The sequence below is a fragment of the Harmonia axyridis genome, chromosome 5, assembly GCF_914767665.1.
Source record: "Harmonia axyridis chromosome 5, icHarAxyr1.1, whole genome shotgun sequence".
Taxonomy (NCBI): Eukaryota; Metazoa; Arthropoda; class Insecta; order Coleoptera; family Coccinellidae; genus Harmonia; species Harmonia axyridis.
In genome coordinates this window covers 24,209,221-24,497,578 of record NC_059505.1, presented here as the reverse complement: position 1 = coordinate 24,497,578, position 288,358 = coordinate 24,209,221, and the positions used below count along the sequence as shown (strand labels likewise).

Here is a 288,358-nt window from a genome sequence, read left to right as displayed (position 1 = left end):
AGATTGTTATTGTTTCTTCATAAAAACGAACAATATATTCAACACTTTGAGAATAGCAACGCCAATCGTAGGATGAATGATTTTTTTCCCATTCACAAATACTCAATCACTAAAGAACTCACCTTGTATATGTGTATAAAATTATTGAACTACTTACCGAGAATGATAAGGACTATAAATGATTTCAGATTTTTCAAAAAATCAATTTTTCGATTATAGCTAAGATTAAAAGTTACTGTGAAACATTGTTGTACTGAAGTTTCTATTATAATAAGAAATTATCTCATAGTGTTAATATTGTGTGTTTTATAATTTTGAGTTGTTTCCTCTTCTTTGTATTTTGCTATATTTTAACTATCAAGTAGGTATTTAGAAAATGAATTCATATTCTATTCTATAGTTTATAGGAAGCCCTTCTGATATTTTTTAAGTGTAAGGCAATATTTTTAGGAGGCCCTTCTGACCCTTGATAAATAAGAGAATTCTTTTTCAATTATTTCAACCACTGCAGAAATTTTAATTTTAAATATACGTTTGACATTGAGTGAATTGTTTTATTGCTACTCTCTACCAGACGCTCGTTATCAATTTCTACATAATTTTAAAAGAACTTTCTTACATCTTTACTGAGTGAATTCACGAGCCGAAATTTAGCCTAGTGACCTTGTTTACTTAAGCTATATAACAAACGATCTAAATCTAGAGCGACTTATGTTTTTTGGTCCAGCAAGATTGTTTTTAAAAACTTTTATATTACAATTGAAATTACCAGTGAATTCTACGATAGAATTTTATTGAAATCAAATACAAGTGTTCGTATTAGATGTTTATTACAGACTAAGATAAGATAAAGCGTCCGTGTCGCTGGTAAGAATTGCGGACTTAGCCATCTTCCACGAAACGGGCCATCTTCCACGAAGCGGTCAGGTTACACATGTCTTCTCTTCCTTAGTCTGCTTATTTTGTTGCTATGGTCTTAGAACGAGATATATAACTCCTCCATCCTCAGAGTGTCGTCTACGGGATGATGAATGTCCTTGGGCTGTTGGTGTCTTCAGCTGAGGTGGATCTATTGGTAGCCCTTCGATTGCACAAATTTAGTCTTGTCAATTTTTTCACAATAAAATAGAAACATAATGGGATAATTAGTAAATAGATGATAAGGATCCAATATTTTGTTGATTTTGTTTCTTGAAATTTTGGTATTAGGGGTTTTATCTGCTCCTGTTGTTTTTGAAGTTCATGTACTTTGTCTAAGCGAATTTTGTGTAGATGTATCCTGGTGTATTGGGGTGTAGAGTTCTTCAATTCTGAAATTATTTGTGGCAGGAACATTGGTTGATTCTTAATCATATGTTTATCATTTCTGTATCGATTGTTTTCAGTTTCGAATAGGCATCCGGAGGGAATGTCTACTAAGAAGGTACCTTTCAGAGTAGCAAAATCGGTTCTTTCACAGGTTGTTAGAATTTTCATTTCTTTTGGTGCTACTACAATGTATTTCGAGTTGTCTACTTGTTCGATGAAACTTTCTGATAATGATATAGGGATGTGTTGACAATCCTTGTAGGTATCTTGGAGTTGCAGTAATTGGAATGTGCAATCTGGATGTTTCGTACCATCGGTGAGTTTGTTTTGGGTACAATAGTATCCTGGGTGCAGATCTATGCATGGTGTTGGAGTGTATTGAAAATACTTCTCGTTCATTGTCAGATATGAGTTGGCAGGAATTATGGTTGTATTTTTTTTTGTTGGTATCGAATAAAGGTGGTAATGTGAAAATTTTGTGGGATATATTATTGGAAAATATAGGATGAAAACAATTCTGTTGCCAGAAATATATGCATCTACGTCTATAACATTATAATATTTGTGAATCTCTGCTTCCTCAACGAAAAGGAGGTTTTCTGGTTTATTATGTTTTAGAACGAATTTCGTAATCGTGTGTAGCTCTGATGGTTTTATTATGCTATGGTGAAGTATTCTTTGCTTTGCAAAGTTTATAGCGTTTTCGATATCATTAAGTAATTGTAATATTATATTTAAACATACATTTATTTGATCTAAGACGTTTCTTGCTTGGAGGTAGTTAAAGAAGTTGAAATTTAGTTCTTTTAATTGGAATACTGTCTGAGAAAGTGCAGATTTAATTTCTTCCTGATTTTGTTTTAAGAATGAAACTGTATTATTGAAATTTTTGATTATTTCGGTGGTTATTGAAATTTCGGTATTTAATTTAGTGACAATCTCCTGTTGGTTATTTTTTAAATCATCAAGAATTTGGTCGTAGTGAACTGCATCATTTGCATCTAAATTGCCTGAAATGCCTTTAATTACTGTGCCTAAACCGTTAATGAGACCACGTCTGACTCTTGTTTTCGGAAAAATTATGTTTAATTTTTGTTCTGCCATGTTTAATTGGTAACTCAAAGCTCTGTCGAAATTTTGCAATTCGAAATAATATGGGTTCTTTTTATTATTTAGAATTGTTTCAGTAATTTTGTCGAAATGACTTCTTATCATATTCAACTCAGTGTGTATGGGTAGGAGATTGTAATAGTGGATGAAATTGTGGGATTTCAATTTTACTTTGGCGTTGCCTAGGTCAATTGGAAGAATTCCTGGGTTGTCTTTGAGGTTAGTTATTGTTATCTTCTGATCTGCTGTCGTCGCTATTGCGATTAGGCTCGTCCTGTAAAGATTCATTTTGTTTAGTCTTTGGTCTTCTTAAGTTCTGTTTGTGGAGGGTTTTTCGATGGGTCGTGATTTTAATTTTTCTGTTTTGGATTACTTGATCTTTTGAGAACTTTGGTGTTAGTTTATTTCGATTGTTAGATGTAATTTTGCGATAAATTGTAGTTCCGGGTTTGTATGTCAATGGTTCGTGTCGTTTTTCGTTGTGTTTCTCGATTGTAGCTTGTTTTTTCTTGGCCAAATTTTCATTTAGGTTTTTGTATATTTCGAGTGTTTTATCACGATGATTTTCGATGTAGTTGTTTATGAATTTTTCGTTGATATCAATATTAAGGGGGTCTTTTGTGTTTAAGTGTCCGTTGATTACGTCTATTGGTTTCTGCTTTGTCGCGGAATGAATAGAGTTGTTGTAACTTAATATAGCGTAAGGCATTTGGTTTAGAATGTTGGTTGAATTTTTGTCTTTTTCTTTTATGATACGAAGTAGTTCTATTAAAGTTGAATGAAGTCTTTCGATTGATCCGTTTGATTGACTATTGTTCACAGTAATGTAATGGGGATGAATTTGATGGAGTTTTAAAAATTCTTGAACAACCGAATTTTTCAATTCGCTTCCGTTATCCATTACAATGGTAGTCGGTGCTCCATGATGGGTCATAAAAGTCAATAGAGATCGGACAACTTCAATACCTGATAGAGAAATTAATGGATATGCTTGTGCGTATTTGGAAAATGTATCTATCAAAGTAAGGAATTTTTGTCCTTGTGTCTGGAAAGTATCGATGTGGATTATTTCAAAAGGTTTGATTGGGGTCGGTGTTAGCATTAATTTCTGTTTTGGAGGGTTTCTGTCGTATTTATTGACTTGGCAAATGTCGCAAAAATTTATGTAGTTACTTACGTCGGTTTTGATTCCTGGCCAATAATATGTTTGTTTTATACGGTTTTCTGTTTCTAATATTCCTCTATGATTGGTTTTTGTTTCATGGAGAAATTTAATGAGTTCTTGTTGTCTTTCTTTATCTTCTACATCTTTTAAAACGGTATTACATTTGATCAATTTGAATGCAGAGTTTTTGAACGTATTTCTCAAGAATTCGCAAATTTTTGGGACATACTCATCATTTTTGAAATTTATCGCATATATTGTGTTTGGTTTTATGTAATTTTCGAATAATTTTATGGTATCACTTTCTAAGTTGTTCACGGAGAGTTGACAATAAATTCTACGCTTTGTTGAAAAGAGATTTTCTATTTTTGTTTTTGCTGGTGAGTGGTAAACGAAATCTAGGATAATTTGATGTTTGAAAATGTTAAGTGCTTTTTCTGTTATTGGGATTCCTTGTATTGGTTCTTCAGAACTTGAATGAACTGTATCGCCATCATCGGAATCTGGAAGATTGTCTGATGGGTGAGATGGGCTTGCCGTCGCATCCTCCCCTTCGAGAGGTCGAGATACCGATGGACCTGCTTCGGGTTCCGGTATTTCGTTAACATTCGGTGTTTCGCTTACGTTCGCTAACATGGAAAAATTGTCGTTGTCTTTATCATTATCGTTCGATTTTGAAAATGATTCATTAAATTTTTGCATATATTCAAAAAGTTCTTTATTGTGTAGTTCGACTCGAGAAAGTGCGTCAGCATTACTGTTTGAGCTGCCTTTCTTGTATAGAATTTCGAATTGGAATTCTGATAGTTTTAATCTCCATCTTAAGAGTTTGCTGTTTGGTTCCTTCAGTGACATTACCCACTGAAGTGGACGATGATCGGATAATATTTTAAATTTTCTACCGAATAAATAGGGGCGGAAATATTTAGTTGCCCAGACTATGGCTAAAAGCTCCCTCTCTATTGTGCTATAGTTTCGTTCGCTATCGTTTAGTGTTCTCGATGCGTATGCAACTGGTCTATCGGATCCAATGGGGCCTTGTGAAAGTACGGCTCCTATGGCAACATTACTTGCATCGGTTATAAGAAGAAATTCTTTTTCGAAGTCGGGATATTGAAGAATGGGGTCGTTTGTAAGGAGATTTTTGCAGTATTCGAAACATTCTATAAATTGTGGTGTGTGTTCGATTTTTGAACCTTTTTTTAGACATTGAGTAAGGGGTTTAGTAATTTTAGCAAATTCTTTGATAAATTTTCGATAGTATCCGAGAAGTCCTAAGAAGCCTTTTATTTCTTTAGGTGTTCTAGGGATTGGGTATTTTTTGATAGCTTTGATTTTATCTGGATTAGGTTTGACGCCGTCAGGGGTGACGATATGACCTAAGTAAGCTACTTCTTTTCTTAAAAATTCTGACTTGTCGAGTTGAATTTTGAAATTAGTTTCGCGGAGTCTCTGAAAAACTTTTTCAAGATTGACGATATGCTCTTGGAGTGATGTTGAATAGACGATTATGTCATCGAGATATACAAGACATATTTCGTTTTGTAATCCCCTAAGCATATTATCCATTACTCGTTGAAAGGTTGCACTGGCACTTTTCAATCCGAAGGGCATTCTGAGATATTCGTAATGACCGTTCTCGACGCTAAATGCGGTTTTAGGAATGTCATCAGGGTTCATTTCAATTTGGTGATAACCACTGGCTAAATCGATGGTTGAAAAATAGTTGCATTTTCCGAGTTTATCGAGAACATCGGTGATGTTTGGGAGAGGATATTTGTCATCAATACTTTTTTCGTTTAGTTTCCGAAAGTCTACCACGATTCTAAATTTTTTCTTTAGGGATGAGTCGTTCTTTTTGGGTACGATCCAAATTGGAGAAGACCAGGGTGAATTACTTGGCCTAATTATGCCTTGTTCTAGCATGGAATTAATTTGTCGCCTTACTTCGTCTTTGTGTACAAATGGATACCTATAGGATCTAGTATAAATAGGAATTTCGTCTTTTGTTTTTATTGAATGTTTGATCTGATTTGTGAAGGTGAGACGTTGGCCTTCGATGTGGAAAATATCGGAATATTTATTGCATAATTTTAGGATATGGGATTTTTCTTCTTCGTTCATGTGCGAGGTTCTGATTAATTTTTCTGCGTTGAATTTAGTACTGCCGGTTTTTTGTGAGTCTAAGTGATAAAATTCGTAGTTGCTTTCTATAAACGGGAATGAGTTAATTGATTGTGTTAAATTCATAATGATATCTTCGTCTGTTTTGTTAGAGATTTGAATTTTTGCAAAACCGTTTTGAGCTTTCGAAAGTGTTGCCGGTATTTCGCATTTTTGAATAATCTGATGTGGTACAAGAACATCGCCGTTGTTTTGTTTTACGGGTACATTCGCAATAATTTGGGTATGAGGATTAATTCTTAATTTGAAAATTTGGTTTACTTGGCTTGGTTGATATTTAATGGGAATAGTAGTTACAGGGGTAATTAATTTGGAGTTTATTAAGTCGATTTGAGCGTTCAATAATTTTAGGTTATCTAATCCTATGAGTCCGTCAAAAATATTATGAAATTTGAAAAGGTAAAATTTAAGGTTGACATTTTGTTTGAATTCTGGAAAGATTGGGATGTCGGCACAATGTTGATGTGTTTCTGATTGAAAAACTGTAGAAACTGTGAATGGTTCTAGTAAAATTTGATTTGGATAATTTTCGTGAGCGATTTTTGGGTTAATGAAAGATTTTGTTGATCCAGTGTCTATTAGTAGTTTCAAAGGAGGGTTTTTTATCTGAATATACGGTAGTTCTCTTTTATCCGATGATATATATGTTTCAATTAAGTCTCTTGTTCCGAGAAAGCGTCCGTCTGAAAATTTTCGGGGTAATCATAATTTGGGAAATCTTCTTCGGGGTTGTCAATTTCAATGTTTTCGTCGAATTCTATGTTTTCTTGTCCGTTATCGTAATGTTCAGTATTGAAAAGTTCTTCGCTAATAAAATCTGGTTTTTGAGAGGTATTTTGGAAGGATGTATTTTGGAAATTTCTTTGAGTTCGCTGCTTACTATTAAGGGAACTGCTAATGCTCATTGGTGTAGGTTTATTCTGTTGATAATTTTGGGATCGTTTGAATACTTGGGAGTTGGTTGGGAATCGTTGCGGAACGAAATTTGGATTCCTCTGGAGATTTATGGGGACACTAGGAAATTGCTGGTATTTGAAGCTAGAATTATTTTGTGAATTTGCTTGGCTGTTTTGGGGATGAATGTATTGTTGTTGGGTCAGAATTGGTCTATTTTGTGATCGATAAAATTGCTGATGTGTCGAAAAATTTTGTGGATTCGGTTTTCTCAAATTTTGAAAATTATTTGGACTTTGATAATGTTTTATATTATCTTCTTCAATGATGAATTGAAGTGCCTGAGCTAAACTATTAGGTCTCATAGCGCGTATCATTGGTCCTAGTGGATCTCTTAATCCAGCTAAAAATGTTTTGAGAGCTTGTTTGGTGAAAAATTCTCTCTTGGCTTTACGTTCTGTTTCTTCGCATTTAAGGTCAATGTAGTTGCAAATGGTGTTAAGAAGGGTTAAAACTTTTTCATGAAACTTTTGGGGAGATTCTCCGGGTCTTTGTCTCAAGTTAACTAAATCTTGATTCAAACAGTTTTCATCTCGTTGATCGCCAAAATTTAGAATAAGAGAATTTTTTATTTCTTCCCAACTATTAGTTGCGCCGTGAATAGCTACTACTTCTTCGGCTTTGCCTTGAAGTTTATTCAAAATTCCATTAATCAGTAAGGTATTTTGAAAGTTATTAGGGTTATTAACATCAAAATAGTGAAGTAAAAGCGATTCAGAAGCTTTTACGAATCTGTGTAGTTTATTTGGGTTACCGTCAAATTCCGGTACGATACAAAGATTCTTTGTGTCAAAATTGGGCGTTACTGCCATATTTACTGTATTACTTTCTTCAGTAATGTTTAAATTATCAAATGTGTTAATTAAATCAAGAATTGTCTCTAACTCAATAGAATTGTTTTCGGAAATTGAATCAATAGGATTGGAATCAGAGGAGTCTGACATAAACAATGGTAATATTCAATTCACTTACAGGATCCAGTTGAACATCAAAATCTTCATGCCTCGCTGCGTGATTGTATCCTCGATGGAACTTCACGGTTGCACCAAGTCTTTTTGATGGGTTCGTTTTTTCGCTTAATGAGTTGAAACTCAAAAGTCCTTCACAATGAAAACTCGCGAAAACTCCGTCGACTGCGCCACTTATGTTTTTTGGTCCAGCAAGATTGTTTTTAAAAACTTTTATATTACAATTGAAATTACCAGTGAATTCTACGATAGAATTTTATTGAAATCAAATACAAGTGTTCGTATTAGATGTTTATTACAGACTAAGATAAGATAAAGCGTCCGTGTCGCTGGTAAGAATTGCGGACTTAGCCATCTTCCACGAAACGGGCCATCTTCCACGAAGCGGTCAGGTTACACATGTCTTCTCTTCCTTAGTCTGCTTATTTTGTTGCTATGGTCTTAGAACGAGATATATAACTAGCGCCGGAGGACAAGATCGTATATGGAGCGGCAACAACTGAGAACAGTAATAATGGCGCAACTTCTGCCAACGTATTGATGATGATCCAACGGCCTCTAGACTACATAAGGCCCTTTCAATAGACCACAGCAACGGATTAGGACAGCTAAGGATGGTGGACCGCGTTGAAAACTCCACCAGTTCACCACCCTATCGATGTCTCTATCAAATGAAATCCCCTGAATGATACCTCGCAAGAAAAGCAACAAGGATAATGAGCAAACTCCCCAGAAAATGACTAACAGGTGAGCTGATTGATGAAAATGCCGGAATCACGACGATGTTGAACAAACAATAGATTTTCAGTGCTGAGGGCAAAAACAAAATCCCCGGTCGGTTATATTTTGCGGGACCTTTACTCTCAACAATGCAGATTACGATCTTAGTTTGAAGAAGTGAAATTATCTGAATGAACAAATTTAACTACTTCATGGCGACAGTACCGTATCTAGGGCGTGACAAAGGTGGCACTTGCCACGGGCGCAAGATCTGCAGGGGCACCCAAAAATATCAAGAGAAAAAAATATTGGAGCACCAGACATAGGTAATAATTAATAATTCGAAAGATCACAACTCGGTTTTCATGTATACGCCTCGCAACGCGCAATGCCGAGGAATCTGGAAACCAGGGGGGTTCTCGAAAAAAAAAATTATAACAACGTTTACTCATATCTGTAATGTGAGAAAAAGAGGTTTGATAACGAAGTTGAGACTTAATTACCCTTTTTTTTTATCAATTCGATTGTTCTCACCTTATACTGGGTTTTCTTGAAACAGAGTTACGAAGGAATATATTCCTTGGATAATTTTAAGACAAAAAAGTCCCATAAACATGAGCCCGCAAACTCTTTGTTTTCGAGATACAGGGTGTTTCTTGTATAGCCATACTTTTTAGTGATGCTTATATTTATTAGTTCATCGAATCTTTATTAATCTTCGCTACAGAATTTGTTTATAAGTACCATTTGTTCTCGCATTTGTTATAATTAATTTATTCAGCATAGCTTTCTAACTGGATTTTTATAATAATTTGGATCTTCCTGAGGATTACCAGAGAGCTGGTTGAATTTTTTTTTCGAAATCGATAGCTAATACGACAAAACTACAACAAACCAAAAAGTGTTGTACTAGACCAGAGTTTCTTTTCACATTTTTCTATAGAACCAGTGCTTCACCAAAAAATAGTTCTGGTGGAAAGAAGCAGGTACCCTTCCAGAAAAAATATCACCCTGTTGATTTGCATACAAAATAAGCATATCACAAGATGATTACTTTAAATCGGAAGATCTATGCCAATTCAAGTTAAATATCTTGTGAAGGGAAGGTCCTATGAGAAAAAAAACTTTAACACCGGTATCTCAAAACCAAAGCGTTTGCAGATTCATGTTTTACGACTTTTTCTCAAAATGATCCGAGAAATATGTCATTTTCATTTGTACACATTATAGGAACACCGTTAAGATATAATCAATTCAAAACTGATACCTGCACAATTAAATTGCAATTTAAATGAATCAAAATAAATTGAATAACACGGCCCAGACAATTTTTCGATGCGAATTACTCAGTGCAGTACTTTGATAACTACAGTATTGAAATTTTGTGTCGAGAATGAAACAAAAAACCGAAAACAACGAGTAAGTGCATACCGATTACGAATGCGAAAGTTACAGATGGCAAATAAGGGGCGACACCGACAAAGCGGATAGATAAGGGAAAATAATAAACCTCGGACATAGATGTGCTCGTAGTGCAGTAAAAGTACTCATCTTGAAAGCGATAATAAACTCATAAACCGTAAAAGGGTCCGATTTTGTACTCCGTGTCGATTTCAGAGGAAAGTAAAATGATTATTGGTTCTTTTTATGGAAAAAATTTTGTTTTTCGTCTTCGCGAGAATTCTGAAATTTCATATTTTGGAAATATTGGGGGGGGGGGATAATTACCACCCATTTCTACGCCCTTGTTGAAAACATTTGAAAATATTGCTAGCCTTCCCTAGAATTTGCGTACCAAGCATAAAATAATCAGAAAATATATGACTTGAGTTATGATCACAAAAATACAATAAGAAAATATAATCGATGAAAAAAATCTTCGAAAATGGGGGGCGCTGTCTAAGATATTGCCACAGGCGCAATAGTGCCTAGATACGGCTCTGCACGGCGAAACAATTCTCTCGGAGAATTTTTCTCTGAATGTTGGCCCAAGAATCCAATTCAAGGCTATAAACGCTTGATTTCCAATTTCACTCTTCCTAAATCCCTTTAATTCACTCTGAATAATAATATTCTTGACTAAATCTCAAACTTGAAACTTTAATGAATATCTGAATCTAAATTACAACTACTTCTTTAATAATCATCTACTACGTCCTAAATCTGAATGCCGATTTTCGGCCGGTTACACCCTTTTATAACCTCGGTGGGGGGGACGGTAAAAGAATCCAGTCCACGTGACTTCTCATGTCGACAAAAACCTCGTTTTCGAGAAAATTCTCTCGACGGAACACAATTTAACATCTGGAAAAATATATCGATGGCGAAAACGCCGAAACCAATAATTTATTATATTATTTCAATCCGATAATTCGAGATCCTGGTTGGTTGAAAACATGAGGTATGGACTTTTTCATTATCGCGGTGAACAATTGATAAATTAATTCCAAGATGTACGGAATATATCAGAATGATTAATTTGAACGAAAAATAATGAATTCCTCTTCAGACGGAGCCTAATCATTCTTATTGGAATAATCAGACTTCGTTACAACGGTAATTAATCTCGAAGACACTATACGAGTATCATAGAAACCATAAAATGACCGAAAAACAAATATTTTACTGAAAATACGAGATATAGCGACATATTTGAAACAATCATTTTATAGAACTTCCCTGTAACTCGAGAACGAATCAAGATATTAATGATCTTCTTTATGGCTCATAGTTCTCGAGATGGTTTCAGTGAGTTCTAAGTTTGGGACAATCTATATTTATTATTTATGATGATCAAGAAATAGGGACAAATAATAAACTAGCATATTATCATATATTATATTACATGGTTACTTAATGTACAACAGTTCACATTTTGCAGTTCATTGATTCAATGTCTGATCATATTTCGAGCAGTTCTTTTATAAAAACTTTTCCCTCCTCGATCTCAGTTTCATCATCATCTATTGGGCACTTGACCAAACATTCATTACGACATCGTCCCAAATGTCTATCAAATAGTTGGTACAGATCGCAAGATTTCCTTTGCTCAATTAACCCATTCAATCCATTTGAGCACTCGAAGTATTCCTTACAATTTTCTTGGACTGGAAATTTGCCAGCCTGGACACATTTGAAATCTGTGTTGTTCTGCTGGCACGTTTCAGACTTGATGCATTTAGCCGATTGTTCGCTGTATTCAGTAAAATCTGGACATCTGAATTGTTTTATTTCATAGCGGTTACTAATATAACGCCACGTGCACCTATAATACCTACCGCAATGATAAGGATTCTTATAAATTCCAGCTTTTTTGCAGACTAACGTAGGTTCCCCAGGACATTGGACCGGGTCAATTGTACATTCTGCGTTAACACTATCGTACTGAGTACCAGAGGGACAATCATATGGAACATCCACCAAACCGAAAATCGCATTGACACATACATGGAATATTGTGCAGGAGACAGGATCTGGAAATTTTCCAACAGAGGGACAATTAAAGTATGACGGAGTGGTCGAAGACATTTCTGAATCAGATGTTCTACGTGATGGTTCGGTGGCACCTGATGAATATGTTGTATTGGTTGCATTACTAGTTGTTTCAGTGAAAGCTTGGCTAGGGGTCGAGGTCGAATCAGATTCGAATGTGGCTGACGATGTTTCAGATGTTTCTAATGGATTGGTTGTATCGGTAGAAAGAGTGTTCGTTTTTGTCGAACCTATGCTGGAAAACACAGTCGTATCTGACTCAGATGTTTTTTCAGAAGGAGATGTATCCGAAGATGATCGTGTGCTATCGGATGGATCAGAAGAGTCCGTAGCAACACTTGAAGTTTCTGTAGAACCTCTGCCTGGTGTTACGGTTGTTTCTGATGCAGATGTATGGCTGGCTGTTATAGTTTCATCAGATGGTTCTGAAGTGTCTGTACGAACACTTGTCGATTCGGTGTTGCCACTGCTGGATGTCACTGGTTTTTCAGACGCAGATGTATCAGAAGAGTCCGTAGGATTACTTGAAGTTTCTGTAGAACCTCTGCCTGGTGTTACGGTTGTTTCTGATTCGGATGTATCGCCTGCTGTTTTAGTTTCATCAGATGGTTCTGGAGTGTCTGTACGAATACTTGTCGTTTCGGTGTAACCACTGCTGGATGTCACTGGTTTTTCAGACGCAGATGTATCAGAAGATGATCGTGTGCTATCGGATGGATCAGAAGAGTCCGTAGGATTACTTGAAGTTTCTGTAGAACCTCTGCCTGGTGATACGGTTGTTTTTGATGCGGATGTATCGCTGGCTGTTTTAGTTTCATCAGATGGTTCTGAAGTGTCTGTACGAACACTTGTCGTTTCGGTGTTACCACCGCTGGATGTCACTGGTTTTTCAGACGCAGATGTATCAGAAGATGATCGTGTGCTATCGGATGGTTCAGAAGAGTCCGTAGGATTACTTGAAGTTTCTGTAGAACCTCTGTCTGGTGTTACGGTTGTTTCTGATGCGGATGTATCGCTGGCTGTTTTAGTTTCATCAGATGGTTCTGAAGTATCTGTACGAACGCTTGTCGTTTCGGTGTTACTACTGCTGGATGTCACTGGTTTTTCAGACGCAGATGTATCAGAAGATGATCGTGTGCTATCGGATGGTTCGGAAGAGTCCGTAGGATTACTTGAAGTTTCTGTAGAACCTTTGCCTGGTGTTACGGTTGTTTCTGATGCGGATGTATCGCTGGCTGTTTCAGTTTCATCAGATGGTTCAGAAGTATCTGTACGAACACTTGTCGTTTCGGTGTTACCACTGCTGGATGTCACTGGTTTTTCAGACGCAGATGTATCAGAAGATGATCGTGTGCTATCGGATGGTTCGGAAGAGTCCGTAGGATTACTTGAAGTTTCTGTAGAACCTTTGCCTGGTGTTACGGTTGTTTCTGATGCGGCTGTATCGCTGGCTGTTTTAGTTTCATCAGATGGTTCTGAAGTATCTGTACGAACACTTGTCGTTTCGGTGTTACCACTGCTGGATGTCACTGGATTTTCAGACGCAGATGTATCAGAAGATGATCGTGTGCTATCGGATGGTTCAGAAGAGTCCGTAGGATTACTTGAAGTTTCTGTAGAACCTTTGCCTGGTGTTATGGTTGTTTCTGATGCGGACGTATCGCTTGCTGTTTCAGTTTCATCAGATGGTTCTGAAGTATCTGTACGAACACTTGTCGTTTCGGTGTTACCACTGCTGGCTGTCACTGGATTTTCAGACGCAGATGTATCAGAAGATGATCGTGTGTTATCGGATGGTTCAGAAGAGTCCGAAGGATTACTTGAAGTTTCTGTAGAACCTCTGCCTGGTGTTACGGTTGTTTCTGATGCGGATGTATCGCTGGCTGTTTTAGTTTCATCAGATGGTTCTGAAGTATCTGTACGAACACTTGTCGTTTCTGATGCGAATGTATCGCTGCCTGTTTTAGTTTCATCAGATGGTTCTGAAGTATCTGTACGAACACTTGTCGTTTCGGTGTTACCACTGCTGGATGTCACTGGATTTTCAGACGCAGATGTATCAGAAGATGATCGTGTGCTATCGGATGGTTCGGAAGAGTCCGTAGGATTACTTGAAGTTTCTGTAGAACTTCTGCCTGGTGATACGGTTGTTTCTGATGCGGATGTATCGCTGGCTGTTTTAGTTTCATCAGATGGTTCTGAAGTGTCTGTATGAACACTTGTCGTTTCGGTGTTACCACTGCTGGATGTCACTGGATTTTCAGACGCAGATGTATCAGAAGAAGATCGTGTGCTATCGGATGGTTCAGAAGAGTCCGTAGGATTACTTGAAGTTTCTGTTGAACCTTTGCCTGGTGTTACGGTTGTTTCTGATGCGGATGTATCGCTGGCTGTTTCAGTTTCATCAGATGGTTCTGAAGTATCTGTACGAACACTTGTCGTTTCGGTGTTACCACTGCTGGATGTCACTGGATTTTCAGACGCAGATGTATCAGAAGATGATCGTGTGCTATCAGATGGTTCAGAAGAGTCCGTAGGATTACTTGAAGTTTCTGTAGAACCTCTGCCTGGTGTTACGGTTGTTTCTGATGCGGATGTATCGCTGGCTGTTTCAGTTTCATCAGATGGTTCTGAAGTATCTGTACGAACACTTGTCGTTTCGGTGTTACCACTGCTGGATGTCACTGGATTTTCAGACGCAGATGTATCAGAAGATGATCGTGTGCTATCGGATGGTTCGGAAGAGTCCGTAGGATTACTTGAAGTTTCTGTGGAACCTCTGCCTGGTGTTACGGTTGTTTCTGATGCGGATGTATCGCTGGCTGTTTTAGTTTCATCAGATGGTTCTGAAGTATCTGTACGAACACTTGTCGTTTCGGTGTTACCACTGCTGGATGTCACTGGATTTTCAGACGCAGATGTATCAGAAGATGATCGTGTGCTATCAGATGGTTCAGAAGAGTCCGTAGGATTACTTGAAGTTTCTGTAGAACCTCTGCCTGGTGTTACGGTTGTTTCTGATGCGGATGTATCGCTGGCTGTTTTAGTTTCATCAGATGGTTCTGAAGAATCTGTACGAACACTTGTCGTTTTGGTGTTACCACTGCTGAATGTCACTGGATTTTCAGACGCAGATGTATCAGAAGATGATCGTGTGCTATCGGATGGTTCTGAAGAGTCCGTAGGATTACTTGAAGTTTCTGTTGAACCTTTGCCTGGTGTAACGGTTGTTTCTGATGCGGATGTATCGCTGGCTGTTTCAGTTTCATCAGATGGTTCTGAAGTATCTGTACGAACACTTGTCGTTTCGGTGTTACCACTGCTGGATGTCACTGGATTTTCAGACGCAGATGTATCAGAAGATGATCGTGTGCTATCGGATGGTTCGAAAGAGTCCGTAGGATTACTTGAAGTTTCTGTAGAACCTCTGCCTGGTGTTACGGTTGTTTCTGATGCGGATGTATCGCTGGCTGTTTTAGTTTCATCAGATGGTTCTGAAGTATCTGTACGAACACTTGTCGTTTCGGTGTTACCACTGCTGGATGTCACTGGATTTTCAGACGCAGATGTATCAGAAGATGATCGTGTGCTACCAGATGGTTCAGAAGAGTCCGTAGGATTACTTGAAGTTTCTGTAGAACCTCTGCCTGGTGTTACGGTTGTTTCTGATGCGGATGTATCGCTGGCTGTTTTAGTTTCATCAGATGGTTCTGAAGAACCTGCACGAACACTTGTCGTTTCGGTGTTACCACTGCTGGATGTCACTGGATTTTCAGACGCAGATGTATCAGAAGATGATCGTGTGCTATCGGATGGTTCAGAAGAGTCCGTAGGATTACTTGAAGTTTCTGTAGAACCTTTGCCTGGTGTTATGGTTGTTTCTGATGCGGATGTATCGCTTGCTGTTTCAGTTTCATCAGATGGTTCTGAAGTATCTGTACGAACACTTGTCGTTTCGGTGTTACCACTGCTGGCTGTCACTGGATTTTCAGACGCAGATGTATCCGAAGATGATCGTGTGTTATCAGATGGTTCAGAAGAGTCCGTAGGATTACTTGAAGTTTCTGTAGAACCTCTGCCTGGTGTTACGGTTGTTTCTGATGCGGATGTATCGCTGGCTGTTTTAGTTTCATCAGATGGTTCTGAAGTATCTGTACGAACACTTGTCGTTTCGGTGTTACCACTGCTGGATGTCACTGGATTTTCAGACGCAGATGTATCAGAAGATGATCGTGTGCTATCGGATGGTTCGGAAGAGTCCGTAGGATTACTTGAAGTTTCTGTAGAACTTCTGCCTGGTGATACGGTTGTTTCTGATGCGGATGTATCGCTGGCTGTTTTAGTTTCATCAGATGGTTCTGAAGTTACTGTATGAACACTTGTCGTTTCGGTGTTACCACTGCTGGATGTCACTGGATTTTCAGACGCAGATGTATCAGAAGAAGATCGTGTGCTATCGGATGGTTCAGAAGAGTCCGTAGGATTACTTGAAGTTTCTGTTGAACCTTTGCCTGGTGTTACGGTTGTTTCTGATGCGGATGTATCGCTGGCTGTTTCAGTTTCATCAGATGGTTCTGAAGTATCTGTACGAACACTTGTCGTTTCGGTGTTACCACTGCTGGATGTCACTGGATTTTCAGACGCAGATGTATCAGAAGATGATCGTGTGCTATCAGATGGTTCAGAAGAGTCCGTAGGATTACTTGAAGTTTCTGTAGAACCTCTGCCTGGTGTTACGGTTGTTTCTGATGCGGATGTATCGCTGGCTGTTTCAGTTTCATCAGATGGTTCTGAAGTATCTGTACGAACACTTGTCGTTTCGGTGTTACCACTGCTGGATGTCACTGGATTTTCAGACGCAGATGTATCAGAAGATGATCGTGTGCTATCGGATGGTTCGGAAGAATCCGTAGGATTACTTGAAGTTTCTGTAGAACTTCTGCCTGGTGATACGGTTGTTTCTGATGCGGATGTATCGCTGGCTGTTTTAGTTTCATCAGATGGTTCTGAAGTGTCTGTACGAACACTTGTCGTTTCGGTGTTACCACTGCTGGATGTCACTGGATTTTCAGACGCAGATGTATCAGAAGATGATCGTGTGCTATCGGATGGTTCAGAAGAGTCCGTAGGAATACTTGAAGTTTCTGTTGAACCTTTGCCTGGTGTTACGGTTGTTTCTGATGCGGATGTATCGCTGGCTGTTTCAGTTTCATCAGATGGTTCTGAAGTATCTGTACGAACTCTTGTCGTTTCGGTGTTACCACTGCTGGATGTCACTGGATTTTCAGACGCAGATGTATCAGAAGATGATCGTGTGCTATCAGACGGTTCAGAAGAGTCCGTAGGATTACTTGAAGTTTCTGTAGAACCTCTGCCTGGTGTTACGGTTGTTTCTGATGCGGATGTATCGCTGGCTGTTTTAGTTTCATCAGATGGTTCTGAAGTATCTGTACGAACACTTGTCGTTTCGGTGTTACCACTGCTGGATGTCACTGGATTTTCAGACGCAGATGTATCAGAAGATGATCGTGTGCTATCGGATGGTTCAGAAGAGTCCGTAGGATTACTTGAAGTTTCTGTTGAACCTTTGCCTGGTGTAACGGTTGTTTCTGATGCGGATGTATCGCTGGCTGTTTTAGTTTCATCAGATGGTTCTGAAGTATCTGTACGAACACTTGTCGTTTCGGTGTTACCACTGCTGGATGTCACTGGATTTTCAGACGCAGATGTATCAGAAGATGATCGTGTGCTATCGGATGGTTCGGAAGAGTCCGTAGGATTACTTGAAGTTTCTGTAGAACCTCTGCCTGGTGTTACGGTTGTTTCTGATGCGGATGTATCTCTGGCTGTTTTAGTTTCATCAGATGGTTCTGAAGTATCTGTACGAACACTTGTCGTTTCGGTGTTACCACTGCTGGATGTCACTGGATTTTCAGACGCAGATGTATCAGAAGATGATCGTGTGCTATCGGATGGTTCGGAAGAGTCCGTAGGATTACTTGAAGTTTCTGTAGAACTTCTGCCTGGTGATACGGTTGTTTCTGATGCGGATGTATCGCTGGCTGTTTCAGTTTCATCAGATGGTTCTGAAGTATCTGTACGAACACTTGTCGTTTCGGTGTTACCACTGCTGGATGTCACTGGATTTTCAGACGCAGATGTATCAGAAGATGATCGTGTGCTATCGGATGGTTCGGAAGAGTCCGCAGGATTACTTGAAGTTTCTGTAGAACCTCTGCCTGGTGTTACGGTTGTTTCTGATGCGGATGTATCGCTGGCTGATTTAGTTTCATCAGATGGTTCTGAAGTATCTGTACGAACACTTGTCGTTTCGGTGTTACCACTGCTGGCTGTCACTGGATTTTCAGACGCAGATGTATCAGAAGATGATCGTGTGCTATCGGATGGTTCGGAAGAGTCCGCAGGATTACTCGAAGTTTCTGTAGAACCTCTGCCTGGTGTTACGGTTGTTTCTGATGTGGATGTATCGCTGGCTGATTTAGTTTCATCAGATGGTTCTGAAGTATCTGTACGAACACTTGTCGTTTCGGTGTTACCACTGCTGGATGTCACTGGATTTTCAGACGCAGATGTATCAGAAGATGATCGTGTGCTATCGGATGGTTCGGAAGAGTCCGTAGGATTACTTGAAGTTTCTGTAGAACCTCTGCCTGGTGTTACGGTTGTTTCTGATGCGGATGTATCGCTGGCTGTTTTAGTTTCATCAGATGGTTCTGAAGTATCTGTACGAACACTTGTCGTTTCGGTGTTACCACTGCTGGATGTCACTGGATTTTCAGACGCAGATGTATCAGAAGATGATCGTGTTCTATCGGATGGTTCAGAAGAGTCCGTAGGATTACTTGAAGTTTCTGTAGAACCTTTGCCTGGTGTTATGGTTGTTTCGGATGCGGATGTATCGCTTGCTGTTTCAGTTTCATCAGATGGTTCTGAAGTATCTGTACGAACACTTGTCGTTTCGGTGTTACCACTGCTGGCTGTCACTGGATTTTCAGACGCAGATGTATCAGAAGATGATCGTGTGTTATCGGATGGTTCAGAAGAGTCCGAAGGATTACTTGAAGTTTCTGTAGAACCTCTGCCTGGTGTTACGGTTGTTTCTGATGCGGATGTATCGCTGGCTGTTTCAGTTTCATCAGATGGTTCTGAAGTATCTGTACGAACACTTGTCGTTTCGGTGTTACCACTGCTGGCTGTCACTGGATTTTCAGACGCAGATGTATCAGAAGATGATCGTGTGTTATCGGATGGTTCAGAAGAGTCCGAAGGATTACTTGAAGTTTCTGTAGAACCTCTGCCTGGTGTTACGGTTGTTTCTGATGCGGATGTATCGCTGGCTGTTTTAGTTTCATCAGATGGTTCTGAAGTATCTGTACGAACACTTGTCGTTTCTGATGCGAATGTATCGCTGGCTGTTTTAGTTTCATCAGATGGTTCTGAAGTATCTGTACGAACACTTGTCGTTTCGGTGTTACCACTGCTGGATGTCACTGGATTTTCAGACGCAGATGTATCAGAAGATGATCGTGTGCTATCGGATGGTTCGGAAGAGTCCGTAGGATTACTTGAAGTTTCTGTAGAACTTCTGCCTGGTGATACGGTTGTTTCTGATGCGGATGTATCGCTGGCTGTTTTAGTTTCATCAGATGGTTCTGAAGTGTCTGTATGAACACTTGTCGTTTCGGTGTTACCACTGCTGGATGTCACTGGATTTTCAGACGCAGATGTATCAGAAGAAGATCGTGTGCTATCGGATGGTTCGGAAGAGTCCGCAGGATTACTTGAAGTTTCTGTTGAACCTTTGCCTGGTGTTACGGTTGTTTCTGATGCGGATGTATCGCTGGCTGTTTCAGTTTCATCAGATGGTTCTGAAGTATCTGTACGAACACTTGTCGTTTCGGTGTTACCACTGCTGGATGTCACTGGATTTTCAGACGCAGATGTATCAGAAGATGATCGTGTGCTATCAGATGGTTCAGAAGAGTCCGTAGGATTACTTGAAGTTTCTGTAGAACCTCTGCCTGGTGTTACGGTTGTTTCTGATGCGGATGTATCGCTGGCTGTTTCAGTTTCATCAGATGGTTCTGAAGTATCTGTACGAACACTTGTCGTTTCGGTGTTACCACTGCTGGATGTCAATGGATTTTCAGACGCAGATGTATCAGAAGATGATCGTGTGCTATCGGATGGTTCGGAAGAGTCCGTAGGATTACTTGAAGTTTCTGTAGAACCTCTGCCTGGTGTTACGGTTGTTTCTGATGCGGATGTATCGCTGGCTGTTTTAGTTTCATCAGATGGTTCTGAAGTATCTGTACGAACACTTGTCGTTTCGGTGTTACCACTGCTGGATGTCACTGGATTTTCAGACGCAGATGTATCAGAAGATGATCGTGTGCTATCGGATGGTTCAGAAGAGTCCGTAGGAATACTTGAAGTTTCTGTTGAACCTTTGCCTGGTGTTACGGTTGTTTCTGATGCGGATGTATCGCTGGCTGTTTCAGTTTCATCAGATGGTTCTGAAGTATCTGTACGAACTCTTGTCGTTTCGGTGTTACCACTGCTGGATGTCACTGGATTTTCAGACGCAGATGTATCAGAAGATGATCGTGTGCTATCAGATGGTTCAGAAGAGTCCGTAGGATTACTTGAAGTTTCTGTAGAACCTCTGCCTGATGTTACGGTTGTTTCTGATGCGGATGTATCGCTGGCTGTTTTAGTTTCATCAGATGGTTCTGAAGTATCTGTACGAACACTTGTCGTTTCGGTGTTACCACTGCTGAATGTCACTGGATTTTCAGACGCAGATGTATCAGAAGATGATCGTGTGCTATCGGATGGTTCGGAAGAGTCCGTAGGATTACTTGAAGTTTCTGTAGAACTTCTGCCTGGTGATACGGTTGTTTCTGATGCGGATGTATCGCTGGCTGTTTTAGTTTCATCAGATGGTTCTGAAGTGTCTGTATGAACACTTGTCGTTTCGGTGTTACCACTGCTGGATGTCACTGGATTTTCAGAAGCAGATGTATCAGAAGAAGATCGTGTGCTATCGGATGGTTCAGAAGAGTCCGTAGGATTACTTGAAGTTTCTGTTGAACCTTTGCCTGGTGTTACGGTTGTTTCTGATGCGGATGTATCGCTGGCTGTTTCAGTTTCATCAGATGGTTCTGAAGTATCTGTACGAACACTTGTCGTTTCGGTGTTACCACTGCTGGATGTCACTGGATTTTCAGACGCAGATGTATCAGAAGATGATCGTGTGCTATCAGATGGTTCAGAAGAGTCCGTAGGATTACTTGAAGTTTCTGTAGAACCTCTGCCTGGTGTTACGGTTGTTTCTGATGCGGTTGTATCGCTGGCTGTTTCAGTTTCATCAGATGGTTCTGAAGTATCTGTACGAACACTTGTCGTTTCGGTGTTACCACTGCTGGATGTCACTGGATTTTCAGACGCAGATGTATCAGAAGATGATCGTGTGCTATCGGATGGTTCGGAAGAGTCCGTAGGATTACTTGAAGTTTCTGTAGAACCTCTGCCTCGTGTTACGGTTGTTTCTGATGCGGATGTATCGCTGGCTGTTTTAGTTTCATCAGATGGTTCTGAAGTATCTGTACGAACACTTGTCGTTTCGGTATTACCACTGCTGGATGTCACTGGATTTTCAGACGCAGATGTATCAGAAGATGATCGTGTGCTATCGGATGGTTCGGAAGAATCCGTAGGATTACTTGAAGTTTCTGTAGAACTTCTGCCTGGTGATACGGTTGTTTCTGATGCGGATGTATCGCTGGCTGTTTTAGTTTCATCAGATGGTTCTGAAGTGTCTGTACGAACACTTGTCGTTTCGGTGTTACCACTGCTGGATGTCACTGGATTTTCAGACGCAGATGTATCAGAAGATGATCGTGTGCTATCGGATGGTTCTGAAGAGTCCGTAGGATTACTTGAAGTTTCTGTTGAACCTTTGCCTGGTGTAACGGTTGTTTCTGATGCGGATGTATCGCTGGCTGTTTCAGTTTCATCAGATGGTTCTGAAGTATCTGTACGAACACTTGTCGTTTCGGTGTTACCACTGCTGGATGTCCCTGGATTTTCAGACGCAGATGTATCAGAAGATGATCGTGTGCTATCGGATGGTTCGGAAGAGTCCGTAGGATTACTTGAAGTTTCTGTAGAACCTCTGCCTGGTGTTACGGTTGTTTCTGATGCGGATGTATCGCTGGCTGTTTTAGTTTCATCAGATGGTTCTGAAGTATCTGTACGAACACTTGTCGTTTCGGTGTTACCACTGCTGGATGTCACTGGATTTTCAGACGCAGATGTATCAGAAGATGATCGTGTGCTATCAGATGGTTCAGAAGAGTCCGTAGGATTACTTGAAGTTTCTGTAGAACCTCTGCCTGGTGTTACGGTTGTTTCTGATGCGGATGTATCGCTGGCTGTTTCAGTTTCATCAGATGGTTCTGAATTATCTGTACGAACACTTGTCGTTTCGGTGTTACCACTGCTGGATGTCACTGGATTTTCAGACGCAGATGTATCAGAAGATGATCGTGTGCTATCAGATGGTTCAGAAGAGTCCGTAGGATTACTTGAAGTTTCTGTAGAACCTCTGCCTGGTGTTACGGTTGTTTCTGATGCGGATGTATCGCTGGCTGTTTTAGTTTCATCAGATGGTTCTGAAGTATCTGTACGAAAACTTGTCGTTTCAGTGTTACCACTGCTGAATGTCACTGGATTTTCAGACGCAGATGTATCAGAAGATGATCGTGTGCTATCGGATGGTTCTGAAGAGTCCGTAGGATTACTTGAAGTTTCTGTTGAACCTTTGCCTGGTGTAACGGTTGTTTCTGATGCGGATGTATCGCTGGCTGTTTCAGTTTCATCAGATGGTTCTGAAGTATCTGTACGAACACTTGTCGTTTCGGTGTTACCACTGCTGGATGTCACTGGTTTTTCAGACGCAGATGTATCAGAAGATGATCGTGTGCTATCGGATGGTTCGGAAGAGTCCGTAGGATTACTTGAAGTTCCTGTAGAACCCTTGCCTGGTGTTACGGTTGTTTCTGATGCGGATGTATCGCTGGCTGTTTTAGTTTCATCAGATGGTTCTGAAGTATCTGTACGAACGCTTGTCGTTTCGGTGTTAGTACTGCTGGATGTCACTGGTTTTTCAGACGCAGATGTATCAGAAGATGATCGTGTGCTATCGGATGGTTCAGAAGAGTCCGTAGGATTACTTGAAGTTTCTGTAGAACCTTTGCCTGGTGTTACGGTTGTATCTGATGCGGATGTATCGCTGGCTGTTTCAGTTTCATCAGATGGTTCTGAAGTATCTGTACGAACGCTTGTCGTTTCGGTGTTAGTACTGCTGGATGTCACTGGTTTTTCAGACGCAGATGTATCAGAAGATGATCGTGTGCTATCGGATGGTTCGGAAGAGTCCGTAGGATTACTTGAAGTTTCTGTAGAACCCTTGCCTGGTGTTACGGTTGTTTCTGATGCGGATGTATCGCTGGCTGTTTTAGTTTCATCAGATGGTTCTGAAGTATCTGTACGAACACTTGTCGTTTCGGTGTTACCACTGCTGGATGTCACTGGATTTTCAGACGCAGATGTATCAGAAGATGATCGTGTGCTATCGGATGGTCCGGAAGTGTCCGTAGGATTACTTGAAGTTTCTGTAGAACCTTTGCCTGGTGTTACGGTTGTTTCTGATGCGGATGTTTCGCTGGCTGTTTCAGTTTCATCAGATGGTTCTGAAGTATCTGTACGAACGCTTGTCGTTTCGGTGTTAGTACTGCTGGATGTCACTGGTTTTTCAGACGCAGATGTATCAGAAGATGATCGTGTGCTATCGGATGGTTCAGAAGAGTCCGTAGGATTACTTGAAGTTTCTGTAGAACCTTTGCCTGGTGTTACGGTTGTTTCTGATGCGGATGTATCGCTGGCTGTTTTAGTTTCATCAGATGGTTCTGAAGTTTCTGTACGAACACTAGTCGTTTCGGTGTTACCACTGCTGGATGTCACTGGATTTTCAGACGCAGCTGTATCAGAAGATGATCGTGTGCTATCGGATGGTTCGGAAGAGTCCGTAGGATTACTTGAAGTTTCTGTTGAACCTTTGCCTGGTGTTACGGTTGTTTCTGATGCGGATGTATCGCTGGCTGTTTCAGTTTCATCAGATGGTTCTGAAGTATCTGTACGAACACTTGTCGTTTCGGTGTTACCACTGCTGGATGTCACTGGATTTTCAGACGCAGATGTATCAGAAGATGATCGTGTGCTATCAGATGGTTCAGAAGAGTCCGTAGGATTACTTGAAGTTTCTGTAGAACCTCTGCCTGGTGTTACGGTTGTTTCTGATGCGGATGTATCGCTGGCTGTTTTAGTTTCATCAGATGGTTCTGAAGTATCTGTACGAACACTTGTCGTTTCGGTGTTACCACTGCTGGATGTCACTGGATTTTCAGACGCAGATGTATCAGAAGATGATCGTGTGCTATCGGATGGTTCAGAAGAGTCCGTAGGATTACTTGAAGTTCCTGTAGAACCTTTGCCTGGTGTTATGGTTGTTTCTGATGCGGATGTATCGCTTGCTGTTTCAGTTTCATCAGATGGTTCTGAAGTATCTGTACGAACACTTGTCGTTTCGGTGTTACCACTGCTGGCTGTCACTGGATTTTCAGACGCAGATGTATCAGAAGATGATCGTGTGTTATCGGATGGTTCAGAAGAGTCCGAAGGATTACTTGAAGTTTCTGTAGAACCTCTGCCTGGTGTTACGGTTGTTTCTGATGCGGATGTATCGCTGGCTGTTTTAGTTTCATCAGATGGTTCTGAAGTATCTGTACGAACACTTGTCGTTTCTGATGCGAATGTATCGCTGGCTGTTTTAGTTTCATCAGATGGTTCTGAAGTATCTGTACGAACACTTGTCGTTTCGGTGTTACCACTGCTGGATGTCACTGGATTTTCAGACGCAGATGTATCAGAAGATGATCGTGTGCTATCGGATGGTTCGGAAGAGTCCGTAGGATTACTTGAAGTTTCTGTAGAACTTCTGCCTGGTGATACGGTTGTTTCTGATGCGGATGTATCGCTTGCTGTTTCAGTTTCATCAGATGGTTCTGAAGTATCTGTACGAACATTTGTCGTTTCGGTGTTACCACTGCTGGATGTCACTGGATTTTCAGACGCAGATGTATCAGAAGATGATCGTGTGCTATCGGATGGTCCGGAAGTGTCCGTAGGATTACTTGAAGTTTCTGTAGAACCTTTGCCTGGTGTTACGGTTGTTTCTGATGCGGATGTTTCGCTGGCTGTTTCAGTTTCATCAGATGGTTCTGAAGTATCTGTACGAACGCTTGTCGTTTCGGTGTTAGTACTGCTGGATGTCACTGGTTTTTCAGACGCAGATGTATCAGAAGATGATCGTGTGCTATCGGATGGTTCAGAAGAGTCCGTAGGATTACTTGAAGTTTCTGTAGAACCTTTGCCTGGTGTTACGGTTGTTTCTGATGCGGATGTATCGCTGGCTGTTTTAGTTTCATCAGATGGTTCTGAAGTTTCTGTACGAACACTAGTCGTTTCGGTGTTACCACTGCTGGATGTCACTGGATTTTCAGACGCAGATGTATCAGAAGATGATCGTGTGCTATCGGATGGTTCGGAAGAGTCCGTAGGATTACTTGAAGTTTCTGTTGAACCTTTGCCTGGTGTTACGGTTGTTTCTGATGCGGATGTATCGCTGGCTGTTTCAGTTTCATCAGATGGTTCTGAAGTATCTGTACGAACACTTGTCGTTTCGGTGTTACCACTGCTGGATGTCACTGGATTTTCAGACGCAGATGTATCAGAAGATGATCGTGTGCTATCAGATGGTTCAGAAGAGTCCGTAGGATTACTTGAAGTTTCTGTAGAACCTCTGCCTGGTGTTACGGTTGTTTCTGATGCGGATGTATCGCTGGCTGTTTTAGTTTCATCAGATGGTTCTGAAGTATCTGTACGAACACTTGTCGTTTCGGTGTTACCACTGCTGGATGTCACTGGATTTTCAGACGCAGATGTATCAGAAGATGATCGTGTGCTATCGGATGGTTCAGAAGAGTCCGTAGGATTACTTGAAGTTCCTGTAGAACCTTTGCCTGGTGTTATGGTTGTTTCTGATGCGGATGTATCGCTTGCTGTTTCAGTTTCATCAGATGGTTCTGAAGTATCTGTACGAACACTTGTCGTTTCGGTGTTACCACTGCTGGCTGTCACTGGATTTTCAGACGCAGATGTATCAGAAGATGATCGTGTGTTATCGGATGGTTCAGAAGAGTCCGAAGGATTACTTGAAGTTTCTGTAGAACCTCTGCCTGGTGTTACGGTTGTTTCTGATGCGGATGTATCGCTGGCTGTTTTAGTTTCATCAGATGGTTCTGAAGTATCTGTACGAACACTTGTCGTTTCTGATGCGAATGTATCGCTGGCTGTTTTAGTTTCATCAGATGGTTCTGAAGTATCTGTACGAACACTTGTCGTTTCGGTGTTACCACTGCTGGATGTCACTGGATTTTCAGACGCAGATGTATCAGAAGATGATCGTGTGCTATCGGATGGTTCGGAAGAGTCCGTAGGATTACTTGAAGTTTCTGTAGAACTTCTGCCTGGTGATACGGTTGTTTCTGATGCGGATGTATCGCTTGCTGTTTCAGTTTCATCAGATGGTTCTGAAGTATCTGTACGAACACTTGTCGTTTCGGTGTTACCACTGCTGGCTGTCACTGGATTTTCAGACGCAGATGTATCAGAAGATGATCGTGTGTTATCGGATGGTTCAGAAGAGTCCGAAGGATTACTTGAAGTTTCTGTAGAACCTCTGCCTGGTGATACGGTTGTTTCTGATGCGGATGTATCGCTGGCTGTTTTAGTTTCATCAGATGGTTCTGAAGTGTCTGTATGAACACTTGTCGTTTCGGTGTTACCACTGCTGGATGTCACTGGATTTTCAGAAGCAGATGTATCAGAAGAAGATCGTGTGCTATCGGATGGTTCAGAAGAGTCCGTAGGATTACTTGAAGTTTCTGTTGAACCTTTGCCTGGTGTTACGGTTGTTTCTGATGCGGATGTATCGCTGGCTGTTTCAGTTTCATCAGATGGTTCTGAAGTAGCTGTACGAACACTTGTCGTTTCGGTGTTACCACTGCTGGATGTCACTGGATTTTCAGACGCAGATGTATCAGAAGATGATCGTGTGCTATCAGATGGTTCAGAAGAACCTGTAGGATTACTTGAAGTTTCTGTAGAACCTCTGCCTGGTGTTACGGTTGTTTCTGATGCGGATGTATCGCTGGCTGTTTCAGTTTCATCAGATGGTTCTGAAGTATCTGTACGAACACTTGTCGTTTCGGTGTTACCACTGCTGGATGTCACTGGATTTTCAGACGCAGATGTATCAGAAGATGATCGTGTGCTATCGGATGGTTCGGAAGAGTCCGTAGGATTACTTGAAGTTTCTGTAGAACTTCTGCCTGGTGATACGGTTGTTTCTGATGCGGATGTATCGCTGGCTGTTTTAGTTTCATCAGATGGTTCTGAAGTGTCTGTACGAACACTTGTCGTTTCGGTGTTACCACTGCTGGATGTCACTGGATTTTCAGACGCAGATGTATCAGAAGATGATCGTGTGCTATCGGATGGTTCAGAAGAGTCCGTAGGAATACTTGAAGTTTCTGTTGAACCTTTGCCTGGTGGTACGGTTGTTTCTGATGCGGATGTATCGCTGGCTGTTTCAGTTTCATCAGATGGTTCTGAAGTATCTGTACGAACTCTTGTCGTTTCGGTGTTACCACTGCTGGATGTCACTGGATTTTCAGACGCAGATGTATCAGAAGATGATCGTGTGCTATCAGATGGTTCAGAAGAGTCCGTAGGATTACTTGAAGTTTCTGTAGAACCTCTGCCTGGTGTTACGGTTGTTTCTGATGCGGATGTATCGCTGGCTGTTTTAGTTTCATCAGATGGTTCTGAAGTATCTGTACGAACACTTGTCGTTTCGGTGTTACCACTGCTGGATGTCACTGGATTTTCAGACGCAGATGTATCAGAAGATGATCGTGTGCTATCGGATGGTTCAGAAGAGTCCGTAGGATTACTTGAAGTTTCTGTTGAACCTTTGCCTGGTGTAACGGTTGTTTCTGATGCGGATGTATCGCTGGCTGTTTTAGTTTCATCAGATGGTTCTGAAGTATCTGTACGAACACTTGTCGTTTCGGTGTTACCACTGCTGGATGTCACTGGATTTTCAGACGCAGATGTATCAGAAGATGATCGTGTGCTATCGGATGGTTCGGAAGAGTCCGTAGGATTACTTGAAGTTTCTGTAGAACCTCTGCCTGGTGTTACGGTTGTTTCTGATGCGGATGTATCGCTGGCTGTTTTAGTTTCATCAGATGGTTCTGAAGTATCTGTACGAACACTTGTCGTTTCGGTGTTACCACTGCTGGATGTCACTGGTTTTTCAGACGCAGATGTATCAGAAGATGGTCGTGTACTATCGGATGGTTCGGAAGAGTCCGTAGGATTACTTGAAGTTTCTGTAGAACCTCTGCCTGGTGTTACGGTTGTTTCTGATGCGGATGTATCGCTGGCTGTTTTAGTTTCATCAGATGGTTCTGAAGTATCTGTACGAACACTTGTCGTTTCGGTGTTACCACTGCTGGATGTCACTGGATTTTCAGACGCAGATGTATCAGAAGATGATCGTGTGCTATCGGATGGTTCGGAAGAATCCGTAGGATTACTTGAAGTTTCTGTAGAACTTCTGCCTGGTGATACGGTTGTTTCTGATGCGGATGTATCGCTGGCTGTTTTAGTTTCATCAGATGGTTCTGAAGTGTCTGTACGAACACTTGTCGTTTCGGTGTTACCACTGCTGGATGTCACTGGATTTTCAGACGCAGATGTATCAGAAGATGATCGTGTGCTATCGGATGGTTCAGAAGAGTCCGTAGGAATACTTGAAGTTTCTGTTGAACCTTTGCCTGGTGGTACGGTTGTTTCTGATGCGGATGTATCGCTGGCTGTTTCAGTTTCATCAGATGGTTCTGAAGTATCTGTACGAACTCTTGTCGTTTCGGTGTTACCACTGCTGGATGTCACTGGATTTTCAGACGCAGATGTATCAGAAGATGATCGTGTGCTATCAGATGGTTCAGAAGAGTCCGTAGGATTACTTGAAGTTTCTGTAGAACCTCTGCCTGGTGTTACGGTTGTTTCTGATGCGGATGTATCGCTGGCTGTTTTAGTTTCATCAGATGGTTCTGAAGTATCTGTACGAACACTTGTCGTTTCGGTGTTACCACTGCTGGATGTCACTGGATTTTCAGACGCAGATGTATCAGAAGATGATCGTGTGCTATCGGATGGTTCAGAAGAGTCCGTAGGATTACTTGAAGTTTCTGTTGAACCTTTGCCTGGTGTAACGGTTGTTTCTGATGCGGATGTATCGCTGGCTGTTTTAGTTTCATCAGATGGTTCTGAAGTATCTGTACGAACACTTGTCGTTTCGGTGTTACCACTGCTGGATGTCACTGGATTTTCAGACGCAGATGTATCAGAAGATGATCGTGTGCTATCGGATGGTTCGGAAGAGTCCGTAGGATTACTTGAAGTTTCTGTAGAACCTCTGCCTGGTGTTACGGTTGTTTCTGATGCGGATGTATCGCTGGCTGTTTTAGTTTCATCAGATGGTTCTGAAGTATCTGTACGAACACTTGTCGTTTCGGTGTTACCACTGCTGGATGTCACTGGTTTTTCAGACGCAGATGTATCAGAAGATGATCGTGTGCTATCGGATGGTTCAGAAGAGTCCGTAGGATTACTTGAAGTTTCTGTTGAACCTTTGCCTGGTGTAACGGTTGTTTCTGATGCGAATGTATCGCTGGCTGTTTTAGTTTCATCAGATGGTTCTGAAGTATCTGTACGAACACTTGTCGTTTCGGTGTTACCACTGCTGGATGTCACTGGATTTTCAGACGCAGATGTATCAGAAGATGATCGTGTGCTATCGGATGGTTCGGAAGAGTCCGTAGGATTACTTGAAGTTTCTGTAGAACCTCTGCCTGGTGTTACGGTTGTTTCTGATGCGGATGTATCGCTGGCTGTTTTAGTTTCATCAGATGGTTCTGAAGTATCTGTACGAACACTTGTCGTTTCGGTGTTACCACTGCTGGATGTCACTGGATTTTCAGACGCAGATGTATCAGAAGATGATCGTGTGCTATCGGATGGTTCAGAAGAGTCCGTAGGAATACTTGAAGTTTCTGTTGAACCTTTGCCTGGTGTTACGGTTGTTTCTGATGCGGATGTATCGCTGGCTGTTTCAGTTTCATCAGATGGTTCTGAAGTATCTGTACGAACTCTTGTCGTTTCGGTGTTACCACTGCTGGATGTCACTGGATTTTCAGACGCAGATGTATCAGAAGATGATCGTGTGCTATCAGATGGTTCAGAAGAGTCCGTAGGATTACTTGAAGTTTCTGTAGAACCTCTGCCTGGTGTTACGGTTGTTTCTGATGCGGATGTATCGCTGGCTGTTTTAGTTTCATCAGATGGTTCTGAAGTATCTGTACGAACACTTGTCGTTTCGGTGTTACCACTGCTGGATGTCACTGGATTTTCAGACGCAGATGTATCAGAAGATGATCGTGTGCTGTCGGATGGTTCTGAAGAGTCCGTAGGATTACTTGAAGTTTCTGTTGAACCTTTGCCTGGTGTAACGGTTGTTTCTGATGCGGATGTATCGCTGGCTGTTTCAGTTTCATCAGATGGTTCTGAAGTATCTGTACGAACACTTGTCGTTTCGGTGTTACCACTGCTGGATGTCACTGGATTTTCAGACGCAGATGTATCAGAAGATGATCGTGTGCTATCAGATGGTTCAGAAGAGTCCGTAGGATTACTTGAAGTTTCTGTAGAACCTCTGCCTGGTGTAACGGTTGTTTCTGATGCGGATGTATCGCTGGCTGTTTTAGTTTCATCAGATGGTTCTGAAGTATCTGTACGAACACTTGTCGTTTCAGTGTTACCACTGCTGAATGTCACTGGATTTTCAGACGCAGATGTATCAGAAGATGATCGTGTGCTATCGGATGGTTCTGAAGAGTCCGTAGGATTACTTGAAGTTTCTGTTGAACCTTTGCCTGGTGTAACGGTTGTTTCTGATGCGGATGTATCGCTGTCTGTTTCAGTTTCATCAGATGGTTCTGAAGTGTCTGTACGAACACTTGTCGTTTCGGTGTTACTTCTGCTGGATGTCACTGGTTTTTCAGACGCAGACGTATCAGAAGATGGTCGTGTGCTATCGGATGGTTCTGAAGAGTCCGTGGGATTACTTGAAGTTTCTGTAGAACCTCTGCCTGGTGTTACGGTTGTTTCTGATGCGGATGTATCGCTGGCTGTTTTAGTTTCATCAGATGGTTCTGAAGTATCTGTACGAACACTTGTCGTTTCGGTGTTACCACTGCTGGATGTCACTGGTTTTTCAGACGCAGATGTATCAGAAGATGATCGTGTGCTATCGGATGGTTCAGAAGAGTCCGTAGGATTACTTGAAGTTTCTGTTGAACCTTTGCCTGGTGTAACGGTTGTTTCTGATGCGGATGTATCGCTGGCTGTTTTAGTTTCATCAGATGGTTCTGAAGTATCTGTACGAACACTTGTCGTTTCGGTGTTACCACTGCTGGATGTCACTGGATTTTCAGACGCAGATGTATCAGAAGATGATCGTGTGCTATCGGATGGTTCGGAAGAGTCCGTAGGATTACTTGAAGTTTCTGTAGAACCTCTGCCTGGTGTTACGGTTGTTTCTGATGCGGATGTATCGCTGGCTGTTTTAGTTTCATCAGATGGTTCTGAAGTATCTGTACGAACACTTGTCGTTTCGGTGTTACCACTGCTGGATGTCACTGGATTTTCAGACGCAGATGTATCAGAAGATGATCGTGTGCTATCGGATGGTTCAGAAGAGTCCGTAGGAATACTTGAAGTTTCTGTTGAACCTTTGCCTGGTGTTACGGTTGTTTCTGATGCGGATGTATCGCTGGCTGTTTCAGTTTCATCAGATGGTTCTGAAGTATCTGTACGAACTCTTGTCGTTTCGGTGTTACCACTGCTGGATGTCACTGGATTTTCAGACGCAGATGTATCAGAAGATGATCGTGTGCTATCAGATGGTTCAGAAGAGTCCGTAGGATTACTTGAAGTTTCTGTAGAACCTCTGCCTGGTGTTACGGTTGTTTCTGATGCGGATGTATCGCTGGCTGTTTTAGTTTCATCAGATGGTTCTGAAGTATCTGTACGAACACTTGTCGTTTCGGTGTTACCACTGCTGGATGTCACTGGATTTTCAGACGCAGATGTATCAGAAGATGATCGTGTGCTGTCGGATGGTTCTGAAGAGTCCGTAGGATTACTTGAAGTTTCTGTTGAACCTTTGCCTGGTGTAACGGTTGTTTCTGATGCGGATGTATCGCTGGCTGTTTCAGTTTCATCAGATGGTTCTGAAGTATCTGTACGAACACTTGTCGTTTCGGTGTTACCACTGCTGGATGTCACTGGATTTTCAGACGCAGATGTATCAGAAGATGATCGTGTGCTATCAGATGGTTCAGAAGAGTCCGTAGGATTACTTGAAGTTTCTGTAGAACCTCTGCCTGGTGTAACGGTTGTTTCTGATGCGGATGTATCGCTGGCTGTTTTAGTTTCATCAGATGGTTCTGAAGTATCTGTACGAACACTTGTCGTTTCAGTGTTACCACTGCTGAATGTCACTGGATTTTCAGACGCAGATGTATCAGAAGATGATCGTGTGCTATCGGATGGTTCTGAAGAGTCCGTAGGATTACTTGAAGTTTCTGTTGAACCTTTGCCTGGTGTAACGGTTGTTTCTGATGCGGATGTATCGCTGTCTGTTTCAGTTTCATCAGATGGTTCTGAAGTGTCTGTACGAACACTTGTCGTTTCGGTGTTACTTCTGCTGGATGTCACTGGTTTTTCAGACGCAGACGTATCAGAAGATGGTCGTGTGCTATCGGATGGTTCTGAAGAGTCCGTGGGATTACTTGAAGTTTCTGTAGAACCTCTGCCTGGTGTTACGGTTGTTTCTGATGCGGATGTATCGCTGGCTGTTTTAGTTTCATCAGATGGTTCTGAAGTATCTGTACGAACACTTGTCGTTTCGGTGTTACCACTGCTGGATGTCACTGGTTTTTCAGACGCAGATGTATCAGAAGATGATCGTGTGCTATCGGATGGTTCAGAAGAGTCCGTAGGATTACTTGAAGTTTCTGTTGAACCTTTGCCTGGTGTAACGGTTGTTTCTGATGCGGATGTATCGCTGGCTGTTTTAGTTTCATCAGATGGTTCTGAAGTATCTGTACGAACACTTGTCGTTTCGGTGTTACCACTGCTGGATGTCACTGGATTTTCAGACGCAGATGTATCAGAAGATGATCGTGTGCTATCGGATGGTTCGGAAGAGTCCGTAGGATTACTTGAAGTTTCTGTAGAACCTCTGCCTGGTGTTACGGTTGTTTCTGATGCGGATGTATCGCTGGCTGTTTTAGTTTCATCAGATGGTTCTGAAGTATCTGTACGAACACTTGTCGTTTCGGTGTTACCACTGCTGGATGTCACTGGATTTTCAGACGCAGATGTATCAGAAGATGATCGTGTGCTATCGGATGGTTCAGAAGAGTCCGTAGGAATACTTGAAGTTTCTGTTGAACCTTTGCCTGGTGTTACGGTTGTTTCTGATGCGGATGTATCGCTGGCTGTTTCAGTTTCATCAGATGGTTCTGAAGTATCTGTACGAACTCTTGTCGTTTCGGTGTTACCACTGCTGGATGTCACTGGATTTTCAGACGCAGATGTATCAGAAGATGATCGTGTGCTATCAGATGGTTCAGAAGAGTCCGTAGGATTACTTGAAGTTTCTGTAGAACCTCTGCCTGGTGTTACGGTTGTTTCTGATGCGGATGTATCGCTGGCTGTTTTAGTTTCATCAGATGGTTCTGAAGTATCTGTACGAACACTTGTCGTTTCGGTGTTACCACTGCTGGATGTCACTGGATTTTCAGACGCAGATGTATCAGAAGATGATCGTGTGCTGTCGGATGGTTCTGAAGAGTCCGTAGGATTACTTGAAGTTTCTGTTGAACCTTTGCATGGTGTAACGGTTGTTTCTGATGCGGATGTATCGCTGGCTGTTTCAGTTTCATCAGATGGTTCTGAAGTATCTGTACGAACACTTGTCGTTTCGGTGTTACCACTGCTGGATGTCACTGGATTTTCAGACGCAGATGTATCAGAAGATGATCGTGTGCTATCAGATGGTTCAGAAGAGTCCGTAGGATTACTTGAAGTTTCTGTAGAACCTCTGCCTGGTGTAACGGTTGTTTCTGATGCGGATGTATCGCTGGCTGTTTTAGTTTCATCAGATGGTTCTGAAGTATCTGTACGAACACTTGTCGTTTCAGTGTTACCACTGCTGAATGTCACTGGATTTTCAGACGCAGATGTATCAGAAGATGATCGTGTGCTATCGGATGGTTCTGAAGAGTCCGTAGGATTACTTGAAGTTTCTGTTGAACCTTTGCCTGGTGTAACGGTTGTTTCTGATGCGGATGTATCGCTGGCTGTTTCAGTTTCATCAGATGGTTCTGAAGTATCTGTACGAACACTTGTCGTTTCGGTGTTACCACTGCTGGATGTCACTGGTTTTTCAGACGCAGATGTATCAGAAGATGATCGTGTGCTATCGGATGGTTCGGAAGAGTCCGTAGGATTACTTGAAGTTTCTGTAGAACCTCTGCCTGGTGTTACGGTTGTTTCTGATGCGGATGTATCGCTGGCTGTTTTAGTTTCATCAGATGGTTCTGAAGTATCTGTACGAACACTTGTCGTTTCGGTGTTACCACTGCTGGATGTCACTGGATTTTCAGACGCAGATGTATCAGAAGATGATCGTGTGCTATCGGATGGTCCGGAAGTGTCCGTAGGATTACTTGAAGTTTCTGTAGAACCTTTGCCTGGTGTTACGGTTGTTTCTGATGCGGATGTTTCGCTGGCTGTTTCAGTTTCATCAGATGGTTCTGAAGTATCTGTACGAACGCTTGTCGTTTCGGTGTTAGTACTGCTGGATGTCACTGGTTTTTCAGACGCAGATGTATCAGAAGATGATCGTGTGCTATCGGATGGTTCAGAAGAGTCCGTAGGATTACTTGAAGTTTCTGTAGAACCTTTGCCTGGTGTTACGGTTGTTTCTGATGCGGATGTATCGCTGGCTGTTTTAGTTTCATCAGATGGTTCTGAAGTTTCTGTACGAACACTAGTCGTTTCGGTGTTACCACTGCTGGATGTCACTGGATTTTCAGACGCAGATGTATCAGAAGATGATCGTGTGCTATCGGATGGTTCGGAAGAGTCCGTAGGATTACTTGAAGTTTCTGTTGAACCTTTGCCTGGTGTTACGGTTGTTTCTGATGCGGATGTATCGCTGGCTGTTTCAGTTTCATCAGATGGTTCTGAAGTATCTGTACGAACACTTGTCGTTTCGGTGTTACCACTGCTGGATGTCACTGGATTTTCAGACGCAGATGTATCAGAAGATGATCGTGTGCTATCAGATGGTTCAGAAGAGTCCGTAGGATTACTTGAAGTTTCTGTAGAACCTCTGCCTGGTGTTACGGTTGTTTCTGATGCGGATGTATCGCTGGCTGTTTTAGTTTCATCAGATGGTTCTGAAGTATCTGTACGAACACTTGTCGTTTCGGTGTTACCACTGCTGGATGTCACTGGATTTTCAGACGCAGATGTATCAGAAGATGATCGTGTGCTATCGGATGGTTCGGAAGCGTCCGTAGGATTACTTGAAGTTTCTGTAGAACCTTTGCCTGGTGTTACGGTTGTTTCTGATGCGGATGTATCGCTGGCTGTTTCAGTTTCATCAGATGGTTCTGAAGTATCTGTACGAACGCTTGTCGTTTCGGTGTTACCACTGATGGATGTCACTGGATTTTCAGACGCAGATATATCAGAAGATGATCGTGTGCTATCGGATGGTTCGGAAGAGTCCGTAGGATTACTTGAAGTTTCTGTAGAACCTCTGCCTGATGTTACGGTTGTTTCTGATGCGGATGTATCGGTGGCTGTTTTAGTTTCATCGGATGGTTCTGAAGTATCTGTAGGAACACTTGTCGTTTCGGTGTTACTACTGCTGGATGTCACTGGTTTTTCAGACGCAGATGTATCAGAAGATGACCGTGTGCTATTGGATGGTTCGGAAGAGTCCGTAGGATTACTTGAAGTTTCTGTAGAACTTCTGCCTGGTGTTACGGTTGTTTCTGATGCGGATGTAACGCTGGCTGTTTTAGTTTCATCAGATGGTTCTGAAGTATCTGTACGAACGCTTGTCGTTTCGGTGTTACTACTGCTGGATGTCACTGGTTTTTCAGACGCAGATGTATCAGAAGATGATCGTGTGCTATCGGATGGTTCGGAAGAGTCCGTAGGATTACTTGAAGTTTCTGTAGAACCTCTGCCTGGTGTTAGGGTTGTTTCTGATGCGGATGTATCGCTGGCTGTTTTAGTTTCATCAGATGGTTCTGAAGTATCTGTACGAACATTTGTCGTTTCGGTGTTACCACTGCTGGATGTCACTGGATTTTCAGACGCAGATGTATCAGAAGATGATCGTGTGCTTTCGGATGGTTCAGAAGATTCCGTAGGATTACTTGAAGTTTCTGTAGAACCTCTGTCTGGTGTTACGGTTGTTTCTGATGCGGATGTATCGCTGGCTGTTTCAGTTTCATCAGATGGTTCTGAAGTGTCTGTACGAACACTTGTCGTTTCGGTGTTACCACTGCTGGATGTCACTGGATTTTCAGACGCAGATGTATCAGAAGATGATCGTGTGCTATCGGATGGTTCAGAAGAGTCTGTAGGATTACTTGAAGTTTCTGTAGAACCTCTGTCTGGTGTTACGGTTGTTTCTGATGCGGATGTATCGCTGGCTGTTTTAGTTTCATCAGATGGTTCTGAAGTATCTGTACGAACATTTGTCGTTTCGGTGTTACCACTGCTGGATGTCACTGGATTTTCAGACGCAGATGTATCAGAAGATGATCGTGTGCTTTCGGATGGTTCAGAAGATTCCGTAGGATTACTTGAAGTTTCTGTAGAACCTCTGTCTGGTGTTACGGTTGTTTCTGATGCGGATGTATCGCTGGCTGTTTCAGTTTCATCAGATGGTTCTGAAGTGTCTGTACGAACACTTGTCGTTTCGGTGTTACCACCGCTGGATGTCACTGGATTTTCAGACGCAGATGTATCAGAAGATGATCGTGTGCTATCGGATGGTTCAGAAGAGTCTGTAGGATTACTTGAAGTTTCTGTAGAACCTCTGTCTGGTGTTACGGTTGTTTCTGATGCGGATGTATCGCTGGCTGTTTCAGTTTCATCAGATGGTTCTGAAGTGTCTGTACGAACACTTGTCGTTTCGGTGTTACTTCTGCTGGATGTCACTGGTTTTTCAGACGCAGATGTATCAGAAGATGGTCGTGTGCTATCGGATGGTTCGGAAGAGTCCGTAGGATTACTTGAAGTTTCTGTAGAACTTCTGCCTGGTGTTACGCTTGTTTCTGATGCTGATGTATCGCTGGCTGTTTTAGTTTCATCAGATGGTTCTGAAGTGTCTGTACGAATACTTGTCGTTTCGGTGTTACCACTGCTGGATGTCACTGGTTTTTCAGACGCAGATGTATCAGAAGATGATCGTGTGCTATCGGATGGTTCGGAAGAGTCCGTAGGATTACTTGAAGTTTCTGTAGAACCTTTGCCTGGTGTCACGGTTGTTTCTGATGCGGATGTATCGCTGGCTGTTTTAGTTTCATCAGATGGTTCTGAAGTATCTGTAGGAACACTTGTCGTTTCGGTGTTACTACTGCTGGATGTCACTGGTTTTTCAGACGCAGATGTATCAGAAGATGACCGTGTGCTATTGGATGGTTCGGAAGAGTCCGTAGGATTACTTGAAGTTCCTGTAGAACCTCTGCCTGGTGTTACGGTTGTTTCTGATGCGGATGTATCGCTGGCTGTTTTAGTTTCATCAGATGGTTCTGAAGTATCTGTACGAACACTTGTCGTTTCGGTGTTACCACTGCTGAATGTCACTGGATTTTCAGACGCAGATGTATCAGAAGATGATCGTGTGCTATCGGATGGTTCTGAAGAGTCCGTGGGATTACTTGAAGTTTCTGTTGAACCTTTGCCTGGTGTAACGGTTGTTTCTGATGCGGATGTATCGCTGGCTGTTTCAGTTTCATCAGATGGTTCTGAAGTATCTGTACGAACACTTGTCGTTTCGGTGTTACCACTGCTGGATGTCACTGGATTTTCAGAAGCAGATGTATCAGAAGATGATCGTGTGCTATCGGATGGTTCGGAAGAGTCCGTAGGATTACTTGAAGTTTCTGTAGAACCTCCGCCTGGTGTTATGGTTGTTTCTGATGCGGATGTATCGCTGGCTGTTTTAGTTTCATCAGATGGTTCTGAAGTGTCTGTACGAACACTTGTCGTTTCGGTGTTACCAATGCTGGATGTCACTGGATTTTCAGACGCAGATGTATCAGAAGATGATCGTGTGCTATCGGATGGTTCAGAAGAGTATGTAGGATTACTTGAAGTTTCTGTAGAACCTCTGTCTGGTGTTACGGTTGTTTCTGATGCGGATGTATCGCTGTCTGTTTCAGTTTCATCAGATGGTTCTGAAGTGTCTGTACGAACACTTGTCGTTTCGGTGTTACTTCTGCTGGATGTCACTGGTTTTTCAGACGCAGACGTATCAGAAGATGGTCGTGTGCTATCGGATGGTTCGGAAGAGTCCGTAGGATTACTTGAAGTTTCTGTAGAACTTCTGCCTGGTGTTACGGTTGTTTCTGATGCTGATGTATCGCTGGCTGTTTCAGTTTCATCAGATGGTTCTGAAGTGTCTGTACGAATACTTGTCGTTTCGGTGTTACCACTGCTGGATGTCACTGGTTTTTCAGACGCAGATGTATCAGAAGATGATCGTGTGCTATCGGATGGTTCAGAAGAGTCCGTAGGATTACTTGAAGTTTCTGTAGAACTTCTGCCTGGTGTTGCGGTTGTTTCTGATGCGGATGTATCGCTGGCTGTTTCATCAGATGGTTCTGAAGTGTCTGTACGAACACTTGTCGTTTCGGTGTTACTTCTGCTGGATGTCACTGGTTTTCCAGACGCAGATGTATCAGAAGATGGTCGTGTACTATCGGATGGTTCGGAAGAGTCCGTAGGATTACTTGAAGTTTCTGTAGAACTTCTGCCTGTTGTTACGGTTGTTTCTGATGCTGATGTATCGCTGGCTGTTTTAGTTCCATCAGATGGTTCTGAAGTATCTGTACGAACGCTCGTCGTTTCGGTGTAACTACTGCTGGATGTCACCGGTTTTTCAGACGCAGATGCATCAGAAGATGATCGTGTGCTATCGGATGGTCCGGAAGTGTCCGTTGGATCACTTGAAGTTTCTGTAGAACCTCTGCCTGGTGTTGCGGTTGTTTCTGATGCGGATGTATCGCTGGCTGTTTTAGTTTCATCAGATGGTTCTGAAGTGTCTGTACGAACACTTGTCGTTTCGGTGTTACCACCGCTGGATGTCACTGGTTCTTCAGACGCAGATGTATCAGAAGAGGATCGTGTGCTATCGGATGGTTCGGAAGAGTCCGAAGGATTACTTGAAGTTTCTGTAGAACCTCTGCCTGGTGTTGCGGTTGTTTCTGATGCGGATGTATCGCTGGCTGTTTCAGTTTCATCAGATGGTTCTGAAGTGTCTGTACGAACACTTGTCGTTTCGGTGTTACCACCGCTGGATGTCACTGGTTCTTCAGACGCAGATGTATCAGAAGAGGATCGTGTGCTATCGGATGGTTCGGAAGAGTCCGTAGGATTACTTGAAGTTTCTGTAGAACCTCTGCCTGGTGTTGCGGTTGTTTCTGATGCGGATGTATCGCTGGCTGTTTCAGTTTCATCAGATGGTTCTGAAGTGTCTGTACGAACACTTGTCGTTTCGGTGTTACCACTGCTGGATGTCACTGGTTTTTCAGACGTAGATGTACCAGAAGATGATCGTGTGCTATCGGATGGTTCAGAAGAGTCCGTAGGATTACTTGAAGTTTCTGTAGAACCTCTGCCTGGTGTTACGGTTGTTTCTGATGCGGATGTATCGCTGGCTGTTGTAGTTTCATCAGATGGTTCTGAAGTGTCTGTACGAACGCTTGTCGTTTCGGTGTTACTACTGCTAGATGTCACTGGTTTTTCAGACGCAGATGTATCAGAAGATGATCGTGTGCTATCGGATGGTTCAGAAGAGTCAGTAGGATTACTTGAAGTTTCTGTAGAACCTCTGCCTGGTGATCCAGTTGTTTCTGATGCGGATGTATCGCTGGCTGTTTTAGTTTCATCAGATGGTTCTGAAGTGTCAGTACGAATACTTGTCGTTTCAGTGTTACCACCGCTGGATGTCACTGGTTTTGCAGACGCAGATGTATCAGAAGATGATCGTGTGCTATCGGATGGTTCAGAAGAGTCCGTAGGATTACTTGAAGTTTCTGTAGAACCTCTGCCTGGTGTTACGGTTGTTTCTGATGCGGATGTATCGCTGGCTGTTTTAGTTTCATCAGATGGTTCTGAAGTGTCTGTACGAACACTTGTCGTTTCGGTGTTTCCACTGCTGGATGCCACTGGTTTTTCAGACGCAGATGCATCAGAAGATGATCGTGTGCTATCGGATGGTTCGGAAGAGTCCGTAGGATTACTTGAAGTTTCTGTAGAACCTCTGCCTGGTGTTACGGTTGTTTCTGATGCGGATGTATCGCTGGCTGTTTCAGTTTCATCAGATGATTCTGAAGTGTCTGTACGAACACTTGTCGTTTCGGTGTTACCACCGCTGGATGTCACTGGTTTTTCAGATGCAGATGTATCAGAAGATGATCGTGTGCTATCGGATGGTTCAGAAGAGTCCGTAGGATAACTTGAAGTTTCTGTAGAACCTCTGCCTGGTGTTACGGTTGTTTCTGATGCGGATGTGTCGCTGGCTGTCACAGTGTTATCCGATGGTTCAGGCGTGACTGTAAAAGCACTAGTATTTTCTGTAGAACCTCTGCTGGGTATCACGGTCATATTTGAATCAGAGGTGTCACGGGTAGATTCACTTCTCTCGGATGGTTCAGTATTATCTGAAGAAATACTGGTCGTCCTTGTGGAACCAATGGTAGCCGTCACAGTTGAATTTGACCCAGATGTGTCCCGTGAATATTCGGTTGTATCAGATGGTCTAGTAGTATCTGAGGGATTTCTGTCTTTCGCTGTGGAAGCTATGCTAGTCGTCATCTTGGAATATGATTCAGATGTGTCACGTGATGTTTCGGTTGTATCAGATTGTGCATTGGTTTCCGTTGAAGTACTGGGCTTTCCGGTGGAACCTTTGCTATGTGTAGTGGTTGCATTTTCAGGAGTTGTTCTAGTAGTTGTTTTCCTAGTTGTTGGTATATTTTCAGGTTCATCGCACTCCAAATCCGACAGATCATCACATATTAATCCAGGAGGGCATTGTTGAGGGCTGCCAATCACGAATGTCGAGTTTCCTATCTCGACGCATTGATAAAATCTTGTTCTGTCGTAACAAATGAATCCTTTATTATTGCAGTCTATGAGGCTAGAGCCGTTGATATGTGTCACCTACAAAATTTGAATATTAATATTTAGAGTTCATTATATGTCGACAATTAAATGAATGACTTTGTAGGAAATTCAAACATTTTAATTATAATTGAAATTATAAATTCCAAAATTTGAACTCCAAACGAAAGTTGAACAAATATAGAATATAAATGACTGAGTAATGGAACCATGCCCCAATACTATCTTTATACGAGCAATGTAATTGAAAGGAGAAAGAAACAGTCGAATGTCCATATAAGTAGACGGTTTATAGACAGGGAGACAGTAAGAATGGAAGCAATATGCTACTCACCAAACCTTAGTATCATAGAAGGATTACGACTATCTTATGAAATGATTCATCATTATATACAAATCAACTCTTGGAAGAGGAACTACTGAAATAAGTATTGAAAAATATTCCCGAAACGGATGAGATATCAATCCTTCAATTTAGATTTAGGGAAACAAGGCTTCCACCCAATCAAAGTCTCCAGAGAAAAAGATGCACCCCTGCTTCCCTTTTCCTCGTCTATCTGAGAAAAGACAAATGTTCTGTTTACGACGTCAAATATGCCGCTGTAGTTTGCGTGATAGTGAAAACACTATGCAGTAGCTCCAGACTAGGAATGTGCCAGAAATGCCTCATGAATAAAAAGAGCTATCCAATTTGCGCGCTTCATAATGACCTCTATCCGATCAATTACAAAGGAAGTTCAAATCATCCGTACAAGAAAAAATCAACGGTCTTTCTTCCGAGGCTGACCATTTCCGATAAAGGGGCAGGAGAATTAAAGAAGAAGACGCCGAAGCAAACGATCGTCATAGCGTCAAATACTTCTTAAAAGGCGACAAAGAAATCGGTCAGGAAAGAATCCCCTTAACCTATTAGTGCTTAGCTTCCCCTGAAAGGGACTTAGATATTTTTAATTTTCGCGGACGGATGTGATAGCGCACCCAACTTCTAATGGTCTAGTGATCACAGTTAATGTATTGTTGCTTCATTGTAAAGTCTAGTTCTGTGAATCAAGTGTATTTTATCGAGTGTTGATAAATAAACGGGAAGATGGATCTAATCCTGTACAGCGAAAGGAGTGGAGGGTGAGTATTTCTGTAATAAGAATACAATTGAAAGTATGTAAAACTACAACTATCATATCGTAAAATTCACAAATCTTTGTAGAATCATATTCAATATGAAATCGAGGCAAATTATGATCACTTTTGAAATAATCTGCTCCTCAAGATTAGTTCCCTTTAAAGGGGCATTATGCATAATGGCTATTTTTCCTAAATATTTTCCTTTATTTCAGCTTGCTTCTACATGAGTTACTAGCAGCTTTGGAGGACGATGTTGTTGATTTTGCCGATATCTATATCACTCCACCTCAAAATAGTGAAGAGGCAAATTATAGAACTCGAATAAGACAGCGCAAGTGGTGGTGGCCTATCTTTGTCTATCTGTTTGACGTAAGCGTTGTTAACGCCTGGTTGTTGATGAGAAAATTGCATCCCAATGATTCTGTTTTCAGATGTTTGTTGAATTTCAGAAGGAATTTGTGTTTGATTTTATTGCAAAGTTATGGTGTCAAATCAATGAAAGGTAAAATGCCCCCGAAGTCTCTACAGCAGGTCAGATTTGATGAACGAAATTACATCGTTGATTACTGCCCAACGGTCAGAAGATGTGCCGCATGTGGAAATAATCCAATTCTGTTTGTACCAAATGCAATGTGGGCTTACACCCCAAAACTGTTTTAGGGCATATCATTCACCCTACTGACTTGTATCATAACGTCCCCTAAAAGGGACGGTCTATATTTTCCTTCACAATAGAGATTTTAGTTTTTTGTGTTTTGAATATGTTTTAAGGTCCTATCCCAATCCTAGATAACCAAAAATATTGCTTCTAATATGTTCGGTAAACCTTATGCACTAATGGGTTAAGAGGTAAGAATTCAGAAAAACATGGCCGCATTCCAGACCGTGATGTCCAAGATGATGAAACTTCTGGAATAAAACTGAAACGGCATAATAAAGCCAAAAATTCATGGAGATGGCCGTCTAAACCGCAAACGGAATCTTCAACAAAAATTACTAGTTTGGGGACAGTAACATTCTTGGTAACTAGAAGCAAGGGCGTAGAAATGGGGGGTACTGGGGGTAATTATCTGGTCTGTGTTCTACAATTTATTGTAATTCATTCGAATAGCAATTTAATTGTGAAGACATCAGTTTTGAATTGAATGTATCTACACGGTGTTCCTAAATTGGAGGTACAAATGAAAATGACATATTTCTCGGATCATTTCAAGAATAAAAGTCCTATAACATGAGTGTGTAAACGTTTTGTTTTTGAGATGCAGGAGTTAAAGTTCATGTTTTTCTCTCATAGCACCTTCCCTTTACCAGTTATTCAACTTGAATTGGTATGGATATTCCAATTTAAAGTTCTCATCATGTGATATCCTAATTTTGAATGCAAATCACAGGGTGAATTTTTTTTGGATGGGTGCCCGCTTTTTTCCTCCAGAATTTTTTTCTTGTGAACCACTGTTCGTTTAGAACAATTTAAAAAGAAACTCTGGTTCAGCACTACTCTTTTTGGTTTCATGAAAAAATTCAAACAGCAGTAATTCTCAGGAAAATCCAAATTATTCTAAAGATCCAGTTAGGTTGCTGTGATGAATAATTTAATTATTAGTTTTGGTACTTATTTACCAACTCTGTAGCGAAGATTGATAAAGAGTCGATAAACTGATTAAGCATAAAAAAGTAGGCCTACAAGAAACACCTTGTATTTCGAAAACAAAGCGTTTGCGGGCTCATGTTTATGAGCCTTTTTATTTTTAAAATCATCCAAGGAATCACTCATTTTCCTTCGTAACTCCATTTCTGGAACACCCAGTATATGATAAGAACAATCGAATTGGTAATAAAATAAAAATTCGAGTAATTTGGTTAAAACTTCGTTATAAAACCTCTTTTTCTCACATAGCTTTGAGTACACAATGTCGTCAAAATTTTTTTTTATTATCTATATAATTATTTATATTAAGGGAATGTTTATTGATCACCCTGTATGTTGAAGCCTGGCAGAGATTTAGAATTTTTATAATAAATTAAATCTTTGTGGTTACGAAAATGGAATAAAATTATAATATTAACGCACAGGGTGATCCAATATTCACGGAAATAGAAACAGTCTAAAATTTTCCTAGTCAGGATGTGATTCACTTGATTTCCGAAATATTGAAGGTAGTCGATAGTAAAGGGTGACAAAACTTCAAAAATTGAAATTATTCGGTGCAATCATCAAAGAGTTATTGAACTAAAAAAAATTTCACTCTTAAAGGAATGTTTCTTATTATCTATCACCCTGTATGACCGTGCCAAACAGAGATACATAATTTTTATTATGAATTAATTCTTTGTGGTTACGAAATCGAAAGAAAATCATAATGTTCACTTACAGGGTGATCCAATAATCACGAAAATAGGAAAAGTTTGAACTTTTCCTAGTCCGAATCTGAGAAAGGGGTGACAAAACTTCAAAAATTGAAATTATTCGGTGGATTTATTAAAGAGTTATTGAACTAAAGAAAATTTCACTTTCAAAGGAATGTTTATTATTATATATCATACCCCGTATGACCGTGCCAAAAAGAGATTCATAATTTTTTTTATGAATTAATTCTTTGCGGTTACAAAATCGAAAGAAAATCATATTGTTCACCTACAAGGTGATCAAATAATCTCGAAAATAGGAAGTTTGAACTTTTCCTAGTCCAGATCTGATTTATTCGATTTCCGAAATATTGAAGAAAAGCGATAGTAAAGGGTAACAAAACTTCAAAAACTCATTCGGTCGATTCGTTGAAGAGTTATTGAACTGTGAAATTTTACTCATAAGATGAACATCAACCTCTTTATCACAAACGAAGGCACTCAGGCGATTGAAACTTCTTGGTACGATGAACTTTATTCGTGGAATCTGTTTGTCGCATTGTTCCCGGAACATCCTGTATAGTCAATAAATCTGTTAGTTTCACACAATAATCAGTTTTAATTCATCTTTACAAAGGTATACTCGTATTTCGAAAAATCTAAAAGGGAAGCATTTTATCTCGAAAACTTTAAAATGTCTCATTGCGTGTGTTGTAATGAAGTTATATCAAAGAAATCGCCGATTGTTTGCAGTTTTTCTCGAAAACATAATAACGCTAATGGCACCTCCGATGTCACAAAGAGACAGTTATCAGCAATCAAGACCACACTTTAACAATAAGAAATCTGCGAGAATCAGTAATTTTTTGTTTCAGGAGTATTAAGCGATTTCGAGATCAAAATTTTAGTACAATAGTGGAATTGTACTAAAATTTTGGCCGAAATTTTCGATGAGTGAATGACATGCAGGACATTAAAAACTATTGATCCCCATTGAAAAATGTTTGTTCTTCGAGAATATTTCCATCAAAATCCAATATCTCATCTTGTGAAGAGTCCCATTTTTTTCTAATAAGGACCTGCTTTTTTTGATCGGTTTGAAAATTAATCAAATATACTGGGTGGTTCAAAAGTTATAAGGAATTGAAAATATTGGTGAATTCATAAACCATCCTGTATCTCACTATGAAATTGATTAGGCCTATCATATTAGGTTTTTTCGACACGTCTAGGTTAGCGTATCTGAATTTTCCAATGAAACACCCTGTATGCACATATGTTTATCCAGTTTACGATGGAACACCCTCTATAAATATATAGATATAAGTCAAATTATCGTCTGATGATACGTAAAATTCATAAAAACTGGATTGGCTCAAGAAATCTAATTTGATACACATGTTGTTAGTTAAAAAATGGCCGATGTTATAAAAACCAGTGATAGTAAGTATGTTTAATTTACTTTTCGCCTGAGTTTTCAATCAAATTTTAAGTCATTATTTTTTTATCAATAAATTGACCCCCTTTATGACGAATGACGAATTTCCGAATTCGAGTGAACGTAATGAAAACACGAATTTTCATAAAAAAGCATGTTGGGATGTTTCCTTCACTGATATGGTCGAGAGGATGATGCGAATCCAGTTTGAGAATTGTAGTCGGCGGAAGAGATGAAAATCGATTCAAAATCTCCACGATAAGAATTCATTAAAGTTACATTTTTGGCGATTTTTGGAAGTTATTAGAAATAACTTGGTTGGAAGTAACCTCTAAAAAAAGGATTTGAGGATTTATAATTTTTAAGTTTCAAATATTGAAACGGCATACGAAACAAAATCTAAAAATTAAGCTAGAAAACGACCTAAGCAAAATAAAGGAGTGGTTTGACTATAGATTCCTATCAATAAATTTCGAGAAAATATCCTATCTACCATTCAGTAGTTATAATATAACCCTGCCAGAGTATGACATAGAAATATCCGGAATGGCCGTCATCAAGCCTGCAGAAAAAGTTAAATATCTCGGCATAATTCTATAGACAACCACTTAAGATGGACCAACAAGTATTAAATCTTGTAAAAGAGCTACGATGTATTCTGTACAGGTTCAAGGGGATAATTGATATATTAAACAAAGAACAAACAATAATTTTGTACAAAAGTTTGGTAGAGTCTCACTCGAATTACGGCATAATTGGTTGGGGAGGAGTCTCTAAAACGCATCTGCGGTCCCTTGAGGTAATTCAAAGACGTTTTTTAAGATGTATTCTGCAGAGGAGATACGTCTATCCTAGCAACCTGCTATATTCGGAGACTGAAGTACAAAAATGAATTAATCACCTACAGTCACAACTATAAGACCCGCCACAAGGTAGGTATTGTAATACCAATCATGCACAAGTCGGTCGGCCAAAGGAACTATAATTATTTGGGTCCCAAACTTTTTAGCAGCCTACCAGAAGCACTAAAATGTGAGCTTAACCCTAGAAAATTTAAAAATAAACTTAAAGTTTATGTTCGGCATGCTTCCCGTTCTGAAATACACGAGATAATCGAGAACTAAAAGTGAAAGACTTTGTTCTCACTTATAAATTGAAACAATTATCAAGCAACTCACAACATGTTCCATCCTAAATCACACTCATTCATCGGGTGCTTGTTTGAGTAATTTTGTATTTTGTCATCTTTTATCTGCTTCGACATATTTGATTTTTATCATGTGACAGTTGTATGCTCCGATGTATTTTATAATGCTTTTATATTTCTATATTTTGTAATTTTATATGCTCGTATTTAGTCTTGAGTTTTATGTATTTACTTTTGAAATTTTTGTTCATGTTTAACTTATTGGTTTTTTATATCTTTGATCTCACTATATGCTGAGTTGAATATATTCTTACACACAAGCAGACGTACTCTGCTTCGTAAGTATGCTCATTTATTCACCATTTCAAGAATGTAGTTAATTGTAGATGTAAGCTTCAATTGAATAAATGTTATAATTATTAAACAGCGTAATTGGTTGCATTGGAGTGACTATCGACAATTAAATCTACCATCGCCTTGATTGGTAATTCTCCTGGAACAACCTGAGGGTGGAATCTGGATTCTGCGAATGAAGCCGGTGAAGATATTTTTCCGTGACTGTCTCGAAAAAGATACATTAATTCTCCTGCTGGGAAGACGACCGCCGCTGGGGACATTTTCCGGTAATCGTTGGACACTGCGACATTGGAAATAAGGTCGTACAAACTTTATATGTTTTTTTTTTATATTTGCCGGTTGATATTTCGAAGCTTGAGAATGAGAATATCCTATGTTCACGTGTTCGATATCTGACATTATTTTGCACTGGAATTGGTTCAGTTTTAGAATACTTGGTATTATATCAGTATAGTACAATACTGCTCTTTTCCAGTTCATCAAGAAAATCGTGGAAACAATGAAGGAGAAAATTAATATATTTGGACTCTTTTTCGATCTCTCGAAGTCATACGACAGTGTTGATCAAGAAGTATTGTTTCAAAAGTTGTTGACTAACACAGCAAATACTTTCGTCAAGATAGAACAGTGGTTACTCAATGCAGAGAAAACCAGTATAATGTGCTTCAGAACTCATCATTCAAGGCAGAGGAAATTAGAATCAAAGAATCAAACTCTAAGCTATAGAAAACAACCAAGTTCTAAGGAATAACACTTGATGAACACCTAACATGGAAAGAACATACAGAAACTCTAAATAACAACCATAATTCAGTATGCTGTTCCATCAGGGTTTTATCCAAATACCTAAGCAAGACGTCATTGAAAACAGTCTATTTTGCCAACTTTGTATCGAGAATGAGATATGGAATGATTTTTTATGGATGTAATAGAAACATCAACAACATCTTCACAACTCAGAAGAAGGTCCTGAGGATTATATTCGGTCTCAAATATGGAGAATCTTGTAGAGGTTTATTTAGAGACAATAAAATCCGCACAATCTATGCAGTGTACACACAGGAATGCTTGAATTTTTCCAAAATAAACAACTTCTCATCAATAATGTAAATTCAAGCAGAAACGAAAGTAGAAATCCACACCAACTCACAATAACTGAGAAAAACTGACATTATTATAGTCCAAGTATATTCAATAGATTGCCTATGCACATACGTAAAGAAACAAACTCAAAAAAATTCAAAAAAGCAATATATTATGAAATATTAATTAACTTAGAACCCTACGATATGAATGAATCCAATAACATGTAGCTCATACATTTTATATCTGTATTGACACTGTTTCTTCTTGCTATTGCTGTAGTGTACCCAGAAATAAAGATATATTTTATTCTATTCCATTCCATCTTCTCTGAATGTAATTGCCATTATTGTATACTCTCCGAGTTATTAGGAAGGGAACATATGCAGGTAATTTTGAAACATTTATGTATTGAAAATTCAATTCTGGAATATTGTTCACATTACTCGTTTCCATATTTTTGAAATCTATATTGTTCATCATTTCTGATTGAAATATATGGTATTTGCGTACTTTTATTTATAAACTGGTTAGTAAATGTATATGAGGGTTAGCTAATTTTTTCTTTCGCCTTCTCTGTGCAAATGAGGCTACAGAACGAGAACCTCATTAACAACAAAGCGACATTTGAAGAGAACCACCATTGTGATGAAAACCAGCAGAACATCAACACTCAAATGAACCCTGAAGAACCAAACCAATACCAACCAATATTGATAAATAAACTTGTACCCGATGAGAGACACCACAAAAATGAAGTCCAACTGAGGCTTCACTAACAACGAAACCACAATTGAAGAAAACGATTGTGCTGAAAACCAACACAACATCAATGCACAAATGAACTCTGAGGAACAAAACAACGCAGATGTGATATCAATAAGAGATGCGCAACGACGAAATATATATTCTGCATGCGTCAAAAATCCAGAAGAAAACCAAAGAGAACTACTGGAGTGATAATCTGCCTCAATGAATAGATGCGTCATAGATTTTGGGGGCACAGATCCATTGAGACGACCGATTTGGCCAAGATTGAGAACATCCAAGAAACTATCTCATCTTCTGGTCATGATCAACAAGGAAATTATACCCAAGTTTCTTCCTGACTAGCAAAATCTCGAATCATTGCACCTTGTCATCCACTGTGCAGCTTTCCCAATAGAAACAGTGTTAGGTGTTAAGCCAAAAACAACAAAATTAACTACATTGGCAAAAAAAGATAGAAGACAAAGTTCATAGCATCCGACAAGATATTGGGAGGCTCACCCAAACTTAATGTGTACTCGGAAGGTCTGAGAAGAGCTATAGAAAAAAAAACAGAATAATATGATTTCTGAAAACTACGAAAGGAAATTCTATAGAATGTTAAACGATAATATGTCAGCTACTCTAGGAAGTTATCCAAGCGTCGAGGATATTGAGAATTTTTGGACTGATCAACTGGCTACACTGACCCCTCACAACTCCCAGTTCAATTGGATAAGAAGTGAAGAGAAATTCTGTGAGACAATAGAATACATTCCGCATAACGCAGTTTCTATAGAAGAATTTCATAAAATATTGAAGATCGCACACAATTCGAAATCACCAAGCCAATATGAAATCCACAACTTTTGTTTAAAAAGATTTTGGTGTATACTCGGCAGGCTGGTTCAAACCATAAAAAGTGCTATAGATCACACAGGCCAACACACATTTTGGTGCCTGCGATTTTTTAACTATTCCTGAGTAATTTTTGGATGCAGAATGTAAAAAAGTTCTCAGATTTTGTCTATCAGATCTAGTTTTTGAGATTTTCAAAAAAATTGTGTATATAATTTACGTTATAACTGTTATAATATATAATATTACTATTGACAGTTAAAAAAAACAAAGACACATGGATTTAAGTATTTGTTGCAAAAACTAAATTTACATAATTACATTAGTCACTAATCACATAAAAATTTTCTTTTATACGATTTTCTAGAATGGAGTTTACTAGGGCAGTCTCGCTGAAGGCTCCAGCAGTAGTCCGCCATCATGTGGCTATCCCATCGTCCTTGATAACGATCTTCCATAGTTTTAATATCCTGGTGGAATCTTTCCCCCTGTTCTTCACTACAATCACCTAAGTTTTCTGGAAAACGATCTAGGTGGCTGTGGAGGTAGTGAACTTTCATACTCATGTTACAGCCGAGAATATTAAAATTTGAAAGCATAGTTTCCATTAATTCTACGTAATTCTCTGCTTTATGATTGCCAAGAAAATTTTGTACTACTTGAACAAATGAACTCCAAGCGTTAGATTCAGTCTCGTTCAATGATGTGGTGAATTGTGGATCTTTAACAAGTTGCCTTATTTGAGGACCATCAAATATACCAGGTTTTAGTTCTTCCGTGCTAATGCCAGGAAATTTACGTGACAAATATCCAAAACAATTTCCATCTCGATTTAAGACCTTCACAAATTGCTTCATTAGGCCTAGCTTGATATGCAAGGGCGGAAGTAAGATTTTTTCTCTTGAAACCAAAGGTTCGTTGATCACGTTTTGTATTCCTTGAATCATGACATCTCTTGAAGGCCAATTTTTGTTAACCCAGTGCTCATTTTTAGCTCTGCTGTCCCAAAGGCACCATTTGTGTCTATTGTTTCTATTTATGCCTTTAATATTAACGAGACAAAAATAGCAGTCATCATGATGGTTCCGCGGTTCTCTCCAAACCATTGGTACACCAAACTTTAGGCACTTCCTCTTTCCAGTTGTCTACTGTCGCAAATGTTCAACACATGTTTTACATATGAAATGTGGGGCCCAAGATTTATCTTGATCTCCTAAATGAACGCCAAAATAGGCAAAATAAGCTCTTTTCACAAAGTCAGAAATCGTTTTTCTGCTCTCTTTCAAAGTGTATTCACCACACACATAACAAAAAACATCGGGATGATTTACACAGATACGTCTGCTTGTGGATGCCATTGTTTCAGTTTAGTGTCTTGATACTACAAAACGACCAAAATTTACACAAAATGATAGCACAACTTTACTTGGGAAAACTCAAAACTATACTAAAGCAGGTACAGCCAAGCAGGTATAGAAGGATCGGGTAATAGGCAATTACAGGTATAAAAGTAATTAAGAGCGCATTGTACTGAGTAGTTCCTAGTATAGGAACATTGGGTCAGGGACAATTCCAGGTATCCATTTGGCTAATTAGATTCTGGGAAATTTCTATTTTGAAGATTAAGTACATATTTATCTCTTTATTTGTTGTCCTTTATCAGAAAAAAATATATCATTTAACCTGTAACGTGTATCTCAAAAACTAGAGCGGATAGAAAAAATCTGGTGGCATTTTTGGAATCAGCACATTAAAAACATCTAAAATCAGATGTTAGATTTCTGGCACCAAATTTTTTTTTCATTTTGTTGGCCTGTGTAATCCAACGGGAATGCCGAAATGTTCAACAACAGGGACCACTTTTCTCCTACCGAAGGATCTGCAAAACACAGTGGACATTGTGGGAAGTACACTTATCCTAAGATCCTCACACTCTTTCATATTGTTCGGTTTTGGTTGTGGTAAAATGACAGGGAAATAATTCGGAAGAATGAAACAATTCACAATATGAAGCAGGTGCCTATGAATGAACGGCAACACATACAAATCATCTGAATATTTATTCCATCCAGTCCAGTGGATTGAGATTTCATTTCCTTGATTAAATCGACTAGCACAGATTCATCAATAAGTGACAAAATTTACTTTTCAGAAAATTCGCAAAACAGACCATTCGCGTAATATTCGACCATGTAAGGTGAAGCGTTCTCGACTGTTTTAGGTATAAATTTCATGAAGTAATCATTCAACATTTTAGCATCCTTCAATTCGGTTGAGATAACCACCGACCTTCTTCGCAGTATTTTTTTGTTTCAGTTGTTTCCATACCTGGCCAGTATTCTGATTAGATAGCGACGCAGTTGAATATTCAATTTTAGCTTTTTTAATTCTTAAATTTATCAAGTTACGCGAAGATTTATATGAGGACCAATCTTCCCGACACTCAGGAGTTCTATGTATATTTACTTAAAGAGAGACAGCAAACTAATAAAAAACAGTATGAAATATATAATTCAAATAACACGATATTCATGGTAAAGAAATTTAAACTAAATCAACTAAAGAAAAAACCTTTGCAATGACTAAATCCAACTAGCGTATTATCCCAAATTCAGCAAAAACCTTCACACAAGAGTAGAAAATAGACACACCATGTTCACCCGATCCCGATTTTCAAATTAACATCAATTAAAAGCACCTCATCAACTTTTTAGAATCTCCTTCTTGAACAAATAGGGACAACTTCATTACGTGTCCTAACTTTCTCTCTTCCATATTTTCGTTTGCAAGCATTCAAAAGGATATAATTTTGTTCGTTTAGTCCTCGACAGCAAAAATATTGCGTTTGTTGACTAGGTTTTATGCTTCAGTACCTCTCGATCATTTTCATAAGTAAATTGGACTATAACATTATTTGACCTTTATTATTCATTCTGAAACCTTGATCAAAGTGTAAATTCTTTATTTTCAATTCTTCATCATGAAGATTTTGAACGGCATCAGAAATATATTCGTCCTTTGATTGTGGAATAACAATTAGACGTAAGCTTTCCGATTTTTGCTGATGTTCAATCGAGTTCAATTTTTGTTTCAATTGTTTATTTTCATTTTGCAGGTCATTCAACTTCAACTGTCAGACTGTTGTTTTCGAGTTGAATTCTTCAAATCTAGGTGACAGCTGTTCAATAATAAAGAGATCGCCAAAAAATCATTTTATTCGAAACATGTTGCGATAATGTTTATTAATTTCTGGTTTTAGTAAATTGACAGCACCTCAAATTCTCTTTTCGGGGTTTCAAAATTGTACCTTACAAATACTAAGGGAATTCTGGAACTTCCGGTTCCGTTGAGAAACAATGTGAATAACAGAGATAATCGATGTTAAAACTAACTCGACTTCAATGGCATTTTAAATGTATCCTAATTCAGATTGAATATCTCAAATGTTTGAATGAAGGAATGAAAAAAGGCAGTAGACGACAAGATTTATGGATTTCCTCATTAGAGTCGAACAAATGAATATGTCAACTGAGTTTATAAACCACTGGATTGTCTCAGATATCTGATTTGATACAAATGTCGATTGTTAAGAAAGTGTCCGATGGAATAAAAATGATAGTACTAAGGGGATTATTGAATCTTATGGGTCAGAGTCCGACTAGAAAATTATGGAAATACCCAAAGACTGCTTACACAAGAAAGAATATGTTTGTGATTCAACTGAAAATATGTGTGGATTGAGATATTATCTAAAATTTGGAACTCAAATTTCATTCGATTTCGCTGAAATTTTTAATTTTTTCTGAATTTTTTATAATTTTGTATTATGAATAAAAAGTATGATACGAAAAAATTTGTTTGAACTTCATTGTATCCTTCAAGTGATTATGTTTGTACAAAAAAGAACTTCCACTAGCTCGTGAGCTGAATTGCTTTCATTCATTATTAAACAATATCAAAATTGTAACGAATTATTAACTATCGATAACTAATTATTAATTATCGATAAATTATCTTAAATTTAGAGAAATTAAATGCTGAAATTCCGATATAATAGTAAGTACTCACCAAGTAACTAAGGAATGTAATCCAAAGTAATTTCATTTTCTTACTGTTCACTATACCATTTTTCGCAATATTGGCCAAACGGCTATTAAATAAATAATATATTATATCAAAATTCAAAGAAACTTATCGTTTCAAATGATCTCGGGACAAATAATCAAATATTTGTTCTCGCGAATTTGTCGGTCATGTAATTAGTCAAATTCTGTTGTTGAAATATATGGAAAAGCCCCCAATTTCATGTCGTCAGTAGATTCAATTCTTAATACTAGGCGGTCATATCCTTATTGAAAAAATGTATCGAATCGAATTTTTCAATCGATCATACGAAAGAATCAGAATCAAGTTGAAAAATAGTGATACAGAAGATCGTATCGGAGACTACTCTAGTAGCGTAATGAGTGAGTTATTTCTCTAAGATATAGATTATTAAGTTTTGAGGCATAATCACATGAAAAAGTATAGTATGAACAAAGAGGTAGGCATAAGAACGCACTCCATTATGAAATTATATCTCAATGAAAAATATTATTTTATTATGATAATATTATGATATAATATTTTATTATGATAATAAGGAAATAACTGAAACTTGTTTGAGAGCTCATTATTCATGATGAGACCTGTGAACTCTTGTGTGTATTACATAATATATTGATATATAATGTATGATATAATTTGATGTCATTGTTGTCGGTTAATATATGTATATCGATAAGAACTCCTGATGCTACAATCTCGAGAAATTCAGCAAGAAAATTTCATGTTTTATTGTATTATTTCACAAAAACACAAAAACGAACTGTATATCATCCAGAGCTGTGAGGAGCACTAACTAATAGTGCTTCGAACATTAAGCACCGATATCCACAAAAGACTCGCGAATACTAAGCCCTTTGTGAAAGTAATTCGATATTTCCAGTACTAAGCACTCTACTAGGAACTGTTGAAAGTGATAATAATAACTATAATATTTATTCACACAATAAATACAAATATAAATAATGTTTTCAATCGAAATACTTATTGTACCTATAAACATATGTAAGATTATTGACGGGTAAAAGAAGAAGTAAAGCAGAACTTTATTGAAGCGAACTGATTCAAAATAGTGAATTTTTGTGAATCAGAGCAAATTAAGTTATTATATGTCAAAGTTGACAATCTGAATAGTTATTTTCCTAACAAGTGTGGAAAGTGATACTTTTCCGCAAGAGACTGCAGTTGACCGAACGACGCGAAGCGGAGTTCGGTTAAGCTGTCGAGTGCGGAAAAGACACTTTCCGCATGAGTTAGGAACGATATTTTTCCTACTAGCGTAAATGAAACATTTTCACGGATAGTTTTCGTTTTGATAGCGACTGACGTTATATGACGTTATATTGTTGTGCGCTCAGTCGCATAGAGAAACGTTTGAATTATATGATTGGCGCATAGAGACATGCCAAAATTTTATGATTGATGCGACTCTTTTTGCGCGCGGAAAAAACCCTTGCTATTCACTTTCTGCACGCATATGCGCGGAAAGTGAATAGCAGGGTTTTTTTCCGCACGAATTTGAAAAAGTACTACTTTCCAAACGTCAATGCGTGTGGAAAGTAATACTTTTGGAACGCTAGTAGGAAAAATTATTATTGTGTCATATATATAGAACAACGTATCTTCTTTATAAAAATTTTAGTAGTATACTTATTTTGTCTTTTCCAGATCTTCAAGAAAATATTATGGCGATGATGCTGTGGGATGAGTTCAGTTGAAAAGAGAAATTGAAATAAAATGCCCCTCTAACTAGAACACTCAAAAAAAAACAATTTACAGAATGGAAAACTCTGAAGAAAATATCATGCAAATTCAGATAAATATTTGTGGACATAAAAAGTACTTCTGAGTTGCCGATGTAAACTATGAAAGTAATAATGAAATAAAAAATTTATTTGATAGATTTCAATGAAGATTATGTGAATTCTTCATCAGAGTGATTATTATTTGGATGGGGTCTATACCGTTTCAGCGATCAGTTCAAAAATTAGTATGCTTCATTTTACGCTAAAGACCGTCGATTTATATGAGGTTTTCACTATTATTCATTTTAAACAGTTCGTCATTGCGGAAAGCCTTTTTTTAAAAATTTTTTCTTGAAATGGCAAAAAAAAAAGAATTCGATGGTTTTTTTCTTGAATAATAAATATATGAATGATATAACTTTTCCAACTTTTTCAACAAACCTTTATTTTTGAATGAATTTTCACATAACAATATTATACAAAAAGTCTTGTCGAAAACTGAAAATGCGTTTCTTCTAGAATGAAAAATATAGACGTAAAAACGTATTTGGAATTTTTGCATATGGTAGAAAAGAAGGTAAATCAGAGGAACGTTTAGGATTGCTTTACTCGAACTGAAAAGTGGTGAGATCTCAAAAACGCTGAGGAGACAGAAGTAGTTGATTTTTGGCAGATCACGAGGAACGTCACGTGGTATAAACCCCTTTACTAAAAAAATAAAATATCTATGCTTTATTGCATAAAATAACAGAAATGTAAATTATTGATTATTTGTATTTGTGCCTTTCACCTATTTCCAGTATTTCATTGTTTTGTTATCATCCTTATTTCTGTTATTGAAGCAGTACAGGTATAGTGATAACAAGGCCTAAACCATCAAATTAACAGAATTTCATAAATATTATCATTGCATAAAAAAATCATCTATTTCAAATCATATTGAACGAATTGAAAGGAATGATTTCATTTTATATGTAGACATATTCAATGCTTCCTTCAAAATAATTACTACTGTTCAAATTGTGTGAAACTATTTCTCCGAAAATATTCGAAGCATCTTTGTTTTCATGAAATTAGACCAAAAATTGTTTAGTATTGATCGACTTCAAGGTAGCGGATAGAATTCCTGTTTGTTTTAGTTGTTTGTGTAATCTCGTTGCTACTTTCTAATTAAATATGAATGAGTTTGTCTGGATTATGGTGTATTAACCTTAATCCAGACAAACTCATGACGCAAATTCGGAAGCCGCTTCAATAAAACATCGAGCCAATTTATTTGCGAATTACATATTCATTGTTCTCTACATAACTATTTTTCTCATTTTTCATTTTATATATTCCAAAAGCTTGATAGGTGATATTCTCGATTAAAGGAAGGGATATTGCGATCGTATGAGTTCAACTAGTACTTTTCTATACAGGGTGTCCCGTAAAGACCACGTCAAAGCGAGGCAGAATGTAGATCAAAGGATAACCCACCTGCTATGACAAAATTCCCATTATAAAAGTCTTACCGCTTTCGAGAATTTTTTTTTTTTTGAAATAATGAATTTTTGCCCCTTTCAATAGTTTTGTCCTAACGGTTGGTACAATTTTACACCTTTTTTGGTTAATTTTTTCAGTAAAATATTGCTGAAGAATGATTTCAACCATTACATTAAAAACATCCTCCGAACTATGAGAAATATTTTTATTGGAAATTCTGGTAGTGGATTATTTTGTTCATGAAGTTTAGCCCATCGTAGTGGAAAAAAAATGTACCGAGCTACTGCTGCACATTACACCAATAAATTGTATAATTTATAGTGATTTCAAAGAGGTATCACACAACTTATTTGTTATTCAAAGAAAAAAGATATAGCTGTTTTTATCCAAATTGGTACGTTTCTGACAAAATCAAGTTTGTCAATTCTTCTGTAAACTTATAATTCTGCTGCTCCGTCATAAAACCACCATTTTGTAATCACCTTTCCTATGTATGGTTGTTTTATTCGTGTTTTTGAATTTTTTAAATTTTATAACCGAATTCCTAGTTTCTAACTGTGGTCCATCACAGGTTGGTATTTTTATTGTCATTTTGTTGCCTAGATAACAACTCAGAAAAATCTTTTTATCACACAAGTCATTTGTTATTCAAAGAGAAAAGATATGGCTGTTTTTATCGAAATTGGTACGTTTCTGACAATATCAAGTTTGTCAATTTTGTTAAGAAATCTTCGATGTTGCATTACTTAGTGAACAATGGCAATTGTTTACTTGCGAAAATATTACCATATCTTTTTTCTTCGAATAACAAATTACTTGTGTGATACCTCTTTGAAATCACTATAAAATAGACAATTTATTGGTGTAATGTGCAGCAGCAGCTCGGTACATTTTTTTTCCACTACGATGGGCTAAACTTCATGAACAAAATAATCCACTACCAGAATTTCCAATAAAAATATTTCTCATACCCCCACATCAAAATGTTCGGAGGATGTTTTTAATGTAATGGTTAAAATCATTCTTCATCAATATTTTACTGAAAATATTAACCAGAAAGATGTAGAATTGTACCAACCGTAAGGGCAAAACTATTGAAAGGGGCAAAAATTCATTATTTTCAAACAAAAAAAATATCTCGAAAACGGTAAAACTTTCATAATGGGAATTTTGTCATAGCAGGTGGGTTATTCTTTGATCTACCTTCTCCCTCGGTTTGACGTGGTCTTTACGGGACACTCTGTATAAAACACCTACACAAGGCTTTCTTTTCTCCTACCTGAGGTAGAAGCTCTCCATTAAATCGCGTCGAGACAAAAAATTGTTATTCTCTGATTCAAAAACTTCTCGCAAAATCAATCCAAAAATCCAATTTGGGACAGATTGTCCTTCGGAAATTCATGCCAATGTGAAATTCCTCAGACCTCAATATTTCATATTTCTCTAGTAAATTCCTGACTGAAACTTGATGTAGGAATTCTGATTGAACTATTACCGGCGCGTAAACATTTTTTAAGATCTAGGTTCTCACCAAGTTTACACTAACAGAGTACCTACCAAATATTGCGTTTCACTGGATGAACCCATACACATTTTAGCGAGCATTTTAGCTTATTCTGAAATAGGTACGTTCAATGTTGTGAACCTGCAAGTTCAAGTATCTCTTGTTCTACTAGTTCGATATAACTTCATGAAATTGGGTAAATATCCATAAGAATTTCATTCGTTCTAAATAAACCTCGAAAGCCGGGATACAATTTACAAGACTCAAATATCTCACAAACTAGTGTTCCATTATGAACAACTTTGAGTTCACATTTTTTCTTGCAGTGCATCTCCCACCGGAGGTTTGCTATCATCACAGCAATCTGGACTTTGTTGACTGCAGTTGAAAATTACTACAATTAAACCAGTCCCTTAGATTCTTAAGCCAGGGCATATGACGCACATAGATCAATTTTAACCATCTACGCGGCAAAAATTGGATTTTAAAAACTAACGATAATCATTTAAAGAAAATTATCGTTAATTAGAAAACATTCCAGGTAATCCTAAATCACTCATTTTAACCACCCCAGGTACATCCTGAGCGTGCACAGATAGTTGGAACTTCACCATCAATTCTTCGAGATCACAGAGTTTGAAACAACAACAAATTTGAACATAAATATTTCTTTACCGGTGTCAGTTTTTGGAGTGAAAAAGATGGATTTCGATAACCCTGGTAATATTCTTCATTTCTGATATAATTTACTTAGCCTCAATGCAAAATTAGTATATTTACGTGTTGATGACTCTTTAATTGAATAAAAATATTATTACTACACAAAGATACTATATGGATTTTTTATGTTATTTTGCAGAGAAATTGTTTCACTCAACGTGGAAATGACATAAATCCAACATTTGTTTTGAATATCACAGCTTTTCATTTACGGAATCCCAATACGATTTTTTTTTCTATTCCAATGTTTTTTTATTTACATTCTACGAGATGAACTAATTAAAAAATCTTTAATCAAACATATAATACTGCATAGAAACGATATATAACGAATATAAATGATAAAAGTGAGAAAATATTTTTGGCCGCGTAGATCGTTAAAATTGACCTATGTGTGACGTCTACCAATGTTTCTTCGTCCACTGATCCTTCCCTGGACACCTTGCTCACATTGGAGTCAATTTTTCATCAATGTTCAAGTGACTCCTCTTTTATCAAACAAATACTCATTAAAATCTTACAGCATGCAACTTGACATCACGACCATGATATTTTCGTTAATAAATTATTTTATTCAAATAATGACATCATCGCAGTGGAAACGGCGTTAAGCCCCGGTGCACACATCCGACATTTGCAGTTGCGACAACGTTGCGGTGTCGTACGCTAGTGTGCATGCTCCCATTTGATTCTTTGTACCACAGCCCGCATGATGGCAGTTACGACGTCGCAACGGCACGGCGGGTAGTGTGCATGCTCCCATTTGATTCTTTGTACCACAGGCCGCAAGTACGACACAGCAACGGTGTCGGAACTGCAAATGTCGGATGTGTGCATCGGGGCTAAACGTTCATAAAGATTTTTTGGGGTGCTAGTGTTCACTTCAACTGTGGTATACTACTTTCCAAATTTTATTGCAATCCCTAATAGGTAATCGAGTTGGTATTACATTCAACTGTACCATTAATAGGGTTTATTAAACAACTTAACATTTCATTTCTTGCAATGAAATCTGAAGTATAACGAAATATTTAATAAAAGTCAGAAAAGGATTTCCTTTATATTCAGAATTGAATAAATTATCACCTTCCATATCATACTGCTTGAAAATATTAACTTCTGCAATATCGAGGAAAACAACATTTCTGTGAAAAATAATGAAATGGTTATTAAAGTTCACCATCTTCGTTGTTTGAAAGAATACTTTTTTGTGTGCATAAAGAAAGCTTTTAAGGCAGAGCAAAATAGAAATTATACATTTCCGTCGGGACTGAAACAGTGAAATGGCAAAACGGACGTTTCAGGCGCCCCCCTCTGAGGAGCGGCTTCACGGTCAAGTTATGCTGCCGTATTTCCATGTTTTATCCGGAATTCTCAAAAACGACGCATGTGTATCTTTCAAGATGAAGGAAGGGATAGTGAAGTATTTTTTTTCTCAGTCACATATTTTCCAACGATAGTTTTTCGCCACTGAACATTTAGGTCGTGGGTTTATTTATCTTCCAAATTTTTTTTTCTGCCAATGATTTCTACTAAATGGGCGCCACTTCGTTTATCCAGAATATATTATGAATGATTCGACTGTTTGCATATCAAGATACAAGCAGTGTTACTTCTTATTCAGGTGACAATGAATAAAATAACATGATTTCCTTATGAGAATTTATAATAATGAAATGAAGTTTAAAAGAAAGGGTTAGTAATCCTATGATAATTCTTCAACAATGCGATGGAGATGGAGAGAATGTCTTTGTTTTTTGAAGATAGCTCGATCACTGAACGAAAAGTGTACGTAAATATAATGAAAAAATACGTTTAGGCAATGAATTTATTTATCGAAATGAAGCCGGTGAACGCGTTAATTGGGCCACTGAATTATCATACATTGGGAAAATGTACCGAATGTAAGTGAATATTAATACTATATTCTTTATGTATATAAGATAATTATAACTTGTCTTATTGCAGCGAATTGAGCAGGTAAAAAGTATGTAGTTCACGACCAAATTTTGAAACTTTCCTTTTAATTCAATACAGTTCCAGTGCGAATATATCACATGAACGAAATGAAAGCCAAATTTGCTGCAGGTACCACATTCTACTTTCAAAATCAAAACAAAACGATGAGTCATCCGTGGTGCGCTTTGGTCGCACTTTCACTCTTGTATTCGATAGCAAAGGCTCCTTCCTGGTATTCTTAATTCAAAAATATAAAATTATAGAACTCTTTCATTGACAAAGCATTTGAAGGTTTGTTTGAATCACATATTTCATTTCTATAATGAAACCACTAAAAATAATGCTGGGACTAGAGGTGAAGAACAGGAACAGGTAAAATAGAAGGCAGTTCCCGAAGAGGCAGAGTAATTGCAGGGCCGTTGCTAATGGGTAGGCAGGGTAGCCGGTCGCCTATGCGGCAAAATTCAAGGGCGGCATTTCAAGCTTGATCAAAAATTACATGTGTAGAAATTAAAATGAGATTTCATTCAAACAGCAACAACAGGAAGAAATACCGACAAATTTATTCACATCAAAAACCATCAAAGACCGTATCATACATTATACTCATAAATATCCAGATGTGGCGTGATCCCCTCATAGTGCTGTTTACGAGTTATTGACGCTATAAAAAACACATGCACTCTTCAGGATTGTCGGCGTTCGCTTTACGTTGCCGAATTTTATTGCCACTTGGGGTTCTGGATTATTTTTTTTTCAATTCTCTAATCAGAATGTTGATTCCTCAGAAAGGAATGCAAAATATAAGAAATTTCATTTCATCATTTTCAACTGATCCTTCATAACAAATACATACAAGAGGGTTTATTATTTCATACGACATTCCATTATTTTATAATATTCTTCATTTTTTATATCAAATTATGTAGTGTTGGGCGTGAACACATTCGAATTAAATAATGATTCTCAAAGTAAAAAATCAATTTTCAATCTTTTTCTAAAATGGAAACTGAGCTAGGAACCTGAAACTTCAGGGCCCCTCTAGAAGGGCCGTAAAAATGGGGGGCGGCACTATCTACTTTTTCTTTAATTCTGGATTACTGGAAGAACGAATTAAATATTTTTTTTGATTCGAACGAATTCCACTAATGATTTTTTTCATCAAATTCACTAATCTCAAATATCTTTGCATCGTGAATATCCGTAACATCTATTCGAATTTAAAATAATTGTTTATTCGCATCATCCGGCTGTTCAATTCAATCATATCAAGGAAAAAAAAAACGAAATGTTCGAGCGTTAGTTATGTAGTCAAAATTCAGCAGAAGGATGTGAAACCTGAATTCAATTCATATATTTTATCATTTATTGATTAGAATTCATTTGAGCAGGTTCATTGTTTATTGCATTCCACTTATCCTAAATCATCTATTGGATTAAAATTGAATCCATAAGAAATAATTATACTAAAAATTTTTTCTTACTGAAATACTTTTCATGAAAAAGTGTGGATTTTTTCACACTTCCAAACTGAATCTTTGAAAACAAATTCACCAAACCAACATCGACCCCAAACCCTCGCCCCCCTCTTTTGCTTAGTACTAAATCCCAAACCTGAAAGGGTTCCGATTTGTAATGGGTGTTTTTTCTCGAGGTATATAACTTTAAGTTGGCATTACTGTTCAAGATGGCGACCGATACAACAGCTGTCAAATTATTTATTCTCAGTTTGGTTCGGCAATTCATAATGAATAGGCTCACGCCTGAACAACGCTTGCAAATAGTGCAATTTCATTTCGAAAATAATGGTTCTGTGCGGAATACGTATCGCGCACTACGTCCATTTTATCGTCGACAAAATCGTCCATCAGAGCAGTTAATTCGATCAACCATGGAACGTTTTCGCACCACGTTTACTCTTATTGATAACTCGCATCCCCAGAGACAACGTACGGTGCGTACAGAAGAAGCTATTTCTGCTGTAGAGCGTAGCATTGACCATTTAGGAAGACCCGAATGAGTCTATCCGCCATCGAGCACAGGAATGGGATCTGTGTCCATCCACTTTATGGTAGATTTTGCGGAAGGATCTTGGTTTGCGTGCTTACAAAATCGAACTCGTGCAAGAATTGGAGCCAAACGATCATCAAGTAAGGCGTAGATTCGTCGAATGGGCCCAAAATGAGATTGCCGTTGTTCCCGATTTTCATAAGCGAATTTTGTTTAGCGATGAAGCGCACTTCTGGTTGAATGGCTACGTCAACAAACAAAACTGCCGCATTTGGAGTGAAACTAATCCTCAAGTGTATGTCGAAACACTGTTACATTCAGAAAAACTGACTGTTTGGTGCGCTTTATGGGCGGTGGAATCTTTTGTCCGTACTTCTTCAAAAACGATGATGGCCAGAATGTTACAGTCAATGGTGATCGGTATAGAGCCATGATTACTAATTTTTTCATTCCTGAATTGAACAACCATGATGTCCAGGAGCTGTGGTTCCAACAAGACATCGCAACATGTCACACAGTTCGTGCCACAATCGATTCATTGAAAGACACATTTGGTGACCGCCTAATTTCACGTTTTGGGCCTGTGAATTGGCCTCCAAGATCTTGTGATTTAACACCGCTAGACTACTATGATAGGATAAATAAAATTCATGTCAATCGAATAATCCTTGTTTTATTGCAATTTAAAGTTCTATAGCTCTAAAAAAAACACCCTTCATTTTATTTTTGCCGGGGAGGTAGAAACACTTGAGCAGGCGCTGGACCCCGATTATCCAATATTAATTTTTTGCATTCTGCAGACTAGGCTTATGTTAGGGCGGTAAAATGGGTCTCTGCCTAGGGCGGCAGTTCGTCTAGCAACGGCCCTGAGTAATTGGAGTATGAATGTATCGCAATAGTTTAGCAGCCGTGTCGATTCCATCACAAATGTCAGCCAGATGCATGTCAAGCTATTAAATATTTCCGCAATATTCTAATGTTCATGAAAAATAGAAAGAAATAATGAATACATGAATCGTTCCTGATAATAATTTCAAACATTAAATTCACTAATTTAAAATGTACAACGTAGATGAAGTATTTTTTCAATAGCTGGAAAACTGAATGCAGAAATTGTTGAAACTGATGATTTCATGTGGAAATACTTGCGTTCTCCACATTCTAATATTTCTCTTTCCAGAAGATGTCATATCTGTAATTTGAGAAAAATAAGTTTGATAACAAAGTTTAAACCAAAATACTCGAAATAATTTTTTCATTATCGATTCGGTTGTTCTTAGACCAGTTTAGAATTTTCTGTAAATCAGCGTGTATCTTAGCCAATGCATTTAAATAGTCAGCTGGCTCGAAAGCTAGAATTTGAGTATCTACGGCAAAGCAATGTAATTGGGAGTACCTCACAGTATTGAAAATGTCTGCTGTATACATTAAGAATAAAAGAGGTCCCAGTATTGAGCCCTGTCGAACCCCCGCTCTTATATCATACCGGTCAGAGAGCTTCATCATCCAGCTTCAATATCTAGTGTTGTGATCAGACAAACATTAAATAAAAAAAAACAATATGTCCGTTAATTTTTTCTCAATTGTGCCCAAGCTAGCCGGACGCGAAAATTATTAAGAATGGGTTCGCCATTGAACATGTGCTTGTGCTTGAATGACTAAGCAAATATAACTGGCAGTAAATCGGACTCCACTTTATTGGCGAAAACCAAGGCAAAAATAATATTAACGGATGAACCCTCAATCTACATCCACGAGCGAGAAGCGGCAACTTTACAAGAAGTATATGGATGTGGATGAAACTAAAGAAAATATACGACGATAGCGGTTTTTCCAGGAAGATTGGACTTTTGAGGACCTTAATATCAGCCAGATTAGAAAAACATGATTCTATGGAGAATTACATAAATCAGGTCGTCGAAGCATCACAGAAGCTGAGGAGAACGGGTTTCAACGTTTCATCAATGACGAATGGGTCGGATCACTTTTTTTGGCAGGATTGGCTTAAAAATATTCACCGTTAATCATGGCTGTGGAACGTACCGGTATGTCAATAACAACAGATGCCATTAAATCTAAATTGCTCGATATGCAAAGAGAAGGTGATAGTCAGGGACGTAGAGAAGCGTTTTCTGCAAAGAACGCAGTAAGAAGAAAACAGTTCCCTAAGAAGTCGCTAGATGGCGGCAGGAAAAACGATAATAGGTTATATTCCAATGAAAAAGTATACATTCGATATAGAAGCAATGTTACATGTTACAAGTGTAAAGAAAAAGGATATTTCATGTCGCAGTGCACAAACCAAAAAGCAACCTATGCTTTGTGTGCCGTGTTTCAAAATGACTCATTTAGCAAAACAGACTGGTACATGGACAGTGAGGCAAGCTTTCACCTAACATCTAACAATAACCTACTTGTTAACAGAAGGAAGCCTAGTAGAAGGAAAATCTGTGAATGAGCTGCTATAAAATGTGCACTTTGTTCCAGGACTAACTACTAATCTAGTATCTGTTAGCCAGCTAAGCAAAAACAGACACAAAGTAAATTTTCATGCCACAGGAAGTGAAATTTATAATAAAAATAACATTGTACATTGTACAATAAATAAATAATAAATAATCATCTTTATTCCCTATCATCTTCACATATCTAAAAAAATGAAATGGAATAGTGTCAAAACAACAAAATTATATTCTGTTCACAAATTAGAAATATATCCATCCAAAGAGTATGGCTCCAAGTCAAGGAGATATCTGAATAAGCTCTTCTTAAATATAGTTATATTTGACATTGCTTTCATTTTCTTTGGAAGAGAATTATATAATTTCAAACATCTATATTCTGCCTGCTTCTGAGATGTTGTTAGGTTATGTTTGGGATAGATAAAATCTTCATTTCTGGTCGTAGAAAGTTCTATTGTTTTTATGCTTCTCAAATAGCATCTCATTGTTTCTGATGAAAAGGACACATTCTTGTATATAGAGTGCATATATTGTCAGTATTCCAGATTTCTTGAAAACACCTCTGCAAGAGTCATTATATTTCATGTTATTGAGTATTCTTATTGCCTTCTTCTGTAGAATAAATAGTTGTTTTATATTCCCGGACCCATAAAAAACAATACCGAACCTCAGTTTTGCATCTATCATCGCATAGTAGACCATCTTCAGGTAATTACTGGAGAGATACCTGGCCACAACTCTGAAACCATAAACAGATATCATTATTTTCTCATGAACATAATTGATGTGTTCCTTCCAATTGAGATTCTTATCTATATGTATGCCCAAAAATTTGGTTGATTCTAAGCAGTTGTATTTTGCTTGGCTCAGGGATATTGTATTATTTTCTTCAATTCCTGAATTGGTTGGTGAAAAAAGTATGAACTTGGTTTTTTCTTCATTGAGAAGTAGATTGTTGTTCTTGAACCATTCATTTGTCTTATTTAATGTAATTTCACATAACTTTTCCAGCAGTGTGTAATGGCTTTCAGTCAGAAGTAGATTTGTATCATCTGCGTAATTAACTACAGTAACTGATTGTTCTCTCATCTCAGCATCTAGTCTGAAATCATTCAGATATATAATAAACAATAACGGTCCCGCGATACTTCCTTGGGGTATTCCTAGTATCAGTTCTTCCATATTCGATGTGATGATTTTTCCATTTATTTCGATTTCAACCATTTGTTTCCTGAGTGATAAATATGACTTGACCCAATCTAGCGCCGGTCCTCGGATTCCATAATTCTCCAATTTGTTGAAAAGTTTTTTACTATCCAAACAGTCATATGCCTTCGTTAAATCGAGAAATACTCCCATTGCAAACTCTTTGTTCTCAAAAGCTGCCACTAGTTTATTTATGAATTGGTAAATTGCTGTTTTTATAGATTTTCCCTTCAAATAACCATGCTGATTTTCTCTGAATATTTTATTTTCTATCAAATATTCCATTAATTGTTGGCAGTAGACCATTTCCATCACTTTGGAAAAACTGGGTAGTATGCTTATAGGTCTGTAGTTGTTATAGTCATCTACATCACCTTTTTTATGGATTGGCTTCACAATTGCTATCTTCAGTTTGTCTGGAAAAATGCCATGTCTCAATGAGTTGTTCATGATGTGAGTTATATGTCCAGATACTTCTTCAGCTGTTTGTTTGATAATGTGGTTAGAGATCTCATCAAATCCACTTGAATATTTGTTTTTCAATGATCCTATAATCTTTTTTGTTTCCATTTCGGTAATTCTTCTCAAACGCATAGATTTGTTAATTTCTTGGAAATTGTCAAAAATTTTTCTGTCTTGAAAGCTCCTCGTCAATGTCGTTCCTGCTCTTATGAAGAAGTTGTTCATTTCATTTGCTGTTTGAAAAGGATCTCCAATTAATTCAGTTTTCTTTTTATTTGTATTCTTCAAAGAATTTACTACAGCCCATACCGTCTTACTCTTGTTATCTGATCTTTCTATCAAAGTTCCATATTTTTTCTTTATCTGTTTCAATAATAGTTGGTCATATTCAATTTTTGTATCACGATATTCTCCTTTGAATCTCCCATCATAAGTACTCAGTACAAGTAATATATCCAGTCTGTTTTTTATCTCTTTAATCTCAGGATCAGAACTGACCATTTTTCTTCTCTTATTCTTTGATATTTTTCTCAATGTAAAAGCTCTGTTAAAAAGTTGCAAATATATGCTATGGAACATATTGAATTGGTCATTTACATCCTTTTCAGTTATTTCATAAAGAGCTGTCCAATTTTGGTCTCGTAACAATTGTTTGAAATGTTGAATATTTTGTTGTGAGTATATTCGCTTATATGTCTCATTTGATTGTTGATTTCCCATTTTGAAAATAATTTTCTGTGCTGTGTGATCAGAAATATGTGTTTGTATAACTCTGGTTTCATAGGATTCCTCAATATTTGTAAAAATGTTGTCAATACAGGTTGCTGTTATGGCTGTTATTCTTGTGGGTTGATATATTGTTTGCTGTATGTTGTAAGTTTTCAACATGCCCAATATTTCACATTTTCTGCTTGTGTCATCCATAAAATTAATATTGAAATCTCCAATCAGGGATATTTTTACATTTTCATTGAATAATTTTATTAATATTGGTTCTAATGCTCCAGTCAATATGTCGACATTCCCATCATTATATATGGCCATACAAACATGCTTGCTTCCATTCAGGCTATACTCTATTCCTACACACTCAAATTTTCCCTTTCTTGATATCTTCTTGATGTATTTTCTTTCTTTGACTTGCATTCCAGTTTTTGTATATATTGCTACTCCCCCATGTTCCTTCTCATTTCTACAAAAGAAAGTAATAAGTGCAAAATTATTGATAGCATAGAATTTTAGTTGGTTTTCTGTTTTCCAATGTTCTGTTATGCACAGGATTTTAACATCTTCATTTTCATTCAGTATTTCCTCTAGGCGATCCTTAGCATTTCCCAAAGAGCACACATTCTGATGTAGTATACTGAATTGTTGTTCACTGTTTTTGCTCATGACTTCTTTTTTTGTATATATATCTTTGATAGATTGTGGCTTCAAGCTTTGTTTTTCTCTAAAAAATGTTCTCCCCTACGGAAATCAAATCTTGCAAAATTTATTCCCTTTGGCCAGAATTCATTGTTATATATTTCATCTTTTATTTTCAGTGGAACTCCTACAAGAACACATTTATAGTTCAAATTTTCTTGGTTTCTGGTGTTTATTTTTGTCACAGATACTTCATTCTCTTCTAACTTCCCTTTGTTCATTATGTACTTCTTCCTCTACACTCTCTTTTACTTGAGAGATAAATAGCCATAATTTCTTATCTGCTTTGTCAGATTTCACTGATTTGAATTTTGTTTCTCCTGTAAGTGTTGTTCCAGTTCCGACATTAATTCTTGTTTTCTTCCGTCTTCTTGCTCTGACTTTAATGAAATCGTCCGACGGTGAATTGGGAGCAGGTCTTATCAGTTTGTCTGTGGGTGTCATTTCATGTGTTTCCGTTACTATTTTCGGAATTTTGTGTTTATTTATGTTTTCGGATTTAGAGTGAATTCCTAGGTTAGAATGGTACCTGACATGCGTGGTCACAGACAGTAAATTATCATTGACACTGGTTTCTGTTTTCTCTGCTGGAATTGCACTTTGTGTAGCCATCTGTTGTCTGGTAGATGATCTTGTTATTTTGCTACGCTGGTAGGGTTCTATGTTCAAACCTCTGGTAGGGATCTTCTCAATTACGTCAACTGAATTAATCGAATGGTTTTTTGTATTGTTTACCTTTGTTTCAAGGATATCATTTTTTTCCATCTTTCGTATTCTGTCTAATAAAAGGCTATTGTTTAGTTTGAGAATTTCATTTTTATCTCTCGTTTCCATAAGTAATTCCTGTAGATATCGGATTTCCATCCTAAAGATATTTGTTTTGGCATCCTCGCTTTGCTTTAATTCTCTTTGTTCGTTTGTTCCAGCGCAACAAACAATCTTATTTCCATCAATAACTTTTAGGTTTGGTAACTTTTTGGCACAGGCTTGATGGAAAACTGAAAAGCACTGCACACAGACTTTCATTCTACTTATTTTCGAAGCACAACACTTAAAGTAATTTGTTTCCCGATCATTTTTATCGGATACATCCGATACTGCATCCTCATCGTCCGCCATTTTAATAAAAAAATATACAATAACATTGTAGGGATAGCCGACTTGAAGAAAAATGTTTATGAGCTGAGATTAAACAGCGAAAGTTCGACAACATTGTTGGCTACAGCGATGAATCGCAGACAGGAGCAGATCCTTGGAACGTTAATATTCACTTTGGACAGCAGATATGAACAGTCGAGAGTACCGGTCAGCAACTTTCGAGCAAATTTTGCACACTGATGTTCGTGTCTTTCAGTCAATGATGATACTCTCATATCTCTCATGAAGGAGGAAAGACTAGCTCCACGGTCAGGGTATACACAAGCTTGTCGGAAAGCAGCGTAACCTCCTGCAAGTACGATCCAATCAACCTCACGTAAGCAGAACAAAAACCGAATGAAGACAGTTTTCTGAGAAGTACTCCAAAGTCCACTGAATCAAACGCTCTTGAAAAGTCAGTATCACATCTACTTGACCACCATCATCTACAGTCTCTTGTTATATACTGCGATAAGGTAGCCAGATTTGTGATAGTCGACCTACCTCGCACAAAACCATGATGACCCTCAGCCAGGTGGGACTGTACACCCTGACGCCTACTTCTATACAATGCCTCCTCATATACCTTCGCGAAATGAGGATAGATATCGGCCTATAGTTTTTGATCTCGCACTTGTCATTCTTCAAAGACTGGGACTACTCGAGCTCTTTTCCACAAGTTTAGAAATGTTGATCATCTGAACACGTAACTACACTTAAATAATCCATTAACTGTTGAAGATGCGTTGTCTAGGCCTGATGGAACTTTTTGGAGAAGTGCCATCGAAGCAGTTCTTAGAAGAAAACCAAGCATGGGAATTAGTCGATCCAGAGGAAGACACCAATGTTGTTGACTCCAGATGGGTGTTCAAGAAGAAGACCAGTTCTAATGGAGAAGTGAAATATCGGGCTAGGTTAGTTCCCAAGGCGTTCAGCCAAAAATATGGAATTGATTATAACAAGTAAAGAAGATTATAACGAGACGTTCTCTCCTAGTGAAGGTATGAAGGTAGTAGTGAGGTATTTGACTCTCAGATTTTTGTTTTCATTAACTGTCAACTTAAATTTAGAGATAAGGCATAGATATAAGGCATTTCGACATAAAAACCGCTTTTCTGAATGGTCATTTTAATATAATTGATTATAGCAAGACAAGAAGAAGAAGATTATAACGAGACGTTCTCTCCTGTAATGAGGTATTTGATTATCAGATTTTTGTTTTTATTAACTTTCAACTTGAATGTAGAAATAGGGCATTTGGACATAAAAACCACTTTTCTGAATGGTCATTTATCAGAAAAAGTTCTCATGAAAATACCTGAAGGATTTATATGTTAGAAGACAGATAAATATAAAGTTTTGAAATTTGATAAGGCTATTTATGGTCTCAAACAATCCGATACATGCTGGATTGATAAAATCAACTCAATATTATCAGAATTAGGATTCGCTAAATCTGAGTATGAACCCTAATCTTTTGTCAAAAAGGTTGAACATAGCTTCATATTTATTATTTTATATATGGATGATTTTTTTCAATTTTTCAAATAATGTTATGGAAAGTAAGAAATTGAAAAATGAACTCATCTATATATTCAAGGTTAAATGTCAAGATGTGAATGTCGATTATGATAAGGAACATGGTATTTTAACTTTAAGGGTGTTCAATACCTTGTTCATACCACTGCTATTTCAGTGCTAATTTCAGTTCATTCCAATTCCAAAGTACAGGTCGGATTCATTTCAATTTTTGAGTGAACAATGACGTGATGGTGAACTTGAAGATCTCGTCTCGATTTTCAAAAAAAAAAAGATAGTATTCCGAAAATTGAACTTTGAAATTAAACACTTTCTTTAAATGACTATTCAGCTTTAGAGAGACTTCTCATTTCAAGTAACTCATCCACAAATGTTCAGTGATATTACGAGTTTTGAATTGGTGCAAGCATTTTTTTAAAATTGCTTGATTTGCTCTAATTGTAGATGTTTTTCAAATAGAATCATGCTTTTTGGAACGCCTCCCAAAGGTTTACGCCTTTTTGCAACATGAACGCCAATAGAATCTTGGACTGTATTTTATGGCTCGAGATGAATGACACTCTTATGATTTACGAGGGTAGGGTTTCTCTGATTGGCTGAAATTGTGTACATTACTAGTTTAAGACAATATTGCACTGAAGAATAGGGATAGGTAGAAAACTTGTTATGAAACCATTGTTAGAATTACAAACGATACTGTTCCTAAAATATATATGCTAGCTGATTTTATTCGTAATGATGTCTGGAGAAGTACATTTTGAGCGCTTAGTATCATAAAGAAAATTTCAAAAGTCATAAAGAAATTAAGATGAAAAAAAGGTATCTGGATTTTTGCCGAAATATGGAAAATTATCAATATTTGAGAAATCTGAAAAAAAATTCTCAAAAAAAAAAAAAATTCTTTTGAAAAACTCCCTATTCCCGAAACTCTATCTACAATATTTGTCATTTAATTTAACCCTAAAAATAGGCAATTCTTGATTAAGAAAATTTTCTCGTACTTCCTTGATTAATATTAATTTGAAAAAATTTACAGTAAACATTTTTCGCTTCGTGAAGCCATTCTTGTAAACATACCTCCTTGAAAATTTCATGTCATAAAAGTTTAAGAAATTGCAAAATTTTTTTATAAATAATTTTTTTCGTTAACAAAAAATGAAAAAATTATGTAATGCAATGTAAAGTGATGTGCGTTTTTTCTTTTCCATCATCATATACCGTTTCTCCATCAGCGAATGACATCTTTTAATCCAAAAAAAATCCGCCATTTGTGTAATTGAATTTCAATAATATGAAATTCTAACAGTATTGAAATATTCCATTTTTTTCTCGAGTTAATAGATGCCTTCGTTGATGAAGGAAGGATCATAACATATTGAATTGAAAAAAATTTATTTTAATTTATCACTACAAAATAAATGAAGCTTCGTTTCATAGAAATCGGATGAAAATAATTATTGTCAAATAAAAATACTTTCAATAGTTATTTATTTTACTATAGGTAGCAAAGTAGTAGATAGATTGCCGCGGCTGATAGTTCAAAGCCGAGTCATATTATAAAAAATACTAATACAGTACAACTTCGATAGTTCGGATAGTCGCTAGCCCGGACACTCCAGTATTCCGGACACTGCTGGGATTCGGGCATTTTGAAATTTTTGCCTCTGAAATCCGGGCGCGAAAATATTCATTATGCAAAAAAATAGCATTTTCCTGTCTATACATGTAAAAAACGGTAACATGTCGGTTGGAAACAGCGTGGCGGCAGCATCTTTCATTCTGCACTTTGTTTTTGAGCGTGCCGGACGCAATGGTTGCAGTCAAACGATCACATAAGACACTTACACTCACACTCACAGAAAAGTCTAGCTATCAGGTGGACAAAGGAGAATAACCTTCCCCTTGAACATTTATAGCTTTTGAAAAGGCTTAAAGACAACGCAATTGATATAGATGCATCCAAAAAGGTCCAAACTAAAATTGATATGTATTTTTCAAGAAAGTAGAAGATATTTCATTTTGCATACATACATAATATGTATGTATACAATATTATAAATACCTACATGTACATATTTACATAACGTGTTACATGTACTTGAGTGTTTTGTTCAGTTTTGTTTTATTTTATGAGAAAATAATATTTTTTATTGTGACTTGATTAATAAGCCTTATTTTGATAATTTATAAGTTGCTTCATTTCATAAATTAAAATCACTCCAGTAATCCGGACACCTCCATAATCCGGGCAGGTACCGGAACGAAATCTGCCCGGACTACTGAAGTTATACTGTACATGGCTGAGCGTAGCGTGGCTGGGAATTCAGCTAAGGTAGTCAATCACTACTTTGTCGCCTAGTAAAACAAATTATTGTGTGAATTTTATTTGGCAATAACCCTTTTCATCCGATTTCGATGAAACAAAGCTTGAATATTGAACTTAGATGAGCTGAATATATCTGTAAAAACCCAAAGTGACACCCGATAGACAGAACAAAATACAACTTTTCATTCCTATTCTGTTACTCTTTTCTTATTGCCCTCACTAATTTTTTTTCACGACTTATAATACGTGTCAAATGTCAAATAATCATTTGAATAATCATTCTGAATTTCAGGATAATATCAAAAATTCTCATCTAGATAAAGAGACCGACAACAATAACCTAATAAATCGCATATCTTATATTCCTATACACAGTGTTGTGGCCTCCAAAGGCGCATAAAATGAGAACTCAAAAGCTTTTCGAATTTTACATTCTAGAAATCTCAATATCCAAATTTTTCTGATTTTCTCTGTGAAATCATACAACCAGAGATGATCATATATTTTTTCTCAATTCGAATAAATTGCTATTTCTATTATCCATACTCAAAATAAGTCCATGACAGTGGTTCATTGTCATTTCTAACTTCACAATATTTTCAGCGATTTTCTTATTTAGTATTATATACCTAAACAGTGGCGTACCCAGACATAAGCCTTGGAGGGGGGATAAAGGAAAAAAAATCAAATTTTCCTTCTTTTGAAGAAGTTTTCCAAAGAATTTTGCTTACTCATAATAAGATTGTGATATATAAGGTTGTTACATATAATGGATATTCCTTCTGGGGGTATATATCCCCCTTATCCCCCCCTAGGATACGCCACTGTATCTAAACTGAACTGAATTTCTAAAGTTTACAGAAACACAAATTTACTCTTTGCTGGGCTTCATCGAGAGTTGAGATTTTATTAGGGGCAATAAATACCAAACAGGCGGTTCATCAAGTTGAATGGGTGTGTCAGGTACAAATCTACCAAAAATTTTCGGGTAGCTCCATCTAGCGGAATTGCAGTTTCAGCGCAAAGTAGTCTACAACCTTAAGGCAGGAAATTTATATTGACCAAATTTTGAAAGAATTTAACATGTCAGATTGCAAAATTGTGAGTTCACCTATGGAATGCGATGCTTGGTATTACTATCAACAATAACCCTTCTTAGGAAGATCACGTGAGATCAATTGCCAAAAGTGCATCCCAAAAACTTGGTTTTCTGTTTCGTGCTAGGAGCTATTTCACTTCCAGTCAGCTACTTATGATTTATAAGGCACAGATCCGACCTGTCCTGGAATACTGTTCCCATGTTTGGAGTGCAGCACCTAAGCATATTCTGAAACTGCTGGATTCTGTCCAAAAAAGGGCAATTCGTCTCGTCGGTGATGCCTCGCTTACAAACTCGCTCACCACTTTGGAACACCGTAGAAAAGTTAGCGATCTGTCTCTATTTTATAGATATTTTCATGGGCGATGCTCTTCTCAAATATCAACAGTCGTTCCTCCTTTGGCAGTCTCTTCGAGGTTAACCCGTCAAGTTCAGTCTTCACACCCCTTTGTGGTCGCGTTGGAGACCTGCAGAAGATCTCTTTTCAAAGAATCGTTCATCCAACGAAAAGCAAGGCTCTGGAATACATTGCCTAGGGAGGTATTCCCCGAGGCATATAACCTTCATAAATTCAAAAAGAACACCAATTCCTACCTTCTTTCCCTTGGTTCTCACGATGTTCTCTGAATATTACAGGATATCTCCTTTCGTGGGAACCCTTATTAAAATTTGATTGGAAGCCAGACATTGCATTTATTGTGAGCTTTCTAAGCCAATTTAATAAATCGTATGATCAATAACATTGGAAGCATGATAAACGCATATTAAAATATTTGAAGAACCAAGCACCATCGCTTACTTTTTTCGAAGGAAAACTTGTAGGCTTTGTAGATGCCGATTGGGGAAACAGTTCAATAGACAGAAAATCATATAAAGGGTATGCTTTCGAATTTTGTATTCCCTGGTCTCCTGGCAAAGGTGTAAGCAAAAACAGTTGTGCTTTCAAGTACTGAAGTGGTGAAGGAAGCTATATATTTAAAAGGTTTATTGTGCGAGCTGATGGAATTAGCTCTTTGTGTAAATATGTTTAGTGATAATCAAGGTGCAATTAAGTTATCTGCTAATGATAATAATTTTCATAAGCATATTGATATTAGGCATCATTTTATTAGAGAAGTTGTTGCCGAGATCCAAATTATTCTGAAACATATACCGACACATGAAATGCCAGCTGATATCCTAACAAAAATTTTGCAACCTGTGAAATATAATATTTTCTGTAAAATGTAAGGTATTCATTTTACTTAAGTAGTTTTTTTTGTTTTATTTCTGGAACTGTGTAAGTGGAGGTGTTGAAATATATCTCCAGTACATAAATATATTATCTATGTGCAATGCATTTTTTTTTTATATCTGTGGATTCTATGCCCTCTTGGTGATCTTGAATCGCTCTCTCGAATTCTGTTTTCTGAACCGTCTTAGAGTAAGTTTATAATTTGTTGTTTAGTTGTCAGTGTATTCACATCAAATTTATTTTCTCTATATTAATAAAGACTCTGTAAACAGAACAAGGAACGTGTTTACTACCAATTAATCCTAAATATAATCTATCAAAGCAATTGAGATTTGAATTCATTTTAATTTTCCTCTAGCTTTCATGACTATAAAATTTAGATTGTGAAAATCCATAACAATATTGTATATTTATAAGCTGAGTCATGGAATTTTTCTATATTCTCAGAGCGTTCTTTGCCTTCATTATCATCCGCTGTTATGGTGATGTTGATTATCCTTATCTACTTTATTAGTTTTTCAAAGATGACGATATCAAGCTGATTGAAGATAGGAAAATCCTCTTCATTATGTATACATATATTCAAAATTTATTGAAATTCTTTTTTGTCGAATAAGGATGATCTGTTTTGGTACAGAGAATAGTGGGAAACAACAGTAACACTGTAAAATTAATAAAATTCAAGAAAAAATGGAATACACCTTAAAAGTATATTATGAAATTGCATGCATCGAATCCAATTAATTCAAAGTTTAATTCGTTATTAATAAATCTAGCGTCAAGAGAGCATTTTTGAAGTTTTGATGATCACGAATTACTAGCTGAAGGGTCGAGTAAGTGCGTTCTACTTGAAAAATAAAAAAAATTAAATAAATCAAATTGCTACGTTTCAACCAAAATTTCTGATCAATATGTCGATTCGTTCTCCAATAATAACTTAATTTTGTAAATTTGGAAAAAGTGAATACGTTATATAAATTTCTATACAAAGAAGTTTTACGCACATGAAATAGTTTATGAGAATTAGAAATCTGAACTACCTAGAACTTTTTTTTTTTTACTTTACATATAGGTATTCTTTAATGTTCAGACATTCACCTTCGTCCTCTGATACAATATGCGTTGAAAGAAAGCGTTTCTATACCTTTGCATCGGCCTTCAATAAAGTGTAGCTGGAGGAATTCCCATTCACAAAGATATTCAAAATACTTCAGATAATATCACCTTGAGATTGAATAGTCAATTGATACAGACAGATTCTTGTTAAATGTGTGCTTGTTGAATGCAAGGATTGTGATCAAAAGGTTAAAAAGGTGAGTAGCTGATTTTTTTTTCAATTTGTGTTCATTTTCCCTACGCAGCTTTAATTTTATATATAATTATTTTGTTCCTCTTTTGAATCACTTTTTTTAAAAAACTCAAGAATCTTCTGAAGCAAGTTTATCGTTCAAAAGTCTAATTAACAATGAATCTAACATTCCTATCTCTAAGCGAACTCTCCTGGGAGAATAAAGGCTGACGTTAAGCTATCACATATTACTTCTTAAGAAAGTCTTCCGTTACTATTGCGTAATAATATGTATCGTTATTACTTGCTCCTCCTTAGGAATTCGGCATTATGATATAGCTGTAGAATGAATTCATGTGTACAATATTCATAGAATTAAGGAAAAAAAGAAATTGCCGATTAATCATATTATATCTCACTAAATTCTAAGAGTGTTTAATGACAATTCGAAGAATTCGAAAATGACTTCAGTGAAATTATATAGGTAGATTTTAATGAAACTGAATGGAATTATATAAGGGAATGACAACATTTTCAAATTGGCGAAAAAAATTCAATCATCGTCATGAAAATGCATTGAAAATATTCCAAAAACCTTTTTGAACTGTGATCGGAAGGATCATTCTTCATAATGTCTGTTATTTTTTTAATAGAGCTGAAAATTATTTGAAACGATAGAGATCTGGACACTCATGACAAATGCTTCCTCAAATTCGATAAAGTCTTTTCGTGCGACATCATACATGATAACTCTAGAACGAAAAGACCTAGAAAATTGAAATAATCTTTATGGGGTGCCCTGCAATAGTGATGCAGTGGTTCATATCTTCAGTTGAGAAATAAATAGAAATCTGAGAAAAAAAATTGAATTCTGATATAGTTACCTTAAATTAATAAGATATGATTGATTACTTGGCACGAAACAACATTCGTTCAACTTTGATAATGCCAGCATATTGTCATATTGCAGCAATTACCATAAGAGACTATTTCTTGAAATGCGTTTTATCAATACTGTCGCAGTGAGCGTATACACGCTCTATTAGTGATGACGTCACACACCGCCATTTTAGTTCTCCTGTCAGTGTTCGACATCCAAACAAACAAATTGTCATTCAAATTAGTACATTGTCGTTGAAGAAATTGGCTTATTTTGATAAATAAGATTATTTAAGGAACGATTTTACTATTAATTGATAGACAGAAGGCACAAGATTAATGCCAGTAAGTTCGAACTTGAAGTTCAACTAATAAAGACGTCTTTTCACAAAATCTGGGGAATGATACAGGATTCAAACTTACTGGTATTAACCTCGTTCCTTCTTTCTATCAATTAATACTGAAATTGTTCCTCAAATACCTACTCTCATTTATGAAAATAAGCCAATTCCTTCCACGACACCGTACTAATTTGAATGACAATTTATTTGTTTGGATTCCGAACAGTGACAGGAGAACCAAAAATGGCGGTGTGTGACGTGTGTGACTAATAGAGCGTATTGACAGTAACATATTATATCATCTCAATACATCAACGCGCCAATACGCTCTATTTGTGTGACGTCACACACCGCCATTTTTGGTTCTTCTGTCACTGTTCGGAATCCAAACAAATAAATTGTCATTCAAATTAGTACAGCTTATTCTCATAAATAAGAGTATTTGAGAAACTATTTCAGTATTAATTGATAGACAGAAGAAACGACGTTAATACCAGTAAGTTTGAATCCTGTATCATTCCCCAGATTTTGTAAAAAGCCGTGTTTATTAGATTATCATATTTTTTTAATGCAATATTTACCAATTAATAAATATATCAAACAAAAATTCGCTGTGATAGTTGTGAATGAATAACTTTCAAATAACTTTTGTTTCGCGTCTCAGAAACAATGAAAAACAGAAAAAATCTGAAGACACCATTGGTATCTTTATATTGGGTAATGGCTATAAAGCGAATTTCGTGAGGTTATCTCCAAAAACAAATGAGTTATACTGAAAAAAAAAATCTCGATTTTCTTCTTTTGTTTTCGAGTTATAAGCGAAAATTGCAAAAATGGCGATATCGAAAAACATTTATATCTCCGCTAATATTGATGATAGAGCTCTGCAATTAAAACATTATACAGGCACTTTTTTACGTAGAATCCAGTGGCGTGCTCGTATTTTCGAAAGGGTTTTTAATTACGAAGCTATGACCCAAAGTTATGTTTTTTTAAATGGGAACACTAGATTTCTGTGCCATTTTCTGAAAGCTTAATTTTTCCTGATTTCAAAAATATACAACATGGTATGGTTTGTATCAAAATAAATAATAGAAAATGGTCAAAAACCTTTTTTTACCTAAGAGTGCCAATATTTCTATGGTTTCAACTGTTGATGAGCACAGAAAAACTGACCTTTCTATAACAAGAGCAGTGTCCTTCCGTCAATCTGATTATTTCTATGCTTTTCACTAATTTCTACAAAACTCGAATCTAGATATGTTTTATAAATTTTTCATCTGAAATTTGATTTGGAAATAACGAAAAGATCCACAAGATCGAATGTTTCGATCGAAAGAGTTGTATTGGGATCGATGTATCAGAAGATTATTTACATAGGTCTGCAGAATGAATACTTACAAGTACCAATCCATTCTAAATAGCATTTATGAAACAACGCATATATGATTGAACTCAACAATTTGATTACGAAGAACGAAGGGAACAAACAAGAAAAAATATTCAACCTAATAATGACAACAAATGCACAATGCACAGTCGACACTTCTTCTCGATATTTCGCACCGAATTCAATAGATGAATATTTGAAACTGTGTTCAAGCTACCTAGGAAATTTTTTCCGAGATCATTTATATTTTTCGAAACTATTTTTATAAAATAAATCTAGATTCGAATTATGTAGAAATTAGTAAAAAGCATAGAAATAATCAAATTGACGAAAGGACACTGTTCTTTTTATAGAAAGCTCAATTTTTTCTGTGCTTATCAACAGTTGAAACCATAGAAATATGGAGTCTCTTAGGTAAAAAAAGGTTTTTGACCATTTTCTGTCATTTATTTTGATACAAACCATACCATGTTATATATTTTTGAAATCAGGAAAAATTAAGCTTTCAGAAAATGGTACGGAGATCTAGTGTTCCCATTTGAAAGAACATAACTTTGGGTCATAGCTTCGTAATTAAAAACCCATTTGAAAATACGAGCACGCCACTGGATTCTACGTAAAAAAGTGCCTGTATAATGTTCTAATTGCAGAGCTCTATCATCAGTATTAGCGGAGATATAAATGTTTTTCGATATCGTCATTTTTGCAATTTTCGCTTATAACTCGAAAACAAAAGAAGGTGGCCAAAAATGAATACTATCCTTGCTAGTTTCTCAGAAAAAGAGACCGAGAATGGGGTATCAGATTTTGTCTATCTCCTCTGGTTTAAAAGTTGTAGTGCTAAAACATCGAAATTTGCCCACCCTGTACATCGGAATTTTGAAAATCTATTTCAATATTCGGAAACACCACTAAAAACTAAACTGAGACGTGTACTTCAAATTTTCGCGCAGTTTCACGGCACAAATTTTCAACGTAAAAGTGAAGTTTTTGAGAACTTGGATACCTGAAAGTGGTTTGAAGTGACTTTTAACAATGAATTATCAAAAGTATTGAATCTATAATTATTTCAACATTACTTTGTCATTCATTTTCATATTGATTTTCCTTTTTATAGCTGTATACTATTTCAGTTTTTATTTTTGAGTTACTTTCTCGTCTTTTCTCATTACTGCACAAATTTTCAACGTAAACGTGAAGTTATTAAGAATTTGGTTTGCTGGAAGTGGTTTAAAGTAATTTTTATTGATAAATCTATGATTTGGTTATTGAGAGCATAGTCCTCTTTCGTGTGTAAAGTCTATTCTTTCTTTTAGCAGAGCTGTTTTCACTACTGCGAATAATCATAAAATTTCGTATTCAATCAAGTAGGTTGACATTGACAACCATCACTTTGACAGAAGACCATTGTTGTTTAGGATAATTCAGATTAATTAATTATTTTGTTCTTATATTTTTTTGGTCATAATTGTTTCAAAATATACGATATCAACCTAATGCAACTCAATTTTCAATAAATAGAAACTGAAATAGTATACAGCTATAAAAAGGAAAACCAATGTAAAAATGAATTACAAAGTAATGTTGAAATAATTATGGATTCAATATTTTTGAATATTTCCCTCCTATCAAAAATTCTATGTAAATGGAAAACAATGATCGAAAATTACAGCGATAATTGCATTGTAGGAAGCGGAATAGCCCTGCGATAATAGCACTGTTCATAGATGCATAGTTTGACTAGTAATGTAACAGTTTATTCGGGAAATATTCCTCCGAATTATACTCGTGCATAAAAATGACCGGATAATTTCGCATTCCAGCAAGTTTTCTTTGAAAAACTGCATTCGGTCATTTTCATTTCTCCAAAAATAAGTGGAAATAAAGTGTTTTACTTTTTAATCATATCAAGATGAATATTTGTCAAGTAGAAACAATCAAGAACTATTTTCGTTGTTTCCTATCGAAAGAAATTTTAATATTAAATAATGCGAGATGCGCTTAAAGCATAAATTTAGCCACGTAGTTAATTGAAGAGCTTACCTCAAATACACAACTTGAAATTCTGAAATCCTTAGGCACTAAAAAAGTCTGAATATTAGAAACTTCATAACACTCACTCAACTCAACGTGGTTTCGAATTCTTGTTTCTCTAGAATAGAAATGAAAAGAGTTTGTGCATTTTTCCCCTCCTTTTGAAACAAAATTCTGATTGAAAAATGGACAATCCTATCAGATGAGCCGCCTGAAGAACAGCTTATTAAATAAGCCGCCTGAATTACCCATCAAATGAGCCGCCCAATAAACCACTCATCTGGTGACGTTTAAAGAAAATGCCGACAAGCTTTATGAGCGTAATAAATTAATGAAAATAGGAGATCGCAAGGAATGACATGACATGCCGACTAGAAAGGAACAGCAACAATTATTAAAATTCAATTGTACAAAAAACTGCAAGTTATGAAAAGTTGAAGTGATGACCTTTCAAATGATACCTTTATCACATTTCAAGAATCGCATATTTAAACATACTTTCTTTCAACGGAATTGAACGTTTCAACGAATTGAACGCAGTGATGTCAAGTTTTAAGTTAAAAGTCCCTAGAATTCCCCAGATTTGTTCACTTTCAAAAATTCAAATAGTTATATTAATCTTAGATTATAGATTATTAATGTTCTAAGGTATTAATTTACCTATCCTGAAATAGTTGTAAAGCTCAATCATTTTGACAGTTGAGGTTATAAATAACGCAATATCGAAAATAAGGTTTTTTTCATAATGAACATTACAAAAAAAAAAATAATATTCATTTTTTCGATGAGAATCTGTTATAGGCTACAAAACATTGATTAATAATCACTTTGGCATAAATTTCTGCTGTCCATCAACTTCAAATGGTCGGGCAATATTTCCAATAACGCGAGTTCAGCATAAAGATCGGTACCTAACGTAAGTAGCTCCGCTACTGATAGGTATCAATTTGATAACGTTAGTATCATAGATAAATACAAACGTATGGTTAGTATTCTCTGCTAGACGGGTTGTTCTTTTTCTTGACAGCAATAGGTTTTATCTGGGTCCTTCTTGAAGGTTATGTCATGATGAGAGACAATTTTCTGTTATAATATCGATTTTAATTTTCAAGTTTGCTTTCGATATTATCATTATTTTATTCTTCTATATGGGAAATTTATTCAGAGTAACATTTCAGAATGTTAACAAACGTACCTATATGTTTCAGTTTCCATTATTGCGATATTTGGAATTTGAATTTAGTCCTGAAATTACTGTCATAACTGTCACTGTCCGTTACTCAACATGTTACCAAAAAGTAGCATATAAAATACATTCGCTACCAAAGATGGCGACAACGACAACTGTTCCACAACTGTTGAGTCTGTTGAATAATAGAAACAGCATTTAACGCTTCGCTGTCTAATTTGTCTTCTTTCATTTTACTTCAGTAACAAGTGATAACAATCTCTCTGTTTCAGCATTATCTACTGTGAGGTAATATGTAACATAGTCTCGCTGAGGTCAATCGGGGAATCACCTCGTGAAACATATAAAATGGAAAATGCCGATCTATTTTTCTGACAGGAAAGCGTTAGAACTTATTGTTATATCATCTTAAAACATGTAATATTCTTTATTCATTATTATTAATGAAAAGTCCCTAGAATTTCCCTATTTCCCTCTAAAACCACAATTTTCCCTAGATCTGGGGACAAATCCCTAGACTTGACATCACTGTTGAAAGTTGAGACTGGAGCCACAGATTTTGGATGATTTTGGCGCCTCATTCATGATGGTGCCCGGTGCGGTCGCACCGCCCTAGGACCACCTCTGGGTACTTGTTTACATAACATAGTTACGATTAATATACAGGCTGTGAGTAACGCACTACACAAGTAGCTTTTATAAACGGATAATTTCTAATATTTTTTTCACACATTGAATGGGCCTTGAAGACTCATTATAATTATTTTAAGCATTAAATTATTTGGGGATTTCCATTCGAATTAATTTCATAAAGATATTAGTTATAATGCTATAAATCAATGTGAACTCCAGAAAATTGAAATTCCATATTCCAGCATCATTCTTCGAATAGAGTTTGGTCCACAATGATATTCTTGTCTACAGAAATGAGTAGGTATAGAATGTATTCTGACGAAATTATAGCCGTTCTTTCATCCGAATTAAGATAAATCTGTGATGAATTCAATTTCTTGAATACTGGTTCGGCAAGGTCGTTGATCAATGGAGTGCCAGGTAATCCAGTTAGATAATCAACTAGACTCGCGTGCTCGAAACATAAACACAATCTTGTAATAATCTATCTGTATATTTGTGAACGTCTTCAGTTGAAGTGTTTAGAAATGGCGAAACAGAGTGTAGAGATGGATTTAGCTCAAAATAACTAGTAAGTTTTCGTTTTAAAGTACCGTAGAGCGGTGTTAGTTTGCACCACTTTTTATAGTTTTCTTGGTGTAACTTTTTCGTTTTTTTGTGAAATGTCATGTGCAAAGTATCTTTAATTAGAACATTTTAGTTGTCGACTGATGTAGTTAGAATCAGATGAAAAGGTGCACACTTCTTTTTTTTTCATTTTCAAAATTTGACAAAGTGACCCGCAAATCGGTGCAAGTTTGCCAATGCCTTAAAAATGCGATTTTTGGCAATTTAATGAAGTGCTGACGGTATATGTTAGTGCAGTTATGCCCTCGGGTTCGCCCATATATCTTTTGTTAATTTTATTCCAAAGAGTTCTTCTGGCAATGTTGAACACTTCGGAAGCTGTCTGTATTGAAATGTTTTTATTTCGAACTGCATTGATTGCTCAGATTAGTGTTTTTTCCGTATAATTACTATATTTCCTTGTGTCCAACTTCTTTTTGTATCTATGACTCATAATTGTGCCTCAAAATAAAACGGGTGAAACAAATTTGGTATGTGGCAATGACTCACGCCAAAGGCCACAATAGAAAAATTTCCCGAAATGTCGAAATCCTCTCAACCAAATGCTTTCAGTTTTTTTCAACGTGACGTTTAATGAATGTAAAGTAAGCTGCTAAATAAATTTCGATGTACCGTTCGCCATATATTTTCTGCACAACTTCTAGTATTTCGCATATATACCCACGTTAAAAAATTACCCGCTCACATAACATACCGTAGCACACCATTCAAAGTACCTATGCCAACCGACTGCGACGGTTGCAACATGTGGGTATATAGTGTGCTTAAAGGTTCCGATTCGTGATTTCTGCAAGATGTTGCCAACTTTACGAAAACAAAGTGAAACTTAAAATATTAGGCAGTTCGGCAAAGTCACACCGCTCTACCGTAAATGAATGAATTTATATACAGGGTGGCCATTTGAAAACGAAACAGACGAGATTATGGACGAAATAAAGTTTTTCGATAGAAATGCTCGGACAGGTCGATTTCTGTTTCGAGGGGGACAACTTAAGATGTAGGTTACGGACGCATAGCGCTTCAACCCTTGCTGCTACAACCCCCACCCCCAATTTTTGAATAGGGAAGATGGGGTGAGTGATACCTCAATTTACAGGTATTTTTATACTGATTTCAGCATAGTAACTGTTTTTTCATTTTATGCATTAGTTCTCGAAATATTCATGCGTTAGTTAGTTAGGAAGGAAGCCACAGTCATGGTTGTTTTGAAGCTCAAAATGTCGATTACTACAAGTGCCATGAAAATAACACTTCATTTTCAAATACTTAGTTAAGAATATTTCGAGAACTAATGCATAAAATGAAAAAACAATTACTGTGCTGAAATCAGTATAAAAATACCTTTCAAATGAGGTATCACTCACCCCATCTTCCCTATTCAAAATTTGGGGGTGAGGGTTGTAGTAACAAGGGTTGAAGCGCTATGCGTCCGTAACCTATCTATTACAATGGTATACCTCAAGTTTTGAAGATGCCTAGTACAATGACTGCATTTAAAAATAAAATAAAATGTTGGATTCTGAGTCAGTCGAGACACTTCATAGCCAGTATAATCGACATAAAGAACACCTATAACATACCGAATCAGTAGTCCTGGAGTCGTCAGTTTAAGCGTGTTGCACATTTAATCTGTCGTCTGTTGAAAATTCGTGGAAATCGCGTCAGGATCTTTCAACTTGTACTTTTTTGTTTTAATTATCACACAAGGTTTGATCCTGCGGGAGCTCACCTTCGAGAATATTTGTTTTCTGTTTATTTCGTATGTCACGATGAGTGTATTTTGATTTGGATATTAATTACTTATAAAATAAACATTATTATTATTAACATACAGTAATGAATATTTGTGCGGTGAACATATTTCTGATTTCTTTGGACCGAATGCCAATTACACTTACCCATTTTTCTCAAAACAGAATACTTCACACAAATTTCAAAGTTATAGAGTTTTACTCTTGACTTCATTTCATTTGAATTTTAATTTTGATAAATATGTATATATAAGTCTATAGGATTCTGTAATACGATATTCTTGTCTATTTATTGTCAATGAGAATTGAGGGAATATTTCAATGATATTTTTGAGGAACAAGCTGATGACATTTTAAATACATTTGCGAGTGTCTTATTAATCAATGTATTGTATAGGACAAGTTTTGAGCCATGTCCCATCATGTCATGTCTTTTAATAAACCATACTTAATCTGGTTCCTATAGAAACACTCATATTTTGGGTCTAATCAGTGCAACATCTTGAATGACAATGTTTTTTCTTATTCCTATTAAAAAAAAACAATGAAACAAAGAATCAATACGAATTTGAATTTTACTCAAGAGCAGAAGTTCGAATTAGCTGTCGAAATATCAATCAGTTTTTCGTGCCTGCTCAATTTTTAACAGAATATAATTTTTATTTACGGATGACTGAGGGCCAAAGTAAAACGCCATGTAAATATAAACGGATTGATGCTTTCAGCATAATATAAACCGATTTTCTTCGATGAAAAAATATAGGCACTTAAATGAGTGCTTGAAAATTTAGATTTTCACCTTATAATCAAAATGCAAGGAAGATAACATTCTGTCTCAAAATTGTTCTGTTTCGAATAAAATCGATCTTAGTGAAATTCAGAGTTTTCAAGAAATACAGGCAGTGTTTTCTTGTTATGATCATTCCTCAAGAAAATTCAGTTCTTTTGGTATTTTAGCATTTCTTCAACTCTCTCTGGTAAAAAGTAACTGCATTCTTTAACTCTCTTCATGGATGGACTACATACACATGCTACACCCAAACGGAAAGGCTTTACTTAACTCAAAAAGGTGGAGGACGTAGACTGAGTAGCTTGCAGCAGATCTATCTGACAGAGGAAAGATTATTTCAGAACTTACCTGGACATCAATGGATATCTGCCCAATACACCGAAATACAAATACAAAAGCATTCACGTGCAGGACGTTGAAGAAGACCCACATGAAAAATTGAAACAGAGCTGGAACACCAAAGCGTTGCACGCAAGATTCTATGCAAGTTTACACCATCCAGATGTAGATGTGAACAACTCAAATACCTACCTGGTACAAGGCTATCTTTTTCCCCAAACGGAAGGAACAGTCCTGGCCATCCAAGATCAGGTTGTCCCAACCAGAACGTTTATAAAGCATATTTTACTACAAAAAGTGAAAACAAGTAAATGCAGGATGTGCAACGCTGCCGAAGAAACAATCCAGCACCTGCCTCCACAATAACTGGCACCAAATATCTTAGCCGCCATAATAATATGGGTAAAGTCGTACATACACATACAGGGTGATTCACCGGGATAGCCTATTAGACGTTTATGGAAAACTGATCATAATTTTGAGCTGAAAATTTGGATATTGAGGTTTGAGACAATGAACTTCCTTCCTAAAATATTTTCAGATCTCTACAACTACCGGAAACAGTCTACTACTTCCTTATTTCAAATGGCACGCCCAATATATTATTGCATCATTAGATAGCTTTTTTGATGACAATTTCGGCAATGTGCCATACCTTGGGTGAAAAATCAACGGTTCATGAGTTATTGGGATTCTATTTGAAAAATTGTGGCGATGAGGACTCACATTTTTTGGAATATTCCAGCAGAAACACCTTTTTTTATTAATTTTTTTCGATTCTGCAAATACGTAGTATTATAAGACTGTTTGCGACCTGGACCAAAAATGTACAGGTTGTTTATAAGAAGATCATGAACTTGGACATCTCAAATTTATCAATACTCAAGATTTTCAAATTAGAACCTATATTTTTTATTATTTCAGTCGATTCTACGTACAAAAATAGTGGGGGTTATTTAATCACACCCTATACCTAAAATGAATAATTTAAGAGTTTTCGAGGAAAAACTTCAAATGAAAACCGCTATTTTTAAGTGTGTGGAATAGTCTGTGACTTTCAAAAACACAGAAAGGAACTAAAATTCGATGTTTCCATAACTAAATTTCACATTACAAGAATTGTGATGAATTATTCGTAATTTGAAATTGTATTGGTTCATGGATTTCTTAACAATCCCAACAAAAAATCAATTAAAATTCATTAAATGTAAAATTTAGTGATCCAAACATCGAATTCTAGTTTCTTTCTGTGTTTTCCGGTCACAGACAGTTATTCACACAGTTTTAAATAGCGCTTTTTCCTCACTAAAAGTTTTTCCTCGAAAACTCTTGAAGTATTCATTTTAGGTGAAGGGTTTGCTTGAGTAACACCAATTATTTTTGTACGTAGAATCAACTGAAATAATAAAAAATATAGGTTCTAATTTGAAAATCTTGAGTTTTGATGAATTTGAGTTGTCCAAGTTCATGATCTTCTTATAAACACCCTGTACATTTTTGATCCAAGACGCAAACAGTCTTATAATACTACGTATTTGCGGAATCGAAAAAAAAAGAAAATGTTTCGAAAAAGGCATTTTCTGCTGAAATATTAAAAAAAAAGTGAGTCCTCATCGCCACCATTTTTCTTATAAGAATCCCAATAACTCATGAACCGTTGATTTTCTACCCAAGGTATGGCATATTGCCGAAATTGCCATCAAAAAAGCTATCTAATGATGCAATAATATACTGGGTGTGCCATTTGAAATAAGGAAGTAGTAGTCTGTTTCCGGTATAACCGAAAGTTGTAGAGATCTGAAAATATGTTTGCAAGAAAGATCATTGCTTCAAACCCCAATATACAAATTTTCAGCTCAACATTATGATTAGTTTTCCATAAACGCCTAATAGGCCATCTCCGTGAATCACCCTGTATATACCGCAAACTATAGTATAAAATGAACAGTAAAAAATCAACTGAGACCTAACAGTCTTAACGGACAGAGGTGTAGAACACAACACAACAGACCGGACATGGTGGTTTGGCATAAGGGAAAGAAGACCGTCTTAATTATTGACTTTTCTGTCCCACAAGACAACAACTAAGCGAAAAGATATGCCGGGAAAATATGAGGCACTGTCACAGCAAATAACGGATATGTGGAGGCTCAAATCAGTGACTATAATGCATTCAATAATAAGCGTAAATGGCCTTGTACATCAAAAGACCACCCAACATCTACGTGGACTGGACCTGCCACAGAACATCATCACGTGGATGCAGAAAGTTGACAATATGAAAAGAATTAACGAAATAAAAAAGAAAGGGCTAATTGAAGATGGAAGAAAACAAGTTCAAATCCTCCAAATATATATTTAAAACTTTTAACACTTTAACTTTCATTTGTAGAGAAAATTGAATTGTCATAATAATGATTGATTCTAGTTAATCTACATATTGATTAAATTTCAAATAGTAGGAACCTGCATGGAAGGGATAAATGTGAAGAGTTGTCATAATAATAAATATAATAATAAATTGTCATAAGTTTTCAAGTGATAAATTATCCTTACTTGAAAACTTATGACAATTTATTTTTGAGCTGTCGTTCAGCTTTATCATATCGTCATAATGCCTGTTTTTACAATTTTGTGCCAGAGATGATGTCAAACGATAAGATTCGACTAACTGATGATGAATCCGTCCTCGAATTCGATTCTGAACGTCCAGCCGTAAAAATGATAATTCTCGAACGGAAAGATATTGAAACGGAAACGAATACCGAATGACGCTGCTAATTCCGACGAGGAATTCCGTGAATGTGGCCGTTCCGTTTTTTTTTCTAAAGATATCGGAACTATCAATTCAATCCTAATAAAATGTTGGCTTTGATGTTGAACAACAATTTCAAGAGTCGTAATGAATATTATGTGGATCCCTCAACCTGAACCTTGAAAAATTCAAACAAAACATCTTGAAATAATTACCCAATATTTCCTTGATCACAAAAACGACGAGGTTGGGATAACCACAACCATAATTGGGCTTCGGATAAATATGCATTTGCATAACTGCATATTTGAGATGGAATGCATATTTTAATCATTTTCTGTTTTAAATGCATGATTCCAAGATAAATTTGTTTTCAAACAAGTACGAATGAATGAATTAGCACTTTTTGATTTCCAACAATTTTCTTCATACCATGTAAAGTTTTCCGTCGCTTCACTGGTGTCGAGAAATCACTGCTTGACAAATCTCCAAAATAGCACCTCTTTCTGTAATGAATAGAATTGAGTCAACTCTGATTCTTCAATATGCATATGATGAGACGATTCATATATTCGAATAATATTGTGGAAATTTCCTTTGAATCAAAAAACTTCCTGAAACACCTAGGTACCTTTTTTCTAGGAACTTTTTGGGATGATGGTTCAACAAAAGTTATCTTAGAAAGTTTATTTTCACACTCTAGAGGCAGTGGGAACAACCGAATATGAAGCTGTAAGCCCGGCCGCATATTTTTAATTTATTATTTTATTGCAAATTTACAATCTACTCAATTTGGTAATGAGTAAATATTTTGTCTGATTTTGAATTGATACAGTTACCATCCGGTTACGGACTAAGTTCTATCCACAAAAATCTTATGGCCATGTCCTCTTGAGTCTTCTTGTATGAGTAAGATTGAAAAGTTCATTGACGAGTGAGTTTTCGTGATCACTGGTGCGGATCTCGTATTTTTTGGATTGTTATCTTATTATCTCACAAACATATGGGTTCTCCAAATCATTATGGAGTGTTTGGGTGGACACATACCATGAAGCATTTGCTATCATTCACAAGGTCTTGAATTGCAAAGTCTGAAGGATTTTCGTATTTGATGGCTTGCTGCATCCCCAGAGCTCTATTTCATTAGTCCAAATGGTCTGAGTTTGCTTTTATATATCAAGACTCTGATTTCTATAGTTAAAGTGGATTTTCTATTCAACAGCGAATACGTTTATTTCATTTTTAGGTTCAGTTGATTTCTTTTGGCCTTGATATGTGCCCTTCAAGTTAATTTTTCGTCGATATGAAGCTCTAGATATTCAACTTCTGATTTTTGGGGGATAAGAATTTGGTTAAGTGATACTTGGGAGCAAGTGTTCCTTCTTAGAGTGAAAGTAATATGTGCAAACTTACGCTTGTTGACTTTGATCTATGATCTTCCACTCGAGGAGGACTTCAAGAGTAGAAACAACTGGTCCATCATATGCTTCTTGTCCTTCTTGATTTTATATGAAAGACATGCCACACTCTATCAAATGCCTGTTCAATATCTAGGCAGTCCGATGAAAATATTTTCTTGATTTCTAAGTTTTCTCTTATTTTGTCCACTACTCTATGGCAATTGTGGATTGTGAAGTGCCTCTGTCTGAATTCAAACTGATAATCGGCAATCAGGCCATTCAGAATGCTCGCTCTCTCTGTTTTTGCAGTAGGATTCTCTCAAATAATTTCGATAGAGTAGATAAAAGGCATATTGTTCTATATGATGTTACCTCAGTAGAGTCCTTTCCAGGTTTTTGAGTCATAATAACGTGATCATGTTTCCATTGAATGGGGAAGTAGCAAAGCCGTCACATGCTATTAGCTATTATATGTATATAGTTGTTAGTAGTACCACAGATTTCTCGGTAGATGTTTTAATATTTCAGCCGTTATCAAATCATATCCTGGTGCCTTATGTGTCCTCAGAATATTTATTTCTTTTTGGATTTCAGAAGGGGTAAAGTTTCCACTGATAGTGAAAGTTGACATGGAGCTTTTTGGTAGTCCAGGACTTAATCGTCACTGTTCGTTTGAGTTGCAGTGAAAATATTCGCTAGGTGTTCTGCAAATACCTTGGCTCTTCCTTTATTCGATCTTGCTCAATTTCTATTTAAATTTTTCACTGGTGGAATAGAACTCAATGGTTCCCTGAATTTTTTTGTTGCTTTCCATATAGAATGATCTTCAGCTAAAAGGTTGTTTATGTAATCGCTAAATTCGTCATATTTTGCTTGTCTCAATGCATTGTGGAGTTGATGATTTAGTCTATTCACTTCTGATTTGTCTGCTGGATTTCTTGAGTTTTGCCATTTTCGGCGAGCTTTTTGTTTTTCACTGACTAGTTTTTTTTATGTGCAGAGGAATGTTGGGGCAGTCAGGTACTGACGTCTGGTGTTGCCTTCCATACTGCAGACTGTATCAATGTTGTTTTATATTGTACTTTTTATCGATATCTAGTTCTTCTTCTAATCTTCTTTTGAGGTTGATTTTTTCATCGATGACATATTGAAATTTTTTCAATCTGTAACGCAAAAGTTTCGAGTTCTACAATTGCGCTTTGGATTTTATCTGTGATGTTAGGTTCTTTGACATAATGACTCAGGACTGATCTTATTATTATAGCCGATCCAGCGTGAGCTGTTCCGTCTGGGTGATTCGTATAATAAATTTTATAATCGGGATTTTTACCACAGTCAGGTTGTTTGAGTGACCCTCTGATATTAGCATGATATCTATTTTTTCATGATTTAAGAATAGCGTGATTTCTTGGGTATGGTTAGTTAGCCCATTGGCGTTCCAGACTGCTTTTCTTATGGAGCCTTCCTTCAATTGTCTTGGACAAATTGGTTCAAAATTTCACAAACTGATCTTTTTTTGTTCACTCTACAAAATCGGACAACCAACGGAAGAACTCTTGGTTCTATTTATTTTTTTCACTTTCCTTTCCTCATTCTGGCTTCTAGTTATATGGTCCATGTCATCCATCCTCATTTTGAGCTAATAGTAGCATATTGTGTTTATCCAGTTAATTATTAGTAAATGTAGAACTTTTAGAGCCTGACTCGTTATCTATAATTTTCCCCTTATTTCTCTTATCTCTGGATAGCATAAAGTTCAACTGGTTGTTTCAGAATACCCTAAAACATTTATTTTGAATGTTACCTCGTCAATCTTACCGTCGTCCTTATCAGTTATATGGCCGTCATTAGAAGGTAATAGAACAAAATCTAGGTGATCACATTCCTATGGAATATCATATAATTTTCATCATCGTCAGATATTTCATTCATAAAACTGATGAGCTCTTCAGCGTCTAATGGATTATCAGGATTATAAAATTTCTCTCCAGAACACGAGTATATGTATTAGTGCCTATGATATGATATTTCATATAATAAAGTTATATTCAAATATTTGAAAAACGTTATAAAAAATTTGAGTTGTTTTGTTCTATTCCGTCAGAAAAAAAGTACTAGGATAAAGATTTTTGTTATGACTTGGCAGAAAAGTGTTTTTCAACAAATTGAAATAATGCATAAACTTACCAGAGCGTCATGATGGCTAAAAAATTTTTTATCCCGAATTTTAACGGCTACTTTACTCTATTCGGAAATATGGTGAATTTAATAGCTTTAACACACAAAGACACTCATAAAGAATGTTAGAGACGAACTGAATCATTGATTTTCGAAAATCTCTAAGGCCCAGTTTCACCAAATGCTTTAATCTTGACTTGGCTCTTAAGTGAGGCCTTAGATCACGATTAATGTAATGTAGCGTTTCACCACATTCCAAAGCGCCATTTAATCGACCAATCGCGATTGAGCACTAATCGGCCATTTTTGGAGGATTACAACCTTTCAAGTTGAGATTAATAATTATTTATCAGTATGGAACTCTTCTCTATGTAATTATTTTTCCGGAAATTTCTAATTTTTGGGTCAATTTTATCAAAATATGACTATATGTATAGGCTCAATATTTCCCATTTAAAATACACGTAAACTTTGTTTTTGTGTTTTATGAAATTTATTGCAAAGAATAATTTATTGATATGTTTGATTGAAATATTATTTAAGAAGCAGTTAAACTTGTTAATAAAAATAAATAAGTTAATAAAATTACTTATATAGTTTTTTTTCCAGAATGTGTGGTTTTGTGAAATGGGATAATTTCTTTTTAACTTCTGCAAGTTTCCGATATTTCGAAGCACATCACTCGACATTTTCGGCAAAAATTAACTTTGTTTTTTGTTTACAAGATGACAAATGTTTTGAAATGTTATGAGTTATGAATGAATGACACCTGACACCTAGCGCCAATGGTGGTCATCACTGCTAATACGATACAGAACACTATTATAACTCTTTGTTCACAACGTTGCCAAATGGTCTGACTATTTAATCGCGATTTGGTTAATCGCGATCATCTTCGGACGGGTTGATGCATGGTGAAACAGAAAACACTGTTAAGCCTGCTTTAGTAACAAGCGGAGTTTAATCAATCTGGGATCAAGTGCTGTTTGGTGAAACTGGGCCTAAGCGTATCACAACTTGAAGTGTATCAATGTTTTCAATATGAAAATCATATCATAGGCAGTATTGGTTTAATCTAAATGAATTGCGCGCGTAATCAGGACAGTAAATCAGATTGCTTAATATACGGAACATTGTTAAATTCGCAAACGTATCATCAGTATAATCGATGAAGTCATGCCGAATATAGTGAGTTGCGATATTGTAAAAGTAATCTAAAGACAACCTAGTGAATAAGATTAATATTCTAGATTATGTATGTAACTGTAAATAGTGTACATAATAATAAAATCTTTGTTATTTACAGAGAAACACAGCTGTTTTCATACTAACCAGAAAGATTTATATAATCACATTAGAAAACAACAACCTGGTTTTAAATCACAATGGAAAAGTTGCAGTTCACATTTAAGATGCTAGCTGCTTCAGATGGAAAGTCAAATGTGCTTTGTGTGACCAGAATAACCACAACAGATGGACATATATTCAAAATCCCACATGAGTGTTTGAATGCATTATTACATGTAAACTCAATAAAAACTCCAGCATATACAAAAATAAAAAAAATTGCTCACAAAGAGGCCAAAAAGGAGACTATAACTAAAGAAATGAAAAATACTTATTTCGAGGAGGATGGAAATATCCAATTTGAAAACTAATACTTAGAGGAGAAAGCAGAAAGAAAGAAGAAAGCAGTGACACAAATACAAGTACTAGTGCTTCAGAACAATTATTAGGGAAACTATTAGAGAAAATAGTGTAGAATAACCAAGAAAAAGGTGAAGGAAGAAATGTGGGTAAATTGGCCAAATAATTTACTATTGGAAAAAGTGATGGAAAAAATGCTAATGCAGAGCAGTGGTTAAGAAGTTTTGAAAAATGATGTGGAAGATTCGAAATTCATGAAGTATAAAAAATTATTAATTTTAAACTTATTCATGGAAAAAGTTGCTGCAGATTGGTATGATTGTACGCTATTAAAACTCACTATCACAGCAGAATGGGATGATTGGAGGGGAAATGATTGTAAGATTTTCTCATATAAAGGTTGGTCTCCAATAAGATATGCAATAGCATTTAGATATCAAGCGGACTCACTATTAGAATAATCTATGAAGATGGGAAAATTACTACTACAAGTAAAAAAACTATGGATTGTGATACGCTTCTTGATCTGATTGCTATGGGTTTACCCAACTTCATATTAGACAAAATTGATAGAGAAAAAATATTAAAATCTGAAGATCTCTGTAAGAATTTGAAATCATTCTACGTTTATTCAAAAGAAGAAGAGAAAATGAAAGAACCTTTTGAAATCGAAACTCATATCGCTAACCATTTATTGGTACTTATAGAAATGACTGATGAAGTACTAATAATAATAATAATAATAATAATAAACTTTATTGATCCTTCCTGACATTAAACAAATGTATAGGACAAGTCATATAAAAATAGTATACAATTTCATAGAGAGAAAAAAAACAAAAAAAAAACAGATTCAAAGAATGGAGTCCCTAAGGAACTCTCCAACACTATAGTAGCATCCTTTAATCAATAGCAACTTTACTTCTCGCTTGAAAGACCTTCCATTCATTGATTTCAACCTACTAGGCAAACGGTTGTACAATTTAATGCCCATAAAGCTCGGTGAGGACTCATATTTAGCTGTACGATGTTTGGGGAAGGCTATGGTATCAGTATGGCGTGTTTCATACCCATGAAAGTCAGAGCATCTCTTGTATTTACTGATGTTAAGGTGGATATAATTGAGGCAATTAAGAATGTAAATACATGGGAAGGGAAGCATACCAAATTGACCGAAAATCGGACGACATGAATCGCATGGCCGAAGTCCGAAAATAAGTCGTACGATACGCTTCTGAGAAATGAAAACTCGACTTGACACTGTCGAGGAGCCCCAAAGAACCACGTTGTAATTTAGATGACTGTAAACCATGCTGTAATAAATAGTGAGTAGCTCCTCGACAGGAAGACAACTCCTGAGACGCAATAAGGCATAGTAAGCACTGTTCAGCCTCCCACAAACATGATCAATGTGGAGATGCCACCTAAGGTTTCCGTCCACATATAAGCCCAGAAATTTCACGTCGTCGGTCGCCCTCAATTCTTCCTGTTTGTGTTTTATAATGAAGGGTTCGACACTCGGGTTATCTTGATTCCGAAACCTAACTATTACCGACTTCGTCATATTGAGAATAAGTGCGTTTCTGTGGCACCAATCAATGAAATACTGTACTATCGTTTCGCACAGCGACTTCAATTCCTGCAAACTTTCCGCTCCAATAGCGATAGAAGTATCATCAGCGAACATTATGAGAGTATGGGCTACAACGTATGCAGGCAGATCATTAATAAATAATAAGAACAGAAGCGGGCCCAGTACAGATCCCTGAGCGACACCCATGTTGTTGGTGTATTCGTCAGATGAACCGTCATTCAATCTCACATAAACTTTTCGATCAGATAGAAAACTCTTGACCCAATCAAGAAACACGCCCCTGAATCCCATCTGATACATCTTATTCAAAATGAAGTCATGTTGCAGCGTGTCGAATGCCTTCGACAGATCAAAAAAAATACCTGCCACGTAGTCACCGCCATCCAGGCAGCTGTAAACATACTCGAAAAATTCACAACCGGCCGATTGTGTCGACCTGCCATGCCTGAAGCCATGTTGTTGACTCGATAGTATGGAATACTTTGTCAAATAATTGTACATGCGATTATATATGACTTTCTCTAAGATTTTTGACAATTGGCTAAGGATGGAGATAGGTCGATAGTTTGTTATATCTTGTGCGTCACCCCTTTTATGGACTGGTATAATCCTCGCCAATTTGAGGATAGTTGGGAAGTGACCAGAGGACACTGATTCATTCAGCAGAGCAGCCAGGGGTTCAGATATTAAAGGAGAAATGAATTTCAGGGCCCTGGCAGATATCATATCAGGACCTGCGCTACTACTATTCTTCAGACAGCAAATGGTGGATGAAACTTCCTCGGCAGTAGCGGGAAAGAAGAAGAAATTACAGTTTAGGGAAGTCTGCAAGGTGCATGAACCAGACAAGAAAACGCCAAAATGTTTAAGTATAGAGACAACATTTACTTCAGTAAAATATTCGGCAAAAGCCTCCGAAACCTTCTGGGGACAGGAGATGAGTTCCCCATCGACCCGTAGTGTAATCTTTTTCTGAGATTTAACTTTGATGTTTAATTCGTTGTTTACTAATTTCCAAACTGTTTTGCAAACGTTATCGGAATTAAATATAATTTTTTTATTATAATTCAATTTAGAGTGTCTTAATAATTGGTTGTACTCAGTCTTTGCTTTTTTATATAAGTATGAAGTCTCAGGAGTATGCAAGTTTTTAGTGAGCCAGTGAAGGTTCTTCAAATTGTCTCGGGCTGAAATTATCGTTTTATCGATCCAGCCGGGTTTTTGTTGAGAAGATAATAGATGTACATATTTAAGTGGAAAAGCTGCGTCAAATGCGGACTTCAACAAAGTAACAAAATTCTCAAATTTATCTTCAAGTGTGAAAACAGAATGAAGCCCCTGAAAATCGGTACTCCCGATCAATGAATAGAAAGTCTTCCAGTTATTATCCGACATAGTTCTTATCATTTTTCCTCTAGGGGCACAGGACTCACAGTGACGACATATATATTTCAGTAAAATTGCTCTATGGTCACCAATGAACGCTTCGAACACAGTTGCATTAATAAGCCGCAAGTCGGCACTAGTAGCTACATAGTCAACCTTTGTGGAAGAGGTTTGGCCATTCATATTAGTAACAACTCTAGTTGGCTCTCTCGAGGTAACCAATAAATTATGACATGAAAACAAATCATTTAAAGATCGAGATTGTGTTGACAGGGAGAAATAATACATGTTGAGATCTCCACACAAAAAAATTACATTAGAGACAGTACTACAGTAAGCAAGAACATATTCCAAGGATTTAATAAACAAGTTGAAGTCACCTGAGGGAGGTCTATATACACTAATAACACAGAAAGTATTCTCACCAAATTTAATCTTAACTGCACACAGTTCACAGTGCATTTCCACCGAGTATTTGGCCACATTAAGCTGTTGCACTTGAATTCCCAACTTGACATAAATAACAACACCACCATGTTCACGGATGGGTCTGGTATAAAAAGAGGCTATCTGATAACCAGCCAACGACATGTAGGGTAACCGCACAGAAGAACACAACTGAATACTGAATACACAAAAATGTTATCTGAAAAAGTCTTTCGATAGACATCTTTAAGAAATAATTTCAGAAGATAATACGGAACTACTTCACTCCGAAACCTCTTCCTAAATTATTATATAAACTTTATTGGTAATTGCTATTCACAAAATGGATTCAATTTGGAATTGGACGAATAATTTATTTTTCAGAGTTGAAAACGGTTCAGATGTTCAAATTCAAACTGCTCATTCGAACTTTACTTCCGGAAAATCTTGTGTTCATCACTTTTTCGGATTCCACATGAAAAATAAGTGATACTTTATGCTAGAGCTGTGCCAAACCATTATGACTAGTGCTTTCGTAAGCACTTGGAGCCTTTTTGTACTCTCGACCACTATTTATGATCAGTGCTCCGTAATGGAAGCACTTTGACAAAAGGCTTAGTGCTTAGTAATCACAAATGTGTCCCTGAGTACTCGCGAGCACTTTTGCGGAACACTGAGCACTAAGTCCTTCCGAATTTTTGTCGTAATGAGAATATGCACCGAACCTTGGTACCCTATGATTATATTACATAAATGATTAGTCTGTGATCGTATATGAAGATTCGATACAGTGGCAAACATTTACTGCGCAGTTATATTGATCAGATAAGTTTTATTGAGTGCCTTGGAACTTATATTTATATTTGTTTAATTCAATAACAAATCAATCCATTTTTCAGGAGAAAAAGAATATGAAACTGAATTTTCAAACATTTCAAAAAATATTTCTTATAAAATAAAATATTTACAGTAACATTATGATATTGTACATTCAATTTCAAATCTTATAGGTGATGGAGAAAGTTACATGTTTTTAATTGAAAAATATCGATGAAAATTTTAATAATTGCATAATTAAAGGAAGTCTAACAAATTTTGATCAATATAGCGTGGTCTGCAAGAATATAAATGATGAACAATTTACTAATTATTCAACATTTGTAAATCAACAATGCAAAATCATAAATCAACTAAATTATACAATGTATAACTAATCATCATATGAATTGAATTGTTTTATAGATTCGCTAATTGGAAATTTTCATATCAATTGAGCTATAAAATTGAGGACAATTGAATTAAATTGAATCGTATCGATTTATAATTTGGATCTCCAGGTCTCTAAAAAAATTTTGATATTCTTTTCTTCGAAAAAGCATTTACTATGGATATTTCTTCAACTTGTTATTGTTATACAATCAAAGCACATTTAGCTAATATGAATTTTGTTTCGCTTTCAGAGCGGAACATGAAACGCCAGCATATCTGAATGATACTGTTATAAAACGGGATTTTCAGGACTGGCTACGCCTAGCCAACCAGAGGTATGAATACGAGAGAAACAAAGACAGAAAATAGGAGTGATAAAAAAAAGTGAAATGTTTGTACAACTATTATTGTATTCATTCCTTTTTTATTTTATAAATATATCGATTTGTTCGTAACAGTAACTGTTTATTCTATTTCAACTCCTATGAAAAAGTCATTCAAAAGAACCATTCCAAATAATATTTTCAGAGACCATAAAAAAATTATGATCCTCTGGAAGCCGTATTTTGAAAGGCAAGTAGTGAACTTCATAAAATTAGATTACAACATGAGAAATCCAAACATGCCATTGAGAATGAAATGATGAAGAAACAACTAAGGATATTAGAAATAGAACATCAGTTAAAAGCAAGGGCGGCCCCAGCCTTAAATTTGGGAATGGGTCACCTCGCCGTTATGAACTTGTTGAAGTTTTTTGATGGGACCATTTCGAACCTTCTCTGCTTGAAACGCATATTAAGTGTGAGTTGGTTCCATTTTGGGGGGGTCATGACCCCCCTGACCCCCTCTGGGACCGCGCTTGGTTGAAAGAAGCTGAGTTGTTGGGAAATGCAGAGAGAAGAACGAGAAGTAATAGATCAAATCGGGCAGACAAAAAAATGTTGAACAGAATTATGCAGCTAACATTCCATTATCTTTGTCCGTGAAGTCGAATATCCAGAAATGGATAAACTCCAATGATGATGATAATCGAACTCAAGGAAATGAAATACAAATGCCGTAAAAGAAATCGGATATTGCTCAACTTTGCGATACCCTGAATCTTATTTCGAATAAATTTGCCCCTTCAGAACAAATTAACGAAACGCCACGAACGGAAAAATTTATTATTCGTAATTTCGTGGAAAAAGATTTCCTTTTTTCGATGGTAGACCGAAAGAATGGCCAATATTCATTTATTAATAATTTCATAAAATCCTTTTTTGAAGTGTTGAGTATAAAGTTGAAGGAAAAGTCAAACAATGGACTAGTTTTCATTTTTTTGTTAGGGATTAATTCTAAAAATTTAAGTAAAATGAAACAAAAATGTGGAAGAATCATTGAAATATCTCTAGAAATGAAAAAGTTATGGGACTTTGAAGTTGCGCTTGGAAGGATAATTTCATAGTACTTGTAAGTGGCGTGACGTCACACACTAGACAACTGGTATTCGCAGAGTGCTTACGAATTCATTGGTGTACAATCACTTGTGCCGTTCGTGTCGTGTTTTGTTCGTTACACGATGGCTGAAATAACTTACTATATACATACATATAAATTACTTTTTTCTCTTTTTACTTTTTACTCCTCACATAAATATGTTTTGCCATTGATAGACTTCAACAACCAGTACTCAACTACAAACTGTTTATGAAAAGTTTTTTAAATAAATCATAGTTATAAGATGAACCATGATGAAACAAACTCAAACGTAGATACTTACTTGAAAAGTTCAACTCCTTTTATTTCTCCACTGACATAAGATGGATTTGAAGAAAAAAACTCCATCACTGCGAATATATCTATTTTAGGCAAATTGTCACTTTGTCCTTTCACGAAGCCTTCTTCCATTATGGTGACATAAAAACAAAACTCGAGTTAAAACTACACTGTACAACTACAAACGGCGCGAGAGCCTTGGCGCGACTAAGTATTTAAACGTAATTTATGGTGTAGCGATCATAGGCAAGTGCCGTGACGTCACAGACCAAAGACGTTCCGCGCTAAAATACTTAAATTTAAATAATCTATTTCTCAGTCATTTATTGTTGGATTTTCAAAATTTTTTCACTGATTTATCAGTTTTGCTCTATATTTTAATTCTATCGTGTCAAATATAGTATTATCAACATCACTAAACTAGTCCATTCTGTTGGTGGAACCTTGTATATTAAATCATCTGGTTACATGTTTCGATAGATTCGTCATTATCAAACCAAAGATGGAGAACATAATTCTACAGTTCGGTCAATTGCTCACTGAAATTTACCGATTTTTGAGTTTCCATAGTCATATGGTAAAACATCGATTAAAATATATAAGTCACAAACTGAAAAATAATGATCAAAATACAATGGTCAAAAGGCATAATATGAGTTGTCAAATAAAATAAATTGACAAACAAAAACATAAACAAAACAAAACTGACGTTCATACTGAAGGATTCTTTTTCCAATCAAGTTTGACTCAGGTGTTGAATTTCCCTACGGTGCAGTGGCGTAACATATACATTAATAGACGGCTCAATGTTCCTTTGAGTCAAGATAATTATAGTGAAGAGGTTAACACCCTGAAGTACTTAGCAGAGGAGCATGGTTACCACCCGAATGTCATCGATAAACTGATTGAGGAAAGAAGGAGGAAGCAAAACACAGAAAGATCTAACTTGTCGACTTCGGTAGCCAGTACAACTCCGAACAATAAATACTGTTGCATTCCTTCCTATGGCAGCATTTTACATAAGGTTGCCAACTTAATCAGACAGACTGAAAACTCCATAGTGACTTTTGAATCAAATAACATCTTGAGTCAATTTATAATAAAGAATAAGTTCCCTATCGATAACCTAGACAAACCTGGCGTCTACAGATGTAGTCTATGTGGGAAGAAGTGGTAGATCCATTTAGAAGAGGACAAGGGAACATCTAACTAGCGCCAGGAATCCAAACAATGATAAATCTATCTTCGGTTGTCATTTAAGGGAAGAAGAACATAAGTTTGATATGAAAGACAACATTGAACTAATTCATCACTGCGAATTTGGCTACAAACAAGAAATTCTTGAGGAGATAGAAATCTTTAAACACTAAATGTTATGTTAACAAACAATTTTAAAGACACATATAAAATTTTATATTGATGCTCCTCGAGGACGCCACTGCATCTGGAGAATCCACAACTATTGAGAGACCTTGTACACAAACTGCCTTCGATGGGAAGAAGAAATATGAAGTAAAGGATTTAGAAACTTGGAGGATTTTTCAAAATAGTTATCTATCATAGCGGACGCAGCTTCTTATGTCACGATGCCTTCATTAAGTTCTACTACAACTATTCCATCAAGATAAATCACAAATCGAAAATTCGAAAAATTTTTGTACTTTCTCTTCCAAAGTAAAAGAATTATGTCAATACTGCAAAAAAACAGGTTACAAAACTTCAGATAGCGGGAACCTCAAGACAGATGACATCGACAAATGATGGGGACAGGTGACCAAGAATAAGTTATGTTTTTCGTGTTTGAGAAATAATCATCAAACCTCAGAATGTCGACTGAGAAAACAATTAAGTCAAGAACTAAACATAAGGAATGGACTTATTCTATGACAGTTCTATATTGGAATAATGGAAATTTCAAGCTGGGACAATTTGAATCGCATCGAGTAGGTCAGATATTGGAACTGACTGATCCTTCTGACTGACACTGGATTCCTTCGAAATGAACGGGGCAGACAGTGTTACTCGGAGTTATAATAAATATGCAACCAATACAGTGCGCTTCCATGATTGTTTCTCTGTGCCCCAGTTTTTATCAACAAGAGACGAATTGGCCAAAGAAATATATCTCCCAATAAATGACTTGTGAAGAAATTACCCTGTTAACCAATATAAAATTTGAAAAAAGACCTAATGTTACCGAATATTGAAGAATCTAGAGCTTCAAAAAACTTTTAAGAGCTACAGCGAGGACACTTATATATCAGCAAAGATGTGGCTTGGTAAAATTCGTCAAAAATCATACAATAAAGAGATTACTGTTGAAGATATCGAACATACTGAATTATTATGGATTCGATAATAAGAGCGTAGATCTTTTTTTTTTGGGGGAGGTAATCGAAAATAATTGTTTATTCATATCTATAATGTGAGAAAAACAGGTTTGATGACGAAGTTTGAACCAAATTACTCGAAATAATTTTTTTTATTACAAATTCAATTGTTCTTATATTATACTGGGTATTCCTGAATTAGAGTTACGAAGGGAAATGGGAGATTCCTTGGATAATTTTTAAAATAAAATTGCCCCTAAACATGAGCCCGCAAGGCTAAAAGGCAAGGGTCCTTTTGTTTTCGACATACAGGTTGTTTCTTGTAATCCTACTTTTTTGTGATACTAAACCAGTTAATCGAACCTTTATTAATCTTCGCTACAGACTTGGTATAGTTATTTATAATACAAGTGCAGAAGGCATTGATATTCTTCCACGAGTTCAAAATTCAAAAACGAGCCACGAAGTGGCGAGTTTTGGAATGAACGAGTGGTAGAATGAGCCTTCTGTACGAGTATTATACATTATTTTCTCTAATTCTGTGGTTATTCCGTTCATTCTTCCACATCTTGTAGAACAAAATCGTGCGAGAATATATCAGAAACGCACAGTTTTCATGGTTATATTTTATTATTCTATGTTGGTACTCCGAACTTTCCGCCACGGCTTCATCTGTCAATTCATCAATTTGCCTTAAAGAAATCAGTTCTGCCAACCAACATTTTTCAATGCAAAAATCACTAAATGATATTTATGGAAATATTTCATTAATTTCAATAAAAATGCAATGAATTAGAGAAAATAATGTATAATACTCGTACAGAAGGCTCATTCTACCACTCGTTCCTTCAAAAACTCGCCACTTCGTGGCTCGTTTTTGAATTTTGAACTCGTGGAAGAATATCAATGCCTTCTGCACTTGTATTATAAATAACTATTCTCTAATTCATTGCATTTTCATTGAAATTAATGAAATATTTCCATAAATATAATTTAGTGATTTTTGCATTGAAAAATGTTGGTTGGCAGAACTGATTTCTTTGAGGCAAATTGATGAATTGACAGATAAAGACGTGGCGGAAAGTTCGGAGTCCAACATAGAATAATAAAATATAACCATGAAAACTGTGCGTTTCTGATATATTCTCGCACGATTTTGTTCTACAAGATGTGGAAGAATGAACAGAATAACCACAGAATTAGAGAAAATAACTACCAACACTTATAAATAATTTATTTATCACAGCTATCTTACTGGATCTTTATAATAAGTTGTATTTTCCTGAGAATTACTATAGAGAGCTGTTTGATTTTTTTTTCTTGAATCGATTCAGATACGACAAAACTACAACAAACCTAAAAGAGAAGTACTGACCCAGAGTTTCTTTTTAAATTTTTCTAAAATATCAGTGGTTCACAAAAAGATATTCTGGAAGAAAAAAGCGGGCACGCTTCCAAAAAATTCACCCTGTAGGTTGGCATTCGAAATTAGGATATCACATGGTGGAAACTTTGAATTGGAATATCTATGCCAATTCAAGTTGAATATCTTGTGAAGGAAAGGTGCAATAAGAAAAAACCCGAACTTAAACACCTGCATTTCAGAAACAGAGCGTTTGCGGATTCATGTTATAGGACTTTTTTACTCGAAATGATTCGAGAAATCTGTCATTTTCATTTGTACATGCAATTTAGGAACACCCTGTAGATATACCTAGTCAATTCAAAACATTCACATTCTTCGCATATGTATCGTAGCGAGTAGACGTATACATTTCATCGCTCCAACGAGTTTAAATTCAAGTTTAAAAAATCTGTGAAAAAACTTTTTAGAACAAGAGCAAAATGGTTCTTTCTAGAGAGACCAGAGCTGAAATAAAAGGCATCGTCAAGGAAACTATTATGACCGTATTAGATAATTATTTAAACAAATCAACAGAAAAAGTTCTGTAGAAAATCAGGGAAACAATGCAGGGTGAATCTAAGGAAATTAAATTTAAACTGAAAGAAACTGAAACCAAATTGGAACAGCTGCAACAGGAAAATAAAAAGGCAAATGTTATAATTTTTGGAGTTCCTGAAACACGAAATTCGAATCCGACAGAGGATATCACTTCGATATATAAAGATAAGTAGATAAACATCCGAGAACGTGCAATATTAACATGCCATCGCCTAGGGAAAAAAAACTGAAAACAAAACAAGACCCATACTAATTAAATTCACGGATTAATTCATCGTAAGCAATTTATATATTCATGTTAACAATTCCTAGGTAAAAATATTGTAGTGAAAGAGGGTTTAACGAAATAACGAATCGAATTGCTCAAGTATGCTACTGTGAAGCTTGGAAACAAAAACGTTCGGACAATTGGCGGTGTCATAAAGGCAAAGACTAAAAGCGGTATAATATCACTGAATAAAAAATAGGTTATCGATAATATTACTCAGGGTATTCCGCACTGAGGGTAATTAATAAAAATGTCTTATTTTTCATGTAACATACAGTTTGTATTGATTTATTTATTTATTTAATCAAACGGAACAAGCCATTTCACAGATGTACCCGAAAATAACTAAACCTAGACATAAACAATATCAAAAAATATAACATGATAGTAATAATAAAACAAAAAAGAAACTAAGAGTAGAATATAAAATTATATGTAGAACATGTGAGATATGTCTTCATGTCAAAAATAGACATTGCCCACAAGTCAATATCTCGGCTATTAGCCTCTCTTAAGGCTCTATCCATAGGTTTGTGGAAACTCTAGTTAGTGGGACAAAAATTAATAAAAAATTGTTCCTCTTCCTAAGGGAGACTGTATTGGTATTAAGGCCAATTCTCTCAAGCACATAAGAGCAATCGGTGAAATTATTCAATATTTTGTAAACAAACATTAAATCAAAGTTTTTTCTTCTTCTTTTGAGATTTTGAAGTTCCAGCATATCATAAAGTTCATCATTGATGTTGTATTATAGCTTGTCGGGTTGTAAATTATTTGATTTCCAATCGCATATTTTTAAAATTAATTTATTGATTTAATTATTTACCCTGTTCAAAAAAAGAAAAAGGGCACTTCCCGAAACGTTGCCTATCAAATGACAGTTTAAAACTTTAAACAATAAATATATTCAGAAACAACCCTGAAATCAAATTTCTCACCATACAATTTAAAATTAATACTTTTCCTTTTGTTTTACTTTATTATTATATTTTATAATTAATGTCTATTATTGAGCCAGAGTTGGAGGAGAAGACGATAACATTTATTAGTTTGGATGAGGTTAGAACATGTGACAGAAACTTTCAATACACGTGGTGTGAGAAAAAAAATTACGATGGTAGAAAGATTTTTCATCATAAAAGCCATTTCTCCTCCTCCTTGGTTTTTTTTATTGTTGTTTTTTTTTCTCTGTTATACAGGAAAGAATCTTTTGTTTTTGAGAAAGAAGAATAGTTCATCATGGGTAATGGTAGGTTATGGCAGTAGGTATACAAGCTATTTGCTTTTTGCTTAGACTGCTATTCCTGCTTTTTCTTGTATATATTTCGATATGTATGTATTTTTGGATGAATAAATTGCAATTGAAATTGAGTTGAATTGAAAACTTATGTCTTCAGAAATGAATTGCGATTTGAATGGAACACAATAAATTGTACAACACAGCGCAGACAATTTCTCTATGGGAGTTACTCTGTTCAGTTCTTTGATAACTACATATTGAAAATTTCTGACGAGAATGATACAAAAAAGCGAAAACAACGGGTAAGTGTATACCGATGACGAATGCAAAAATCGAATATGGCAAATAAGCCGAGAAAGCGGAAAGATAAAGTAAAATAATAAACCTCGGACAAAGACGAGCTCGTAGTGCAATAAAAGTACCTACTCATCTCGAAAGCGATAATAAACTCATAAACCCTAAAGGGGTCCGATTTTTTAATGACGTGTCGATTTCAAAGGAAAGTAAAATGATTATTATTGGTTCATCACACACATCACAGAAATTTTCGTTCTTCGTCTTTGCGAGATTTCTGAAATTTCGAAAATCTTGAGGGAGGTAATTAACCACAGTACCCCCCCCCCATTTCTACGTCCTTGATAGAGAATGTCAAAAAAAGAGTTTTCCGGGAGAATTTTAAACTCTGAAGAGAAATGAACAATTGTCAAAACAAAGCCGACTAAAAGGTCCATCACCGATGATGAGTTCACAAGAAATCATAATAATGATGGGAAGAAGTGATCTAACTACTTCAATCAGAGATTCAGTCAGACTACCTGCGATTTTGCCCAACAAGCATAGAGTAACATTCCTATTTCTCAAAGATATCCACAAGAAATATGCACATCAAGGGGTGGAATTGGTATTCAAAGAGCCTAGCAGGAATAATACGAAAGAAAGAATAATTAAATTTAATTATTCTCACTCTTCACTTCACTTAATAATAATAATAATAATAATTTATTCAGATGTTAACTATTAACATAATGAATAATAAAGTCCATCAAATATTACATGGTGTGTCAGTAAATATATATACACATACATAAAAGGTATAAAGATATATGGACAATTTAACTTAAACAATTCAGACGAACATTATAAGTTAACAAATTTGCATTTCCAGAATTCTTCCATGCTATAATAAGCTTTTTTCATCAGAAAGCTTTTCAGTATCTTCTTAAGTTCCTCCTTCTTTATTATTTTCAATCGTTCTGGTATGCAGTTATAAATCAATAAAGCCTCGTGGTTGACACTTATCTGGGATGCCAATACTCTGTGATATGGCGTCATCAGATGACCTGCGTTTCTAGTACGGTATGTGTGGTACTTCCCATTCTTCGCCATCTCATCAACACGCTCATGGACATACATTACGCAGGAGAGCAAGTAAAGGGAGGTAAATGTCATGACATTCTCCGCTGGAAAGTGATCTCTACAGCTTTCCGTCCCTTTTAAGTTACATATAATTCGTATAGCATTCTTCTGTTTAATGAAAACTCTATGGCTCTCAGATCTTCCTCCCCAGAATAGAATTCCATAACTAATGAGGCTGTGAAAAAAAGCAAAGTATGCTGTTTTGGCTGCGATTTTTCCTGCTAGCTGTTTGGTCCTCCTGATCGTATATGTTGCAACCGATAATCTCTTGATTAGTACTTCAATATGGGCATGAAATTTTAGATTCGGCTGCAATATGACGCCCAGAAACTTCAATGTGGTATCGACTGTTGGACGAGTCTCAAATGTGATGTGTTTGGTTTTGTCTTTGTTCACCTTGAAGTTATTCGCCCAAAACCATTTTTCGGCTTCTTGCTTTGTTATCAGGGATTTCATATTTAATTCCTCCTGATTTTTACCTTTGTTCAAGAAAGATGAGTCGTCAACATACAGTGATTGGGCATCGGAATGGACATTTGAGGGTAGATCATTTATGTAAAGTATGAAGAGTATCGGTCCCAAGATGGATCCTTGAGGCACTCCGAATTCTATCTCCTTCCACTCAGAGAACCGATCCTCGAGCTGCACCCTCTGGAATCTTGATTTCAAATAGCTCTCGATAAGTTTCAGTGTTATACCTCTAATTCCATAATATTTCAGTTTCTGCAATAGTATATCATGATCTATTGAGTCGAAGGCTTTGCTTAAGTCAAACGCTATCATCTCGCATTTTTTACCCATGTCGAAACCATCGGCTATTTCCAGCAGTAGAGATGTTATGGCACTGCTCGTCGACTTATTCTCCTGATACCCGTGCTGCTCCTTGCAAATTATTTCGTATTTTTTCAGAAAACTGGAAATTCTGTCCTTTATAGTGGTCTCGAAGATCTTAGAAAGCGCCGGAAGAATTGATATAGGCCTGTAGTTGTTAGGTTGATTTTTGGTCCCTCCTTTGTGGATAGGTACTATTTTCGCCATTTTAAGCTGTTGAGGAAAGTAGCCGTCATTGAAACATCTGTTTATTATTATACTGAGTGGTTCAGCAATGCATGGAAGAATCTTCTTCAGAACAGTTGGTGATATATCATATATATCCTTAGAATTCTTTGCTTTGATTTTTCTACCAATCTTAAGCACCTCCTCTGCATTAACCTCCCTTAAAAATATTGAATTTCCTGTATATTTGTCCGTTTTTTCTTGAAGAATGAATGGGTTGGCCAAATTTTTGGGATCTTCAAGCACCTCTGGAGCTCCAACACTCACTAGAAATTCATTCATCAGGTTCGGATCAATGTCCGCATAGTTGTTTTTGTTCTTTGTTGTTACTCCTTCGTTTATTATTTCCCAAACTGCCTTATTTTTGTTTGTTGCCTTCTGAATTCTTTTATTATTTTCAATTCTCTTTATCTCTGCTATTTTTGCTCTGTATTCGTGCTTGATGATATTATAGGCATTCTTGCTAGCTAGATCTCTCTTTACCGAATATATGACTGAAAAAGCATCAAGACGATTTTTCAGATTCTTGATTTCTTTATTCATTTTGAGTTTTGATTTTGAATTCGGTTTTATTTTCAGCAGTTTTTCAGGGCAGCTATTCTCAAAATGTTCTAGGAATATACTCCAGAACTTATCGAATGCTTCCTTTGCTGATAAATTAGTATCCAACCAATTCCATGATTCTCCACTCAGCGCATCCGCCAAAAGTTTAATATTCTCATTTGCAACCTTTCTAACCATTTTTGTTTTTTCTCTGACTGGTTCTTCATGTTTACTGTATCCTATGACTTGCGCCATATGGTCCGAAATATGAGGCTCTGTACTGTAAGATACATAATTTTCTTTGATATTCGAAAATATGTTGTCAATAAGCGTTGATGTTCTATCTGTTATCCTTGACGACCCCTTAAACATTGCTTGAAGATCGAAATCCTCCATCACTTCTCCAAGATCTCGACTGTCCTTGGTATTCTCCGCCACGTTGATATTGAAATCTCCTACTACACATATATTCCTGTAGTTGCCGTCAGAATTGAAACAAGCATCCAAACAAGCCCTCAATTTATCCAAAAAAACTCTCATCGATCCTTTTGGTGGTCTATAAACGCCAATGATCATCATTCGTTGTTTTTTTTCTATAATCGCAGTCATTTCGATGTGATTCTCCTCAGAATAATCTTCTACCCATCGGAGTGGTTCTATTGATAAGTTTTCATCATTAAGAATCAGAACACCACCATATCCTCCCTTTCTCGAGAAATGAGCCCCCAATTGATAACCTCGCACAGCCAGCCGCTCCGCCATGTTCTCCGGCATCCAGTGTTCTGTTAGTACTGCGATATTTATTTTTTCTTCTTCCAAAAATGCCTCCATGTGGTCTGTTTTGTCTTTTATTGATCTTACATTCAAGTTCAGGATTTTGATTATTTTATCTTTGTTTTTTTTTCTTTTATTGATATTATTCTGGTCTTCGAAAAAACTTGAATCTCCTAATTTCGACTCCTTGAGGCCAGAACTCCGGTTTATTGATTTCCTCTAACTTATCAAAATCGACACCTATCTTGAAAGATAAACTATTTGCATCTGCCTTAGATATTTGTTCAACTATAATTTCACCGCTAGTAATTTTCTTTGAAATGTATTCAGTAAGATCTTCTTTCTTACAATATTTGTTTATTTTTCCTACGTAAAACCATGCCTTTTTAGTAGCTCCTTTTAGTGCGCCGTCTATGTTTACGTTTGAACCCAAGATTGTCTGATTATTATAACGTGTTCGTCGATAGTATTTTTCCGTATGTTTATCTTTGTTCACTGGAGAATCGCCGTTAATATTTTTATGAATAATATCTGTCTCTTTATTCTTCTCCTTAGTTATTACATTGAAATCTTTGATTTCTTCTCTTCTATCTTTAAAGACAGGGGTGGATTTATGTTTCAGATATTTTTTTGCGGTGTTTTCGATGTTAGTAATTTCGATTTCTGTATTAATGGATTCTTCTCTGATGGTTGGTGAGTTGGGAAATTGGCATACAGAGGGCGATGCTGTTGTTGGTTTTCCGTCAATTTTCTCCAAAAGGGAAATCTGCTTTTTAAGTACCTCTATTTGATCAAAAAGAACAGTGATCAATTTACTTTTCTCATCAATAATTAAATTCAGATATTTGGTTTTCAGGGCATCTTCCTCCTGTTCTTTGTCAGATGTTGGTTTATCCTCAGAGTGATTGTTTTCACTCTCTAGATTTATTTCTTCAGGTTCATTATCGGGCCATGTTGGCTGCCTTATAGAATTGTCAAAAACTAACTCGTTCATGTTAGACAATCGCGATTTCAGTGTCTGAATTTCCTCTTCCTTTTTTTCACATTCATGAAGTTTTGAGGTTATATTATCACAACAAACAATATTTCTCTGTTTATCTACGTACATACCAGGAATCCTCAAGATACAACTATGGTGATATGCACTATGACATTTACTACAGTCAATATAAAGCTTCACTTCTTTCATACATTTCTTGCAATTGAGTTTTTCACTGGGTTTTTCAGCAGCTGAATTATTACGTGGCGCCATTGTATCATTCTATCAAAAGACTACTTAAATAACAATGTTAAAATATATCTGTCAATTCGCTGCTCAACGTTTTATTCACGAATCTTCAAAATCTTCTATAGTCATCTTATCTATTGTTCCATCTGGTTGAGTTACTTGGAAGCGCGGCAAATTTGAAAGAAGACAGTTCTTCCTTATATAATATTCATATCGATCACTCGAATATTCTTATCGAATTTCAGAAGATCTTATTCAATTAACTCCCAACAAAAATTTAATCATAATAAATCACATCTCATATGTATTTAGGTATGAGCTCTTAGGAGCTCCTGATGGCAAATAAGTGCTCCTCTAGACTATAGAATATGATATATTAATAGAATTATATTTCCAACATGGGAACTTTTGAATAACAATTGAATTTGTCTATTGATTCTCAGAAAATATTTGATATGCTTAGTGCTGACCATTTTTTTCAGCGAGATGCCGACAGTTAATCCGGATTTTGAGCCTGTGAGGACAAATGACAGTGAAGAATTCGAGCACGGTGAAAATTTGAGGATTTGGAAAAACGTACTTGTTCTTGGATTTGCTTTTATGCTTCATTTCACCGCCTTCTGGGGTGCTTCTAACTTGCAGAGCTCAATTAACTCTGATGAGGCACTAGGGACTTTTACTTTGTCTGCAATTTATTCATCGTTGATAATTTCCAATATTTTTCTGTCATCGTTCGTCATCGAGTAAGTATGAAATTTTTTCTATATCAGATTATTATAAAATGATAACCAGTACAAAGGATAACTTCAGATAGTCCATATTTGTCATCATCATTGATTTGTTCGGATACATCTCAGAAGAAATTTTATTTTCATTCCAACATCAAAACACGTTCTAATAGAAACATAGCTAGACCAAATCGAAAAAATTTAGAAATATTCCTATAGGAAATAATATAATAACAGTAAATCAAGGAAATTACTTAATCTCTAATAATAAAAAAAGAAATTGAATTTTCAAAACATTATTCATAAAAAAATATTGTAAATAATAACAACCCAAAAAGACTCATTCAGTAATTCCAAATTTCGCTGACTACTTCTTTCAATATTCTCATTATAGCTTGAGAAGTTGGTCGCTTGCGGTACAATTTTTTCGAAATGAGGGTCGTCAACACGAATTTTCTTGAAAGAACTTGCTATATTTGGAAGTAACGTAATAACTGACGTGTTGCCCCGTTGACCCCAACTAAACTTTAAACGCCTATAGCCATAACATCAAGATCTACGAACTGATTTGATTGAATCTTTTTGTGTTACTAAACAATGATATGACTTGAAGGTAGAGCGGGTGGTCTATACCCTATTGCAAAAATTTGAGCATCGGTGCCAGATTTGAAATTTCGCTGCGGTCGGAGGGGCATCACGTCCGTAGCTAAGTAAGGTTAAGTTTGTTAATAGGCGAGATCAGTAATATAAATCAATTTTGCGTGTGTACCTTACAGAGTGATTTACCGCAATGGACTTTTAGACGTTTATGAAAAACTTATAATAATTTTGCGTTAAAAATTTGCATATTGGGGTTTGAGGCAATGAACTTTCTCGCTGAAATATTTTCAGATCAACTTCCAGTTATCTGGGAACAAACCTTTACTTTCTTATTTCTAATGACACACCCAGTATATTTTATATTATTGCATCATCAGGTACTTTATTTGATGACAATTTTTTACCTAACCTTACCTTTTTATTTTAATATTTCAAAAATTGTTTTCCAATAAACTTTTTTTATTTTCGATTCTGCAAATATGTAGTATTATAAGACTGTTTTCGCTTTGGACCAAACATTTACAGAATGTTTGTCAGAAGATCATGAACTTGGAAAACTCAAATTCATCAAAACTCAAGATTTTAGAATTAAAACCAATATTTTGTATTATTTCAGTCAATTCGACGTGTAAATAGAGAAGGTGTTATCCTTCTTTCTTTTGAGTATAGGGGCAAACCCTATACTCAAATGAATACTTCAATAATTATCGAGGAAGAACCGCAATTTCTAACTGTTTTGTTTTTCTATTTTTTCGAAAAAAACCTTTTCTGTAGAAATATTCAAAAAAGAAGTGAGTTCTCATCGCCACCATTTTTTTCATAAGAATTCTATTAACTCAATAACCGTTCATTATTTTCGCAATTATGGGATATTGCTGAAATTCTCATCAAAGAAGGTATCTACTGAGGCAAGATGCAATATTATACTGGTTGTGCCATTTGAAATAAAGAAGTACTAGTATTTTTCCGGTATAACCGGAAGTTGTAGAGGTCTGAAAATATTTTAGGGATAAATATCAAGGTCTCAAATGCCGACATTCAAAATTTCAGCTCAAAATTATATTTGTTTTCCATAAACGTATAATATGCGATCGCAAGGAATCACTCTGTATAGAAAATTCTTTGAGAAACGTTCTTATAAACTCAATACTAGTATACACACTCATCAACAACTGCAAACGACAATAAATGACATTCAGGTGGAATTTGGTTGGTTTATTATTATTATAATTATTCTTATTCCATCCACAAAACTAATACTATGAAATATCTGTTTTTAGGTGTCACATTCTCAGCAGTGAAAATTTTGGCCATTTTATGAGATGCAAATAAAAAATATTTCAAGAATGAAAAATTACACCATAAAGTTAAAAACTATGCATTCCTATAAAAACAAATTTATTGAAACGACTAGAAATAATAAAGATCAGACGGAAAAAATTGAATCATTTATTATGAATTTCCATACATTGAAGGATTATCATAAAAAATTGAAACTTTGATGGAAAATTACTGAACAAACATCAAGCTTTCTTGCTCTCCTAGCACAAAACTAGAGTCTATACTCTACATACACAATATTGAAAGATTCTCATCCAAAATCAATGACATCTAACTTAGTGTACCAAATTACTTGTAAAGATTGCAATCATTCGCATGTAGGCATGACCAAACAATACTTGAAAAATCGTATACCTCAACATCAATACGATTGCCAAAAAAAAATATAGATAAAAATGGGAAAACCGATCTAACTGTACAACACTTCCAAGAAAATCACAATTTTGACTTCAATGAAGTGAAAATTTTAGATAAGGAATGCAATTATCATAACTTTCCCAAAGAATTTTATGTGTTGTTGTATTATTGTGACCCGATAGTTCATTTGTCTAAAAATTTTAATAAATTACTTCGCAGTACTGAAAAAGATCCCAAATAGGATCGAAACGTCGACAATTTGAAGGAAGGACGTATATTATTCACCCCATCAGCAGTCCTGAAGCTGAAAACCCCTTTCCCTTATTTGTTTTCAATATCAATATTGTTTTTGTACTTACATGAAAAAATATAGATACCTAAACAATGTTCGGATCTCTCAAAATTTTTGGAAATAATGGAAAATTACAAAAGTTTGATGAATGTCTTATAAGTTTTTTAATTTTATTTCACAAAAATTTCGATTCATTTGTGTCGTTACCTTCCTTGCTTTTTTGTCGATTTCTATATGATTCTCGCTTTGCGCGAAATTTGAAATATCCTAAGAGTGAACAATCCATTAAAAACAATGCAATTCCATCAATGTCACAATGACAGTTATAGGGTCTACATATCACTCAAAAATTCAGCTGAAATGGTGAAGCAATTTGGATATTTTGAACACTTATGCGACTTATCCATAGTTTCAGATAACATTATTTCGGATAATGCCCCATATTTACCCAAAACACAGAAATGGATACGTTCTCTACGTAAATATATTATGCTCAATGAAAATAACAGAAGAACCAAAGATTTTTTCCGAAGCTATACAGCTGTGAGGGCAGAGAAGAGAAGGCATGCCTTAAAGTACCCTATGACCATTCATCCATTTAGCACTATTGCAATATATAGAGAAAGAATTTTATGTTTTATGTGGTTAATTTGCTATGTGACAGATCCAATAATCTGGTCATTTCAAGCAGTGAGAACAATTTATCACCCTCTTTTCATTTTTCAGTTGCATTTGGATATTTTATTTTTCATCAATGCCTTAATGACCTGCTTTATCGGATACGTTGTTCCCTTAACAAAAGAAATTATACTGTCTCCAAGAGAAACATTCAAATATAAGGTATGGACTTATTTAATTCCAGAATGTATAGCTTGTATACCTTTTTCGCTCATATTGAAAAAAAGGTTCCACATAAATCCAAAAAAATCTCGATGGATAGCGTTGAGTTCCGTCAAAATCCTCAGATGTTTGAGGGTTTGTGATTTCCTGAGTTATTTATATAACTTTTTCAATGAAATGAATATGCGTGAATGGGTCTACACTTGGTTCGTCATCTTCATCATCAATTTATACCTAATTTTCTGGTCCACGTGCGCTCTATTCTTTCTAAACGTATTACATTACACATACGATGGTTTGCCCAAAAATTCGTTTTTAAGAAATAGAGCAGTAAAGCACCCTGTTGGTACAACTATCGTAGAACCAGAGAATTCTTTCCATAATTCATTCATTACTGTACTCACAACTGCAACTTGTCACTTTTTTGGAGCCAGTGAAGGTTATGTACCTATTGAGTTAGAAATAGAAAAACTTCTTTGTTCTGGCATAATGATATTTGGTTACCTAGTTTGTAATTTTGGTGTAGCTAAACTATTAGAGATATTCGGCGCTTCTAGTATTTCAGAAACAAAATATGAGGAATGGATTTATCAAGTAGCAGAATATGCTGAGTCGAAAAATTTGCCAGACAATTTGAAAAAACGATTAAAAATATATCATGATTATAAGTTTCATAGAAGATTTTTCAATGAAGATGTAATACTGGCTACCCTATCAGAACATCTAAGGAATGAGGTTATTTTGTTATGGTGTCGAAATGTAATGGAGAAAGTTCCTCTTTTTCAAGGAATGCCCAAAGGGGTTGTTGGAAGTATAATAGGATATATGAAGAGAGAGATATATCTCCCGAATGATGTTGTCTTGAAGTACGGGGACCCTCTTACAAAAATGTTTTGGGTTTCTTTTGGAACACTGTCTGTTCATTATGGACCAAATGCAATCGAAATTTTGCATTTCGAAGATGGAGACCATTTTGGTGATTTATCGATAACTAAAGCTGGAGGAATAGCTAAATTAACTGTTATATGTCTAGAAATAACAGAAATTTTTACACTTTCCAGAAGAGATGTGAAACATTGTACCGCTTTCCTCAAGGAAATGGGTGATAGAATTCGAAAAATTCATAAAGAAAAGAGAGAACTATATCCTACTTTGGCAAAAATGATGAGTAACGAAGATACCCATAATGTCATTGCTGCTGATTTAAGAAGAGGAAGAATTTTAGAAAGTGACAATTGGAGAGAAAATCCATGAATTTTGCTTAAATTTTTGAGTTTGTCTCCAAATGAATTTTCAATAAAACATTTATTAAATTGTAACGGATTCCTCTTACAACTATGAAAGCAAATCCTACCATAAAACTTCCTGAATTGCTACAATTATTCAAAGATAAGAATACTATTATACAGTCAGAGCCTCCACTTCTCTGTTCAAATTCCCAATGATTTAAATTTTTCGCGAAATTTAGTATGAACCATGAAACCTTATTTTACAATCAAATGTAGCTTCTGGACATAGATCTGAAGTTAAAACTCTCTGTACTGTTTTTGTTTCTCAGAGTATTCTTTCAAAAATCATAATATAATAATACAATCGGAATACTTCAATTACGCACCCAGCAAAGAAACATGTCATAACAACTCAAACGACTCTTTTTTTTTAAATTTGACTTCGCGACTTACATTACTGAGAAATAAGTCTGCACGTCGTGGTCATCCCTAGTATTATACAGCTAGAATGCAGGACGATAAAACCGAGGATAAAACTGAGTAGCAAGTTGCTTCGCCGAAAGCGGTAAGAAATGAGTTGAAGATGAGACGAGAGGCTAAAGGAAAAGAAAGTTCAGGTAGACTTTAGCTACATTATATCGAATATAAATTTAATTATATCAAAGTATTCATTACTTAACTTTCTGAAAACTCTGGAATAGAAAATAAAAAATGTTTTCTTTCAGATAGGACTCAAAATTCGCCATTTTCTTAGAGAAATTTTAGATATCATGAAAATCTGTGCCATACAGTTCCTAAATGTGATTTATATAGGTGGCTATTTCAATACTATTTCCATCGGAATAACTCAATATTCCTTTGAAAAAACATTGAAAACGCGTTTTCACATAGCGATTTCGCTATTTCAATAAGATAACTCAATATTTTTATTAAAAAGCAATTTGTTTTTTCTGTTTCTTATTGTTGTTTCACTGATAAATTGTTTCATTTATCAGCAAATGATTATCATTTATAAAACGTATTCGTTTCAGAGAAGATTTTTACTCATTATATTCATTCACGACTTTTACGAGATGTCTTACTCCTGAATAAATCAAATTTTTCGATCTTTGTTCAATTTCAAAAATTCATTGAAAAAAAGGCATGGCAAATACTATAATGGTATCAGAGATGCAGACATTTTCACGTTGTCTGTTAAATGCTATCATCCATTTCGAGCCATTAAGAGGAAATTGCCTCAGCACTCTTTTGTCAGATTATCGTGGTTTGTGAGAAACAAAGAGCATATCGTATGCGAGTGGATGATTTCAAAAGTGATCATCATCTTTACAATATAGAATCATATCTCTGCAGATATATGATTATGATTCTCCCATTTTCCGCAAATACAGCTAACTGAGACTCGTTATGAGCATTTTAGGAAACGTATCTGATATTATTGGATATCAGATATATTCGAATTCAGTTATTATGGTCTCTCTTCGAAGAATATATGTTGTTTCTCAAAAATGTGTATTATTCTGGCGTCATCTTTCAACACGATGAAATGTATGGAATTTGTATCTCATTTCATAACAAGTTTGGAGCAAGTTATCGATTGTGATGCCTAATATTATAATTGAAGAAATCAGTTGGGTTCTGGGCGCCGAACCTAAGAATTCCATGCTGCTCAAAAATGAGAGCTCTGCGATTAATGAGCACATAACGAAAAATATTTAGAAAAATCCATTTTTTCATTTTAAAAGCTCCATCCATATGTCTAAAACTTACTATTTTTGAGCTTTGTTTTCGATCAGCCCATCAACAACTAGAACATACCAAAAATTCAGCTGAATTCAAATTTAAAACATGGTGTATTATTGCTCATTCCATGGAAAACTAATAATAATTTTGAGCTGAAAAGTTGCATATCGGGGTTTGAGACAATGATCTTTCTCCCTAAAATATTTTCAGATCTCTACAACTTCCGGTTACACCGGAAACAGACTTCTACTTCCTCATTTCAAATGGCACACCCAGTATATTATTGCATCATTAGAAAGCTTTAGTGATGACAATTTCGGCAATATGCCATATCTTGGGAAAAACTCAACGGTTCATGAGTTATTGGGATCCTTATGAAAAAAATGGTGACGATGAGGACTCACATTTTTTTTTAATATTACCGCAGAAAGAGCTTTTTCCAAAAAATTTTCTTTCTTTTTCGATTCCGCAAACACGTAGTATTATAAGACTGTTTGCGGTTTAGGCCAAAAATATACAGGGTGTTTATAAGAGGATCATGAACTTCGACAACTCAAATTCATCAAAACTCAAGATTTTCAAATTAGAACCTATATTTTTTATTATTTCAGTCGATACTACGTCCAAAAATAGTGGGTGTAACTTAAGCAAACCCTATACCTTAAATGAATACTTTAAAAGTTATCGAGGAGAACTTTACATGTGGAAAAACCGCTATTTATAACTGTGTGGAGTAGTCTGTGAGTTCCGAAAAACACAGAAAGAAACTAAAATTCGATGTTTTCATAACTAAATTTGACATATCAAGAATGGTAATGAATTATTCATAATTGAAAATTGTATTGGTTTAAGGATTTCTCAACAATCCCAACGAAAAATTAATTAAAATTCATGAAATGTAAAATTTAGTTATCCAAACATCGAGTTTTATTTTCTTTCTGTGTTTTCCGGAAGTAACAGACAGTTATTAACACAGTTATAAATAGCGAATTTTCCTCATTTGAAGTTCTTCCCCGATAACTCTTGAAGTATTCATTTTAGGTATAGGGTTTGCTTGAGTAACCCCTACTATTTTTGTACGTAGAATCGAATGAAATAATAAAAAATATAGGTTCTAATTCGAAAATCTTGAGTTTTAATGAATTTGAGTTGTCCAAGTTCATGATTTCTTATAAACACCCTGTACATTTTCGGTCCAAGCCGCAAACAGTATTATAATACTACGTTTTTGCGGAATCGAAAAAGAAAAAAAATTTTTCGAAAAAAGCATTTTCTGCTGAAATATTCAAAAAAAATAAAGTCCTCATCGACGCCTTTTTTTTCATAAAAATCCCAATAACTCATGAACCGTTGAATTTTTACTCAAGGTATGGGATATTGCCGAAATTGCCATCAAAAAAGCTATCTAATGATGCAATACTATACTGGGTATGCCATTTGAAATAAGGAAGTAGTAGTCTGTTTCCGGTATAACCGGAAGTTGTAGAGATCTGGAAATATTTTAGTGAGAAAGATCATTGTCTCAAAGCCCAATACGCAAATTTTCAGCTCAAAATTATTATTAGTTTTCCATAAACGTCTAATAGGCCATTCCGGTGAATCACCCTGTATACATACCATCAATTCTGACTTCGCCTCTTTGAATTCTTAATTATTGATTATCAATTGACAAATTGACTATACTCAAATTCAAGTAATGCTGATTGGAAATATCACATCTCGTTCTAATTTTCTTAATCTCGACACATTTTTATCATCATTGAATGGCAAACAGCATTCTAATAGTCGATATTGAGGTTTAAAAGATATTCAACTTAAATTAATATTCTCCTACAAAAATAGAGAAATAATTGGTTGGTAGGGTTTTTCATTGATGGATTTACAGAGGCCAACCACTTTGTTTTCTATGCAGAGGTAAAACGTTACTTAACTGAGACAAACTAGGCTAATCACTTGCGATTCATATATAAATTCAGCTAGATTATAAAGCTCTATAATCGGTATTAGTGGAGATATAAATGTTTTTCTCTATTTCAGTATCGTAATGAGATCATTACAGTTCTAAAAAACAGTGCTGTAATGAACTCATTACAGCATCGTTTTCAGTTATATTTTTCGTTTTGTGGTTGTCTCTACTGACTCCCAATCCTATCAAATTTCAACAAACGTCAATAATTGTCAATATTATATAATTTGGATATAGTGGAATGATTTGCAACATAATTCGCAATTTCTCTTAATTCTGGTTGTGTTGAATCGATTTGATCAGGTATAATTCACGAATTTGATGCGTAATTGTAAATCATTTCAAAATTCGAAACGTACAATTCATATTCAAATTCCGTAATCTGTCAATTTCCGTAACAGTCACACCAACTGCCAAGATACAATACAAAAGTCACTAGGATATATAATCTGAATTTTTCATTGAATTTCGACAATATTTCACAAAACTTGACTGAAATAGAGAAAATATCGTCTAATACTCGTTGCAGAAGGCAATTCCAACACTCTTGCGTTCGAAAACTCGCTCCTTCGTCGCTCGTTTTCGAATTTCGCATTCGTGTTGGAATAGGAGCCCATTCTGCAACTTGTTTCAGAATATACTATTCCAATTTCGGTTAGTTTCTCTTGTTAGTTTCTCAGAAAAAAAACGAGAATGGGGTATCAGATTTTGTCTATCTCCTCTGGTTCAAAAGTTGTAGTGTTAAAACATCGAAATTTGCCACCTGTACATAAATAAATTTACTCAAATTGTTTATTATGAACTAATTAGTCTATATTATTATCATTAACATCGTTCTTTCGATCTTTTCAATTATTACATTTCTTTTGCAGTATTTTGACGATAAAATGGACCATGTGTTACGCTTTCATCACCTACATGCCTTTTATTGGTGCTCAATTCTACCCGAAATTTTACACTATGATACCAGCAGGTTTAGCAGTCGGACTTGGAGGAGGTCCTTTATGGTGTGCGAAATGCACTTATCTCACAATAATCTCAAGAGCTTATTCCAAAATAACTGGAGTCGCTGAAGAACTAATCTACCCAAGATTTTTCGGTGTATTCTTCATGTTTTATGCCCTGTCTCAAGTATGGGGTAATCTGATAAGCTCTGCAGGTTAGTGGAAATACAATTACTATAATGTTATGAATAATAAGCATTAGGTAACTACTCAGTACCTGATTCATTCAAATTCAATTTAGTTCGTCATCAGTGAACTTCATTTTTCAAAGATGATGAAATCGTTGTTATTATGATAATCGATGAATAAACTGCTGTTTTTTCAAATTCGAATGTAAGAACTAATTCCTGTGAACTGAAATAAATATTTCGTAAAAAAATACAGGGTGGTTCAGATATTCAATTCAATTGTGTAGAATATATTATACCGTTTAAATTCTACTCAATGCTTTTTAAATGATGGGATGTAAGGGTTCACTTTAAAAAATAAGAATGGTCGCCCAAAACTCATACAGTTTCAGATATGGGTGATTGGTGTTAAATAGCATTAACTTATATTTGAAATTTCTCCAATAACTCCAAAAACGTCTTGGACCTTGAGGCAAAAAGTCAAATGAAAAGAGTTGATAACGTGATTGAAAGTTTTTTTTTATTTCAATCATTATTGCAGATGTCATTAAGTTGCATGTAATCAAAGCGTATGATTTTTCAACGGTTAATTTTGTAAACGAAGATATGCGGATATTTTATTTATACTGACGGGTTGAGTGTAGGGGATGCCTCAGCTACACGAAGAAAGTACGCATGTCGTTCGCTTCATTGAAACGTGTTCGGTACGATCATTTTATAATATGAGTATTCTTTAGACAATGATACGATATAACGTTTCGACGGTAGATGTGTAATTTTTTTCTTTCTAAGCTATCCGTGGGTTGAGGTCCCTATGCTGTTACTATCCAGAAGTACACATGGAAGGACAAAAGGATCTCGTAGAGTCAAAGTTTCGAAGAAACTTTTTGGAGTGATTCAAACCAGGAAGATTCGAAGATTCCGCCAGAGTATTTCTCTTTCGGTTACTTCCTTCTCCTGAAACTCTTTCTTGTAGGTACATTTGTCTACGCCACATAAAGGTTCCGGGTCGATGAAAGGAGTTTGTGCTCCTTTTGTGGCAAGTGTATTGGCCTCTTCATTCCCTCTAACCCAGATTAAAATGACCTTGTTATTCTTGAATATTCACTAAAAGAGTGTGAAGAAAATCTTTTTCTTTATCGTTTTAAGAGTGCTGGCGCTGGTCACTCTTGGGTCATCGCAGGTAGTTATCCAGTCGGTATAGGTACGGATGTGGAATATTCGATTGTCTCGTTGTCGGTATTTACGGATGTTCGTTGCAAATGTGACACAAATGTTAACGATTATCGGAGACTGAACTGAATTGTTTCTCACACGGAACTTGGCACTTTTTTCTCTTTTGCAGTTAAGCTACTAGTCTTTCACAGCTCAATCTCAATATAATTCACCTCTGGTGAGCTAATTTGATCTGCGCTAGCCGGTGGCACTATGCTATTCAGAAGGTTTGTGTATTCATTACACATACTCTGTGCCAGTAGAAGTTGGCTCCAACACACACTTCCTAGGGAAGTGCCATTTTTGGTCTCTTGTGTTTCCTAGGGGCTTTTTCATCATAGTCGCAAGCCTTCCTATATAATAAAAGGGTTTGCGTGATTTTTCATCTTACTGAAGTTCTTTTAGATGGTCGTCTAGGAATAGTATTTGCAGGTCTTCGTGTATCCGTACGTTGCTGACAAACCATGTTGCATTTACAGCTCCTCTCAGGATCGTATTATGCACGGCTTGAAGTCTCTGCAGATGGATTTTTGCGGCGTATCCCCAAGCCGGGCATGCGTAAGACATGACCGGCCGAATGATGGGCTTATAGAGAAGGAGCTTGTTAAAAAGAGGCATTTTCCTGCTTTTGAAAAGTAGCGGTTGCAACGCTGCTGCTGCTGTCTTTCCCTTCGTCACAGCTGATGTGACGTGTTGTTTCCAAGTAACTTTCTTGTCAAGTATCATCCAGACACTTGGCCTCGTTTTTCCATTCGACTTTCCTACCGTACATTACGACGTGGTTCTTGGGGATCTTTTTTTTTCGGATGAAAAGAACGGCTTCGCTTTTCTCAGGGTTTACTTCAATTCTCCATCGAGCAAACCAAGATTGAAGTCTGTAGATAGCTTCTTGTAGGTACTTCGTTCCCATTTTGGGACAATTGGCAAGAATGGCGGTACAGTGCCATGGAGGATTTCTCCGTTTTTGGCATGTTGAATACATATATTGTGAACAATAACGAAGACAGCAGAGATCATTGCGGAACTCCGGTTGAAAGAGACCTCTCTGAAGACAATACCCCACCAACTCAGGCTTTGAACGAGAATGCAGGTAGGAGGCTGAAAGTTTAACCATGGAGAGTGGGAAACTGGCCACAAGTAGTTTGTATAACAGTCCTTTGTACCATATTTAATCAAACGCTTTGGCCACATCCAAGAACACAGCCCCTATGACTTGTTTGCGGTTATATCCATCCGTGATTTGTTTCACTAGTATATATTTCGCTCAAGCCGGCAGCTTGATTGCTGTACTTTCTTACTCGAAGAAATTCACCAGGATATACAACAGGAATTCGGCGACTTCTGCAGGTAATGCACCCCATATAAGCGACTGCAGAAATACTTGTTGATTATACGTGACATATCCTTTTGATAAGGTATTTAATCAACGCCAAAAATGATCTCATAATAAAACTAGCTTTTTCAGGTGAAAATGAAATATGTCAGAAGGTGAAATAATTCTTAAAATAAATATGAATATAGTTATTATTACCTTCCTCTGAATCATGGTTTCAGAAAAGGTCGGTCAACCCAAACAGCGATATTCAATTTCATCAATAAACTCTATGATAATATAAATGAAGGTAAATGGAACATAGCATTATACATGGATTTGAGTAAAGCATTTGATGTTGTTTCACATGACTTGCTTCTTGCAAAAGTGGATAGATTAGGTCTTCGCGGTAAAATAAACCAACTTTTGAAATCTTACCTAAGTAATAGAATGCAATTAGTGGAGGTCAATGGTTGCAAGTCGTCGATTCTCAACATTTCCTCGGGTGTTCCCCAAGGCTCCGTGCTTGGACCCTTGCTTTTTCTATTATATATCAACGACTTGCCAGATATTGTTGAGAATGCTGAGGATCTAACATTGTTCGCAGATGACATTACATACTTATGCTCGGGAACCTCGCTTACTGACGTTTTATGTAAAGCACAGAGGCACATAAATCTATTTTATGATTGGTTTGAATCGAACAAGTTGTTTCTAAATTCTTCTAAAACGCTTTTTGTTTGTTTTAGGCTTAAGAACTACTTAGAACATAAAAATAAAAGTTTTCTGTTAAGGGTGAAAAATAGGTCAATTGAACATGCTACCATCACAAAATTTTTAGGTATTATCATTGATGACAGCCTCAACTGGTATCAGCATATTGAATGTTTATGTAAAAAGTTGTCTTCTGTTTGTTATGCTCTTTATAGGTTAAAATCTATAACTAATGTGGAAATTTGCATGGCTTATTACAATGCTCAATTCAAGTCAAGGATAATATATGGCCTTGTATTCTGGGGGACTTCTCACGCACTGAATCGAGTCTTTCTTCTTCAAAAGAGAGCATTACGACACATGGCTGGAGTTCCTATGAGAACATCATGTAGAGAGCTTTTCAAAAAATTTGGTATTTTGCCAGTGGTATCTCAATTCATCTTGGAAATTATAACATATGTGAAAACTAATGAAGGTTCATTTCTGCGTATGAATTACAATCATACTTATTCAACAACACACTCTTCGCTACTAATCATACCACGTCACACTCTGGTGGGATATGAGAGGTCTCCCAGATATATGGGAATTAAGTTGTTCAATTCCCTTCCAAAGACCTATAGGGATATTGAAAGTGTACAAAGTTTCAGAAGGGCAGTTAATGATTTCTTATTGTCTCAATGTTTCTATACCCTATCTGAATATTATGATTGTTGTAAGCATATCAGGTTAGGAAGTTGATATACTTAATATGTTTTAAATAATGGCTAGTATGTGAAATTTTTCCTTCTATTGTTGTTTTATTGACTTGTCCAATACGTATTTGTAATATGTCGCTATGGATGAATAAATCCGACTTTTGCCTATACGCGTAGGATTTATCCTCGCCGTCGGCTTCTCACTCCTCGCTAAGAGGAACATTCACTCAATCCCAGATATTTAAAATATCAGAAGGGTAGAGCTCGGTCGTGTCCGGTCCTTGTGGTCCCCCTGGTTGTCGTCGAACTTCTGGTCCTCTTACACGCGATCCTTGGACCTGTCCTTCGCTTCCTAGGAATTTTCTCACCGTCCTTGCAGTACCTAAAAGAACAGCTTTTTGCATTACATTACATATATACTCACTAAGCCCTAGTTGCTTGATATTTCTCTTGAGATTTTTGGGTACTATTCCTGTTGTTGAGATGATAATTGGAATAGTTCTCGTTGATATCATTCCCCACTGGCGCTTTATCTGAAATTCGAGGTCCCTATATTTTGAAATTTTTTCGACCTCTTTTTGACGCAAGTTGTTGTTATTAGGTATTGCTACGTCGATGAGTATAGCTGCCTTTTGATGTTTATCAACTAGCAATATATCTGGCCTGTTGTGAGGGACTGTTTTATCAGTCAAAACTGTACGATCCCAGTACAGTTTATAGCGTTCGTTTTCCAGGATGGTCTCCGGTCGGTACTTGTAGTATGGTACTTTTTCAGATTGAATTAGTGTTAATTTAGTTGCCATTTCTTGGTGTAATATCTTTCCTACTGCATCGTGTCTCTCTTTATATTCATTTCCTGCAAACATCTGACATCCACCCGTGATATGTTGTATTGTCTCATTTGTTGGACACCCATATCGGCATCGATCGTCGGTAATAGTTCGATCCTTTATGATATGCCTGCAGTAATTTCTAGTTGAGATCACTTGATCTTGGATGGCTGAAAGAAAACCCTCTGTTTCTGGGTACATTGCACCTAATGTGAGCCAATAGTTCGACGCTTCAATGTCGACATGATCCTAGTTCACCTCGTTGAAATGTCTTCCATGCAGGGGCTTCTCTCTCCATCTATCCAATTTTTCTTGGTTTGTCTGGTGGTTGTATGAAAATTGCTCCTTGTGAAGTTGTAAAGGTGTTGATTCGTCTGCTTCACACAGTATTTTGTAGAACTCTGATGTACTTGCTTGATCTCTGAAGTATTCCCGTAGGCTTTCTATCTGCCCACTAGCAAGTTCCATGATGTCCGTAAGACCCCTGCCTCCTTTATTTCTCGGCAGTGTAGTCCTCTCAATGCTGCTTTTCGGATGGTGCTTGTTTGCTTTTGTCATCAACGTTCTCATTTTACGTTGCCAGTTTTCGATGTCTGATTTGCTCCATGGAACTATACCGAATGAGTATGTTAGAATTGAACATGCATATGTGTTGATGGCTCTCGTCATGTTCCTGCTGTTTAGGTTTGTTTTTAAGATTTTTTTGGTTCTCCTAATGAACTCAGTCGTTAAGTCTTGCTTCATTCTTTGGTGGTTGATTCGTCGATTCTGTTTCATTCCAAGATATTTATAAAGATCATCCAACTTCATTGCTTCTATTTGCTGTCCATTTGCGAGAGTGATCGGTTCATCTTGTATTCTTCCTCTCACTACGCTGAGAGTACGACATTTGTCCAAACCGAATTCCATACCTACATCTTTCGAAAAATGTTCCACTAGTTTGACCATAATTTCTAGGTGTTTCTTATTGCCTGTTATCAGTTTCAAATCATCCATGTACAGCAAATGATTGAGGGTGGTAGTATTATTATTTCCTTTAATGTTGAAACCCTTTTCAGTAGCGTTTAGCTGTTTAGAGAGTGGGTTCAGCGCCAAGCAGAACCATAAAGGGCTCATGGAGTCACCTTGGAAAATTCCCCTCTTAATTGGAATCAGTTTGGTTTTTATGTTTGCCGTGGAAAGCTCGATGTTCGTTTTCCAATTGTCCATTGCAAGCTTTAGAAAATTGGTTATAATTGGATCGATCTTGTATATCTCCAAAATTTTCTTCAGCCAGCCATGTGGAAGTGAGTCGAAAGCCTTCTTATAATCAAAATAAGTCATGAAAAGGTTTCTATGTTTCTTGAAGGCTTGGTTGCATATGATGGAATCTATTACCAGCTGTTCCTTCGATCCTTGTGCATTCTTGGAACATCCTTTCTGCTGTGTTGTTATTATTTTATTTTTCTCGCAATGTTTGTAGATACGAGATGCTAAACATGATGTGATGATTTTGTATATTGTTGGTAGGCATGTTATAGGTCTATATTTTGATGGATCCATAGTGTTTTGAAAATCCTTCGGTATTAGGTAAGTGATACCTGTTGTTAAAAATGTTGGCATTTCTGTTGGATTATGTATTATGTTATTTATGTATTCGACTAGCCTGCCGTGCAGACACCAAAACTTCTTCAACCAGAAGTTGTGAATTCCATCTGGGCCTGGAGATTTCCAATTGTGAGTGTTCTTCAATATTTCCTGTAGTTCTTCAGACGTTATTACACTATGTGGCATATTTTCTATGGTCTCACATGATTTCTCCTCTCTTCTTATCCAATGCGCTTTGGAGTTAAAAGGAGTTGGTGTTGACAGTTGATCGGTCCAAAAACTCTCCATATCTTCGGCGCTTGGAGGACTCACTAATTTAGTTGACGTTTGTTCATTAAGCATTCTATAAAAGTTCTTTTCGGAGTTTTCAAAAATCATATTGTCATGTTTTCGTTTAAAGCTCTCATTGTATCTTCTCAGTCGTTCAGAGTATACACTTAATTTTTGTTTGAGTGTATCTAGAGTTTCTTGAGCACTTTCATTGTTGGCGTCGTAATTTGCATGTCGCCTATGGCGATCCATAATTGCATCCACTATTTTCTGTAGTTTTCTAGACGGAGAACCTTTTTCAAATTGTGTTAACCGTCCTATATCTTGTCGGAGGCTATGTACTTTTGCTTCTAGCCTATTTTGCCAATGTGGTTGGTTATGCTGTTTTTTCTGTGCTGGTTGCTCACTTCTAGGTTTTGGCTTCACACCGAGCACTGCTGATATTGTAGAGGCTGCACAGTAGGTAATAAGATGCAATGACTCTAGGTTTTGGTCATTCGAAAAAAACGGTGGAATTATCTCTTTGTTCATTATGTGCAGAATATGTGAGAGTTTTTTCGATGTCTCAATGTTTCTATATGCGTATGAATTACAATCATACTTATTCAACAACACACTCTTCGCTACTAATCATACCACGTCACACTCTGGTGGGATATGAGAGGTCTCCCAGATATATGGGAATTAAGTTGTTCAATTCCCTTCCAAAGACCTATAGGGATATTGAAAGTGTACAAAGTTTCAGAAGGGCAGTTAATGATTTCTTATTGTCTCAATGTTTCTATACCCTATCTGAATATTATGATTGTTGTAAGCATATCAGGTTAGGAAGTTGATATACTTAATATGTTTTAAATAATGGCTAGTATGTGAAATTTTTCCTTCTATTGTTGTTTTATTGACTTGTCCAATACGTATTTGTAATATGTCGCTATGGATGAATAAATTATTATTATTATTATAATTATAATCTAAATAATATTCAAATGAATGATCGAAGTTCTAAGAATCCTTTTTTGTCGCGTTTAGTCGTTTTGAGGAAAGGTTTAATGCCAAGTATTTATTGATAATATTACACTTGTTTGATCTGAATATCATTCCTATATTTTTAGCATATGATTAGGGGTGACAATCGTCCTGTTACTCAATTTGAAACCCTTTCTGTAGCGTTCAGTCATTTCGATAGTGTTTTGTGCCAAGTGAAACCTCATAAATATTCATGGAATCTGCTCGAAAAATGCTCCTTCCAATTTAGAATCTGATTCTTTGTAATATTTTAGGCAAATAGTAATAAGTTTGTTCTCCAATTCGACCTCTAATACAAATATATTACTGTGATTGGATCGATCTAATTTATTTGAACCAGTTATGAGCGTGTTAAAATAAGTTTTTGCATTGTTTATCGACATTCCTTTCATCTTGAAGTTAAATATATAAATATAATAAAGACGAAAAAAATCAATATCGGTTGTTTTCTTAAATACTCGCAGAGGGTTCTGAGGCAAGAGCAAATGTTTTCTACTGATTCAACAGGTTTCTGCACTGAAATGTGTCCTGCGGGTAAAATCCTTTGCTTATAGCATTCGCATCTACTATTTCTCATTTGCCTTTCACAATCAGGACAACTGAACATTTGGTGTGATTTGTTTTGTGTTAAAATGCAACAGCATGGGGGACAGTCGTATTCCGAGGGATATCCTTGATTGGGCCTGGGCTTCAGTTCGGAGATACATTCGCACATATTTGGAACTTCCAATTGCATCTGTATTTCCTGAGGAATGCACTGACAACTCTTTTCGTATATTATCTCTGGTAATGTACAGCATCCTTCGTCGCAATCCGACTGAGTTTTTTTCGTTTCCCTTCTATCTCTTCTCATCTCAATATTCTTCAGTATTTAATATACTGACATTGTAGATATTACAACATTATAAAAAAGAGCTTTGTTTAGTATTTGCTAATTCATTCTGTGTCGAAAATGAATTTGTATTAACTTCGAATTTAGTACATTAATGGCACAATTGATGTTCGAATTATGGAATTGATGTGATGTCAACAATGACATTGAAATTGCCTTCTAATTTTGACAAAAAAAATATGTCATGAAGAGATTTCTGTGTTTCTCAAAATCTTTCATACATTAAGAATTCGATTACTTGGCGTTTACTCAATTGTATTTAATTCTTGAACGAAACAACAAGAAAATATTTTTGTAGCAAAAGAACGCAATGCTGGTTTATAACTCTTCTTTGTAGAATCCATTCATCCTGTGGCTGATCGCCTTGAATGACTGGATTTTTTGAAAATGCTAGCCAAGCAACTTTATGAACCATCTCTTCTGAAAAGATATCAGGCAAAAAAATTAGCAATGGAACTCAAAGTCATATGCATTTTTGAACTTTTAACACGATGTGTTATTCCATAAATAACCCTATCCTATGTACAAGGTGTTTCACGTGGGCGGGTCACTGAATCTCGTGAATTATCCAAGTTATTGAGGAAAAACCGTTTTTCAAAAAATATTTTTTTTGCGAATTCCACTGATAGTGGCTTCTATTACAATCGAAAATGGAAAATTTGAAAATGTAACAATCAAATATTTATGGAACCATAGACGACATGGATATAGTTGCCGAATATGGAATCTGAATTTCCTCAGGTTGATTTTGAAAGGAATAGCTGGAAAAAAATATATAACTATCACTTTATATACATTCAGATTCAGAAACGATTGAGTATTCAGACAATATGAAAAAATATTATGAAGTATATTTTGCAGAAAAAAAATTCCGTTTTCTTGAAAAAATGAAGAAACCATTGGTGAGGAATTGTCTATAGACCTTCCTATTTTGAAAATCAGTCAAATTTGCAAAAAGATTTTTTTTTGGTTTTTCCTAAATTACTTTCCATGCCTTGGTTCGATAGTTTTTCCAGTAACTAATTTGGATAAGCCGTGAAAAATACTATCATATTATTGTCGCTTTCCAATTTTGCTTGAAGGATAAGCCACAAAATCCAATCACCCGTTTATGTGAAACCGCCTTTACGTTATGATTCAATGAAAAATTATAATCAAAAGATTATAAAATGTGGTTTCTATTCAATTCAAATCTTGCGTAAATTATTTTTGCTCCAGGTTTGTTTTTTGCTTTTTGCCGTTCTATAACGTGCTGTCGAGCTCATTGAAGGGGATGATTATGGAAAGTAGGAATAGAAGATCAATAAAATTTTCAGGAAAGGTACTTGAAGAAAAAGATCTTTCATGGAGGAGAACAATGAACAGTTAAAATGTGTTTTCCAACTGAAATGTTATTTGCAGTTGATTTTTTATAGTTTAAGTACAACCTAAGACATTCCAGTTAGATCTATTGGTACATTTTTGATCTCCAGGACTGTCAATCCAAAAGCTACATACCTCATAGTGTGTCATATACATATTTTATCTTCAGAGTGATGGTGATTAAGGCACACAAGTTTTTTAATTTATTCCCGATCACTTTCCTCAAAGTTGTTTTTGAGATAATGAAATATGTTATCCATTGGTGGTGAATAAAATTATTTTTATTATCCGACTTCAGCCTATACTATACTATACGCATAGGAGAGAAAACTTCCCTCGTAGTTGGCCTTCTCACTCCCCGCTAAGCGCTAAGGGGAACATTCACTCAATCCTGGTTATTTAAAATATCAGAAGCATATAGCTCCGTCGTGCCTGGTCCTTGTGGTTCGTCTTGTCTTCGTTGATCTTCTGGTCCTTTTCCACTCGAAAGCGTCGATCCTTGGAACTGCCCGTCACCTTCTAGGAATTTTTTCACGGTCCTTGAAGTACCTAAAGGAACAGATTCTTGCATCTTTTTATTCTTATACCCGTTTCGGATGTTAGCTATCATACATGATATCTTAACTTTGTTCACTGCAGTCCGAAACAACTCAGCTGTACTGTACCAAACCATATTCTAAGACTTTTCAACCATGAAATTCGTATTCTACCCGCCCTCTAATTTCCAGTACTGTTCTTTGCAAGATGGTCTGCAGTAAGTGAAATCTGCTTTCGTTTTTCATTACGTGTCCCAAATATTGGAGCTTTATAGTATCCACCACATCCTTTTCTTTGCCCATTCTGCTGAGAACCTAGATGTAACTCGAATACTTCCAACTTCTTCGTTGTGGTTTCAGTTAGTCTACCCCATAAAACACAACAGAGAACACGTAACAGCGCAGGAGCCTTATCTTGGCGTGCAATGTAAAGGGATGACTTTTGAATAGATCTTTCATCTTGCTGAAAGCAACCCTGGCCTTTTCAATTCTGCTTTGTATTTCCTGCGAATGATTCCATTGCTCGTTCACCAAAGTTCCAAGATAAGTAATACTGCTCACCCGTTCTCGGTTTTTGGTTGATTACAAGTTGACAGTTATTAATGTTATCTTTGCTTATAATCATTAGTTTTGTCTTCTCAACATTGATGTCGATGCCACATGGTTGACCGCATTATTTTATTATTTTCATAAGGTCTTGTAACCCCTCTATGCTCAATGTTTTCCATGTGTCTTTCAAGTCAGCAACATTAGTTTTGGGTTTTCCCTCATTGTTGGTTAGGGTGGTAACATGTTTAAGTTTAGAAGTCCCAGTTAACTCTTCAACCTTTCGGAGTAGGTTGAAAATATCGTATCTTGTCTGCAGTGTTTCTATTTCAGTACACTTTTCCTTTATGGCTCTTTCCTTGGCTTGTCGAACTTTTCTTTCAATGATATTGTACATGCTATCGTAAGCGCTATCATCGCCTTTCTTTTGTCTTCGTTGTTCCATCAATTATAGAATCTCGTCAGTCATCCAGGTTTTCTTTCTTACTGTATGAAGTTGCAACGAGTAGTCTTTGATAAATTAATAAATAAATAAATAAATCTTCTCTTCTTATAGCATAAACCTTACATGAACTCATACATAAGAGTATGCAAAAGAATGACGTCAAAACACAGAGCAATTCTAACTATTTCTGGAAAATATTCCCTCGAACAATATGGTTCTAATTCTAACAAAAATTTCTTCATATTTTTTACATAATCTTTATATGTACCAAAACCCTTCAACCGTGATGGCAAATTATTGAAAAGTTTTCTACACATATAGTCAGGGTGTTTTTCTCTTAGTGTTAAATGATGTTTTGGATATTGAATATTCATAGACCTTACAGGATATCTATCATTCTCATAACTTTCAGAACGAGATCTGTTTTTGTATAAAAATTTCAAACAATCTAGAATATACAGACCACTCAAAGTTAATATTCCATTTCTCCTGAACACTCCCCTACATGAATCAATATATCATACTCTACCTGTACAGCTAGCATTGAAGTGACTGATAATACTAATATAATTAATCTAAATATTACTTGTTTCGAGGCGTTGAAGAGGATGAAACCCACAATGACTATGGGTCCCGATAGTATCCCATCATTGGTTTTTAGAGATTGTGCATATGTTTTAGCTTGTCCACTCACTATTTTGTTCAATATTTGTTTGAGAACTGGCACGATTCCTGATTGCTGGAAGCTTTCCAAAGTACGCCCAATTTATAAGAAGGGAAATAAATTTGATATTTCCAATTTCCGACCAATATCGATAATCTGTAATAGCAGTAAGATCTTTGAAGTTCTCCTTTATAATAGATTATATTCCCATGTTTGCAATCTAAAATAACTCCATTTCTGCATGGTTTTGTTAAAGGTCGTTCGACAGTTACCAACCTCTTCAACGTAACCCAGTTTATTTCCGAAGTCATTGAGAGAAAATCCCATGTAGATATATTATATACTGATTTTTCAAAGGCTTTTGATCTGCTTGACCATGGAATATTGTTGAGGAAGTTGTCTCAATTTGGCCTTTCCTCGGCTCTCATTGGTCTTTTTAAGTCCTACTTGTCCAATAGGCAGCAATATGTCGAGTTCAAGGAAGTTAGATCTACAGTGTTCTCCAGTACTTCTGGAGTCCTCAAGGAAGTAACCTTGGGCCACTCCATTTCATAATATTCATTAATGATTTGGCGGAGGTAGTTGATGTCGACTGTTTGTTATATGCTGATGATTTCAAAATATACCTGGAGGTAAGCAATGTAACGGACTGCTTGCGACTCGCCTCTAATTTGCAACGCGTTGAAGAGTGGTGTAGAAGAAACAGGTTACCTTTGAACGCTGAGAAGTGTAATGTTATGTCATTTACGCAAAATAAAAATACTATTCGTTTTGATTACACAATAGCTTCCAAAGTTCTCCAGCGTACATCGGTGTTAACTGATTTAGGAGTGAATTTTGATTCCAGACTTTCGTTTGTGCCACACATTGATGCTACCTTGTCTGCTGCGAATGGGATGTACGGGCTCATAGCGCGAATCTCTCGCGATTTTTCTGACACAGTCACATTAAAGACCCTTTATTATGCATTTGTCAGATCAAAATTAAAATACGCGTCTATAATATGGTCTCCTTGCTACCAGGTCGATATTGAGAGAGTTTAGTCTGTGCAGTCTATATTTTTCATATAGAGCAGATGGTGTCTACCCGCCTATTGGTTTTCCTCAGAACCTGCTTTTGAGCAGACACTGCATGAATAGTTTGAAATGTCGACGAGAATGTCATTCAGTTGTATTTACTCACAAAATAATAAACGGTGTCATTAAAGATCCTTGCATTCTCGAAAAACTAAATTTTGCTATTCCAAGACCAGCCTCTAGAGTTAGAAATACATTTTATATGCCGACACCTCGAACGAATACATTGAAGTATTCACCTCTTCATAATTTGTGTGATGCCTGTAATACTATAAGTTCACACTTGGATATTTTTAATTGTTTCATTTTAAATATCAGATCACATTATTTTGACTGACTGAGCATTTTTGTTATCGTTTTTTTTTTCTCAGAATATGTAATATTAGTGTATACTTTATTTTTCATATGTTCCTTGTTCTGTAGTTGGGTTTAAACCTGTAGAACATTGTATATATTAAATAAAAATAAAACATGACATTTCAAAGATAATTCTTAAAATTCTCTTCTGTATGAGAAATATATCATTCACACCAGAGCTGGCTCCCCAGAATATAATTCCTTATCTTGCAATGGATTCAAAGTTTGCAAAATAGATACTTTTCCAACATTCCTTTTCCAGGTAATTAGCCATGGTTCTTACTCCAAAACATGTACTGCTCAACTTCTTACTGAGCCAATCTAGATGATGAGACCATTTTAGAAATTCATCAATATACAGCCCTAAAAATTTTGTTGTGTGTTCTAGAGCAATGTTCTCATTTCCAATATTCAATTCTCCAATCCTCTCCTTCCTTGATCTTTCAGTTGTAAATAATATCCCTGTTGTTTTCTTGTTATTAATAATGAGTTTGTTCATACTTATCCAGTGTTTAATTATTGTACAGATAAGAGAGGCATTACTGGTAAAGTCTTAACTTGTCTTGCCACCAATGATAACATTTGTGTCATCCACATAGCCTGTGATTGATATTCCATCTAATTCAAAACAGTTGTACGAGTCATTAATAAATATCAGGAATAATAATGGCCCCAAGATGCTCCCCTGTGGCACCCTATACTCACAAAGTATTGAAGATTTTACCTTATGTCCATCCTTTTTAATAACTACTTTTTGTTTTCTATTTGTTTTAGCCCTTTTTGAGTTATTATAATGTTAAGTTTTCGCAACGTCGCGGATTCTGGGAAATCGAGACGTATGTTTTGTCAGATTAAGTAGTTAGATGTATCGGTTATCGGAAAGAATAGATAAAGTTTGTTAGTATAAAGTTTTCGGTGTTTATTATAACGGTTTTTGGTTTAATTAACGGACATTTTTTAATATATTAGGATTACAGTTTATTAGAAGGTCAGTGTTGGGACATACTTCATTGTTTCAGGCTTTAAATGTTATATTTTTTTTTTGTAGAGTGTTATTGTCATTATGACACAAAAAAAAGTTAGAACGAAGTTGTTGTCAATAAAAAATCGTCACGAAAAGTCACCTTCCAATTATTTATTTTTATATAATTAGAAAGCAACTCAACATAATTGGCATCCCTGGTAATTTTGGAGAAGAGCATGCAGTCTTTGAAAACGGAAAGAAAGATTGTCAAGGACGCTGCAAGAAAACATTTCCAAGAGATTGAGAAGGTAGGACAGGATGATAAGGAGAAAATAAGTGAACTACTCCAACAAGTTTTAGTCAAAGCAGAAAAGGTATTTTTCCTAGACAACAATATAAAAGAATTGCTTTGTAACGAAGAACCCAGCGACGAAGATTTTAGTGAAGAAATCACAGAGGAAATGAATTTTTGCACTGAGGTAACCAAGTATACAAACAAATGCAATTTTTTACTGGAAAAAAATAAAGAAGCAGAAGCGGAGGTTAAAAACGAAAAAAGAAAAGCTCCAAAGAATTTTAACCTACCAAAATTAGAAATAAAAAAGTTTGACGGAAATGTCAAACATTGGATAAATTTTTGGGGTCAATTTCGCAAGATAGATGAAAATTCAGATTTGCCCGATGAAGACAAATTCCAGTACCTTATCCAATCCACCGAAGAAAACTCGCCAGCCCGTAATTTGGTAGAAAGCTTCCCACCCTCAGCAAACAATTACAAAATTGCCGTTGACCAACTCAAAACTAGATTTGCAAGGGACGAGGTTTTAATTCAGGTTTATGTGAGAGAGCTTTTAAGCCTCGTTTTAAGTCAACATATTTCACCGGAAAAATCAGGTATGGCTTTATCAAATTTGTACGATAATTTGGAGACTCAGCTCAGGGCGCTGGAAACATTGGGTGTGACCACAGACAAATACGCCGCGATGCTTTTACCATTGGTTGAGTCAGCTATACCACACGAATTACTAAAAATTTGGGAAAGAAACCGTTTAACTAATGATAAATTTGTTAACGAGTTACAGGGTCTACTGAAGTTCCTAAAAGCCGAGGTGGAAGCAGACGAGCGAATAAAACTTGCACAAAACAGTTTTTCTTTGGAAAAAGGAGTAAAAATGGGTCAGGATAGGTGTTCTGTAGAAGTGTTGCATGTGAAAAATACTGAGACTAAAGGTAAGCTCAATTTTTCTTGCATATTTTGCGATTCAAACTCTCATAACAGTCAGGATTGCATAAGAGCACAAAAAATGACGTTAGAACAAAAAAAGACAACTGTAGCAAAGAAAAGAGGTTGTTTTTCATGTCTGAAACCCAATCACAGTTTTAGAACTTGCAAATCTATAGTCAAATGTGTAAAATGTACACGAAAACATCATGCTCTTATGTGTCCCGATCTGCATGAGAAAGAGAAAGGAAAGAAGGACGCAAATAGGCAGGAGAGAATTGAGCAAACAATGACAACTGTCAATTCAGAAACTTTGCTGCAAACAATAATTGTAAAAATTATTTCTGATAATAATAGATCAAGAACAGTAAGGGCTCTGCTAGATTCTGGCTCACAGCGTTCATATATAACAACAAAATGCGCTGAAGAGTTAGGACTTTTTAAAATCGGAGAGGAAAATATTGTTCAGGGCATGTTTGGTGGATTACAAAGCGATCCAAAAATTCATCGCGTATTCAAAGCAAATATTCAAAATTTAGAACAAACTTTTAGCGTTGGTATGTCTTTGCTTGAACAGGATAAAATATGTAATTATATACCAAAGCTAAATGATATCAATATTACTGAAGAGTTAAAATTAAAAAATATATTTGTAAATGACGTTGCTTCTAACGATTTCGAAGTAAACTTATTAATGGGAGCAGATATTTTTGGAAAAATTCTAACAGGGAATATAATCAGATTAAATGAGTCTATAGTAGTTGTAGGAACAAACTTTGGATGGACCATAATGGGTCAACAAAGCTGTAATAAAAATAATGTGTTTGTTTCTACTTATTTTTCTGATTCTTCTTTGGCAAATTTATGGAATTTAGACGTGTTGGGCATAAAAGAACCAGCAGAAAAAAAATGCAGAGAGGAGTTAGAGATACAGACACTGAAAAAGTTCATGGAAAGCACCAGAATAAATGAAGAAAACAGGTACGAGGTGTCTTTACCATGGGCGGACGGTTTTCCTAACATAACGTCAAATTTTAAACTAGCGGAAAATCGATTATTTTCAAACACAAAGCGTTTACTTTCAATAAATAAATTGAGAGATTACGATAAAGTTTTTAATGAATGGGAGCAAATGGGAATTATCCAAGAAGTGGAACAAGACGAATGTGAACAAGGACACCACTATTTAGCGCATCATGCTGTCATAAAGGAATCAAGCTACACAACAAAAATAAGGCCAGTATTTGATGCATCACAAAAGGATAGAAACGGTAATTCTCTTAATGATCTACTAGAAAAGGGTCCCAATATGATTGAGTTAGTTATTCCTCTTATCTTAAAATTTAGGCTACATAAAATAGGGGTAACAGCAGATATCGCCAAAGCATTTTTACAAATTAGCATTAAAAAAGAAGATAGGGACTATTTGCGCTTTATATGGTGGAAAGATTACGAACAACGACAAATTAAAATTTTTAGACATTGTAGAGTCGTTTTCGGGTTAAAGCCTAGTCCATTTCTATTGGCAGCTACACTAAATTTACACTTAAAAAAAGAGAAAAAATTTAAAGAAACTGCAGGTCAACTTTTAAATGCGTTTTATGTTGACAACTGTGTTTACAGCGTAAAAAACGAAAAAGATTTGGAAAAATTTATAGGGGAGTCAAAAGATATCTTATTAAGAGCAAATTTCGATTTAAGGGGTTGGACTTATAACGAACAAAATAAAGAAAATTTGATAAACCAGGAAAACAGCGAAAATAAAATTATTTCTATTCTAGGAATGCAATGGAACTTTGCAAATGACATTCTAAAATGCGAAATTAAAAATTTGGGTTGTCTTCAGGATATTCCAAGGACAAAACGGGGTATTTTATCAGCAACTCAGCGGGTTTTTGACCCTATTGGTTTCACATCTCCTTTTACATTGTTACCAAAGCTTATGCTGCAGGAAACTTGGAACTTGAAACTTATGTGGGATGAAAAACTGCCTGAGGATTTAGAGAAACGATTTGAGAATTGGCTGAAATGTGTAAATCTTTTAAGTTTTTGTAGTATTCCTAGATGTTTGACAGATAATATAGAGAATGAAGACATGATAACAAAAAAATCGATTCATGTCTTTGTAGATGCTTCAAAAGTATCTTATGCGGCTTGTGTTTTTCTTAGGTTGGAGTATCAAAATTCAGTTTTCATTGGACTTTTGTTAGCAAAAACTAGGTTAAGTCCAATAAAACCAATTACACTCCCAAGGCTCGAATTAATGGCTGCTTTAATTGGGGTAAGACTAGCGGAAACGGTTAAAGAAGTAGAAGACTTCAAACACCTAGAAACTACCTATTGGAGCGATTCCATGATCGTTTTGACCTGGATAAAAACAAAAGGTTTGTGGAATACCTTTGTTGGAAACAGAATCAAGGAAATAAGAAAATACAGTAGTGTAGATCAATGGTGTCACGTACCAGGAGAAATGAATTCAGCAGATATTTTATCACGTGGTTGCAGTGGAAAGCAGCTTATGGAGAAAAAATGGTGGCAAGGACCAGAATGGCTAAAAGAAAGTAAGGAAAAATGGCCAAAAGAAAAATTATGTGCCACAGAAGATGAAATTGAGAAGGAGCGAAAAAGGATCATCAATACAAATTTAGTAGAGAGTTTAGTTGATGAAGCATTTTGGCAGAAAATAAATCAAATTTCAAAATATAATAAAATTAAAAGAATTGTTGGATGGATTTTGAGGTTTGGCGATAGTTTAAAAAATAAACTAAGAAACAAGTGCTTAGAAGCAAAAGACAAAAATAAATTCGAATATTTGAGTACAGAAGAACTTGAAAGAGCAGAAACACGTCTTTTAAGAGTAGTACAAAGGAAAGATTTAGGAGAAAATTTAAAAGGAATGCGTAAGTTTGAGTATTTGACAGACGATAATGGGATTTTAAGAATGAAAACAAGACTTGAATTTGGAAATTTTAACGAAAGTTTTAAATACCCGATCATTCTTCCAAGTAAAAACGAAATTGTTAGGAAACTACTTATAGAAGAGCACGAAAATAGTTGTCATGCAGGACCAAAAATTTTATTAGGAGTCATCCGAGAAAAGTTTTGGTTACTAAAAGCCCGTAAAACGATAAATTCCATAATATTTGCCTGTGTAAATTGTAAAAAACATACATCTAAACCACTTGAAACTCCTTTTGCGCCTCTTCCAGCAAACAGAATAAACGACGCGGGGGTTTTTGAAGTTGTGGGTGTTGATTTAGCAGGACCATTACTACTAAAAGATGGTAGCAAAGTTTGGATTGTATTGTTTACGTGCGCAGTCTACAGGGCAGTTCATCTTGAACTAGTTAAATCGCTTTCAACAGAAGCATTTTTATATTCGCTAAGACGCTTCATCAGTAGACGAGGTAGACCAAACACCATTTATTCTGACAACGGGACAAACTTTCGTGGAAGTAATAATTTGTTTAAAAAATTAAATTGGGAAGAAATTGAAAATTTTTCGGGACAAAAAAGAATTAAATGGATATTCAATCCACCTTCGGCTTCGTGGTGGGGCGGATGGTGGGAAAGATTAGTAAGGGTTGTAAAAGAATTATTGCGTCGATCGTTGGGAAAAGCATCGTTATATTATGTTGAGTTGTACACTGTGCTTTGCGATGTAGAAGCAGTAATTAACGAACGACCACTCACCTATGTTTCCAGCGCCGATGAGTGGGAGGTTCTTAGTCCTGCAAGGTTTTTAAGGCCTATACACTCACAGTCGTTAGGTACAAATTTTTTGGGTGAAGTTGCGGATTTAGACGAGGTAGACGCGACATTTTTAAAAGGTCGTTTTAAACATTTGCAAAATGTTCGAAATTCATTACGGGAAAGATTTAAAAATGAGTATCTTGCAGAGTTAGTTAATAAAGGTCACAGGAAGAAGACGGAGCAGATTAAAGTTGGTGATGTAGTTTTGGTTGGAGCAGATAACCTGAAACGGGTACTTTGGCCAATGGGAAGAATATTAGAAATTTATGATGGAAAAGATGGAGTTAGCCGGGTCGCAAAAGTAAAAACGAAGAACGGAATAATAATTAGGCCATTCCAAAGGATTTATCCATTAGAATTAGGAACAACATCAGAATCAAACAGTAAAGAAGTTATCACTACAGAAAAGAAACGAAAGAATAAGAAAAAAGAAGAGAAGAATGAAAACTCAGTTCAAAGATCAAGGTTTGGTCGAATCTTGAAGGCTCCAGCAAGGTTGGGTGTGGAATAAGCTTGGGGCCGGAGAATGTTGGGACATACTTCATTGTTTCAGGCTTTAAATGTTATATTTTTTTTTTGTAGAGTGTTATTGTCATTATGACACAAAAAAAAGTTAGAACGAAGTTGTTGTCAATAAAAAATCGTCACGAAAAGTCACCTTCCAATTATTTATTTTTATATAATTAGAAAGCAACTCAACAGTCAGTTTGCATTGTATAAGTCCCATTTTGTTCGATTTCAATCCTTATACCCTGTTCCCTTACATCCTTATACAGTGCGGTGCTGTGTGGAGGCAAGAGAGCAGTTTATATTGGTAAGACAATTTATAACATCATTTTATTGGTTCAAATATAGGGAAAATGCAACATTTTTTGGTTCTTCGGGCACGGGATATTTGAACTTTAAATCAAGTTTCGGTTACATTTATTTTGGTTTCAATCGGTATACAGAGTTTCGGAACTCATTTTCATTTCATTCTTATAATTTCATTTGGAAATATTCATTCGGTTTATTTTGTTCGTTCATAAGGTATTGAGCGAAGTAAAAACGTGCGGTAGTTTTTTGTATTTTTTCAGCGGTTGTCAAATACGATTCGAGTCCCAGAGTAAGCCTTGTTGCCAAGCGTACACGAAAGTATTGAATTCACAGTTTAGACTCGTGGGGTTAGTTTTCGAGTATTCTGCGCACTTGACTTTTAACACAATGGGTGGAACATCAACTGAACGGAAGATGAAGATGCTTATTGCTAAGAAAGAATCTTTATTTTCGATACTGCAGAATTTATTGGATTTGTCAAAATCATTAACAAGTGAAGTAGCTAAAACTAAATTTTTAACAATGGTCAGTTCAATTAATTCAACAAAGAATGATCTGCTGAAAATAATAGATAATATAACAGAGCTCAGTTTCGAAATTAATGATGAGTTCGAACCAGACTTCAATATATTTAGAACCATTGATGAAATGTGTTGTCACATTCAAGTTTCAGCGGCTAAATTGGAACGAGAACAAATTCAGAAAGATGTTTCTTCGATTAATGTTGATCCTCAGGGAAGTTCGGGATTGATACGTAATCTTCCTACACTACCGAAGATTGAATTGCCGGAATTTTCGGGAAATATTAGAGAATGGGAAACCTTTTATTCAATATTCAAGAGTTTAATACATGAAAATAAGTTACTTACGGATACTGATAAAGTGAATTATTTAGTAGGTCGTTTGAAAGTATCTGCGTTGACTATTTGTTCTTCATTAGCTCCTACTGGAGAAAATTATGAAATCATTTGGAATTCGCTCGTGGAAAAATATCAGGATAAGCGCGCTCTTGCAACTAATTATCTGTGCCAAATTTTAGAGTTCAAATCGATACAGGATGAGTCATCTAAGGGTCTCAATATATTTTTGGAAAAATTTGATTGTGCGGTACAGGCTTTGAAAAAGCTTAAATTAGATGATATGTCGGACTTCATTTTAATGCATCAGGCCCTTTCTAAGCTTGATTCTGATACGGTTAGATCGTTTGAAATGACTATTAGGGGTAAGGGAATACCTTCCCATGAAAATGTGATTAAGTTTGTTAAGGAACAATCGAAAATTTTGGCTCTAAATCAGCAATCAACCACTTGTAGAGGTGATAGCTATAAAACTCGTAATTCGAAATCCTTTTTTGTACATCAAAATAATTCTTGCGTAGGAATGGATCGGTCAAATAATGTATTTTTTGTAATCGGAAAAATCATTTGTTGAGTAGATGTGATAAATTTAAACAACTGTCGCCATCTAAAAGATATGCTACAGTACGGGATAACAAATGGTGCTACAATTGCTTATCGCCAAATCACAGAGTAAGAGACTGTCCTTCAGACAAATTATGTTCAGAGTGTTCCAGAAAACACCACTTCCTACTACATTTGGGACGTATACAGGGTGAACTAGAAAAATATCCAAATTCAAAATCGGATTCGAGTACAAATACGTTGGTTTCAACAAATAAAAATTTTTGTGCTACTGCTTTGGGCGATCGGGATACTCATACGGTTTTATTGTCGACGGTTGTGGTAAATGTTTTAAACGGTTCGGGTGGTTTGAAAACAGCTAGGTTTTTAGTAGATAGTGGCAGTCAAGTTAACTTACTTACTTATAGGTGTTGTAAGAAATTAGGATTGAAGTTTTCACAATGTTCAACGTCAATTCATGGGGTTGGATCTAATTCAAATTCAATTAAAGGTTTTACAAGTATTATTGTTTCGTCTAGGTATGATTTTACTAAAAAATATTCGATTGAGGCATTTTTAGTAGATAAAATTACGGGTAAACTTCCAATAGTCAAAATTGATCGCGGTGTTCTGAAGAATTTTGGAAATATCCAATTGGCAGATGAACAATTTGACGAACCGGCTGGAGTTGATGGCATTATGGGGGCGGATCTTTTCGCGATTATTGTGGGTAATTCGATACCCTGAGCATCGGGATCTCCAGTGGCGGTACAAACGGTATTTGGTCATATGATTATGGGAAAGGTTCGTAAGTTAGAGTCAAAGGGGGAGTTCGGTGTATTATTCAGTTAAAGGGAGGAGTGTCGGTTAAATGACTTGGTTTGTAAATTTTGGGAGATGGAACAAGTTCCAAAGAATATTTTGCCGGACCCAGCAGAAGAAATATGCGAAAATTTGTTTTCTACATCTTTTAGTAGAGATTATGAGGGACGTTTCACGGTAGCGATTCCTTTTAAGAATTCTCCGAACACATTGGGTAATTCTAAGACAACGGCATTGATTCGGCTCTATTCATTAGAAAGAAGGTTGGCGAAATTTCGGGAGTTTCGTGTGAGTTATAATGAGATAATGAAAGAAGCAATTCAGTTAGGATATATGCATTTGGTTGAGGATGAATATTTAAAAGATTCAGAACCTGCGTATTACATTCCTCATCATGCTATTGTTAAGCAATGTAGTTCGAGTACACCAATTCGTGTGGTTTTAGATGCTAGTACATCATCCGATAATGATGTTTCGTTGAACGATATTTTACATGGTAGTCCAAAACTACAAACCGATCTATTTTCTTTATTGCTGAATTTTAGGTTGTTTCGAATAGCGATTACAGCGGATATTCGACGAATGTATCATCAAATAAAATTAGTTGATGATCAATGGAGGTTTCAAAGATTGCTTTGGCGTTTCAGTCCTGATGATCCGGTTCAAGTATTTGAATTCAATCGTTTAGCATTTGGGGTGAAATCAAGTCCATATTTAGCTCTTCGTACTATAAAGCAATTGATAAAAGAAAATGGATGTAGTTATCCTTTAGCAACGAAAATAGTTTCGACACATGTTTACATAGATGATTTGGTTTGCAGCATTCCTTCCGAAGAGGAAGCGTTTGATTTGTATTCACAATCAGTGTCATTATTCGCAGAAGGAAAATTCGAGTTAGTTAAGTGGTTTTCTAACTCTCTCGATCTATTGAAGTTAATTCCTACTGATCAACAACTTGTAAATTCGGTAAAATTTGGAGCGGAGAGAAAAACTGGATGTGATGTGTCTGTTCGGAATGTAGCGATTGACTCGTTTTATACAATGTTTTCTAGAGTTTCGTCTTGGATTTCTATTTTGCGGATTACGGTTTGGTTACTTAGATTTTTGAAGAAGCCTTCCAAGAGAAAATTCATTATAGCAGATGATTTGCAAAAAGCGGAGATCGTATTGATAAAAATTGTTCAGAATAAAGCATTCGGATCGGAAATAAGGTTATTGAAATCAGAAAAAAAAATCTATGGAAAATTACGCAAATTGACTCCTTTCATCCAAGATGGAGTTCTCAGGGTGGGGGGGCGATTAGAAAATTCTTCGCTCAAGTTTACTAGCCAACACCCCATTCTACTTCCAGGCAAAGATCTTTTTACAGTTAAATTAATTCAATACTATCATAAAATAAATCTCCATACTGGTTCATTTCTTTTGGAAGCGTTGTTGAGACAAAAATATTGGATAGTAGGTGGTCGTAATGTTATACGACAGCAGATACATGTCTGTAATCGTTGTTAGGGTGAAGACTAGAAATAATTATCCTCTGATGGCGAATTTGCCTGCTTGTAGAGTGAGTCCAACAAAAGTGTTTTCTCAAACGGGGGTAGATTACTTTAGACCATTCGAAATATCACTCGGTAAAAATAGAAAAACCCAAGTATACAGGGTGTTTCCTAAACATGCGGCAAAAATTCAGGGGGTTGTTCCTTGGACTATTCTAAGAATATTTTGTCCCTTGATGATTTTTGAAAAACCTATTTGTTTCGAAGATATAGGGGAAACAAAATTTCAGATAATAACATTTTATTATGAAAAATTACATGAAAATTCAACTCAACCTACAAAAACTGTTGAAAATGACCACGTCTAGCCAGCATACAAGCATCCAATCTTCTCCTCATTGACTGCCGATTCATAATAGTCAAAGATAAAATGTTAATTGCTAATACATCACAAAACGAATTCAAATGAAAACCGTGTTTAATCTGTATTCCTTTACCATCTGCACTTATCAATTTTTAGTCAAAAAACTGGCCGTTTTTAGTAATTGGAATGTTGTTAAACAAATTTAAAAATAAATTGTACCTACTTAGTAAACACAGTGCGGTACGCATTTTTATTTAAAATATTATTAATTTTAAAAATATGAAAAATGTTGTTCGCCCTGTATCTTCGAAACAAAGAGGTTTTTCAAAAATCATCCAAGGACAAAACATGCTTAAAATAGTCCAAGGAACAACCCCCTGAATTTTTGCCGCATGTTTAGGAAACACCCTGTATAAAGGATATGTGTGTTTGTTTATATGTATGAGCGTAAAAGCAGTTCATTTGGAACTCGTCAGTTCCTTATCTACAGATCATTTTTTGCAAGCCTTCAAACGGTTTCTATCTGGAAGGGGTACTTGTAATGTTCTGTATTCAGGTAGGGGCACTAACTTTGTGGGTGCTAAAAAAGTTCTTCGCGAAATTAATGAATTTATTAACTCGGATCAATTTATAACTTCTTTTCAAAGTGAATTAGCTTTGAATGGTATTGAGTGGAAATTTAATACGGCCGGGGCACCCCACATGGGCGGTTTGTGGGAAAGCAACGTTAAATCGGCTAAGAATCTGATCTATAAGGTAATAGGTACTCAGATACTAACTTTTGAAGTGTTCAGCACTCTTCTTAGGGTACGGCCATGGTGAGCCGCTTCTCGCGTCTCGCTTTATCGCGGCTGATTAGACTAGCGCTCGGCGACTGGTGAACCTGCTAGATTGTAGCAGGTGGTGGTCATAGTGCACCGCTCTTCAAAACGTCTCGTTGTGTTTGCCGCTGCAGCATAATTCATTTTTCATCATGAATTTATGCCGTGAGGATCTTTTGGGTATCTTAATAGCTAGTGATAATGTTTCTTTGAAACTAAAACATGGAAGGTCTGATTATTTTGCAAAAATTTCCACTTTCTATAAATATTTCAAAATAGCAACTCATACAACATTATTTGGTTATTTTGCTCCTAATATCTATTTAGAAACTAATGAGTAAATAAAATATAAAACACCGACCACCAGTGGTCGAGAATTAAGTACAATCAAATTGGTTCTCGACCGCGAATAAATAAAGGGTAGAAATAAGTGTTTCAACGTTAATTCGGTGGTCGCAAACTAATATTCAGAAAGTAGATATATAAATGAATCAGGGTATCGGAAAAAAAATGAAAATGACCCAACAGAAATATATCGGTTGAAATAAACAATTATTGAAGTAACATATTGGTTCTCAACCACTTTGGTCGAGAAATAAAAGGTACAAATTTTCCAATATCAGTTCGCGACCGCCGAATATTGAACAAAAAAAAATATGCATTTATTTGCTTTTTGATTGAAATACACTCGAAAATATATCTTATAGTTGATATGGAACAAAATATACACACATAATTCATTTAAAATAAGAAATAATTACTATTTTCTGGTCATATATCACAAAGCACTTTTCTAAGAGAGGACGAGAAAGAACCCTTTTCTATGAAAGACGATTATAAACTAATTTTTAGCGCGAAAACTTTGACCTATACCACTACTATGCAAACTATCTTGGAAGGGTAGAATGGTCGAGAACACGTACCGCGAAAATATTTTGCACTACATGATATATTTTAATTATTATTTCATCTCAAATCACGGAATGGTCGAGAACCAGTGCATTTACCCTAATTCTCTTCATATTTTTGTTCATTGGTTCAGTACCCTGAGTATATTTGTTTATTTCATTTACCATATATCGACTCATATAATTTCCACCGACTGAAAGATGTAGATGAATTTCTTGTAATTGAAACATCAAATTTTCTCTTAAAAAAATTATATTGAATAAGTAAAAAAAATAATATAAAATAATAATATCCCATATCACGCTATTTAAAAACACTTTAGAAATCAAAATTTCTTTATTAATGTCCATCCTATCGATATTTATTCACTACTACGTCCAAATTCCTTTATGAAATCAATTGAGCGGGCTTACCGGCAAGCGAGAAAAGAATTAGTAATTCATTCCGGTAAAAGCGAGAAGAAGCTGGCTGAGCACTCGGAAGCGGGCGAGCAGGCGCACTATGTCCATACCAGATCATTTCTTCGTATGTTTATTACCCGCTAGCAAGACGCGATAAAGCGAGACGCGAGAAGCGGCTCACCATGGCCGTACCCTTACGCAGGTTGAAGCTTTATTGAATTCACGCCCTCTTTGTCGTCTGTCATCAGATTCAAGTGCACCGGAAGCATTAACACCTTCACATTTTTTGACAATGTCACCATTAAAATGTATTCCATCGCATGATTTGTCGGATATCAAGTTGAATAGGTTTGATCGTTTTCAACTGATTGACCGGATGGTTCAGGATTTCTGGAAGCGCTGGAAATTGGAGTATCTAACGACCTTACAAACGCGGGAGAAATGGCATTTGAAATGCTCAAATATTGAAGTTGGCACGGTAGTCATATTAAAGTGTGAAAATTCGCCACCACTGCATTGGCCATTGGCGTTAGTCACAGCGGTCCATCCCGCAAAAGATGGTATAGTTCGTAATGTAACGCTGAAAACGAGTAAAGGTACCTATACACGACCTGTAGTAAAGGTATGTCCTTTACCGACCCAGTAGTCAGAAGAGTTGACTACTATATATATTTTTTTTGGTAGGTTAATTTTTTGTTTCTTTTTTTGGTGAATTTTTTTTTCTAAGAGGGGATGATTTTGACAAGTTCATTTATTTGATTTCAAAGTGTCTGAAATTGAGTTTTCAGGGCGGGGGGGTATGTTTTAGCCCTTTTTGAGTTATTATAATGTTAAGTTTTAGCAACGTCGCGGATTCTAGGAAATCGAGACTTATGTTTTGTCAGCTTAAGTAGTTATATGTATCGGTTATCGGAAAGAATAGTTAAAGTTTGTTAGTATAAAGTTTTCGGTGTTTATTATAACGGTTCTTGGTTTAATTAACGGACATTTTTTAATATATTAGGATTACAGTTTATTAGAAGGTCAGTTTGCATTGTATAAGTCCCATTTTGTTCGATTTCAATCCTTATACCCTGTTCCCTTACATCCTTATACAGTGCGGTGCTGTGTGGAGGCAAGAGAGCAGTTTATATTGGTAAGACAATTTATAACATCATTTTATTGGTTCAAATATAGGGAAAATGCAACACAAACCATTTATGGACATTGCCTTCAATTCCAAGCTTCTTCAATTTAGCTAGAATTAGTGATTTGGACAAACAATCATATGCGTTCGTTAAATCTATAAAGAGTGCTAGTGCCATATTATCTTGTTCTATCAGTTCGATTATTGTCTTTGTGAATTCATAAATTGCTGTTTGCACAGATCTACCCTGCAGGTAGGTACCCATGTTGAGAGTTGAGATCTTGAGAATAGTCCACAGCCTTCAATAAATTCTATCAACCTCCTACACATACAATGTTCAAAGATCTTAGAGAAGGTTGGTAACACACTGATTAAGAGATACACAAGATATTTCTTCATCTCCTTTTTTATAGATGGGATGAATCAACCCTATTTTCAGCTGGTCTGGAAAGATGCCATACTGAGAAACAAAGAATTGTTTATTATATAGGAAAGAATACTCTTCAACTACTCCTTGCATTCTTTTATAATTTTGGTTGGTATTTCATCATCTCCACATAAATATCTGTTTTTCAAGTTTTGAATTATCCTGGATATTTCTTCTTCGCTTGTTGGTTGAAGCAGCATTGACCTATCATTATCTTGTATACGACACTCAAAATTCACATCTTGAATATTCTCAAGAAGTTTCGGAATCATGTTTGACATATACCTAGTTGTTGTTTGCGTTTGCCAGTTCAAGAGGATCCCCTTTCTTGGGAAAATCTCCTGTGCTTGTGTTTGTTCCTCTTATCTCGTTACAGATAGCCCACATGGTCCTTTGCTTGTTGTCAGAGTTTATAATTCTTTTTTCATATGAAGTGGATTTTGCCTTCATTAGTAGATGGTCATATTTCTTTTTCACTGCGTCGTACTGGTCCTTATATTTTCAATCGTATTGTATATCCAGTTCCTTCTTACATTCTTCTAGTTCCTTGTCATTGAAAGGGGTATAAGTTCTTTTAGGTGTTGGTATCAACTTCTTCGGAAAACACTCATCGAAAAGTAGTCCAAAAGTAGCGATAAACTTTTCCCATTTCTCATTTACATTTTGTGCTGCTGTATTGTAGACTGATAACCATTTCTCTTCTTTAATTTTAGTTTTGAAATCTTCAATTGAATCCTTGTCAAAAAATCTGGTATATGTGTAGGCTTGGTTAATCGATCGTCTAGAGGTATGATTCGATTACCTGGCCTTTCGTCTTTTTCTCCGTGACTTTGTTGGATTTGTAATAATTAAACTCTTTTGAATTATTCACATCTATTTACAAAGCCACAATTATACAGTACAAACTCGGTATTGGGAAGATCTTAATTACGTCTTAATTACAAGTTTCCCACTACGGTACTGAATTTCATCTTTAACACGTTTAATTGATTACTCGAAACGTCTTCGTCGTACTTCAAGATTTCGGTCGTCTCGTCTTTAACTTGTTCGCGACTCGTCTTAATCTAGTCCGCGAACCGTCTTTTCGTCTTACGTCTTAAGTTGACCGACCGAACTTGTCTCGTCTTTGATTTGAGTTAAACTGTACCGTCTGTACACGTCTTTGGTTTAATCTTAACTGTTCCCGTCTTCGGCTTAATCTTGACTGTGCTCTCTGTCGATTCGAACTACCCTGTCTCGGTTTGACCACACCCTTAGGGGAAGGTACCATCCCCCTAGTCCAATAAGATTTTTGCCGTACCGCCCCCAAAGATCTTCGCGGATTCCTGGAATCGAATATTCTAGAAGAACTAGGGCCTGAGAAAAAGGACGAAACACATGTGGCATAATTGTCTTGTTGTGAAACTTTTCCCAACCCCATAAATCCCTTAAGTTTTACAATCGACATATGACATTCTTCGACACCCCGAAGACACATCCTTTGTGCATTATGTACAATAACCATTCGTTCCCTGTAAATTCTTTGAATTTGTCATGCCCTTGGCACTTGAAGAGACTAATAGGGCTCCACGCATCCGGTTGACCATCTCAATTATTTACAGGGAACAATAAACCGGATCCTACATTCGACCCCCCTAAAAATTAGAGTTCGATCCGAACTCATTATCGTCCTCGTCTTCGTGAGGTATCCACGGTTTCATGAATTCCGCACATGTAGATGTCCTCATAGGACCTTCATGAACCCCGACTTTAGTCACTTCGTACCTCTCCTTTCCCTTCGATCGGGATACCTCATATGGGCCTAAAATCTTTCGCTTACGCTTCTGACCCGCGCCGGATTGCGTTTGCCTTATCGCAACAAGCTTTCCTACCTGGTACGTCTCGACTTTCTTTCTCCGTCGATCATGTCTTCGTTTGCCATCCTTTTTTACCTTAGGTACCTGATCTGCGCATTTACTTTCTTTCCTCATTTCATTTTCAAACGCTTCAACCACTGACCGATTCTCTTTTTCACGCATTTTAACTCTTTCCACCTGACTATTTTTTCTGGGGACACCGGTCCTAATTGTTACATGGTTCATGCGTTCTTTCTTGATCTTCAATTCCACGTCTTTCTTCTTATTCGCTATGTAGGTCTGGGTCAATTTACCGTCTTTACTTTTCAAAGGTGGAGTTTCGATGTGTTCTTTATCAATTCGTCGTCGTCGTCCGTCGTCGTTGATAGCGATATGCATCAACCAACTGTTCGCAACCGCTTGTTCCTTCGATCTCACGCTAATCCCTTAAAACAGTAGCCTGTTTCAGAATATTGGTACCAAGAATCGCTTGAAATCCCAATGATCCCTTAGGGATAACATGAAATTTGAGTTGGAACAATTGTCCATCTATCTTCACGTCTAATTTCAAAGAACCGACCGTTTTCACCGTGAAATGACCCAAACCTCTTATAATGGTGATGTCGTTATCTAACGGTAAGTGACGCAGGTAAGAATTAAAAATATCCTCGCGAATAATGCTAATCTCGCTACCGGTATCAAAGAGAGCCTCAACCGCAACCGCCCCAAAAACAAGTCTGATCGCATTTTTGGGAACTGATTCTACCACGGCCACTTCCGTGGTTTCAACCTTTTCTCTGCAACTCGCGGCAATATGTCCATGTTTATTGCATCGGAAGCATTTTGTTCTTTTGCTTTTATCTGGACATTCCCTCGACTTATGCCCTCTTTGACCGCAACTAAAGCAAGATTCGCTTCTTGCTTGCGCACCGTTTTTCCCGTCTTTAATGAAATATTTTTCTTTCTTCTCCGTTCGCTTTTAGACCTTACATCTTTTCTCTGAAAGTGAGAATCTCCCCTCTTGGTGATTTCCTCATAAATTTTGGCCTTCTGCTTGAAATCACCAAAACTTTTCGAGCCATACAATATTATTTTATTCGCGGAGGCGTCCGCAATACCGTCTATAATATATTGTATTACCGCTTCTTCTTCAATATTGGCTCTACTGCCGATCTCTCTCATAGCGAGAATGTACTCTTGTACACTCTCACTGGATTTCTTAATCCTGCTAGCCAGGAGTTTGTGAATTTGCGCCGAACTCACACGGACTTCAAATTCCTCGCATAGCCGCTCTTTTAAGTTTGCCCACGTCTTTATCCCAGTCTGTGATTGAATGAACAATCTCGCTAAACCCGACAGAGATTTTTTCGCGAATATCAATTTTTGAAGATCTGACCAACCCGTCATCGCAGCCATTTCCTCAAAATCCTCAATCCATCTCCCGACCGGATAATTATCGGCCCTCGTGAATTGTCGAATGGAATCTTCTACATCCCTAAACGTCAAAGAGAAACTACTCCGACAATTACGGTTTTCTTCCTCGAACTTATTTTTTGACACCGATACAGAGCTAACTAAATCGTCATTTTCGTCGTCGTCATCGTCTTCGTCGTCTTTCTCTAATAGGGGACCACACAAGAAATCGCACACCCTTTTGGCGATTTCTTCCGTAGAACCCTCGTATGGCATATTCAAAATTTGGCATACCGCCTCTAAGTCAGTCTCCGTCAATTTTTGTTCAACGTCTTTGATTTTGTCTTGATGTTCGTTATCGTCTTTGTCCCAATCAAATCCGTCAAAGTTTCGTATTGTCCTACGTCTTTTGTATTTGTCACCTTCGGTCCCGAAACAAACTATATGAAGTGCTCTAATAGCCGGAACTTTGGCTTCTGAAATACTTTCTTCAATACGTTTTATTTCGCCTAACGAGTACATTTTCAATTTAGGTATATACGTCGAAACGGAATGAAATTAAATTAAATCGTCTTACTTTACCCGTAGACAGAAATTCAGTAACCGCTCACAAATAAAAGCAACAGTAACACAAAATAAAATGGACACACACAAAAATGAATGGGAATAAGAACAAAAAACAAAATCAACACACTAAATCTACGGAAAATAAATCGTCAGATTTGAGAATCGGAGATCAAAATATTCGTCTTCAATCCTGATTAAAATATACAAGAGAAAAACAGATACAGGAGAAAATTCTCAAGTGAAAAAAAGTCAAAAAATGGTGAATAATCAAATTAAGTCAAATGGAATTGCAGAACCAACAGCTTATGAATTTTTCCTAGCCTCGTCTTAAAAGAAAAATTTCTACCTTGTACAATTCCTCGTCTTGTTGAACTTAATCCTTTATTCACACTGTTACACAAAATGACCTTTTATCACTTCACACACTTTTCCTCAGATGGTCTTCTCCTCGTCTCTCGTCTCTCGTCGGTTGATCTTCCTTCTTTTTGTAGAATATTCTCGTCTACGTCGAATATTCGAAAATTCTTCTCAGGTCCTGGACGATTTTCTCCTTAATGTAGGCTTTTCACTTTTATCCTGGACGATTTTCTCCTTGAAAATACTCCACAGATCCCGGTTGATTTTCTCCTTGAAAATCTACTTCGATCCCGGACGATTTTCTCACAGCAAATACTTCACAGATCCCGGTTGATTTTCTCCTTGAAAATCAACTTCGATCCCGGACGAGCCCCCAAAATCTAGGCTTGGTTAATCGATCGTCTAGAGGTATGATTCGATTACCTGGCCTTTCGTCTTTTTCTCCGTGACTTTGTTGGATTTGTAATAATTAAACTCTTTTGACTTATTCACATCTATTTACAAAGCCACAATTATACAGTACAAACTCGGTATTGGGAAGATCTTAATTACGTCTTAATTACAAGTTTCCCACTACGGTACTGAATTTCGTCTTTAACACGTTTAATTGATTACTCGAAACGTCTTCGTCGTACTTCAAGATTTCGGTCGTCTCGTCTTTAACTTGTTCGCGACTCGTCTTAATCTAGTCCGCGAACCGTCTTTTCGTCTTACGTCTTAAGTTGACCGACCGAACTTGTCTCGTCTTTGATTTGAGTTAAACTGTACCGTCTGTACACGTCTTTGGTTTAATCTTAACTGTTCCCGTCTTCGGCTTAATCTTGACTGTGCTCTCTGTCGATTCGAACTACCCTGTCTCGGTTTGACCACACCCTTAGGGGAAGGTACCATCCCCCTAGTCCAATAAGATTTTTGCCGTACCGCCCCCAAAGATCTTCGCGGATTCCTGGAATCGAATATTCTAGAAGAACTAGGGCCTGAGAAAAAGGACGAAACACATGTGGCATAATCGTCTTGTTGTGAAACTTTTCCCAACCCCATAAATCCAACCCCATAAATCCCTTAAGTTTTACAATCGACATATGACATTCTTCGACACCCCGAAGACACATCCTTTGTGCATTATGTACAATAACCATTCGTTCCCTGTAAATTCTTTGAATTTGTCATGCCCTTGGCACTTGAAGAGACTAATAGGGCTCCACGCATCCGGTTGACCATCTCAATTATTTACAGGAAACAATAAACCGGATCCTACATATGATGTTTTGGTTTTCGTCGTCTCATTTATCTGGAACGGAGTTTTTTGAGTGGAATGATCTGATATATTGGTGTTCACTACTTCGGCCTTGTAATCCTTCATATCTGTTATTAGATTGTTTATACAACTTTTGTGTTCAGGTGTTATTCTAGTTGGTGTGCCTTTTGAAATAAAGAAGTACTAGTCCTTTTCCGGTATAACCGGATGTTGTAGAGGTCTGAAAATATTTTAGGGATAAATATCAAGGTCTCAAATTCCGACATTAAAATTTTCAGCTCAAAATTATATTTGTTTTCCATAAACGTATAATAGGCCATCGCAAGGAATCACTCTGTATAGAAAATTCTTTGAGAAACGTTCTTATAAACTCAATACTAGTATACACACTCATCAACAACAGCAAACGACAATAAATGACATTCAGGTGGAATTTAGTTGGTTCATTATTATTAGAATTATTCTTATTCCATCCACAAAACTAATACTATGAGATATCTGTTTTTTAGGTGTTACATTCTCAGCAGTAAAAATTTTGGCCAGTTAATGAGATGAAAATAAAAAATATTCCAAGAATGAAAAATTACCCCATAAAGTTAATTAACAAGACTATGCATTCCTATAAAAACAAATTTATTGAAACGACTAGAAATAATAAAGAACAGACGGAAAAAATGGAATCATTTATTATGAATTTCCATACATTGAAGGATTATCATAAAAAATTGAAACTTTCATGAAAAATCACTCAACTAACATCAAGCTTTCTTGCTCTCCTCGCACAAAACTAGGGTCTATACTCTATATGCACAATATTGAAAGATTCTCATCCAAAATCAATGACATCTAACTTAGTGTACCAAATTATTTGTAAAGATTGCAACCTATCGCATGTAGGCATGACCAAACAATACTTGAAAAATCGTATACCTAAACATCAATACGATTGCCAAAAAAAAATATAGATAAAATGAGAAAACCGCTCTATCTGTACACCACTTCCAAGAAAATCACAATTTTGACTTCAATGAAGTGAAAATTTTAGATAAAGAATGCAATTATCATAATTTTCTCAAAGAATTTTATGTGTTTTTGTATTGTATTATTGTGACCAGATTGTTCATTTGTCTAAAAATTTTAATAAATTACTTTCGCAGTCCTGAAAAAGACCCCAAATAGGATCGAAACGTCGACAATTTGAAGGAAGGAAGTGTATTATTCATCCCATCAGTAGTCCTGAAGCTGAAAACCCCTTTCTCCTATTTGTTTTCAATATCAGTATTGTTTTTGTACATGAAAAAATATAGATACCTAAACAATGTTCGGATCATTCGAAATTTTTGGAAATAATGAAAAATTAGAAAAGTTTGATGAATGTCTTATAAGTTTTTTAATTTTATTTCACAAAAATTTCAATTCATTTCTGTCGTTACCTTCCTTGCTTTTTTGCCGATTTCTATATGATTTCTATATGAAATTTGAAATATCCTAAGAGAGAACAATCCTTTAAAAACACTGCAATTCCATCAATGTCACAATGACAGTTATAGGGTCTACATATCACTCAAAAATTCAGCTGATATGGTGAAGCAATTTGGATATTTTGAACACTTATGCGACTTATCCATAGTTTCAGATAACATTATTTCGGATAATGCCCCATATTTACCCAAAACACAGAAATGGATACGTTCTCTACGTAAATATATTTTGCTCAATGAAAATAACAGAAGAACCAAAGATTTTTTCCGAAGCTATACAGCTGTGAGGGCAGAGAAGAGAAGGCATGCCTTAAAGTACCCTATGACCATTCATCCATTCAGCACTATTGCAATATATAGAGAAAGAATTTTATGTTTTATGTGGTTAATTTGCTATGTGACAGATCCAATAATTTGGTCATTTCAAGCAGTGAGAACAATTTATCACCCTCTTTTCATTTTTCAGTTGCATTTGGATATTTTATTTTTCATCAATGCCTTAATGACCTGCTTTATCGGATACGTTGTTCCATTAACAAAAGAAATCATACTATCTCCAAGAGAAACATTCAAATATAAGGTATGGACTTATTTAATTCCAGAATGTATAGCTTGTATACCTTTTTCGCTCATATTGAGAAAAAGGTTCCACATAAATCCAAAAAAATCTCGATGGATAGCGTTGAGTTCAGTCAAAATCCTCAGATGTTTGAGGGTTTGTGATTTCCTGAGTTATTTATATAACTTTTTCAATGAAATGAATATGCGTGAATGGGTCTACACATGGTTCGTCATCTTCATCATCAATTTATACCTAATTTTCTGGTCCACATGCGCTCTATTCTTTCTAAACGTATTACATTACACATACGATGGTTTGCCCAAAAATTCCTTTTTAAGAAATAGAGCAGTAAAGCACCCTGTTGGTACAACTATCGTAGAACCAGAGAATTCTTTCCATAATTCATTCATTACTGTACTCACAACTGCAACTTGTCACTTTTTTGGAGCCAGTGAAGGCTATGTACCTATTGAGTTAGATATAGAAAAACTTCTTTGTTCTGGCATAATGATATTTGGTTACCTAGTTTGTAATTTTGGTGTAGCTAAACTATTAGAGATATTCGGCGCTTCTAGTATTTCAGAAACAAAATATGAGGAATGGATTTATCAAGTAGCAGAATATGCTGAGTCGAAAAATTTGCCAGACAATTTGAAAAAACGATTAAAAATATATCATGATTATAAGTATCATAGAAGATTTTTCAATGAAGATGTAATACTGGCTACCCTATCAGAACATCTAAGGAATGAGGTTATTTTGTTATGGTGTCGAAATGTAATGGAGAAAGTTCCTCTTTTTCAAGGAATGCCCAAAGGGGTTGTTGGAAGTATAATAGGATATATGAAGAGAGAGATATATCTTCCGAATGATGTTGTCATGAAGTACGGGGAGCCTCTAACAAAAATGTTTTGGGTTTCTTTTGGAACACTGTCTGTTCATTACGGACCAAATGCAATCGAAATTTTGCATTTCGAAGATGGAGACCATTTTGGTGATTTATCGATAACTAAAGCTGGAGGAACAGCTAAATTAACTGTTATATCTCTAGAAATAACAGAAATTTTTACACTTTCCAGAAGAGATGTGAAACATTGTACCGCTTTCCTCAAGGAAATGGGTGATAGAATTCGAAAAATTCATAAAGAAAAGAGAGAACTATATCCTACTTTGGCAAAAATGATGAGTAACGAAGATACCCATAATGTCATTGCTGCTGATTTAAGAAGAGGAAGAATTTTAGAAAGTGACAATTGGAGAGAAAATCCATGAATTTTGATTAAATTTTTGAGTTTGTCTCCAAATGAATTTTCAATAAAACATTTATTAAATTGTAACAGGTTCCTCTTACAACTATGAAAGCAAATCCTACCATAAAACATCCTGAATTGCTACAATTATTCAAAGATAAGAATACTATTATACAGTCAGAGCCTCCACTTCTCTGTTCAAATTCCCAATGATTTAAATTTTTCGCGAAATTTAGTATGAACCATGAAACCTTATTTTACAATCAAATGGAGCTTCTGGACATAGATCTGAAGTTAAAACTCTCTGTACTGTCTTTGTTTCTCAGAGTATCCTTTCAAAAATCATAATATAATAATACAATCGGAATACTTCAATTACGCACCCAGCAAAGAAACAGGTCATAACAACTCAAACGACTCTTTTTCTTAAAATTTGACTTCCCGACTTACATTACTGAGAAATAAGTCTGCACGTCGTAGTCATCCCTAGTATTATACAGCTAGACGATAAAACCGAGGATAAAACTGAGTAGCAAGTTGCTTCGCCGAAAGCGGTAAGAAATGAGTTGAAGATGAGACGAGAGGCTGAAGGAAAAGAAAGTTCAGGTACACTTTAGCTACATTATATCGAATATAAATTTGATTATCTTCAAAGTATTCATTACTGAACTTTCTGAAAACTCTGGAATAGAAAATAAAAAATGTTTTCTTTCAGATAGGACTCAAAATTCGCCTTTTTCTTAGAGAAATTTTAGATATCATGAAAATCTGTGCCATACAGTTCCTAAATGTGATTCATATAGCTATTACAATGCTATTTCCATCGGAATAACTCAATATTCCTCTGAAAAAACATTGAAAACGCGTTTTCCATTGCCATTTCGCTATTTCAATACGACAACTCAATATTTTTATTAAAAAGCAATTTGTTTTTTCTGTTTCTTATTGTTGTTTCACTGATAAATTGTTTCATTTATCAGCAAATGATTATCATTTATTAAAGGTATTCGTTTCAGAGAAGATTTTTACTCATTATATTCATTCACGACTTTTACGAGATGTCTTACTCCTGAATAAATCAAATTTTTCGATCTTTGTTCAATTTCAAAAATTCATTGAAGAAAAGGCTTGACAAATACTATAAGGGTATGAGAGATGCAGACATTTTCACGTTGTCTGTTAAATGCTATCATCCATTTCGAGCCATTAAGTGGAAATTGCCTCAGCACTCTTTTGTCAGATTATCGTAGTTTGTGAGAAACAAAGAGCAAATCGTATGCGAGTGGATGATATCAAAAGTGATCATCATCTTTACAATATAGAATCATATCTCTGCAGATATATGATTATGATTCTCCCATTTTCCGCAAATACAGCTAACTGAGACTCGTTATGAGCATTTTAGGAAACGTATCTGATATTATTGGATATCAGATATATTCGAATTCAGTTATTATGGTCTCTCTTCGAAGAATATATGTTGTTCCTCAAAAATGTGAATTATTCTGGCGTCATCTTTCAACATGATGAAATGTATGGAAGTTTTTGGAATTTGTATCTCATTTCATAACAAGTCTGGAGCAAGTTATCGATTGTGGTGCCTAATATTATAATTGAAGAAGTCAGTTGGGTTCTGGGCGCCGAACATAAGAATTCCATGCTGCTCAAAAATGAGAGCTCTGCGATTAATGAGCACATAACGAAAAATATTTAGAAAAATCCAGTTTTCCATTTCAAAAGCTTCATATTTCTAAAACTAACTATTTTTGAGCTTTGTTTCCGATCAGCCCATCAAGAACTAGATTATACCAAAAATTCAGCTGAATTCAAATTTAAAACATGGTGTATTATTGCTCATTCCAGTTTCTGTACATCTAGCTATACAGGGTGATTCACCGGGATGGCCTATTAGACGTTTATGGAAAACTAATCATAATTTTGAGCTGAAAAAATGCATATCGGGGTTTGAGACAATGATCTTTCTCCCTAAAATATTTTCAGATCTCTACAACTTCCGGTTACACCGGAAACAGACTTCTACTTCCTCATTTCAAATGGCACACCCAGTATATTATTGCATCATTAGATAGCTTTAGTGATGACAATTTCGGCAATATGCCATATCTTGGGAAAAACTCGAATTTTAGTTTCTTTCTGTGTTTTTCGGAACTCACAGACTACTCCATACAGTTATAAATAGCGAATTTTCCCCATTTGAAGTTCTTCCCCGATAACTCTTGAAGTATTCATTTTAGGTATAGGGTTTGGTTGAGTAACCCCCACTATTTTTGTACGTAGAATCGAATGAAATATTAAAAAATATAGGTTCTAATTCGAAAATCTTGAGTTTTGATGAATTTGAGTTGTCCAAGTTCATGATCTTCTTATAAACACCCTGTACATTTTTGGTCCAAGGTGCAAACAGTCTTATAATACTACGTATTTGCAGAATCGAAAAAGAAAAAAAATTTTTCGAAAAAAGCATTTTCTGCTGAAATATTAAAAAAAAATTAAGTCCTCATCGACGCCTTTTTTTTCATAAGAATCCCAATAACTCATGAACCGTTGAATTTTTACCCAAGATATGGCATATTGCCGAAATTGCTATCTAATGATGCAATAATATACTGGGTATGCTATTTGAAATAAGGAAATAGTAGTCTGTTTCCGGTATAACCGGAAGTTGTAGAGATCTGAAAATTTTAGTGAGAAAGATCATTGTCTCAAAGCCCAATACGCAAATTTTCAGCTCGAAATTATTATTAGTTTTCCATAAACGTCTAATACGCCATTCCGGTGGATCACCCTTTATACATACCATCAATTCTGACTTCGCCTCTTTGAATTCTTAATTATTAATTATCATTTGACTGTACCTACTCAAATTCAAGTAATGCTGATTGGAAATATCACATCTCGTTCTAATTCTCTTAATCTCAACACATTTTTATCATCATTGAATGGGCAAACAGCATTCTAATAGTCGATATTGAGGTTTAAAAGATATTCAACTGAAATTAATAATCTCCTACAAAAATAGAGAAATAATTGGTTGATAGGGTTTTTCATTGATGGATTTACAGAGGCCAACCACTTTGTTTTCTATGCAGAGGTAAAACGTTACTTAACTGAGACAAACTAGGCTAATAACTTGCGATTCATATACAAATTCAGGTAGATAACTAATCAGTTTTCAATTCGTTATCAACCTGATTGCAGGTAACAACGAATAAATTGTGATGCCGATTCATTTTCAAATTACCTTGAAGAGAGATATTTCTCTAGTAGGTTCCAGTATTGTTGGTTTTAAGTTATATGATTGAAGCAATGTGAGGAATTCAGTTTTTTGTTTATTCTCAATTCCAGGTAATAGGTCTATGTTGAAATCTCCTGCAATGACCACTGTTTTGCTAGCATCAAAGATGATTGTGTGCACTGTGTCCAACTGTTCAAAAAAGACGTGAAATTCTGTGTGCTTGGTCTATAGATATTCGTTACCAGAATGTTCTCGTTTCCTATTTGACACTCAACTGCTGCAACTTCAAAAATTCTTGGTAAAGATAATTTATTTTTATGCCTTTACGTTCTTCATATTTCATACCAGGCTTGTCATATATAGCCACCCCTCCGTGTTCTCCTTTTCCTCTGCAAAAGTACGACACCAGCCTCATGTTATAGATACTGAGATGTAATTCTTCTTTTGACTTCCAGTGTTCTGTTAGGCATAAGATGTCACAATCCCTAGCTTTTGTATGAAATATTCAAGGCGATCCTTTTTATTAGTTTGCTTTGAATTACTTAGGCTCTCTATATTTTGATGAATTATGCATAATGATTTATAAAAAATCGTTCGATGCTCTGTTTTTGTTATATGCTTCAAAATTAAATCTTTTAATTCCTACATTTCTCGGCCAGAACGTTGTATCATAAAGTTCGTCTTTTCGGCCTATAGGGACTTTGACTAAAAAACTCTTGAGATCATTTTTCTTCCTCTGAAACTGTAATTCTTCAACTTCCACTTTTTCTTCCTTAAAATTTTGTTTAGATTTGATATATTCCATTACGTTTTCCTTAGTTACATGTGGGTTTATTCTATTGATGAAAAACCATGCCTTCCGTGCTCTTGCAGTGAAACTATTTTCAATATCTCCAGTACCTAGTCTGGTATATCTACGTTTTTTCTTCACTATAGTTGTCCATCGTTCTTGTGTTGTGTTGTTTGTGTTTTGACTTTTGTTTTCATTCTTGTCACTGTCAGAATCAGAAACGTTTGAAACGTCTTTCAGGTTGACGTCTTCCTTTCTGTTAACTTTGACATTTTTATTTCGTTCTGTGGCCTGTTTTTGATAGGCATTTGACATTGACAATGGTAGTTCCAATACTCTCTCCTGTATGTTCTTTGCGTCATCTGTCGATGTTGCGCTTTCCTGTTTCCTCGATTGTTCTGTTCCATTGTTTACCTTTTTTGTAATATTGTAATATTTTTTGTTGATGTTGTTGTCTGTGTTGATATGATATTCAGTTATAATATCACAAGAGCATAGATAATATTCGATTATACACAGAGGTTCGTATATATTATACCAAAAGCACTTCTTTTTGATTATTCAATGACATTTCACTGAGCTTGACTTTTATTTTTTGGGAAATATTATTTGAAAATCTGGAAATGACGAAGTTTGTTCCAGGAAATCTGTTAATGTTGAATTCAATTATCGAAAGAATCATTTTCATGCAAAATTTGAAAGTGAAAACATCATCAGAAACTTAGATAATGGACAATAAAAGATTCAAAAAGATTTTTCATAATAATTTATGGAAACTTGTAGGAGTTATAATGGTTGAAAATTTTTTATGAAAAGCAAACTTTCCACGTTTTTTTTTTTGAAAAACAAAGTTGATGTCACTGTAACATCGTTTTTTCAGATCTACTCCAATCTCTTAAGAATTAGTTTTATGAATCTCCATGTATTTTCATAAATAGGAATGACTTTATATAACTTTATGCTGTATAAAAATAATATTTTGGTACTTTATGTAAGTAGTAACAAAAATGTCTTGGAATTTCATACTATATGACAAGCATTGTCTTGGAACTCTGTGATGTTCCGGTGATGTTCCGTTCCTGTTTAAACAACCCTCCAGATTTCACCTGTTTCACACCTGAACATTTTCTGATAGAATATAGTTTAACAACATATCCTGAGAAAGATGTTACATTCACTCCTATCGATCGTTTATCCCTTTGGAAAAAATGCTGTCAGATTCTGGGAACATTGAAAAACTGATTACTTAAATAGGCTACAAAACAGACCTAAATGGCTCAATCCTTATAACAATTCAAGTGAACGATCTTGTCTTGTTGAAAGACGAACTAACAGCACTGCTTAAATGGCCTTTAGACCGTGTAATTGAAGTGATACCCGGGAAAGATTCGCGTGTTCGCATTGTTCTTAGTAAAACTCAAGGAGGAACATTCACTAAGATATGTCCACTTCTATTCTGCACGAAAAACATCTATAATCGAAATGATCATCAATATGACTTCTCCTTTCTTTATTTCTTTGTTTATTCTAACAAATTTTTCTCTTTATTATTTCTTTAATCATTTTTTTTGCTATTCATTTTTCACTTTTATACTTAACCTGGAATGTTCAGCCCGGGGAATATGTTAAGTTTTGATCAGAGCCCTTAGTGCCTGAGCACCGCCATTACCCAAAGATTCACCCCTGGAGCTAGTTACAGACAATTCAGCGCACTTTATGAAAGCGTTGCAGTGTGCGCTCATGCGCAGTTATCCTTATAACGATTGCTATAATAGTGTACTATCTATGTTCGTTTTATCCGGCACTTTTTTGTTCTCAACTTTTCTCTATGATCACAAAGTGGAGGGGAGATCAGGGTTGGTATGAAATTCAACTTTCGGTATAATTATAATTCATTTTTTGCTCTCGTCTCTTGAGACACAGTGTTCACCTTGCACATTTCAAGTTTAGTAAAATATTGGCCTTGTTGCCACGTGGTTGGTACAGTCAGTCATCGATCTTAGACATCAAAATCATCGAAAATACCCAAGTCGGTAAATTGTTGGATATTGCGTGAAACTGATTCATAGTTTTCATTAACTATTTGAGTATATTTGTAAAGTGTAAATTGTGTTAATGTATATACAATAGACTTACTTAAATAAAAATTGTGGAAAATCTTATGGTCCTTCGAAACACAAACCCCAGTACTTTACAGTCCAATTCATGCATGAATGTTCTATATCTAATAGTTACATCTACGACATATCAACAAAATCTGGTTGTATGCATCATGTGAGTTTGTGTGAAGAGAGAGTATAAAGGTTTAGGAGCTATAAGGTATTTTCGTTTGTTTGACGATTTTTTCAATGTGGAATCATATATTTAATAACCAGGCGTATTCACTCTCCTTATTTCTTCATGACATTTTCTAGTTCTATCTGCGGGAGCACCGACAAAACCTTTCTCCGAAGATCAGTCTCTGCAGAATCTCACCGCCCTTTTCACCGACTCGCTTTCCATTTGGAATGAGGATAAAATATGTGGCGCCAATTTCTGCCTAGCCGAAGTGAATAAAACTGCAAATCCCAACTTGCAGAAGCCAGAGGATGGGAAAATCAGACTCATCGCTGGCATTTATTTGGTTTGCATGCTTCTTGCGTCACTCATCATCGGAATTGGATTGGACTCAATGAATAGGTAATTTTTCAGAATATTTTCTCAACATTATTTCTGATTCTTTCTATATGATATTTTCAACAATAATAGATTTCACTTCTAAATGTTAAAATAATTTAATATAATAGGAGTAATATCAACGGATGGTACACTTAAAAATAATATCAATTCAAATTCTACCGAAGATAATGGAAGCGTTTTACTCACTGTTGTTTTGCGAATAGGGACTTATCAATATCGATAATTTTCTTCAAGAAAATCTGTTGATTTGACAAAAATATGAGAACAAACCGATTGATAAAATCACGAGTCCGTTATCTAAATTCAGTTTGGTTGAATGTTTTATCCTCAAACGAACGATTGATGAAAAAAAAATTATTCGATAAAATTTGAAGGAGATTATTTTTTTCAACAATTTGAATGTTTAATGTTCTCAAGGGTGATGGCACTGAATCGGTTTGTGTTAATTTTCTCTAAACCTCGAAACACTTTAAGCATTCAATACTGACAAATTCAAAATAAAATTTTGAATGTAAACAAGGTATCATGAATGAGAAAGGATTGTTATTATTAGAATCCCGAATGATTTTCTGTATTAATGCATTGCTATTAGTCGAAATCAACAAAATGTCAGATTTTGATACGTAAAAATATCAATCGAAACTTTTCCGTGTCAATGCAACGCATCAATCGATAACTCAGCCCCGAACAACAACCCGATCGACAGTTCAGGCTCGTACCAGGCTACCAGTTTACCACCAATCTCTCCGATACACCCATCGACCAAACCACTAGAGAACTTCTTTCCAAAGGATTCAATTTCTGTATCACCCCACACAAACTACCGACCGAATCTATCAAAACCCAGGTGGAATCCGCCATATCGCACCTTCCCCCAACTAAAGCCGAGGAAACACGACAGGACATTGCCAGAACCCTAAGGAGAGCCAAACTTCCTCCATCAAACATCTCACGTTCTGAAAAATATTCCGCAGAAATCTCCATGATAATAATAATAATAATAATTTTTGAACGTCAACTAAATTAGTGAGTCCTCCAAGCGCCGAAGATATGGAGAGTTTTTGGACCGATCAACTGTCAACACCAACTCCTTTTAACTCCAAAGCGCATTGGATAAGAAGAGAGGAGAAATCATGTGAGACCATAGAAAATATGCCACATAGTGTAATAACGTCTGAAGAACTACAGGAAATATTGAAGAACACTCACAATTGGAAATCTCCAGGCCCAGGTGGAATTCACAACTTCTGGTTGAAGAAGTTTTGGTGTCTGCACGGCAGGCTAGTCGAATACATAAATAACATAATACATAATCCAACAGAAATGCCAACATTTTTAACAACAGGTATCACTTACCTAATACCGAAGGATTTTCAAAACACTATGGATCCATCAAAATATAGACCTATAACATGCCTACCAACAATATACAAAATCATCACATCATGTTTAGCATCTCGTATCTACAAACATTGCGAGAAAAATAAAATAATAACAACACAGCAGAAAGGATGTTCCAAGAATGCACAAGGATCAAAGGAACAGCTGGTAATAGATTCCATCATATGCAACCAAGCCTTCAAGAAACATAGAAACCTTTTCATGACTTATTTTGATTATAAGAAGGCTTTCGACTCACTTCCACATGGCTGGCTGAAGAAAATTTTGGAGATATACAAGATCGATCCAATTATAACCAATTTTCTAAAGCTTGCAATGGACAATTGGAAAACGAACATCGAGCTTTCCACGGCAAACATAAAAACCAAACTGATTCCAATTAAGAGGGGAATTTTCCAAGGTGACTCCATGAGCCCTTTATGGTTCTGCTTGGCGCTGAACCCACTCTCTAAACAGCTAAACGCTACTGAAAAGGGTTTCAACATTAAAGGAAATAATAATACTACCACCCTCAATCATTTGCTGTACATGGATGATTTGAAACTGATAACAGGCAATAAGAACCACCTAGAAATTATGGTCAAACTAGTGGAACATTTTTCGAAAGATGTAGGTATGGAATTCGGTTTGGACAAATGTCGTACTCTCAGCGTAGTGAGAGGAAGAATACAAGATGAACCGATCACTCTCGCAAATGGACAGCAAATAGAAGCAATGAAGTTGGATGATCTTTATAAATATCTTGGAATGAAACAGAATCGACGAATCAACCACCAAAGAATGAAGCAAGACTTAACGACTGAGTTCATTAGGAGAACCAAAAAAATCTTAAAAACAAACCTCAACAGCAGGAACATGACGAGAGCCATCAACACATATGCATGTTCAATTCTAACATACTCATTCGGTATAGTTCCATGGAGCAAAACAGACATCGAAAACTTGCAACGTAAAATGAGAACGTTGATGACAAAAGCAAACAAGCACCATCCGAAAAGCAGCATTGAGAGGACTACACTGCCGAGAAATAAAGGAGGCAGGGGTCTTACGGACATCATGGAACTTGCTAGTGGGCAGATAGAAAGCCTACGGGAATACTTCAGAGATCAAGCAAGTACATCAGAGTTCTACAAAATACTGTGTGAAGCAGATGAATCAACACCTTTACAACTTCACAAGGAGCAATTTTCATACAACCACCAGACAAACCAAGAAAAATTGGATAGATGGAGAGAGAAGCCCCTGCATGGAAGACATTTCAACGAGGTGAACCAGGATCATGTCGACATTGAAGCGTCGAACTATTGGCTCACATCAGGTGCAATGTACCCAGAAACAGAGGGTTTTCTTTTATCCATCCAAGATCAAGTGATCTCAACTAGAAATTACTGCAGGCATATCATAAAGGATCGAACTATTACCGACGATCGATGCCGATATGGGTGTCCAACAAATGAAACAATACAACATATCACGGGTGGATGTCAGATGTTTGCAGGAAATGAATATAAAGAGAGACACGATGCAGTAGGAAAGATATTACACCAAGAAATGGCAACTAAATTAACACTAATTCAATCTGAAAAAGTACCATACTACAAGTACCGACCGGAGACCATCCTGGAAAACGAACGCTATAAACTGTACTGGGATCGTACAGTTTTGACTGATAAAACAGTCCCTCACAACAGGCCAGATATATTGCTAGTTGATAAACATCAAAAGGCAGCTATACTCATCGACGTAGCAATACCTAATAACAACAACTTGCGTCAAAAAGAGGTCGAAAAAATTTCAAAATATAGGGACCTCGAATTTCAGATAAAGCGCCAGTGGGGAATGATATCAACGAGAACTATTCCAATTATCATCTCAACAACAGGAATAGTACCCAAAAATCTCAAGAGAAATATCAAGCAACTAGGGCTTAGTGAGTATATATGTAATGTAATGCAAAAAGCTGTTCTTTTAGGTACTGCAAGGACGGTGAGAAAATTCCTAGGAAGCGAAGGACAGGTCCAAGGATCGCGTGTAAGAGGACCAGAAGTTCGACGACAACCAGGGGGACCACAAGGACCGGACACGACCGAGCTCTACCCTTCTGATATTTTAAATATCTGGGATTGAGTGAATGTTCCTCTTAGCGAGGAGTGAGAAGCCGACGGCGAGGATAAATCCTACGCGTATAGGCAAAAGTCGGATAATAATAATTTCATTTAATCCTTTAAGACACTACATGGTGTATAGGACAGGTCACAATAAGAAAACTAAACAACTAAGGAGTCACATAAATACTCATTTACAGAATAGAAACCTTTTTTTAAGAGGAGGTTCTTGATTTCTTTTTTGAACAATTTTAAATTCAAAGACTTCACAGATGGTGGCAAATGATTGTATAACTTAATACTTCGGTACAATGGAGAGCATTCAAAGGACCCCGCACGTTTAGTATGGGAAATGGCTTTCCGTGAAATTGGCTGAATTTTTGATATGTTGTAGTTCTTGATGAACTGATCAGAAAAGTCCTTAGCCACAAAGCTCAAAAATGGACAGTTTTCGAGATATGGAGCTTTGAAAATGGATTTTTTACAATTTTCGGGGTTTTTGCTCATCAATCGGAGAGCTCTCATTTCTGGTTTTGATGGAATTTGGATGTTCGGCGGCCAGAACCCGACTGAGAAATGATCTTCCTTTGTTAAATTAGGCACCGCCATCGATAATTTTTTATACACTGCTCCAAATTGGCTATGAAATGAGATACAAAATCCAAGATCTTCCATACATCTTTTCATGCCACAAGATGACGCCAGAATAATTCTCATGACCGGGAAACGACATATTGTGAGATTTTTTTAAGAGAAACCATAATAACTGAATCCTCATATATCTGATGTCCAATAATATCAAATATGTTAGCCGAAATGTTCATAACCAGGCATCGCGAGCTGTAATGGGGGAAACTGGGAAAATCATAATCATATATCCTCAGGGATAACAATTGTGATCACTATTGATGTCATTAACATATGATATGTGATTTGTTTCTCACAAATCTCGATAATCTGACAATGGGGTGCCAAGACATTTTCCTCAGAATGTCTCGAAATTGATGATAGCATCTCACAGACAAACGAATCCGTGAAAATGTCTGCAGTTTTGATACAATATAGTACTATCCTGGTAGAATATAGAAGTCCAAGTGTTGGAAGCAAACTATGAATGGAACTTCCGATATTAACCCACGAATTCTTGATAATAATTTTTTTTTTCTATGAACTTTTTTAACTTCACACATACGAATGAATACTATCTAATAATATGATCGTTGGCAAAATGAATGAGTAGATCAATCAAATACAATATAATAATGAGAGTAACATCCATAATAATAATAATAACAATAATGATAATGAACAAAAATCAATTTAAAATTATATTAGATTTCTTGCGATTGCTAATATAATTTTAAATTGTTTTTTGTTTATTATCATCATTGTTATTATTATTATGAATGTAACTCTCATTATTATATTGTATTTGATTGATCTACTCATTCATTTTGCCAACGATCATATTATTAGATTGTATTCATTCGTATGTGTGAAGTTCAAAAAGTTCATAGAAAAAAAAAATTATTATCAAGAATTCGTGGGTTAATATCGGAAGTTCCATTCATAGTTTGCTTCCAACACTTGGACTTCTATATTCTACCAGGATAGTACTATATTGTATCAAAACTGCAGACATTTTCACGGATTCGTTTGTCTGTGAGATGCTATCATCAATTTCGAGACATTCTGAGGAAAATGTCTTGGCACCCCATTGTCAGATTATCGAGATTTGTGAGGAACAAATCACAAATCATATGTAAATGACATCAATAGTGATCACAATTGTTATCCCTGAGGATATATGATTATGATTTTCGCATTTTCCCCCATTACAGCTCGCGATGCCTGGTTATGAACATTTCGGCTAACATATTTGATATTATTGGACATCAGATATATGAGGATTTAGTTATTATGGTTTCTCTTAAAAAAATCTCACAATATGTCGTTTCTCGGTCATGTGAATTATTCTGGCGTCATCTTGTGGCATGAAAAGATGTATAGAAGATCTTGGATTTTGTATCTCATTTCATAGCCAATGTGGAGCAGTGTATAAAAAATTATCGATGGCGGTGCCTAATATAACCAAGGAAGATCATTTCTCAGTCGGGTTCTGGCCGCCGAACATCCAAATTCCATCAAAACCAGAAATGAGAGCTCCCTGATTGATGAGCAAAAACCCCGAAAATTGCAAAAAATCCATTTTCAAAGCTCCATATCTCGAAAACTGTCCATTTTTGAGCTTTGTGGCTAAGGACTTTTTTGATCAGTTCATCAAGAACTACAACATATCAAAAATTCAGCCAAATTCACGGAAAGCCATTTCCCATACTAAACGTGCGGGGTCCTTTATGGGTCCTATGTTCAGGTAATAGAAAAATTTGCGTATTTCTAGTTACATAATTAAGATGACTTGATAATTTCATCCATTTGTCTTCATTTTCCTTTGCGTATAGTAAGCATTTGAAAATGTATATCGAGGGTAGGGTTAAAATTCCATTCCCAATAAAGACTGGCTTACAAGACGCTAACATATTGAGGTTGAATATTGTACGTAATACTCGTTTCTGAGCTACAAAAACTCTGGAGAAGTCAGGGCTACTTCCCCAGAGCAAAATGTTATAAGACAGATGGCTATATACCAGGCTGTAGTATACACTCATTACAGAGGACCTAGGTAAAACATTCCTAATTCTAGCGATTGCAAACACTGAAGTGTTTAATTTTTTACATAATTATAATATTATTATTATAAAATAATAATTTTTTAATACCAATATCACTGTCCTTCCAGCCGACAAAGTGACGCTACGGTACTGTTATTTTCAACAGCTCTAACTACGTGAAGAAGATGTCGTCCCTACTGAAGTTTTCAAAATACAAAACCACCCTGCAGGACCTTACAACCTATCTTGAAAACAAAACCAAAGGTCTCATCACTGCCTCTAAGCTTCCGATAGAAATCAAAAAATCATTTATAAAATTCCTGTTTTCGGATAATTTTTGGTTTAGTTGATTCTTTTTTTATATTAATCATATTTCGTTGGTTCCATAATTTTTTTGAGGGCATTTTTGTATTTTATGAATATACTCCTTTTGTCAACCGAGTAAGCTTCATTCAACTCCAACTTCATTTTATCCCTTTTTCGAATTCAATTTATTAAACCGAGAGTGATCCAAGATTTTAATTTTTTGTTATTTATGGAATAAGTTTTTTTGCAGTTATTAACATAATCCAGCAATGTATTTTTCAAACAAATATAACCTTCCTCTACTTCATTAACAGGTATCATATATATTTTGCCAGTTTTCCTCGGTCAGACGAATATTAAACATGTGTTTGATTGTCTCAGTCTTTACTTGTCGGAAATTCATCTTGATGATTAAAAAGTAAAATAACTTATTTCCGCTTTATATATTTATTTTCACAACAATTGTTTCGTCATGATAACATGACTTCGTCAGGTGAGCATGGTAACGAAACAATTGTTGTGAAAATAAATATATAAAGCAGAAATAAGTTATTTTACTTTTTAATCATGAATATTAAACATGTTAATATCGATTTTCATATTGTTTATTATTTGTTTTGTTTTGATATTAGACGTGTGTCAATAAATTCGATCTCTAATCCAACAGGAAAATGATCTGCCAAGGAAAATTCGAAATAGTGAACCTTTGAATATTTTAGTCAACGAAAAGGATCACTTGATAATATAATTGAGAAAGCGTTGAAATGCAATCTTAACCCATTTGGTGCTATTCTTCAGAAAAATATTGAAACTTTCTCACCCATATTCGCCACTTTTCTTCAGTTATCTTTAGAATTTTGTGAAGTTATAAAAGACTTTTCAAGACAATATCAGTTGAAAACTTATATGTATCTATATTTATGTGATTTATGCTTTCAGATACTCGAGAAAAGATAAGGAGGCCACTAAAAGAATTTCATCATGCAAATTATTGGCAGTAACCTGCAAACAATTAGGAAATCCCTTTCAACTACTTTTATTGCCCATAATGATGTTCATTGGAGCAGAACAGGCATTTATAGCAGCAGATTTTACTGTAGTAAGTAATTTCAAGTTCAAATATTAAGTTCTCGTAACATTATTGAATACTCGAAGTTGAAGAGATAAAAAGAATGTTTAACAGCTATAGTAACACCGACCGTTTTCAGTATTGTGGAATGAAAAAATGTCAATATGCAGGATATGTATATATTCATCAATAAATTATGGGGAGAGTAATATCCAAACATAACTAGTTCGTTAATTCAATATAAGGAAAAACAATATATCTGGTATTGATAACATTGTCCTATCTCTAATTGTACATAGTCTAAGTGCTAGTGGACGACATATCACTCATATTTTAGGAAAGCCTAAAATTTCCTCAGCTAGCCGACTCAGTGCGTCTCAGTTGTACCTACCGACCATGATAAGAGGCTAGCTCAGGAGCTACAGGTGTGAAAATATTATGAACTAAAATAGTTATTTATAATACAAGTGCAGAAGGCATTGATATTCTTCCACGAGTTCAAAATTCAAAAACGAGCCACGAAGTGGCGAGTTTTGGAATGAACGAGTGGTAGAATGAGCCTTCTGTACGAGTATTATACATTATTTTCTCTAATTCATTGCATTTTCGTTGAAATTAATGAAATATTTCCATAAATATAATTTAGTGATTTTTGCATTGAAAAATGTTGGTTGGCAGAACTAATTTCTTTAAGGCAAATTGATGAATTGACAGATAAAGCCGTGGCGGAATGTTCGGAGTACCAATATAGAATAATAAAATATAACCATGAAAACTGTGCGTTTCTGATATATTCTCGCACGATTTTGTTCTACAAGATGTGGAAGAATGAACGGAATAACCACAGAATTAGAGAATAGAATATTCTAAAACAAGTTGCAGAATGGGCTCCTATTCCAACACTCATGCGTTCGCATTCTTGTTGGAATTGCCTTCTGCAACGAGAATTAGACGATTTTTTTTCTATTTTAGTCTAGTGACTACTAGAGTTATAGGTAAAATCTGATTTTTTCCAAGCTTCAACACACTGTATCTCTGAAACGTTTATTAGGTTATATGTCTATAGAATTTTTTTTCTCATGAAAACATTTGTTCTATCCGACGCCGAAGTTATTGATCTGGACCAACTTCAATTTTTATAGGTACTCGGAGGAGGAGGAATAATTTACTATCTGTCAGGTCGAAAGAACCAACGTACCGGTGTGCCTTCAAATGTTTAAAATTCTGAAACTTCAAAGAATAATATACAGGGTGGCCATTCGAAAACGAAACAGACGAGATTACAGACGAAATAAAGTTTTTCGATAGAAATGCTCGGACAGGTCGATTTCTGTTTCGAGGGGGAAAACTTACGGACGTATAGCGCGTCAACCCTTGCTGCTACAACCCCCACCCCCAATTTTTGAATAGGGAAGATGGGGTGAGTGATACCTCAATTTAAAGGTATTTTTATACTGATTTCAGCACAGTAATTGTTTTTTCATTTTATGCATTAGTTCTCGAAATATTCATGCGTTAGTTAGTTAGGAAGGAAGCCACAGTCATGGTTGTTTTGAAGCTCAAAATGTCGATTTTTCACAAAACACTACAAGTGCCATGAAAACACCACTTAATTTCAAATACTTAGTTAAGAATATTTCGAGAACTAATGCATAAAATGGAAAAAAAAATTACTGTGCTGAAATCAGTATAAAAATACCTTTCAAATGAGGTATCACTCACCCCATCTTCCCTATTCAAAATTTGGGGGTGAGGGTTGTAGTAGCAAGGATTGAAGCGCTATGCGTCCGTAACCTACATCTTAAGTTGTCCCCCTCGAAACAGAAATCGACCTGTCCGAGAATTTCTATCGAAAAACTTTATTTCGTCTGTAATCTCGTCTGCTTCGTTTTCAAATGGCCACCCTGTATATGAATTTCAAGTTTTCTATAATACTTTTGAAAATCTCAATTTATACACCATTTGTTCGTCATGGTTGCCATTAGACGGAACACTGCTCTCTCCGTAAATACAATAGGTATATTGCACGCACGATAGGAAGGCCGGCATATTTCAAGTATGATAGATAGAAAGATTGGTATATCCCACGTATGTTAGGAAGACCGGAATGGTCGCAGTTCCCGGAAGGCTTACCGACCCACAACGACCCCAGTTCAAATAATAATAACAATAGGAAGGCCGAAATATCTCACGTTTTTTGGGATATCCGTTTTATCTCTGACAGCTACGCAAACTGGCTGATATATTCTGTCTTCCGATGGGCTACAGGACCGGGACAGACGTCTCGGTCCCAAAATATTGAAGTGTCTATCATTCAATAATCATATTTCAGAAATATATTCGACACTTTTCTATCAAATTTCATACAACAATCTAGGAATTATCAATGTATAAATATGGATCTGGAAAATTTCCCAGTGCCAAAGTGTTATCTAAAACCTCTGTAAGCAAAAATGCGTCGAAGCAAGGTTAATACGGTATATACAGGAGTCCCATTTTAAAGTGTCCACCCTCAATAACTCAACAAGGAATCAGAATTTGTGAAAACACTTCATCATTTCATTGAAGAAAAACATATATATAAATATCTACAGGATGCCTCATTTGAAAGTGTCCAACCTCAATAACAATGAATCAGAATTTGTGAAAACACTCACACAGGGTGATTTTTTATGACAAGGGGACATCTCTCTTTCATTTTGTTTTGTCGGTACCATAATTCCATGAAAAAACACCGTGTAACTTTGTGAATATTCTCTTTATAGAACACAAACTGCTGGTTTATAACTTTTAATCCATGAGAAATCCAAGAAATTTGTGCTACAAAACTACCCACTTTCCCTATTCAAATTTCTGAGGGGGTTGCAAACCTCTCCAGGGGTTTGCTAGTAGAAACAAGCTTTGTATCCCAGATCATGTCCCCTTGTCATCAAAAATCGACCTGTCTGAGTGTTTTCACAAATTCTGATTCATTGTTGAGTTATTGAGGGTGGACACTTTTAAATGAGACATCCTGTAGATATTTATATATATTTTTTCTTCAATGAAATGATCTATATTCTTAACTGTTTTCAGGCCTATGTAACTTGTGGATGGGGTGTGGAGAACATCGGCTTTGTAATGATTTGTTTCGGTGTCTGCAATGGAATTGCTTCCACATTCATTGGAGGACTATCGAGAATTTTCGGAAGGAAGTTCTTCATTAGCCTAGGATTTATTCTACACTTATCACTGATCGTTCTTCTCAAATTCTGGGTGCCAAGTTCTCAGAACAGATTCGTCTATTTTGCCATTTCTGGGTTTTGGGGATTCTCAGATGCGATATGGTTGGTCCAAATTCACTGTGAGTATTTTTTTTTATCTTCAAAATACTTCTGAGACTCATCAATGAATTTATTCACAATTTTCCTTACTCCTACATAAAAAACTATTTTAACAGCATCCTATGGCAACATAACATGAAACAACAAAATAATCACAGAAAGAAAATTCCTCTAATACGCCGCTTGAATTATTTCAAATTTACATTAAATGGGTCTAAATCATTACAATATTGATTAAATAAACTACATATTCTCACGATAGGCGAATTCTTGCCAAGATTCGTATTGAATCTACTGTGGACAAAAAAATTTTATAACTGAATGTTCTCGTAGGAACGTGATAAAGTATCATGGAAATCAAGTCGGATGAAACATAAAAGTTATTCACGGTCTTGAAGAGGAAAATCAGATCCGAATTTATCCTTCGGTGCTCTAATGGTTTCATATGATAATGAGATCTTATTTGTTTTATACCTGTTTTGATGTAAATACCAGTCAGTTTGTAGTGTAAGAATCTAATGAATCTATTATGCAATCTCTCTAACCTTTGCTTATGCACAGTATAATAAGGATTCCATATAATACTGGCAAAATTGTTTCTGTTGTGTAAATATTCGAAAACTATTTGTTCTTTCGATTTTGACTTACTTGCGGAAAATATATTATTGTTTCCCTGTTATTTCACACAACTTTTCTACCAGGACAAATGTAAGTGAACGTTTTTATATGCCTGGAGTAAATAATTCTTTTTGGTCCAGGTTTGTTACTTTCTTTTTGAAGTTTCTATGACGTACATCCGAGCTCATTGAAAGGTTGGTTTGAGGATTGGATTAGAAGATCAATAAGATCTTTTTTTTGAGGTTAGCAAAGAGGGATTCTCGAATGTGTTTTCAAACTAAAATGTATCCCTGTCATCCCAGAAGCTGCCAACCTCAAGTGTGTCATATTATTATGAGATCCACATCGACCGAAACAGCACAAGTCAACATAATAGAAGAAGCTCGGCCAACGCCGTTCTTGGAAATGTGCGCGATAGTGCAGAAGTGCAAATTCTCTCTGTGAACTCATAAAGCTTTCTTTTTAGATTTCAGGACAGACTTTAGTTAGTTATGAATCAGACTTAGAACATCAAGCTTCGTTTTGTAACTCACGTTTTTCCCAAATCTTAATCTGTAGAATTATTAATTATTTATCCAAGTGTTGTAATTCTTAATTCAAAATAGAATAAATCCTTCTTAAAAACAGACTTTAAGATACGGAAAACATAATTATATATATTTTTATTTTCAGTATGAGGGTGATCCCAGCACACAAATTTTATATTTCACGCTGGATCACTTTTTTCAAAGTTAATTTTGAGATAATGAACTCAAATGAATCAATTGTTATTATTATTAATCTATTGGAGGTGAATAAATTAATGTATCCGACTTTATCCTATACGCGTAGGAGAAGAAACTTCCCTTCACCGTCGGCATTCTCACTTCCCGCTAAGAGGAACATTCACTCAATCCCAGATATTTAAAATATCAGAAGGATAGAGCTCGGTCGTGTCCGGTCCTTGTGGTCCCCCTGGTTCTCGTCGAACTTCTGGTCTTCTTACACGTGATCCTTGGACCTGCCCTTCGCTTCCTAAGAATTTTCTCACCGTCCTTGCTGTACCTAAAAGAACAGCTTTTTGCTAGTTGCTTGATATTTCTTTTGAGATTTATGGGTACTATTCCTGTTGTTGAGATGATAATTGGAATAGTTCTCGTTGATATCATTCCCCACAGGCGCTTTATCTGAATTTCAAGATACCTATATTTTTGAATTTTTTCGACCTCCTTTTGACGCATGTTGTTGTTTGGTATTGCAACGTCGATAAGTATTGATGTCCTTCGATGTTAATTGACTAGAATATATCTGGTCTTTTGTGAGGGACTGTTTTATCAGTCAAAACCGTACGATCCCAGTATAGTTTATAGCGTTCGTTTTCCTGGATGGTCTCCGGTCGGTACTTGTAGTATGGCACTTTCTCAGAATTAATTAGTTGGAATTTGGTTGCCATTATTGTTATAATTATTATTAGTACCTATGTCTTAGGTTGATAACATCGGAATTTCAAATAACTCTGGACTTTTTCAAGTGACTGACATTTTTTTAATACTCCGATCCTTAGAACATTAATAAGAGGAACGGAAATCGCCTTGTAACTGATGCATTTGTTTTGATGCCACCATTCGTCACTCCTTGTCTGACGGGACACTATAGCACTAGCGTAACATAATTTGATCGATTTCGAAATGATCAATTCATGCCCAAAAATAGTTTACAATGTGATTTATTCATAAAAATTCTTTCGTGTTTCGCATTTGTCAATGTTTTTCTCAGTTTAATGATTTAGCTATCGTGAAATTATGAAAAAAAGATTCCCGATAAAGCATTCAACTATCAAATCAGAATCCTCCACGCCTATGGCTCACACACACTATCGGCTAGCTCGGTTGTGATTGGTGACACTAAAGTTACATTTCTCTTGTATTCGGGATCGAGCACAAATGTTTATTTTCCGTTCCTTCTATCTATTTTCTAAGCTCAGATCTAGGATATACATCCCGAGATTTCGTAGGTATGACTTGATCGATGAGAACGGAAATTCGATTATGCTTCTTTCGGATTCTTTAGAATTTTTTCAAAAATTTTCAAAGCTTTATATCTATATAGAGGGTTCTTTGTATAAAACTTAAATTGCAAAACCACATCAGAGTTTCTGATATGAAATACATATACAGTCCAATATAGTTCAGAAATTAAAGGGTTATCATTCATCACTGGTATTCGTGTCCTGACTTTTATTTGCCACTACATAGTTGAATATATATTGAAGGGTTATATTAGGCAAGGATACTTCCTGAGAAACCTGAGTATCACGTACGAGGGCTAAAAGTGTACGAACATAGAAAGCCAAGGTCTACAAATTATGACATCATACGTTGATATTCAGAAAGGAACAAGTACGAAATGCATGCCTGGAATGGGTTAAACGATTTGTTATTATAATCAGAAAGATCTCAAGGAAATTGTAATATTCAAATCTCTAAAATTATTTATAGCATTTATGAATGACCTTCCAAATTAAATAACATCTGTAATTGAAGGACTAATTCTCATCTTGGATTCAAATTAGAAACAGTTTTGATTTGAATGAACTGATTTGTCTCAATCTTTTTCAGCACTAAATGGAATTCTCTTCAATGGGAAGGAAGAAGGGGCCTATAGCAATTTTCGCTTATGGGAATCTCTAGGTTCAGTAATCACATATGCTTACGGTCCTTTCTTATGTACGCACCTCAAGCTTTATTGGTTGATATTCTTGCTTCTTATTGGAGTCATCTGTTATTCCGTCATTGAGTACAAACATGAACGTAGGGAACAAGAGGAATCACTGAAAGGAACCAAATTCACACAAATCGAAGGTTGAATCTGTTCCCACTACTTATGGACGAATATGAAAATAAGATAAGCTTCAATCGTTCATATTAAAAACTGATGAAAAAAATTCAGGATCAAACTTGTTGGTTAACTTAAAAGACAATGCAGCGGAATATTGTGCAAGTAATTGAACTCCGAGATAAAGTTCTCATTGAACCATTTTTAAAATTCATATTCATTGTTTTATCATTCGAAGTTGGAAGCTGATTTTGACTCATTAGTAATCCCGGTGCACATGAGGAGCAAAGTAATCGAGGCGTTGCGATAGATTTGAACTCAAAGATACATTGCTTTTCCCCATTTCCGTTGAAAACTGTCACAGCGTTCTGATTACTTCGCAGCTGCACCGAGCGTTACACTAATGTGTTCGTGAAGTTGGCACCCACTTTTTCGAAAATGCATTCGTTAGTAACTCGTTAGTTACTATTTGTGAGACCAAAATTTTCGATTGAACCTCAAGTATACTGGTAGAAAAATATCGTATTCCGCTGTGGTACCTACTAACTTTTTTGTCGATTTTTTTTACTTCTCTCGAGAAAAAAATAATCAGTTTGAAAATCCATCCAATAACTGTTTGTTACACAACAATTTTGGTTTGTAACCTAACTAGTAATGAAAAAATATAACTAAACTAAAATTTCATATTTTTCCTTCGCCCCGATAGTACTTCGTTAGTTACTAGTTGTTAAACAAAAGATTTCGTTTGTAACGTAAACTATAAAAGAAAATAGCACCCCAAAACTGCGAAGTTAGCACCAACTATTTAGAAAATTCTATATTTTTCTTTTGCTTCCGATAGTACTTCATAAGTGACTATTTGTGAAACAATAAATTTCGTTTGTAACAAAACCTTTAAAAGAGAAAAGCCACCCTTAAATTGCTAAGTTAGCAACCACATTTTCAAAAACTCTATATTTCTGTTTTGTTTCCGTTTGTACTTCGTTAGTCATTATTCGTAAAAAAATCTTTGTTCGTAACCTACCCCATAATGGAAAAATGACACCCAAAAATGCGGAGTTACTACCTCCATCCTATAAAATCACAATTTTTTTGCACCCTAGAGTTCTACGTTAGTGAATATTTATAACAATACAACAACAAACAATAAATATGTTCCTAACAAAATTTGTAATTGAAAAATACTACCGCCTTAATTGGGAATTAAGCACTTATAGTCTTAACAGTTCTCGATTTTTTTCAAAAAATTGAATGCCATTTTTACATATTATCTTGTAAAATCAGAACAAAAATTCATGTCACAAATAGTTTCAAATGTATGATTATAGAAAGCATAAAAGTAATTCAGAATTTTTCAAAATGTGTGTGTTTTTACATTTTAGGGGTGCCATTTTCTATTACAGGTGATACTACAAATGAAAACCGTAGTGTTATAGAAGCCGAAGAGAAAGCGAAAACTATTCAATATATCTGTTCTACATTCACATTATCGTTTAGGTAAGTTACAAACAAAGATCTTAGAAATACTATTTGTTTATAACGAATTACTATTGAAAACAAAAGAAGAATATGAAATTCACGAAAATGTGGCTGCTTCTCCCTATTAAAGGTTAAAGTTAGCACCCCAGCGGAATGTGATATTTTTCTACCAGTACCTATCCTTGCGGTACAAATGAAAATTTTAGTGTAACAAATAGTTACGAACGAATGCAAAAAAAATTCTTCATTTTCGAAAAAGTGGGTGATTTGTACACCACATCAATCCGTCCTAGTCCTATTCGAGTCATCTGATTCATACACGTTGTTCAACTTCGTTATTTGATCTAGAATTGAATTACAGAGAAAAGGGGTAGATGTGTTTAGAGATAATTTTCTATCCGAAATGAAATATGTTTTATGCGAAATTCCACCTAAGATGAATCGAAATAATGTCAATAATCGCGTTGAGAAATATTCTTTTAAATCATATCAAAAAATTCGTAAGCAGTTAGTTTATTAGAATTAATTTAAGATGTACCATTATCCTGAGAGAAAAATGAGATTGTGATTTTTTTTCTTCATGACTGTGAAATCCATGTGTATATTTCTAGAAATAAAATCTGTAAAATTGAAATAGAAAATAATATATTTTACATAGTTTACTACCTCTATCTTTATATTCCCATCATTTGTTCTTCACTAATATTGATGAAATAAATTGTTATTATGTCGGAAGAGCTGAAAATAATCAAATTGAAAAACATAATGAAAAGACAGAGACAGCACTATGACGCCGTTGGAGTATTAGGTAAGCAGATTTATTACGATTATTGACCCCCCATTCTCCTTGTCAGCAACACTAAGCAAAGCCCCTTTCCTTGCCTACGTGAAAATTGTTATATGCATTCTTCACTTGATGAATTCTGTTTATTTTATTGATTCATGAGGTGCTGTTTCAATACTAGAGATTTTGATTAGATGACTTTAACGCACATAATATGCGTTTATTTTGAATAAACATAAGCAATGTGTGTGTTTCCATATGAATGAAAAAACCAATAACTACTGCTGTTTCAAATACATAAAATTGAAATTTAATTTATTTCAAAATTGCGTGATTTATATCTGTGAATTTTACCTTATTGGCAGTAAGGGCGGGAAAACAGAATCGCACTTCATGTGTTCACGAATTAAACAAGTCGTCAAATAAGAAGGACTGTTGAATTCACGCATTCGTTGATGACACATCCCGCTTTTGATTTATTATTACGCAGTTTTTCGAATTTTCTTTCAACTTTGAACCTTTGGACTGAAGTGATTTCTGATAGGATAGTTAGGTGTTCCTGGTGAAAAATGAAATTTGCAGATTTTATCGCTACAGCTTGTAGTTCAGAGGGCCCTCTCCCACACTATACAGGACGTCCCAAAGTGAGTACGCTTCTTTTGGCACATTCATCGATCCTGCCTTGTTATTTTATTGAATACTCAATGTTGGTCACGTAAAGGTTAAAATTCTAGAAAAGCCATCTTGGCGATATACGTCCAGTTTTTCTGCCCGGTCGCTTCGATCACAACCCCCCCTAAAATGGAACTACCTAAAAGTCAATACCCGTTTCAAGCAGACAAGGTGAGAAATGGAATTAATGATAATAATATTAGTTGTAAATTACAAAATTCATATATTTTCCGTCGAAGTGTATAATAATTATCTAATTGGTACACAAACGTGTAATGGCATAAATATGAACAAATAATTTCGAAGAATTAATATCTGAAGGAGTTCCCATCTTCAAAATAATAATAAGAATAAGGGTGAATGAATAACTCGTAGCAATAGCAATATATTCTTATCCCCAAAGAACGTGTGTCACTGGAATTGCAGATGTAATTTCAGCAGTTACTGTCAGCACGTTTTAATGTTTTATGATTTTATTACCCTTGTTGTTGCTCTTATTGGTAGACCAAAAAAGGCAAATTTTCTGGAATTTTTCCTATCTGAAATTTTTTTCGAAATTTGAATAGGAAAAAGAACAAGCATTATATGTTTGGTGTTTCAAAACTGAAATAATTGCAGAAGTAATTACGGCTGTCGGCTGTAACAGTTACTGTCGGCACGACCGGCTCGTTTGAATGGTTGATGATTTTATAACCCTTTTTTATTGTTTGGACAAATTTTTCTGGGATTTTTTCTATCTGGTTTTTCCGAGATTTGCATCGGTTTGGTTAAATCCTCCTGAACATTCACATGGACATTGATGTTGACGAGGACGCTTTGATTACAAGGTTTTCAAAGGGTTCAAAGACCAAATTAGATATTGTGTTGTAGTTGCCAATTGTCCCCTTTTTTTATATTGAACAACCGATATACTTTTCAATTCTTATATTAATTTCCACCTGAATGGTTGAAACCCTGATAAGTAAATGAATATATTATAACACACAGGTACAACTTTGCTTCGATCGTTGTTTTCCGAAATTCGAGGCTTTATTGTAAAACACTGGTTATACCTACATTTATCAAGTGATAAACTGGTTATACATTTATCAAGTGATAGTTCAACGGAGCAACGTCTGGACAAAACGGGGGATGGGGTAGGACTTCCCATTTCAACGTTTCCAAGTTTATCTTGACTATTTTCGCAACATGGGGTCGAGCATTGTCATGCTGTACAATCATTTCATCATGTCTTCTGTTGTATTGCGGCCGTTTGTCATTCAATGCTCTGCTCAAACGCATTTATTGCGTTCTATAACGATCGCCTGCGACTGTTTCAGTCGGTTTTTACAACTCATGATACACTACGCCGAGCTGGTCTCACCAAAAACTACTTCAAATACAGCATGCTCTTGGAACCGTGATTATTCGGTTTGGCCGTCGACGTGGAAGCATGGTCGGGATATCCTCATGATTTTCTACGCTTGGGATTACCGTAATGAACCTATTTTCCGTCTCCAGTCACAATGCGATGCAGAAATCCCTTCCGTCTTTGCCTTACAAGCAGAAAACAAACGCCGTTAGACATATCTCGGCATCAACTCGTATGGGACACAATTTTTTTGTTTCTGAATCATTTCCGTGACTTTCAGGCGTTTTGAAATGGCTTGTTGTGTCACTCCCAATGATCCTGCCAATTCTTGTTGCGTTTGACACGAGTCTTGATCAAGTAATGCCTCCAATTCTACATATTTGAAAACCTTCTCTCTTCCACCGCCATGCTTGTCTTCGACGTCAAAATCACCGTTCTTGAAGCGTTGAAATCACTCTCAGCACGTTCTTTCACTATTAGCGGCCTAATTGTTGTCTTCATAGCGACCTCACCATAGGTATTTGAGAGCGTTCGTTGAGCCTCATCCGCAGATTTCTTCATAATAAAGCAGAAAATTGAAACCTCCCGCAAATTACGAGAATTTGGCTCATAAGCTGACATGTTTAGTCGAGAAGAGCTTTATGATGTAGACACAAATCGACTAATATTTCGATGGCGTTTTATTTACAAATACCTAAGAGCTTATTGTATGACATTCACGATCTATTTATTTCGACTACCACTCAGCATTAGAGCCATCTATAGCAAAACGGCGGAAGCAAAGTTGAACACCTTATATAAATGTAGGATCCAGTTATTGTTTCCTGTAAATAATTGAGATGGTCAACCGGATGCTTGGAGACCTATTAGTTTCTTCGAGTGTCGAGGGCATGACACTTTCAATGAATTTACAGAGAACGAATTGTTATTGTACATATAATGTAAAAAGGATGTGTTATTCTTCGAGGTGTCGAAGATATGTCAAGAGTTGTTAATCTTGAAGAGATTTAATGTGGGGTTGTAAAAGTTCGAAGACAATACGGTCGTACCAGATGTGTCACATCAGGTTCTAGTCCTTCGAGAATATTCGATTTCCAGGAATCCGCGAAGATCTTTGTGGGCGTTACGGCAAAGCTCTTATTGGACTAAGGGATGGTACTTTCCCTAAGGGTGTGGTCAAGCCGAAAGAAGGGAGGTCGATATTCGAGACAGGGTAGTTCAAATCGGCAGAGAGCAGTTCAGAATCAAGTCGAAGACGAGTAAAGTTAAAGTTCGGTCTAAGTCGAAGTAAGAGTAAGTTCTGTCGGTTGAAACTTAAGACGTAAGACGAAAAGACGGTTCACGGACTAGATTAAGACGAGTCGCGAACAAATCAAAGACGAGACGACCGAAACCTTGAAGTACGACAAAGACGTGATAATCGAAGCCTTTCGAGTAATTAAAACTAGAGTTAAAGACGAAATTCAGTACCGTAGTGAGAAACTTGTAATTAGGACGTTATTAGGATCTTCTCAATACTGAATTTGTACTGTATAAGTGTGGCTTTGTAAATAGATGTAAATAATTGAAAAAAAATTTAATTATTACAAATCCAACAAAGTCACGGAGAAAAAGACGAAAGGCCAGGTAATCGATTCATACTTCTAGAGTCTAGACGATCGATTAATCAAGCCTACATAAATATAAATATTTTTGAGAGGTTAGGACTTGATACCGATCTACATAATTGGTCCCATAAAAAAAACTCGAAACCGATATTGGCGACCTTCCCCAAAATTTAAGGCCAGACCGCACGTGGTCCTTCGGGCCAGATTAAGGACTGGGTTTCTCTGAAATCTTCGTAAATGTTTTGGTAATTTTCGAGCAGATAAATAAATTTTTTTCTGTTGTCAAACTTCACAAAGTTCACCAACTGCTTGATTGGTGCCAGTTTAAATTCTTCATAAATATATTTCAGAAAAATTTTACACAAAAGAAAATACAATTAAGTTGGGAGATATCGGTCTCAGGAACAAAAAAAATTAAAAAGTTTCACTCCATTCTGTCACAACGTTTCGGCCTTTATTAGGCCTCCTTCAGGCTAAAAACAATAATTTACAATCAATGACACATGAACATGGAAAAACCGAATTTTGTGTTCCTTGAAATGATAAAATAAATTATTAAAACGCATCGAACATAAACGTATATGTATGACAACACTAGAATTCAATACTCATAAAGTGAAAATGAAAATAGTCATTCAAAAATCAAAGAGGAAAACGAGTTCCACTCATCCTAAGCATTGATGTTTGTTGGTTTTTCCGGGGTCATGGCACATCGTACATACAATAAGAATTAATTAAAAACGAACCGCGGAAGGAACGGAAGAAAAACGTGTAACATGTACAGTGGAGTGACAAAAACACGTAAAACGTTAAATCTGCTTTCAACATTTTTGTATTAAGTTGGAATATGCAATAGTCAGTGTACTATAACATCAGTACGGGTGCTAACTGAACTTGGAAATTTTTTGATATATAACATCTCCTTGAAGCAGCGTTTAAACCAATTATTCTCACGACCCAGAACTTCAACACTTATTTGGGATGCAACATGAATAATGATATGATGAAATGCTGATCAATTATGACAAAAGGTGCTTTATATTGTGGGTTGTTCTTTATACTGTGACTAAAGTAGTTCACGGCCAAGGACAAATTAGGGAAATAAAAGAACGGGATAAAAACACTTATTCAATTTATTCACTAAAATGTATGAAGAAGATGATATTTAGATCTAATCGTTTTTTAAGGGTCGCTGGACACTTGAGTCGTTGCGGCTCGGTCGCAGGTACTTTTCGCCGGTCCCGGGAACAGATGTAAAAATCTTTACTCTGCTCGTTGTCGGTGCAAGTGTTGCACATATGTTGTAGTTGTAGACTGGACCATAGAACCAGTATGTATAGAATGGAAACTCTCATGATAAAATTAATACTGCTTTCAGCGACCTCGTGCGGTTATTTATGAAATTATAAAATGAGCGCGCGAAAATTTTTATTGCTTAGTATTGAAAATATTTTAATTCAATTGAAGATTTTGAATGTGAAAATGAACAACGTACGAAAATAAGGTGATGAGCATTTCCTTCGCAATTAGCTTTATTACCATTACTCGCTCTGCTCGCCGAAGGGGCTCCGCCCCTTGGACCCCGTCACTATGCCGGTAGATCCTTCACTGGGTATCCCTCTAGAAAATGAAAGATTTTTTTCGGAAACCTTGTATCATTAGCTGATTTTAGACGATTCACTCGGTATCCTATGCTGATTCTAGGGTAGAATTCTATAAGACTTCTTGCCTAGAACATATCGTTTCGCCCTTGCTCACATGAAAATATTTGATGCAAATAACTTTCCATGACGACAAACCAAGGGCGGTCCTAGCCTTAAATTTTGAGGGGGTTCGCCGTTAAGGGTTTCGAGTTTTTCTATGGGACCAAATCCCAGATTACACCGATATCGAGCTTAACCTATCAAAAATATTTATATTTAGATATTTATATGAATATTTATACAGGGTGTTTCAAGTTCGAAGGCCTATTAGACGTTTCTGGAGAACGAGGCCGATTTGAAATCTGAAAATTCAGAATATGACATTGTTCATGATGCCCTATTCAGCTAAAATATTTTAGAAGTTCTGGCACTTCCGGTTATACAAGAATTAAAAAAAAATTCTTCAAAAAAACCATTTTTTTTCATTTTATGTCTCAGATATTATGAAGATTTCCATTTTCAATTACTCTCTGCTAAAATTATTGCGTTAGTTCTCATAGTTTTCAAAATATCAAGAAAAAACCGTAAAAAAGAGAGAATTTCCATAGTCACTATCACGTGAATTATTTTCACTGTGAATATCCTATGCGTATACTCAATTCACTTTCACAAACTAGAATGATGTTGGAATATCGTGCATATCTTGAATTTGAAAAATATCATCACAGGGTGTTTCAAATATTGTGCCAAAAATTGTGAACAAAATTTGATCATAACTTTCGATTTTCAAATCAGAACCCTATTTTTTTGTGATTTCGTTGAATTCTACGGTAAAAATAAGGGTAGTGTTCAAACATGATTATGCTCTCAAATTCAATAATTCAAGAGTTATTCCAGATTTTATGAATTTATGTTATACGTAGGGTCAATTTCATTCAATCTGTTTCTAGAGTGCGTTTCAAATATTCAATTATTTCAAAGTGACAGGTGTACTCATTATTGAATCTAGTAGATTATAATTTGATGATATGAATCCCCGTTATTCAAATAATGAAATTCTGGATCTATTCCATATCCACGGTGAATGCAACAGAATTGTTTCGAGAACTTGTCGAGCATTCAATCAGAAATATCCACATTTACCACCAATTGACGAGAAGATAATTCGGAAGGATGTTTCAAACTTTCTGTTACTCCCTTTTCATCACCACGCTGATTTTTTCCTGAATTCATAAAATGTATTCTACCGCTTTTTCATATGAATAGAATTGGCACACAGGAGTCCTGCATGATTTTATTTCATTTGGTAGGTAGAGGTTTTTTTCTTCTAGGTAGGTACTCCATCCAGTATAATGGATATTCATGAAGTATGCAACATCCTTTCAAGTAGATGAGGAAATTTCTGATTTAAAATTTGATGAGTTCTACCAATAATTCTATTGCATTCATCGTGAATATGGAATTAGATATTTATAATACAAGTGCAGAACTTATTGATATTCTTCCAAGAGTTCAGAATGACCGAGTGGTAGAATGAGCCTTCTGTACGAGTTTTAAACATTATGTTCCCGAATTCACTGCCTTTTTATTGAAATTGACGGAAATTTCCATAAATATCTATTAGTGATTTTTGCATTGAAAAATGTTGGTTGGTAGAACAGTTTTCTGTATCACAAATTTGACAAATAATAGATAAATCCGTTTCAGTCTATTTTGTTCCACAAAATGTGCCGGAAAGAACTGATTTGCCACATAATTAGAGAAAAGTATATCCAGAATTTTGTCATTTGAATATCGGAAATTCAATTCGTGAAATCAAATTAGTGAAGCTTTGATAATGAAAATACCTGTCACATGTATAGTAATTAGATATTTAACTTTCTATGGTCATAGAGTATTATTGCTAGTCTGTCTGGAAACAGATCGAATAAAATTGACCCTACGTATAACATAAATTCATAAAATCTCAAATAACTCTTGAATTATTGAATTTGAGAACATAATCACGTTTGGACACTACCCTTATTTTTTACCGTAGAATCCAGCGAAATCACAAAAAAATAGGGTTCTGATTTGAAAATCGAAAGTTATGATCAAATTTTGTTCACAATTTTTGGCACCCTGTGATGATATTTCTTAAATTCAAGATATGCACGATGTTCCAACATCATTTTAGTTTGAGAAAGTGAATTGAAATAGGCATAGGATATTCACAGTAAAAATAATTCAGGTAATTGTGAATAAGGAAATTCTCTCTTTTTTACGGTTTTTCCTTGATATTTTGAAAACTATGAGGACTAACACAATAATTTTAGCAAAGAGTAATTGAGAATGGAAATCTCGATAATATCTGAGACATAAAATGAAAAAAAAGTTTGTTTTGAAAAAAATTTTTTTAATTCTTATATAACCGGAAGCGCCTGAACTTCGAAAATATTTTAGCTGAACAATGTCATATTCCGAAATTTTAGATTTAGGCGTACAACTTTGCTCTTGCCGTTTTGCAATAGCTGGCTGTAACGGTAAGTGGTAGTCGAAATAAATATATCGTAGATGTCATACAATAAGTTTAGTTATTTGTGAACATTACGCCATCGACATGTTAGTCGATTTGTGTCTGCATCATAAAGATATTCACGATTAACCATGTCAGCTTACGAGTCAAATTCTCGTCATTTGAGGGAGGTTTTAATTTTCTACGGAAATATGAATAAATCTGCGGCTGAGGCTCATCGAATGCTCTCAAATACCTATGGTGAGGCCGCTATTAGTGAAAGAACGTGCCGAGAGTGGTTTCAACACTTCAAGAATGGTGATTTTGATGTCGAAGACCAGCATCGCGGTGGAAGAGAGAAGGTTTTTGAAGATACAGAATTGGAGGCAATACTTGATCAAGACTCATTTCAAACGCAACAATAATTGACAGGATCATTAGGACTACAAGCCATTTCAAAACGCCTGAAAGTCATAGGAATGACACAGAAACAAGGAAATTGGGTGCGTTACGAGTTGAAGCCGCGAGGTGTTTGAACGACGTTTATTTACTTGTGAACAGCTGCTTGCAAGACAAAGACGGAAGGGGTTTCTGCATCGGATTGGGACTGGAGACGAAAAATGGGTTCATTACGATAATCCCAAGCGCATAAAATCATGAGGATATCCTGACAATGCTTCCACATCGACGGCCAAACCGAATATTCACGGTTCTAAGGTCATGCTCAGTATTTGGTGGGACCATTATTATTATTATTATCTCGGCGTAGTGTATTATGACTGAAAGAATCACAGGCAGGGCCGTCGCTAGGGGGTAGGCAGGGGAGGCGACCGCCTAGGGCGGCAAAATTCTGGGGCGGCATTTCAATCTTGATCAACAAAAATCATATGTGTAAAAATTCAAAGTAAGAAATGAGATTTAAATCGGTTAGAAACAACACGAAAATATACAGACAATTTAATCAACAATTTAAACCATCGAAGGTGCCGCATTATACACAACAACTCATAAATATCCAGATGTCGTCTAAACCCCCTGAAAAAAAACAAAATGTTCAAACGTTTTATAAAGTGGAACTCAGCAGAAGAACCTGAAATCGCAGAGCCTATTCTAGAGGTATCTAGGTACTAAATTACTAGAAGAATGTATTGAATAGATTTCTTTTTACTTTCACCGTGATTTTTTTTTCGGATTAATAACTTGATTTTATAATGCTGATTGGAAATTGGAATATTATTTCAAATTTTATAAATCAATTACCTATATTTTAAAATAAAGTTGACAAAGCCGTCAAATTTACTTTATAAGAGTATCTAGATACAAAATAAGATACTTTTTTGCAAAGGTATCTTAAGATACTTAAAAAAAAAGAATTCAAATAACTATCTGAAGATTCTTTTTCAGATACTTGATAAGGTACTTTGTCAGGTGTTAAAATGCTAGGTACAATTCTGAAATTCGGAGGGTCTTGCAATTTTGTTTTCGGTAGTAGGCATAAGAGCGATATTAACGGAACTGAAATAGTTATCATTCGAACATTTGTCATAGATTTCATTTCCACATTTTTAACATCTTGAAAACATTACGGACCGTGACGTGCCTTTATGAGAAATCGTCCTTGCTTCCTTTCATAACTAGCAATTGGTTTCTAGCACAGTTTTATCACTTTATTGCCTCTGTCGAAGATCGGTTTTGTTTACGTTATACCAGCTGCTGAAATCGTGGGTAGATTTTTGTGACCTAATACGGGTTTAACAATTCATGGAAAAAACCAAATATATTCAAGAAATGGAATTTTTATCTGTTTCGTCCAACAATTTTTATTAATTTCTTTAGTAGTTTATCAATTAATAATCTTTCCTGATTAAATTTGAATTCATAAGAAATAATTACACTCAATACATATTACGTCCATAAAACCTTTTTAACTTTTTATAAAAAAATCTTATCACGAATTTGCAAGGGCGTCGACTTGTATTTTTGCCGGGGCGGCAGAAACGCTAGAGCGGGTCCTTATTGAATATTATTATGAAATATGAAAGGACGAAAGGTATTGGTAGCGAACTCCATCTTTTTGATTCTTTACAATTTACGGCATAATTTGATGAAAACTTAGAAATGTCGGCAAAAAAACGTACCGAATTCGTTATATTTAATTCGTTTCCTTTTCTCTTTGGTTCAAAAAATGGAAATAATGTATAACTTCGATCATTTTTTCCAATGATCGAAAAGTTAATTTCTAAATAATTCGTTGAATATTTTTTCCGGACAGATACTTTCATTTTTTGTTCTAGTCATTCATGTGTTACTATTATTATTGTTACTTACCAATCCTAAAATGAATTTTATTTTTTGTATAAGTTTGAACTTGTTGGTTTTGTTTATGTTTTTTCTATGTTATTATTATTAAAATTTCCCAAACAGTCACCTTAAATTTTTCCATATTTCGGTAGAAGACCCCGATAAGCCAAAATAATTTTTTTGCATTTTGCAGAGTTGACTGTTAGGGCGGCAAATTGGGAATTTGCCTAGGGCGGCAATTTGGCTAGCGACGGCCCTGATCACAGGCGATCTTTATCGAACGCAATTAATGCGTTTGTACCGAGCATTGAAAAACAAACCGTCGCAATACAACGAGAAAGAAGATGAATTGATTTTACTGCATGACAATGTTCGACCCCATGTTTCGAAAGTAGTCAAGATATACTTGGAAACGTTAAAATGGGAATTCCTATCCCACAACCCTACCCGACGTATTATCCAGACGTTGCTCCCACGGACTATCACTTGTTTCAATTAATAGCACACGGCCTGGCTGACCAACACTTCCGATCTTATGAAGAAGTAAAAACTTGAATCGATTCGTGGATCGCTTCAAAAGATGACCAGTTCTTTCAATTCGTACGCTGTCCGAAAGATGGGAGAAAGTAGTGACCAGCGTTGGCAATACTTTGAATTATAAATGTATAACCAGTTTTTTACAATAAAGCCTCGAATTTCGCAAAAAAAAAGTTGTACCCTTATGTATTTGTTGTATTATAATAGCATTATTTACTAATCAGGGTTTTAACCATTCGGGTAGAAATTTAAAAAAAATTAGATTGTTTAATATGAAAAAAAGAAGACAATTGGCAACTACATCACAAAATCTAATTTGGTCTTTGAAACTTTGAACCCTTTGAAAACCTTGTAATCACAGCGTCCTCGTCAACATCAATGTCCCTATAAATGTTCAGGACGACAAAATACTCCATAAAAATGGAAGCAAACTACTGAATATGTCGTTTTCCACTGAACCTTATTATTATCCTCTATGATAGAAAAACTTTATTCAAATCAACAGAATTTTCTCACACCAAAATATCACAGCGATATATATCGATATTTTACTCTTACATATTTCGATACATTTCGATAGTGTCAGAAAATATCGATACAATATATAGATATCGATAATTTTCTGACCTTTGCCCATCCCTAGTGTGGATTTGCCGAACGCAGTCATAACCATAAACAAAGATTTCTCTATGATCATAGTTGTCAGTCAAACGCATGTCTTAAAATTTTGTTCAAATATAAATCGTATATTGTATTCTTTAATAATGAATAAAAAATCACCGATATCAACCAAATTCTCAGATCTCATTTTTCCAGAAATGGCAATTTCTTTCTTTGAAGAATTTGGGAGAAATGAATAATCAAAATGTGAGCGTCAGTCTTTCAAGACAGTTATTCATGCTTATAGGTTTGTAAAAAATTTTTAGAGAATATTGAATAATAATATAATCCCAACATTAAGATTTTAAATTAGCACATTTCTTCTTTATAGAGACATGTATGATGCATAAGTCCAAATTTAATTGATGATTGGGTGGGAAAAATTGACAAATATTGATATTCTTGTAAGTCAATTCAAAATGAATAATAGATATATTTTAAGGGCTATCATTCCATTGGATATTTACTTGTGAGCCCTAAAATGAAGTTACATTCATTCCATTGACTCATTAATAGAAATACTACCTGAAATAAAGAAATTGCATTCAATGTTTATTTTCAGTTTTGACAAATATTGAATTTACATAATCGTTCGATAAGATCTATGAAAAGACCTACAGTGAGATTTTGTTTTAGGAATATTCAGTATAGCTGTAATAAACAAACTGAAAAGAGGCAGAATGAATAATAGATCTACCTTTCGGATACCCATATCTGAGAAATCAGGTTATAAGAAGTCCCTCATTTCCAAGGTTTATCAATACATTTTTCAGTTGAGCAGCAAATTATTCTTCTATTCCATATTTTGTGAAGAAATACAATATAATTGCAACAATTTGAAGGACCTATTGGAAATTCCTGAGGAACTAAGGAGTTTTTTAGTATCTGAAGATTGTATTGATGCTATGTTATAGAACGAGACTTGTGGCTCTGGGTTTTACTCAGAAGTGAATTAAACAGGGCAATTTATGTCCTATATAGTAAATAAAATTTTGATAGATATAAGTTTCAAAAGATCAACAATATTGATCATAGTATTTACATAAATCAAAAAATAACTGGCTTACTATTGTTGCATTGTACGTGGATGACTTTTTTGTTTTAACTAATGTTAATTCTGAATGAATTTTCTGATAGAAAATTTTATGAAAAAGAAATTAGGGGAAGCTAAAAAATGATTAGGGATGAATATTACTAGAAATTATGGAAAAGGTAGTAAAGCTATCGATTATATTCTTCAAATATGTATTGCAACAATTCAACATGTCTGATTGTGAACATGTGAAAACTAAATTGAATTTTGATTCAACAAAAAAGAGTTGTAATGATGAACCATATAAGAAATTAATAGGTTTATTAACATCTTTAGCAGTATTAACTAGTCCTGATATAGCATACTCTGTTAATTTCTTGAGTCAATTTAATAATTATCTCATTGTTGAATCTCATTTCAAGATACAAAGATCATTGTTCAAATTTTACTTCAGTCAAAAGGAACTGAGTATTTGAAATCGGTACTAAAATTGTATCGGTCAATACTATTGACCCATATTAGTGGGTTCGATGAAATGGCCATATAGCACCTATTCCTATAACGATTAAAAGATTGGAAACTTTAGTGAACAAATAGGTAGGTATCTACATTATACAAATTTGATCATTCATGAAATGGAAATTTTCAATAAATAGTTGCTTTTTAAAGTATTTTATACCTTCATTGAATTGCTGGAAAATTGATACCAATTTCGAAAGTGACTGCCATGTTAAAATTCTTCATATACTGAATGATCCTTCAAAATTTATTTCTGTCGTAACATTTTGACTAGTATTTCAACTGATATATTCCATACGTTATTGAAATCAATATCTTCAAAGTACATACTATTCAAAAGACTTATAATGGAATTTAGAAGAATATGTCTTTCTCAATTTCATAGTCATATATAATATGATGCATAAGTCCAAATTTAATTAATTCACATCTAAAGTGAATGTTATTTTTAGAAATATTCAGTATAGCTATAATAAACGAACTAAAAAGAGACATAATGAATAGACTTGCCTTTCAAATACCCATGGCCTATGTTACCTCATAAGCAATTACCTATAATATCTTATCTTGGTGAAACCTTTTTGAGAAATCAGGTTATAAGTTTGAGAGTCTCTAATTTCCAAGGTTTATCAATACATGTTTCAGTTGAGCGGAAAATAATATAACAGGGTATATATAGTTGAAATTATTAGTATGAAAGATTTGACTTATTCATTATAAATTCAACAGCACTGCACTCAAATTCTTCAAAAACGGAGTGGTCACTTATATTTTTGCACTCCTCTGTCGTAAAAGTGTATATTTTAGATATTCAAAAAACTCATGGAAACTTGACTGTTATCTGACTAACTTGGCTCTTTTTTTCCAGTAATAAAGCCAATTGTGAATTATCTATAAGGAGTCTTTCTATCTGTTTAATACTGTTTCATAGTAGCATAACTTTTACTCCAATCCAAGACTGAATTGATGAATGAAGCTTCTGTTCTCTTTGGTAGTTCCATCTTCTGTCGCAATAAATTCAAATTCTCACGAAAGGAAATGTAGTTTTATAGATTGTGGAAAATAAACGAAAAATTCCTGAAATAAAGTAACATTCATCCAATTAATTCCAAATAATACAAACCCTTCAAACAAACCTGAATTGAGGAAAATGCATTCGATGATATAAATGTTCATTTCCAAATTTTGACAAATATCTATCGAATTTTCGATTCGCCGAAGACTTTGCATTTTATCTGTCGGCATTTATTTAAATATTGAATAACAATTTTGGAAACTGCAAACTTTTTCAAGAACTTTCATATATCGAAATGGAATATTTATTATTAACATGACACTGACAGTCAAATTGTCCACAGATACCACAGAAATATGGGACTTGAAATGTCAAAATGATCCGAAACACCCCGTATACTCGAAAACCGCGGGGAGAATCGAAGGTTTGGGATTTTTCCCGGGATCTCCAGACGATTTTGAGGGGGGTCTTATTCTTGTCATTTTTGCTCTAGATGGTCCCGTTTGGGCTGTGATTTTACGTTTAAAGTTTGACGTATATGTGCAAGCGGTTTTATATATACTTAGATATTCCTATACGAGTTCCTACACATCCAATATATTTGGCAAGATTAGAGGCTTAAGTTCAGAGAAAACACAAATTCATATAAAAAATCATCTATTTAAAGTTTTACATTTTTCAAATATTTCTAGTATGCCAAATTTTTAATTGGGTCACACATAACTCCAGAAGTTTTGAATTTTTATCAGTGCCCTTCACAATTGCATATTCAGGCTATCAAACAGCTCATCCAAAAAAGGGATCAGCTCTGCAGTGCCACAGCTTCTAGTATCAATTAATTGTTGTCCTCGATATCTGTAGGAAGCAAAACATTCATAAGTACTTATATTTTCATCAAATTATTGCATTAAATAGTTCTAAATTGACTCAATCAGAATTGAAAACTCTACTATACCATTTGTTTGAAATGTTGGAACATACAACTACTTCCAAAAGTATGCCCAATTAAAAGCTGTTGGAGAAACATAATTCATCAGTCTACTGAAATTTGCTCATGTATTAAATTTCTCTACATTTTTTAGCAGCTCTTTGTATGATGAAACTTTTTTTTTGGGTAATTCTCAGTTTGCTTCTCTTATCAATCAGACATTTTGATAGAAAACGTTCATTCTTCTATATATTTCTATATATTGAAGTTTTCTGACGCTGCTTAAAATTCTTCAAAGTCTCTGTTGATACTTCCCTCTCAACATCACTTTGGAGATGTATTCCTTCAGTTTCATGAACTTCTCTGTCTTCCCCTTGATTTGAAGATCCTGTGATATATAAATAAAAAGTTAACAAATAGCAGATAAGTAAATAATAATTTTCTTGCCAATCCTATATATCTATATACAGGGTCTTTCACGAGGAACCTCACCCATATTTATACGGGAAACTACTGAACGTATTTTCATGAAATTCAGCACTTATAAGTATTTAACGATGCTGATGAAATCTAAAATATTTTCAAGGCATGAGCACCTCCGGTTTTTCCGGAAATGACGTCAACTTCCGTTTTTCAAATTGGAACACCATTTTTTTATTGCAGAAATAGATTCCTTAGAAAATTTCAAGTTATTTTCATGTAACATTTTTCAGTTTTGGTTGGAAAATTCTCTCTGAGAGGGAAAATTCGAAAAAAAAATCGAAAATAGAGCTCCGCTGAAACAAGAATAACTTCGAGGTTTTTGGATGGAAAATTTTCATTTTTAGGATTTTTCAAGATGTAAAATTGATGTATCCACTTTAAAAATCGAAATCGCGATTCATTATACAGGGGGTGAAAAAATCGCTTTCAAAGTTAGGGATGACAAAATCGTGAAAAATCAATTTTTTCAAATTAGAACCCCATTTTTTTATGGCAGATATTGAATTTACGTTAAAAAATAATGTTAGTGTATGCATCACACCCTTGCCCTAAAATGGATATTTTCTGAGTTATTCACAAAAAACTGTTTTTCGTCTTGAATTTTCAGCTATTTCTCTTCCCTTCACGCCAAAAAGATGAAATTTTCAGGAACTTTTACTTAAACCAAGTTTTAGATTTTACTACCCTAATATGCAAGAGAAAATTAGGCATAGTGATCGATTTTATAACTTAATACGAATTTTCACCAAATTAATAGGAAACACAAAATGCTACTGAATAAAGAGGAATTTGGCAGATGTAATTAATGATATCTATCATTAAAAAAAAAGAATTTAAAACATGGTAAGTTTCTGCATATGGTTTATAAGGAATTATTTATTTATCACTGGAGAGAAAACCGTTGGCCGATTAGTTGAAATAAAGAGGTTTCCGATACAAATTCGAATCAAAATTCGCCATCTATTTAGGAACAACCTGTAACTTTTTTCTCTTGCATATTAGGGTAGTAAAATCTAAAACATGATTTAAGTAACAGTTCCTGAAAATTTCATCTTTTTGGCGTGAAGGGAAAAGAAATAGCTGAAAATTCAAGACGAAAAACAGTTTTTTGTGAATAACTCAGAAAATATCCACTTTAGGGCAAGGGTGTGATGCATACACTCACATTATTTTTTAACGTAGATTCAATATCTGCCATAAAAAAATAGGGTTTTAATTTGAAAAAATTGATTTTTCACGATTTTGTCATCCCTAACTTTGAAAGTGATTTTTTCACCCCCTGTATCATGAATCGCGATTTCGATTTTTAAAGTGGATACATCAATCTTACATCTTGAAAAATCCCAAAAATGAAAATTTTCCATCCAAAAACCTCGAAGTTATTGTTGTTTCAGCGGAGCTCTATTTTCGATTTTTTTTTCGAATTTTCCCGCTCAGAGAGAATTTTCCAACCAAAACTGAAAAATGTTACATCAAAATAACTTGAAATTTTCTAAGGAATCTATTTCTGCAATAAAAAAATGGTGTTCTAATTTGAAAAACGGAAGTTGACGTCATTTCCGGAAAAACCGGAGGTGCTCATGCCTTGAAAATATTTTAGATTTCATCAGCATCGTTAAATACTTATAAGTGCTGAATTTCATGAAAATACGTTCAGTAGTTTCCCGTATAAATATGGGTGAGGTTCCTCGTGAAAGACCCTTTATACGTAGGTATGAAGAATTACTATTGAGAGTAAGTTTTTAAACAAACAAAGATAATATTTATGGACAGCCCGAAGCACTTGTCTACGGTTAGCATTTCTCCTTGAGGACTATACTTAATCGCTTATCGTTTAAATTTTACACTGAAGAAAATATAACAAAATTTAACTCACCAGGAAGAAATAATTCAGGGATAGCAGTTGCCCAAATTCCTTTAAGGCTATCTAATTTCACTTCTTGCGGATTTGTTGATGAGTTTTTGAGTTGAGCAATGGATAACTAACTTTTTCGAGCAAAAGTTTGAAAATTGTTGGCTGCTTCTCTTCATTCGAAAACGATGACGTTTACCCTACACATCTCCACAGTTAGGAACACAATATTTGTTGGACTTCAAAGTTGACTGCAACATAATAAATCTCTTACCAAAAATAAGGTACGCTACGTTCGACGGATCAACTAAAAATTTTTGAGGTTAAGTAAATATTTCTCTAGGTAAATAGAAAATCAGTGATGCGAGCGGCCACTCGAAGATGTTGATGGAACTAAATTACTGTTTCAGAGTTTAGTACATCAGTTTCTCCTCTATATATACTTGCTCTATGGACTGGACGGAACTCAATTGAATTATTCGCCCTGAAATGCCGATTTTTATGGCATTCAGGCCGTTTTCCATTCGACCGTTAGCAAAGCCTTTCTACGGATCCCTTAGAGTTCTTCTATTTTTAGCATTTTGGTTCGAAATTTAACCCAACTCGAATATTTTCGAGGGAATCGATAGATTCCCTACAATATTTATACTTACCATACTTATACGAAAAAACTAGAAGATAAAAACGCCAGCATCAACATTTCAAACTACTCTACGCAGTCATCAGTCTTCTTCTTCTTCTTCTTCTTCCCATCTTCCTTTACCTGTGCCTGGCTATTAAGTCCATCCTTAATGGGTCTTAGCGAGTCAATAATCAGTAGGGTTTCCTGACATTTTTTCAGAGATTCAATCTGGAGTGTTATTTTCGCCCTTGGGTTTTTTATTTTTTTCTTTGGATACTTTAACTGTTGAGGTTATAATCAGAACTTCTTGTAATGAACTGGCCTGTAGTTGGGTGTTAATGTTTAAAAAAGGGAACTTATTCGAAGAGCGGCTTTCTATAGTTCCGGCCAGTATAGTTATTTTGAAATTAACACAATTTCTCTTTTATGAAAGAATCTTTCGTGCGTCCGGCTTATGCACTAGGATAAGTCTTATATTTGATCTTTTTCGAGGAGGTGTTTCACTGAATGAGACCAAGTATTTTTGAATAACAAAGTTTAATAATGGATTGAAATAATTAATGAGAAAGCACAGTCAATAAAATTTGCACATTACTAGCCTATGGCAAACACCTTAAGAGTAAATAAGAAAAAATTATAACACTCGACAATCTTGGACTATTTTGGTAAAACTTTTATAAGGAGAAAAAACATCAAACAATATATATAAGATTAAATTAAATATCCTTACCCTGGATATCACAATCACTGTTCAAATAAACCTTTCAACAAATTCCCTATTTGTACCTTTCCTGAAACCGTTCCCGCAAACCGACTTGAACTTTATTCAACTTAGGATCGAACTTGAACTCAGAACCGAATTTCCCTTTTTGGTCCCAACTTCCGGACCGAACCCGAACTTCCACTTGAACCCTAACTCTAACTCTGACTCTAACTGTCTCCCGAATTGAAAACTGTTGTTTTTATCGTTGAATAATCGTCACCCTCCTTCTACCAAATTTTTCTAAGCGTCTATCTTCTTTTTCCTTTTGTCCAATCAGAGTGATTGTCCTTACGTACCTAGATTATTGGTTCCACCCCATGTTATGTACTATTGACATGTGTTTCGTAATCACGAAATATATACGAGAATATATTGTTTGTTTTTTCATTTTGAGGGACTTCTCACAAGTTTTTTCTTTATTTTTAAATTCAAGTTTTGAATATTCTGCCAACGAGTTGCGTACAGCTACCTTTTTTGTTGACGCATGTGCGTAGTGGGTAAGCAGAAGACAGGAAGACAATTCTTAAGAAACCGCCACGCAGTTAAATTCTATTTTTTTCTATTTTCGCTATTTTCCAAAAGTTTGGACGCATTTCAACTATTTAACGCTTTATAAATATTCCTCAACATTGTATTGCACAATTACATGGGTTCTGTGATGCTAGTGAACGAGGTTACAGTGCTGTTATTTATTGTAGAGTCACAGACAGTGTTGAAACTATTAATACATTTTTTTTATGTAGTAAATCTAAAGTGGCCCCTTGTTCCAAAAAATTAAGTATTCCTCGATTGGAACTATGTGGTGCAGTACTTTTGGCGAAAGTTTTAGAATGGGTTACAATCACTTACCGCGATAAGATTTGTTTCGATTCCATTCACGCTTACACCGATTCTGAAATTGTACTAGCCTGGTTGAATTCGTCACCCCACAGATGGCAGGTTTTCGTTGGAAACAGGGTTTCTTTCATACAAGAAAGGGTACCTGCTTCATCCTGGTCACATGTCCGATTCACAGAAAATCCTGCGGACCTAGCTTCACGTGGTATGTTTCCCTCGGAAATCATCACTAATGAAGTATGGTTTCAAGGACCTAAACATCTCCGTTCCATCCACCAGAAGTTCGATATCGTTAATAATTTAGAAACGCAAGAAGAACTTCGAAAGTCTGTTTTATTAGCATTTGAAGAAAAACATTTTATTGACGATTTATTGATAAAATATTCAAATTTTTCTGTTCTTCAACGTATCTTGTGCTATGTTTTACGATTCGTTTTTCGAGCATATACATAAAGATCATGCTTTATCCCTATGGGAATTAAATCGTGCTACCTTGACATTTATTAAGAGAACCCAACAGTTATATTTCAATGAAATATTTGAAACAAAAATTTTCCCTAAACCTTTTAAGAAATTAAATGCATTTATAGATTCTCAAGGAATCATAAGAGTTGGCGGTAGACTCACTTATTCAAAATTATCTTTTGATAAAAGGCATCCGGTATTATTGCCCCAGCGGTGCAGACTTGTTGAATTATTAATTGATTCCTACCACAAAAAATATCTGCATGCAGGATCAGGAACGCTTCATTTTTTAATTTCGCAAAATTATTGGATTTTATCTGCACGAAGGGCTATACGCTCAGTCCTATCAAAATGCTTAAAATGTTGGAAAACAAACCCTGTTACGTCGCAACCAATAATGGGAAATTTACCGAATATCAGAATCTCTCCAGCCAAACCGTTTTCTCACTCAGGAGTAGATTTTTGCGGTCCCTTTCTAGTCACAATGAGTAGGCACCGAGGAGTTAAATCTTCTAAGGCTTATGTCTGCGTTTTTGTGTGTATGTCCACCAAGGCGATTCACCTAGAATTGGCGTCCGACATGAGTAGTGACGTGTTTATAGCTGCCCTACGCAGATTTGTGGCACGACGTGGAAAATGTTCACATTTATACTCTGACCGTGGGACAAATTTCGTCGGTGCTAATAGGGAGCTAGTAGCTTTAGCTAAAAAATGCGCTGAATGTGAGTTAATCACTCATCATTTTCTGCCAGGCAATGCCCCTCACATGGGCGGATTATGGGAAGCGGGCGTACGGTCAGTAAAAACTCACCTCAAAAGAGTGATAGGTGATCAAGTATTGAGCTATGAAGAGTTTTATACGCTCTTAGTACAAATTGAGGCGGTACTCAATTCTCGCCCTCTTACTCCGATGAGCTCAGACTCGAATGATTTAGCGGTATTAACTCCGGGACATTTTTTAACCTTGGAACCATTAGGTTCTGTTCCGGATGAAAATTATCAGGACATAAATATAAGCCACTTGAAACGGTGGCAACTTATTCAACAAATGCAACAACAGTTTTGGCGTAGGTGGAAAAACGAATATTTGCATACTCTCCAGCAAAGAAATAAATGGTTAAAATCTTCTCATATGCCAAAGGAAGGTTCTTTAGTTTTAATAAAAAATGATAACCTGTCTCCTTTAAAATGGGATATGGGACGAATACTCAAGCTTACACCCGGTTTAGATGGTGTTGCACGAGTTGCTGATGTTAAAACCAAGTCGGGTACTATAAAACGACCTCTGAACAAATTATGTCCTTTGCCTGTTGAATAATTTTCAACACAAATGATATCTGCTGAACAAGCATATGCTACATTTTTTCTTTTTTATTATTCGTGGGTATTAAATTTTTCATTATATCTCCACCTTGTAGAGATTTCATTTTTTAATTAATTATTAATTTTAAGAGCAAAAGGCTCATTACAGTCGCCTTTGGAGGCGGGAGTATGTTTCGTAATCACGAAATATATACGAGAATATATTGTTTGTTTTTTCATTTTGAGGGACTTCTCACAAGTTTTTTCTTTATTTTTAAATTCAAGTTTTGAATATTCTGCCAACGAGTTGCGTACAGCTACCTTTTTTGTTGACGCATGTGCGTAGTGGTTAAGCAGAAGACAGGAAGACAATTCTTAAGAAACCGCCACGCAGTTAAATTCTATTTTTTTCTATTTTCGCTATTTTCGCTATTTTCCAAAAGTTTGGACGCATTTCAACTATTTAACTTGTGATCAAGCCGCTATAGTTCGTGAATACACACCAAAGGACATAGTGTTGTGTTCATCTCCAGAAAGAAGGGCCCTTCAAGCAGCAGCAGAACCATCCTTTTAAGGGTAAGTCGCAAATCGTTGGTTTTGTTTCAATATTTATTTAATTTATTGATTTGTGAGGGGTCCTATTCGCTATTATTGAATTTTCAACGGAAATCTCGAGGATTGAGGTCCAATCAGTCCACTTCAATTCTCTCCGGCCTTTAACAACTTAAAGTTCTTAAAGCATTTTATTTTGAGCTTTGTAACAACATGGGCTTGTACCGTTAGCACCGCCTAAAATAGGAACCATTTTGAACCGTTGGTGGTCCCTCCGAATGAAACAGATTTTTATGTTCTACGTTTTGGTCCATTCAATCCTCCCTAGAGTTTTAACGACTAAATTTTTATTGCTTTGACATCCTGTACAAATCTCTTGAAATTTGAACCTAGTTGTTTTATCGTGTGATATCGACAGTGCCAACCACCCTGGGGTGTTTATCTTAAGCCAGGATGAAGGACTTAATGCCTAATAACTGTGAGGGGTGACAACGACTTCGTTTGCGTTCACTCTACTGGGATAGAACCGGGAATTTGTTGAATATCCTTTCAATGAGCCTGTAGTAATTGTGAATTATTATTCACATTCATTACATTACTTTCCCCTTCGAAAAAGTTTTGACATCGGTTGTCATAACTTTTCCCTTACTACCATCAATAGTCCAAATTTATCATCTCTCGAACACATATATCCAATAAGCGTATACCTACAATAATGCAATAGCAATCAAGCATTCTCCAACATATATAAAAAAGGTGAATCAACTTATCTAAAATTTATCCCTCAAAAAAATCTCTTATTACTGAGGTGGTATGTTCTTTTCCCTTACTACATATCGAATAAAAATTTTTCAACAACAAAAAAACAAAATCTACAACCTAAAATTAAAGACAAGATTTATCGATCATTCTTGTAAAATTCTTTCCTTAACCATTTCACTGTCTCAAACATGGAGTGCTGTGAGTTCACTGTCGGAATTTTACTACATTTTCTCGGCGCATACTGATGTCGTCATGCCGGCTCCTAGTGTTTTCTCCAGGACCCAAAATTTGCTTCAGGAATAACCTCCAAGGATAGGTTAGGGACATAGTGTCACTTGTCCTTAATGTAACGCAATAATTCGTGAAATTCGCACTATCATTACACATATTGTTTGTATTTCGCGATTCACTTCTTGAGCGTAAGACTTGTAGTCTGCTCCTCCATACATTAGGGTGTAGTTAAAGTACGATGAAATGTTGTTCTAGTTCGATGGTTTTGCTCGGTGTCAATCTTGACGATTGTCTTGGCATCGTTGATGTCTTCTTCAGTATTCGTCGGATCATCTAGGTCGGATTTGTACGAAGTTACGGTTTGTGTAAACTTCTTCTGCATCCTCAGTTTCTCGCTGACTTTCTTCACTTCATCTCACAAATGAACAACTGAACAACTTCTTCCATAGCCTCTAACTTAACCCTTTCGCCTGGTTCCTCAAAACAACTGTCTATATTTCTCAGGTGTTTAACTCAAACTGCCGTTTATTGTCGCTTGGACACATCGGAAAATCACGTTAATTAATTGTTATCTTCCACACATATACTATTCGCGGTAGACACACACCTTTGGGAGGAAGGTTATTCCCTTAACTACGATTTGGTCCTTCTTCAAGACGGTTGATTTCTTCTTCCTCGTACTCCCTATATAAATTACAACAGGGCACAAGAAACCTCTCAACAAGGTTCGTTGAAATATACAATAATCAAATTAAAATGAAATACACAAAACATTACACATCCAATAGAACATTCCACCCATTGCTACCAAACAATAAAACATTGTGCTCACTTTTGAACTGCAGGCGGGGGATGTCCTTCAGCGACCACAATGTTTTTTCCTTTCAAGAATATTTTAAACCAAACAAAAACCATGGATACCAATTAAATTCAACTAAAATATCCAAAACCCAGAAGGGGTATCTTGATCAGGTTGTCGCTGCCCGAGTCAGCGAGTGCCTGGAATCTGGAAAAGGGCAGGAGCCGATTCACATCTCCTGAAGGTCATATCTACCTCTAAGATTTTCCCCACGTTACCCATCGCGAAGTTATCCTATCTTACTCTATCAAACTAAATTAATCCTAACTTAAATTTAACCCCAAAAATAACTACAATGAAACGAAAAAAAAAGTTCTCACGGTATCTGAGGCTGTCTCTCGCCGTTAGTAGTAGCCCCATCGATCTGGTGGGCGTCTTACTCTATTTGAACATCGTCGAACAGGAATTTCAACTTCTTCTACCGATTCTTCTTCGCTTTCCCCCTAATCCTCATCCTGGTTTGTCCAAGTGGGGATCAAAAACGGGGGGAATTTTTCTATCTCCTCCCGTTCTTCATCTGAATCGGTATCCAGGTCCGTATATCCCGATCTCACGCGTTTTTCTAGTTTTTCCTTCATTTCATGTCTTCGTGCAATGTACGTTTTCATTCTATTTACATGAACAACTTGTTCCTCCCTTTCTCCGCATTTTCTTACTCTACACGTCAAGGGACCAATTATTTCGGTTACCCTATACGGCCCATCCCAGTTTTTCAATGATTTGTTAGATAACTCCTTTTTCGCGCTCATTTTCCTCAAATATACCAAATCTCCCACATTGAACTGAGGGTTTACTACATTTTTATTAAACCTTGTAGCCCTTGCGGATTTTGCAACCCCTGTTTTTTCGTCCATTTGGTCGTAAATTTCACTTTTCAATTTTTCGCCGAGTAAGTTGTTGATTTCCGAATTGCCCTTCAATTCTGCCGGTATTAATGCTTCCGAACGAACCGGAATGATAACCCCTGTTTCTGAAGTGATATCATTTTTCCGCTTTTTCTTTGCCTTCACGACTGAATCAACTGGCCCGAGCTCAAAGTCTCTCAACTTTTCATATTTCATCACTTTTCTGAAAGTCGATCCCTGTTTCTCGAAATCCGTTATATTCTCCCGTGTAATACCGCAAACCCTTACTTCTCTCATTTTCGAATTTTCGATGTCTCTATACTGCGTCTCCACCTCAAGTTCTCTAACCTCATTTGCTTTTGTCAAAATATTATCATTTATTTTTTCGGCGCTCCTCTTCTCAATGCGAGATTCACTCTCCTGAATTTCCGTTTTTTCATTTTTCGGTATTTCTTCCGACTTATTTTGATCAAGGTAAACTCTCCTGATATTTCCGATCTTTAACTCTTTAGTCACTTGACAATGATGATTATTATGATATTGGATTTCTCTCCAATTTTTCATTGGACATTCTCTCGACCAGTGTCCTGTCTGTTTGCAGGAAATACATACTACCTGATTTATTCGTTCCGATCTCCCAAAAGTCCGACATTCCCTCGCGAAATGACCCGGTTTGCCACAAGAATAACAGCTTTTTTCGACGTTTCGTTGAACGTTCCCCCAATTTGCCCAAGTACTTCTACATTCCTTTGCCGAATGACCTACTTCTCCGCAAAATTGACATATTACTCCGAAATTAACTGTCGATATATTTCTTGTAGATAATCTCCCTTGCAACATTTTATGAGACGTTTCCTGCAATCTTACTAGTTCCTCCGCTTTTTCCAAACCTAAATTTTCTTCGCGCAATAAAAAAATACCGACTTCCCTCATAACACCCATACACAATAAATCAACCAGAATGTTCATAAGGACAAATTCGATGCTAATTATAAACTTACTATTAATTTCACTATCCGAACATCTTCGAAGTAAAAACCTCCCAGAAATTAAGGGGAGTCGTAAATGTTTTTGCAATAAAGATGTCAATTCCCAATAAAATTTCCCGATATTAATTCGATTATCATCGCACAGAAGGAAAATGTGAAATAAGTTTCCTCCTTCTCTGCAATGACATAAAGGGGATTGCGTTACTTTTATTTTATATAAATGCGTTGGAGGACTGCAATGTAATGATCTTATCCTATACATCATAAGGTGTACTGAGTTGAACCATGGTTTAGCCTGTAAAATGTTCTTACATTGCATTTTCGCATAAAGTTTACCCTTCTGCAAACTAACCCTCATAAAATGGGTCTTACATCTTTCCCAAACAATTCTTTTAAATTCTGGACTAAATTCTCTGACATCTCCCTTAATGTTATTATAAGTGTTTAGATTAGTGGAATCTTTCGCTAGTTGGTCCACTTTATCGTTGCCATAAATTTCGGTATGGCTGGGAACTCACATTAATTCGATCGAATATCCATCTTGTCACAGCTGATATAATTCTTATCGTATGTGGAGAGTTAATTAATCTTTTGAGGAATGAGGTTGCCAATAAGCAATCTTCTCCAATGCACTCTTAGAATCTGAAATAAACAAAACCTTGAGAATATTATTCGATCTTATGAAGAAGATTGCTTTCCTAATAGCCCACAATTCTGCCGAGCATATTGAGAAGTAATCAGGGAGTCGTTCAACGTAGGAGATTGCAGGCTCTTCAGAAAATACGCCGAGGCCTATCATATTTCTAGTCTTGGATGCATCAGTAAAGATTTTGTTATAATGTGGAAATAATTCACTACATTTATTCTGGAAAACTTGATTATTAAATTCGTCTTTATGTAATCCAGAGTAAAAGAACCTGATCTTAAAATAGTGCATTTTAATTCACTCTGATAACAGGGGAGAGCATTACTAGAATAAATGTTTTCCGGCTTCGAAGTTATATTGAATGCTTCGACTAGTGGAGATTATGTCAACTCTAAACTGCTTTGATATAAATTTAGTTGCGAACCATTGTCGACGAAGATCTAGGGAGATTTCTTTCGCTTCCGCTAATATGATGTGTAATGTTCTCGATATATTAAACCAACACACTATTTTATATATCTTTATTTCTTAACGACCAAATACATACTGAATCAAATGAACATCAAAAAAAGCATATATTATACCATATTTATGATAAGAACAGAAAGTGTATTTCACATTCTAAACAAATAAAAGTCACATTCTATTAATGTATATCGTTCGTATACATCACATATCTTCCCCTTAAAATTTTCGACACAGCGAAATCCTTGAAAACCCAAAAAGTTATATATTATAATCAAAATTTAAGCTCAAAAGCAAAATCTATCTGGTTTTCTCCTAATTCTCTTAGGTTTAACATCATTAACCTCTTCCCTTTCTTTTAAATCAGGAGATTTAAAAAACTCATCCAATCTTAAATCCTCTATACTAGATATACTATCTTTCTCTGAAACATTTACTTTTATATTTTCTGAGATATCTCCCATAGAGATATTGCTAAAATCTAATATTTGATTCAGATGCCGGTGCCAATATTTGTTCAGTTCTGGTATGTAAATTAAATAAGTTCGCGGTCCAATCTTCTCCTTAATTATTCCCTTGATCCATTTTGATTTAAGACCACGAAAATCTCTTGCGAGAACTATTTCATTTATACCGTATTTCCTAATTCTAGTGCCCTTATAATATTTTTTTTGTAAACTTTGCTTTTGTTCAATATTTTTGCAAATTTCGGCATCCACCTTCTTATTTACATTAGTGGGAGGTAACAGTAAATCAAGTGAATGCCGCAATTTTCTTCCGAACAAAAGTTCAGCAGGGGATTTACCAGTGGTACAATGCGGAAAACATCTATAATCGAACAGAAAATTTTCTAAAAATGAACTTAAATTGCTGTCTCCCATTTTACCTTCTAGAGCTTTTAATAGTGACAACTTAATATTTTTAACTGAGTTTTCAGCCTGTCCATTAGTAGCAGGATGATACGGAGGTCCTTGTTTCAATTTAATTCCATTTCGATTTAAGTATTCTGTAAACTCCCGTGAAGAAAAATAGGTTGCATTATCTGATACTAATGTTAAGGGAAAACCAAATCTCGCAAATATGCTTCTAAGAAGTTTAATTGTGATGAGACTGCTTGGATGTCCTACTATAAATGACTCGACCCATTTTGAATATGAATCCACAAGAACAAATATGTTTTTACCCTGAAATGGACCCAAATAATCGACATGGACACGTTCCCATGGGCCGTTTGGACATTTCCATACCTCAAGGGATGCCTTTGGTGGGGCATTTCTATATTTTAAACATGCCTCACACGACTTTACCGAAACTTGTATATCATTATTCAATTCCGGCCACCAAACATACGAACGTGCAATACCTTTTGTTTTTACCATCCCCATATGGGACTTATGCAAGACTTTTAATACCATTCCTTGTAATTTTTCTGGGACTACCACTCTATTACCGTGCATTAAACAATCGTTTACAATGTTCAAATAGTTTCTATTGACATAAAATTTTTTTAAATCCGATGTTATTTTATTCGGCCAACCGTTCTTTGTAAAAAAAATTACTTTACGTAAAAGCGCATCATCTAATGTGTGCTTCGATATTAAATTGAAGTCGATGGGTATTTCCCCATTGTTTTGGATGAAACTTATTAATAATGTGTTACTTTTATCACCATTTTCATCATCTTTAATTGGCAATCGAGAGAAGCAATCAGCTAAATTTTCTTTGGACTTCGTGAATTCAATTTCATATTGAAAATTTGATAATATAAGAGCCCAGCGCTGAAGTCGATTTGCTGCATAAACTGGTATTCCTTTTTTGGGGCCAAAAATTGTTACCAAAGGTTTGTGGTCAGTATGTAATATGAATTTTTTACAATAAAGGTACTGAATAAATTTTTTTACACCAAAAATTATTGCAGCAGCTTCCTTTTCAATCTGTGAATATTTCAACTCACTTTGTGATAGAGTCCTAGAAGCGTATGCTATCGGTCTAAAACTACCTTCAATAATATGCATTATGACTGCACCTAAACCATATTGAGAAGCGTCAACAAATAAATGAACAGTTTGTTGACTATTAAAATGAACTAAAATGGTTTCTGAACCAAGAACTCTTTTGACAGTCTCAAAACTATGTACACAAGCAGTATCAAACTTCCATGAACTATTTTTCTGTAACAATTTATAAAGTGGTTTGAGTAATGATGAAGCATTTGGTATAAAACGGTTATAATAATTGACCATTCCTAAAAAGGACTTCAATTGCGTCACATTTTGAGGATATGGCACCTTCAGAATGGCATCAATTTTCTCTTTACTTTTATGCAAACCGTTTTTATCTATATTATATCCAACATAGGCGACACTAGGTTTAAAAAAATCACACTTACTTTTCTCAACTGTTAAACCACATTCGGACATCTTATGGAGAACACTTCGAACTTTATCGATGTGTTCTTTAATATCTTTACTCGAAATTAATATATCGTCTTGAAAACATGTCACATCTTCAAAACCCACCAGCACTTTTTCCATAATTTTTTGAAATTTCGAAGGACCAGAATGAATGCCAAACGGTAACCTATTATAAAAAAACAAACCCCTATGAGTACTGATGGTGGTGAGTTTTTTACTTTCATCATCTAATTCGACCTGCTGAAATGCACTAGACAAATCTATTTTGGTAAAAATAGTACCACCCTGCAATTTAGTGAACAGTTCTTCTATTCTGGGCAAAGGAAATTTATCAATTTCCAAATTTGGATTTGAAGTTACACTATAGTCTCCACATATTCTAACTGACCCATTACTTTTCAACACAGGCACAATGGGAGTAGCATAATCGCTATAATCAACAGGTGTTAGTATATTTTCTTCAACCAATCTATCTATCTCCTTTTCCACTTTTTCTTTCAGAGCAAAAGCTATTGGTCTAGGCTTAAAAAATTTCGGTATAGAACCCTCTTTAAGTTTCAAATGAATTTTTCCTTTATTAAATAATCCCAATTTATTCGTGAAAACATTTGGAAATTCCCTATGAAAATTTTCGATATACATCCGGTTATCTGAAACTTCCATCTTATTTATGCCTAAAGAAAATTTGTTGAGAAAATCTCGACCTAATAGGGGTGGTCCCCCATTTTCTACGACATACAAAAACAAATTTTCCAACCCACCTCTGTATCCAATACAAACATCGATTTTTCCCAAGGGATGAATTTTCTTGCCATCATAAGTTTGAAATATTTCTGTACATGAAAGCAATGGTAAGTTTGAAAAAAAATCCGCCTTGAACCTCTCAGAAATTACAGACGCACCGGCACCGGTATCTAACTCAAATTTCACAGGAACATTATTAACAAATACATCAACAAAAATGGGGTCTACATTCGAGGTATTCAAATGAAAAAGTTGATTTTCTAGGTCGTTATCAATGTCAAAATTCATTGACTGATCATGTGATTCCGTTGTATTATCCTCCAAATTCAAAAAATGATTTTTAGCTGAATTTACTTTTGAACACTTTTTCGCCAAATGACCTTTATTTCCACATAGATTGCAAATAAAATTTCGATACCTGCACAAACCATAGTGAACTTTACCGCACACATCACATTCCGTTGTCCGTTTCTTCTCGAAAAGTTTTCTTTCATAACCATGCTTCGATTTCTTCTCAGGAAATTCAGGTCCAAGTTTCGTCTTCGAATAGTACATCTCCGTCTCCTCTTTCTTCACATTTCCAAAAACCACTTCAGTCTTGCATGTAGCCTCTTTTCTGCATGCTACTTCAATTGCCATTTCAAAAGTGAGTTTTGTTTCGTCTTCTTCGAATATAGTCCATTATTATTATTATTGGGGTGGATTTCATATACAGGTTGTCCCGTAAAGACCACGTCAAACCAAGGGAGAATGTAGATCAAAGGATAACCCACATGCTATGACAAAATTCCCATTATAAAAGTCTTACCGTTTTCGAGATATTTTTTTTTTTTGAAAATAATGGATTTTTGCCCTTTTCAATAGTTTTGTCCTTACGGTTGGTACAACTTTACATCTTTTTGGTTCATTTTTTCAGTAAAATATTGCTGAAGAATGATTTTAACGTTTACATTAAAAACATCCTCCCAATATTTTAAAGGGGGGCTATGAGAAATATTTTTATTGGAAATTTTGGTAGTGGATTATTTTGTTCATGAAGTTTAGCTCATCGTAGTGAAAAAAAAATTGTACCGAGCTACTGCTGCACATTACACCAATAAATTGTTTATTTTATAGTGATTCCAAAGAGGTATCACACAAGTCATTTGTTATTCAAAGAAAAAAGATGTGGCTGTTTTTAACCAAATGGGCATATTTCTGACAAAATCAAGTTTGTCAATTCTGTTGAGAAATCTTCGATATTGTATTACTTAGTGAACAATGGCAATTGTTTCCTTGCGAAAATATTACTCGCATAATTATTCACCTCAACGAAATTCAATTTTGCCGGCAAATTTTGATAAAACTTCATGCAGATCCAGATTTTTTTAATAAGATCATTTGGAGCGAAGAGTCTCCCTGTACCAAGGATGGGTACATGAAGACCTAAATCCTCTGGACTTTTAATATTGGGGCTGCCTAAAAGACAAAGTATACGCAACACCCATACGTGATGAAGCCGAATTGAGAGAACGCATCCGCAATTCGGCTTCATCACGTATGGGTGTTGCGTATACTTTGTCTTTTAGGCAGCCCAGCCCCAATAATAAAAGTCCATAGGATTTAGGTCAGGTGAACGAGGAGGCCACAAAATTTCACCTTCTCTTCCAATCCACCGGTGGGGATAAGTTCTATTTAAATGATCGGTAACTTCGAGTCCGTAATGTGTTGGGCATCCATCATGTTGAAACCACAGACTACGTCGTAGCGCCAGTGCGCCAGTTCTTCCAGTAAAATGGGCAGCTGGTTGGTTAAAAATTCCAAATAATTGTTTGCGTTCAGTGATGGCGGCAGTTCGATCGGGCCCAAAATTGCACCATTAAATAATCCTGTCCATAAATTGATCTTGAATCGATATTGTGATCTATCTTCTCTCACCTCGTGTGGGTTTATGATATTCCAGCCATGCAAATTGTGGAGATTCATGTACCCATCCATGGTACAGGAGATTCGTCGCTCCAAATGATCTTATTAAAAAAATCTGGATGTGCATGATGTTTCCGCAAAATTTTCCGGCAAAATTGAATTTCGTTGAGTTGAATAATTATGCGAGTAATATTTTCGCACGTAAACAATTGCCATTGTTCACTAAGTAATGCAATATCGAAGATTTCTCAACAGAATTGACAAACTTGATTTTGTCAGAAACGTACCCATTTGGATAAAAACAGCCATATCTTTTTTCTTTGAATAACAAATGACTTGTGTGATACCTCTTTGAAATCACTATAAAATAGACAATTTATTGGTGTAATGTGCAGCAGTAGCTCGGTACATTTTTTTTTCCACTACGATGGGCTAAACAAAATGAACAAAATAATCCACTACCAAAATTTCCAATGAAAATATTTCTCATAGCCCCCTTTAAAATGTTCGGAGGATGTTTTTAATGTAAACGTTAAAATCATTCTTCAGCAATATTTTACTGAAAAAATTAACCAAAAGGATGTAAAATTGTACCAACCGTAAGGACAAAACTATTGAAAGGGGCAAAAATTCATTATTTTCAACAAAAAAAAATATCTCGAAAACGGTAAGACTTTTATAATGGGAATTTTGTCATAGCTGGAGGGTTATCTTTTGATCTACATTCTCCCTCGGTTTAACGTGGTCTTTACGGGACACCCTGTATACCAAAGCTGTATGTTATGCCGCGTATTGAATTGTATCAAATTTTTTTAAGGTACTTTTGGGACACCTGGCATAAAAAATGCTGCCAAAGTCCAAGTGGGAATCGAACTATCGATTTGTACAAAATCAGAAGAGTAGAGGGATGGGAGCCCCACTAGGTTCTCATTACGTTAATTCCTTGTGTGGCTCTCGTACAGACGTTATTAACATGCTCCGTCCAGTTCGAATTTCTTTGGATAATTACTCCCAACTATCATGACCGATTCAACTCAGGGAATACTGCAATTGAATAATTTTAGTGACGGTAGATTAATCAATTTTTTAGTTTTACGACAACCGTGGATTTTTCTGATGATAACTTTAATCTTTTTTTGCGTGCCCAATCGGTCGTTAGTCTTCTCCTTCCTTTGTCTATGGTTTTGCCATTATCTCTTCTATCCTTGCCACAATCATAGACCTAATATCCATGGACGTCGCGTTAGAGAGAGAAGTCGGGAGAACGAATAAGATGGAACATTTTGAGGGCAGTCTGTCAACTCTCTTGATTTATTGCCCTAGAGAAAGAGAACAATATACATCTCTTTCAACTCGAAGAGTTGAACGTTAAATCGTTATTCCAAATTTGAATTTAAAGCAAAGAATTGTGAGAAATATTGAGAATTTTTCTACCTGAAGTAAAAGAAATATTACCAATTCAAAAGATGATTGAATCGAATATTACTTATCTTCACCTATAGCCAATAAGAGTATTGCTGATTCGTATAAGCAATTATTTATATGTATATTATATTTCCTTGAGATATTAACGAGTCCAACTCATTGTTACATTAAATCCAGTTCTGTCCCCACAATGTCAGAAAGAAGTATGGTCTAAAATTTCTCAATTTTCCTGATTCACATGGTAGAAGTTCATCCAAATATATGCCATATTTTATTCCATCATTGAATTAGGCAATGTAATGATATTATTCAGTAGAGATGTAACCGGGGAGATGGTTCGTTGAGAAAAGTCAGATTGACATAGTATATTTTGGTACTGAATTGGAAATACATCTTTGTAGTATTAACATTTATTTAATTGAGATAAACTCACAACATGGCGCAGTCGTGAAACGAAGCTACGTTATTATAATCAAAGGAAGAAGAAATGGAATTTTTGAAGCAACCAGCGTCAATGAGTATGAGTGGGGACTTGGGATCAAACTGGCGGAAGTTCAAGAACAGTTTCACCCTTTACTTAGTTGCAACAGGGTGTAAAGAAAAACCGAAAGAGGTCCAGGCGGCGGTTCTATTACATTGTCTAGGAGAAGAGGTTAGTGAAGTTTTGGAGACATTGGATTTGACAGTTGATGAAAAAACTGATCCAGATACGATAGTAAAAAAATTAGATGTTTATTTCCTACCTAAATGCAATTCTAGTGTGGAAACTCACAAATTCAATTCAAGAAATCAACTTTACGGTGAATCATTTGAACACTTTTTGGCAGAATTAAAAAAAATTGCTAGAGATTGTGAGTTTGGCACATTCAGAGACAGGCTTATAAAAGACAGAATAGTAAGTGGGATCAGAGATCGGAAAGTGAAGGAGCGCTTGCTGCGTGAAACAAATTTAGATTTGACAAAGACAATTGAAATTTGTCGTGTTGCTGAACAAACTGAACAACATATTAAGGAAATGATAGATAAAACAGAAAACCTTGAAGTTAGTGAAATTAAACATGGAAAGAACAGAATGACTTATGTGAATGAAAATAGCATGTATGCTAGAAGACAAGAAGGAAACCAATATAGAAGACAGCTCAATATGAACAGTTCCAGTCATGAAAATAAACGGGAACAGAACGTATTCACTAAAAGAGGCAGAACAAGTGATGGAGGAACGCATAGTGAAAATTCTCATCAGTCAAAATGTGGCAGATGTGGATTAATGCACCGTAATCGTAAATGTCCAGCTTTTGGCAAACAATGTAGAAGATGTTTTAAGTTTAATCACTTTGCTCATTTTTGTACAAATAATTTTCAATCTGGTGTGAATGTTATTGCTGATGATGAACATTATAATGATAACGATTATGTATTAGGATCAATTCAAATTTTTATGTTGAAAAACTCGGAACAAGATTGGTTTGAAACACTTTATATTCCAGATTGTGGCAAGTACCTAAAATTCAAGCTAGACACGGGGGCTCATGTTAATGTCATACCAGAAAATATGTGGAGAATTTTGAAAATAGGTTCACTAAAAAAAATTAAACTGAATATTACGAATTATGGTGGTCAAACATTGGATGTTGTTTGTTCCTATAACTTGCGAGTTGTTTTCAATGGTAAGAATTACTTTCTTGATTTTATTATTCTGAAGACCAATGGAAATTCACCGCCTGTATTGGGAATTCGTAGTTTACAAGAGCTGAATCTTGTTCAGCGAAATATATTTCAAATCCAAAATAAGAATATTTTCACTGAAAATCCAGCATTGTTCGAAGGTATTGGTAAAATTTTGAGTAGTCCGGTGAATTTTCAATTGAAACGTGATTACCAGCCGAAAGTTGTACCGTGTCGTAGAGTACCATTTCATCTCATGGATAAACTCAAAGCCGAATTGGATAGAATGATATCTGATAATATAATCACAACAGTAAAAAAACCCACAGAATTTGTTAATCCAATAGTAATTGTCAAGAAACCAGACAATAGTATTCGTATTTGTCTGGACCCCCAAAATTTAAATGATGCATTGTTAAGAGAACATTATGAAATTCCTACTTTTGATGAAATTACACGAGATATGTGTGGTGCAAAAATATTTTCAACTCTTGATGCCAGCAAAGGGTTTTGGCAAATTGTGTTAACAGAGGAAGCTTCTGAGCTAACAACATTTGCAACACCTTTTGGTAGGTATATGTTTTTACGTTTACCATATGGTGTATGTAATGCTCCGGAAATTTTTCACAGAACATTCACAGAAATTTTTGGAGACATTAAGGGAGTTAAAGTATATATTGACGATATTATAATTTACGCAAAAACCTTAAAAGAACATGATGAAATTCTGGAAAAAGTTTTTTTTAGAGCAACAAGAATGGGCGTTAAATTCAATAAAAATAAATGTAGGTTTAGAGTAAAAGAAGTTAAGTATGTGGGACATATTCTGACAGATGAAGGTATAAAAATTGATAATGATAAAATTGAAGCAATTAAACGAATAGATATTCCAAAAAATACTAAAGAATTGAGCAGGTTTTTAGGAATGGTTACATATGTTGCGAAATGCATTCCAAATTTATCCAAACTCACATCAAACTTGAGGGCATTGCTAAAAAAAAGATGTTGTATGGGAGTGGAATGATATTCATCAAAAAAATTTTGAGAATTTAAAAAACCTATTGATGACAAGACCTATTCTACAATATTATGATGAAAATAAACCGATAGTTTTATCAGTTGACAGTTCAAAAGATGGGCTAGGGGCAGTAATACTTCAAAATGGAATGCCTGTTGCATATGCTTCGAAAAGTTTAACAGATACACAGCACAATTATGCACAGATTGAAAAAGAAATGTTGGGAATTGTTTTTGGTTGTCAAAGATTCCACCAATTTCTTTATGGTAAGTCATTTTTAGTAGAAACAGATCACAAGTCACTCGAAGCTATATTCAAAAAACCACTGAATAAATGTCCTATGCGTTTACAAAGACTCAGAATTACCTTACAAAATTATGATTTGAATGTTAGATATAAACCAGGAGCATTAATGTATTTTGCCGATACTTTGTCGCGTGCTTATTATGATGACAAAAATTTTGACATCATTGAAAATGATTTAGAAGCTCAGGTTGGTATTATTGAATTCAATAGTATTAGTCCTCAAAAATTTGATATATTGAGAATAGAAACTGAAAGAGACATTGAACTAATGGAAGTTATGAATTACATAAAAAATGGGTGGCCTCGAGATAAAAATCAGGTAACTCAATTGGCAATGCCTTTCTGGAGTGTGAGGGATGAACTAGTTGAACAGAGAGGTGTAATTTTCAAGGGTAATCAGATGGTTATTCCAAAAAACATGAGGGATGATATCAAAGCTAGGTTACATTACAATCATATGGGCACTGAGAAAACGTTATTACGAGCTCGCGATATGGTCTATTGGCCATTTATGAATAAAGAAATATCTGACACTGTGGGAAATTGTTCTTCATGTCGTAGATTTCAAAATAGTAATCAGAGGGAACCTTTGTTAAGTAGAGATATTCCCACTCGTCCATGGCATACTGTGGCAGCTGATTTTTTTTATCTCGATGGAAAGCAATTTTTGTTGCTGGTAGATACTTACTCAAAATTTCCTGAAATTAGATGTTTAGATAATGATACAACCAGTAAAAGAGTAATTGATGCCGTAAAATCTGTTTTTGCCATTCATGGTAAACCAGATATTTTCTATAGTGATAATGGTCCACAATTCGCAAATTTTGAATTTCAGCAGTTTCTCAAAGAGTGGGAAGTTATTCATAAAACTAATTCGCCAACATATTCTCAATCTAATGGTTTCATTGAAAGACATGTACAAACAGTAAAGAAAATGTTTAAAAAGGCTTTATTTGATGGTAAAGATTTACATTTAACACTTCTGGAATACAGAAATACACCAATCGGTCGAGATACTCCATCTCCGGCACAACTTTTGTTTGGTCGCACTCTCAAAGGTCATGTACCTGTAAGAGAAAATCTTTTGAAGCCTAGGAATTATCATAAAAATATGAATAAAGTTTTCGTAAATAATCAATATAAACAAAAATTATATTATAATAGAAATGTAAGAAACTTACCTCATATAAAAACTGGTGACCATGTAATGGTTCAATTTGGAAGTGTTTGGGAACCAGCATAAGTTATTAGAGTTGACAGAAATAGACCTCGATCATTCGTTGTTAAATTAAATAAAAATGGTAGAATTTACTTGAGAAACAGAAGATTTTTGAAGAAAATTTTCTCAAATTTCTGCAGTGGCACATCTGATACAGAGTGTGATTTGTCTTGTAATGATAACGAAAATCAAAATATTGAGAATGAAGAAGTTAATGTGAATAATGATATTTTGGAAAATGAAAATGAACCAGGTGGAACACCAATAAGTGAAACACCAATAGGTGAAACACCATTAGGTGAAACACCAAATGCTGAAGAAGGGGGTGGTATATATAGAACTCGTTTTGGTCGTATTACAAGAAAACCTTGCCACCTTCAGGATTATATTTAGTTTCAGTTCCTATGTTGTAAATGTAAATGTTCAAATGTGTTTTAATTTTGTTTATTTGAAAAGGGGAAGATGTAATGATATTATTCAGTAGAGATGTAACCGGGGAGATGGTTCGTTGAGAAAAGTCAGATTGACATAGTATATTTTGGTACTGAATTGGAAATACATCTTTGTAGTATTAACATTTATTTAATTGAGATAAACTCACAACAGGCAAATCGAAATGATAAATATAAAAAAGTATGTAAATTTCATTCTATTCAGTTCATAAAACGTATAAATAAATATCATGTCTTTATATCTTTCAATCAGATGATTTTGACATTTGACTATCTCAGAGTAATAAATCACCTATTTTATTGCTTTTAGGTTCTTGACAGATTGCCCTCAGTAGCATCTCTGTTCGAATCAAGAGAAATCATATATTCTTCTCTCTCTAATGCTTTCTCCTCTACGAGCTTCTGAAAAATCACGTGACACTCGGTCCATGGTTATTAGGTCTATGGCCACAATACACCGATATCGATGGTCTCTCTCTAATGCCCAGTCCATGTTATTAGCACAGATTACTAGTCTAGATTACTTAGTTAGTCTGTGTTATTAGTGCTTTTCAGTCAGGTGCGTGTCATCCCGGGGCTCGGTGCTCTAGAGCCCCGCGCCCTCGCTAAGACAGGAAAGCGCCAAGCCCAAAAAAACTGTCAAATTGAACGTAAACAATCCAGCGCAGAGATAGCGTTCAACAGCTGCCTCGTACTTTATTCAAAGAAAAGGTCTTCTTTCTCTAAATCTATAATTCAGCATAGAATGCAGCGCCCTTTCTCCAGCATTTTGCTGGTACAGCGCTGTCAAGCGCATCTCTTTCAGCGAGCGCATTCAACAGCGCTGACTTTCCGAACTCCCCAATGATTCTATGTGAAAACTAACTGTCATGCGCCAGAATTCCCTTCAAATATGATTTTGACATTCATGTTAATTTGTTCCAAACAAAAACCATTTATGTTTTCTGTTGTTTGTTGTTTCCCATTTTAAACATAGAATCTTTGTTGGAGCTAGCGGTATTTATTTCTCAAAATCTGAACATTCTAAATTTGTAAACGATGTCTTCAGAACAAGTAAGTGTCAGGATAATTGCAATTTTGATGGAGGGACAAATATTTTTGAAAGATAATTCATTTATTTATGATGAGCAATATTTTATAGTGATTCTTAGAAAAGTTAGTTGAGTTTGGAAGATTGAATTATAAATACATATTATGTGTACCATATTTTGAAAACTAAATATTAATAGATATTAAAATTTGGTTGTTGGTAAGTGGCTTTCACGGTTTTTTTGGATTATTTCTTGTTAATTGCACCACTTCACTATTGCTCAATCGTCGTTAAGCAATAAATCATTGGGAGTTCAAATTCCATAAAAAACTTACTGAAGTTGTAGTACAGAATGTGTGGTGTGTTTATTACAAGTCCTAAATATAATTTCATTTATGTGAATTTGATGACGAATATCTTCTGATTAATTACTATCAGATTCTTTGTGCTGAGTTTATCCACTACAATTTCATAGTTTAATTCGTGGATCCTTGTTTTGACTTATCCAATAGATTCAATATGATCAGTTTCAACAAACGGTGATGATTTGTGAGTGTCCTTGATAGAATAATTTGATCCAATTCAAACAATGCCAACATTTGAAGATTTTTCAAAGTTGATATTATTCTTATTTCATTATTTTTAGTTTCTAATTTCAGAGGGCAAAACATAACATCTACAGTACTTCTAGAAAAATCTGTAAGGAAGTTGGTGTCCAACTTGGTCTAGAATATGAAGTTAATGCATTGGATCTAATTGCTGAACTTGCTTTCAAAAAATTATGTTATTATGCTAATGATCTCGAAGCATTTCAGAAGTAAGGATTTATGCTAAAAGAATTTTTTTTTTATATATTGATTTGTTCATTCTTTCAGGCATGCGAAAAGGTCAACAATTAATGCAGATGATGTTAAGCTTTTAGTTAGAAGAAACAGCTCACTAGTAAGATCATAACATCAATGGGTTTATATCAAATGCATCACATTAATAATTGAAAATATTTTGTTTCAGAAAAAAATATTGGAGGATAAACACAAAGCCATTCTACCAGAAAAATCACCAGAAACAAATGCTGGAGTTAAAAGAAAGAGAAAAACTTAAATAAATCATATGAAATGTAAAATTTCAGAATTGTTTTGTTATCATGAAAATTTTACTTTTTGCTTACTCATTCTGGAGGATATATGTATAGAGTTTACAAATTTCAAGCTGCAAATGGTTTCGATTAACCAAGTTATGTCAAATAATAATAATAATGTTTATTGACCAAAGTGAACATTAGTTGCAGAATATCACCTGTGCATAACAATTTAACCTTTATAACTACTAAAGTGCATCGAGTAGTACACTATTATATACCTGGGGTTAACATGACCCCACTTACTGAATTGTTCTAAGGGTTATAATAAAATCGAAATAATGAAACATGAAAGGCTCCAACTTGTTTATTACACAGTATCAAACATAAGTATAAATTTTTCATAACCTCAAACTAAATTAATTTTTAAATATGGTCGAAAATTTAGTCAGTACAACGATATTTCTTAAATTCACACAATACAGAAGGTGCCCTTGAGTTTTTCAGATAGTTCGTAATGGAAAAAACAGTGCAAAATAATTGAGATTAATATCAAGACTAACAAAAAAAAGATCAGTTACAAAATAATACTCAGTTTTAATTAGAAACCACAGTGGCGTAACAATGTGAAAATTTCATCCTATTTCACATATCATTCCTCACAAAAATTCAACATACAACTATCGCACGTTAGAACATTATAGTTGTTGCTTTTGTTACAACAAAATAATTTCTGGGACAAGCCATCTTCCAATTTCATTCACATTGGGCTTTGCATCCTCAATAAACGATTTTTGAATTATTCTACTTATATTCATTCACAGCTGTAGTGGAATTCTGTTGTTGAAAAGTCTTATATTCATGTATTTTTCAACTAGCTACTTTGCAAGTTCAATTTGACATTGTGCCCTAGGTAGTTGACTTGCTACTAGATAGCTGTATTGTAATATATAGGAATTAACTCCAGCGAAATCGAGTGAAGCATTAAAAATGGCCATGGGCCAACGTTGGGTGCGTCTACTTGAACTGTAGGTTACATTTTTTCGCCAAGAGTATCTACTCCTTCGGTGTTCTTTGTACAAATGGTTTTTCTGATTGTGAATCAGTCTAAATCAACTACAGTTCTGTCCAAGTTCTCAGTATACTTATCACTGTTTTCTACACTTGACCGTTTTAGAGCAATTTTTTCGAAATAACGGTCGTCAACACGAATTTTCTTGGAAAAACTTACCATGTTCGAAAGTAACTTAATTACCGATGTGGTGCCCTGTTGATCCCAACTAGACTTTACGCGCCAATAACATCAACTTCTACGAACCAATTCGATTTAATCCTTTTAAGTTACTAAATATTTTCGTTACTAAACAAGGATATGACTTAAAGCATAGTATAAGGAAATTCCTTATACTATGCTTAAAGCTAGAGGGGGCGGTCTGCAACTTATTAATTAAGTCACTCTACGTATTGCTGAGATGCATCATAATACTTATTGCACAAATTTGAGCAACGGTGCCAGATTTGATTTTTTTTTGTCTTAGCGGCGTCGACTGCATGGTCATTTTGCCGCCATTTGAATTTCGCTGGGGTCGGAACACGGAGGGGAATCACGTCCGTAGCTAAATAAATATTTTTTATCACTTTTTTATTTATACACTGTTAAACACCACGTGACTATACATAGGTATAAAGTTCTTTAATAATTAATTTGAAGAAGTTTTGAGATTTGTGTGGTCTGAAAGAGATTTACAGTGGAGATAGGAATGTTATTGTGATAGAAATACTTTTTAAGATCACTTTTCCGTACTACTTTTCCACAGGGCCGTCGCTAGCCAAATTGCCGCCCTAGGCAAATTCCCAATTTGCCGCCCTAACAGTCAACTCTGCAAAATGCAAAAAATTATTTTGGCTTATCGGGGTCTTCTACCGAAATATGGAAAAATTTAAGGTGACTGTTTGGGAAATTTTAATAATAATAACATAGAAAAAACATAAACAAAACCAACAAGTTCAAACTTATACAAAAAATAAAATTCATTTTAGGATTGGTAAGTAACAATAATAATAGTAACACATGAATGACTAGAACAAAAAATGAAAGTATCTGTCCGGAAAAAATATTCAACGAATTATTTAGAAATTAACTTTTCGATCATTGGAAAAAATGATCGAAGTTATACATTATTTCCATTTTTTGAACCAAAGAGAAAAGGAAACGAATTAAATATAACGAATTCGGTACGTTTTTTTGCCGACATTTCTAAGTTTTCATCAAATTATGCCGTAAATTGTAAAGAATCAAAAAGATGGAGTTCGCTACCAATACCTTTCGTCCTTTCATATTTCATAATAATATTCAATAAGGACCCGCTCTAGCGTTTCTGCCGCCCCGGCAAAAATACAAGTCGACGCCCTTGCAAATTCGTGATAAGATTTTTTTATAAAAAGTTAAAAAGGTTTTATGGACGTAATATGTATTGAGTGTAATTATTTCTTATGAATTCAAATTTAATCAGGAAAGATTATTAATTGATAAACTACTAAAGAAATTAATAAAAATTGTTGGACGAAACAGATAAAAATTCCATTTCTTGAATATATTTGGTTTTTTCCATGAATTGTTAAACCCGTATTAGGTCACAAAAATCTACCCACGATTTCAGCAGCTGGTATAACGTAAACAAAACCGATCTTCGACAGAGGCAATAAAGTGATAAAACTGTGCTAGAAACCAATTGCTAGTTATGAAAGGAAGCAAGGACGATTTCTCATAAAGGCACGTCACGGTCCGTAATGTTTTCAAGATGTTAAAAATGTGGAAATGAAATCTATGACAAATGTTCGAATGATAACTATTTCAGTTCCGTTAATATCGCTCTTATGCCTACTACCGAAAACAAAATTGCAAGACCCTCCGAATTTCAGAATTGTACCTAGCATTTTAACACCTGACAAAGTACCTTATCAAGTATCTGAAAAAGAATCTTCAGATAGTTATTTGAATTCTTTTTTTTTAAGTATCTTAAGATACCTTTGCAAAAAAGTATCTTATTTTGTATCTAGATACTCTTATAAAGTAAATTTGACGGCTTTGTCAACTTTATTTTAAAATATAGGTAATTGATTTATAAAATTTGAAATAATATTCCAATTTCCAATCAGCATTATAAAATCAAGTTATTAATCCGAAAAAAAAATCACGGTGAAAGTAAAAAGAAATCTATTCAATACATTCTTCTAGTAATTTAGTACCTAGATACCTCTAGAATAGGCTCTGCGATTTCAGGTTCTTCTGCTGAGTTCCACTTTATAAAACGTTTGAACATTTTGTTTTTTTTCAGGGGGTTTAGACGACATCTGGATATTTATGAGTTGTTGTGTATAATGCGGCACCTTCGATGGTTTAAATTGTTGATTAAATTGTCTGTATATTTTCGTGTTGTTTCTAACCGATTTAAATCTCATTTCTTACTTTGAATTTTTACACATATGATTTTTGTTGATCAAGATTGAAATGCCGCCCCAGAATTTTGCCGCCCTAGGCGGTCGCCTCCCCTGCCTACCCCCTAGCGACGGCCCTGCTTTTCCACAGGATTTGTTGGTATGACTAATCCCCTTTTTTCAGTGTAGTCAAATTAAGAGCTCTCAACTCTTCTCATTTTGGTGTGTTTTAATATAATAAGGATTATATCAAAGTTGTAAATTGTTTTATTATAGAATTCCTGAGGAAGGTCCCAACCAAGGACCGAAATGTAGACTATGATATAAAGAAGAGATCAGTAATTAGAGTAACGGGATGTTGACTATATAGGTATTTTGGAATTGCTTTTAATTTGTAGATGAACACGAAAGAGATATTTTCATGGAAACTATAGAAAATGCCGATGAATATAATAGCGTATTCGACTGGTTGCACCTGTTCGAATTAATTAGAGCTGATTATGTTATTTAGCTCTACAAAAATTCGAATTTATTCGCACTGGTGCTGCCAGTCGAATACGCTATTGAGAATAGTTGACAAAACTCCCGCTGAAACGTTCCATACTGTCACGGAACACTACCGCTACGTCAAACTTCGATTCTTGTTATGTCAAAGTAAACTGGTCAGTAGTCTGGTCTGTCACTGTCTGATTTCTCAGGAATTAGTTTAATAAAAGCGGTGAAAATTAATCGTACAAATCCTAAAAATAAGTTCTACAAATGTTGTACAATACCAATGTACAAAAGTACGCCACAAAAACTTTTTATAAACGTTTCAAATATAAAAATGGACAAGTAAGGAAAAATTTGCTAGAGATCCAGATTCATTGACAAGTACTACTCATTTCTGTTAAGATCATTAAATCATTTTGATGTAAGTAATCATCAATATACATTGATATTAGGTCTATGGTAATGATGTAATTCTTAAATTATTTTTGATTATTCAAAAATAAGATGTCAATTATTTATCACTTGTTTGTCATTGTGCGGTTGCTGAGCTACTTCTAAGTAATTAAATGCCTAAATCATATCAATTTCAGTTTCCAAATGACAAAATTGTGGTAAACGAGTTGGAAGAAGATATGAAAGCTGCATTTCCAAAATGCGAAAAAGCAAGACTCATTGGATAATGAATTGGAAGAAGAAACGAAGGTAGCTGCATTTCAAGAAAGTGAAAATGTAGATATTGAACTACAAAGTCAAGAAAAAGGTTGGCACATACTTTCATAAGGTAATCTTGCTGAATCAACAAGTGACCTTGAGCGATCATCGAGTGTCACCTCAAATTCGTAGCTAGTGTTGCGGAACGGCAGAGAAAATGGACACAGGTAAATAACAATAGGTGGTTTATTTCTAATTAACAATTTGCAAGAGCGGATAGATGTTCTCATACTTGCTACTGGCTTTATTAGCTTATTATTATTATTTGAACTGGGGTCGTTTTGGTTCGGTAAGCCTTCCGGGAACTGCGAACATGCAGATCTTTTGTTCTCTACCCTACTCATTCATAGAAACCCAGGGAGGTCGTCAATGACGTTAATAAAACTGACAACCTCCTTAGGGGCCTTGGCCATTACCTCTCTGGTATCCAGGACCGGCTTACCCATGTGAATGGTTCTCAGGCCAGCCAGCTCCGGACACTTGTAACTACTAGCTTACTTGTCCCTAATTCTAAATGCAAAAATATATATACCCATCTTACGTTTATAGTCTAATCTTAAGCTAACAATAATGGTCAAATTTCTTATTGAATGGAATTTGACAATTAAGTACAAAAATATTCTTATCTAAGGACTTATGATTCGAATGCTCTGTTGGGAGTTTACATAGTAAATAGTGGTATTCTTGAATGGTATCTATCGAACAAGATTTATCAAATGGTGAGTAACAATTGGCAAATACAATAATGAATGGTGATGAGTTATGGAAAAGTACTGGATGCAGTAGGCACATAGCATCTACCTCCATAAGATTAAAAGATCATCGATCTTTTAATTGAGCAAGTCTAGGACTTCTTCTCTTCTCAAAGGAATTTTCTCTGTTACCATGTCATCATGTACAATTCTGATAGGTGAATTTGATCTAGAGGATTTGATATTAAATGTTAGACAATTTGTTATCTTTTAACAGCAATTTCCTGAATTTTGTTCTTCAATATCTTTGTGATAATTACCTAGTGATCTATTCCTATTTGAATGAACTTTATATCTATTATATAAATATTTTACAATCTTATAAGTTATGTAAACTAAGATACATTTTAAGATGGTACATATCAGGTATGGGACAAAATAATTTTTTATGATGGATTGTAGTATTGGTTCTTCTTCCAATGTTTCTGCCTCTATATTCATTTCGTCTAATTTTTGGCTAGCAATATTTAAGTCTTTGTTATTTAAAGTCATTGTCTGAATTGGAATGATGTAAAAAAATGTGAATACTTTCATTTTGGATTTTTGGTTTGTCGTTATCTTTCAATCTTTCACAACAGTCTTGGAGTATGTTAAAATTTGGGAAAAGTGGTTCTCTAAAAGTTGATTGTTTCCAAGTGATAGAATCTGATACTAGTGTTGTTGTACTAATGTACAATTTGCATCCCCCAGCTAAGCTTATTATGCCAGTGACATTGATAAATAGCGACAAAGGTGAATTAGGCAAACAATTTAAAGTGATTGAAGTCTGTTGTCATAAAGCGAAAATCCAACTATTATTTGAATCGAGTTTATGCCATATCTCATATGATGCTGGGAAAATTCTTTTATCGCAAGTAAAATCTAATTTTGCGTTAGCAGTGAGTAATTGGGTTTCGCAAATCTTCCTGCTTTGAGTAGAATAGATAGGTTCTTCAGGAACACATATAATTTCTTTTTCATCGAGAGGTTTGCAATTATTAATATTATCGAATATAGTATAATATGTGTTTTGAATCAGAAAGAGCTAAATACTTTATAGATGGCAAAATAAAAATGGAGTTTTCTTTTGAAGGATGAAGAATTGGAAGAGGAACAAGATTATATAGGGAATATCATGTTATTTACTAAGGGAACACAAATGATGTAAACTATTCTGTCACTTTAGGAGTGATATTTCACTTCGATATTGTCCAAGAATTTATTCGTGTTTTTATTTGTTGAAGGAAAAGGATATACATTTGAATTTTTAAGAAAGGAATTGTTTTGTACAGTTCTGATGTCAATTGGTACAATGATATAACAATGGGGTGTAAGATGTTAGATTTTGCGAACAAAATTGTGTTGATTAGTGTGTAGAGTTCGTGTTCTAATTCTGTTGTTAAGAGTAAAAGTAATTCAAAGTGTTCTTCGCTTATTTGTTTAAGTTCTATCGTATAAGCATGATCTTGAAGGGTTTCAGTAAAAATTGAGATTTTCTCTGAATTAGAATTAAAAGGTCTCGATTAGTATTCAAGTTATTAATCGTGTGGTTGAAGTTAGTTATTGTAGTTTTAACGACTTAAATATGTTGTTTCAGTAGGTGAGCTAGATTTCTATCATAGCTGTTGCTATGATTGATCGCATCAGTATATAATTTGGCATCGTCTTCGTTAAGAGTTCTGAAAAATGTTTTAAATGCGGAACCGATGATATTGAACCATGCGCGTTTCACGCGGTGTTGGCGATTAGTTAATTCTTTCGATGTTTGATCCTTCTTATATAGTGATGGTATCATTTGATTCAATAGAACTAGCGAGGTTTTACACGAGATGGATTGTAAGAATTCGTTTTTCGAATGCTTGGGTTTGCCTATGAGAATTACTAATGAGCTCTAGTTTTTCCCTGCACGTTTTGAGGTCTATGTATGTCACTAGGTTCCATTTAGACTCGATGAATCGAAGATCCTTGATATGTTGATAGTAAATGCCTGAAGATTTATTTATTTGTCTTATATGGTGTGTTTTGGATTGTGGTATACAGAACCACAATATTTGGCATCTGAAACAAAATGTTTGAGCTTATTAGTATGAACCCTTACCTTTCTTCTATTGATCTGAATTGTGGCATTTACAGAAGAGTTTAATAATAATAATTATGTTTATTCAGAAATCCACAAGATGGTTACTTTGATTATTTTATATGGACCTGTGTATTGTTTTGACAACTTTTTAGATTTTCCTTTTTCGCTTTTTTATTTAGCAGTAATACCTTTTCACCCAATTTGAATTCAGTATTTCGAGATTTTTTATCATAGTAAGCCGTGCTAGTTTCTTTTGATTTTAATAGGTTGTTACTTGCTATTTCTTGAGATTTTTGCAGCATAAGTTTTAGATCGTCTACATAGTTTTCATACGTGAGACTTGATGGAATTAACGCTTGTTTACCGAAAAGTAGTTCATGAGATGAAAATTTAGTTGATGAATGTACAGTGCATCCCATTTTGGGTGAGACAGCCAGGTTTCTCGCTTGTTATTTAAGATAGAACCTTGCGGTTTTCACGTTCCTGTGCTACTTTTTCGTGAAACTCAAGTTGGTCTAATCAGATTTTGCATAACTGTTTCCGTTCAAGAGATACAGGGCGATTTTGGAAATTGATACTTTTCGGACCCCTCCTTTATCTCCGAAGTTATTACAAATAATGTTGAGGTAAAAACTACGTCTGAATCAGAATTCTGCGTAGAATCCAGTGGCGTACTCAATTTTTTTTTTCGGGATATGGTTTTGAAGATTCAACACAAACCTATATTTTTCTTAATGGAACACCCTATATATTATTACTTCGTTGAATTCGTTATTTTTTTCCCTTCAAAATGATGTATGATACTACAGGGTGAGTCTTTGACTTGTACATATATTTTAACCGAAGATTCTTGAGGTCAAAAGAAACACTTTTTTCATTTACCACTTTTTCCGATTCGGCCCTGTTAAAAAGATATACCCATTTTAAATTTTCATAATGAGCTAATTCACCCCTGGTAACCGGAACACTGAAGTTTTCGCAAGTATAAGATATACAATTTGAACCTTGGAAATAAGCTACTATATTGGAAAAGCATCATAAACTCACTTTAACATTCCATTTGTTGAACAAAGTAGTATTTATAATACAATAAATGAGTTATCCCAATTTCATTGACGATAAAGATTAAATGTTTTTCTGTTGGTCTTCTATTTCATTTTCGATAATCACAACGAATTGAGCTCGCTACCACCCATATTTGCTTAGCTCTGATATTCATAATTTATATCCATTCATTTATTATATCGCATTTATAATATATCGTTGTTTATTTCATTTCGTACAATTTAACCTCACATTCTCAAATAAATAATATTCATCTGAGTTCTAACACAGACTAACTAGTAGTGTGTGCTAGTAGTCTGTGGTTTTAAGTTTGAACCTCAAATTTCGAGTGTTGCAAATTTAAACACAGCAGTTCGAATAATCTATGTTCTAACCTAAAATATTTATTTACAGTGAGATTACACTGTTGTTGTCAGGGGGGTGAAACTCGTAGTACTAAATTGGAAACAAATATTCTATGCGCCTACCTAACAGAGAATGAAAGAGATAGAAGATGTATGGTTATCTCTGTCGCTCATGACAAGAAGGATAATGTCACAGATTACATTGTCACAGATTAGTCTGTGATAATGTTCCAAAATCCAAATTGACATTCGACAGTTGCAGTTATAACCAAACATTTTCGGATAGTAGTATTGAAAAATATTCAACATTCGTTGAAAAAAAAAATTTTATTCGTTAAGACTGATATTAGATATTATGTTAATTTATTTTTTGTTTGAAAAACCAACATTTTTATTATTTATCTTTGTGAGTATTAAAAAAAAATCAATTTGTTCAATAAAAATTTTTTTTAAATCTTTTGATCTTATATTATGTTATTTGTTTTTAGTTTGAAAAACCAAACATAATTTGGTATTTAAAAAAACTCAACATTTCAATTCAATTTCAATTCCAAAATTATTATTTGTGATATATTTATTAGAGATTTGTTTTTTTACCGATGGTGTTTTTTACTCAGTAAGAATCTGACACTACTGTTTGAGTGCGGAACCTTGCAGTGTCTCCTGTGAGGAAGGATCCTCTCAGGCAGCTGTACAAAGCTTTATTGTGTTTGTTTTGTGCAGTTGATGCAAGATTTTTCACCTATAAAAAAAAAACTTATTATTGATCATAAAATTGTTGAATGAATTCGTTCACATTCTAATATCTGTTTACAGGTCTGCACAACTTTTGGTCTAGTCTAAGGATTGAAATGAGTGCCTCAAATCTTCGATGGACGACTCCATTGGTTATGTACATCCTAAAATGGCTGTTTGATTACTATATCATCAATTTTTAACAGAATTATAAATGATTGAATGAATTTGACCGGTAAAGGTCAATAATTCATCATGGAAAACCCATTTATTAGTTGCCGACGTGAAGCCAACATACTTTAAAATCCCATATATCGCAGACCTCTCACAAAAAGCTCGTCATTTTTCAAAATACGAAGGGGTTGCAATTGCTTTGAAACCAGAGAACATCAAAATAGATAATTTTTTTACACTTTCATAGACTTAAGTTTATATTTAATATTGTATTCCTTCTTTCAGAGCCCTGAAGGTATAACGAAACTGGTCGGCAACTAATAAATGGGATTTCCATGATTAATTTTTTACCTTTACCTGCTAATTTCATTCAATCGTACAGTCATTATCAACCAACAATGTTATAAATTATGTACTGTATTTCTGTTTGTTCCATGTAGTGTGTCCATTGAAATATTAGATAGAAGTCAAATAATATAGAGTGAAATCAATTTTTGTTTTTTTTACTAGTAGAATTAAAGGCCGCTTACATTTCAAACTTTCCTGCGGTAATTTCAAATTTTCCCGCCCTGAAGAAAGCCTATTTCTCACTTTGCCCGTTGGTGTCGCTAGTGCGGACCTAATCAAGATGGCGGCTATTTTGTTTCCACAGATTAGTAGGGAGATTGCATTTCTTATTATTAGTATTCTGTGGTTGTTGTTATTATGATATTTGATATTACAAAAAAAAAATATGTTATCATGAAATGAAAATCATCGAAGATTTGAAGAATCCCAACAGAATATTGAAGTTCCATACATATTTTCGAGAAATTTAAAAACAATTTCCAAAATAATTGTGTGGATACATAATAAATAAGTGTGCATTCTGATAGAAAGTAATTCCTTTATGAAATGAAGCATTTGATTTGCTCCAACTATCTCATAAAAATAAAAATAATGATCTGCTTCAATATTTTTGGAGCCATCAGTGTGAAAATATGGAAATGAAGTTTTATGGCTCTGTAATCAATGGAAAATGTTAGACTCCACTTGTAATCAAAGTTGTTCTATAATATGTACCTACATTATAGTCAACTCTACTACTTGATTCATCTTGATTTTGCCATTGAAAATAAATGAGAACTATTCAATATAAATATCCACAGTTGAATATCCTGTTTCATTCAACTCACCTATTTGTTTTCATATTAAAACAATTATGGCACTCTTGGAAGTATGTCAATCATATGCTCTAGGATGAATTTATGGAATAGCAAAAGAATAAAAGTATTTAATCTCAATCACATGAAAATTTGTCTAGTATGTACTTAGTGGTATGTTTCGGTGTGAGTTTGAATGATCCTCGAAGAATACAGTATTGTTCGATAGCAGCAGTCTTTAGTGGGATATTGACTGTTGTCATTATAATGGGACTATTTTGTGAAAACTTTTTTAAACATGGGCTTTATGGGAAATCTGGACTTTTCAAAATAGAATGTTGATTTTAATGAAGTATCTTCTTATTATAAGAGCTGTGTCAAAGCTCAGTAATTTGTAATCAAATAGAAGAGTTGAGGTGAGCTCATTCAAATAACTTCTCAATTCTAAAATCTGAGACATGACATCATAGTAAATATTCATTTCTGTGGATATTTTCCACAACAGAACAGAGTTGCATTTAGCCAAAGTACCCAATTTTTCGAATTTCACAGATAATTTTTTTTTTTTAAGATCAAGTTACTCGAAAACGGCGCTTTGTAGGAGAAAATATGAAAAATACTTTTATTTTTCAAATTAGCCAAATATTGTTCAATGAACGTTCAAATTGTTTTTAAGAGTTGGGTTCTTCGAATTTCTGGTATTTTTATGTGATATAATGTTCATAATGAAGAAACTGAAAGATGTGTAGGGAATCTTGTGTTTGGAGAAGATGTATCACATCAAGGAAAAGCTATATTTCAAAAATCATTTCCTTCAATAGAACCATTTACGAGATATAGCTGAAAATCACATTTTTTTTATCGATTTTCAACAGCCTGTATCTTTGTAACCGGGCCGAATCGGAAAAAACTGTAAAGGAAAAAAGTGTTTCTTTTGACATCAGGAATCTTCGGTTGAAATATATGTACAAGTCAAAGACTCACCCTGTATATAGGTAGGATGGTCAGAAATGTTAAAAAAACACTAAAACATCAAATAATGATGATTTTTTGTTAATGAGCAATGGATATTCCATATGAAAAAAAGGTTCAATTGGATAATTTTAATTTGTGATTTTTATAAATAGTAGTAGTAAGAGTAAGCAAACAAAGATAATACACTCATCACTTACATGAAGAACAAAACGTAGGTACCTACCCAATAGCAACAAATGTATAATACAAAAATTCATAAACATTGCATAATATCTTACAGATCAAACTGTTCAAATTGCTGTCCATTTTCCCTGATACATATAATATACTACAGTAAAAGACTCAACAGTCCCGAAGAACTTCGTGCATCAACAGAGGCAGTTTTCCAGGATTTACAAAACCGCCCTTTTATAATATTAAATGCACTCAGGCGTATTGAAAAGTTTTGTCAATTATGTATATGGGGAAAATGGACAGCAATTTGAACAGTTTAATCTGTGCAATGTTTTTGAATTTTTGTATTATTTATTTGTTGCTATTAGGTAGGTAACTACGTTTTTTTTCATGTTAGTGATGAGTGTATTATCTTTGTTTGCTTAATCTACTATAAATAAAAATCACAAATGAAAATTATACAATTGATCCTTTTTTCATATGGGAAATCCATTGCTCATTAACAATAAATCATCATTATTTGATGTTTTAGTGTTTTTTTAACATTTCCTACCTACATAAATAAGTTTATTAAGACAGTTGTCAATAAACATACAATTCGTTACAGAGAATTCCTAATGAATCCTGTGAGTAACAAAAATAAAAAATTTCCTCAATTAAAGTAAAAACCTACCTAAATAACGATATCAAGTCCCTGTCGGATCATAGCCATGAAGATCAATCATGTAAACTCGGTACCAATAGAATCCGTAAATTTCCCATAGTTACGGCGTATTGATAAGTGAATATACTACTTGACGACGTGGTTTAATCGTTATTGTGTTTCGCCTCCTACCATATTGTGATAATTTCCATAATAACATTTTTGGACGTTCCCCAAAAAATAAAAGTAGAGCTCAGTGGAATGTCATTGAATGATCAAAAAGCAGTGCTTTGGTTATGGTCATTGAAATTATACTTTATATAATCGTAACGAATACCACTCGAGCATAGACAATATATTTCGATTATACGAACCTCTGTGTATAATCGAATATTGTCTATGCTCTTGTGATATTATAACTTAATATCAAAGACGACTTGTTGCAACTTGATGCAGTAAGAATGAAACCCTGGATGACTGATGACATTCTGGAGTTGATGGAACAACGAAGACAAAAGAAAGGCGATGATAACGCTTACGATAGCATGTACAGGGTGGACAAATTTCGATGTTTCAGCACCACAACTTTTAAACCAGAGGAGATAGACCAAATCTGATACCCCATTCTCGGTCTGTTTTTCTGAGAAACTAACAAGGGTAGTATTCGTTTTTGGCCACCTTCTTTTGTTTTCGAGTTATGAGCGAAAATTGGAAAAATGGCGATATCGAAAAACATTTATATCTTCGCTAATACTGATGATAGAGCTCTGAAATTAAAACATTATACAGGCACTTTTTTACGTAGAATCCAGTGGCGTGCTTTTCTTTTCAAAAGGGTCTCTAATAACGAAGCTATGACCCAAAGTTATGTTTTTTCAAATGGGACCACTAGATTTCTGTGCCATTTTTTGAAAGCTTAATTTTTCCTGATTTCAAAAATATATAATATCGTATAGTTTGTATTAATATAAATAATAGAAAATGGTCAAAAACCTTTTTCATCTAAGAGTCCCAATATTTCTATGGTTTCAACTGTTGATGAGCACAGAAAAATTGAGCTTTCTATAACAAGAGCAGTGTCCTTCCGTCAATCTGATTATTTCTATGATTTTTACTAAGTTCTACAAAATTTGAATGTAGATATATTTTATAAAAATTGTTTCGAAAATATAAATGAACTCGGAGAAAATTTTCTAGGTTGCTTGAACACAGTTTCAAATATTCATCTGCTGAACTCGGTGCGAAATATCGAGAAGATGTATCGACTGTGCATTGTGCAATTGTTGTCATTATTAGGATAAATATTATTTCTTGTTTGTTCCCTTCGTAATTAAATTGTTGAGTTCAATCATATATGCGTTGTTTCATATGATATTTACAATGGATTGGTACTTGTGCGTATTCATTCTGGAGACCTATGAAAATAATCTTCTGATACATCCAACTCATTACAACTCTTTCGATTGAAATATTCGATTTTGTGGATTTCTTCGCTATTTCCAAATCAATTGAAAAATGAATACTACCCTTGTTAGTTTCTCAGAAAAAGAGACCGAGAATAGGGTATCAGATTTTGTTTATCTCTGGTTTAAAAGTTGTAGTGCTAAAACATCGAAATTTGCCCACCCTGTACAGTAGTGTTTTAAGAGGACCTAGCGAAATCAATCCTACGATCCCAGTCCGATTGGTTTTCATTGATATAATGATGTAGGTAATCGGCTAATGTTTGGTGACTCCTTTCCAGTGCTCCGTTGCATTGAGGATGATAGGCTGTACAATTTATTTGTTTGATCTTGAACATTTTTGAAACTTCAGCGAATATGTTTGACATGAAATCTTGGCCTTGATCTGTTACAATATATTTTGGAATACCGAATTTGTAAACAAAGTTCCTCAAGAAGGTATCAGCGCTTGTTTTTGCTTCATGCTTAGGAATGGCATAGGTTTGTGAATATTTGGAAAGGTCGTCTTGCAAAGTTAATATATATTTATTTCCATATTCTGGTACTGGAATTGGACCAACAATATCCAAAAATATTTTTTCAATGGAAACACAACTAGTTCTTGTTATTTCCATGGGTTTGATATTCTTTTTACGGACTAAGACTTTTTTTTTTTAACGACTTTATTCTTCAATTAGATACAACAAGGCGACATTTCGCTTGAAGCTACTCTTACATGTAACCTCTTCTTTTCCTTTTCGTTTTTCGAGGTTTTGAATTCGGCGACGGCTTTGATTTTTCCTGGATCTGTTTTGACACCATCCTCAGTTATTACGTGACCTAAATACATACATTTCTCAGAAGTTCGCATTTATAAGGTTGGATTTTTAAATTGAATCTTGATAATTTATCGAAAACTTCTCTGAGTCTTTTATTATGAATTTCTAGGTTATCTGCAAATATGATGATGTCGTGGAGATATACTAAACATCTTATGCATTTAATTCCTACCAGAACATTATTCATCATTCTCTGAAAAGTGGCAGTTGCATTTTTTAAACCAAATGGCATGCGTTTGAATTGGTAATGTATACTTTGAGTTGAGAATGCTGTTTTAGTCGCGTCTTTTCCATTCAATTATATTTCATGAAAGCCCAAAGTAAGGTCAAGAGTTGTAAAGTATTTCGAATGTCCTAGTTGATCTAAAGTATCGGAAATATTTGGAAGAGGATATGAGTGTCCTATTGTGACATCGTTAAGTTGCCGGTAATCTATGACAAGTCGCCATTTCTTTTCTTTCGATGCGTCTAATTTTTTCGGTACAATTCAAGTAGGAGCGTTCCAAGGAAAGTTTGAAGGCTCGATTATGTTTTGTTCAAGCATTTTTTTGATTTGCTTGTCAACTTCTTCTTATGAATTTGAGGGTTTTAGCATTTATCGGTCGGTTTGATGTAGTCTCTATGGAATGTTTGATAGCGTTTGTACTTGTTAATATATGTATATCCGGGCAGATGGAAAAGATCATTGTATTCATTCAATTATAGATGCTTTTTCTTCTGAATTTAAGTGTTCAAGTCGAAGAGATTCTGAGATTTTCCATAGACGACTTAATTCGTGGTTGTTTGTCTTTGATTTTTGATAGAAATGGAAGATATTTGAATTGTTCATCGCTTCAGTGATTGGATCTAGACATATATCTAATTTCGAGAGTTTGACTGATTTTTCCGTGGTGTTGAGAATAGAAGTAATAGCTTTATTGTTTTCTACTTCAACGATATTTGGAGGTAAACACCTTCTAGAATTTGAATATTAGGAATGATTTCTTCTGAGATATTTTCATTTGTGATATCTATCTGAATTATGGTTTTGCTTCTTGGATTGATCCTTTGGACAACGTGTTCATTTTCCGTAAGATTTTCATTTATATAATGAAGCCACAGTCATTATCATCCTATCAGCAAAAACTCTTATACATGAGGTACGAGAGCTTAAACCAAAAATTAAACGTAAAATTCTTTTCTGAGATATTAAAATTCTTTCCACACTCACCGAATTACCCCATAATAAAAATATTATAATTCAAATGAGAGTGAAAAAGGCTGTTATATATATCTACTAAAGATTTAATAGGTAGTGATCCTTTCAGTTCACTAATAGCATAGTATGCCTTATTCAACTTTGTGCTCAAAAAATGGATATGATCGCATATCTTTCTCCATCAAATTTAGCACAAAATACACATTCTAATTTAATAAATTTCAACGGTTTCAACACATTTTCACAAGAGAAACACCTTTAAATTAACAAAAAATCATCCTTCTTAAGAATTTTTTTCCAAGGAACAGATTCCGTCGACCGCCTCGTTTCGATGACTTTATCTAATCAATCGTAATGAAAGACTTCGATGTTATTTCAGGAAATTCACGAGTCTCGGTACATATCCTTCGTTCTTTTAGGGAATTCCTCAATCCGTTGTCCTGGCTTGACGTTTCGCTTGAAGACATATCGTCGGCTAAGAGTGTAAATCTGCTAAGTCCATTTTGAACAATTTCACAGGAGACCAAAAAAACCGTACAGTACAGTGCATCCCATTTTGGGTGAGACGGCCAGGTTTCTCGCTTGTTATTTCAGATAGAGCCTTGCGGTTTTCACGTTCCTGTCCTACTTTTTCGTGAAACTCAAGTTGGTCTAATCAGATTTTGCATAACTGTTTCCGTTCAAAAGATACAGGGCGATTTTGGAAATTGATACTTTTCGGACCCCTCCTTTATCTCCGAAGTTATTAGGAATAATGCTGAGGTGAAAACTACATCTGATTCAGAATTCTGCGTAGAATCCAGTGGCGTACTCAATTTTTTTTTCGGGGTATGGTTTTGAAGATTCAATACAAACCTATATTTTTTTTAATGGAACACCCTATATATCATTACTTCGTTGAATTCGTTATTTTTTTTCCTTCAAAATGATACATAATACTATATAGGTAGGATGGTCAGAAATGTTGGGAAATACTAAAACATCAAATAATGATGATTTTTTGTTAATGAGCAATGGATTTCCCATATGAAAAAAAGGATCAATTGGATAATTTTCATTTGTGATTTTTATTTATGGTAGAGTAAGCAAACAAAGATAATACACTCATCACTAACATGAAAAACAAAACGTAGGTACCTACCTAATAGCAACAAATGAATAATACAAACATTTATAAACATTGCATAATATCTTTCAGATTAAACTGTTCAAATTGCTGTCCATTTTCCCTAATACATAAAATATACTACAGTAAAAGACATAACAGTCCCGAATAACTTAGTGCATCAACAGAGGCAGTTTTCCAGGATTTACAAAACCGCCCTTTTATAATATTAAATGCACTCAGGCGTAGGTATTGAAAAATTTTGTCAATTATGTATTAGAGAAAAATGGACAGTAATTTGAACAGTTTAATCTGTAAGATTTTCAATTATGCAATGTTTATGAATTTTTGTATTATTTATTTGTTGCTATTAGGTAGGTACCTACGTTTTGTTTTTCATATTAGTGATGAGTATATTATTTTTGTTTGCCTAGTCTACTATAAATGAAAATCACAAATGAAAATTATCCAATTGATCCTTTTTTTATATGGAAAATCCATTGCTCATTAACAAAAAATCATCATTATTTGATGTTTTAGTATTTTTCAACATTTCTGACCATCCTACCTATAATAATAATAATAATAATATTTCTTTATTTCCTTAAGACAGAGTACACTGTATAGAAAACGTCAAAATGAATATGCATACAATAATAATAATAATACGAAAAAAGAAACAAATTAGTAACTGAAACAGAAAATTTGATCTACAAAAGATTAGAATTCCTTAAACAAAAGAGTAATCCAAGTATTCGCTGACACCATAAAAACAGTTCATCAACAACAATTCCTTAATGTCATTCTTAAATTTTCTGTACTCCAAAACTTTCAGTCTCTCCGGAAGATGATTGAACAATCTGATACCATAGTAGGTTGGCGAGTGCTGAAATTTTGTTGTTCTATGTTTTGGAATACAGAGAATATCTTTATGTCTTGTATCGTAATCATGGTAATCAGAGCATTTTTTCAGCAACCTTGAGTTCTTTTTGATATGCAATAAACAATTTAATATGAAAACGCAGGGAAAACTCAACAATCTGTTGGAAATGAAGTAGGGTCTACAGGACTCCACTGGTGAAAGGCCGAAAATGAGCCGCATGATTTTTTTCTGTGCAATGAATGCACGATGACTCGAGAAGGATCCTCCCCATAACACGATGTTGTAGTTGAGGTGAGAGTAGGCCAAAGAATAATAGACGCAAATTAGAGATTCCTCCGAAAGGACTTGCTTGAGACGTCTAATTGCGAAAAATGCACTACTCAATCTCGAACATACTGAGTCAACGTGGTTCCTCCAACTCAGGACACCGTCAACCTGCAGTCCAAGAAACCTCACACATTCGGAACACTTCAACTCACCCGACGGAATCTCCAAGATTAACTGGCGACCCATATCCCGCGACTGAAAGTACAAAAGATCGGTTTTATTGACATTCAGAATTATCGAGTTACGAAAACACCAATCAGTGAAACAGCGCACCAAAAGTTCACACCTGGCTCTGAGTTCAATCAGACTTGATGCGGAAATTATAAAGGATGTATCGTCAGCAAACAAAACTATCTTGATATGTGCCAACATTGCTGAATACATCATGACGTGAAGAGGAAGATCATTGACAAACAGAATGAATAATAGAGGTCCCAATACAGAACCCTGCGGGACCCCCAATTCAACTGGATATCTGGAAGATTCCTGTTGTCCTATGCGGACATAGAAATACCTACTATTCAAAAAATCTTTGACCCACTCAAGAAAAACACCCCTGAATCCAAGGCTGTATAACTTAGCCAGAATGAATTCAAAATTAAGGCAGTCAAATGCTCTTGATTCATCGAAAAAGAGCCCTGCAACATAGGATCCGCCATCAAGGCAGTCGTAAACAAAACTAAGTAAATCACAAGCAGCTGTATTGGTCGATCGGTTGAGTCGGAAGCCGTGTTGACTTTCAGTAATTAATGAAAACCTGTTCAAATAATCCAACATTCTATTGAATACCAATTTCTCTATGACTTTCGATAAAGTGCTCAAAAGAGATATAGGACGATAATTTGAAATGTCGTTAACAGCATTCTTCTTGTGTACGGGGATAACCTTCGCGATTTTCAAGACACTAGGAAATTTACCCGAAGTGATCGACAAGTTAATCAGGTGGGCGAGATGCTCCGAGATCTGAGGTGAAAGAACTTTCAAAACTTTAATCGAAATCATATCGAATCCGCAGCTATTTTTATTCTTAAAGTTATTTATAACGGCATAAACTTCATCGGCAACCACCGGAAAAAAAAAGAAATTTCGAGCTGATAGTGGCTCAGTTGTACAGGAGCCAGACAAACTATCTTGAAAATGCTGACTCAAACTCGAAGAACAAATATTGGAAAAATATTCACCGAAAATATCAGCTACCTCTCGTTCATCACAATAATTTCTCCCGTTTACATTTAAAGTGATGTTACTATGGCAGCTCTTGCTGGCAGTCTCCTTCCGAACAAGATTCCATATTGTTTTAACTTTGTTGCTAGAACACTCTACAAGATCTTTATGAAAATTTAATTTGGTTTGGTTCAGCAAATTTTTGTACTCCCTCTTTTTTGAAAGGTAAAGTTCTCTAGCCCTTTCAGATTTCAATTGTTGAAATAGCCAATGAGTATTTTTCAATTCACGATTAGCCACTCTTACCTCTTCAGTTATCCACAGTGCCCTCCGGTTGTTCAAAATTTTTTTCTTCTTGATAGGACAAGCTGAGTTCAACAGAAACTCCAGAACATCGAAGAACCGCTTGAAACCGTCGTTAGGATCAGATGTATCATATACGTCTTCAAATGACGTAGAAGAGGCCATAGAGGCGAGATTAAAAAGATTATTACCTGAAAGTAACCTGAATGTGCGAATCTCGCCCGTAGTGGGAACCCTCATGGTGTCCGTGATTACAGACACAATTACAGCCTTGTGATCTCCAATACCAGCATCAACAACCCTATCAGTCAAAAGCTCCCTATCAATATTCGTCAGGATATAATCGATTTTGGAAGATGACGTTATTCCGTGAATATTGGTGAATATCCTAGTGGCTTCCAAGGAACTGATACTCAGACCAAATTCCAAGAGAAGGCAATCTAAATGTCTGTGGGATTTGAAGTAATCAATATTAAGATCTCCACAAATAAAAACTGATATTGACCCTGTGTAACAATAATTAAGAACATAAGTAAACATTTTACAGAATAATTCAATATCACCAGTAGGAGGCCTATAGACACTTACCACACAAATGCTTTTAGACATATATTTTAAATTGATTGCACAAAACTCGCAATGCATCTCTAGCGAGAATTCTTCAATTTGAGGAATATTCTTAAATTGTTGTGTATTTTTTAAGTAAATTACCGTTCCCCCATGCATTCTTGTAGGACGACAATATGAGGCGGCCAAAACATAATTTTCAAGGTTCATGAAAGCAATCTCTATTTTATCACACCAATGTTCGGCAATGGACAAAATATCAGGTTTCTCGAGATCAGTGAAGACTTCGAGTTGGTTGATTTTATTAGAAATACCCTGAGCATTCAACTGAACAATTATTAAATTGTCGAGTGAAGGATTACCCTCAGGAACCTTTACATATTTTAAATTATTCCCTAAGGGGCTATGCTGGATTGACGACGCTTCATAAAAAACTTATTTACAGCAACGCCTTCTGGCCAAAAGTTAGGATCCAAGACCTTTTGAAGAAGCTCAGCTGGTAAAGTGACTTTGAATGACGAGTAAATCTCGGGTCTTCTAGAAATTAATTTTTCACATGTCACATTAGGTATAAGTTCACCAAAGAAATCCTTCAATTCATCATTGGTAGTTGAAGGACTGAGACGCGAGACGTGTAAATGTGCAACATGTTCTTTAGGGACCACTTTTAGGTTACTAGATGTTGATGTACCCACTATTGGCTTCAATACTCTTCTGGACGATGCAACATTCTTGGATACCAAAGCAGTAGTATGACTAGCTGGTCCAATGGGATGGTTGCGTTTCTTTTTCTTGCCAGATGTGACCAGAGTCCACTGGGAACTCTCGGAAGAGACATCATTTTTGATTCTTCCATTCGTCTCCGCCACTGCTCTGTTATTCACGGCAATTTCCTTGTCTTTCTGAGTCATAATCGTATTAGACTGTATTGCATGCGATTCAGATGGGCCCGCAACGGAATTCCCAATATGTGGAATCTCGGAAACACTCATGTCAGCTGTTTCTGCGATAACGTTTTTGTTCGTTGAAAGAACGCATATTTCTTTCTTTAGTTCTTGGATTTGTTTAGATTGACTTTCTAACATAGTTTTCAAAGTATCAATTTCTTTTAAGAAAACTGTAGATAATTCACTCACAATTTCCATCCTCATAGCGGCTAAGGTCTCCTTAGTGACGAAAATACTACCAGAGGAATTCCCCGTTTTGACTCGTCCCACATCAGAAGTCTTTGGTTGCCGACAGGCTTCGCAAATCCATTTATTCGTGGGATTTTCACGAATTTTATTGAAACCTTCCACAGATAACTTTGCACATTTAATATGATAAGTTTTCTCACAATTACTACAACAAATAGAATCATCGTATCTATCTATTTTAACGGAACATTGAGAGCAACTAATTCCACGACTGTTCGACATGTTGAACGATTAGCGATAAATAGTATTATATATCATTTTGAAGTAAAAAAAATAACGAATTCAACGAAGTAATGATATATAGGGTGTTCCATTAAAAAAAATATAGGTTTGTATTGAATCTTCAAAACCATACCCCGAAAAAAAAAATGAGTACGCCACTGGATTCTACGCAGAATTCTGAATCAGATGTAGTTTTTACCTCAGCATTATTCCTAATAACTTCGGAGATAAAGGAGGGGTCCGAAAAGTATCAATTTCCAAAATCGCCCTGTATCTTTTGAACGGAAACAGTTAAGCAAAATCTGATTAGACCAACTTGAGTTTCACGAAAAAGTAGGACAGGAACGTGAAAACCGCAAGGCTCTATCTTAAATAACAAGCGAGAAACCTGGCAGTCTCACCCAAAATGGGATGCACTGTACAGTGTTATAATAATAATAATAAGAGAGTTTATTCATGAAAATACATTCAATAGAGTTTATTGAATGTATTTTCATGAATAAACTCTCTTATTATTATTATTATAACACTGTACTGTACGGTTTTTTTGGTCTCCTGTGAAATTGTTCAAAATGGACTTAGCAGATTTACACTTTTAGCCGACGATATTCTGCTCTAGGTACCCTTTGAAATAATCTTTTTTCATCCATATTTTGGAATATGATCTTAATCCAAGAAAATGGTCAATGAAATACGAATTTTGAGCTTAAAACTTGAATTTTCGATATAAGTTACTTTGAAGCATCTAAAAACGAACTGTGAAAGGTTTTTTTAAATTCACCCCCGAGAAGGGGTGAAAAAAATAAAAAAAGTGGTTTTTTTGAAATTTTGGGGAAATGGTGAGTGTTAGAAAAAAAAATTTCGAATAAAAGTTGTAGAGCGTAAAATTTTACTTAAAAATGTTCTCATAACTTTTTTTCCTAAAATTGAAATTAACTGAGATAGGGTAGCTAGAAGCTAGGGGATGATAACAGGAACTTTAAAAAATCATAAGTTGTTGAAAAATTGAAAAAACTCATAATTTTTTTTTAAATTACTTATATGATTATAAACTTTGATTTTAGAGAAAATATTTTTTTTTTAATTGTTTATAAAAAAGTTATAACAATTTAAAATTTTTATTTTCAAATTAAATTAACTTTAACTGATGAAAATATTTTTTTTTTTTTAATAGATTAATATTTTAAGAAATTGACCATACGCGTTGAAATTCAATTTTTACCTGTTCTTTTCAAGCAGGTATAAAATAATTTACCTGGTGAAAGATATTGTGTGGCGGCGACTTTGCTTTTACTACCGACTTCGGTACCTCATGCGCATGTGCCAGTTGTTCTCAATGGGCCTCTGTCTGTGTGGTTTTGAACATGTAATTGTATCTATGTGTAGAGTGTAATATGATACTATACGACTTTTCACTGATGCAAAATATATTGGAGAGCATTTAAAAATCATAAGAAAAAGAAAGATTGTCAATAAAAGAAAGATAGAAAATAACAGAGATAGATCAATAAGAAAATCAATACGAAAGAGAAAGAGAGAATGCGTGACAAAGCATTTGAACTTTAGGATAGGAGCGCACTTTTTCGTGCTCTACTTAAATCTTTAACGTATTATTTATTTAAAAATAGTTGTTTTTATTAAAAATGTACAAGTTAGTTTTTTTTTAATTTTACATTTTGAAAAATTACAAAATTGTGTTACAATTAAAAAAATTTGAAGAAACTTCCTTAGAGTAATTGATTCTCTAATTATATAATAAATAAAAAAATATAGATTTTGCAATTCCATAAATTATATTAAAATTTTTCAAAGTTAATATAAATTTCATCAAGTGGACTGCTGTCTCTAACAGTTGAGCTTCCTTCGTTTTCTTCTTCAGTAGGTGTTTCTTCGTCTTTATCGTTAGCTTTTGTATGTGTCTCATATTCACTATCTTCATTGGTATCAACGCCTGCATTTATACTTTTATTGCATGTTTCACCATGACAAAACTTGCATAATTCATTACATTTGAGAGAACTTTTTTTACAACTACATCTTGCTGATGCACAATTGGTTCTACAACCACAAAAAATCTGTAAAGAATACAAGAAAAAAATTATCGTCCATAGCGTAAAAATTAACTAAAGAAGAATTTTATTTGATTGATATTATACCTTTTGTGTGGATACTTTTGAACGAGTGTTTTTAACAGTTTTACGTCCTGTACATATAGCTTCATTTTCTTGTTCTCCGTCTTCGACAGTAGTTTCTTCTTCACCATCATTTTCATCATCATAAACATTTCCATCATCATCATTTTCATCATCACTATCATCTCTTTCTTCATCTTCTTTATCTTCATTTTCATCATCCTCAAGATTAAACGATCTTGCGGTATCACAGCTTTGGCCTTGGCAACTTTTACAAAATTTATTGCATTTTAAACCACTTTTTTTGCAACCACATCGAGCTGATGAACAATTCGTTTTACAGCTACAAAAAACCTGTTAAAATAAACTGCAAAATGAATAATTTATTATTACTATTGGATAACACTAAAATAAGATAAGTTGGTGTGAATTGTAACTTACTTTATCTATTAACTCCTTTGGTGCTAGTTCCGCGTTTGACATGATAGGTATCATCATAAATAAGGTTCTTCTCCAACCCCAATCGTCCGGATTTAGATTGTTGCCTAACCACTGTTGAATTTGATAATACACTCGTTTTGTATGTTCTCGTAGGGCTGATTCAGTCGGTGGTAAAGAAGCTAAGATAACTTCTTTTTTAAAAGCAGCAGCCGATGATGAAAATATCTTATATCTTAATTCACCAAGTGTCAGTTCATCTGTAATACTTTGACCATAGAGATGGAATATAATTTTTTCAGATACTGCGTATAATTCCTCAATTGAACGATTAGAGTCATAGAAAACAGAAATTAGAGCTTGCAAATCAGGTTTTTTTTTCAATAAAGATATTATACTTTTTTTTCCTTTTTTAAAAATTGCACTTGTAGTGTCGCAACCTGCAAATGCATGCGCAAAAAGCAAAAAAGGCTTCAAATTTTCATCGTATTCCGTAGAATAAATAACATTAGCTTGTTTTCCTGGTGTCATTTTATAAAAGTATATTACCTCTTCGTCAGAGACAAGTGAAATCAAAATGATAAGTAAGTCAATATCATTACCAACTATCGTCACGGATTGATTTTCTTCTTTTTAAATCGATTGCAGTTTTGACAATTAAAAGATCCGCGTCTTCTGAAGCTACATTCGTGCTAATACCACGGTTTTGAAGATTATTACTCAGTAAGTTTACAAATTGTTTCTTATTTGCAATATTGGACAGGAACTTCTTTTGGGTCAAGGTCACGAGATTATCTTCAGAAATCTCAACATCTGCAGCAACACATTTTTCTTTTCTGCGATATCTTTCGTAGGACTTAATTCCTATTGTTTCCCTCGAGTAGCCGTCGAATATGACTGTCACGTTAGATCCAAAATTTTTAATAAGATAAGAGTAGTAAAGGTTACAAATGTCTGAGTATTTCTTTCCATGCGGCCAAACATAGCTATGCAGAAGCCAGCCACCATCAATTACAAAAATTGATCCAGATATTGAGGCAGGCGATTGAATGTATGGCTGGAAAACGTTATACAATTCTGATTTTGCTGTTTTTCTCATTAATCCATGTTCGTCGAATAAGCTCAGAGGAAACGGTGACAACTCGTACTTCAATGCATTGCGTGTTTCTTCAACATTGCCATGAAAAAATACTGATATTTTCTGAATTAACAAGAATGAGTCGACAGCAACAAAATCATCGCCAATATGCATACCACTTTTCGCATTTGCAAGTGTTTTCACTTTGAACGCGTTAGACAAAGAAACGTTATCAATATTTTTACCAACCATGGTAGCTATACCTTGCAATCCAACTTCTACTGCATTATGACAATTCATTGTTGGTCCACCTATGATTCCAGTAGAGAGTGATACTAATGAAGTTCTAACCTCAAATGGATTTCTTTCATCAAGCCAATACAAAAATTTTTTAATTCCTACTTCATCTTTTGTGATTCTACTTCTTGAAATATCAACATGTTGTTCACTGTTGCTTGATTCAATCTTGCAATATGTCTCTAAACATTCCATGATATTGAATGCTGATGGCATTGCTTGTATAATATGGTGCCTCATATTGAAGTAGTTTGTGTTGCATATCCTCTTGACACTTGATATGGATAAATAAGAATTGTTGTTCTATGTTCACAATTGTTTGTTCAGGTTATGTCAATCATGCGCGGCATGTACAATGTGGAGATACTGTGAAATGGTGATAATAAAAAATCAACGTGTTCTAGAACTCCTAGTTTTCTTTTGGTAACCCTTAACTTCTAACAAGTTATACATGGTGTCAGGTCGCTAGTGAACCCATGTGCTGATGAAATTAACGAAATAGTGCAATTTCGAAAAAGCTTTTGTTCGGCTCATTGCTTGTTTTCTGTGCCGCTGGAGTGACAAAAGAAGAAACAAAATGGAGAACTATTTTAGACCTCCAGACCCGCTCGTGCTCGATGGAAATATCTCAGAGAATTGGAAGAGATTTTCCCAAAAATTTAAACTGTTCACAAAGGCCACTGGACTGGACGAAAAGGATGAAGAAAAGCAAGTAGCATGTTTTTCATCCCTGGTTGGTGATGACGGGCTGAACTTGTTCAATAGCTTTACATTCCAACCTGGAAAAGATAAAGTATTGTCCGAAATAGTCAAGAAATTCGAAGATCACTGTGCCCCCCAGAAGTGTTGTTGTAGTGAATGCTAAAAACCAAATGCCCTTGTTAGGTCTACAAGAATGCCTAAAATTAAATTTAATTAGAAAAGTAGATTCTTCAAGTAAAAAAGAACTTTTCAAAACTTTAGACGATGTTGTCAATAATTATTCTCAAGTATTTGAAGGGTTAGGAAAGTTTCAGACACAGCATCATATAACTTTGAACCAGAAGTGAAACCGAAGATAAATGCTATTAGGCGAGTGCCTCACACTTTGCAAGAACCACTAAAAAAGAAGTTGTCTGATCTTGTGTCCCAAAACATAATAGAAAAAGTTGATAAACCATCAGAGTGGGTACATCCTTTGGTTATCGTTGAGAAACCAGATGGTGACCTACGTTTGTGTCTTGACCCAAAAGACTTAAATCAAGTGATTCAAAGAGAACACTTTCTAATTCCATCTCATGATGACATATCTGTCAAATTAACAAATAAAAAGTTTTTTACTGTGCTAGACATGAAAGATGGCTATTGGCAAATAGAATTAGATAGTGCAAGTTCTGATTTGATGACCTTTGGCACTCCTTTTGGTCGTTATAAATTTAAGAGATTGGCTTTTGGTATTTGTTCGGCCCCAGAGGTTTTTCAAAAGAAAAATTGTGAAATTTTGGGAGACATCCCTGGAGTGGGACTCTACTTTGATGATTTGATCGTAACAGGTGCCACGGAGGCCGAACATGATCAAAACCTAAAGTGTGTATTAAATAGAGCATATCAAAACAATATAAAGTTCAATAAAAAGAAAATTCAATTTAAGAAGGAGAGTGTCAAGTTTATGGGCCAAATTTTCTCACATAAAGGTGTTGAAACAAACAAAAAATATATTGAAGCTATTTTAAAAATGCCTGTGCCTGAGTGTAAGGCAGATGTGTTAAGATTTTTGGGCATGGTCAAATATGTGGGCAAGTTTATACCAAATCTGACAAAAATTAGTGCTCCGTTAAGATCGTTAACAAGAAATGATTGTGAGTTTGAGTGGACAGAAGAATTCTCCAGTTTTGACATATTTCAACTCAAAAAAACTGATTGAAATAGAAACAGACGCATCTAAAGACGGGCTGGGTGCCTGTTTGTTGCAGGAAGGCAAGCCCGTTGCATTTGCATCGCGTAGTCTGACTAAAACTGAGCAAGCCTATGCTCAGATTGAAAAGGAAACACTAGCAATTCTTTTTGCTGTACAAAAATTTCACTATTTTATTTATGGATTATCCACTAAAATTTACAGTGATCACAAACCTTTGGAATATATTTTCAAAAAAGAGTTACAGTCAGCATATCCAAGAATTTTGAGAATGAGGCTAAAACTCTTGAAATATAGTTTGGAAATTTGCTACAAACCGGGAAAGTATATGTATATTTCTGACGCACTCTCTCGTGCATTTCTCAAGAAGGGAAACGAAAAGTCTGAAAATGAAATAGATTTTGCAGTTCATTCTGTAATTAAATACTTGCCTATGTCCACAAATCGAATCAAACAATTCACTGTTGAAACAATTGAAGACCCACAGCTCAGTACTGTAATAACATTTATTAAGAATGGTTGGCCACTTCAAAAAAACCAAATTCCAGAAAATATCAAAAATTTTCACAAATTGAGAGATAAATTATTTGAATGTAAAAATTTATTGTTCCTAGAAAACAAATTAATTGTTCCTCGTAACCTAAGACAGGAAATGATAAAACTTTTGCATGAGGGCCACTTAGGAATTGAAAAGACAAAGTCGCAAGCCAGAAAGGTATTTTATTGGCCAGGTATTCCAGTGGATATTGATACTTATATAAAAAAATGTAAGACCTGTGAAAAATTCGCGAGAAGGAATCCAAAACAAAAACTTCTGTCATACCCAGTACCTGAAAGGCCATGGGTACGTGTTGGTACCGACATATTCACATATGCTGATCAGAGCTATTGTGTTTTGTTTGACTCTTACTCAAACTGGCTTGAGATTTTGCCAATAAGAAATAAAAGCACTGAAGCTGTTATTTCTCAAATTAAACCAGTGTTCGCAAGATTTGGGACCCCTGATATTGTTGTGAGTGATAATGTACCCTATAAGAGTCAGAAATTTTTAGAGTTTGCCAAGAATTGGAACTTTGCTCTTGTCACACGTAGCCCAGAATATCCACAGTCAAATGGATTGGCTGAAAAAGCTGTGGCTATAGCGAAAAACCTTCTTAAAAAATCATTGGAGGAAGGAAAAGGTGATTTGTGTTGTGCGTTATTGAATTATAGGAATTCTACATTAAAAGGAATGGGTTATTCACCATCTCAATTATTGAACAGCAGAAATTGCAAGACTAAGGTTCCAATTACTTGCGAATTATTGTATCCTAAATTGTGTGTGAATGTAAAAGAAAAAATTGTAGCCAAACGTCAAATTAATGAGCAATATTATAACCGTAATACTAAAAATCTAATACCGCTCAACAAAGGGTCAGATGTAACTGTTTTAAATCACAGAGATAATATTTGGGAACCTGCAAAAATTGAAGATATACATGATAGTCCCAGATCATATATATTGAAAGATTGTAAAGGCAACACTATCAGAAGAAATCGCAGTGATATTAAACCATCAGAGAACCCATTCAAGTTAACTGACAGTTCATTGGATGTTTGTGTATCTGATAGTGATGCCACCCCATCGTCAACTGTTCCAAGAAATAGTGTTTCACAGTTTGAAGAATCTAAAAGGTTAACACCAGAATTGCGTAACCCCTTACAAGTTCCAGAATCAAATAAGTATCAAGTTCAATCCACTCGCTCAGGACGTGTCGTTAAAAAACCAGACAAATTGAACTTGTGAGGGGAGATGTATAATATGGTGCCTCATATTGAAGTAGTTTGTGTTGCATATCCTCTTGACACTTGATATGGATAAATAAGAATTGTTGTTCTATGTTCACAATTGTTTGTTCAGGTTATGTCAATCATGCGCGGCATGTACAATGTGGAGATACTGTGAAATGGTGATAATAAAAAAATCAACGTGTTCTAGAACTCCTAGTTTTCTTTTGGTAACCCTTAACTTCTAACAAGTTATACATTGCTACTAAATATCTTGTTACAACACTGGAAGTAACACCTCTTCCATGCTTCAAGTCAGTACCGAAGAAACGATTGAGGGTCTGTTCAATAACCATGTCTGACCAAATTCCAGCCCATGCTTTATCGGATCTACGAATTGAAAAAAACCTTCCTTCGTAAATTCGTCATATTCTCCTGGATCCATAATTAACTCGAGGTCAGCCATTTGTTGCAAATAAATTTGAGCGTATTTCGCATATGGATAATGTCCACTTGCATGGAAGAATGGTAACATCTCTTTGACGCTTTGTAAGTGTAGTTCCCAATTGCCTAATCGTTCCGCTTCTAAAAATTGCAATGCAATAATAATGCTTCTGAAATACTGGATCCATAATTTAGATATTGGACCATTTTTTTCCATCACTGCCAGTTGCTGTACAAATCTTTCGCACATATCAGTTATTACTGGTTCGTCATCACAATCTGTTAGAAGTGGAGGTTCTGAATCCCACGTACCGAAAAACTTTTTAATAGAATCTTGGAATTCATCCGAAGGTTTCAATCTTCTACAAATTATAATACCAAGTGCGGTGAACGACATGATATGAGCTCGCAATGCTCTAGCATAAGCATGACCAGTTAACATTTTCTTTACAGAATCACCTGCATAGACTATTGTCCATAAATCTTCAATTCCACTCTCAGACATAATGTAACCGATTGCTCCCAGGTATGACATTAACAGGTGGAAGCCACCAAGACGAACGACAACATTTTTTAATTCTTCACTATTCGATTCTTGTACTATCGAAAGAGCTTTAGCATATAATGGCTGGTCATATGTGACAAAACATGTCTGTCTATTTAATTTACGAGTTTCAGCTGCTGCATAGTGTAAAGAACTATTTAATGTCGTCAAATTTGACGGTGGACCATTTATAAATGGTAAGCAAACAATTTGTGACATTGTATAAGGAATCCCAGCAGACAAAACTTCCATATATCCTTTCCAAGATGGTACGTTTTTAACCTCGAAGAACTTGACCCAAAGATACGCAGAATAATAAGTTGATATCACAGGTGATTTTCTCACTGGAATGTTTTTTATCGCAATGAATTCTAGTGATTGTAGAGCCTTAGTGTTAAAAGACCCGTAAGGTACTTGGGGAATAACGTGTTTTGATACTAATTCCTGAGGTTTTGGCATTTTCTTAAATTTAACAATATTTTCTTCGAAGCTTATAAACGATTCAGGCGTATACGCTACTATTCCACGAAGGCAATGAAAAGTCTCTTTACCATCTAATGTTTTAGCATTGTGATCAGTATTATCAAACACAAATTGTGCAAATGGCTTATCACTATTAATTTTCAGAGCTGGAGGATTAATAACTGTACAAGCTTCATGCAACTCAATGTGATAATATGAGGCACAAACACCTAATGTGCTCAACAGATCAACAATTAGTCTGGAACCAGTTTTTCTGTGGACATATGAACCAACTGCCAATTGGAGAGATGATATAAATTGTGTGGGACGTAAATAACTGACGATGGAATGTGCTATTGAATCTCTAACAATAAAATTATCACTGTATTGGTCACTATTATCCTTGCATAGTAAATTTCCAAGGAACGAAGTTAATAATGGCGGAATTGATGACACAACATCGTCAAGAAAACTGGACGCAGAAGGGTACGATGTATTACGATAATCGTGTTTAATAATTTCATTACGGAGTATTTTGACAGCGACATTCAAAATTGTTTGCTTTTGTAAATCATCCATTTCATCGCCATCACCAGTGAACCAATCGCTACAAATTTTAGAAATATCGAATGTTTTATAGTCCATTCAGGAATTATTGACATCGAAGTAGGCTATGAACGTCTAGTCGCGGCTTTATTTCTGGTTACAAAAATATCACTAAAAATTGCTATGGTTCATCATAGAAATAACCAGTTTAAATTATTTTCATCATTTTTGTATCCGAAAGATCCTGAATTTTCGAAATTACGATTATTACGAAGGGACGCATACAGTCATGATTTCATAAATTGAAATTCAGATTATATAACGTAAAAATATAGTGAAACGCTATCTCATTTCAAGGAAATACAATGAAGAGATATCTATTCATTTAAGAGTCGTCCATGAAAGATCCCATTGAATATCATTAAAATATGCATATTCCTTTTCACCAAAGGCTCTTCAAAAATTGCTGCATTACTGATGGACACTGGATACCAACCTGCTTGCAAAATTCTTATCAAATAACTCTTATTATGGATCATTTTAACTGTGGTGTCTAAACTGGTGAAGAAAACAGAAAAAACTGGTTGATAAATTTAAATAGTGTAGCTTAGTGAATGGAAGAGCCATATCATAATAAGACAGAAATAAAATTCAAAGAATCCATTTAGTATATGAAAAATTTTGACATCACAGTTGTACTGTAACTTTCAAAATTGGAAGCAATTTATCAGCCGATGTGTAAATTACTTTCTAAAGTCACTATTTATTGAAACTGTTCATGACATGAATGATTGATTAAACTTGTATGAATAATATAGGTACTATTTGTACTCGAGTATTCTGTTTTTTATTGAAATGCTTTTATACTAGTTTCTATTAAATAACATAAATTATTTTGCCCATAACAGCTTTAAGTCACTCACTAAAAGCATTTCTGCATAGAATTATTTTCAATTTGTGAATTTTAAAATTTTATTGCATTCTATTATTATCTTCAAGTGGGTAAGAGGTGAAGAAATTCTTGAAGTTACTCTTCTGAATATATTTTTCGATTAAATACTCAGTAAAAATTCTATGAAGTAATTGGAATTTATTAGATTTTTGGATTACTCATTGAAGAACAAAAAACAGATATAACAATACTTAATTTCAATATAGAATATAAATAAACTATAGATGCAATGCCAAGACTTTGTTTAGCAATCCAATTATAAAATAATTCTCTCTTCATAGATTTATATAATCCTCATGATCACCACTGTCAAAACAAAACATCCAGGTAAAAATCCAAATATCCAGCATTCAAAATAGTGCTCCTTCTACTTTTACCCTTGAATATACTTGAAAAACATTTTGTTTTCTTTCTAGAGTCCACTGTTGAATAATGCTGGCATTTTTAAATAACCAAGTTTCCTCCAGATAAATGAATTTCAAATTTTGTTGCAAATATTCTCTGTATTCACCATAAAATCGTACTCAACTTATGTTTTTCTGTTTATCAATAAGAATTTTCCTTTTATTAACTGTTTTGAACTTGTAACCAATTAAGTTTGTGTAATGTTGTCTTTGATTGATTAAAATCCAGATCCATTTTGATCAAATTTCATCCAGGCTGATATATTGGTTGCTTTTGGCTCGGCTTTTGGGAACAATCAAATCATTCAATGATTCTTTGAAGGTGAAATCGTATTGCACAGGTTTTCTTCCACTAATAATCCAGGTTGTAATGACTTGCCTTCTTCTTTTTTCAAACAGTACTGTGAGAAATACTCAAATAAAATAATCAATGTGTGTTTGAAATTGAAACAACTTTTAAGTTTCAAAATTTTTTCGATCAAAACCAATAACACAAACAAACTGAAATCTAACCTCCAGTCAATGACATTTCCAATGCCAACCCGAAATCTGCAATTCAAAATGTTAATGAATGAGTCAGTACCAACTAAATTTTGATTTTCCAAAGCCACCCGGGATGTCAATAATTCCTGAATGGACTGTATAATAGATCATTGGTTCCTTACCTCGATGATGAGATATGAAGATATCATCTTTATATTTTTCTTTCAACATTCGAAATAAAACAAAGTTACTCAAGGGATCATCTCCCATGATATCTTTTAGTTCCCGCAAACTAAATGTATACTGACAGCTTTCTTCAATGTGTTTGCAAATTTGATGAAAAATCCTAGCTGTTTGTTCTTTAAGGGTAGAGACTTTTGGTTCCTTCACGGGCTTATTAAAATTCACGTAGCATTTATGATGATAACTAGCTTTACAGTCAACTAGGTTGATGTCTTTAATGCGTTTAATCAATTCAGTACTAAACTCATCATTTTGCCTCCTGGCAATATCCAGTATCTGGTCTTGTGTGTACTTATTAGCTATCAAATGGACCCGTTTATGTATGCGATCCAATGACATTTTACAAAAAAAACATAGATTTACAAAATCAAAATTTAAATTTGTTGAAGTTGACGCTGGTAGTATACTTGGTCCAACTACAGATGATGTAAAATGTGATGAAGATGGATCAGTAGATAATTTTGATTTTCTCTTAATTGAAGAGGTAGACATAGGATACGACTACATTTTTCATGAAAACTTACTTCAATCTTTCCGAGCCATAACTCGCTTTTTCTGTCTTCCTTCTCAATGCTTTTCTCAATCAACTTTTTTAATCCTCTCTCTTTCACTGAAACAACAGTGTCGGTGTCATTGATCAAAACTGTGTCACAAATACTGCTTAATGCTTGTTGATCCATGTTGAAATTTCAACCTATATAAACAAGAAAAGTACAAAATTAATTCATTATCAAGCATGTGTTTATGTTTTGACCATGCGGTTTCTCAATATAAAATTGAACATCACTTAAATAATTACCTTTTCCAAATTAACAGCACTAATCAATTTCCAATAACTATTGGAAAATCACACCTTAAAATTTTTAATAATAAAATATAATTTAACTCTAAAACGGAGTTAAAATTTTTGTTTACAATTCACTCAAAACAAATGGAGAATATTGTAAACACACAGAGGCCTATTGAGAACAACTGGCGCATGCGCATGAGGTACCGAAGTCGGTAGTAAAAGCAAAGTCGCCGCCACACAATATCTTTCACCAGGTAAATTATTTTATACCTGCTTGAAAAGAACAGGTAAAAATTGAATTTCAACGCGTATGGTCAATTTCTTAAAATATTAATCTATTAAAAAAAAAAAAAATATCTTCATCAGTTAAAGTTGATTTAATTTGAAAATAAAAATTTTAAATTGTTATAACTTTTTTATAAACAATTAAAAAAAAAAAATTTTCTCTAGAATTGAAGTTTATAATCATATAAGTAATTTAAAAAAAAAAATTATGAGTTTTTTAAATTTTTCAACAACTTATGATTTTTTAAAGTTCCTGTTATCATCCCCTAGCTTCTAGCTACCCTATCTCAGTTAATTTCAATTTTAGGAAAAACAGTTATGAGAACATTTTTATGTAAAATTTTTACGCTCTACAACTTTTATTCGAAACTTTTTTTTCTAACACTTACCATTTCCCCAAAATTTCTTTTTTTATTTTTTTTTACCCCTTCTCGGGAGTGAATTTAAAAAAACCTTTCACAGTTCGTTTTAAGATGCTTCAAAGTAACTTATATCGAAAATTCAAGTTTTAAGCTCAAAATTCGTATTTCATTGACCATTTTCTTGGACTAATATATGGGGCAAAATGGATTCATTTCTAGGATTGATTCACCTACAAGGATTACTAATAATACAACATCTATAATTGACCATATTTACTTAAAAGTAGCGCGCGTCAAAACTTGCTATCTTGTTCTGGTGTTTTGAAAACTTCAATCACTGATCATTGGGCGGTTTTTCTTTCGATTAAGTCTACATCTGATGAAACACACTATTTACATAACCCCTCAAATAAACTAACCTTTTCTGATAGGGAGAAACTCAACTCTCTCTTGATGGGTGAAACCTGGCGACAGGTCTTGGATGACTCAAACTCACAAACAGCTTGCACTAATTTTATGATGACTTTAAGAAAGTATATAGAAGATACCTCATATACAAAGAAAGTTAAAGTGAAAAATTATAAGAAAAAACAACCCTGGATCACAGTTGGACTTATAACATCTATTAAGCGGCGTGACAAGATAAGGTGTGGTTGAGGACGAATTTTTCTCCTGAAAATAATAGGAAATATACTGAGTATAGAAATTTATTGAATAGCTTGATAAAAAAGACCAAAGAGTTATATTATGCAAATAAATTTAAGTTAGCAGGTAAGGACATTAAGAAGCATTGGAAAATTTTTAATGAGATGAATAATATATGTAGGATCAAATCAGATATTCCCAGGGAAATTATTGATGATAGGGGTTGTACTGTCATAGAACTGGAAGATAAAGCTAATGCATTTAATGAATTTTTTGTTAATATCGGTAAACGTCTCGCCGGAGAAATTAATAGATCTCCGATTGACAGTGATCTGAAATCTCAGAGGTTTCACACTTCTATATTTTTGAGACCTGTGGATGAGAATGAGCTTGTGAGTGCAATCTCTTCTTTGAAAAATAGCACTAGTCCTGGACCGGATGGTATCGCTCCATCTCTTATCAAGCAGGTTCACTTGCACATTTTGAAACCACTTGCCCATATAGTGAATTTATGCTTTTCAAGTGGAATTGTTCCAATCGAATGGAAGGAGTCACATGTGAGTTGCGTTTATAAGAGTGGTGACAAGTCCCTGTTGACGAATTACCGACCATATCTGTTATTAATAGTTTTTCTAAAATCTTCGAAAAATGTCTCAAGAGCAGATTGACCTCGTTCCTTGAGGAGAATGATATTTTGGGCAGCAGACAATTTGGATTCAGGGAAAATATGTCAACCACAGATGCGATTCAGGTACTCGTTGAGGGAATAATTCGCTCTTTGGATGATAATAAGAAGGTTCTAACTGTTTTCTTAGATTTGGCCAAGGCCTTTGATACGGTGAACCATCATTTACTTTTTGAAAGATTGGATGAGATAGGTATCAGGGGAGTGGCATTGAATTTGATTAAAAATTATTTAAGTGGTCGTATTCAGAGAGTCAAGATGGGGGATGTTTTGAGTGAGCCCTTACAAATTGATATCGGGATCCCACAGGGAACTGTACTGGGCCCGATTCTTTTTTTGGTATTTATTGGCTGGGTACTGCGTGTTTCGGATCTCGACATGATTGCCTATGCCGATGACTCTGTTTTAATATTCAAGGGAGATAGTTGGGATGAGGTTCGGCGATGTGCGGTGAATGGTTTGAGGAAAATTCACAGATTGTTGTCACACTGCTTGTTGAGTTTGAATTTATGTAAAACCAAATTCATGACATTTTCACTTAGGGAACCAGATCAGCCGCAGTATCGGTTAATACACCTTCATAATGATCAATGTAGTCAGCTGGGTTGTGAATGTCCTGTGATTGAGAAAACTGTTTCAATAAAGTATCTCGGTGTTATTATTGATCAGCATTTGAGATGGAGTGAACACGCTTTCTATCTGGTCAAACGGCTCAAGAAGCTCTTTTATATTTTCTACAATATCAGGTATGTTCTCTCCGCTAAAGAATGTTTAAAAATATATGAGGCAATTGTTCTTTCGATCTTGAGGTATGGAGTTGTTGTTTGGGGTAGTATGTGTACAAATAATATGGGTTGCCTTGATGTTGTCCATAAGACCATACTGAAGATAATATTAAAATTGGGTAGAAGATTTAGAACGGAGAAACTTTACGTGGAATCTGGACAATTAAGTATCAAATTGCTATACATATATGAAGTTATTTTATATCAAATAAAATCAGAAAAGAAATTCATTAATCACATATTTCAGACACGACAGATTTTACGTGGAGATCTTTTCGTTCCGAAGTTCAATAAGAAACATTCGCAGAAAAGCCTCTGTTATCATGGACCCAAATTCTATAACATTCTTCCCTATGAGCTGAAGGCATCAGCTAATGTAAAGAGTAAGTCATTCAGAAATACGCTCCGTTCATATATTATAGTGAATTCTAGTAGATTCGAGGCAGTTCTTTCATCATAACTTGGTTTAAATTATTTTGGTTTTTTTTTTTCATAGTGTTATCTTTTTTTGTTTTGTTCTTGATTATGTATGCAGGCTTAAATTTTTTTTTCTACATATCAGTTGTTTATTTGAATATAAGTGGTAAGCAGGGAATGTTCATCACTTGTTTTTGCGAGAGTATTGGCAGTATACAAGCCTAGCTTAGACTGCATACTCTACAAATTGGCAATCCAGTTTTAACTTTTAATCTATTGTATATATTGATGAATAAAATTGAATTGAATTGAAAATTGAATTAACGCGACCTGTAAAAGTTACAGGGAAATATGCCGTTCCGACTCAAAGCTGAGGATTATCCTTAATTCCAGAATCAAGGAACTCCGTAGAGAAAAGCGCGCTAGAATTCTCAATCCGGGCTTCGGATTTATTGTAAACCGTGATGACGTTTTCCTTCCACGATTCACTTATAGGAATGGAAGCAGACATAAGAAGATAGTTATCGAGCATATGAAAAGCTCCGCTGAGTCCTGGATTACCATAAGCGATTCTAAAAATTGATGTATTTCTCCATCAGCGTGTACATATAATCTAATACAAAATGAAGAAAACACACTGGTTATATAAATTATATTTATTCAGCTATCGATTTCGGTTAAAACTTAAACTATCATCAGGCTGTCCTGAAATGACACTCATGTATAAAAGGAAAGATATATATATCCAAAACAAAATCTTACTGTCATTAAACACAGCAAGAAGCTACAAAACACAAAAAGTATAACAAACATACAAGGATTCCTATTCAATAAATCTAAGTTTTTCGTAGTCAAAGATGTGAAATGTATGGAATCAGGTTATATATTCTTTATCTGGTTGACAGACGTATAAATAGCATAGGAATGTGTCAAGTCTGAAACGTATAGAAACATACACAAACATAAAGATAATATTCTTCTTTTTCTGTTGTCGTTTTTAAATGAATGTTTTGGAAATATTGTACAACAGAAACTCCTTTACATCATTTATAAGGTTAGTGTCATCCTTTCTTTTTTGAATCTCCAAATGCTCCAAAAGGGTTAATCGATAAGAGTTCCTTTCATGGTGAAGAATACTGAGATTTTGAATTGAAGTTTTATGGTTATTATTTTTAAGGTGGTTTCCTAATGCTGATGGAGGTTTATTCTTCATGTAATCGGAGAATCTTATATTAGCAGCACGTGTAGTCATACCAATATAATAAGCCTGACAATCCTCACATTTAATCCTATAGACTCCACTTTTTTGTTCTGTTTTTATTTTTGGTTTGTTGTTAATAAGGATATTTTCCAGATTATTACCTCCTTTATTAGTAACGTAGTGATTATATTTCTGTAGGATTGAGTTGATATTGTAATTAAATCTTTGACAAACGGGGATGGAGATATAATTGAGAGTTATGTTGTGATGAGGGAAGATCTTTTTATCAACCAATTCTTTTTTCTTTTTTTGTTTTATTATTTTATCAATATAATATTTTGTATATTTATTATTTAGGCCAATTTCGTAAATAGTTTCAAGTTCTTCCTTATAATTTTCAACTGATAAAGGTATAGCATTAAGTCTATGTATCAGGAAGTTAAATGCTGCTTTTTTTATATGTGGAGGATGATGAGAGTCATAAGGAATAATAACGTCAGTGCTTGTAGGTTTTTTGTAAATATCAAACTCAAAGTTGTAAGTTTCATCTAGTTTGAGTTGAATTTTTAAGTCCAAGAAATTAATGGTGTTGTCAATGGCTTTTTCTAAAGTGAATTTTACATTAAACTGACTATTCAAAATTTCTAAGAATGAATCTAGGTCTTTTTCGTTGCCGGACCAAATACAAAAAACATCATCCACATACCTTCTCCAGGATACGATAAATTCACTCAGGGGTATGATCATAATTTGTTTTTCTATGAAGTCCATGTAGATATCTGCGAGAACGCCGCTAAGTGAAGAACCCATTGGTAGTCCGTTAGCCATGATGTAGAGTTTGTCCCAAAATGCGAAAAAGTTTTGTTTAGTTATTAATTTTATTAGGGATATTATATTTTCGACATCTTCTTCTTCTAGCTGGAAGAAGTTTTCTTGAGATAGAAGATGGTGTAAATGGTCATTAAGTATAGATAATGTTTGCTCCACTGGGATATTAGTGTATAGGTTCACTACATCGAAAGATAATAAGAAGTATGTAGTGTCCTTGTTCAGGTTGATGGATTTTAGATCTTTTATGAGTTCTAGTGAATTTCTGATGGAGTATTTTGATCTGCTTTTCAATTTATCAACAAGAATATTATTTAAAAATTTGGATATTTTATTTGCCGGTGAGTCAACAGCTGAAGTTATCGGACGTATACTCTTATGTGGTTTATAAAGTTTTCTTCGATTCTAGAAATTCGGATATCAACGGGAGGAAAAGACGAATCGTATTCCAATGAGGATATGAGAATATACGATAACGTGGAACTTAGGGGTTGTCCATTAATCACGTGATCTTTTTTTAGCATTCTTTAACCCCCCCTCCCCCATTGGTGATACGTAGTGAGGTTTAAGACCACCCCCTCCCCCTTCCCAACATCACGTGTATTTTTAGTACCTACAACGAATCTTAAAATTTTCTGAATATTATCTTAATTTAAATACAGGTATAAACTATAATCTTATTTTATTCTGAAATTAGGGACCATAATAAAAATGTCTACACCAGGTTGCAAGTTTTTTTCGATTGTCATAACAATAATAATAAACGAAGAGTGTAATCATAGGAAAAACATTTATTGCACTAGTACATGAATATATTTAATGTATATTGTCCTTGGACCACGGATTAGCAGGACATTCTTCAACACTAACAACTGGATAAGCTCTTGCAGGTCAGTTGTTGGCACTGTGCTCTGTTGAAAATCAACATCGGTTTCATCAATCCACTCGGTGTCATCATTTTCGCGCACAACGCAGAGAATTTCTTTCGATCTGCCGATTGATCGTCGCGTGAGGATGCGTGAAGGACGAACATTGTGCATCTCTACACTATTACTGCTCGGATTAGGTTGTTTGTGACATGAATTTACATGTTCCTTAACTTTCTTCTTTGTACAGAAGTACAATCCACACCACTGGCACGTCCTTTCCAAAAGTTGCCGACGACCCTTTTGCAGACTAGGGCAATACAGGTCATACGGCAATTTGTTAAAGCTCTCATGCGTTGGGGTGATTCCAAGAGACCGACGCAGAAGAAATGTAGCAAACGTCTTGCCATCATGCTTTTGAGGCTTCGGAATACATAGACCACTAGACGACTGCAAAATTGGGTAAGGAGGTATAACGAAGCGTTCAGGAAGAATAGATCGAAGAGAACTCCGCAAATCTCCACAGCAAGCGCGGTCATCACACTTCACCACCTGGTAATGATATTAAGATATCTTAATCATATTAGATAAGAAAAGTAAATGATAAAATAATAATAAATGATATTTTACTAATGTACCTGAAGCAAATACTGGCTCTCTCGCACATGCTCGCTATAATAATAACAACAATAATAATAATTTATTCATCCTGTAAGACATTTTACATGTATAGGACAAGTCATAAAATCAGTGAACAATCACAATTTAACTGAAAAATATTCGCTAACTGAGTAATAACATTTTTCTAACATTATAACCTTAACTACCTTCCTAAATTCCTTAAAACTAAGACATTGTACACTTCTCGGAAGATGATTAAAAAACTTCATACATTGATATAAGGGGGACTTTTCAAACTTAGTAGTCCTGTGTTTAGGGATGGACATAATTCTATCATTTCTAGTGTAATAGCTATGAAATACTGAGAGCTTCGTTATATTGTTTTCATTCTCTTTAGCATACAAAAGGCATCTGAAGATAAAAATTGATGCAACAGTCAAAATATGATAGTACTTGAAAAAGGGTCTGCATGAGGTTCTAGGTGTAAGGTTGAACATCATTCGCAGAATCCGTTTTTGTGCTATGAATACTCTATCAACATCGGATGAGTTTCCCCATAACATAATATTATAAGAAATGTGACTATATACAAGACTATAGTAAACATTTATGAGTGAATGTAAGGGAATAGTATTTCTAACTCTACTTATAGCATAGAAGGAGCTATTAAGTTTTTTGCATACAGAATGGACATGCGAGCCCCACTTCAAGTTCTGGTCAAGATATATTCCCAGAAATCTTGCACTTTCTTTAGCTTCTATAACTAAGTCCAAATACCGCAAGGTTAGCCCACCCAAACCATAACTCCTATTTTTGAAGTAAATACATTCGGTCTTGCTGATATTAATCATTATACTATTTTGACGACACCAGTCTACAAAATACTCCAGCAAGAGTTGACATAAATTATGCAATTCTTCGTATAATTTGGCGCTTATCACCACTGAGGTATCATCAGCAAACAAAACCAATCTCAACATGTTCATGAGAAGATTAAAGTCAGTGTAACCGGATGACAAAAAAAGCATGTTCTTAAAATTTACAGGTAAGTCATTTACAAACAAAAGGAAACAAAGTGGCCCCAATACAGAACCCTGAGGTACGCCCAAATTAATATTCTCTTCTTGCGAGTAAGTGCTATCAACCCTTACAAGTATAGTTCTACTCTCTAGATAACTTCGAATCCATGTCAGAAATATACCCCTGAATACCATGTTGTAACATTTATCAACAAGGAACTCATAGGAAAGACTATCAAAAGCCCGTGACAAATCAAAAAACAACCCCGCGACGAACAAATCTTTATCAAGGCAATCATGCACAAACTCAACGAAAAATAAAGCTGCCGTGTGAGTCGAGCGACCTGACCGGAAGCCATGTTGTGCAGTGTCTAATATATTATACTTATCTATATAGTTCATCATTCGATTATAAACGATTCTTTCAAAAACTTTGGAGAAGACACTGAGAATAGAGATAGGTCTGTAATTAGCAACATCATGTACATCATTTTTCTTATATATAGGCAAGACTATGGCTTTTTTCAAAAGATTGGGGAATACACCTGAGCTTATTGACAAATTAATTATATGGGCAAAATGAGGTGCGATTGCAGGTCCAATATTTTTCAGTATACGTGCTGAAATATGATCAATGCCCGAACACTTGTTGTTTTTCAAATTATTTATTACATTGATCACCTCATTGTCCAGAACTGGTTGAAAAAAGAAGTTGAAATTCAAAATTGAAGAGGTCGTGCACGTATTGGACAAGTTAGAATTATAATAATCGTGCAGAGCTTTTTCAGTTACTGAGGAAAAATATTTAGCAAATATAACCGCTAGATTTTCAGGGTCAACATATGATTTTCCATCAATAATCAACTCAATGGGCTTGTATTTTTTTACTGTTCGGTTTGTTTGGGAATTCACGATACTCCACACTGTTTTATTTTTGTTGTCAGAGGTTTCAATCAGATTACTGAAATATCTAGATTTTGTTTCCTTGATTAACGAGTTATATGAGGATTTGACTCTCCTATAATTGTCATAGGTAGATTGGCATTTCATGTTAGTATACAGCCAATAACAATTATCAAGATTTCGCTTTGCTAGGTGAATAGCGGGAGAGATCCAACGCTTGTCATATTTAGTATGATTATTAGATTGAATTAATGGAAACATTTTTTGGAAACTATCTTCAATAAGATACATGAATGCTCCAAAGCATTCATCAACGTCATGAGAACTAAAAAGAAAGGAAAAATCACAATTATTTATAAAATTACTATAATAGTCAAGATTTTGAGGGCTCAAATCCCTGACCAATTTATGTGAAAGAGTTTGTTTCGGAATAAAACTCACTGGAAACTTGAGTGAAAGAACTCTATGGTCACTAATATGAGCCTCATAAACCTCAACACTAGATGTGGGAAAATTTATATTGGTCAAGATGTAGTCAATCTTCGACATGAATGTGTGGCCATTAACATTCCTAAAAACTCTTGTAGGATTAACTGATGAAAAATGTAAATTGTAGCACTCAAGTAAGTCTAAAAATAATGTCCGATTAGGACAACCATCTTTCAAGATATCTACATTCAGATCTCCGCAAACTAACATTATTTCACCTAATTTAGAAACATGATTCAATGTGAATGAAAAATGTTTGACAAAAGATGCAAAGTTACCTGAACAAGGTCGATATATACTAAGAACAACATATTTACAATATTTAGCTTCTACTATGGTTCCACAAACTTCAAACACCATTTCCTCGGAATATCTCGACAGGGATAATTTCTTTGTGGGCATGTCCTCTTTAACATAGATCAACGATCCTCCATGCAATCTGTTGGAACGGCAATATGAACCAGCTTGGACATATCCAGGAATAGTCATTGCTTCAACATTTTCAGGACTACACCAGTGTTCCGCAATACTGACAATGTCTGGCTTTTTTTCTTTGAAGAGGACCTCGAGTATATTCAACTTATCAGACAGACATTGAACGTTTATTTGAAATATAGTCAATTCTTCTGTGTTGGGTTTGGGGATAGCACGTTTCCCCTCATCAACTGGTCCGGAGGACGATTTGATTTCCTTGGTTGAAAAAAACGATTTATACTCGCCTTGTTTGGCCAATTCATACCATTGAGTGCTTTTTCATAATCTGAACTGGGAATGAGAACTTTGAATGATGAATAGCTTTCCGGAAATTTAGATTTGAGTTTCTCACATTTTACGTCCGAAAATTTATCTTTGCGAAAGTGTTGAAGATCTTCAGCTTTGGTTTCCGGTTTCAAATTTGAAACATGGAAAGCTCTATATTTATCCACACCCTCAACAAGGGAATCTCCGGAACCGCTACCCACAACAAGTGAACGCTTTTGTTTTCTATGGGAAACAATGTTCCATTCATCTCCCTTACCATGTGATATATTTGAGTTAGGAGGTGTGATATTGATTTTAACAACATCAGAATAAGTATTTCCTTCAACAACTTTTTCTAATTTTTTATTGGATGAATCAGTTTGTAAACTTGAATTCGTAGTTTTCGAGTTTTTAATTTTAGAGGTGGACAAATCAGTGTTTAATTCACCGATAACCATTTCATCTCCCGTACTCACCGGTGGAATATGTGGTGTTGATTCCTTATCTCCATTTTTTACAGATGGGGTCATTATAATTTCTTTCTTCAGTTTTTCAATTTCCTCATTCTTACTTATGACTATTGATTCCAGTGAAGAGATTTTATATTTCAATAAGGAATTATTCTCAATCAATAATGAGTTCTTTGCTTCTTTGCATAATAATTTTGAGTAGAAGTTCTTGGTGAGATGACTCATTAGTAATACTCCTTCCAACAGTATCCGAAATTGGGGATACTTCACAAGTATTAGGTTCGCTTTGGCCTGATGCGATGACTTCATCACAACATTTTTTAATTCGGTTGGCACAACCAGGATGATAAACCTTGTTACAAATTTTGCACTTGACAACATTTTTAATAATAGTTCGCTTACAGATACCGCATTCAGGAATCGATATCTGCAGAGACTCGCTACTTCCAACTTTCCTACTCGACGACATATTCGTGAATATGAATATACCACTGCAGAGAAGGCAAGTCTGGAACAAAGCTTTCAGCAGTGTCATCGGGCTCGAGATACTCTGCTACGACGTCATGGCCGTCGATAACCAATATTATTCCATACTTCTGTGAGAACTTCTCCAGCCTTCTGAAAGTTCATTTTTTCGAGATTATGATCTTTTGTTCTCCCTTGTTCATCCAAATGAGTTCCATAAGAATCATGCGGAGGTATGAGTCCAGATAATTCCCGGCTTAACCCATTACAGCCCCGTGGCAACTTAAGTTGCCACGGCGCATTCGACTACATTCTATGCGCACGCGCATAGATATTGAAGTTCCATTGGTAAATTCCGGTCATGTGATATGTCCTGTCTCGAATAGCACAAACGTCAGTCAGATATTGTCAAACAGTGAGTTAGTGTATAACGATTTATTCAGAGCTCTTGAACTTTTTCATTCACCATAATGGCCGTCGATGAGAGATTGTAAGTATTCTATTTCAATAATGCATGCACATTTGTATTTTTGTACCAGTTTTATTCAATATGAATTCAGCAGTATATTTCTTCTTCACAGTAATATTTTCATGCAATATTTTGCTTTTGCCATACGGGCAAAGTTTGATGGCAACTAAAGTGGCCAACGGGAACACGTGACAACGGTTTCTGCAATATTTACATTTCTTACTGAATGATTTCGACAGGTATACTCGTGGAAGATCAGGCACTGGATTACTTCTTCATGAATTAATTGACCTTATCGAGAACGATGAGGACATATCAGCCACCAATATAGCCATATGTCCACCTGATGAACTTCCTGGTGCAGATACAGATAAGGACTCTGATTTATCGGATGAAGAGGTAGTTGGAGATTTTGACCACCTTCCTGCCCGTATATTACGCTCTCAGGTGGAAATGCAGAATCCAGAAATCGATGATGATCACGGCAATCCAGTCGTCCAAGATGAGAACCATTCAGAAGAACCTAGACCGACGACTTCTTCGCAGACAAGAGTAAGAAGCACCAAACGTAAGCGTCCCACAGAACGTACTTGGAAGCCGAAAATGAATGGGTTATCTTCAAGTATTCCTGAACTTGAATGCGAATACCGACCGGTAGCAGAAGATCTTCTGAAAGAAACGGTAAAAAGCCCTATTGAGGCTTTTAGGGCTTACTTCTCGGAAGATTTATTGAGTCATATCGTAACCGAAACTAATCGTTATGCTATGCAGAAACTCGTTCACAACCTGAATGTCACTGCTGAAGAAATGATTACATTTGTCGGAATTATGTTGATGTCAGGTTACCACCCTCTTCCATATAGAAGACTCTACTGGAAACAAGATCCAGATGTTCATTCGCACTTAGTTTCCGATGCCATCCGTCGAAACCGATTCGATGAACTGATAAGTTTTATTCACCTTGCCAACAATGAAAACAATGATGGAAGTGATAAAATGTACAAGGTCCGACCTATTTTTGATCACCTCAACAACTCTTTCAAACAAATCAGTCCTGGGCCCACTATTAGTATCGACGAGAGTATGATTCCTTATTACGGAAGGCATGGGTGCAAACAGTTTATTCGCGGAAAACCTATCAGATTTGGGTTCAAGTTATGGGTTGCCGCGGATCCATCTGGATACATCCATCATGTTGAACCCTATTGTGGAAGTTCAACTCGTCTTCCAGAAACTGGACTCGGTCAAGGAGGTGACGTAGTAATTGGACTTGTAGACCACATGAAATTGTCAAAGGGTATTCGACTCTACTTTGACAATCTTTTTACATCGGTTGGGTTGTTGGAAGAGCTTAGTTCTAGAGGACTTGGTGGAACTGGTACTCTGCGTGAGAATCGCTGTAGTGTTTCAATGAAACTTCCAGATAAAAAAACGTGGAAAAATAAACCCAGAGGTGAAACATCCACCAGTTCTTCAGGAGATATTTTAGCAGTCCGTTGGAATGACAACAATGTTGTTACTGTACTTACTAATTGTGATAATGTACATCCTATGTCAAAGTCAAACCGATACTCCAGAATTGAAAAGAAGGTCATTTCTGTCAAAGTACCAGGTCCTATTGCTCGTTACAATAGTAACATGGGTGGAGTAGATCTTTCTGATCAATTTTTGGCTTCCTACCGAAACAGAATCAGGTCGAAAAAATGGTGGTGGCCTTATTTCTCTTGGACTGTGGATGTATGCAGCACACAAGGTTGGTTACTGTATCGTCGCCTTGGGCATGATATTCCTCTATTGGATTTCAGACGTCAGTGTGCTATTTTCATTCTGAAGTCTTACGGCAGTCCTCCAATGGTAGCAGGAGTTCGATCATCTCTAGAGTTCACACCAGCTCTCGAAGAAATAAGAAAAGATCGAACAGATCATTTCATCGAAAAAGGTGAATCCAAGTATCGCCGTTGTAAAGTATGTGGCAGGCGTACAATTTTTGTATGCAAGAAGTGTGAAGTTCCTGTTCATCCTGATGAGTGTTTCAAAATTTTTCATGATGTAAAATAATAATATTTTATGTAATTTCATAGGAAATATTATACGGTTGAATCACAATAGATGTATACGATTGATATGCTAGTTTTATTGTACTTTGGAAAATTTCTTCATGAATTATCCCAGTGGCAACTTAAGTTGCCGCTTCATAGTAACTCTCCTGCATGTTCGATCATTATTTTTATAACACAATATCACTTTTTGAGTCTAAATAACTCATCAGACAAAGTTTCAGTTGAAAATCTTCACGGGGGAATTATGGGCTTTAATGGGTTAAAGGCGCCATTCTTCTCTCAACACGGTTGAATGCGCTTCTGCCGGGTGCATTCGTAAAAATGAATATTGCATCTAAATCATGGATGACAAAGTGGTGTCTGGCATGGGAAATAACCTTTGGATATATCGGGTTTTCATCGGGTCCTCCATCAGATGAAATCAAAACAGCTGGTTTCAGGCGTCCTTCTTCATCCCGCATAATTTCCTTGAAATTGTTGAGTGTAGCAAGCTTATTGAAGTTCACAGCATGAGTAGAAGCTGTCGAAGAGGAATGTTTGTCACTTCTAATCGCCACGTATGTTGGCCCTGAATAAGTAATTGCTTCAGCACGGCCCATATCATTTCCTTTTATGATGCACCCAGCATATACACAAGGGATCAATTTGTGCCTTGTAGCAATCAACCAATCATGATCGGAAATGAGACACGATATTCGACATGCATCAGGAGAGGAGCTTGTTTATTTGCCGCTGTCAAACCTATAGGTACCCGGGCTTTATCATCTTGGGACAAAAAAAACACCACTTGTTTTGACCCGAGAATAGATGCCAGCGTTTCCAAGGATCTTATTGTGGCGACACAAAAATGTTGATCGACATGAGCCTTATGGTGATCTGCCTCAGGGCGACTCAATTTGACAGGCACAGTGACTACATGCCTTTTACCCTCCAAGGTGGTATAATTTCTAGGGAGCAATCGAAGATACGTGCCACTCTTCGAAATTTGAAATCCGTGCTCCTTTAGCTTTTCATGGAGGTCAGTAAGTGTTCGGCAACTGCGAACAATTTCTGAGTGACGCCGTTCCTCCGCAGAAGCACCAAACATAGCCAAATCGACGATAGTTTTTAGCAATTGCGGTTGTTGCTCTTCTAGGCGTGGGCACCTGGGACAGAACGCGCCTTAAGAAGATCAGCTACAATCGGACTCTGATTGCAAGCAAGTTTAATCTTTGATTTTATTGATAATCTATGTGACTGGGAGTGACGCATATGTTGCTCCTTCTTCCGTAGTTCTTTTGTGCATTTATCAATTTCTCGGCGCAGTTTCGTCACATCACGTGTCTCATTTTCAGTGCCGCCCAGAAAATCCCTACGACGAACAGCTAAGTCAAATTCCATTTGAAGAAGATAAATCTGATTCTTCAACTTATCCTGTGCATGAGTAGCACGTACAGGCTGCAGTATAGAGCTGCTTGCCACTTGGTGTATCGGGTGAATTCTCGTCGCTACAATCCAAATCTTCACCTTTACGTTTCCGAGCACCTGGAATGACCGACATTTAAACAACAAGAAACCATTGAAATTATGATTATAAACTAAATTACTAATTCTTATTTAGAATTATAATAATACTAGCTTTTCGCCCGCGACTTCGTTCGCGTGGACTCTAGGTTATATCACGCTTGGAAAAATTTCGTGCATTAAAAAAAATTGGAAAAAAAAATTTGACGTCGAAAGCGTACCAGACAGAAAGACTTTCGCATTTATAAGATTAGTAGGAATAAATAATTGACTGCTTAAATAATTATTGATATTGCGATTTGGGATGTTTATTACCTGTTGAGGTGCTTTTAGTAGTGACATTGCCTTAGTCAGTAATTTCGGTACCGATCCGTGAGACGCATATCGCAGGCGTAGGAAGTTTTACAGGTTGATTTGGCTCATTGGATGTCATTGGCAAAACAGACATTTTTTCGCTGGCATTCTGAAAATTAATAATTTAATTATTATCGTGTAAGTAAATATAATATCGTGCAAACAAATTAACCATCTCCAGTAATTTTATTTTTTTCTTTTATTGGAATAAGAGTTAGAAACGGCACACAAACCATGCACAATCCTCGTATTTTCACTAGAATAATGTGTATGTAATTATATGTAGGTATGCAATATCATACTGCCACCTTTCATTAGTAGGCAAATTTTTCAGTTCAATAGTATGATCCATAAATAGTTGTAAGTTTTCCACAAAGCGACAAGATATTAATATATAAACAAGCGCAAAATGTGTAACAATAGTAATATAACCTTCACCTTATAACCACCACGACTTACGATTTATTTTGTTTTTTACGTTAGATAAACCCATGCCTCATAGACAAGGTTCAGCTCAATACACCTACTTTTTTAGAGTTCAGCGATCGGTGATATGTAGGCATATGGGTCACGTGATGTTTATTCAGCATTTTTTATGGAATGGATATAACATTCCTGTGCGCCAATGTTCTAAAACTATTAAAAACCTAGAGATTATTTAAATAACTTCTTTATAATCTAAAAATAAAAAAATATCTTTTGGATTTAAGTAATACTTAGGGTACGCTATACATATTTTATCTATATTTTTTCCTTAAACTACCTATCAAAAATGTTGGAAGATTTAACAATAACATTGATATTAGAAATAAACTATAGATGAAGTCGTATTTATTAGGACAATGCCCTTAAACAGACAAATACTAGTTATAACTTACCCTTTTTAGAATTAGAACAATAATAGAGAATATTGGAAGACTTCTTTGCTTGGTGCTTTCGGCGGTAATCTGCTAGAAGATCATTCGCCCACTTCACAAATTCTTCTTCTGTAGAATATTTTTGTTTTGCATTAGACCACAACTCATTAAATTCTTTCTGAGCAATACTAGGTTTTTTTCCTTTCTTATACTCGGCGAAAAGGTCTTTATACAGATCACCTACTTTAAACATTGTTTTAATGAAAAACGTATAAGGTAACGGTTTACGCATGTATTCGGCGCCAAAACAATCGAATAACTGGCGACTGCATGCCGAGCGGCGCGTGCGCGTGAGGCCTCCGTTCTTTGCCTGGCAACGGCGAGTCAAGGTCACTACACGCCGCGCCGTGCCGCTTAATACTTGTTTAAAAATCGCGCGTTTGACGAAAAAATAAATACACGAGATATCTTACTACACCCCCCTCCCAGTTGTGTTATTTTCGTGATTTTTATCGAACCATGAGGAGAAAGTTCCATGGAGGGGATGCTTCTCTTCGATTGGTCCTGCGAAGTGCTTGGCCGTATATAAACCCAGCCATTCACAATTATTGTCATAATCTCTTCGAGTAACTGCCGAATTGATCATAAAATGGAAATCATTGTTGTGCCTAGATATTTCGTTGGTGGTATGAATCCTTTCAAAATTCTTCCACCAGAAATGATGTCTACTATATTCAGATATTTAGATCCTGATTCTATACTCAGCGTTAACGCGACCTGTGAAAGGTTCAGGGATATATGCCGTACCGACTCAAAGCTGAGGAATATCCTTAATTCCAGAATCAAGGAACTCCGTAAAGCAAAGCGCGCTAGAATTCTCAATCCGGGCTTCGGTGTTATTGTAAACCGTGATGACCTTGTCCTTCCACGATTCACTTATAGGAATGGAAGCAGACATAAGAAGATAGTTATCGAGCATATGAAAAGCTCCGCTGAGTCCTGGATAACCATTAGCGATTCTAGAAATTCGGATATCAACGGGAGGAAAAAGACGAATCGTATTCGTATGAGGATATGAAAATATACGATAACGTGGAACTTATATATTATTTTTTCAGAGCGCGAATGTTTGACGATAGTTTCGACGGAATTTATTATAAACAGACATATTTCTTTCTGTTTCATTGAAATACTTATTTTCGATCTGACTTGACAGGTGGTCTCAGCAAAGAAATTAAATTTCATTAACGCATACTATCACTTCGGTCACTGTGGGGTTCTATAGTAATGATAAGAATATTTTTATTTCCTTCTGGGTCTGTGTCACAATGAATTGTGTTCAAATTGATTGCAATTTATAGACAAACATATTCTATATCATGAAAACATCGTATAAATAACCTCATTAGTTACTCCTTTGTATGTCCTCTCAAGTGTTGATAAGAGTGAGACTTCAACAATACCATAATTTTCTTGAAACTTTCTTCTTTATATTGTCATAATCTCTTCGAGTAACTGCCGAATTGATCATAAAATGGAAATCATTGTTGTGCCTTGATATTCCGTTGGTGGTATGAATCCTTTCAAAATTCTTCCACCAGAAATGGTGTCTACTTTATGCAGATATTTGGATTCTGATTCTATACTCAGCGTTAACGCGACCTGTAAAAGGTTCAGGGATATATGCCGGAACGAACCAAAGCTGAGGATTATCCTTAATTCCAGAATCAAGGAACTCCGTAGAGAAAAGCGCGCTTGAATTCTCAATCTGGGCTTCGGTGTTATCGTAAACCGTGATGACGTTGTCCTTCCACGATCCACTTATAGGAATGGAAGCAGACATAAGACGATAGTTATCCAGCATATGAAAAGCTCCGCTGAGTCCTGGAATATCATTAGCGATTCTAGAAATTCGGATATCAACGGAAGGAAAAAGACAAATGGTATTCCTATGAGGATATGAGAATATACGGTAATGTGGAGTGGACCTTATATAATATTTATCCAGAACGCGAATGTTTGACGATAGTTTCGACGGAATTTATTAAAAATAGACATATTTATTTCTCTTTCATTAAAATACTTATTTTCGATCTGACTTGACAGGTAGTCTCAGCAAAGGGGTTAAATTTATCAACGCATACTATCACTTCGGTCATTGTGGGGTTCTGTAGTAATGATAAGAATTTTTGTATTTCCTTCTGGATCTCTGTCACAATGAATTGTGTTCAAATTGATTGCAATTTATAGACAAACATATTCTATATCATGAAAACATCGTTTAAATAACCTCATTAGTTACTCCTATGTATGTCCTCTCATTGTGAATTGTACAAGTGTTGATAATTGTGAGACTTCAACAATACCATAATTATCTTGAAAATTTCTTGTGTATATTCAGATTTTTATAGAATAAGATATCTATACCTCCATCATATCCAAAGTTATTCGATGGATCTTTATTGATCAAATTCATCAGTTAATTATCTCATTCCCTATTTTCCGAGTTCTGCTCTTGCGCACGTATCAGGAGAAAGTTCGATGGAGGGGATGCATCTTTACGATTGGTCCTGCGAAGTGCTTGGTCGTATATAAACCCAGCCATTCACAATTTTTTTCATAATCTCTTCGAATAACTGCCGAATTGATCATAAAATGGAAATCATTGTTGTGCCTAGAAATTCCGTTGGTGGTATGAATCCTTTCAAAATTCTTCCACCAGAAATGGTGTCTACTATATTCAGATATTTGAATCCTGATTCTATACTCAGCGTTAACGCGACCTGTAAAAGGTTCAGGGATATATGCCGGAACGACTCAAAGCTGAGGATTATCCTTAATTCCAGAATCAAGGAACTCCGTAAAGCAAAGCGCGCTTGAATTCTCAATCTGGGCTTCGGTGTTATTGTAAACTGTGAAGACGTTGTCCTTCCACGATTTACTTATAGGAATGGAAGCAGACATAAGAAAATAGTTGTCGAGCATATGAAAAGCTCCGCTGAGTCCTGGAATAATAATAATAATACCAGTAGCAATACATCTCCTGGAGGATTTCTTTCCACTAACATCTACTATCTGATATCTATTTAGCAGATATGATCGAAAAAGTTCGAATGCTTGGCCTCTGATTCCGATATACTCCAGTTTGGATAAAAGTTTTTCATGGTTGACGCAGTCGAAAGCCTTCGTCAAGTCCATACAAGTTAGTATTGCCTCCTCTGAATCGTCCAACGATTGCAAGACGAATTCAATTATCTGCACCAGAGCAGAGGTAGTAGACCCACTCCTCCTGAATCCATGCTGATGATCACTCAGCAACGAATGACTTTCCAGGAATGAGACCAATCTAGATTTTTTGAGAGACTCAAATATCTTTGACATTGCTGGTAATAGTGATATTGGTCTATAATTGTGGCACAGTTCTTGGTCTCCTTTTTTATAAATTGGTATAACTCTTGCCAACTTCATCTCATCTGGAAAATAACCCTTTTGGAAGCAGGAATTTATGAGTTCAGATAGAGGATCTGCTAGGTAGTCAATCACTTCCTTCAGTAAACTTACTGAGAAACCATATATGTCCCTTGATGTTTTCTTCTTCATTTCAGACACGGCTCTTTTGACCTCTTCGGGTGTAGTCGGAGTTAGAAAAAATGATTTGGGATTTCTGATTATTTTCTTCTTCAAAAAGTCATCGCTCGTTTCTGGGGCACTGTCTTGTCTACCCACTTTTTCTGCTATTGTTGAAAAATATACACTGAAATCTTCCTCTGACAGTAATTTTGCGTTGTTTGTTTTTGTTTTTCCTTTTATTTTAGAATTAATGAATTTCCAGATTGCACGATTTTTATTGCTCGACTCATTCAAAATCTGTGTATTTTCCGTTTTTATTGTACTTTCAATAAGTTGTGTCAGTTGATGTTTCAATTTCGTGTATAATTTTTCCGTGTTTTCATTCCTTTCAACTGAAAAAATTGTGTGTGCTGCATCTACTTTTTTCTTTAGTTCTATTATCTCCGGTCTTTCCCAATATTTCTTTGGGGGCACACTTCTTATTTTTATTCTTTTTTCAGGGAAGCACTGATTGAATGTATCAGTAACTGCCTTATGGAAACCATTACACGATAACGGAGCCGACATATTTTTGATGAATTCCCAGTCAACATTCTTCAATCGCTCTCGAAAATGGTAAGTGTTATTTTCATTGATAATTCGAATGAACTCATATTTTTCTTTTTCAGGGATTTCCGTCGTCTGTAATTCCAATCTTTGTGCCAGATGATCTGAAAGATGGTGATTCACCGTGATTGCTTGATATGTGGAAGACTTCATATTTGTGAAAAAATTATCGATACAGCTGCTCTTTCTCAGTGTTACACGTGATGCCTCCTTGAATATAATATGTAATCGGAATGATGTGAGCAATTCCTGCAGTTTTAATTTCGCATTATTCATTTCATCGAAATGAATATTGAAATCTCCTGCGATTATAACATTTTTATGTGGATTATTGAAGACAATGTTCAATGCTGTTTCTAGACGCAGCATAAACAAATGATAATCTCCCTGAGGAGGCCTATAGACACATAGATAATTTGTTTTTGTGGTTTTTTCTAGAACGCCACAAATTTCTATATTTTTTTCGATAGACAGTTCATTAATTTCTGTAATCGCTGTGCCAAGTAAGTCTTTTCTTGTTAGTATCAGACTTCCACCATGTATGAAGTCCTCGCGGCAAAAAGCACTCGCCACATTATAGTTTGGAATGTTCACAGCTTTGAGCTCATCAATGGTCATCCAGTGCTCGGTCACACAGGCTACTTTATAGTTTTCAGTATTTAATACGAAATCCATTGCGTCAAGTTTATTTCTGAGGCATTGTATGTTTATGTTCAATATTGCATTGCAGTTTTGATCTCTCTGGTTCTCTACCCTCCCAGCTAGGTTCCTATTGTTTTTGAGTACTCTGTTCTCGGAGAAAAAACTTGAAAGGTTTTACAACCACACCCACAGGCCAGTTTCCTGGTTTATAAGGATCTTCAATAAGGGATAGGTCATCTCCAACCTTGAATGATGAGCTTTTTGATCCGTCTCGTTTCGGTAGTTTCTCAATTATGAAATTTCTTCCAGTAAAACATTCTTGCAGATGTTTAAGAATTTGTGACTCCGCCACATTTTCACTCACACGTCCTACATAGACCCAGGCACGCCGAGGAGCCCCCGAGAAGGAGGAAAGTTTGTCACTCGTTCCAGTCACCTCACTCTTTCTATCATTCAAGTTTGCTTTACGTCCAGGTTTGTTTTCTTTATTTGAATTTTTTCCTTCCTTTGGTTTATTTCCATTCGAGTATATTTCTGTTTTATTTGACGTTTTCTTTTCCTCAGAGTTATTATCACTCTCATTAGATGTCGCCATCTTTAGTTCAGACTTCTCCGTGATGTTTGGCGCAACAGGGTCATCATTTTCTTTGTGGCGAAGAGATCTGTTGTTAGATTCTTTACAGATTGTACTTACAGGTGGTGTTCTATGCCAGTTTTCATCTATTTTTTCTAATAGGGATGTATACTTTTTTAAAACTTCAATTTTATCCTGAAGTTCTTCTATTAATATTGTTTTTTCGTTTATAACCCTGTTCAGATACATCACATCTTTATCATCATTCTCACCTTGTTGTGACGGTTCAAGTAAGTCAATGCAGTGTCCAGAATAATCCCCGTTGTTTAAGAGATTTTGTTTACTAATAAATTGTTCATTGAGTTCAGATAGTCTTGTCTTCAGCTTCTGTATTTCCTGATCCTTTTCCTCGAGTTTTGTCTGTTTTGAGGTTATGTCATCACAACAAAAGATTTTTCCATTACTATCTACATAAATTCCACAAACTCCCAGCAAGCAACTCGGGTGATAAGTATAATAGGGTAGCGGTAGGAAATCCTCAGCGATTCACCTATCAGGAGAATTGAATCGACTCCTGCCCACCGCAGATTCCAGGAGCTCCCTGACCCGGGAAGCTGTAACCTGTCGAAGGGTCCCTGTCCAGGGTAACGGACGAAGCCGTATAGAAAGCAGCTCAAGAATTCTCCCACCGTAGCTCCGCGGATCGTAAAAAGCGATCAAAGGCCGTCTCCCCCACGACACGGAGGAACCCATGAATGATGGAGAATTTAAGGAATAGGAATATAGAGCCGCTGCCTGAGGTTCGTCAGGGCGTGTCTGGAGCCGGCGCTGGACATGACAGTATGCGGGACAACGGTGACAGAGTGCTAAGTAGACGGGCGTCTGTCGAACAAAATGCTACGCCTCCACAATCTCAACATTCTAGGAGAAGAATAACACGAGTTTCTCTGACCGCTGAAGGTGCTGCGCAGGATCCCCAACCAGCACTCACCCAAGCAGGTCTACCAAGAAGACGCATGAAATGGACAAGTTTGATATGCGCATATATTATGAAGTGACTAATATGGAAGAGGATAAAATAGGCTACCGTCAAAAATTATTTGCAGAATTCCACAGAAACTACCCCGAACTTCAAGTTTCTGAGCAAAGAGTAGCCGACCAATACCGGGTCATATTGAGAAATAAACTTATACCCGATGAGAGATTTAACACCATAAAAAATGAAGTCCAACTGAGGCTACAGAATAGGAACCTCACTAACAACGAAGTGACAATTGAAGAAAACTACGATTGTGCTGAAAACCAACAAAACATCAATGCACAATTTAATACTGAGGAACAACACAGCGGAGATTTGGCAATAGTAAGAGATGAGCAATGGCGGAATATACAAACTGCAACTATGGAAAACCTAGAAGAAAGTCGAAGAGATTTATTAGAGCAATTATCTGTTACAATGAATAGATATTTCATAGAATTCGAGGGTACTGATCCTCTTAAACGACGAATTCTTCCTAGACTGAAGACATCGAAAAAACTCTGACATATTCTGCACATAATGAACAAAGAAATAATTCCATCGTTTTTTTCGAATGACCAAAACCTAGAGTCATTGCATCTTATTACCTACTGTGCAGCCTCTACAATATCAGCAGTGCTCGGCGTGAAGCCAAAACCTAGAAGTGAGCAACCAGCACAGAAAAAACAGCATACTGAACCACATTGACAAAAAAAGGTAGAAGCAAAAATACATAGCCTCCGACAAGATATAGGAAGGTTAACACAATTTGAAAAAGGTTCTCCGTCGAGAAAAATACAAAAAATAGTGGATGCAATTATGGATCGCCATAGGCGACATGCAAACTATGACGGCAACAAAAAAAGTGCTCAAGAAACTCTAGATACACTCAAACAAAAATTAAGTGTATACTCTGAACGACTGAGAAGATACAGTGAGAGCTATAAACGAAAAGATGACAATATGATTTTAGAAAACTCTGAAAAGAAATTTTATAGAATGTTTAATGAACCAAACGTCAACAAAATTAGTTCGATGGAGGGGATGCTTCTTTACGATTGGTCCTGCGAAGTGCTTGGCCGTATATAAACCCAGCCATTCACAATTTTTGTCATAATCTCTTCGAATAACTACCGAATTGATCATAACATGGAAATTATTGTTGTGCCCAGACATTCCGTTGGTGGTATGAATCCTTTCGAAATTCTTCCACCAGAAATGGTGTCTACTATATTCAGTTATTTGAATCCTGATTCTGTACTCAGAGTTAACGCGACCTGTAAAAGGTTCAGGGATATATGCCGGAACGACTCAAAGCTGAGGATTATCCTAAATTCGAGAATCAAGGAACTTCGTAGAGAAAGGCGCGCTAGAATTCTTAATCCGGGCTTCGGTGTTATTGTAAACCGTGATGACGTTGTCCTTCCACGATTCACTTATAGGAATGGAAGCAGACATAAGAAGATAGTCATCGAGCATATAAAAAGCTCCGCTGAGTCCTGGAATATCATTAGCTTATTCTGTAAACGTATACACAAACCAGTCACTACACCGATACGGGGAGACAGAGTTTTTGCTGAGGTTTTTATCTGTTCTCTTGTAAAATACGTTGAAATGTATGAAGCCTCGTTACATTTCCTCTGCTAATACTGAGATTCATCGACACATATGCTTGATTGTTTGAAATTAATATTTTGTCTTGCTCTTTCTCAAAAAAATATATATATTAGCGATTGTAGAAATTCGGATATCAACGGGAGGAAAAAGACGAATCGTATTCCTATGAGGATATGAGGATATACGATAACGTGGACCTTATATAATATTCATCCAGAACGCGAATGTTTGACGATAGTTTCGACGGAATTTATTATAAACAGACATATTTCTTTCTCTTTCATTAAATTACTTATTTTCGATTTGACTTGACAGGTGGTCTCAGCAAAGAAGTTAAATTTCATCAACGCATGCTATTACTTCGGTCACTGTGGGGTTCTATAGTAATGATAAGAATTTTTGTATTCCTTCTGGTTCTCTGTCACAATGAATTGTGTTCAAATTGATTGCAATTTATAGACAAACATATTATATATCATGAAAACATCGTATAAATAACCTCATTAGTTACTCCTGTGTATGTCGTCTCATTGTGAATTGTACAAGTGTTGATAAGAGTGAGACTTCAACAATACCATAATTTTCTTGAAAATTTGCAACGATTGTGCACGCTTCATTCCATGTTACGCTACTGGAATTTTTGAAGACGCGGTAATTTGTCAATTAATCGTATCATATCGTGTACCATCGGTTGGAACGCACATGCGCGGATTTAGAGAGAATCTTCTGAAAGATTTTCAATGATTATTGAGACTTCAGCAAGAATAAGTACCTCAGATTTAGATTTCAGTCATTATTAATTTAATTTGAGACTCGGAATCTTATTTATCGGCGAGAATTGTGTCGGGATTCTCGGTAAGTGTTAACATGAATATTAGTATTCAACAAGTAATAATCTCACCAGAATGAATCAATTTAATTTGAAACAGTAGTTTTTTTTAGAGTCATCCATCTTGTCGAAACGTATTTCAGGTTTGGTAGAATTCTTTTTGTGTCAAATAATGTCAGCAAAACTCCTTCTCAGGTTTATTTGATAATAAATGTAATGATTTCTTTGTAATTTCTTGGTTAGAAATCCGAGAAGGAGTTGTAAATTCAGTTAACATATTCTGATATCATTTTTGTTCATTTTCTCAAAGCACCTCCCGTGGGATTAGAACAAAGAAAACCTTTCTTGGGATTGATAGATATCAAGAACTACTTCCTTGAGATACAGAATTGAATAGTACGTATGTTAGACCACTTTAGTTCCTGAATCTGAGAGAATACCTGCGAAATACCTGGCATTATCACATCAACTTCGTTGAATGGGGATTGGAGTACTATAGCTTCCTGATAAGAATTGGTGTTCAGAAGGCTGAAGATAATTTACAGAAGAGGTTCCATCCTAGTAGCAGAGTAACTCATTTAAAATCGTTTTAAGTTAAGTTTCTATTTTATTATTTGTTTGGAGTGAAAAGGATCGATCATTGTATATTTTAATTTTATTAAATTTGTAAAAACCTGGGTAGGAGTTTTGTTGCCAAATGAGCCAAACCATCCCTAGAAATTAGTCCTTAGAGTCTCATGGGCAATTGTAACGTTACACATTTTTGAAATTAAATCAAGGAAACAACGTTCAGGAGAAAATGTCAGTGTGTTTATAACAACTTTAGAATCACAATTTCATAGGTTAACTCGTAAAGTATCGGAGAGGGAAATGGTTGATATAATAAGAGCAAATTTACAGTCAGAATTTGTTGGAGCGTTGGTGTTGAGGGATATAGATACGTTGTCAGATTTGAATTCGTTGTGTAAAAGAGTAGAGAATGTATTAGATTTGAATCGAAGAAAACCTTATTCAGTAGCGCAATTTGAATCAATAACTTGTTGGAATTGTAGAAAATTAGGACATAAATATACCTTTTGTAAGAAACCTAGAAGTACCTTTTGCTTCGGTTGCGGAACGGCTGGTGTAATTAAATCAAAATGTTTCAAATGTTCAAAAAACGCCAAACCTGGTCATGTTCTGGCAGAAAACATGAATCAGCCAAGTCCTTCAATAGCTGCCAAGGGCAATATGAACCAAAGAAAGTAAATGTTCTTGTAGATGGTTCGCAATCTCCAAAGCCACCAAAGAAACCACCTGAGCCTCCTGTCACAACCATTCCATCAATTCCTTCAATTCCTCAAGTTTGCCCATTATTGGAAATACTTAATGACGATGACAGATCGTACCTTAGAATTAGAGTCTTCAATGAAAGTATTTTAGCCCTTCTGGATAGCGGCAGTAATGTCTCAATTCTCGGTTCTCCATCATTGTTTCTTTTAAAAAGATTGAATTTACCTATAAATTATGACGTTTCCTTCCATCTCACTACTGCTGATGGTACATTACAAAGCACTTTAGGTTATGTTGATCTGCCGATAGGGTTGGATAATTTGTCTAAGAACTTTAGGGTATTGGTAGTTCCTTCGATTTCACAACCAATGATTTTGGGAATGGATGTTATACAAGCATTCAATATTAAGCTTGATTTTACGAATTTTTCTTTTAATACCTCCACTTTGAAATGGGAGAAGCATATAGACACATTAGTCAGAAAACTCAGATGCCTTTTGCCAAGATTTAGACATCTTAAAAAGTACCTAAATGTAGAAGAGCTGATGGAGATATATAGTTCCCTCTGTCAAACTCTGATAAGATATGGTATAATAGGTTGGGGTGGTGCATATGAATGTCATATGAAAAGAGTAGAGATAATTCAGAAATGGTTACTTCGTGTCATCTATAGTAAGCCTCTTTTATTTCCATCAGACGAATTATACGCTATGTCAGGGGTAATGAATCCTCACCAGCTATATATTACTCAAATTTTGAGTGCTGTTTTTTCTGGGAAAATTTATCTGCAGCCATTAGAGTGTTCGTATGAAACCAGGAATAAGAATTGCATATTTACACCCAGAGCTGAAAAACGTATCGGTCAGAGATGCTTCTCATACCTAGCACCGAGAATCTACAGGGAAATCCCCAGGGAATTAAGAAATGAGAAGAACATTGGGAAGAGGAAAAGACTCATCAAAGAATGGATTAGACATAGAGGAAGTAGATGTTTCTAATTATTGACTAATTTATGGCGGACGCTTACAAACTGATGTGGGAATTTACAGTTCCTACTCTCGAGGATATCGATTTGGGAGTGGGTATAGTGTAAATGGTTTGGGTAAAAATTTGGAATAATATAAATACGTTTAAGTTAAATTAGATATGTTTGTTTTGTTCTCTTTGGACGTTCAGCGGATAATTTTTTGTTCTATTAAATTGTATTTTCATAATGGTAATGGCTTAAGAAATAATGTATACATGAATGTATTCAATTGTATATCGCGTACAGGCTCTTAGCCTCTGCGATTATTGTTTATGATTCAATAAACTATATTATTATTATTATTATTTGTCGACAGCTGCAGTACATGCGATAAAACCAGCTGAAGACTTGACTCCCTTGCATCAAGATGGATTGAATGAGGTGGTGAAATTATTCCGATCAATAGGACCTGAGAATGAAATTGGCAGGACACACTTACTAACGCATACTATTAAAACTGAAGGTTCGCCCATACGCCAAAGACAATACCCTCTCTCACCTGCTATGCAATCAGTTCTCAATAAGGAGATTGATGAGATGTTAAAACTTGATATAATCAAGCCAGTAACAACCACTTCACCCTGGTTGTCTCCCCTTTGATTGGTCGGTAAGAAAGATGGTTCATTTAGAGTATGTTTCGATGGAAGAAAGCTAAATTCAGTTACCATACCTGATTCATATCCTATGCCTTTAATAGATTCAATAATTAGTAAAGTTCGTAATGCCTCATTTGTTTCTTCCATTGATTTAAAGTCAGCATTTTTCCAAATTCCTCTTGACGATGATTCTAAGTTGAAAACTACATTTGCAGTTCAAGGTCGCGGTTTGTTTTGCTTTAATGTACTTCCTTTTGGCTTGAACAATGCTGCTCAGGCTATGTGTCGGTTGATGGATATGGTGATAGGTCCATCATTGGAGCCATACGTTTTTTACTATCTCGACGATATAATTGTCGTAACTCCCGATTTTGAATCCCATCTCAGGGTATTAACTCAACTTCTCAAACGGCTTCAAGAAGCCAATTTAACGGTTAATTTCGGAAAATGTCAGTTTTGTCGTTCCTCTCTTAAATTTTTGGGTTTTTTAGTTGACGAGCAAGGCCTTAGGACGGGTCCCGACAAAATCAAATCAATCTCAGAGTATCCAGTGCCTACGAATACGACACAAATTAGGAGATTGATTGGTCTTGTGGGATATTATAGGAGATTTTTGAAGGATTTTTCAACAGTTTGCTCCCCAATTTCAGATTTGCTTAAAGGTCGCAAGAAAGGACAACCAATTGTATGGACTGAGGAAGCTGATGCAGCATTCCAAAGAGTAAAGCAGGTTTTAACTTCAACTCCTGTTTTGTCTAGCCCTGATTTTTCGAAGCGGTTTTTTCTGGCTTGTGATGCCTCTGATGTCGGAGTAGGTAGTGTTCTCTTTCAGGAAAGTGACGGTGTTGAACATCCCATAGCCTATTTTAGCAAATCCTTGAACAAAAGTCAACGGAATTATACCACGACGGAGAAGGAACTTCTCTCCATTGTTCTATCCATTGAGAGATTTCGCCCTTATATCGAAGGAACAGAGTTTACAGTGATCACCGATCATTTTTCACTGCAATGGTTGAATTCCATGAAAAATCCATCCCCTAGAATAGCTAGATGGATAATCAAACTATCTTGCCATAAATTTGTAGTAAAGCGGATATTTGAAAATTATCGAAATTATTAGAATTATTATGCCGAGGAAATACGTTAAATTCAAAGAGTGATCGCGCCTTATGTAAACTGATCTTATCTTGGCATAAGGATGTTTTGTTTTCCAATCAATGCTTTTCTTAGTTACCGTCTCCAGACTTCTCGACACTACGTTGGTGAAATCGATATATCTTTCACGGATAAGAAGAATACATTTAGATACGGGGAAATCTTGGCTTATCTGAGTTCAGTGAATGCTTTTTGGTCACATATGACACTGCAGAAAATCCGTCAGGCTGTAGGCAAATTCGAAGTATGGTTCTTGCTGAGACTGCATAAAAATCTAGTTTGAACTGAGGTTGAAGGTCTGTTGACAAAAAATGAAGAAGGAATGATGAGGCTTGAGTTTTGAGTCAGTATCGCTTAGGGTCTCTTATTGAGAAAGGTTGAGAATTAGAACGTCGGTCGCGAAACCGGACTTAGAGCAAAACAATTCCTTTTCAATATCAGAGTAATAAATTTAGTAGATGACAGAGAGTTGAATGAATTTCAAGTTTTAAGGGAAGAAGGAATTGTTTTGGCTCTGAGAAAGGAAGACTTAGGTCAGAAATAGAAAATTAGGGATTATTTTTTTTTTGGATAAAGTTAGAATTTGTTTTAGAATCTCTTTGGAATAAATTAGGTCAGATCGGAGTTCGCGGATCGGGAGTGAAGTGTTATATAAGGAATTACACGTTTTCGAGTGAACAGTTTGAAAAAAATTAAAACTAGGTTTAGGCAGGGCCTAAAATATTCACCTAGCATCGCGGGATAAGGGCAAGTCTTTTGGCTATCTACTTTTTGGGTTATTTGTTGATGTTTGAATGTTTTTTTTTAATGAAAATAAGTTTATTTGAGTAGTCCTGATTCTCCCAAATTCAAAGTTGGTAAATTATTTCGTTTGTTTGAATAACAGATTATATTTGAGGTATTTTTTTGTTTTTACAAAATTTTGGCCGTTGAGTCAACATTTCAAGGGATATTGTAACTTTGGTTATTTTTAATTTTTCTTTATTACATTTAGTTTTAAAATTTAAATCGATTTTTCATTGACCCAACAAACTAATCCTGTCCCTAGAGAAAGAAATTCAACTAATAAGACCTGTCCATTAAAGCGACAGGCCGGACTCACATAACATCTTAGTGAATTTACATAATTTATTAATTCTTCGAGACCTCTGGAAAACTGCTCTTCCAGGGGTTAAAAGAACATCTCAACCGGAGATAAGTGAACGATTGGTCAACATTCTCTGACCAACCCGTTCATGACAAATTGGTGACAGCTTAAGGGATATTAGTTGATTTTTATTTCTCTGGTATGATATGACAAATTGGTGATAGCTTAAGAGATAATACTTGATTTTTTTTCTGTCTGGGATCGGATATTTTTCAAAAAAGTAATTTTTGGTAGTTGAAATTT

At 35.5% G+C, this 288,358-nt stretch overlaps 10 protein-coding genes, 3 long non-coding RNA genes and 1 pseudogene across 18 annotated transcripts; 9 read left to right on the top strand and 5 right to left on the bottom strand.

Annotated features, from left to right (window-relative positions):
- Positions 1-11,310: 11,310 nt before the first annotated feature.
- On the bottom strand, positions 11,311-11,937 carry LOC123680898. The gene has a single exon (XM_045619018.1). The coding sequence runs from the start codon at positions 11,935-11,937 to the stop codon at positions 11,311-11,313; it is 627 nt and encodes a 208-aa protein (XP_045474974.1).
- Positions 11,938-17,652: 5,715 nt separating this feature from the next.
- On the bottom strand, positions 17,653-54,965 carry LOC123680897 (dentin sialophosphoprotein-like; the record flags this gene model as incomplete). Its single annotated transcript, XM_045619017.1, has 5 exons — positions 54,849-54,965; positions 39,955-41,721; positions 32,274-32,541; positions 17,902-17,954; positions 17,653-17,718 (listed from the first exon to the last, which is right to left on the bottom strand). Coding segments are annotated over exons 1-5 (2,190 nt in total), but the record flags the coding sequence as incomplete, so codon positions are not given.
- A 70-nt stretch (positions 54,966-55,035) lies between these two features.
- On the top strand, positions 55,036-60,383 carry LOC123681201. 2 transcript variants are annotated; one of them, XR_006747654.1, is made up of 3 exons: positions 55,039-55,246; positions 56,553-56,755; positions 59,945-60,383. It is a non-coding gene; the product is annotated as an uncharacterized LOC123681201 (long non-coding RNA). The 2 variants fall into 2 exon arrangements; XR_006747653.1 differs by lacking the exon at positions 59,945-60,383 and having other exon boundaries at positions 55,036-55,246; positions 56,553-56,643.
- Positions 60,384-78,360: 17,977 nt separating this feature from the next.
- On the top strand, positions 78,361-183,805 carry LOC123681199 (UNC93-like protein). Of its 3 annotated transcripts, none has more exons than XM_045619450.1 (8): positions 78,389-78,510; positions 96,098-96,837; positions 114,112-114,372; positions 123,598-123,884; positions 167,089-167,353; positions 174,777-174,936; positions 177,982-178,249; positions 181,445-183,805. In XM_045619450.1, the coding sequence occupies exons 3-8, from the start codon at positions 114,116-114,118 to the stop codon at positions 181,690-181,692; spliced, it is 1,485 nt and encodes a 494-aa protein (XP_045475406.1). In that variant the 5' UTR covers positions 78,389-78,510; positions 96,098-96,837; positions 114,112-114,115; the 3' UTR covers positions 181,693-183,805. The 3 variants fall into 3 exon arrangements, with proteins under 3 accessions (XP_045475405.1, XP_045475406.1, XP_045475407.1); XM_045619451.1 differs by lacking the exon at positions 96,098-96,837 and adding an exon at positions 101,305-101,388 and having other exon boundaries at positions 78,457-78,510; XM_045619449.1 differs by lacking the exon at positions 96,098-96,837 and having other exon boundaries at positions 78,361-78,510.
- Positions 117,251-119,106, top strand: LOC123681198 (cyclic nucleotide-gated cation channel beta-1-like). 2 transcript variants are annotated; one of them, XM_045619447.1, is made up of 2 exons: positions 117,251-117,310; positions 117,363-119,106. In XM_045619447.1, the coding sequence occupies exon 2, from the start codon at positions 117,437-117,439 to the stop codon at positions 119,039-119,041; it is 1,605 nt and encodes a 534-aa protein (XP_045475403.1). In that variant the 5' UTR covers positions 117,251-117,310; positions 117,363-117,436; the 3' UTR covers positions 119,042-119,106. The 2 variants fall into 2 exon arrangements, with proteins under 2 accessions (XP_045475403.1, XP_045475404.1); XM_045619448.1 differs by having other exon boundaries at positions 117,253-117,310; positions 117,357-119,106.
- A 14,591-nt stretch (positions 183,806-198,396) lies between the features above and the next one.
- Positions 198,397-202,029, bottom strand: LOC123681197. The gene is made up of 3 exons (XR_006747652.1): positions 201,044-202,029; positions 198,712-199,072; positions 198,397-198,611 (listed from the first exon to the last, which is right to left on the bottom strand). It is a non-coding gene; the product is annotated as an uncharacterized LOC123681197 (long non-coding RNA).
- A 2,161-nt stretch (positions 202,030-204,190) lies between these two features.
- On the top strand, positions 204,191-205,024 carry LOC123680896. The gene has a single exon (XM_045619015.1). It carries the CDS (start codon positions 204,191-204,193, stop codon positions 205,022-205,024), a length of 834 nt encoding a protein of 277 aa, XP_045474971.1.
- A 12,119-nt stretch (positions 205,025-217,143) lies between these two features.
- LOC123680895 (uncharacterized protein K02A2.6-like) lies at positions 217,144-219,534 on the top strand. The gene has a single exon (XM_045619014.1). The coding sequence runs from the start codon at positions 217,333-217,335 to the stop codon at positions 219,532-219,534; it is 2,202 nt and encodes a 733-aa protein (XP_045474970.1). The 5' UTR covers positions 217,144-217,332.
- A 279-nt stretch (positions 219,535-219,813) lies between these two features.
- LOC123681196 (centromere protein S-like) lies at positions 219,814-223,967 on the top strand. 2 transcript variants are annotated; one of them, XM_045619446.1, is made up of 4 exons: positions 222,371-222,558; positions 223,195-223,352; positions 223,411-223,477; positions 223,547-223,967. In XM_045619446.1, the coding sequence occupies exons 1-4, from the start codon at positions 222,544-222,546 to the stop codon at positions 223,634-223,636; spliced, it is 330 nt and encodes a 109-aa protein (XP_045475402.1). In that variant the 5' UTR covers positions 222,371-222,543; the 3' UTR covers positions 223,637-223,967. The 2 variants fall into 2 exon arrangements, 1 of the variants encoding a protein (XP_045475402.1); XR_006747651.1 differs by lacking the exons at positions 223,411-223,477; positions 223,547-223,967 and adding an exon at positions 219,814-221,686 and having other exon boundaries at positions 221,816-222,558; positions 223,182-223,320.
- Positions 223,968-228,984: 5,017 nt separating this feature from the next.
- On the bottom strand, positions 228,985-230,106 carry LOC123680893 (annotated as a pseudogene).
- Positions 230,107-232,703: 2,597 nt separating this feature from the next.
- LOC123681195 lies at positions 232,704-233,874 on the top strand. The gene is made up of 2 exons (XR_006747650.1): positions 232,704-232,880; positions 233,291-233,874. It is a non-coding gene; the product is annotated as an uncharacterized LOC123681195 (long non-coding RNA).
- Positions 233,875-269,073: 35,199 nt separating this feature from the next.
- LOC123681194 (piggyBac transposable element-derived protein 3-like) lies at positions 269,074-271,411 on the top strand. Its single transcript, XM_045619444.1, has 2 exons — positions 269,074-269,309; positions 269,528-271,411. The coding sequence occupies exons 1-2, from the start codon at positions 269,290-269,292 to the stop codon at positions 271,344-271,346; spliced, it is 1,839 nt and encodes a 612-aa protein (XP_045475400.1). The 5' UTR covers positions 269,074-269,289; the 3' UTR covers positions 271,347-271,411.
- Positions 271,412-276,879: 5,468 nt separating this feature from the next.
- Positions 276,880-278,391, bottom strand: LOC123680892. Its single transcript, XM_045619013.1, has one exon. The coding sequence runs from the start codon at positions 278,389-278,391 to the stop codon at positions 276,880-276,882; it is 1,512 nt and encodes a 503-aa protein (XP_045474969.1).
- A 5,177-nt stretch (positions 278,392-283,568) lies between these two features.
- Positions 283,569-286,889, top strand: LOC123681193. Its single transcript, XM_045619443.1, has 2 exons — positions 283,569-284,636; positions 285,524-286,889. The coding sequence occupies exons 1-2, from the start codon at positions 284,058-284,060 to the stop codon at positions 285,815-285,817; spliced, it is 873 nt and encodes a 290-aa protein (XP_045475399.1). The 5' UTR covers positions 283,569-284,057; the 3' UTR covers positions 285,818-286,889.
- The last annotated feature ends 1,469 nt before the right edge of the window (positions 286,890-288,358 follow it).

Excerpts from the sequence above, each read along its gene's own strand:
- LOC123680898 (XM_045619018.1), bottom strand. The coding sequence starts at position 11,937 with ATGTCTTCGACCACTCCGTCATACTTTAATTGTCCCTCTGTTGGAAAA.
- LOC123681199 (XM_045619449.1), top strand. The coding sequence starts at position 114,116 with ATGCCGACAGTTAATCCGGATTTTGAGCCTGTGAGGACAAATGACAGT. Across the intron at positions 174,937-177,981 it reads TAGCAGCAGATTTTACTGTA|GCCTATGTAACTTGTGGATG; the intron begins GTAAGTAATTTC and ends AACTGTTTTCAG. Across the intron at positions 178,250-181,444 it reads ATGGTTGGTCCAAATTCACT|CACTAAATGGAATTCTCTTC; the intron begins GTGAGTATTTTT and ends AATCTTTTTCAG.
- LOC123681198 (XM_045619447.1), top strand. The coding sequence starts at position 117,437 with ATGCTCAATGAAAATAACAGAAGAACCAAAGATTTTTTCCGAAGCTAT.
- LOC123680896 (XM_045619015.1), top strand. The coding sequence starts at position 204,191 with ATGAGTAGGCACCGAGGAGTTAAATCTTCTAAGGCTTATGTCTGCGTT.
- LOC123680895 (XM_045619014.1), top strand. The coding sequence starts at position 217,333 with ATGGAATTTTTGAAGCAACCAGCGTCAATGAGTATGAGTGGGGACTTG.
- LOC123681196 (XM_045619446.1), top strand. Across the intron at positions 223,353-223,410 it reads GATCTCGAAGCATTTCAGAA|GCATGCGAAAAGGTCAACAA; the intron begins GTAAGGATTTAT and ends TCATTCTTTCAG. Across the intron at positions 223,478-223,546 it reads TTAGAAGAAACAGCTCACTA|AAAAAAATATTGGAGGATAA; the intron begins GTAAGATCATAA and ends ATTTTGTTTCAG.
- LOC123681194 (XM_045619444.1), top strand. The coding sequence starts at position 269,290 with ATGGCCGTCGATGAGAGATT. Across the intron at positions 269,310-269,527 it reads ATGGCCGTCGATGAGAGATT|GTATACTCGTGGAAGATCAG; the intron begins GTAAGTATTCTA and ends TGATTTCGACAG.
- LOC123680892 (XM_045619013.1), bottom strand. The coding sequence starts at position 278,391 with ATGAAGTCTTCCACATATCAAGCAATCACGGTGAATCACCATCTTTCA.
- LOC123681193 (XM_045619443.1), top strand. The coding sequence starts at position 284,058 with ATGTTTCAAATGTTCAAAAAACGCCAAACCTGGTCATGTTCTGGCAGA. Across the intron at positions 284,637-285,523 it reads TTTCTTTTAATACCTCCACT|TTGTCGACAGCTGCAGTACA; the intron begins TTGAAATGGGAG and ends TATTATTATTAT.